The sequence below is a fragment of the Peromyscus leucopus genome, chromosome 10, assembly GCF_004664715.2.
Source record: "Peromyscus leucopus breed LL Stock chromosome 10, UCI_PerLeu_2.1, whole genome shotgun sequence".
Taxonomy (NCBI): domain Eukaryota; kingdom Metazoa; phylum Chordata; class Mammalia; order Rodentia; family Cricetidae; genus Peromyscus; species Peromyscus leucopus.
The window spans coordinates 60,276,082-60,530,547 of record NC_051071.1 but is presented as its reverse complement, the minus strand read 5'-3'; the positions used below and the strand labels follow the sequence as shown (position 1 = coordinate 60,530,547).

The window sequence follows — 254,466 nt, the reverse complement described above, 5'->3', positions numbered from 1 at the left end:
GCCCCATCACCTGATAAATGGAGAAGAGATAGGAACTAAATGTACTCTGTCCAGAGCACAGTTTCCAGATTCATTCATTCATAAGTCCCGGACTTCCTAGTCTACACAGGGCCTTGGATTGGCAGCCCCCATGCCAAAGCTGCTTCTAAATGAAACGTTTTGACTGTTGTGGAAGAGTTCAGCTGGGGAAGAAGGAGAATGAGAAGCAAACGGTCTGTAAATGACCATCCCAGACTACATCAAGTGTTCCGTGTGGGAAGTGAGCAAGAGGCTGAACAAAACAAGCTCCAGGTAGGGGTGGGGGAGAGAGCTGGGGAGGAGAGACGAAGGGGAGAGAAGAGAAGGGGAAGTGGGGAGAGGGGAGGGCATTTCAAGAGAAGGACCCATAAGCAGCAACAGCAGGCACATCTGGAGAATGTGCCTCCTTCATCCAAAGCACATCTGGAGAATGTGCCTCCTTCATCCAAAGACCCAAAGGAAAGCCTCAACCTGCCACAAGAAGGGTTCTGGCTTGATCCACGTGTGACGACACCAACAGAGCAAGCAAGGTCAGGTCAGTTGACAAGGTCACAGGTGCTCCTCACTTTACAGAACTCTTTTTAGGACAGAGATTCTGGAGGAGAGGTAGAAGGTGTAGGAGGGTGACTGCAGGGGCAAGGGGTGGTAGAAGAGTGAGTCTGAAGGGGAGTAGATGAAGGATGTGGATATCCCAAGGGTCCCCATCATTAATCACCCCTACATCAGCCAAGATCCCATTGAGGTGAGCATTACCTAAGGGTAATGAGTTTGGGCATGAGCTGTTCAGGGTGCCTGCAGGACCCTCGGATGGAAATAGACGTGTCTAATAAGAATCTCTAGCTGAGCCTCTGCTCCCTCCAAGCACTGTGCTAAGACACTTTACATACCCTGCAGGATGAGCCTCAAAACAATCCTATGCATTGGCTACCTTAACAACAGGAGACTCACCAATGCAGGAAAGAAAAGATAGATCATTCGAAGAAAGGATGCTTGAGCTGGGCTCTACACGGCTTCCCACAACCTCAGCATGTGAGACATGCTTTACACCACAACACTACCAAAAACAGCTGGAGTCCAGAGCGCTAAAGAGAGGCAGGAACAGTGTGTGTGTGTGTGTGTGTGTGTGTGTGTGTGTGTGTGTGTGTGTGTGTGTGTGTGTGTGTGGTGGCTTTGGATGGGAGAGAGTGGAAGTCCACAGAGATGAGATCAGGGTGATGAGACAGGATGGGCAGAGGGCTCAGAGCCCACTTCCTAAGTGGGCTGAGGAAGAAGGGGCAGTTAGTAAAGAACAAAATGATGGCAACAAAATGAAAGAAAAGAAAAAGAAAGATGAAGGAGCAAGAAGGCAAAGTGGAGGGCGGCTCCAAGAAAGCAAGAGCGGGTTTCTATGATGCTGCAGTGTGCTTACTCTTTAGCTGCCTGACAATCAGACTGGAGCCACAGAACTACGGTTATATGGCATCCCTGTTACTAACAGCCATACACAAGATAGTAGGTCCATCGCATCATTCAGCTTGGGTAAGTATACACCATGATACTCACACAACCACAGAACTGCCCAAGGATGCCTTTCTGAAAAGATACATCCATCATTAAGTGATACGCAACCATGCTTCTGGCAAAGGGATGATGGATAAGACTGATATGTCATTTAAGAGCAGTACAAGTTTGCTTCCTTCCCCTGCAGCTCTTCCAGGTGGCATGATAGGACACCAGCTACACTCTCCCTGGGGAACTGAACCAGAGATGGAGAGCTGCCCTGGGAGTTTTTAAAAGTATCCTTCCCGTTGAGATCTTGTTCATTCCTGCAGCTTGACCTGGCGGCAAAGAGATGAGGAGGAGGATAAAGTTCTCTCTAAGTTTACTGCTTGGATTACACCCTGAAGAACGTGTTAGTCTGTTGACTGAGGCGCAGTTCCAATGGTCAGTGAGTGTTTGAATACACCCCAGCAACACCGACAGACCTCTACTTCAATCACAAATACTATTCTAAACAAAACAGAATACACACCTCAGTGAGGTCTCCTTTTTATATGTTGATATTTAATACCATGTTTTCAACTACAAGTATAGAAATCCTTAATGTAAGAGAAGAGTGATACAGAAAGATCTCTTCTTATATTACGAGCTCTTGCCATTAACCTCACTCACATATTAAATAACCGATCTTTCCAGGGGCTGGGATTCCCCTGACGGAATCCTTGCTTGGCATGCACACATCCCTAATTCTAGCCCTATTAGCACGTAAACTTGGCATGATGGCTCACATATGTAACCCCAGGACACGGGAGGTGAAGGCGGGAAGAGTAGGAATTCAAGTTCATCTCTAGCTACAAAATTAAGTTTGAGGCTAGCCTGGGCTATATGAGACCCTTTTCTGTTAAAAAGAACAAAAAAATAAAATTTCTGAATTGTAAAGTCCTGGTATCTCTTAGTTTACTTTAAAAGAACAATTGCACGCCTGTAATCTCAGCACTCAAGAGGCTGAGGCAGAGCGATTGCAAGTTAGAAGCTAACCTGGCTGAAATGTAACAAGACCCAGATTCAAAAAACAATATGTCATCTACCATATCTTAGGGATAGACTATAAAGGATAGCATATTTACCATTTGCTGCTCTAATTACAGAACACACACCTTTAGAATCAAGACTAAGCACATCTGACTAAATCAACTCCTTAGTCCATAGGACTTTGAGGGGCAATGGAAGTATCCCGGAGGGAGGAGGGATTCAGTCTGGGACAGACCTACTGAAGGCAGTGTAACATAAGGTGTCTTTCTTGTCTCCAAATGACATGTCCAATGAGTAATTGTCATCAATATTCATCTCTGCATATAAAGTGATTCTTACCCTTTACAGAATTAGCCGATAAAACTAGACAGCTGTTGCCCCATGAATTTCAGGTATTTAAACAGTGGGCTCTCACAAAACCTTAAGGGGTGTTCTTGGTGTCTTTCATCTTGTCTGCTAAATATGCCAGTTTGATTCATTCATACATTCTCTTGCCTCAAGTATCACTTAGCCCCAAACCCTCTTTCTAGAGATTTCAATTTCCCCATCACAAGACAGCTAGAGCAACCAGTATAAAACCTGATTCCACGTGGTCCCCTTCCTGCAGTGTGCTTTCAGAGTCTCCTTCTGGCCCTCAAGCAAAGGCTGAACTCCCAAACACACCCCTCACAGTTCTTAGTCATCTGCCTCCAACCCTCGACCTATTCAGTCTCATCTCATTGCCATCCCCCACGCTGAGCTAATCCTGGCCCCACCAGCTCCACCCTACTTCTTGCACATAGAGTTTCCTCTAGCCTTCTTTCTCTTCTGCAGATGGAGGCTCCTCATTAAGGCACAGCTCCATTAGGCATGGCGTGATGGCTCAGCACTTAAGAGCACTGGCTGCTCTTCTGAGGACCCTGGTTCAATTCTCAGCATGCACATGGTGTATGTACCACCACGATTATGGGTAACTCTGGTTTCACAGGATCTGGTGCCCTCTTCTGGTCTCTTCAAGCATCCTTTTCCTGGAAATTTTTTATAACACTTTATGACATTTATGTCTGGATAGAAGGTGCAACTGAGTTGCAGCACACATGTGGAGGTCAGAAGACAACGTGTGGAAGTCAGTCTTCTCCTTCTATCATGTGGGCCCTAGGGATGGAACTCAGGTCAAGGCTTGGTAGCAGGTGACTCTACCTAATGAGCCATCTCCTCAGCCCTAAATAACATTGTGTTTGAATCCACAAGGAGTAATTGCTTCCATGACCCAGAAGACTCCTAGATGCTTTAAGATTAAAAATAAACCAAAATTTTTAATTTTTTTTGTTTGGTTGTGGTTTTTTGGTTTTGGTTTTGGTTTGGTTTTCTCTGTGTAACAGTTCTGGCTGTCTTGGAACTTACTCTGTAGACCAGGTTGGCCTCGAACTCACAGAGATCCATCCACCTGCCTCTGCCTCCCAAGTGCTGGGGTTAAAGGGTTAAACCAACATTTTTAAGGGCTTTGGGGCTTAGATTGATATTTTTAAAGACAATCAGCTGTCCATTTGGAAACTGAGGAGGTACTATCTGTGGATAGTGTATAGCTCAGGCATCCTCTGAACAAGCTTCAGCATGAATCAACCTCTAATAGAGATTTCATCACCCTACCCCACACACAGTCTAAAACCTAGCCATCGGTTTTGTTTGAAATTTTGTTTGATATTTTTCAGACCATCATTGACTGTAGGTAACTGAAATTGAGGAAGGAGAAACCGTGGTTGAAGGGAAGCTGGGTCACGGTGCACAGTGAGCCCTTGTTAACACACAGCTACCAGGCTGGGGTGCAAGTGTAGCACTGGCCAAATTAAGGTGGAGATGAGGATGAAAGAGAAGGAAACCACAGGAAGGAAATCAAGGAACGCTAAATCGGGTGTTAGTCCAAAAAATCATTAGTTGGAAGAAAATTTAAAATATGTACTGTGTTTAGGATTAATATAAGCCATTTATTCATTTTCTTTTAAAATAACTTTCCCCCCAGGGGGTGGTTTTAGTTGTAAAGGATTATGCATGACTTGTTTGTTAAAGTTAATCTTAACTAAGCCAATATGGATACAATCAGCAAAATCAACCTTCCAAAGCAAATATAATTTACAGCTTTTTGATAAATGTAGTTTCCTACAACTAGCATTTTAACAATTAGAGTTTGCTGTAATGAATATTTATCTTAAGGTTTAAGTCAAAATTCCCCAGTACTAATAAAAACAACTTTGGGGGTTACAGGAACATGCTTAGCAACTGACACAAACCCAAACTACACATAACAAAATATGGAATGCGTTCAGACGTAAATTCAGAAACCAGTCCATCTAGATTTTAAAAATCTGAGATCTAGAAAGTAACTTTTTGTTTGTTTCGGTTTGGTTTTTTGTTTGTTTGTTCTTTGTTTTGTTTTGTTTTGTTGAGACAGGGTTTCTCCGTGTAGTTCTGGTGCCTGTCCTGGATCTCACTCTGTAGACCAGGCTGGCCTCGAACTCAAAGAGATCCACCTGGCTCTGCCTCCCGAGTGCTGGGATTAAAGGCGTGCACCACCGCTGCCCGGCTAGAAAGTAACTTTACATATTATTATTATTATTATTTAATTAGTATTTAATAATAATTAAAATCCCAACCATGGAACAGATGGAAGTACTGAGACCCAGAGTAGCTGGGAAACATTACTTGGCTATTTGTAGCCACATTCAGACCTAGAACTCGGGCCAACCTGAATTCCCAGCTCACATCTCTCCCTGCGGACGGCTCTGTGCGCTGGGTAAAACCCAGAGTCTCCTGTTCCCGGCACTTCCATCAAATGTGAGGCATGCTGCTGTTGGAGTTGGGGTGGAATGGGGTTAATGAAATTGGGAGTGTGTTTCTGGGTGTGACAGAATGCTGGTGACACAGTAATTTCTTGGTAACACCTCCTGGAAGCCGCTCTGATACCTTCCTAACTACCATGTTGACCAGCAAGCAAAAGGTGTAACTTTTACAAGTACCCCATTTCCTATAATAAACAACTCCCGGGTATAGGTTTAGAAAAGTTCACTCTGATATGATCCTGAGTGTCCTGAAAAGTGAGAACCTTGTGGAAAGGCAGGGAGTGGAAAGGGTGCAGTAGAAAATAACTCCAAAGCAGGAAGACAGAAGGGGGGGGGGGGACTGGCAGCCCGACTCTGCTCTTCTGTTGCTAGGGCCTCCAGCGTCCATGGTTACCGAACACCGATTTAGCGCGCTGCCGCCTCGGGAGTCACCCCACCCCGGCTGAGAGGTTCCAATAGACAGGGGGCTTCCTTCTTTGATCGGGGTAGAAGTCTGAGATTCCCGTTTAGGGTCTCAAAAGCGGTGGCTTTGCGAACACCGGCCCCGGTCGAGGTTGTGCGGGGAAACATAGGCAGGGCGAGCCCTGGGGTCTCCCACCCCGACTCACGTCGTAATCCTTCATCCAGTAGATGACTTTATCCTGGAGGGCCTGAAAAGATTCGCTTTTGGCCAGCTTCTTCAAGTTGTCTGCCATCGCGTGCTTTTCCACGCGTCCGACTCCGGGAGACCGAGTTAGTAGAAGGGACGAGGGGGTGGCCTGAGCAGGACGGTGGGGTGCTGTGGCCGCAGGGGTGTTACCTTCTGCTCAGGCTCAGAACGCAGCTGGAGTATCCATCCTCCCCCTCGGGTCGGACCTGGCAGGGTTCGGGAAGCCGAGGGGGGAGGCGCCCTGAGCCGCAGGCGTCACGTCTTATCCACTGCCCGGCGCGCTGTTCTAGCTCCCCCGCCGCCGCCCGCCCGCCAGGCCATAAATAACCCGTCGATTATTAAACAAACCTTGACGTGGCGGCCGGCTGCCAGGGACCCGGGGCTCGCGTCGCAGCAACGCCCCGCCCCGCCCCAGCCCAGCTCGCGCCCAGACTGGGGACCTTGGGGGAGCTGCCGAGACCGCGACCTCCCCACCCCTCACCCCCTCGCGATGGCTCTGGCGGCCCAGGGCGAGGGTACCGAAGCGGTCGGACCTCCGGGTTGTGCGAGCGGCTGGAGGACGTCCAGACCCCGGGCCGGGGGTTGGGGGAGGGGTGGTAGGGGAGGGCAGGGGTTGGGGGAGCTGCTGCCAGACCCTGCGCTGGGCTAGGCCTGCTGGGGACTGGGTGACCGCAGGACACCTAACCTGCGGCGGCACCCGATACTGGGCGACCGACAGTGCGTGCCTAGGAAAGCAGGTTAACTCCGTGGAAATCTTGAATAGACTTCCTTGACCCTTCCTTTATTCCTCCACCTCTCAAGCCTTTAATTCTCCGTTTGCCTGTGTGAAACTGGGGCTAAAACGTCCGTTCTTACTGCTTACATCTTTGGCTTTGTCAAAGCTGGACCCACTCGGTGGGTCTAAGTCAATAGATTCGTACTCTATAGAATGACACACACAGCTACACGGTGAGATAGATCCTCGCCCTAACTTCCAGGTCTTCCTCCTCAGCATGGATAGGTGTAAGCCCTTAGCCAACCTGTGTGCTGTGTGGAAAACTAGCTTTTGCTCTACTTGATATGAAATTGCTTTTCAAACAGTCTCCGCAGTGATAAGATTTCCCCGGTTGGCAAGGGATTTGTCAAACAAGCGCGAGGATCCCCAGTACACACGTTAAGGGCGGGGGGGGGGGGGGGGGGCAATGAGACAGGAGACTCCCTGCCTGGGACTGCTGGCCAATTAGTCTAGATAATCACTGAACTCTGGATTCAGGGAGAGACCCTGTCTCAAAAAATAAGGTGAAGAGATCGAAATATTTTTACACACACACCCCAGAATTTACTCACGGTATGCTAAGACACTTTGTCCTCCTTGTCCATTTTAGTCAGCATTGCTAACCCAAATGGTCTTTGTTCTTACATCAGGAACTTAATTTTGCCCTTTATGCTTTCTTCCACTTAAACGGGGGGTGGGAGTAGGGGTGGGGGGGACCTCCCACAAAGTAAGAACCAGCTGGTTCAGATGGAAGCTGAAGGCAGATTCCTCCTCTAGGAAGCAATAAAGTCAGGGTTTCCTGTGGAGTGCCAATACAATACCAGTGTGCATTCTCTCTGGGCAGACCAGAATTATTTTCCTGTACGATGGATCCTTCATGTCCAGTTTGCCTAAGGTACCAAAAATGAACAAACTACAAGAACTGTAATTTATTGAAATTTTATCACTATGATACCTAAATAAATATTCACAATAAATTTAAATACAGAATAGAAGAGAAAAATGAGACAGGTATATTGTATTGGCCCAAATGCCCCCCCCCAATCCCAACCAAGGTGTCTGTTATACTTCAACACAGAGGGGATCCCTGCCGTCAACTTTTTCAGTACACTTGCTCAGTGAAAGAGCAGATACATGGTGCTGTGGCCATGGTCGTTGAAGGGGAGGGCTCAGCACACACTGAGACCCCATAGAGAGAGGAGCAAGGTCTGATTAGCCTTGGCAGATACCCGTCATCCGCTCAGAAGAATGACATGGTACAGCATGAAGGCAGGGCCTCGGATGGGTGGTATGGAAATGGATCCTTTTCACGCATCAAATAGCATTTACTGGATTTCGATGACAACCCACCCATCTGTCTCGTGTATAAGGTGAAGTCAGACTGGCTTCCTGCTCTCTGGGATCTCACAATCTGCAAGAGACAGACACACAACTGTAGCTCGGTGTGTAAAGCACTAACAGGACACCTATACAGCTATGGACATAGTGATTCTCCCTTCCATTGTCTCCTCCCCTGTCTTTTTGGAAGAAGGTGGCATTTAGAACCAGCTCTGGAAGGATGGAGGAGTCCACCAGAGACAGGAAAGTGGATGCAGAAAAATAAAAGCTGCAAGGGTAAGAAATGTAGAGTCCACTGTGACTACAGAGCCAGAGACAAGCCGAGAATAGTCCTGGGTTTGGCTATGATGAGCCGTTTGTAGCAAGAGGTTAATGTTTATTTCATAGGCAATGGGAAGGCAGCCAGAATTGTAATTGGATCTCTTCTTATACACCATGTGGGAGGTCCTATAGGGGGTGGGATGGGACTCAGGAAGGGCACTTGGAAAGCACATGTGATGGGAATGTGGTCCTTCTCTGGGGTATTGTATGGTGGGTGTTAAAGCAGATCCATGTCAGAGATACCATTTTTTATAGTCAATGCAAAAGACCAGTATTCAGTTATCTGGATTAATGGGCATTTATTGTGTATTTGGTTCCTACGGTGATCAGGACTTGGAGTAATATGTAATGACAAACTGCACCCAGTTTTTAAGGAGCACACAGTCTACTTAGGAGAGAACTATGTTAAAAGCAAAATTACATAAGAAAATATTAAATATAGCTGGGCAGTGGTGGCACACGCCTTTAATCCCAGCACTTGGGAGGCAGAGCCAGGTGGATCTCTGTAAATTCGAGGCCAGCCTGGTCTACAGAGTGAGATACAGGACAGGCACCAAAACTACAGAGAAACCCTGTCTCAAAAAAACAAACAAAAAAATTAAATATAAAGTGTGTGTGTCATAGTGAACTGGTATAATGTCAGTTAAAACAAGACTGCTGGGAGACATTGCCAAGCACATAGCACCCTCCAAATATTTCAGAGGGGTTAAAAGCTTCAAAATAATAGCATTAGAAATGGCTCACCTTATGCTTGTGGTTGAATAAATGAATTGGTTCTCTTTTTTAAAACAATAAATGGGGGTGGGACTGGAGCCACAGCTCAGAGGTTAACATCTTTGGCTGCTCTTGCAGAGGGCCTGAGCTCAGGTCCCTGTGCACATTGGGTGGCTCATAACTGTAACTCCAGTCCCAGGGTCTCACACCCTCTTCTGATCCCTGCAGTACCAGGCATGCAGGCAGTGCCTATCGGTATCTGCAGGCAAAACATTCAAACACATGAAATATCAAATCTTAAAAAACAAGACACATTGGCAAGGAAAACAAGTGGATGTCCTGTTAGCAATGTGGAATCTGGGGAAAGTAGACCTTCAGACAGCCAAGGGGCATCTGACTTTGGAAAAATCCATTATCAAAGCACCTGCGTGGGGACAGGTTAGGAAAAGCAAGATGGGGCTTCTTATCTAACCCGGAATGTCAGGCAGCTCTGGACGACATTTAATAAGTTTCATTATTGTGTGTGATTGAGACATAGGCCTTCAGCACTGCAAACTGAAACCCCACACAAGATTAAAAACAGAGTGCCTCATACTACTGACTTGAGCCTCAAACGGCTCCCAAAAGAATGTGACATTTGATGGGTTCTGGGGGGCGGGGGGTACAAAGGAGTATGTCTGTCAAGAAAAAGGAAAAGACCTTCTGAGCACAATGAAAGATGAACAGGATCTCAGAACCAGTCAAAGGCTGTGTTGTCAACATTGATAAACAGGACAAGAGCCAAGATATCACACAGACACTGCTGATTCCCAAAGGGTTGTATTTATGGACTTCCTGCCTAAAATGTAGGTATGTTACAGAGATCGAGCCGGGTGGTTTCAGCCCTTGGGGAAGAAGACATGAGCAGGTAAATGACCACACAGGTGCAGCCCTTACCCACATCAGACATGAGAAAGAAAAAAGGTTAGAAGACATTCGTCATGTAAGAGTGCCTATTTAAACTTCACAGCCATCAGAAGTAGGTGGGGCAGCAAAGTGACTGGTTACAAAACAGGAAGACCCAGCTCCTGAGGAAAAGAGGCAGAGTCGAGCATCCCCTGGGAGGGTCCGTGGTACTTTCTAGAAGCTATTCGTGACCTGAGGAACAATTCTTGGACGTTGTTTGCTACTCACTCTACTGCAGTTTTCCTTTCGACATAACGGATTGTTAACCAGAGAGCAACCAATGTGCACCTGTTCCCTGCACCTCCGAATGTCTTCCTGGTGCTCACTGTGTGTCCATAGTTAGGTTCCTAAGAACCTGATAGAGTCTGCACATCAGCGTTGTATGGACAGACAACCGGCTTCTAATGCCTCAAAGAAAGAGTGCTAGACTTGTCACACGGTCTTCCTGGAGGACTGGTTTGATTTAATTGCCTAACTTACGTCCACTTGGTCTGCTCCCAAACTTCGCCCGAGAGTACTCTCGATGACATTTCTCTCCAGAGCTCTCAAGTCCTCCCAGCTCGGGAGGGTCACAGCATTCCACGATTTGAAGCGTGTGGAAGGGACAGGCATGTTTTGGACTTTGAGGGCGTCCCTTTCCTAGGAATGTGAGGACGCCCCGGAGCGCGCACCATCCCTGCCACGCCCATCCAACCCCGCCTCGGTGGATCTGAGCCGACAAGACTCCCGCCCACCCTGGATGTCTTTCGGGGGCGTGCCGGGGGCGTGCCGGGGGCGTGGCCAGCGGGGATGCGAGCCCCACCCACCCCCCGTGCCAGAGCGCAAGCGCGGGCTGCAGCGGGCCAAGATGGCGGCGGCGGCGGCGGCGGCGGCCGCTGAGCAGGTCTGTGAGCCCCGCTTGAGGCCGAGAGAGGGTTTTGGGGAGCGGGACGGCCGGGTCGTCCCCACGGAGGGCGGGGACGAGGGCGTGAGGGCCGGGCTGGGGCGGCCAGGCAGGGCGGCAGGGAGGGGCGGGGCGGCGGGAGCTGTCCGCAGCCGCGATGCTGGCCAAGGCCGGCCGGGAACCTGGACAGCCGCTCAACCAGGCCGGTGAGGGGCGCTGGCCCCCGGCGGGGGTGACCCGGGTCACCGGCCTGCGCAGCCTGCGCCTGGACGTCGCTCTCCTCCGCGGCCAGCCACCCTGCGGATAAAAATAGCGTCAGCTGGGGCCGGGAGGCTGCCCGACACCAGCCAAGTACGTGGTCAGCTGTTGCCGGGTGTGGATCGGGGCCAGGTCTGGTTTCTGCCGTGCCCACGATGTGCAGACATTTTTCCCCCCTCCCACTTTGGTGTCTCAGAGATCCGGGCACCCAATATAAAAACTGATCCGTGTCCAGTGGGTTTAAGATTGCTTTTAAGGAATGCGTTAGCAAATATTTCCTGGTCTTCGCGGTAAGCCTAGAAGAGTTTAAAAGGCTGTACTTACAGCATGCACATGTGTGTGAGATGTGGGAATACGTGCCCGGGCATGTAGTTGCCGGAGTGACAATGTAATAAAAACAATTTCTGTAGTCACTTCTTTACTCTTGCTTCCCTTTTAAAATAACCAGTAAGATAGTTTCCCTTTAAAAGTCCCATTCTTCATCATCATTGGGGGGGGGGGTGAAGCTGCCAATATTCAATTGGCTTTGGGAGTTTTTATCTTAGGTGACTAACATTTTAGAGACCTGTTAGGTATGTGTTCCTGGAGGACATGAAATCTGCCTTCAAATGCCTAAAAGTCTAACGGCCAAACAAAATCCAACCGCCAGCTGTAACTACAGGCAAAGTGCAGATTTCCCAACAAAATGTCAAGGAACAAGTGAGGCTGAAAGGAGACAAGGTGAACTGTTGGGATTGAGGCCGTTCCTTCGTTTCCTAGTTTACCCCTTAACTAAATCAGCCTCTGAGGTAGAGAGTCTGCTGTTCTGTGCATGCATCTTGATGCCCCGAGGGTCTGTTCCAACCATTCAAAGGCTACAGTCATCTGCTCACTTGGCTACCCTAACCAGAGCAGGACTCCCTGAACGGAGAAACACACTCTGGGCTTAATGATCTGCTGTCCTCAACTTTGTATTTGAACAGGAAGACTTGCTTTTGTTCTCGGGGCCCCACAAATTAAGTAACCTGTTTTGTTTGGAAGTCATCGTGGACGCCTCTGTGTCACAGTCACGGTCCTGGCAGGTCTCCCCCAGCTTCATCTCCAAAGCCAAGGAAATGTGGTGGCACCGTCTTCTCCAGCTCTTCTGTTCCAGCCCTTCTCCTCTGGGGCGTGATTTTGCTGCCATGTGAATGTCTTCAGTAGGGGCTGGCAAGATGCCTTGGTGGATAAAGGTCCTAACTTAAGCCTGATGACTTAAGTTCCTGAGTTCAATCCCAAGAACCCACGCGGTGAAATGAGAGAACCAATTCCCAACAGCTGTCCTCTGATCTCCGGACACACACCACATATACCGTGGTGCATGTGCTTACACACACACACACACACACACACACACACACACACAATAAAAGAATAAAGAAATACAGAAGAGGAGGAAGGTTGGAGGAGGGGAAGAGGAGGAGAAGGGAGATTAGGAGTAGGAAGAGGAAGGAGGGGGAAGCAGAGGCAGATTAGGAGTAGGAAGAGGAAGGAGCGGGGAGAGGTAGGGGATTAAGAGTAGGAAGAGGAGCCCACCACCAGCAGCAGTGCCTCAGTAGTTCCCCACCGCCCCCAGGAAGTTCATCTTTCATACTGTGGTGCTTTTGATGTTTACCACATCTCTCACTTTATTTTCCCTTCATTCGTTTTTCTCTCCCACATTAGTTCATTCCGCCATTACCTCAAACCTCCGCTCCTACCTTATCTGAGAGAGCCTGCTTACCTGTCAAGTGTGCATTTAACTTTAGCTGAAGCACGTGCCGTTTGTGCTCAGACACGTCCAGTGACTCCCAGAGTTACACCCTTCTCTGCTTCCCACCTTCCTTCTCCCAGTGGTCCAGATCTGACCATCGCCCCCTCCCCCCATTTTCCTAACAACTCCAGAGTGTCCCAACTCCCCCATTTGAACTCTGAAGCATATATTGCCTGTACTACTGATTTTGGCACCCAGACATACAGAGTGTGTTTATCATATAACACACAATGCAGGTCTGTAATACGTGCAGATAAGGATCATGTCCTCTTAGCTTATGTTCCTATGTATCATGATAGTGTTTCAGCATACAGGTCTTAGCATGTGCCTTCTACAATAAATGAATGGTCTCAGAACTCTTAAAAAAATGTGGAAATTGGGCAGTGCCCATTTCTGCCGGTCCTTCTGTGTTTGTTATACACGAATGCTTAATGTGTGGTCAAGCTAAGAAGTTCTCAGGTTTTCTGATCCTAGATTCTATTTACACTCTAAAATATCTGTTGGTATTTACCATATTAGAAATTAAAGCTTAGAAATTGTGAAAGCATGGGAATGCCCGACAAACATTTGATTAATTCTTAGAGCAATCATGTTATCATAAATGGTCACATGACCTCTAGAAACACCATTATTCATTCAAAAGAGTGAGGGTGAAAAACAAATATTATTTTTAAAATGTGTCTGGCATTTCAGACCTTGAAGTTCAGTTGGTACCCCCCTAACTTTTATACTCACACAACTGCCCCTGAACACCTTGAAAATTGCTGATCTACAGTAAGGTAGGCTTTAATTAGTTGAGTTATAAGTAGCAATCTCTGTCAACCACTCCAAATTCTTTTCATGCAGATGTAAAAATTCAACAAGTCATTAGTGAAAGTAAGATCACCCACTGCAATATGTATGTATGCCAACTCTGCACAGAAACGAGCTGTGCCCACGTTGACAGTCAGATGACTGAAAGCACAGAGAGATGTGCTGTATGACAATGAGTGACCTTGACGTCTACAGTTCAACCTGGCTTGCAGTGTATTCATGGGACATCTATCAGCAACGCTTAACTATGAATTTGAATGTAAAAAATGCATCAGAAGAGAGGGTAGCTGTTCTGCTCTGTTCTGTTTTGGTTTTAGCAAAGTTCCAATGGACCAGTGAAGAAGTCCATGCGGGAGAAGGCTGTGGAGCGAAGGAACGTTAACAAAGAGCACAATAGCAACTTTAAAGCCGGGTATATTCCTATCGATGAAGATCGCCTCCATAAGACTGGCCTGAGAGGGAGAAAGGGCAACCTGGCCATCTGTGTGATTGTCCTCCTGTTTATCCTGGCTGTCATCAACCTACTCGTGAGTCTGTGGGGCAGAGTATGGTCTCTTCAGTTACCTTGGGGAATGTTCCATCTTTTTCAGCAAGATCATGGATTTTGCTTGCGTACTGTGTTTTGGGATGCTCTTGCCTTCTGCTTTTCTGTAGGTGTTTTATCTCCTACTGGTCTTTAGTTAGTGCTTTAAAATGAAAAACCTAGTAGTCTTCTCTCTCCACTCCCACAAAAATAAGTGAACAAAATTAAAAAAAAAAACCTAGTAAGATAGTATCCATATATGACTCTCATCTAGAAAAATAATGATGGATTATCCCTTTAAAAGAGTTGTCTTTAATAGTGGTTGTGTAAACTCAATGGGAGAGAATGTCACAGTGACTTTATTGCCTTTTCTCTCCAAAAAAAAAAATACAATTTCATTCACTGTTTCCTATATGTTGATTTTAAAACATAAGCACTTTGACGGCACTGGAAGTCTATGTCTTGTAGCCTCAATTTCCAGTGTCAAGATCCAAAGGCTCTGTTGAAGGATCTGTTGACCATTGTCACTGAGGTGCTGAGCACTGGCCTCTGCCTTCCCCACTCTCACTGAGGTGCTGAGCCATGGTCTCTGCCTTCCCCACTCTCACTGAGGAGCTGAGCACTGGCCTCTGCCTTCCCCACTCTCACTGAGGTGCTGAGCCATGGCCTCTGCCTTCCCCACTCTCACTGAGGAGCTGAGCCATGGCCTCTGCCTTCCCCGCTCTCACTGAGGTGCTGAGCCATGGCCTCTGCCTTCCCCACTCTCACTGAGGAGCTGAGCACTGGCCTCTGCCTTCCCCACTCTCACTGAGGAGCTGAGCACTGGCCTCTGCCTTCCCCACTCTCACTGAGGCGCTGAGCCATGGTCTCTGCCTTCCCCACTCTCACTGAGGAGCTGAGCACTGGCCTCTGCCTTCCCCACTCTCACTGAGGTGCTGAGCACTGGCCTCTGCCTTCCCCACTCTCACTGAGGAGCTGAGCACTGGCCTCTGCCTTCCCGGGGAAGTTACTGTTTTGAGGAAGGGGCTGTTTAATCTGAGGGTGTAGCTCTGGTACTTAGCATTGGAGCCTGTGGCACCATCAGTGAAGGGAACCATCTGTTCAAAGTGAGCCACTGATTTTCCTCCCTGTCCCATGCTCCTGGGCATCCTTTTGTACTCCGTGTATGTGCTTCCAGAACATTCATGTCTCATCCCTCACTCAGGGAAGAGCTGGAACAAAGAAGGTACCATAAATAGCTTTACTGGGAGCATGCAGTCTGGATTGATTGTGCTTTATACATTTGCTTTATTGGAGATTTCTGGCAAGGATGGCAGAATTAAGACATAGAAATGTCCTCTTCTCTAAAAAGCTCACTCCAAAGTAACAGTGTCAGGAACATCAATGTATTTGAAGGGAGTGAAAAGTGGCCAAAATGAGGGAGAATGGCGGGTAACTCATCAGAAGAGAAAGACGGGCGTGTGTGTGTGTGTGTGTGTGTGTGTGTGTGTGTGTGTGTGTGTGTGTCACAGAAGAATACAACCTGTATTGGTAAAGTGCCTTGTAGAACCCAGAGTTGGAAGGACAAGGACCTTACTACTCAGGATCGAGGCAGGAATTGAAACAGATGAATTGTGTGAAGTCTGAGGTTAGTGAAATTCCTGGGCCTCACTTCCCAACCAGAAGCTAACCAATTCTGTCTAACCACAGCTAAGTCGTGTGTGTCCAGACACCCTGGACCACTGCACGAGAGACCTTCCATCCTGAAAACAGGGCAGCCTAACCCTGAGTGCAGAGACTCACTTCCCACACCCCTGGAAGCAGCCTAGAGATGGAGGACCCCTCTCTGGAGAGTTAAAGCACCCAGAGAAAGAATGCCACATGACGGTGACATTTGACAGGGCCAGTAAATAAGAACGCTCCCTGCTGGGAAGCTTGTAGGTCAGGAGGTCCACCCCACACAGAGTCCCTTATGAGCTCACTGTGGTGGTGAATGCCAGTAGGAGGGGCCGAAGAGGCGGGCTAGGGGATCACCCAAATATTCTCTGGATGTTTACAGCTGTGCTGTTGTCTGAGCCCTGGGCCAGGGGTCAGTGGACCTGTGACGGACACTGTGATCATTGAAAACTGATAGAGACAAATTACCCACCGTGAGCAAAGCAGAACCTCAGAACTATCAGGGAGATAGGGAAAATGCAAGGAATGGCAGAAAACAAACCCCACAAAGCCATGGCGTACGTACCCGTAAACCCGGTGTTTGGGAAGTAGAGGCAGGAGGATCTGGAGTTCAAGGCCAGCCTTCACCACATGGTACGTTCGAGGCCAGCCTAGACTGCATGAGAGTCTGTCTCAGGAAACAACAACAAAAACAACTCCCTGAAAATTAAAATCAGCTTCTTCTAAGAAAGACAATATTCCATCCATGAAAAATAAATAACATGGCATTTCAAATGGTACAATTAAATAATGAAGAACTCATAGATATTCACATATGGGTGCTGGAGAGATGGCTCAGTGGTTAAGAGCACTGGCTGCTCTTGCACAAGTGTGGGGGAAGGGTTGGTTTCTCGCACCCACATGGTTGGTTTCTCGCACCCACATGGTAGCTTACAACAGTACAGTTCCAGAAGATGTGATGCCCTCTCTGGCCTGAGGGCACTGTATGCATGTGGTCACAGACAGTGCGTGCAGCCAGAACACCCATACACATAAAATAAAAGTAACCAAGTCTTTTAAAAAGTAAATACACACATCCATGGTGGGTGGGCAGGTATTGGAAAGATTGAAGCTCCTCCACAGAGTTCTACAGAATTGAAGGGTCAATCTGGAGCTTCCTAGTAAAGGAGATTCAGAAAGTGAGGATAGTGAAAGCATTGAAGGAAAGGAATCAAATCAAATGAACTAAGAAAATTCTCTAAAGCCTAGTGACATGGCCCTTGCCTTGAATCCCAACACTTGGGAGGCAAAGGCAGGTGGATCTCTATGAGTTCGAGGCCAGCCTAGTCTACACAGTGAATTCCAGGACAGCCAGGGCTACAGAGTGAGACCCTGTCTCAAAAAAAAAAAAAAAAAAAGAAAAAGAAAGAAAGAAACAAGAGGAAAGAAAGGAAGAAGGGAAGGAGAGTGGGAGGGAGGAAAAGAGAAAAGAAAATTCTCTAGAAAAATTGAAACCATTCTGGGTTCAGTGTGATATATATATTTTAAAAGAGAGGGCAGAAGAAGGAGAGACAGACAGACAGATCACACTATCACTGTAAAATTTAAGAAAACTGGAAATAAAAAGATTCAAAGTTTCTAGAGAGGAGAAAAACGTGTTGCGTAGGATGAATACAAAAGCAAACTGGCCCTGGCCCTGTCGTGAGCATTGGAAACAGCAAGGTAATAAAGCCATGGCCTTCAGAGGTCAGAGGTCAGGTCTCAGAAGCACGCCAACCAGATTGTCCCACAACGTGAGTGGTTCTACAGACTGTCTTACCATACACATGCGCCAAACATGTTTTACTTCTGTGGAAGCCACTGGGCTACCAAAAGAAAGCAGTGAAGCAAGCACTTCCAATCTGGGGTACAAGAAGCTGGGCATCTCACATGGGAGAAAGCATGAGAGACAAGTTCACAGTTCCAGCACATGGGCGGATGGAGCAAAAAGACCAGGTCCAGGAAAATAGACTGGAAGAGAAAAACAGAACCGACACTGCAGAACTTTTATTTTACTGAGAGATTTGCAGAAATACAAAAGTATCTGAGATTTAGTTCAATTTCCAAATGAAAAAAATATTGAACTATAAAGACATACATATTAAAAAAGAATTACCGGATAGTGTTTGATAAGATGGTAAATAATGCCTACATGGTCACAAATACTGAACACACACTTAACCTAATCTGTTTGGAGTTGGAAGAGAAAAGATGTAACAGCTCAAATTCTTACCTGCTAAAACAGGAAATAAGTGAAGGAAACCAGTGGAGGAAGAAATTCAGTATACATTATTTAGAAGTAGAGAGATCAACTCCTGATGGAGTGGCTGACATTGCTGAACGTGGTCGGTTGTCCTTAGGGAACAAGATGAAGTGAGAACAGGAAGAAGCAGCACTGCATTTACTATAGATCTAGCATGTCCGGCTCTCGGCCGCTCTGTGTTTAGCACGTTGATAAAAATAAAGCATTCTCTCAGCAGCCCACCAGCCAGTGTGTTCATCTCACTAACTAAACACGTCCGTCAGGAGGCCTCACACATTGGGACATGCTCACTCCTGTCTGCTTCCAGGTCTGTCTGGTGTGTGACTAGTGACAGCGGACACGTCTCTCTTTCAGATTACGCTTGTCATCTGGGCTGTGATTCGCATCGGGCCAAATGGCTGTGACAGCATGGAGTTCCACGAAAGCGGCCTGCTGCGATTCAAGCAAGTGTCTGACATGGGCGTCATCCACCCGCTCTACAAGAGCACCGTGGGAGGAAGGAGGAATGAGAACCTGGTCATCACTGGCAACAACCAGCCAGTAAGTGCCCACTAAAGGAAGTGGCGGAGGGTAGAGAGGCGTGGACCACAGTTCTCACGAAAACCTAAAGTTGAGTGCTGGAAAGTACTGTCTTCTTGTTGAAAATATCGATTATACACACAAACCTATCCACATTCATAGGATACCCAGTGGTCAGTAATATTTAGCTTTATAGTCTCACCGGAGTTAGGTATTTAATATTCTAGAGGTTTCCCCCCAATGAAAACACTGGCTGGAGTAATGAGTGTCCAAGTTTGTAGGTCATTGCTGGCTCTTCCGGGACAGAGCCATTGTAAAAGCACCTTCCCAGGTCAGAAAGTCCAGATTTGTGGAATCGGGAAGAGAAATGCTGCTCAGTGCACACAGACCTTTAACTGAATGAACCTCAAGGAGGTTACTCGCCTCCACACTGGCCATCTTGGCCCAGCCATGTTCCCTGTGACCTGTGTTTTTGTCCAGTGGGTCCATAGATCAGCAAAGGAGTGCACACTTTTTCATTCTGTACTTCCTTTTAAAGTTGTACATTATCCAGTCTCATGGGCAGGTGCAGTTAAGAGAATTTAAAGTCTGGCTCTTTCTGCTATTTTAGTTCTTTGACCTAACTGTGTTGTAGTGTTCTTAAAAATAATAGTCTTCATGAACATTGAAACATTTGCGAATTCTTTGCAAATACTCAAATAAAGCATTTTTCTGAAGATTGTTTTTCAGCAAGGAACAACCAAGCTGAGTGTTGAAAAGAACAAAACGTCTATCACCAGTGACATTGGAATGCAGTTTTTTGACCCAAGGACACAGAACATCTTATTCAGCACGGATTACGAGACTCACGAGTTTCATCTGCCAAGTGGAGTGAAAAGTCTGAATGTTCAGAAAGCGTCCACTGAAAGGGTGTGGTTTGTTCTTTCAGCATCACTGGGGGAATTGGCAGCAGCTACTCTCTGGGGGAGGGTTTGGGCTGCCTGAAAACATGGCCCCCTGACTGTCCAGGGGCTGCTTCTAACCCTGTCCATAGCCTGGAGGAGAGTAAGTCCTGTCTTATGGTAGTTCCCAAAATTATAAAACCGCCCTTCACAGCCCATATTGAAACTTTCGCTTCTCTATGAGGATTCTCCCCTTCACCGATGAACTCTTTTCAGCATGTGTTTTCCTTTGTAGATTACCAGCAATGCTACCAGTGATTTAAATATCAAAGTCGATGGGCGTGCAATTGTGCGTGGCAATGAAGGCGTGTTCATCATGGGCAAAACCATCGAATTTCACATGGGGGGCAATGTGGAGCTAAAGGCTGTGAGTATTGGTTTGTGTGTGAATCCAAGGTAATGATTTTGGAATAGTATATAATTACATGTAGAATAATATATAAGTACTAAAAATTATTTTTGTCATGCCAAGACGAATGGATTGTGAAATGAAAGAAAGTTATAAAATAATTTGTAGAATACCTCATTTGTTTCAGAACATGTGCATGTTTATAAAATCTGGAAAGATACAGTAAAATGTTAACAATAGTTAGCTTAGAGTGATAGAGTAACAGGTGATTTCATTTTTACTTCTGCTTGTTTGTATTTTTATATTATTTTAAAAGGCAGAAAAATAAAACCCAAGCAGACCTTCTGATAGAGAATTCTAGATCCAAACCTGTGTCCCCTGAAGTAGCTGTTGTTGTTTAATTGAAGGTTATTCCTATCCATTCCCAAGTTTTGTGTCCAAGGCTATGAAGAGAACAGTAAGTGAATGAGAACACATGTTTTTATCTGGCCTCTGTTAGCTGTGAGGGGGAGCCTGTCTTCACTGTGACATTTGCTTTGGCCTCACAGATTTTATCTGGGCTCCAGCCAGCCTCCTACTTCATACAGAGGAGCCATAGAGTGCACCCTTCTTACTAGCTCGTAGTTTGGGCCAGAATGGAGTTACCCCACGTGCCTCCGGGTACCATGCTGCTTACATGGGGCGAGGGAAATTTGTGTCACCAAGCACCACGTGACAAAAATGACCTCAATCTGAGGACTTAGAAACCATTCTGCCCTTTCAAGAGAAATGCAGGTTTATAACCCTTAGAAATAATAGACTTTAGGAAGAAAAGTAGGCGCTTCACTTGGACGGCTTTCCCCCTAAAGCGCCCGGTCCCTCTCAGGATGACAAGGATGACCATGGACTGTAACTCCTGCCCGAGGTAGCATAGTCACCCCAGGAGTGTCCTGGTGCTGTGGTCGGGAGCTCCCTGAGGAATGACGAGCCATCACAGCTCCAGGTTGTAGCTGACACTAAAGATCAGAGGAGTGAGGTCTGAACCCTTTGCATACAGAACATGCCTGAGTTACTGAATCTTTGATTGTGTCCACCAGGAAATCCTCACACCATTCTGCCTTGTCGATGTGACGAATCGTAAAATAGTCTGAAGTAGTCACACATGCTGGTTTCTAGTATTGAAAAGCTCCTCGGCTTTGTAAGTCAGGTGATATCAGTAGTTAGATTTAGAGCATAAGCTAATCATTAGCAATAATTTTATCAAACTACCTTTTAAATTTTAGTTTTCACTTTTATTTTTAATTAGCATGTAATCTACATATTTATGGGGTACATTGTATGTTTTTATACATGTGCACATGATCAAATTTGAGTACTTAACATGCACATCATCTCAGATATCTACCACTTCTTAGATTAGCAAGCGTTCACAAGGATCTCTCCTGACAGTTTTTAAATAGGCAAACACTGTTAACTTCTGTCACCCTGTGTTACAGTGTATTGAACACTGTTACAGTTTCAAGAAAGTAAAATTAAATGACCACAAGATGGCAGCATGGACACGAAACTTGAAGTAGGTCCCTTAATACTTAGAACTTTATTTCAGAATAACGTTGAGCACTGTATTCTGAACATTTGGATGTTTGCCCGGTAAAATCTATGCAGATATTCCAAAACAAATAAAATAAACTTAGAAATATGAAGTGGTTCCGTTCCAAGCATTTGAGACAAAAGCCGCTCTTCAGTCTGTGCATAGCACTATCCATTTCTGCCACTTTGCCGCCAGCTCCCATTGCTTTAAGCCCTCCCTAAAGGGATGACTCCCATGCTTACAGCTGGATGGAACTCTGGAAGATCGGGCCAGTTACCCATTTGTCTACTGTCATGCCCCAGCACCTGGGGCGGGGGTGGGGGAGAGAAGGAGAGACTTAGTGGTCCCTGTAAAGGAAGGGTCTCGGGAGGTTGAGGTGGCTCAGCTGGTCAAGTGTTTCCAAACAAGCGTGTGACCTGAGTTCAGAACCCCTAGCACACAAATCAGATGGGCACGCATATCCTGTGTGTGCCTAGAGTCCTGTACTGAGGGCGCAGAGGCAAAGGGGTCAGACAGCCGAGTCTGCTGGCCGAGCTCCAGTGTCAGGGAGACAGAGACCTCTCCACATGAAGTATGATAGAGAGCCATTTACAAAGACACACATGTTCAACCTCTGACCTCCATGTGCACACACACACACACACACACACACACACACACACACACACACACACACAAAGGGTCCTAAGAGCTTGCAGTATGAAGATGACTCTGTAGCTATGAGTTTAAAGAAGAAACCTTCAGTTTCTTTGAAAGCCTGGTCTAATAAACTATATAGTCTTTAATCGAATTTCTATTAACTAAAACTAGTTCCCTATAAGAGAAAAATATGCACCCCCCCATATCAACATTAGTCAGTAACTAAAAATTGTCTAGAGTCAGAAGGTGAAAATTATCCAAGTCTGTCCCCATCATCCCTACTGTGCGAGGATGTGTCTGACGGGTGTCTGCAAGCTCTGATGCAGGCTTGAGGACTCACAGTATGTATGGGCTGACTAACATGAGCAGTCACCTTTTGATCCTGTGTGTGGTTTGGTTTTGCTGGGCCACGGTTGTTCTGATCGTGACTTTACTCTGGTTGCCACCTTTTCCTCTTAACAGTTGATACGTTTTGTCTGGTTTAGTAAGGTCCTTCTATGCCCATCTTCCCGTCCTCCCAGGAAAACAGCATCATCCTCAACGGAACTGTGATGGTCAGCCCAACGCGCCTGCCCAGTTCCTCCAGCGGGGACCAGTCGGGGAGCGCTGACTGGGTACGGTACAAGCTCTGCATGTGTGCAGACGGCACGCTCTTCAAAGTACAAGTGACGGGCCACAACATGGGCTGCCAGGTGGCAGACAACCCCTGTGGAAACACTCACTAGGAGCTCTGTCCCCGGGCCAGTGTGCTCCACTCTCCACTTGACCTTTTCTTTGAAGATGCATGTGAACCATGTTTTTGCAGTTTGCAGTAACTTGTAAGTATTTTAACTGGGGAGCACCACTGTATGGATTATGTACTCTCCACACTTAAGAGACTTTTGAGTGCCTAAATTCCGATATGCTTTATTAAGTTGCACTGATACTAAAATGACAGTTCTCTAAAATAATTATGAGAAATTAATAAAATGAAAAGTACTCTTGAAGTGTTTTTAACATTCTACTATCTCTTGTCTAAAGGACAAAGGGATGAAGAACTATGTAAGTAAGCCTCTGTTGTCTCCACTGGGGACAGATCCACTCGGGATGTCCGGAGAGCAGAGCATCACTGTCTGTGCTCTGTCTTTTGGCTTTTTGGGGGAAAGGCACAGATTTTTCCTGCATTAACCCAAAGCCACATTTCACAAACCAGTCATTGAAGAACTTTCCATCCCTGAGCTTGTAAGAAACTATGTTTCCTTAGTTTTGCACTAAAGAAAATACTCTGTCATGGAATGTTTACTTAAATAATGATACATATAAGTATCTGCAGTGTGGCCGTTAAACCCCACCCCAGTTCTCACTTGTGTGTGGTAACTGTAGCTGTTGTCATCAGGGGACCTCTCCTTCCCCAGCACCGTCCTGGACACTGTGTGTTTAATCTCCTCATTCTCTCGGAGCCTCTCGGGAAGTGCTTCAATCCACCTCCACCCATCAGGAAACTGAGTCAGAGAAGCTAAGGAACTGCCCCCCCACCAACCACGTAGTAAAGGATGGATCCTGGGTTGGAATTCAAGTGCAATTCTAAACTAGGGAAACTGATTCCAGATGTGTTTCTGCCTTTTATACTCTACACTGAATTGTCAGTTATTTAAACCTCTCAGGAGATGGAAAAGGCCTAATTCTAATTTACCTATAGGTAAAAATCAAACGTGTGCTACTCTAGTTAAGATAACAATCTGTTAGAAAATATGACCAATCACTGTCAGATTTTAAACTATCTTGAGCCAGTTCCAAGCTGTCATTCAATAAACAGATCTGCTCGGTCTGCGTGCCCCATGGGAGCACCTGAATGAGTTACAGAGAGGCCTGTATATTGTTCCTTAAGCCCTGGGGAGGCCAGGCCTCAGTAGGGCCTGCTGCCCGATGTGTGTCCCCCTTTAGAAGTGTACTGCACCCAGGAACTAGTACACACTAGGACAAAGGGTGCTGACGCAGGAGATGATGCAGGAGACTTTAGCTAGGTATAAAACTGTCTCTGCTCCTCATCTCACTGTCTCATTTTAACTATTTACAGCCCTCAAACCAGTGGATTCTTATCGTATTTTATACTTGATTTGACAGGAATCTTCTGGTATTACTGAGATACATGGGATCGGGTACCCAGAATGCATAGCTGTAGACAGCAGGGAGGGGCCATGGGCCGAGCCACAGAAGGACACTTGTACTGTCATGGTCATGTGTAGATCAGAAAATCAACCTAGAAAACAGTTTGTGTTCAACACTGTCACAGTTCTGTCCAGTGGAAAAACGGTATACTTTAGAGATCATGAACTCAGGCTGAGACCTGACACTAAGTGCATGTTAGAGATGTAAAGGAAGAGAGCGATGTATGCCTCTAGATATGTTCAAGGATTGTTTAATAACTGAAAAATACCCAGAAAAATCATGTTTGGAGTTCTCATTTCCATGCTTTCCATGCTCAGTGTATTTTTAAATTGTACATTTGTTACGTGTTCTTTTTCAATTTTTTTTTGAGAATTTCTTTAAATAAATATTTTTACTAAAATCACAGAACACTATATTACAAAGTATTCTTTACTAAATACAATTCATGAAAAGTGTATTTTTGCATTTCCTTGAGAAACATTTGTGTTTTGATGCATCTCCATTGGGCGCTTTGACGCAAGGGAACACCTGATGCTTTGCAAAGCTGCTGGTGACTGGGTGTGGCACTCTAGAAGGCCTGCAGGTAGACCCCGGAGCACTGACCTTTCAGCTCCGCTGAGGCGCCAAGCAGGATCAGGTCCTGGATCAGGTCCTGGTGCACAGTGAAGCCACCACTCAAGCTGGCCCCCAGGGGGAGGGCTCCTGATCATCCGTTCATTTCTTCTGTGGAACACACCACACTCAGAGGACTTGGCTGCCGCAGCGGGGGGAAAGTCGACCTAAGAGGAAAACAGACAAACATTTCTAAGTAAGGACGATGTTTTAGACGTGGATATCCTCTCAAAGAGACAGAAGAAATAAACGTAAGATTCCTTAGAGACTGCCCAGTGGACAGAGGAATCTACACAGCCAAACAGGAGCTGCCCGCCATCGACTGCAGTCTTTTAAAATACGCTTTATTGGCAAGCTTCCTGCATTGTAACAGAAGCAAAAGAAAGTTTGGGTGACAGTTTTAATGACTAAAGGTAGGAATTCAACCTGGTTTTGATGAGTGGTTTTTAAGGGGGGTGGAATTACTGTGGTAAACTTGATGAAGAGGAGCCCGGAAGTGTTGGTCATTGTGATCTTTCGAAGACATAAGAAGGGCAAAGGTTACAAGCTATGCCACACAAAGATAAACGTATAATGTGTTTACAATAAAATTTTGTGAACTTTGCTGTCAGTTTCTTAATGACTTTATTAATGCGCTCCTACTTTACACAAACACAGATTTCTAAATAAAGCTGGAGAGCAGGCCACGGAGACCTGTTTATGTGACCTCTCTGGAGTCAGAAAGCTGTGCAGTCCCCATGTAGATAGTTTCCTATGCCTTATGGAAGGCTTCTCCCTGGTGGCCCAGGAGAGGGTGTTCACTCACTAAGGAAAAAGCCAGGAGATGAAAGGACAGGGGCTGGCTACAGAGCCAGGGAACATGGGAGGAGCCTCAAGGGCACAGATCTGAACTCCCCACATGGCCCAATCAACTGGAGACTGAGGAGTCAGAAACTGCCTACGGCCCCTGAGGTAGGCCTGAGGGCAGAGTCCTGTCCTTCCCATGTCTCATTACCCAAAGAGCCTCACTAGTTCATTCTCTTTTTCCAATGCCTTGTGGGAGAATTCATCGTCATCTTTTCTCTGCTTCAGTTTTCCCTCTTACCTTCTCTGCCCCACTCCGAGGTATGCATGCCCCCAGTTGTTTCTAACTGCTTCCTCATACTTCAACTTGAATAAGTCTAGTTAGACTTGCATTCTACTTAATTACCTGTACTTTCCTCTGGAGTTCTCACTGTTTCCTTTTGAGGGGGTTGTTTTTGTTTTGTTTTTGTTTGCTTTGTTTTGTTTTGTTTTGCCCCATGCATAGACATTTGTTTGTAATATAAATAATGTTTCTTAACATTAATACTTTTTTTGGTTTTTTGAGACTGACTTTCTCTATGTAACAGCCTAGGCTGTCCTGGAACTCACTTTGTAGACCAGGCTGGCCTTGAACTTACTGAGATTTGCCTGCCTCTGCCTCCCAAGTGCTAGGATTATGGTGTGTGCTACCACTGCCCATTAGAAATAAAATTATTCTAATCTGCCTGTTTTGAATGCAAATCTATTCATATATCAATCTCTACCTTGAAAAGGGCCAGATTATAGAAATCTTTCACTCTAAAAAAGGTATGCTTTTCAATCCCATTATTTTCTTCTCTGTTACAAAGGAATGTGCATATTTATGATTGATGTATTTTTTGCTAACATTACATTAGCTTGGTATCCAATTGTGCACATAATGATTGCAGCTTTAGTGTTGAAACAAATATCTCTCTGACTAGGAAAATGAATTCAGTTTCTGCTGTTACATAAGGAGTATACTATAAATTACTCCTTGCTGTAGGTAGGTAGGGCACCTTTGCAGTTTATGTACCTAAATTTAGACACCCTCTGAGATATGGGAGAATTGACCTCGTATGAAATGGAGGTTTTGAAGTTATAGTGAGAATGTCCTTCATTCTGTGCATTCATTCATTCGAAAAGCACAGCCCAGTGACAGACTCCAGAACATCAGAACTATGAAACATGGGTGTTTTGAAATACACAAAGCAGAGCACTAATGATGTGTGATGGCGTTTGACACTCTGTCCAGTTGAAGGGTACTGAGTATGTTCATTCAACACTACTGAAAGTATTGTGAAAGCAAAGACAAAATACGGGCTAACTCAGGAAAGAGGGGTTCGGACCAGAGTGATTGAGATGAGACTTGAATGTGCAAGATTCGGACCACAGAGAGGAGGGAGTGGCAGTGATCTTGGATTGGAGCAGATGAAAAACTCATTTGGTATGACGTAGACATACGTATCCCTGGCCTGGGCCACATCTTGCAGTTACTACCCCACATGAATTTATCAAACTTAGCTTCCCAGGCTAGCTAGATTATGGGAAGTTTTGAATGCCAACCTTGGGAATTCAGACTATAGACATTTAAAGGAACATTTCGAAATTTCAAAGGTGAAAAATGCATAAGCATAATGGTATTTTTGAAATACCAGTCCTTTGGCGTTACCTACAATGGAGGAGGAGGGGGCAGGGACCGGAAGTTCAGTATACCTGTTCTAGTACTTCAGACGTGATGGCAACTCAAACAGGTGCCTTGAGACCAGAAATGAATGGGTGATACGTTGCTGAGAAAGGTTATTCTTTGTACTCTGGTTTTGTCTTCATGGGGTTTACCTTAAAACAAATCTCAAGAATCCATTTACCCAGCCGTCGCCATAGTTTTCCTGTATGTATTCAGCCTTTGTAACTTGTTCCAAAACCTACAGAGTGACATGAAAAAAGACTTGGCATTTCTATATTTTATGACATCCTCACAGCTCGGGGGCAGGACATCCTTTTCATGACCATTTTTATTTATTTTGTGTATACTGAAAAAGATTTCAAAATTATGTGAAAAGTAGCAAACGCCATAAAGATAAAGCTTATGGGTCCAGTTGGGAAAGACCCGGGTGCCCGTTCTGTGAGTTGCACTTTCCATTCATAGGAGAGGTTCGCTCTCTAGTGTAACCATGTGTCATTCATGTCATAAACCACATGACGGTGTTCTAGATAAGCATAACAGACTTTGCCCCATGCTGGTGACAAGCGGCAGAGACGCTGGACTCACTAGGAAGCAGACTCCAGGCTGGAGGATCCTGGGAAGGCAGTGTAGAGGTGAGGCTGTGGTAAATGTCTATTCTGTGAATACCGAGGGGAGGTCTTTCCATAAAATGTACGTGCATCTCATTATATCAGTCACAGCTTTGGGGTAGCAACCTCTCAGAGGCCAGTTTCTAAGAAATCAAATGCTCATTTCACTTGATAGTTAAGAATGCTTCCTAAATCTTACGTTGGAGATTAAGTTTTCTGTTTTGTTTTGTTTTTGTTTTTTTTAACGTGTTATTTTGAATGAGTCAATTTACTTACCTTTCCCCAGGCATTATGAAAGACTTCTACTTCGGAGTTACTATCATAGTTATAGATCTTTGCTTTCCGGGAACGGCGACAACCCCGCCAAGAAAAAGCAGTGTTCTCCACAATTCTGAGCGCCACTGCGATGGGCCTCTTCTGACAAGCTGGTCTACAAGGCACACGTCCCAGATAGCAGACACCGTGGATGTGAGCTCCCCTATCTCTCCAGTCCTCTTCCAGTCCCACACGAGAAAGGAATGGCAAATAACACGCCTGGACCTCAGTAACCACAGCATCTCGAACATGACCCTCAGCGCTCTCGCCCCTTTTCATGCTTTGGAACTACTGAACCTCAGCGACAACGCCATGCACTCCCTCTGGCTGGATCTGCCCCTGCCTCGCCCCTCGCAGCAAAAGCGCCACACCGGAGGCGGAGGCGGAGGCGGCGGCGGAGGCGGCTGGCCCTGCAGTCTCCCCCGTCTAAAGGTGCTGATACTTCGAAGAAATCAACTCCGTGGCACTCCTAAAGGTGAGCACTTTTAATGAATGGATGAGACGGAGAAACAGTGTGTGGGGAGCTGGTGTTTTATGTCAACAAGGGCGCTGTATTTTGTTCAGTTTCAAGGGAGCAGCTGAAACCGCAAAGCGGTTTGACCGAGCAAATACAATACAGGCGTTTCCTAGTGGCACTGCCTGCCCGAGTGGAATTTGCAATTAGTGCGGCTTAACCTCCTACTTGTACCACTCGAGTTGATGTTGTGTGAGTTGGTCAAGAAACCCCAGGACTTAGCTAAGTGCTCGATAATAATCTCTGATGCATTTCGGTTTGTCTGTTTTTGAGACAGGGTCTCACTGTGTAGCCCAGGCTGGCCTGGAAACCCCTATGTAGACCAGGCTAGACTCAAACAGAAATCAGCCTGCCTCCCAAGTGCTAGGATTAAACATGAGTGCCACCATGCCTAGCTAAGATATCTATTTTGTTTTTTATATAGGTTTATTAATATGAGAAAGCACTGAGAAAGAATGGATACAGGTATTTTTTAATATACAATATAATTTAAATTAAACATGTTATCGTATTTACAATTTTTTTTCTTCTTGGAATACATTTTGCCTTTTTAGTTGTCCTCCAAATGTAGACCAGGAATATCACAATATTCTATATTTGTATGTAAAACTTGCTACTGTGAAACCAAAATCAGAATTCCTTGCTGCAGCTTAAACTGGGCCCTGGAGATGCGGCCTTCAGTTTTCTGGAACAGGGGAATTTCTGACTCTGAGCCCCAAGGAGGGTAAGGAGGGTGTTTGCAAGGATGCCTGCAACAGTCTCAGGCCGACCCTCCTCTGCACCTTCTAAGTCTTGCTCCACAGCTGGGGGAGAATTTTAGGTTCTATCAGGGCATCAGGGTGTGTGTGTGTGTGTGTGAGAGAGAGAGAGACAGAGACAGAGACAGAGACAGAGAGACAGAGACAGAGAGAGACAGAGACAGGCAGGGAGACAGAGAGACAGAGAGGGAGCCCCCTTGCTACTCAGAGAATACCCCTTCTCAGTCTTTCCGTTGGGAGGAAATCTCTTCCCCTTTGTGCCTCTTCAAAGCTCTTTGGGAAAGCCCTAGGGATTCCTTCCTCTGAGGTTCAGGACTCCAAAGCCCTCTGCCTCGGTTTTGCTGGGGACAGTAGCCCAGGCCTGCTTTGTCCTAGAACGGAGGCTATGGGGACTCACAGGGTTAGCCAGTGAGAAGGCTGTCCCAGAGTGAAGGGAAATCTGACCCTCCCTCCCGAGGCCAGATGTGCTCTCCAGAGGGCTTGCAGTTGTGGCTGATACCAATGTAATTTCACTTCGGGGCCAAAGGCTCAGTATAGAGACAGGCTTCTTCCTCTCTGAGGTCAAATGTCTGCCTCCCAGAATGTAAGCGGGGGAATGGTGAACATGCAGAGAAAACAACAGAAAAACAAAAACAAAATGTGCCACGGGAATTTCTGTTCGAACTCTAGCAAATGCCGCTGTCAGGAGGGGAAGGATGCGAACACAGAAAGTCCCTGTAATGTGTGATTCTGATTGGACAGCGAGGTCGTTTTATCCAGTCCTTTTGTGTTTCGAACTCACTACCTGTGGTCAACATATACACTTGAAGTTTGCCCAGGTTGGATCCCCTCCAGCACCCCTCGCCGTTCTGTGAGGTTGACTCCGGCAGGGTACACAACCTCAAATCCCGTCTTGGAGGGAGGAGTCGGTGAGAGGTGCTCCTTGGGGCCTTGCCCTGCTTCTGGGCTATCCTTCCCTCTTTAACTCTCCTGCTCAAGTCTGTCTAATGATAACGTCTAGGTAAGGCAGGTGCTCCCTGACCTATAATCACCATAAGCCTATCACAGGTCATAAATACCATAAGTCAGAAATGCATTTACATATTCCTGTTGGAGTCTGAATATTAAACAATTCCCCCCAAAGGCTCATGTGTCTGAATACTGGGTCCTTAGCTAATAACACTCCTTGGGAAGGTTAGGAAAACTTTAGAAGGATTTAAAAAAAAAAATCTTGCTGGGGGAAATATGTCACTGAGGGACGGCTTTGGCCCCCTTGCTATCCTCTCTGTGTTTCTAAGTTTGGATGCAATGTAATCAGCCAGCTGCCTACTCCTGCGCCATTCCTTCCCTACCTGTGACCACGCCCTCCCAGCCACAGTGGACCCTGGAACTGTGAGCCAAAACCCTTTTATCCTTCAGTCGGTCTACCCGAGATACTTTATCCCAGCGACAGAAAAGAACCCAATCCAGCACTTAACCTACCAGGCATCGTAGCTCAGTGTGCCCTCCCTCAGACATTCTCGGAACACTTACATTAGCTGGCAGCCAGATGAAGGCCACGGGACACAGAGTCCATTTGCTGATAAAATGCTGGGTATCCCGTGTAACATTGAACACAGCACCGAAGGTATGAAGCAGTGGTGGTGTGAGCGCAATTTCGTACCACTGGCAAGAAAAAAAAAAATCATAACTCAGGCCATCATAAGCCAAGCTTTATTTGAATTGTGAAGATTCCATGAAAAAGGTCCCTCATGTCGCTATAATGCGGTAAGCCATGCACAGTATATGGTAGCAATTACAAGTTGTAAAAGGTAGTTTAAAAACCTGGAAGTGATTTGCAAATATTAGTTTGTATTGCTCTCTTGGCGCAAATTGAGAACAACAGTATACTTAGAAACAAATAATTAATTTGCTTTCTCTCTAAATCTCAAGTTGTCTTTTAAAATGTTAAATAGTTATTGCCATGGGTGGGATCCATAGCCCACTATAATTCATGAGCAGGGAGCCGTGAGCATCTATTTAGATGTGCTTTCCTCATCCAGAACAAGAATAAATTGGAAACACCCCAGAAGGCAACTCTCAGGCAACTAGCCATGTAGTACATAGAGCTTTATAAGCCATGACTGGTGTCTTTAACAGGGACTGTCTATAGGACACTCAGAAAAGCTCATTTTTATAGTGTTGGAACATCACGTTGACTAATCGATGGTCAGGCATGCTCCTGTGTTGAGTCAGCTGTGGCATCACCAACAGGCTCTATGTGGAGGAAACACCCTGGTCTGGTGCTGGGCAATACAAAAGAGAAGCCAGACAGGAATGTAACCTGAATGACAGTTCCACCTTCCACCCATAACTTTGGAGTAGTCACAACTTCAAATCATTACTGTAACATAATATCTGAGAGAAACAACTTAAAAAGGAAAGTTTTGTTTGAATTCACAGTTTTGAAGGTTCCAGTCCATGTCAGTCGGTTCTGTTGCTTTGGGCCTGTTTTGAGCTGTACATCCTCACAGGAACACATGATAGAACAGTTGTCCAAACCTGTGGTATCAAACAGTGAGAGAGAGCAAGAACTCCCAAGTTCAACAGTCCCCATCAGGGCCATGTCCCCAGTGGCCTCAGACCTCTTGGAGGCTCCACCTCTTGAAGGGTTCACTTCCTCTCAGTAGCTCCAAGCTGGGGACTAAGTCTGACAAGTGCCGTCTTGGGGACAGATGGCCAGGCCATAGCAATCAGTATGTGAGGAGTTCAGAGCAATGGGGTCAGCCTCTAAGTCCTCCATCCAGCAGTATTTTCAGTGCTTTTCAGAGTTTCTGGAAATGTACCGGGACAAACACCTCGCACTGGTTCAGTGAGGCTGCCGGGTCAGGCTGGCATCCTCATGCCAGCCCACCAAGTTCCAGAAACCAGAGAGCTAGATGCATTAGAGACGAGATGAAATAATTCCTGACATTTGAAATGAGAAGAATTAAGAAGGAGAGAAAATCCTGTGTCCTATAAAACAAAAGCTTTTTGTATTCTCTTACCCATAGGGATTGCTACTGGATTATAGAAATACAAATAACCAAATTGTTCTCAAAGTCAATTCAATGTTTAAAGAAACAAAATGTACGGAAGACATTAAGCTAAGAGAACAAACTTTGAGTCACTTACACACCTTGGTCACAATAAGGGATGACATATTGAATAAAATGTTTCACCCTGGACCATTTTCGACCCTACTTCAGTTCTTAATATGAACTTGAAGCCATTAACTCCAGAAGGGCAGGGTTGCTGATGATCACACTTGGGAAGGCATGCAGAAGTTCATTGTTCACAGACAGTGTTTACTACGGTGGTGGCTAAACATCCTCTCCTGCCTTTTCACTTAGAGACTCTAATATGATCCCGGGAAATAATGACACCAGCTCTGGTCACTTAAATCCTCGGTGGCTAGATTCCAGCCCCTCATAGCCCATGCAGTCAGCAGAATGAAGTTCCAAAGTTAATTCCATTTCCACAAAGTCACTTAGGATTTTTCCTGTCCGCACTGAATTCTCCTTGCTTGAAACATGGACTCTAACTGCCATAGGATGTCCCGGTACCAACCAGCGCCTCACACCTTTTGCTCACTTGACTACCTATCCTCAGTGGCTCAAATAAGAAACACGTTTTCCCCATTTAGTTTTGCAGCCTAGAATGACCTAACTCCATCTTGGGAGACATTAAGTAGTCAAGGTCATCTGTAAGAACCACACCGGTACCTTAATAAAACAAAATCTTAATCCTCTAAAATCGGAAGAAGTTCATGACACCAAGTCCCACAGCCAGAAGAAATTGACCCTTCTTGGGAAATCCTGGGTTGGCTTTATGAGGGAAGTTGAATGAATAAAACATCTTACATGGCTCTATTTACTTACTAACTGACCTTCAACAACTCACTTAACATAAGAAGTCTTACCTCTGAGAATAATGAGTGTCCGGGATCACCAAATAATGCGTATACACACAAACACTGTGTAGCCTGGAATACAGAGTGATGTCATACAGAACACTTAGCACTGTTAATCACCTTTGGTGCCGTTGGAGGGCCCTGCATCTGTGGGGCCCACTCCAAACTTCTGTCCTTGTCACTTCTTTAATTCCAGGCAATAGAATATTCAAAGCTATCTTCTGGCCAGGCAGTGGTGGCGCATGCTTTTAATCCCAGCACTTGGGAGGCAGCGGCAGGTGGATCTCTGTGAGTTCGAGGGCAGCCTGGGCTACAGAGAGAAATCCTATCTGAAAAAACAAAAACAACAACAAAAAAATCTTGTACAGAAATATTTGACAGAGAAAAAGACAACAATCCAGGTTTTATAAGGGCAAAGGCTCATCTTCAAAACAAAAGGAAAAAGCTATTCTGATGGTCTTCGAAGGTTCAGAGTATTTGTCAATTGTGCTGTTGCTATGTTCACAGTTGTGCGATCTTTACAGTGTTAGAGGCCCCTACCCTTCCTTGCTCTAGGCACTCTTGGATCCATGCTCTGACTCTAAGCTATTCTGGCCTGTATGCCAACCATCACCACCATCCAGATGTGACCTAGCCATCACCACGGAAATTTCTCCATACCCTTTGGGTTATCTGTCCTTCCCATTCATCTCATCATCCCCTCCACCCAGGAAAACACAGGTTCCTCTCCAGGCATTGTAAGCTGACTTGAGCTTCCTGTACATTTATTTACATGAGTGGAATCATACAATACAGACAGACCTTGACTGGCGATGCTTCAAACTTAATGACTCTTCAGTTTCACAGAGGTGACAAAAGAATGCACATTCAGTAGAAACTGTCCTTTGCATTTTGTTTTTGTTCCCCTGGGGCCTTTGATACATAATATGGTGTTCTCTATGATACTGGGCAGTGGCTGAGTCATGGCTGCCAATCAGCCTCTTGGTCATGAAGGTAAACAGCCAATGACTCTGTGCACCACATTATTAAGCTCAGATATTTGGTAGGTCAGTTGTAGTAAAGGCATTTTTGACATGATATTTTCAGCCTGTGATGGATTTGTTAAAATGTAAGATCTTTGTACATCAGGAGGCATCTGTAGGGGGCTTTTATTTTATTCTAGCATCTTTATCTCAGTGTGATTATTTTGATGTTTATTCATGTTATCGTACATATTAAATATTTTGTTATTTTTCACTGCTGGGTGTAAGTCTCTCATTTACCTGTTGATAGTTAGGCTAGTATGGGGGAGACTAAATGTGCTGTAATGCAGATGGGTGTAGAAAGGTAAACACTAACCAAAAGTAAGGCGAAGTGTGTGCGCGCATGTGAAGTTTCATTCTGTTGCTTTGATAAAATACCCTGATCAAAAGCCCCTAGGGAAGGAAAGGGTTTATTTGGATTAAACTGTCAAGTCACATTCCTTATTGAAGGAAGTCTGGATAGGAAGTCAAGGCAGAAATCTGGATGCAGGAACCATGGAGGGATGCTGTTTACTGGAAGGCTTATTCTTAACTAGCTTCCTTTAATATCCCCAGACCACCTGCCCAGGAAATGGTGCTGCCCAGAGTGGGCTGGGCCATCCTCCTTCAAGCAAGACAATCCCTCACAGACATGTCTATAAACCAACCTGATAGACAACTACTCAATTGAGACTTTTCTTATGTATGTCAAGTGAACAATTAATGCTAGGTATGACAAGTGACTTTCTTGTCTGATCTCCACCTGACGTTAAGGCAGGGTTACTCAAGGAACCTGGGGTTGCTGGTTTGGCTAACGCAGATAGACAGCTTGCTCTGAAGAGCCTGTCTCCACCATCTCCCAGTTGCTGAGTTTACAGGTGGGATCCCACACCCACCAGGCTTTCTTTATATGCGGGCCACACTCTGGCTTTCATGTTTATATGACAAGTACTTTACCCACTGAGCCATCTCTCCAGCCCCACCACCACCACCACCACCTTATTTTTTGAGGCAGAGTCTCTCCTTTAAGCTAGAGCTCACCTTTGGCTAGACTGGCTGGACAGCAAAGTCCCAGGCCCCACCTGTCTCTACCTCCTCAGCATCGGGGTTACAGACACACACCATCATACTTAGCTTTTATGAGGATGCTAGAGATCTGAACTCAGGACCTCATGCTTCCACAGCAAGCACTGTATGCGCTGAGCCACTCCCCAGCCCAGGGAAGTTATATTAATTCCAGACAAAGACCTCAGAACAGAAAAAAAAATATTAGGATAAAGAAGAGTAGTACATCATGATAAGGAGGATGATTCTTTAAAAAATAGTGATAATCTGTAATAGTCCTAAGCATAAATGCACTTAGCAATGGAATGTAAGAATAGTTGGAAAAACCTGGTAGTTCAACATCCCTTGTCAATAATAGGTCAAGGAGACAAGCAGTCAGTAAGGATCTAGCTGAAGTGATAGTCTAATCAAAAAGCTTGATTCAGTTGGCATATATAAAATTATCCATCCAGGACTAGAGTGATGGTTCATTGGTTAAGAGCACTTGTTGCAGCCTGGTGGTAGTGGTGGTGGTGGTGGTGGTGGTGGTGGTGGTGGTGGTGGTGGTGGTGGTGCACACCTTTAATCCCAGCACTTGGGAGGCAGAGGAAAGTGGATCTCTGTGAATTTAAGGCCAGCCTGGTCTACAGCCAGGGCAGTTACACAGAGAAACCCTGTCTTGGGGGGGAATAAAAAAGCACTTGCTCTTGAAGAGAACCCAAGTTTGATTCCCAGCACTCACGTGGCAGCTCATAACTATCTGTAACTCCAGTCTCAGGGGACCCAATACCTTCTTCTGAAGACCCCAACACTTTCCACAGGCATCAGAAATGCACATGATGTGTGTGTGTGTGTGTGTGTGTGTGTGTGTGTGTGTGTGTGTGTGTGTGTGTATGCAGGCAAAACATTCAAAAACATAAAATAATAATAAAATGAGACATAAGTTGGTACTAGACTGGTATTATCATGACAGGACTCGCTGTGCTGTTTGTTGGAGGATTATGGAAGATTTGGGACGCTTTAAGTGAGGGTTAATGGGCAATCCTCTAGAGAGAATGGAAGACAGTGCCGAGGGAGACTTGAACTCTGGAGGCCCAGCTCAAGTTTCAGAGGGGAAGAATATTAGTAATATTAACAATATTACCAGAGACCGCTCTTGTGATGTTTTGGCAAAGAATGTGGCTACTTTTTGCCCTTGTCCTAAGACTCTGCTTGAGGCTAAATTGAAGCATTTTGGATGAATGTCATTGGAAGAGGAGACTTCAAAACAGCCTGGTATGGACTCTGTCATATGGTTCCTAAGTGGTCGCTCTCGTGCAGATCTACACTGAGAAGGAGCACGTGAGGCTAGAGGAATGCAGAACTACCGTTTCAGGAGAAAAGGAGCACCAGGAAGTGTCCTGGAGATAAATCCAGTGCTCAAGGAGATTAAACATGTTTAAGGAAAGCCTGTTGCTCAATGAAATAAAGGGGGTGATGACCTCAGGGCAGGAACTCTCTCTTGGGCTGGTTCCACTCCCTATTATCAGCTTTCCTCAGCAGGTATCCCAACTAAGCTTCCAACTCATAAAAAGAAAGAAAAGCTTAAGAGCGAAGGCCACCATCCACAACAGACAGCTGGTGCAGATGTTACCGAACGAGGGAGCCAAGTTCCACCTCCAACAAGCAGTAGAACTTGGCAGCTTCAGCCTCAGGGTTCTGGCTTTAGAGTCAAGGATCCAAGAAAGGAGTTGTGGCATCTCCATCCGAGACTAAGGAAAACTGCTGAGGCCAGGCATGTGTCAAGGGTGTCCCTGCGCGGAGGTCCAGAGAGACCATTGTGTGAAGCTGTGAAGGTGAAGCCTGGATTGCCTTGGAGACCCCAAGATGTTAGAGATGCCAGAGCCATGGGATACCTGCTGAGGAGAGCTGCTAACAGGGAGTGGAACCAGCCCAAGAGAGAGAAGTGTGCTGCAGTCAACAAAGCTGAAAGGAGTTGGAGATCTGAAGAGCTTTGACATCAGACATGGAGATGCAGAGTTTGGAGTTTGCCCAGCTGGTGTTTGGTCTTGCTTTTGGCCAGTATTTCCTCACTATGCTCCCTTTCCTCCCTTTTGGAATGGCAATATATATCCTGTGCCACTGTATGTTGGAGGTATGTGATCTGCTTTTTTTTAACATTGATTTTACAGGAGGTTATAGTCATAAGATTGCATGAATCTCAGAAGAGACTTTGAACTTTAGATTTTTAAACAGTGTTGAGACTGTGATAGACCATGGGGATTTTGAAGTTTAACTGAATGCAGTTTTGCATTATGGTATGTCTACAATTCTACGGGAACCAGGGGGTGGAATTTGGTGGTTTGAATAAGAATGGCCCCCATAGGGTCATATATTTGAAAGCTTGGTCACCAGAGTGACACTATTTGGAAGGATTAGAAGGTACAGACTTGTTGGAGGAGGTGTGTCACTGGGAGTGGGCTCTGAGGTTTCAAGAGTCCATGCAGGCCGAGTCTCTCTCTCTCTGCCTGCAGATCCAGATGTAAAACTCTCAGCTACTTCTCCAGCACTAGGCCTGCGTGCACACTGCTATGCTCCCTGCCATGATAATAACGGACTAAACCTCTGAAGCTATAAGCAGGTCCCCAACTAAATGCTTTGTTTTCTAAGAGTTGCCTTGGACCCGGGGACTCTTCACAGCAATAGAAGAGTGACTAAGAACCCAGTGAGTTCTGCTCTCTTGTCCCCGTTTTGCACTCAGTTCTTCCAGTATCTGCCCACGTCTATTTTGTTGTTGTGTTTAGTTTGGGGGCACAGTTACAGGGTAATGAGATCTGGGCCTTGAGCCAGCTCCTTCTGCTCTGTCACTGGGCAAGCCTTGCCCCGGGCATTTTGTTTGTAAGTGGGGAGAAGCCCCAGGATTCTGTGAACATTAAAAATGAAAGACTCGCAAAACGCTTAGAGCTGAAAGAGTCCACGATTAAACGGGAGCTTCCCACAGTTGGGTTTCTGCCCTTCAGAGCCAGTGTGTGCTCTTCCTCCGCTGAGCTCCTAGGAACTTACTCGGTTCAGTTAAGCATTGAGACATTTTCGGAAGCCTGAATTCGCGTTTCTAAACAGGCTGGACAAGTACGAGGAAAAGGCGGGGAACCTGTGATGCTCTTCCCAGCGGTCTTTCATGCCCTTCCCAGTCCGTGTGTTCGCACATTTCAACACAGGGGAAAGTTCTCTGCATAAAGACGTGTATTCTCTTCAGAGGATGTATTCCACTCCTGAGGTTGCTGACAGCTGGCCTTCCCCGCAGGTCCCCATTTGGATGTCTCCTGGCACTGATGCTAGCGCAGCGAAAGAGTTGAGGGGGGACTTGGGGAGCGTTGGGAGAAGGTACATTGGGGGGCCAGGACAGTGGGGCAGCACACACGGACTCCAGGCATGGAAGTGTACAACATGGGAGTATTTCACACACATGTATTCTGAGCACCAGCTTTGACTCGCTCTCGTTGCTTGTTAAATATAGTTTTCTTGACCAATTTTCTCTCTCTCTCTCTCTCTCTCTCTCTCTCTCTCTCTCTCTCTCTCTCGTGTGTATGCGTATGTGTGTGAGAGAGACAGACAGACAGACAGACAGAGAGTGTGTGTACTCAGAGAAATAATAGCTCTCTACAAGCTCATGCCCCATCTAAAGCAGGCAGCCCCCATTCACTCTAGCCAAATGTCATACGCCAGCCGGAACTTTGAATCTATTCATTCCAGGGAAGCCTGAGATGCAGGCTTTTGTATTGAATCCTTAACGTTGGCCCAATGCTTTTTGGATCTCTGTGTACACAGGCCAAACCCTACATCCCAAGCATTACAAGGGTTCACCTTATTCTGCATAGAAAAGATTTAATCATTGGATAGTCAGGAAGACAGACAAACAGCCCACTGCCCAGTGGCGTGGTGTGGATGATGAACCGCTTTGCCTGACAAGTAACTTTCCTTGTCTACGTGTCTTATCGTGCCACCACTCCAAACTTCTGGGGTAAGGATTTGTCATCTGCACCAAGTGCCTCCATCATAATCTTCAGACTGATTCATTGCTTTAAAGTCCGCTTGCTTATTACTCTGTGTGCCTCAGGTGAACAGATGACAATCGACCTGGTCGAGCCATTTCAGTTACGCTACCCTCTTTTCAGAATCAGTCTGGCCGTCCATACCTTGCAGACAGTAAGCAAGAAATAAAGTTGGTTCTGGAACTGAATAAGCTTGATCTGCTACATAGAAGTTAAAGACTCAGCCCACATTTGAGAACAGGGCTGAGGAACGTGTGAAATCGCAAGCACCTCCCTGGGAGACCCATCTGGCGATTCAGTCTGCTGTGACTGGCACCCTCTTCCTCCTCAGTGCCAACGGGATCTTTTGCGTGCTTCCCAGAACAAAGTGAGGCACAAAGGCAGAGGCTAAAACCCCATCTGATTCTTGTGCTAGAAAGCAAAGTCTGCCTGTGGTTTCTTTACCTTTGAAATATCCAAGAATACCTAGAATATGATTATAATACCAATGGTAAACGGTTATGAGAATGGAAATGACTAAAAATAAAGATGTGTGTGTGAGAGAGAGAGAGAAAAAAGAGAGAAATGGAAGCAGAATTGGAACCCTCCAAGTGAACAAAGGACCAACAGGGAGGAAGGGGAGGCTGATACACTCAACATACAATACACTTGTACAACAATATTCTTACAGGACAATGTAGAATGAATACAAGCAATGAGAGATTTAAAAAATGAAGCTTTAATAACTGAACAAGAAACTTTAAAATTGGAAGAATTCATTTATGTAATAATAAACCTCAGGGTAAGTTTCTCCTGTGTTATCATAGGGAAATCATTCAGTTTTACTCACGGTTAATCAAATTGACAAACATCTGCTCATCACCTTGGTTAATCATGGTGAGAATTTTAAAAATCGATTCTTTAATTTAAAAAGAGCACACACTAGACCAGTAAAACAACTCACCAGGTAAAGAAAGGTCCTTCTAGCCAAGCCTGATGATCTGGGTTCAAATCCTGGGGCCCCCAAGGTGGAAGGAGAGAATGGCTACTGGTAGTTCCCCTCTGCCCTCCATGCATGCACTGTGCCATCCACACACAAATACACAGAAGATAAATAATAAATGAATGTGTGATAAAAAAAAATAGCACATGCTCATTTGAAAGAAAGAACCAATGTGTATTAAATTAAAAGAAAGCTTTGTCCATACCCCTCTTCCCTTCCCTCAGCCGTCCTACAGCAAACTTCAATGATTATTGATAATTTCACTCACCTCCTTATTTCTGTCACCACAAAATACATATCTACATATGTTTGTATGTGTATACCCCTCAAGAACATTGCCATTATTATATTCTGTACTATTTTGACTTAATCTTTTCCTTCCTGTTTAATAAGTTCACATGCGAATTGGCCCAGTCTCTCTTAAGACCACTTAGTTTTTCACAGCGTCAATACACTTTGGCAGCTTCCCACCTGAGGGCCGTCAACATCCCCAACTTTCCACCACCCACTACGCAGCCGCCAATAGCACCAGATTTGGGTTTTCATTTGCCTTTCCTTTTCCCAGGACTGTGGAAGCTGGAGTCGCTGCAGAGTCTGGATCTGTCATTCAACAGGATCGTTCACATTGGGCTGTCTGATTTTCATAGCTGCCTCCAGATGGAGCGCGTCTATTTAAAGAGCAACAAGATACGCACCGTTCACCCAGACGCCTTCAAGGACCTCAAAAAATTACAGGTTCTAAAGTCTTTCTTATAGCTGTCTTAACTATACAGACTTGTGGCCAATTAGATTAGAGGGCTACTTCCTTTGAAGGGGATCTCCATGTGCAGGGCTACTGGCTGTTAATCAAAGTGTGTGAGTCTACTTAAGAGCTCCTAAAACAACTGAAATCTATTGCTCAAAAAAATCAAAGACCACAACCATGGACACAAACTTAATAAAAATTCTCAGCCACAAGAATTCACATCATTAGGCTGTAGATACAGCTGGATGGATAAAGAACCTGCCTAGAATGTCACAAACCCTAGATTCGATTCCCAGCATACACCTGTACTCTGGGGGTCTGGGAATGGAAGTAAGAGGATCATTAAGTTCAAGGTCATACCTACATGCATATCAAGTTGAAGGCCAGTTGGCTTGCAAGAGACACTATCTAAAAATGAAAGAAAGAATTTGGTATATTATTTATCTAAATCAAATTAGATTCAACTCCAAGTTTCCATTTACCAGTTGGCAAGAAATTAAATGTGTTTTTTAAAGAGTTTGAAACCAGCCTAATCTGCTTAGGGAGTTCCAGGCCAGCCAGGGTTACAGAATGAAACAAACAAATAAACAAATAATGCCACCTGCCTAGGCTGCAAGTTCAGTCAGAGGTACCAGGTCTGTTGCACAAACTGGGGCATTGGGAGGTCCTTCTGAGCCACTGTGGCCAACACTGAGATGTCAGCAGCTCAGGATCATATGAGTTGCTACTGGCCAGTGGCCTGTAGTTTTAATATCCAAAGCATGAATGGGCAATAAAAATGACGGTTATAATAGTACACACATGTGTATCACTTATCACATGCCATTTGGTGTTCCAAACACCTCTGACGTTCCTAGTTGGGCTTCTATGTCACATTTCAGAGCTGTGAGCCTTGTAAACTGTCTCCCTGATAGGGCTGAAGCTGAGGAACCACTAAGTCCTGTTCTTGCAAACACTTTTCTTCACGTCCTTCCCGTCGATAAGGACAGTGTGACGGCTCCTATCAGTGGCCTTCAGACATATTAGAGGGACCGCCAGGGAAGTTGAGAGACTCTTCAGTCCCTATCTTCATGACCTCCATCACACACACACACACACACACACACACACACACACACACACACACACACACTTTTCTAGGTCACTGCTGTTTACTACAAAGTTGGACACATGTGCAATTTCAAATGTTCCAATGCCCAGACTTTAAAAATGAAATTGAGGGGCTGGAGAGATGGTTCAGCAGTTAAGAGCATGCACTACTTCCAGGAAGACAGGAGTTCAATTCCCAGCACCCACATCACGTGACTCACAACCACCTGTAACTCTAGCTCAAGGCCAGAGCCTCCGAAGGCATCTGCACATGTGCACATACTTACATGTAATTAGAAATGCTTAGACACAAATCCTTTTTAAAAAGGGAAATGAAGAGCTTACCCTTTAATAATGTACATTATTTAACCCAATAGAACAGCATTTACAGGTATAACTAATATAAAATTATTAAGGTGGTAGTTCACATTCCATTTTTCAAACAAAGCCTTCAGTCTCTAGTGTGTGTTTTATATCTCCACATTTCAGAGCTCAGTGGCCACACATGGCTAATGACTGTCACATTAGGTAGCCTGGACAGAGACCACAGATGCTTACCCAGCATTTCATAAAGTGCTATTAAAAACAGGCCTCCAGTCAGGCAGTGGTGGCACACGCCTTTAATCCCAGCACTTGGGAGGCAGAGCCAGGCGAATATCTGTGAGTTCGAGGCCAGCCTGGGCTACAGAGTGAGTTCTAGGACAGGCTCCAAAGTTACACAGAGAAACCCTGTCTTGAAAAACAAACAAAGAAACAAACAAAAAGCCTCCACCTCTCCCCTTCACCCACCATGGCTCCCTGAACCCTCCTCGTGGAAGGGAGACTGAGAAAGCAGTGATCAGGTGGGCAGCAAACTGGCTGGATCCAGCCTAGAGTCCACCACTTCGCGGGCCAGTTACCAGGGGACTACGCCCCAGTCCCCTGTCTGTGTAACAGAAAGAAGGTAGCTCCCTGTGAGGATGAGAAGCTTACCTGCACATGGAGTGCTTAGAACAGGACCTGGGGGGGTGTGCGCTCCCTAATACACGAATCTAACCGTGCCCCTCCTCTTTCTTAGAACCCTTCCAAGATTTCACAGCCAGGGCCCAGCCCCTCAAAGCCTCTCCAGAACCAATTCACACTACTGTCCCTTTGTGCAGGGCTGTCTGTCCCCTTGTGTGCCACTGTCCTTCCTGCCTGGCCTTCAGGTCACCTCCACCCCCACTTGCTTCTCCCCTTTACCTTGCAAGAACTTGGGCTATGAGTCCCTCCAGCTTTGGTCCAACATCACTTCTGTTCGGAGGCATGCATGCCTTAGTCTTTCTTTTCGCGAGCTCACAATGGGGCTGCATGTTTCCTCCTGGCACTGGTGCCTGCAGGTCTTGAGCACAGTGAGTCGTCCATGCCTAGCCCCGTTCCCGCCCACACTAAATGGTAATCACATTCTTGGAGAGCACACATCATGCCTGACTTTGTTTCCCGGGGCTAAGCCGAGGGCATTTTGAGCGCCGGTTGAATGAACAAGGGGATGCACAATGGGCGATGCTCCTGAGTGGCCACATCAGTGGTCTATTGCTGTATGGTGATTGACCACCGCTTTGTGGCTTAAGACCACACACATCTGTCTGTGGGACAGGGATTCTGACGTGACTCAGCTGGGGCCTCCACCTCATGGTCGCTCAAGAGACCTAAACTGGTGTCGCCACTGGGGTCTAGCCTAAAAGCCCCACCACGGGCACCTAAGCAAAGCAGGCAGGACTTGCTTCCTTATTGGGCGGTCGGACTTGAGGACTCAGTTCGTTACCAGCTCTTGGCTTAAGCCTGCCCTCAGGTTTCTGCCCTGAAGCCTTCTCCACCAGGCTATTCACGCCATGGCATCTTGCTTTGGAGGTAGTAGCCTCTCTGGCATTCTCTGCTCCGCCTAAGAAGAGCATCTCTATGGTATGGGAAGTCATCTTCACGAAAGGGGCATCCCACTGCCGGCGCTGGCAGAGTCTGTTGGCTGGAAACCAAATAGCCTATCCTGCCTGCACTGGGGGGAAGAGATGGCTTAAGGGCCTGCATACCAAAAGGTAGAATCATGGGGGCCACTCTGGGGTCGGTCTGCCACGGCAGTTGTCAGAGCGGAAAAGCCCACTTCGCTTGGCTGGGCTCTCCACTTGGCTGACAGGAGACTGGCAAGTTGTAGAGGAGCCTTAACTAGTGCGTACTGGTTATGGGTACATCTGGATGTGGAATTCGTCCTGTGTGTTCCTCTCCTGTGCATTTTATTGAACTTCATGGGTCTTCGAAGCTCCAGGGTTAAAAATAGCATGGGCAAGCTATAAATCAGCTCTGAGCATGTTTGGAATATAGCCATAATCCCCAGCTCACCAGTACTGGGAATATTCATTGAGTTCCCTGCTCAGGGTTCCCTTCTGTGTGGTTGGCAATAACTCCACACACTGGCTGTGGACCATGATGAAGATGTTTGGCGCCGGGAAGCTGACTATCACAGTAGTTGGCTTTTTCCCTCTGGAAGATGAATTTCACATTTGCACTGCTGTGTCTGTCTTCCCGTCGGGGCACCTTCCCGGAAGCCAAATAGATTTTTAAAACATAAATCCATCAGCGTACTTAAACAGGATGGAGTGAGTTTCACCGACATTTCAAATTAGCCTTTCTCTTCTTAATCTTATCTCGTTCTTCTTAGATACAGTGATTTGTGTAGCAATACGCTGCCCGTCTCCCAGCCTTCCCAGAATATATGTGCCTTTCAAATGCTGTAGGATGGGGGTTTCTTTTGCTAAGTTGCAAATCTGTTCTCGTCTTTTCTCAGAAATCATTCTTCCTGAATTATTTCATTCATTTTCTTTCCTCCACACTGACTTTCAGCTCCATGGTTTGTAATATATTAAAAAAAAAAATGCTAGAATGTAAAAATACACCAAAGAGGAAATATCTCCTCCGAAAACAGGAGGATAACTCAGTGTGATGCTGAGCCAGGGCACCAGTGGGGGACAACCCCCGTCCCTGGGCAACACCAGGCCCAAGTGGATGCTTTTCCTCCTTGTCCTGGCCTCCTGCTTCCTGGTTTCAGGAAGAGTCAAGGCCGCATGGCTGCTCAACCCAGGCAAATCACCCTCATTAAAGTTCATGAAACACTCACTTGTATTTCTAGTGGTTTTGTTTGTGGTGAAGTCTTTTGGTTGTTAGACTTACCTCATCTTAGGAATTTGTATAACCTGAGATGTTTATTTAGAAACTGGCCTTGATCAAGGGGCTGAGTGAAGAGAATTGCCATGAGTTTGAGACCAGCCTGGACTATATAGTGAAAATTTGACTATTCTTGGGGGACGGAGGAGAAAACGTTGTCGTTGGGGAGAAGTGACCCTTCTTGTTTGCACTCATTTTGTTGAAGTAAGGTCGGCATTTTCTGTTTTCTGACATATAGTTCTGTTGTCACCGCCTGACGGTCCCCAAATGTCTCCTCCACACTAATGTGGTAGCTCAGAGAGGGTGGGTTTTGAAGTGAAGGCACACAGCTAGGAGACCAGAAAGCATTGCTACTCTGTCCTTGAATTCTCCAGCATTCCCATTCATTGTTGCTATTTTCATTTGGGACAGAGACTTACGCAGCTCAGGATGGTCTCAAGCTTGGTATTTTGTCTGCCCTTTCTCTTCTGAGCCTCCTGTCTCTACCTCCTAAGCGCTGGGATTATGATGCACCACCACACCAGATTTATAGTTTCCGATATTTGCTGAGTGCCTGTTCTGATCCAGACCCCTCTACCAAGTACGTTCCATGGGATACACTGTGAAAGGGGAGCCATGGTAATTGTTGGGGGAATCTGGGAAAACATACATAAACCGTTCCGCAGAATGCCTGGTATACAACACTGATCTGCTGTCAGTAGGCACAGCCAGACCCAACGTAACTTCCCTGCTGTGCCCAGCCTTAGCACACCCTGGCCTGCCACTTGAGCCACTGAATCATCTCTGTCCTCTGGTTCTCCATGTGTTTCTAATTGTCCAGGAGAAATGGGTCATCTTGCAGATACTGAACACGCAAATTCGCTAAGAACCACTTACCACTATTGAAGATAGTCAACCAACCACACATAATTCTTTTGTGCTTCCTGGCCTCATTGTTCACATCCTTTGTCATGTCCAAGATGGCAATGTTCTGAGAAATTCTTGACCTGGATCCAATTCTGAACGATAATAGTATGTGAGTCTGGGATTTGCCATAGGTTATATGGTAAATAAAGAACATGAAGTGTCTGGATGTCTGAAAAGCTTTTGCAAGCATCTAACCCATGAACAACGCTGGGAGGTGGGATCACAGAAAGCAAACAATTGCCAAGACGCAGAGGCTTTGTGGGCAGGGCAGGGATTCAAACCCGGTATTCACTGACTTTTATACCAGACCTAAATTTGTAGAGCTAGAAATATCTATTGCTTTTGTAGAGCTAGAAATAACTGTGTGTAACTCCTTATAGTTTCTTACCTCACTGTCTTTGTGCACAGACTGACCTACATTTACCTCTTTTCAAGCAGGTGGTAGACCTCAGAAGCAATGCACTGACCACCCTTGCACCCATTGTGACCATTGCTCTAGAATTCCCCCACCTGGAACTTGACTTGGCTGATAACCAGTGGCAGTGTGGTGATAACAATGCCAACTTCCAAAATGTCACCTCTGCATCCTGGAGGGAAAAGTTGAATGCTATCTGCAGCATGTCTGTGGGTAAGTGAGTGGCATCTCTCTCTCTCTCTCTCTCTCTCTCTCTCTCTCTCTCTCTCTCTCTCTCTCTCTCTCTCTCTCTTTGGGTTGTTGTTACTGTTGTTCTGAAATAGTTTCATTTGGCCTGGAAAATGCACATAAGAAGGCAGTCTCCTTAAAAGTAGTGACAGTCTCTCAAAAAACAAGGATGCTGGTCTGTAGCAGGAATCTTAGAAGGTCTTATTAATAAAATCAAACCTGAAGCCAGTTATTGGAGTGAACACTGGAAGGTCAGAGAGACAGAACAAGCCATAGCTCACCTCATCTGGTCAACTTCTCAGCTGATCTTGTTTCCTCAGACTGGAAGCCTCTGTGTCCTCATATCTGAATGGCTCCCACCTGAACTGCTGCTCAAAACCTAAAAGCTTAACCAGCCAAATGCTTAACCAGCCAAATGCTTCTAGTTCCTGGTCCTCACGCCTTATATATCTTTCTGCTTTCTGCCTCACTCCCTGGGATTAAAGGTGTGAGTCACCATGCTTGGCTGTATCCTTGAACACATGGATTTCTGCCTCTGGAATGCTAGGATTAAAGCCGTGTGCTACCACTGCCTAACCTTTATGTTTAATATTGTGGCTGTTCTGTCTCTGACCCCAGATAAGTTTATTAGGGTGCACAATATTTTGGGGAACACCACCACACTGGTCCCCACTCCATTCAGCCTTGGACTGAGTCACAGGACAATCCCTAGTGCTTAACTGGTTTCCTTGGCTTCTGACAGTTTTTTTTTTCACATGATCAAAGAAACATAACATTTCTTTAGCTAGAAAAGAATTTTGCCTGGAAGCCTCACCCCCAAAATGTTGCAGATTTCATCCCAATTCTTAATGATTGATTAAAGAAAGTCACCAGCCAGGACCAGCATTCTGAGTGTAGAGGGCGGAAGAGAAGAACAGTGGGTGGTTTACTATTTACCAGGACTGGAGAATGGTGAGGAACCTACAACAAGTAGTTTCAACCTACAACAAGTAGGGCAGAAGCAGATGCAATAGAGGCTTAATAGAATGTTCTAGCAAATAAGAAGTAGTTGAGGGTATGGAGGAAGGAGAAGCCATGCGTTAGCCCTCCCATCTGGCTGCTTCCACCTGTGGGCAGCAGTCGGGCAGGTTGCCTCAGAAACACAACCTCTTGGGCCTGTGAGAAGCAGGCCTATGTCTCACAGTCTCGTGAAAATGTATACAGAGCCATGTGTGCACTGTGGGCAATGAACAGGAATGAACACATGAATGAATAAGATTACCTGTTAACTTGATGCATGTTTGAAAACATAGCTAGCTAAAGATTGAGGAGGGCCCACAGAATCTCTGAAAGCCTGGAGTCTTATTCCAACATCTAGTCACTGTGTTTTCCCATTCTCCTCTTGCAGGGAATGAGAAGCCATATTTGGAGAGCCCCCAGATCAGAATTTCCAGGAATACGCACCTTCTTCCTACTCCGAGTGATGTGAAAAGCCTCATGCAGAGCAAAGCAGAGAGACCCCAGGAAGGAATAGACAGTCACCTTTCGGCTCTGGAGAAGGAGGCGCGGGTGGACGATGATGATCTCAAGGAGATATGGCCACAGCCCCCCACAGAACTCAGAGACTCCAAGGATGAACACGTCACCGACAGAAAGGATGATGACGCCCCAGACCTTGTCCTGCCCATCTGCCTGTCGGTGTTCAGCACATTTTTGGTGGCTTTCTGCCTGGGCGCTTTCGCTAGGCCTTATATGGACAAACTGTGCCAGCAAAGATGCCTGACCAAAAGGCCTGGCTCAGAAAATGCTTACTCAAACGAGGGTTTCTATGATGACGCCGAAGCTCCCCGACGAGTACAGCACCAAGGGACAGAGCCGCACCAAGCTTCCTGCCACCTAAACCTTTATGAGAGACAGAACCCCTCCCAGGTGACAGAGCCAACCCCATATGGTGCTGCCATGGCAGAAAGGGTACTAGGGAACAGCAAAATGGATCTCAGTAGTCAACAGAGCCCGGGGCAACCCGAGGACAGCACCGGGGCAGGAAATAGAGACTGTGACGTGCTTCCATATGGCCACACAGCCCACGCGGCTCTCCATGGACTTCCGAACGCTGACACCCGCCAGCTGATTTCGGCCATGCGGGATCACCGCGATGTTCCCGAAGAATTACATTATGACACAGTGGTTCCGGAATATTCTCTCTATGAGGATGTGATGGATAGGTCTTCCGTTCTGGGAACAGAGGATAGTGGATGCGATGAACTGCGCCTGTCACAGTCAAGAGATGTTGATGTAGCTCCTGTCTCCAATACTCTAGTACATATGAACACACAAGGGGCTGGAGACAGGAAGGAAAGGGGGTCCCCCGAAGCTTTGGGAGCTATGGGCTCACCGATGGAATCTTCTGAGGAAAGGCAGGTGAGCGATTCCATTAGGGGGCTGGCCACACGGCAGCCAAGCTTCCAGGAAGCCGATGCTGAGGAAAGGTTTTCAGATGTCTACGATGAGGTCCTACACATTGACCCAAGAGATGCAGACCCACCCTCCCTTACAGCAAGGTGGGACAGTGGCCCTCATGTCACACCTGCCCCTGAGGGGCCTGTGCTGAGAGGTGCTCCTTTGGACCCTCTTTATGACTTGGTGGCCAATTACGAGTCTGATTCTGATGAGGGCTCCCTGTTTACCCTTAGTTCTGAGGGTTCTGAGGACACAAGGAGCTTGCCGGAAGAGCAGGCATCTGTGGAGAAGGGTGGGGCCAGTCAGCCCCTCCCCAGCAGGAACTTGGGAGAATACAAGGCTGATGTGAGATCAGCAGAAAGTGATGAGGACATCCCCCCACGAAGGATTCTGAAGAAATGTGAAATTCGGGACGGTCTCCTTGGAAACCCTCTCTTTTCTGGTCCAGACTCGTTTGTGTGAGATGAATCTGGAAAGTGACTCTAACTCCATTGACCCTGAGAATAGATCAGCCTGGCCCCAATCCCCAGGCCACACACTATCACATCCATGAGACCCCAGGCACATTTGTATATGATGTCGACATGAGGCCCCAGTCAGAGGCAGTAGGCTGGCACTGCTGCCTTGGAGACCTGAATTCCCAAATGTGGATCATTCACCGCCACCGCCGCCGCCGCCGCCGCCGCCGCCACCACCACCACCACATTCTGCTGAAGATCCCTCAGATCCCAAGGGGAATGCCACCAAAGAGAAGTAAACATCAGTAAATAGCCACTTTTTATGGCTGGGGGATAGAGCTCTGTTGGTGGACTGTTTGCTCACCTGCACAAAGCCCTGGGTTCAATCCCCAGCACCGTGTAAACAGGGCACAGTGGCACCAACTGTAATCCCAGCACTCCAGAGATAGAGACAGGAAACAGCACTCAGACTGAAATGAATTTTTCAGGGTAGGTGATGGGACATTCTGGCAAATACAAGCCCTATCACTCCAACCATCAGCTTGAGACAGACGCCGGATCTCCATGACAAGACCTAGTCTCCCACTCAGACACGGGGCTCACATCCCCAAATCCACATGGATCGTCCTGGAAACTACAAGTCATTGTTTCTCTTCACAAAGTCACTTTGTGAGTCAACATTATCACAGTGTCGATCCAGTAAATCTGTTTACAGTTCTTCGTCTTGACTTCTCTGTCATTTCCTGCATCTATCTGCACAGCCTCTAAACTCGAGTGTGGTGTGAGCTCCTGACTGCCTGGGTGGGGAGACAGTTGGCACGCGGTCTGGATCTAAGCCAGAGAATTTCCACTGAATTAGGGTTTGCCTAGGAGAAGGAAAGTCATGGAGTTTGGAGGAAGGGCACCAAGAGTCTCCCAGTCCCCCTCATGGCATCACTGCTAGTCCTCAGGAATCTAGCTTCTCAGTCACTCTCACAGAGGCTCGGGCCTTGACTCTCCTGTCTTCTCACTGGGCTCACATTCTTTTGTGAGAGTTCTCAGGTGTCAGGACTTCCGCTGCCACCTACCTCTCTGCTAACATTTCCTATTTCTGGAACTCTTGCTCTGCAATCTTTTGAAGATTTGGTTCTCGCATCCAGTTGCCTATCTACTTTCAAGGTAAAGGCATCCACCTCACCCTTGCCACCCACTGAATCTGGTCCTTCATGTCCTTATCTCACCATTCACACCGGGCTCCATCCAAATATCTAAGGATTACTCTTTTGACATTTTCCTCCATGGTTCCCATAGTTAACTTATTTGTCATTAGGTATAGCCAGTTCGAAGCCCTAAATATCTGCCAAGTCTCTTCCATCTCCTCTGTCCACTCTGTCGCAATTCTGTCACTTTGTCATTCCCACCAGATGGGTCACAACGTCGCACAGACTGCCTCCTACAAATCCAGTGTTAGCCAAGAGTCTGCAAGGAAATAGAACCAATATGGTGCCTGGAGATATAAGGGAAGGTTTACTGTGGGGACCTGACACATGGTGCTGGAGGCATGGAAGTTCCGCCATCTGTTCCTTCCAAGTTGGTGCCCACCTACGCCAACAATACCGTCCCATCCAAACAGCGGAAGTTCAGAAAAATGTGGATCATGTAAATCCCACCCTGAGTCCAAAGCCTTAAGAACCAGAAGCACTGATGTCCAAATAAGGTGGGAAAATGGCGGCTCCCTAAGTATGACAGAGACTTTCTAGTCTCAAGTGGGCTTAACTCCGTGGTGAGGGTCACAGTCGCTCAAACCTCTATGGCATCAATGGACATTCCAGGTTCTTGGTGTTGCAAACTCAAAGAGTGAATTTCACAAATGATGAAGAATAAGTTCAACAAGGAGCTTTATTATAGAGAGAAAGCAAGTATAGAAAGTGGAGGGAGTCTCAAGAGAGGGGCTTTGTCCAGGAGTTGATAAAACTTTTTGAGTAAAGAAGTAGATAAGTCTTTGAAATGACTGGGCCGAGACGTAAGGACACACGGGCTGGTCAGCCCAGCAGGCCCAGCCATAAGTCTCCACAGTGGACAGGGTTTTTTCTGAGTCTCCATTCTGGTGACTGGGTTGAGATTCTGGCACAAGTATTCAAAGACCAGTGAAGAATCTCTTCATGCGTAGCTTCCAGAAAGCTGTATTCACTAGGTTGCTATGCTATAGAAAAAAGAGTAAATAAATACATAAATAACCTAGGACATGAGCCAAACCAATGCCTCCTGCCAAATCATGTCTGGCATTTTCAGCCAGGACAGAACAGCCATAGAATCAAGGCCATTGCTGGCTCCTGGCCAGGACAGACCAGGTTGGTTTTGGAGGTCCCCACCCTAACTACCTGTCAAGTTTCCTTCTCCTCATCACAAGAGCATGGAAGTTCCAGCCCAAGAAGTGAGAGACACTTGCTCCTTCCTCTGCCTTTTTGTTCTTGGGCCCTCAGGGACTGGAGGATGCTGTGTGCACATCTGAGTGGTACTCTTCGCTGGATCTACTGAATCAAATGCTAGTCTCTTCCTGAGACAGCCGCTGGGCACACCTAGAACTACAGCTTGGCCTGCTATCAGGCCATCCCTTTGCCCTCAGAACATAAAACCAACCACCACACTCTCCGTCCTGTATCCTTACAATGCACACAGCATGGTTGCTCAGATGAAGATCTGGCCATGTGACTTTCCCACCTGCCTGTTTCTATAAAACTCCACCTAACTCTGTTTCCAGACCTTTGTCCATGTCGTTTCTGTCCAAACCCTCTTTCCAAAGTGTCCAAATGAGCCTCCTTTAGCTGACTAGTATCTACACAGGTCTCAGGTTTTGTGTTACCTCCTTGGGGAACTGTTGGACCCTAGACTAAGTTAGATTTCCCTGTTACAACTCTCACTACACATCATTAACTTCCGCAGAGAAGATGCTTATCGTGTGTGCAATTAAATAAGTGTATGATCATTAGCTTTTATACTAAAAGCTCCACGAGAACAACAAAAAGAACTACAAATCTGTCTCCCTGAGAATTCACATTTAGTAGGTTTTTAATATATGCATTTATTGAATAGATAAGAAAGAGCAGTCTTTGTAACACAAAACAGGGAATTCCATGATCAGGTCCGGCTTCTCACGCAGCTTGCTTACTATTACACCCTGCCTGCTCCTGACAACCCAAACCAAGCCAGCCAGCCATACAAGCTGCTCCTGGCTACAAACACAAGCCTATGTCATTCACTGTTCTTGGCGGTGCTGCAGCCTACTTTTCGTGGTGTTTGTCTGGTGTTCCAACACCCCACCCCCCACCCCCCACCCCCTGCCCGTCATCTATCTACTCTTCTTTCAAGACTCAGTTGAAAGCGTTCCTCCTCTGTACGCATTTTGCTCCTCACCCCCTCAAGGCAGAAATGACCATTCCATCTCCCATTTGGGCCACCATAGGATAATTCACGTCTTGTGGAAGCAACGATGTTTAATATGGCATGACTGGAACCTACTAGACTCTTTGTTTAGCCAATCTCCAACTGTCGGTGGATTTAGGATCCAGTGAGTCTCCACTGGGTTTTCCAACTTCTTGTGTCCCAGAACCAAAACCTGAACAGAGACACATGGGTAATGACAGAAGCAGAGATAGTTTGTGGAGAAATGATGTCCTTCCAGGAGCAGAAAGAGGTCAGAGCTGAGAGGACCATTAAAGGTTCATTGGTGAACGCTGTACAAACTGCTGGGAATTTTTATATCCCAGGCTTTGGGGTCATTCACACAGCATGGGCCTTTTCTGTTCATGCTCTATTTGGTACATATTGGCCTTTGTGGCAAAGAACCTCCAGTCTCTGTGCCAACTGTTTCTTTAATATGCTAATGTCGACCTCACTCTCCATGCTACTCGCTGCCTCACAACAGTTGGGTAGAATTCTGCCTCAACATGGACTCAATGAAGATAACAGTCATCTCAGAGCCTGCGGTTATTCATCAAGTGAAAACCTGCTTTCTGGTCCAGGAGCACAGAGAAAATTGTAAAAGGGCATTTGACTCTTTTTATTCCTTCTTGTGTTTTCTCTCTGACTTCCAAAAAAAGCCCTCGTAGTGTGACAGAAACCACACAGACATCACCGCTTAGCGGCCCTATTTCTCAGCAAGCCCCTTGTCCTTTGTGAAAACACGCTGAATCTCCTCTCAATGTGCCTGCTGTCAACTTGGACAGAATTGCTTGACGCAGGATTGGAAGCCGACGATTCCTGGTTTTGAAGCTCCCCGATCTCTGCCTGAGTTCTGTGGAGCCCTTTCTCTCGGCTTTCCCTCTTTATTCTCTCTAAGATCATGTCTCTAGTTCTGCTATTACAGAGATGCCTTTCAAAACCTCTTAACTGTATTCACATTGCCCTTTTGCATTCCTATAGCAGAACCACAAATTTGCCTCAGCCTAGCAGTCCCATCTAGCCGATCTTAATCCAAGGAACACTGTCAAGAGAAGTTTCTGGTATGATTTACGTTCCAAAACTATTAAATACATAAGTCTTAGCCCAGGCCTGAAACCCCAGACATGAACTATTCCAATTTTACTCTCTTTGAAGATCAACAGGTATCATAAATGATCTGTCCTTTATTGCCACCTCCCAGGAATCCTTAGGTTCAGCAAAGTCCCGTGGGGATCTGATTGACAGCATTTTCTCCTCATCCTCTAGAAGGGTACCAGGTGTGAGGTCTGGGGCTCCGTCTTTCTTCTTACGGGCAGTTCTATTGAGTGACCACACAGGGCCAGAGCAAAGTCACAGGAGTAACCAGGGCAACCAGAAACAGCTGCTGGAAACACAAAACAGCAAAAAAATGCAAACCAGCAGACACTCACTCATACATTTCTGGTCTCTTTAAAATTAAAACCCGCTCCTCCCTGGGCTCCCGGTTGTCCTTGAAGCACTTTGATGAAGGTCAATAGTGCTTACACTAGGTTCTGCTGCTGCCAGGTAGAGACAAGCAGCAGACTTACAGCAGGTGGTGAGGAGTCTGCCTGCTGGCATGTGAGGGAGAAAGGATCCTGTCATTTCATTTTCTGAGAATCTTGTACTTCTTAGAAGTTCAGAAAAGACCCACGGCTAGCTAAATCTCGTTTTTGCACAACCCTTGTCCAGAATTTTATTTCCAGATTCCTACTTCAGTGTTTCTCTACTAACTGAAAATTCTAGAAGATGTGAGCAGTGAAGGGGTTACTATATCTTAAGGCTCCGCAGACTCTCATAATAACTTAGCAAATGATGGATGCTCATTGGTCACCACAGTAGCCGAGGACATCCCAAACACAGACCTGAAATCGGCTCAGCCTCTGACTATTTCATCTGCCTCTGTGTATGTGTGTGTGTGAGTGTGCATGTGCACGGTCGTGTGTTTGTGTGTGTATTCATAAGATTAAATGTGAAGAGCATCTTTACTTATCTGAATAAGTACAACCCAGATGTAAGTCTTGTTACTTAAAAAGGAAATTCTCATTATTTTCCTTTGGCTATCACTACTGACTAGCTTTTTACAGCTCAACATAATTTTAATTAACCATAATTTTGGTTTTATTTTTAGGTGTTCATATGTTCACAAATGGACCAATAGGCTCCCCCTTAAGCTATTTTCTGTGTTTCTCTATTATTCCTACAGTGTTACTGCTTTTTCACAATAAGTATTCCAGTGCAGTCTAGAATATTACTCAAGAATGGAAATCACTCTCACTCTAGGGAGCTCTGCTTTCTTTTAGTGGAGAATAAATAGCTTGGGTTTTTCTGCTGTGAAATTTACATCACTGAAAAGCCTCACATTCTGTAAATCACACACTACAAGCCAAGGGCAGATCAAGCTGGGGAGAATATTGACAGGTGAGCAGCTTCTGAAGCACAGCACTAAGCAAGAGTCACTGGCCTCTTGGAAATCATCTGGGACTACCCAGGCAGGCCGCTAGAGGCAGCTAGGGGCGGCTAGAGACCACTAGGCATGGCTAGAGGCAGCTAGAGACCACTAGGCATGGCTAGAGGCAGCTAGAGACCACTAGGCATGGCTAGAGGCAGCTAGAGGACACTAGGCATGGCTAGAGGCAGCTAGAGGCAGCCAGAGGCAGCTAGAGACCACTAGGCATGGCTAGAGGCAGCTAGAGACCACTAGGCATGGCTAGAGGCAGGTAGACTTGGTTAGAGGCAGCTAGAGGCCGCTAGGCATGGCTAGAGGCAGCCAGAGGCAGCTAGAGACCACTAGGCATGGCTAGAGGCAGGTAGACTTGGCTAGAGGCAGGTAGACTTGGCTAGAGGCAGGTAGACTTGGCTAGAGGCAGGTAGACTTGGCTAGAGGTGGCTAGAGGCCACTAGGCATGGCTAGGGGCTGCACCCATAGAGATTTACAGTGCACATCAACTGGAGCCGGGGGATGGCTCATTAGGTAAAGTGCTCTCCGCACAAGCTGGCCTGCAATCTCACTGCCGGGCAGGAAGGGAGAGTAGGCTCCCGGGGCCTTACTGGTCAGCCAGCCTAGATGAAACGGTGAGCTCCAGGTTCAGTAAGAAACTGTGTCAAAAAGTAAGGTGGAAAAGCAATTGAGAGAGATGCCAGATGTCAACCTCTGGCCTAACACACACACACACACACACACACACACACACACACACACACACACACACACACACGAACCACTGAATGGAATACTGACACAGTTGGAGCAGGCCAGTGGGGGTACATGCTTTGGGGTCTATGACTTGCCCTGATCCACTTCTGTACCCCTCTCTATACTTCCCATTGTGAGGTGAGACGTTTTCCTACTGCCATGGCGACTGAACTCTCCGAGACCGTGCGCCAAAACAAATCCTCCTTTCTTCTTAGTTGTTTTACATCGGGTATCTTATCAGAGCAAGGAGAAAAATAAATAATGTAAATATACAGTACTAGAGTCTTGAACTCAGATATGAGAGCACAGTTGACCTGAGTGCTGAGTTGGGGGAGCTGAGCTACAGCAGGGGTACAGCTGGGAATGGTCTGCTTGGCATGCATGCGTGCACATTAATATTGACTAAATTTAGTCTGCAGTTTGTTCTGGGATATACCTCATACAAATTGCAGCTCCCATCCCAGACCCTGCTTTTAATTCCCTTCCTTTTACAGTTGGCTAAGCCACCGTCCACGCAGGCTGCTGTGAAGAACTGCACCTCCCATTGGGCCATCAGCAAGGCTGGGCTAATGGATTAGAACTGGGGTGTTGTGGAGAGGTTAGAATGCTCCAAGTCCAGAGCCGCTTCACCTGGGAGCATCCTTAGACATTTAAATAGTCCCTGGCTGTCCTCCTCTGTACAGGACAGAGCATCTTTGTGACCCTTAGGTAAATCCTTTGGAACGCGCAACCAGACCCCCTAGTTTCCAATCAACCAGTGGACTAAGAACGCTGTCAGATAGCATCTGAGGCCTACAGTGGGTGGATTCCTACTGACAGAGAGCTGTGTGCTGTATAGGTTAATGACAACTTGACCCAAGCTAGAATCATAGGAGAGGGAAAAAAAAAATCTCAGTTGAGAAGAAGCCTCCATAATATCTGGCTGTAGACAAACCTGATTTTCTTAATTAGTAATTGATGAGGGAGGGTCCAATCCATGACAGGTGGTGCCATCCTGGACTGGTGATCCTGAATTAGATAAGAAAGCAGCTGAGCAAGCCATGAGGAGCAAGCCAGTAAGCAGCACTCCTCCACGGCCTCTGCATCAGCTCCTGCCTCCAGGTTCCTGCTCTGTTTGAGTTCCTGTCCTGACTGCCTTCGATGATGGCCTGGGGTATAGAAGAGTAAGAGAAAGAAACCCTCTCCTCCCCAGGTTGTTAGTGCTGGTGTTGGTCGCGCTGTTTCATCACAGCAATAGAAATCCTAAGACAGGCTGCACAGGCCAATGTTTTCCCAGGTTTAACCACCCAGGTACTCAGGAACCATTGAGGCTGTGGTCCAAGGGGACCCAGATACTGCTCAAGTCAGCAGCTGACCTTGACCTTAGCCATGCCGCGCTGGTTTTGTAGGTATACAGAGAGAGTTCCAGGATCATGAACGATACAAGGCCAGGCAAGGCAAGGCAAGGTTAGGGTGTTGAAAATGCTAATAATGGCATGGCTGTGGAGAAAAGCCACGGGCAATGGGTAGAGCCAACCAAGAGAAAGACTGCCATGTGGAGTAGGGCAACCCGCGCTCACTGGAACTAAACCGGTCACCACATATCCCAGATGATGGGCATGGGGCTACAAGATTTAATGTCTGTGCTACTGGGCTTGGGTCTCACTTTTGTCCAGTCCTTTCCGGTTCCCTCATCTGCCCCCTTTGGGTTGAGAGTATTTACACTGTGTCATTATATTCTGCAAGTATCTTAGAGAGACCCACAGCTAAAAATTTGCCTTAAGTCTCAGAAGAAACTGAATTTGGACTTTTCAGAAATATTGAAGCTGTTACGGTTTTGAAGAAGTCCTAAATGCATTTCACATTATGAGGTGACTAAGAGCCTTTTGGTGATCGGCAGTCAGATGGATTATGATTTGAATACAGAATGTGTCTCTTGTGTCTTGAATGCACATTCTTCAGATATTGGTACTCTTCGGAAGGCTATGGAAGCTGGGAAGTATGGCCTCATAGAAGTCCATCAGGTCCCCAGGCTCCTCACTCTCTGCTGCTTACTTGTGATGTAACTAAGATGCTCCTCCCTTATCTGCTTCTGTTACCATGGTGTTCTGCTCAAGTTTCAGGAACCAGGGACTGACCCTCTGGAACCACGAGCCAAAGGAACTCATAAGTTGTTTCTATCTGGCTTTGTGGTCACAGCAACACAAGAGTAACTAATACGGACCTCAAAGTGTGTGTGAAACCCACCCCCTCTTCCGCAGCATATTCCATGCTGTATTCAACTAGGATGGGAAACATTGAAGCTTGGGGTGAGGGTGTTGCTTCCTGTTTTTTTTACAGAACTGTATGAAGATCCTCTATATAGTGAGTTCAAGGTCATCCCTGGACAGTAAGGTGACCCTTAGATTCCTGCAATTCATGTCACACAGCATCTAGATATGGAACTCACTGGATGTCCTGGCTGTTTTTTGTCAACTTGGGGAAGAGAACATGCTTAATTGAGAAAATGCTTCCATAAGAGTGGCTCATAGATAAGTCTGTGGGGGACATTTTCTTGAGTCATGTTTGAAGTTGGAGAGCTCAGCCCACTGTGGGGAGTGATGCCCCTGGCCAGGTGGTCCTGGGTTGTATAGGAAAGCAGGCTGAGCAAGCCTTGTGGAACAAGCCAGGAGGCAGCAGCCCTCCATTGGTCTCTGTTTCAATTCTTGCCTCCAGCTTCCTCTCTTGAGTTCCTCCTTTCTGTCCTGATATCCAGCATCCTCGGTGATGGGGTGTGACATGAGAATGTAAGTCAAATAAATAAACCCTTTCCTCCTCGAGGTGATTCCAAACCGTGTTTTACAGCAGTGAAAACTCGAAGAACTGGGTCTGGATCAGATTGGATACCTTTCTCTGGCCCCACTCTACACCAGCGCCACATACGAAACCAAAGTAAGGAACCAGAATTTCATGGAATCTTGCCGGTGACTTACTGCTTTCAACTGAAGGAAAGAAAAGTTGACTACTCAGTTTTACTGAAATAATGATTACACTGTTGCTTTAAACAGACAAGGAGAGCCTGCAGAACTTCCTCCAACACTCTGGTCATTAATCCCTTAATCATAACCTACTCAGTGACGGTGGAGCTGGGAAGAATGGACCCAGGAGTCCCCAGAATAGCAACCCAGGTTTTGGCATACATGTTAGCAATGTTTCCAAATCAGATGGAAAGTTCCAAAATGTATTAGTTCCAAAATGTATTTGGGTGGGGTGGGGGAGCATGGCTGCTTATGAGTACTTGAAAGTTTCCATAAGTTCTTTATTTTCATGTGAAATTAAGCCTTCCTCTATGAGAGATGTCCTTCGTACCCAGTGCAAATGTTGCTATCATTTTTTATATCTCAGTAATGACTTTTTCATTCAAGTTCAATTATCTGACCACTTAGCAATTACCTAAATGCAACTATGAAGAAAATCTAGAGTTCCACCTTCATTGACTGTGGAAATGCTTTATGATAAAAATATTGTTTACATCCTAAGAGCTGGAACTTTTGCTGGGCCACACAGCTAGAGTTAATAATACACTCTGAGGTCACTTCAGACTGCTCTCCGACTGTGTCCTCAGCCTGTTTGTTTAACCTTCCTTGAAGAGAACAACGTAACAGCCAACCTTACTTGCCTTGGATTTCCCATGGAATCGGCTTTTACAACCCAAGCTAATGCACAGCTACAATCTTCAACTATGTGCTCTTCCATGCCCCTGGCCCAGGAGTAATGCTCGTGAGTCTGATTATGTGTTATGGCCATCATTTGCTGGAAACAGCAAATATAGGCGGAAAACCACCTTACAAAATAAATATCCACCATAAATGTCGAATGCAACACACAGATGTTGCTTGATAAACAACAATGTTTGCTATACTGTTTGTTATTTAGGTCAGTTGTGGTCAGTGGGAGTCAGTAACTTAATCCCTTGTAAAACTCTTTTCAATATTTCTGTGAAGTATTCCTCATCCCTTTCCTGTGTGATGTTTTCTGTACTCTTCAGTAATAAAAGAGAGAGCAAAGCCCTTTGGTAGGGACAGAGTCATAAGACAGCCTTCAGGCAGGCACAGATTGTAACTCACATAACAGCCAAAGATGATGGAACACACAGGGAGAGCTCAGAGAATCAAAACCTTGGTCCCTCTGAACACTAAGAGGGAGTGCTTGAATTCATCTCCTTAATGTGTCACTAATGCATTACTGGCGACTCTGCATGTATTGTAAGTGTGTTCAAAGTGACCACAATTGACCATGTACATTTTTTTTCAATTTATAATGGTTGTGTTGCTGGTGATCAAAGCCAGGCTCCAGGATGCAGGGCTAGCAGTGAACCTCTGAGTTACATCCCCAGTACTATGAACAAGTTTTAGATCTTCCAATTAATATTTTTCCAGAACTTGTTTTCTTCTTTCTGAATATATTTTCTGTCTCTGAAAAAAAAAGTATTTATGTTTTCTATATATTTATAAATTTGTTTGTTTTTAAGACAGGGTCTTGCTATATAACCATGGATAGCTTTGAGCTCACTATGTAGTGCAGGCTTGCCTTGAATTGATGGCAATCCTCCTGCTTCAGTCTCCTGAGTGCTGGGCTTACAAACGTAAGTAGACACTCTTGATTCATAAGTTTTCATATAATAAATGTTATATACACTCATCAGATACTGACAGAAGATGCACATAACACCCAGAAGCCTGGGCAAAGGCACACAATGTTAAATATTTTCCATCTGAAACAATACTATAGGTGTTTCCAGACCCTTCGGACACCCTGTCAATATGTTAATTGCCTCAACATCAATTCATACGTGTTTATCACCTCCCCCGAGTACCCTTCTCACAACCCTTCAGCAATTAAGAAGTGAAATTCTGGTGCTGGCAGGTGGAGAGATGTGAAAATTATGCAGAGGTTAAGAGCACATGGCCTCTGCCCCTCTGTTTCCTGACTGGCCCATCTGTTCTTATTCACAGCTGATGTAGCACCTGAACTGACACTGGGGAAGAATTATTCTGGCTTGGATGAGATCCTAGTGAAACAGTGATATCAGTCTGTCATAACCAGCCCCTGACAAGAAGCTGTTTTACAGATGAGGAATCTAGCATGGCGCTGGTGGCACATGCCTTTAATCCCAGCACTTGGGAGGCAGAGTCAGGCAGATCTCTGTGAGTTCAAGGCCAGCCTGGTCTACAGAGCGAGATCCAGGACAGGCACCGAAACTACATGAAGAAACCTGTCTCGAAAAAACAAAAACAAAACAAAACAAAAAGATGGGGAATCTGAACCACAGACTGTAACATTTTGTGCCCAGGTCACCTTGTTTCCAACCAGAATTCCCTTGGAGGGCCTGACATCAAACAAATCTACCCCTTATCCTCACAGCCACTGCCCTTGATGTTTGCTTGCCCACTGGACCAGGCGATTCTAAAATGACTCTTTGCAGGATGTCACAGCATGCTGCAGACACTCCTGCCTGGAATAAGCAGCTATTTGAGGTGGCAGATGGCCCTGATTGCTCCCTCACTGTGACAGCCAGCTAAGTCTTGCAGGTGGATTTCATCCACAGTTGCCAGCCTGAACCATCACGTTCCTGCCATCTGAGATGATCTTGCACAGCTCACCCATTTAGAATGCCAGGGCTTCTGGCTGCTTCTCCTCCTCCCCTTCCCATCCCTCCCCTTGAGATGCAGGGAGCCCTATGGCTCACTCCCTCCTGCTTCCTGCAACTCGCCACTACTGGTTTTCCCCAGGTTTACCTGGACCCAGATTGCACCAGGCAGCAGCCATGACCATGCACTATGCATCAATTGGCCCGTCCCCTTCCCTTTTATTTTTAGCAGCTCAAGTGTGCTTATTCTGGAATTGGTGCTGTCTTCAGCAGTCTCCAAGCAGCTAGCGAAGGCCCTTTTCCCTCTAACACCAGTCTGTCTGCCTCCTTATCCAGGTCTCTGCCAGCCCAGCATGACTGGCTATACCCAGCATGTCTTGTTCCCTTTCCAAGGAAAGACAGAGCAGATCAGAGGATGCTGAGAAAGAAAGATGTTCCATCAATTCCCTCCTGTTTCCCGAGGAAGACATCTATCCAACAGTGCCGGCTGCAGCTATGGTTTGGTTGGGTCTTTTTTAATTCATGCTGCCAAATTTAGCAAATAAAAATACAGGCTGCCCGGTTAAGTTTGCATCTCAGATAAACGATGCTTTCTTAACATTTAAGCATGTGCCGTGCACATAATATCTTCTGTTGCTTATTTGAGCTTCAAACTCACGTTCCTGATCTGTATTTTATCTGGAAACCCTATTTTCATATTCAAGCAAACCAACTGAAAAAATAAAATAAAATAAAACCCTTCAATGCAACATGAGGACCTTCTGTACCTGCAGCGAGAGTGGGGGAAAGCGAGTGTCGTGAGCTTCCCTTACTGCAGCAGAGAAGTGTTCCACTGTCGGGACGGACGATCTGCATGTGGCATCAGACATGCCTGCTTGCAAAAAGGCCTCCGTCAGAGTCTGAGCAATGTCTTACAGTAGTGGAAGCAGAATTTCACTCACACCCAGAGCTGGGTGGAGAATTTCAGAATACCAAGTCCTCCCTGCAATTGCCAAGGAAAAAAAACAAAATGTGGCCAAACAAAATACTTGTAAATGTGATTGGTCTCTTGCCTAGAAGCCGAGTTATTCAAAGAGTGGATTAGGTAAAACTTGCACAGTTTGCAAAGCACTTTCCTGAGAGTCTTCCAATCTATTAAGTCCTAACTCATGACATCAGAGACCATCCTTCACCTCCCTGTGGACCTCACGGCTTCAAGATCCATCAGCTCTGATTCTGGCTGACTCAGCAAGCTGGAAGGAATTACCTTCCTCCATTCTCTTCCCTATGCAACACGTAAACCACATTGCTTGGTGGGGATGTAGCCCAACTTGGTAGAGTGCAGCCTAGCCTGTAGGCAGCCCTGGTTCAGTTCTCAGCATCACATTAACGGAGTGGTGGTGCATGCCTGCAATCTCAGGATGTGCATGCCTGTAATCCCAGCACTCACATGCCTGGAATCCTAGCACTCACATGCCTGGAATCCTAGCACTCACATGTCTCTAATTCCAGCACTTAGGAGATGTAGGATCAGAAGTTGAAAGTCACCCTTGACTAAATGAGAGCCCATTTCAAAGAGAAAAAAAAAAAAAAAAAGAAAAACCCGACCCTACCACAAGCATTTCCCTGGCTTGCTAACTTGTATGCATACATGTAGGGAAACCCTCCAGCAGTTATCAGTCAATCAAGCTGAACATCTCTAATATACATGGTACCCCATGTCCACAATGCCCTTGGAACCCCAGGATGAAGGTAGGATGTGAAGGAGGCAGGAAGTAAAGACTGGACTGACTGGGTGCCTCCAGAGAGCTTGAATTCTTAGTATTGGTGGGAGAGACTCGGCAGAAATCCAGGCATGTGCTGTGGAGGGTGACCAGCTTCAGGTTTGGGAAGGAAGGAAGGAAGGAGGGAAGGGAAGGAGGGATGAAAGGCAAGGGGAGTGCTGCCCATATTTCACTATAATTCACGGATTTATGCAGAAGGAATGCCAGTATATTGTTTAAATCGTACATCTAAATAATAGCAGTAAAATTGCATGCAGAAGAAAATGGGCTGGAGGCCCACACGGGTCACTAAAGAGGAAATCAATTTGCAAATTCATGAACAAAATTCTTTTTACATTTAGTTATGAAGACTCAACAACTTAGGACAATCTAAATCTACCGAGGGAAGCAGGCGGAAATTCTGTCTTTGAGCGTGTAGTATTCTAAAACTCAATATGTGGGCAAAATCCAACACACTAGGAGAAATAAAAATGTGCATTCATTTGTATATGAATAAGATTACCAATAAGCAAGAAATAAAATAATTCATTTAAGAGCATTGTGAATCCTGACCCCGAGGCGAATGCACAGATGGTCTTTCCTATTCTCCATTAAAACAGCAGAGACAAACACATTGCCTGAGCAAGCTGCTGGCCCATAGAAAACCTTCTCCCTTGGCCCACAATGCTCTTTGCTAGTTGCCCTGCCCATCTCCAGCCTGGCCTTATCATTTGCTCCTTGGTGCAGTGCTTAGAGGGCGCTGGCTCCTCTCTGTTCCTGGAGTATGACCATTGCTTCACCATCTGCCCAGCATGAAATCTCTCCTGTAGTTCCTGCTATGGTTTTCTTCATGTGTGTGTTCGTGGGATGTGGGAGACATTCATGTATATGTGTGTGCCTGTGGAGGTCAGAAGTCAACCTCAGATGTCATTCCTCAGGTTCTGGCTACTTTGTTTTTTTGAGACAGAGTCTTTCACTGGGACCTGGGACCCTCCAATGAAGTGAGCCCTAGGGGTTTTCCTGACTCTGCATCTGTAGATGTAACCAACCATCTTATTAAATAAGAAACACAGAACCAATGCAAAGAAGAAAGCCAAGAGGTCAGAACTAAGAGCTAAAACCTTACCCTTCCTCCTGAGATGGTCCTTCCTCTCCAAACCAGAGCTACTTCCTGTGTGTCTGTCTTTTTATAGTGTTTCTGTTCTGCCTTCTCATTGGTTGTAAACCCAACCACATGACCGCCTCGTCACGGCCTGTCTGTATAGACCTCCAGGTTTTCTATTGTCACGGACTGGCCCACCGGAAGTACCACGACCGTAGGAGAATCAGGGCTTGGGTAGTCAGGAAGGCAAGGATTCGGCGACTGACAGACAGACAACAAACACACTCAAAAGTGGTTTGAATCTGCTGCAACTTTACTTCTGCAAATCAGTAGTTTATATACAGAAAAGAAAACTATCAAGTCATACAAGGAACCACAAGAGCTTGGCAATAATTCAATTACATCATCTTTAAAAAACATCAAGCACACAGTTATTAATCGGCACTAGACATATCCCTTCACTCACAAGAACTTTATGACCCAAAGAGCAGTCTGTGTTTTTTAAACTTAGTACAGTTCCTAGACTTGTGTAGGCTTCTTGCAGCTGTGTCCTTCATCTTTATCTCAGCCGCTCGTTAGTTTATTATTCATTTTTACTTTTCTGGTTCTCATGACCCATTTAGCCAATTTGGATGCTGCAGATCCTCCCTAAGTCTTTCTTTAGTTCTTTAACATATATCTCTTCTAATATAAAACCTTTTTACCTGCTGGAATATAGACACTTGTACTTTTACACCTGTAAGGGGAAAGGGTTCTGCTCTAGTCCTTAAGTTTTCCATGCTGAACTTCCTCAACAGAGGGGCCCACTATCTGCCTCCTATGAGATAATGTTTTCTGCCATAAATCACTTTAGTTGGGATTCCTAAAGGATTCCTAGTGGGCGAGTGTTCATTCTCTAGAAATACCTGAGATATTATACTTTCTATTATCTAGCGGCTTGAGGCTTGAGGTCTTTAAGGAATAGTTCATTCTGCTATATCTAAATAAGGTCCATGTCCAGCTTCCCCTTTCCTCCACAGTTCACAGCCCAAGCATTCATTAATTTTGGCTGTGTTTTATAGATTAATTAGAACATTATCAGAAAAGCAGTTATACAGAACCCATAGCCCAGAGAGCTCATGATCTGTGAAGCACGTCTCCTTCGAGAAGGAGGCATAACACGGGCACTCTGCCAGGGACCTCCAGGGAGCTTAGTCCCGTGGGACACGTATCTCCCGTCCGCTATTATTGACATAATTGTTCATGTCACACGGACGACACTGGAGTTGGTGTGGCATTCTATGATTGAGATATTGAGATTAAAGGCTTGTGTATCCAATACTGGCTGTATTCCTGAACACACAGAGACTTACCTAGCTCTGCCTACCAAGTGCTGGGATTACAAGCGTACGCCACCACTGCCCTGCTTTCCTATGGCTTGCTAATAGCTCTGACCCCCGGGCAACTTTATTTATTAACATACAAATAACATTTTAATACAAATAAAATATCACCATATTTCCTCTTTTCTATTTTAATAAAAAGAAAAAAGGAAAAAGCTTATAACTAACATAAGAAAAACTATATACAAAAGTACAATAACTATATACAATATATACAAGTAATAAATACCTAAACAATGTCTGGTTCATTTGTATTTGACAAATTCAGAGTAGGTGTGTGTGATATTAGTTGTGGAATATTAGTTGTCCCGATTAGCTTGACCTGTCAGCTTGACAAGCTTTAACTTCCCAACAGGCCTCACTTTGGAAGGGAGTCTCTTTTGAGGAATTTTCCAAATCAGATTGGTGTCTGTGCTGGTATTGTCCTCATTATTAACTGATGTAGAAGAGCCCAGCCCACGATGAGTGGTGCCATTCCCTGGGCAGGTAGTCCTAGGTTGTAACAAAAAGGTAACTAAGTGCGAGTCTACAACCCAGCCAGCACAGCAGTGTTCCTCCATGGCTTCTGTTTCAAGTACCTACTTGATTTCCTGCCCTGACTTATCTCAGTGATGGGCTATAACGTGTAAATGGAAATAAATCCTTTCTCCCCCTACGTTGCTCTTGATCAGCATGTTTTATCACAGTCACAGAAAGGAAACTAAAACACAAATCAACCTTTAAAAGGAAGGGAGCCGGGTGTGGTGGGTGGTTGGCTCACACCTGTAATGGCAGGACTCTGGGAAGCAGAAGCCAAAGTATTATAGTGGTTAGCCTGAACTACATTGTGAGGTCCAGACCAGCCTGGGCTATACAGTGAGAGGGGAGAGAGAGGCAGTGTGTGTGTGTGTGTGTGTGTGTGTGTGTGTGTGATTCTGACACATGCTATGTAAATGAACTTGGAGGGTATCACAGTAAGGGAGCTGAGATGGAAATACAGTAATAAATGCTGTGTGACTCCACTTACACAAAGTGCCCGCAACAATCATGTTCATGAAGACAGAGGGAAAACAGTGATTGGCAGGGTCTGGACGAGGAGAGAACTCAGAGTTATTTAGTAGACAAAGATTTTGGCTTCTCAATGTGAGAAGGTTCTGAAGAACCACTGCCCCAAAATATGAATATGCCAGCACTATCGGCCACTTCCAATGGTAAGGATAAAAAGTTTTATGCTGTGTGTGTTTCACTACAAGTAAAAACAAATCAAATAAAATGAAAAAAAAAAACCAGAACCACCAACCTCCTTTTAAAAAGTAAAGCCTTACATGGGTATGTCACACATCTCAGGGGGCTGACAAAACCTTTCTGACTCATGGGCACTGTCCCAGGGCTTGCTTGGGAACCTTTGGAGTTCACATCGGTGTGAAGAGCCTTCACGCCTATGATGCAGGCTTGCAGAGAGACAGGGTGAAGCAGCCCGACCTCAACCAGAACAGAGCAGAGGCAACAGGGCAGCTTTGCCGGAGGAGCGTTGTGTGTGTCCCAGGCAGGGGAAGCATGCCAGTCTCTACCTGTCCTTGGCTCCCAAGATTCTGAACATGGGAAGATGTGGTTTTATAGACAGATGACAGATGAAACTCTACTCTTCTAAAAGCTAGGCACAAATCAACTGAATGGGTGCTTGTCACCTACTAGCAAAGGGATTGAGCCACTGAACCAGGTGCCCCGCCATTGATGAGGGTCTTCCTGGAGACAGGAGGCTGGATGCCAAAGTGGTTCAACATTGTCGGGACCACTGGGTTCATAAGGTAAATACCAGTTCAATAACAGCCCTAGCTTTTGGCTTCTTAACTGAGGTCCTTCTGACAGTTTCCTAACCTGCTGCTGCTATGGACCAAGAGCACAGTCTGTTCTAGCAGGTTAATGAGAGAGCAAATTGGCCTGAAACATTTGTCAGGGATGATGAAGGAGGGCCAGTCAGCAGCTAGCCTAGCTGGAAAGCCGGGGAAGAGCAGGCAAGTTATAGTAAGGATGTAGGCATGGAGAGGGGGTACTGGACAGAGAAAGTGGAAAAACACCCCTCACTACCCTCTTCCCAAGGGCACTCAGAAGCCTGCCAGAAATAATTAACCTTACAAACTTTTAAAGTAAGGGCTGCCACTGTTTTCCCCGCCTCTCCAGCAGAGCTTAAACTGAGTTGTGAAGCATATTTTGAAAGCCAGCAAGCCAATAGAAAAGCTGGTTGCCTCGGGGAGAAGTTGACATTCAGCTCAACAATGTCCCAGCATCTCAGGGTTATAGCTTCAGTGTGACCAATCTACCCTTCACCCAGGTAGAGGTAAGAACAGTGATGGAGGAGGGGGGAGGCAACCACCTCAAAAGCCAGCTGAAGGTAGGACTCACTGTTAGAGCACCGGCCTAGCATGCTCAAGGCCCTAAGTTCAACCACAGCACACAAAGAGAAAAGGACACAACCCAAAGAGCCTACGACAAAGATCGAGTGGAGTACCTCCCATGCAGAAGCCCTGGGCTTCATGCTCCAAACTTCCCCACACCTAACGGGGCCGAGGAGGATGTACTACGCACGCCGGTGTCCAGGCACAGCTGCTCATAGTTTCCTGGTAATTAAACAGAGGCATGTAGAAAGCATCCTGTTGCCAGAACAGCAGAGAATTAGTAGAGGACTCAACAATAAAGTCCAGTCTCCTGCAGTAGCAAAGCAGTCTGGCCATGCTGACTTGATACCCTACCCTCCTCTCATACATATTCCCTCCCTTTCCTTGACTCATTCACAAGACTTGTGATTTCAAATAGGACTGCAATATAGTTGGGTCTGAGAAAATTATCATAGGCGATAGGAAGGTGTGGGAAAATGGGCACAAGGGGGATTTCCTAGCGCATGGCAGGGCCCATTATGGTGTTTGTTGAATGAATGAATGATGGGTTAGAGCGAGAATAGCTTGGGGGTTGCCTTGGTCTGTCCATGCTCCTATAACAAAGTATCATCTGGGTAATTTATCACAGTTCTGGCAGATTTTGTATCTGGGAATGGTGCTCTCCTTCTGTCGATATGACCGTCTATGTATGGGTCTTCACAACGCAGAAGGGCTCCAATCTCATTCAGGTCAGAGGGTAATCCTGACGCGTCCCAAGGTCCCCACTCATTGATGATGACACTGTGGAATCAAGTCTTACTGTAGGCATCTTGGTGGAACGTGTGCTTGGGTCTCAGCAGAGATGGACAATAGCAATCTGTAGAGGGCATCCCCTCTGCCCCATGCTTTGTGGATACGGTATAGACGTTATCTCGACTGCTCACAGCAGCCATAGAGGGCAGACACTATGCTCATCCCAGCTCTGTGAATAGGAAAGGTACAGAGACAACGGGCTGCTGGAAGATATTTGACTGTCAGCCTGGGGAGAAAAAAATTCTGACTTGCAGTGCTTGCTGAGAGTCCCAGTCTGGATATAACTGCTGTGATCTGTTGAAGTACTTACGTCAGGGTACTACCTGCACTTAGGGGTAGCACAGGGAGGCACATTTAAGAATAAATGGTAAAAATATTAGGTTTGGGCTGGAGAGATTGCTCAGTGGTTAAAGACCTTCCCACAAAGGCATGGCCACTAGAGTGCAGATCCCCCAGAACCCAAGTCAAATGCTGTGTGGGTGTGGCAACTGCCTGTATTTTCAGCCTCGGGGAACAGACACAAGCTGCTAGCAAGACTAACCATATTGGTGAGCTCTGACTTTGATTAAGAGACCCTTCCTCAGTGGACAGTTTGGAAGAGCAAAGGAAGATGATTCATGTATATACAGGCATATGCATATGACTCTCTCTCTCTCTCTCTCTCTCTCTCTCTCTCTCTCTCTCTCTCTCTCACACACACACACACACACACACACACACACACACACACACACATAAATGGGGGAAAAGGTTTATTATTTACAGATTCCAGGGAGAGGTGTACATCTGGACTTATGCCCTTAGCTGGTAGGTAGGGAATGAGATAAGAGAGATAAGCAGGGATCTCTGGGCTAATGCCTTCACTAGGGGCAAGGCCTTGCCTGGATGGGTTCCTGTGACAGGGTGAGATTGCTTAACGATTTGATTTTCAAGGCTAAACCTGGAAACCTGGGATAAGTAACGCTGACTTCACCTGGCTTGACGCACAATAAGGTGGACAAACTGGTCAGGTCATAGCTTTATCTACACAGAACATGGGACCAAGAACGGGGTGGAGACTGTCCAAACTTTTCAGGTCCAGAGTGACAGGAACAGGGTAAGTAGATGGATCTAAGCAACACACAAATGAGTAAGAGTGTTGGCCATCACTCAATCGGAGTGAGCCAGCCTCACTCCACCGGGCTCCTCTCCACCCTGCCAGCTAAGTAACCAACAGAGCTCTTCCCTGCTCCCTAAGGGCATAAACAGCTCAAGGGGAGATCTCACCCCACACCACCTTCTTAGCTAAGCACTCTAGCACCCAAAACACAAAAGATCCCCTCTTTTGGTAGCAGCTATGCAAAGGAGAAGGGAAAGAGGAGACGGGCTTTGTTTGCTTATTACATGGCCCACTGGGGAAGACACATATTTTTCATTTTTCTCACCCAGGAAGTCTGAAGACCCAGAGAGCTAAGATCAATGACCACTTCACATCCAGCTGCTGAACAGAGCAGCAGCTCTGACCTTGTCGGGGAGACAGAAGCTCTTCCTGCGTAAAGGCTTCTTCGGGGAACTTGCGGGAGCCTGACAGCGCCCTTACAGGACAATGGGGAGGGCTGTGAGTAATTCATATAGAATTCCACCTATGCCAGGGAGGGCATCACACAGAGGGCAACTCTGTGACGTCTCGAGGTCATGGGGTTGAGGAATCAGGTTTCTGTAAGTCGTCCAAAGCCAAGTACTATGAAAGTGTTGGCAAAATTTCCAAATCCTTCCATACGCTTCTTCACACAGCTTTGGTTGCTTAGCAAAAGCCTTGGCTTGATTGAGGAGGCCATGGACACCTGGTTATTTGGTGCCCAGTTTAATATCCATGAAGTTCCATGTGACTCACTGGAAAGAGCTTTAGACTACATTCTAGTCCCAGCCCTGACCAGTGATCTAGAAACCTTGGTTCCAGGACACTGGGCTTGTTTTTGTTGGGCAAAAATCACTGCCCAAATCCTTTCTTGTCCTAAAAGGCCATGATTCTGTGACACTTAAATATTTTCATTTGCTATGTGATCCACTCCGGGCAGAAGCTGATGAAGTGAGACCAAGTTGCAAATAAAACACCAGTAACAAGAAACATTTGCATGGAGCAAACGCTCTGCCCATTGTGAAGATTAAGCCCGGCTCCCATTTGAGCTACTCTATAGCGTATAGCACAAGGCTTTCCCGCTGTGCCTTGTCCTGACTCACTCCATCCTGTAAGACAGCAGCACACCCCATCATGAATGGGAATGCTCAGCAGAAGGACTTCATACATTGTCTGTGTGAGTGAATAGCCACCATCTCCCTGGCATAAACCACAAGATGGAGGCTGATCAATAACACTCGCGAAAATTAACTATGACCGCTCAGGAATGGACGGACACAAGCCAGGCCTATAATGGTGTTATCCCCTCATGTGGGACTATAAAAGAGGGAATACCTCAAGATCGAGGTGTGGTGAGGATACTCACCCATCACCTAGTCATTCATCACAAGCCTCATCCCGAAAAATTGCCACAAGTCAAGGGCCTCTGACCCCGGGTTCCAGCTCAGGTTCAGTTTCTCCTGCCTGAGACACACAGCCTACTCCAAACTGACATTTGAGATGGCTGCCACCCAGATGTATATTGACAGTTCTGTGCCCTAAATAGCTCTGCGCCATGTCCATGGAGAGTGCGTCTGGACCCTGACGGGTCAAGCAAGCTTGAGTGTCAAGAACATGATGCTGTCACCTCTGTCCCAGTCAACTTCTTTGGGGTCCTGTTACCAAGGAGCTGCTTGAGGGATGAAGCGACATCTTGCCCAGCAGCTAACTGTAGTGGAGGCTGACTGCCTCTCCCAGAGTTCCTTGACCATGACACAGATCATTCCTCCCATTCTGTAAGCTATCCGGTGAGAACTTGGTAGACTCCAGGGAGATGGTATGTTGGGCCGATCTCCTGGTGCCTCCTGACTCTTCCACATTGTATCGAATGTCTTAGTGGTGGTCTTACACATCTGAATGGTGTCCAGAAGCAGCTGCCCTACCCATGGCTGCTCTTCCTCAGAAATACTCGCCTTCCTTGGATTTCAAGTCAGCTGTGAGCCTTGTAGGCTGGGCCTTCTGATGGGCTCAGGAATAACCAAAACCAGAAGATATTTCTGACAGTTCATCACTGGCCGTGAAGTCTCCAAATGGTCAAGAACATGCCCACAACAAACCAACTGAGTAAAATGAATCAGTAGGAAACGTAAACTGGAGAACAGATGAACCACCGGTAAGAGAAAGCTCTTGGATATTAACATAGGCGGTGGACCGAGCATGGTGCGGAGAGCTGTGGGTTTTCATTAAAAACCTTTGTGAATTATGCAACTCATGGGACCACTGGGTTCACATTATTCTGATAAAATGTTGGGGAAGCTATGGAAGGGACAGAAAATTGCACTTGTCACCAAGCCGTGTGCCGTGATGGAAGGACCTCAGTTACCCATTGTTGGTTCACTGCTGCTGTTTGGGGACAGTGTCAGGAATACGGCCAGGCTCAGACCCCTGTGTTAGTCTTCAAAGAGCCCTTTCATTTACTGGAACTGAGCTTAACGGTACAAGCACTGAGCACACGCATCATTTAAATCTCCTGCCCCTCCGTTAACGTCCATGACCTTCTCCTGCGTAGGCTTAGGAATGGACGGGCCCCGGTGTGAGCATGTGTGGGGCCCCCAAATGACACCCTCCGGCAACCTTCCTTGTTGGAGGAGCCACTGCTACAGGTGAGAAATCTTCCTCTGCTGTGCCTGGTATTTCAGCTTTGCTCTCGCTGAGATGGGAGCCCATCTTTGGTTCCAACAGTATCAGAAAAGAGCCCAGATCATAAAGAGAATCTGAGGCAGCTCCTGTCCAAGAAACAGTGTTCCAAGCCAAGAGAGAACTGGCTCTTGTGTGCTTGGCATTTCTAAGCCTCTGCTTTATTGAATTGATGATTGAAAAAAAAGAAGTTGGACTTGGTTGTTACACCAACTCAGCATGTTAGGGGATTCTTAAAATTGGTTGTTACGTACTTAAATTGCAGGAGATGAGCCATAAGCAGCAGGTCTTGTGTGTTGAGATCATTCCCGGGCATTGTTTACAAGAGCCTATGTGACTTCAGCCAAGCTTCATTCCAGCCAATAAACGCTCAGCTATCTGCTGATGCCCAAATGTTACCTGGGTTGGAAGCGGAGTTCTCAGCCAGTCTGGCACCACAAGCAGCCTGAGCCAGGTCACGCTTATGGATGTCTTCTCTCGCAGAACTTTCTCTAAGCAAACATTTCCACAAGTACAGGATCACACAAAGAAAGGAGTCAAAATCACCTGGTGACATTCCGTCGCCTAGCAAACTCCTCAGGCACCTTCCGTTCAGTTTTTTAGACAACCATTTGAAGACACCATTAGCTCTCACCTACCAGAGGGTGAACCAACCAAGTGGATGGGAAGCTCTAGAGATGAAGAATGTTCTTGATGGCTTAGATTGGGAGAAAGCATCCAGATCTCTGTCCCTAGTTCCCACATTCCTGCACTGGCCCAGTGGCTCACAAGAGAAACATGAGTGAAAAGCAAACCGTCATTAACTTCACATGCCCAAATATATGGATCAATAAAAGCTCAGACCAAAAGAAACTGTGTGGGGAATTACACAGAGAAAAGTCTGATAGTGAAACTTCTCTCTCTTCCCAACTTATGCAGGATTCTGTGTGTGTGTGTGTGTGTGTGTCTGTCTGTCTGTCTGTCTGTCTGCATCTGTCTATGTATCTGTGTCTATGTGTGTCTGTGTGTGTCTATGTATGTGTCTCTCTGTATCTGTGTGTGTATGTCTGTGTCTCTCTGTGTGTCTCTGTGTGTGTATATCTGTGTCTATGTATGTTTGTGTGTCTATAAAAGCAAGAGGAGGTTGTTGCATGTCCTATCATTCTCCACCCTATTCCTTTGAAAGAGGCCCACTAAACTTGGAGCACACTGTTTGAGCCAGGCTGGCTGGGCCAAGCTCCCAGGATACTGCTGTCTCTGCATCCCCAGCTCTGAGGCATGCACAGCTTTTTTTTTTCATAGATACTAGGATTTGAACTCTGTTCCTCATACTTGAATATAGCAAGTGCTCTTACTTACTTAGCCATCGACCCAGCTAGTCAATGTCTTGAAAAGAAAAGTACTTTGCAAAGAGAGGACTCTGCAACCATTTAGAGCTGGAAGGTCTACCTGATTTAAAGGTTTTTCTATGGTTGAATATATTATATATCCATGTATAATATAGTATCTGTGTGTATATGTATACATACACTTATGTATGCACATGTGTGGAGACCACAGATCCAGTTCAGATGGTCTTTCTAGATCTCTCTCCACCTTATTTGTTTTTGAGGCAGCATCACTTGCTGAAGCTGGCACTCACTGACTCATCTAGGCTGTCTAGCCATCTGTCTCTGCCTCCCCGGGCACCGGCATTGCTGAAGTGCGTCTCTACGCCTGGCTTCTGACATGGGTGCTAATGATTGAACTCAGCAGCCCATGCTTGCACAGCAAGAACAGTACTGGCTGAACCACCTTCTCCTCTAATTCAAACAGTTCAGAACTTCAGGGAATCAGATAATTTCAGGCTGGAGAGATGGCTCAACGGTTAAGAGCACTGGCTGTTCTTACAGAGGACCTAAGTTCAATTCCCAGCAACCACATGGTGACTCACAACCATCCGTAATGAAATCTGGTGCCCTCTTCTGGCCTGCAGGGATACATACAGGCAGAACACTGTGTACATTATATATATATTAGACAATTTCATAGTCTTCTCATTGCTGATGAACTCTTTTATGGAAGTAGAATGTATATTCAAGAAAGGGCACACATGTGAAATGTGCAGGCACAAAGCAAAGGGACCTGTAAATGCCACCCTAGAGCACAGTCATTATCAGAACCTTAGAACTCCACCATCAACCTATGCTCCCTATCTAGACACCTCTGTCCTGACTTCTAACACGGGAAGGATGGTGGTGTGCAGGCAGACACGGTGCTGGAAAAGGAGCTGAGAGTTCTACACCAGGATCTGTAGGCAGCAGGAAAAGAACTGGCTTGAGCTTCTGAGACCTCAAGGCCCATCCCCAGTGTGGCATACTTCCTCCAACAAGGTCACACCTCTTAATAGTGTCATTCCCTGCGGATCAAATATTCAAACACATGACTCTATGGGGGCCATTCCTATTCAAACCACCACACTGGTGTCTAGCCTCATAGGCTAGTTCTGTCGGTTTTACACATTACTAGGAATCTATTGAGACTTGCTCTTTGATACAGCATAAGGTTAGTGTTGGGACTGTTCTGTACACATTTGAAAAAAATGTTTATTCTGAGGCTGTGCAAAGCAATGTAACATTTTCTTTTTTTAATTTATTTATTTTTCTATTATCAGTTTGATACAGTATAAATTCTTATCTTAATGGTGAAATGTTTCATTGAGGCTTGCCCCAGTGATTGAGTAAAACCAAAACTTATTATAGGCCACAGTCATCCTAGGGTCCCCCCTGCTATATAGCCTCTCTGGTTCCATGGGTTGCATTCTGATTGTTCTTTGCTTTATATCTAGTATCCACTTATGAGTGAGTACATACCATGTTTGTCCTCCTGGGCTTGGGTTATCTCCCTCAGGATGATAGTTTTCTAGTTCCATCCATTTGCCTGCAAATTTCATGCTGTCATTGTTTTTCTCTGCTGAGTAGTACTCCACTGTGTATATGTACCACATTTTCTTCATCCATTCTTCAGTTAACGGGCAATGTGACATTCTCATGATTGTGCTGTTCAAAAGCTGAGTATCCTTGAAGTCTGTCTGTCTATCTGCTTGTCCTGGCACACACCGGTGGAGAAACATGTTAACATGTCCATCTGGGCTGGAGACTCATCTGTTTCTCTTCTGTACTTTTATCGTATTTTCCTGACTTTGCTGTTTTTTCGGAGGAGGGGTTCTTGTTTGGTTTTGGTAGAGACAAGGTCTCACAGTACAGCCCAGGCTTGCCTCATATTTGCTACATGATCAGGCGACCCTCCAGCAATGGCCCTGCCTCAGCCCCCCGAGCACTGGGATCCTGTACCATTGTTCTTACTGTCTCTGCTTTCTTTGCTGTTCAGTGGGTTGACAATGAGCTATACCAGTGGTTCTCAACCTGTGGGTCGAGACCCCTTCAGAGAGCCAACGACCCTTTCACAGGGGTAGCAAATCTGAAGTCCTGCATATCAGGTAATTACATTATGATTCGTAACAGGAGCAAAATTACAGTCATGAAGTAGCAACAGAAATGATTTCATGGAGTCACCACAACACGAGGAACTTTATTGAAGGGTTGTAGCATTAGGAAGGTTGAGAACCACTGATCTACACAGACACATATGTGTCCACACTAAATATACACACATGCATACGTGTTGATCCTGCTTTGTGTTTTCCGATCTCCTTTCATTTGTGAATATATGTGTTTCACCAGATCTCAGTGAACTCTAAAGTCTATTCTCCTCTTTCTCTCGCTATCCACAACTCCAGTTCCTAGTATGACAAATCTCTAAACCACAGGTTTCTATGTTTGTATCTGTCTTTCAGATCTGTCGTTGACTCTCTGAAGGGGTCTCGACCCATAGGTTGAGAACCACTGGTATAGCTCGTTGTCAACCCACTGAACAGCAAAGAAAGCAGAGACAGTAAGAACAACGGTACAGGACCCCAGCGCTGGGGGGCTGAGGCAGGGTCATTGCTGGAGGGTCGCCTGATCATGCAGCAAATATGAGGCAAGCCTGGGCTATACTGTGAGACCTTGTCTCTACCAAAACCACCCCCCACACCCTGTTCTTTGTATTGGACGGACTGACCTGTCTCTGGTTCCATTGACTTCTTCCACCGTGGGTTTAGTGTTTGCACATAGCACATTTTGACCCTAGAATTATGATTCATAGTTAATATTTCAGTTCTGCCAGAACTTCCTTCTGTTTTTATTAACTTCTTTCACTTTACTACAACTGCTGCTGCTACTACTACTACTATTATTGTTGTTGTTGTTTTTGAGACAGGTTTTTCTATGTAGCCCTGCCTGTCCTGGAACTCACTCTGTAGCCCAGGCTGGCCTCAAACTCATAGAGATCCACCTGCCTCTGCCTCCTGAGTGCTGGGATTAAAGGCATGCGCCACCACCGCCGAGCTTGGGCAGAATTTATACACAGTGTTCGGGACTCCTCTTTGGTTTGTTTTACCGTAAGGTCACATGGCCGCTGTAAGGTGTGGATCTTTGCTCACCATCTCAGCAGTATTGTTCTACATGTCATGAGCCCAGGAAGAAAAATCAAAATGAAAAATGAAAAATGTGTTTTCCTCTTAATGTGTATTGCTTTTGCACTATTGTAAATTGGAAAAATAAGACCATGAGTTAAACCATCATATACCAGTTCCTGAGACAGCTCTTCACCCTGGTCCAGTCGTCTGTGGTGGGAAGATGAGGGTGAATAGTCAAGAGGCAGATGATAACCCTTAGATGAAAACCTCAGCAGACAGTACAAAAGCCACTTCTGGGATTACATGACATGAGCTACGTCCTTGTCCCTAGACTTCCTGTTTTTGTTTTTACCTACGAGTGTTACTCTAGTTAAAATGCATCTCGCTGCTTTGAATCTTTTTTCACTAGTGAAGCAGAATTTTACTTCACATACATATCACTCATGGATGATAGATTTTTCCAGAAAAGGTTTATTTTCATTTGTGGCAAGTTATTAGATTGCAGTGACCACCCTAGTCCCACTGGGGAGTGTGCTGATTTAGGATTGGGTTTTAGTCCTCTGAGTCCAGGTTTGTTTTTGATTCATCCTTAGGGCTCATGGCTTTCCAGAGCCCTGGTCTCACATTTGGATGTTAACCAGACTCTCTCTCTCCCTGGCTGGTCTGACCTTGATTTTTTTTACTCTCCCCCAGTGATATGGTCCAAAGGTCTCCTGAGCCCCCAGCTCAGTCCTGTTCACTTCTGGAAATGACCACCACAAATGGAAGAAAAAGCAACTTCACATCTTAGGCACGCCTCTCTTAGATTCTCCTTTCTTCCAGATTTCTGCCACATGGATATTTACTTCCTTAGTAACTTGTCAATTCCTTCAAACATTAATTTAAAATAAAAATCTCTAATTATTAACAGGCAGCTGTCCATGGCAAATTAGTCACTTTGGGAAGCAAAACCCCAAATGTGGGCCACATTCTTGAACAAATGCCATTTTGGAATAAGAATTGTTCTTGTTTCTGGGACCCTTTGTCTCTTTCATAACAAGGAGGGACTCACTGCTGACTGTCTGGTGGTTTTCCTAAGGAGTTTTCTGGGAAGCATAGACCCAGGGCTGTACATGGTCTGCTCTTTTCACAAGAGAGCATACATATTCAGTCTGAGCAAGTTGAGAATGTGAGAAAGAGCTGTCCACTGTGATACACAGGTTTTTCTCCAACCAATGGCATTCATCTTTGATAAAGCCCAGGATTTAGGATTTCCTCCACTCTGCCTGGGAGAGGAGAAATGAGAAGAGTTGAGCAAGGAAGAGTCGGAGAAACTTCACAAGTCCTGAGTGAAACTTATTCACCATCTCCATGCGGCTCTTACGTGATGGAAGACATTGTGACTTCTCATGCCCTTTTGTCTAGGCATGATGGTTTGAATAAATCACCCCCATATTTGCATGCTTAGTTAGTTCCCAGTTGAACTGTTGGGAAGGATTGGGAGGTGTGGCCTTGCTGGAGGAGGTGTGGCCTTGCTGGAGGAGGTGTGGCCTTGCTGGAGGAGGTGTGGCCTTGCTGGAGGAGGTGTGGTCTTGCTGGAGGAGGTGTGTAGCTAGAGGTTTCAAAAGCCCACACCAGCCCCCTCCCCTCTCTCCTGCATGCAGATCAGGATATAAAGCTCTCAGCTACTGCTCCAGCACCCTGCCTATCTGCTTCCTGCCATGATGATCACCGACTAAGTCTCTGACACTGTAAGTAAGCCCCCAATGAAATGCTTTCTTTTCTGAGAATTGCCTTGGTCATGATCTCTCTTCACAGCAACAGAACAGTAATTCCCTTTTGTGTCACTGTGACCAAATACTTGACAGAAACAGCGTAATTAAAGAAAGGTTCATTTTTGGCTCACAATTTCAGAGATTCCATTCCTTGCTCTGCAGGAAAGGCAGAGCAAGCCCCTTCCTGGTGGTGGCAGGAGCGTGTGGCAGAGACTAGTTCCCATGACAGCAGACAAAACTCAGAGAACACAGGCCCGACACAGGGGTGGATCTACTCTTCAAAGGCCTGCTATTAGTGGCCTATTCCCACCAACGAGAGCCCACCTCCTAAAGGTTCCACAGCTTTTAAAATGCCACCAAGATCTAGGGATCTGTGGAGATGTTCCGGATTCAAAGTATAATTATAGCCAACCCACAATACATCATTTTTGCTTGGTCTCAATCTCAAAACCCAGACAATGGCTGAGCTTTTTGTGTCCTTCTGCTCTTATGTGAAGTGTTGAGATTTCTCATCAATCACGAAACCATTTGCAGAGTGGCAGTGGTTACCAGCCACCACTAGACTTCTTTTGGGAGCCTTTAGAGAACACTTTCTAACCAACCCATCCACTTCATAAGCACTTGAAGCACAGTCTCCCATCTTCTGAAGTTTTCCAGCGTCAGGACCTGCCAGGACTGGGTCTGTGGCCACCATCCAGCCAGTCCACAGAACCTGGCTTAGGGAGGAGGGGGTTGCACATTGATGAAATGGACAAGCTTCCCTTTGTTTCCTGTCTCTCTTAAATACTTGGCCATGTCTCTGCTGATGCTGAAAAGGCCATTGGGACCTCGCTGCATTTCCCCCACACACATCCTCCCACTTCCTTCCACACACTGCCTCCACCGGGGTGCTCGTTTCCTACCTACTTAATTTCTTAGTTCTCTGCTCTTTCATTCGATACAAATCACATCAAGCTCTCCCTATAGTTCAGGTGTTGATCTAGCCATGAAGATGACCCCCCACACACAAAAAAAAGGGACCCAGTGGCACTGTGGTCTTTACAGTTCTCTTTACCTGTATAGTCATACAGGTAAAGAGAACATACAGTTCTCTTTACCTGTATGACTATACTTAGCACCCCATTCCCAAAGATAACTTCCTATAGCTTTAGAAGAATATGAACTCCATTGATGATGTTTATTCCAAATTAGTAAGAGTAGCTTTGGCGTCTTGGCGTCAGAGTCCTGAGACACAGATGGTCTTTGTGATGTTTTTCCCAGTTTCCATGGTGGCAGAGGGGAAGGTTGGCATTCAGCCAACAGAGGCAGGGGGGCATGATCACCATAGTTGATCAGGCTGAGCAACAGTCACAAGAGTCTTCCCATGTTGACCTGGAACTGGCTAGATGATCATAAGCCCAGAAATAAAAAAGTTAAATCCTTGGTTATTCTATGCAAGCAAAAATGTTCTGGGGCAAGTGAGTGGAGGTCTAACCTAAATTGTAAAAGTCATTATCATAGCCACTGATCAACTTCCAGACGTGAGCCAGTTTACAGACTGCAAAACCCTCAACTGAAGGAGATTCTAGGTCCTCTTGAGGACCCCAGTAAACTGCCCCAAATATATACTGCGAGTCTTTTTCCTCACTTCCCCAAAGCAGTTCTACAATCTTTACAAGGATAACCGTGCTTTGGGGAAGGGAAAAGATTAAAGCTTTGGCAAACCGCAGGACTTTGGCTCTGAGCTGACAGGAATCCCAGGAGAATCCTGCATCACTGTGGTTCACCAGTGAGAGAGGTTAAGTGGTCCATGGGTCTTGGCGAATGACAGTGTATTATCATAAGCTTAACCAGGCAGTAAACTCCAGTTGCAGCTGCTGATTCAGACATGGCTTCACTGTCTGAGCCATTGAACTCATCCCCTGGGAGCTGATATGAGTGTCTTGACCCAACAGATGTCTTTCCTCATCCCCGAAAAAAGAGATGCACAAGAAAGCAGTGTACTTAATCTGGTAAGGCCACCAATACCTTCACTACCCAACTCCAGCCCTGTGTCATGAAATGGTTAATGGGGACCTGGAGCACCTTTCTTTCCCAAAAGATCACATTGATCCATTACACTGATGACATCATGCTGACTGGACACAGCAATTTTTGACAAGGTTTCTCTGTGCAGCCCTGGCTGTCCTGAAACTCACTCTGTGGACCAGGCTAGCCCCAAACTCAGAGATCTGCCTGCTTCCATCTCCCAAGCACTGGGATGAAAGGTGTGCGCCACCACCACCCAGCACAAATATTTTAATGGGAAGCTAGAGAAATGGCTCAGTGAACAACAGTGTTGGCTGTAAAAGTAAGAAGACCCGAGTTCAAATCCCCAGCAGCCACATAAAAGCTGGGCATGGCCACATATGCCTGTAAATCCAGTGTTAGAGGGCAGAGACAGATGGGTCCTGGCAACTTTCTGGCCAGCCAGCCTAACTAAAATGACAAGCTTCAGGGTCAGTGAGAAAACCTGTCTCAAAAAAATAAGGTGTAGAACAACAGAGGATGACACTCAAAGTCTCTGGCACTTGCATGTGCATATGTGAATATACCATACACACTCTCGAGTGCAAGTGCACACACGTGTGTATACGTACACGGGGGGGGGGGAGGTTGTAACAACTCTGTCGGTAACACACTTGCGTGTCAGAAGTTACAAACCAAACCCAACAAACTTTCTCCCACACGTGAAATTTCGGGGCCTCTAGTGGTGCAGACCTTGTTGAGATGTGCCTCTGTGGCTGAAGGTAAGTTGCTGCATCTGGGGCTTCCTATGTGGGGCTCTCTCAGAGGACCCACGTTGGACTGGTGAAGGAACATGGTCTTCATCGGGTATATCACTCTTGCTGACTTCCGAGGTGATGCAAAGCTGTTAGTGTTGAGTGAGGTCCAGAACACAAGAAGAGGCTGTCTGTAATGGGTCCGGGACACTGTGCAGGCTATTCTGCTTCTTGGACTGCTTGTGACCCTGTGTGGTGGCTAGTCCTGGTTGTCAACTCGACTGCATCTGGAATTAACCAAAACTCAAGCAGCTGGGTACACCTGTGAGAGTTTTTTTTTTTTTTTAATAATTGAATTATTTGAAGTGAGAAGATCTGGACCTTCTGAGGTAGGAAGATCCTCCTTAAATCTAGATCACACCTTCCGGTGGCAGCATGTGTGTGTGTTTGTGTGTGTGTGTGTGTGTGTGTGTGTGTGTGTGTATTCATTCTATCAGTTTTGTTCCTCTAGAGAACCTTCATACATTCATATATATATATATATATATACACACACACACACACACACACACATACTATTCGTGTTCCAGTGGCAGACAAGAATGTTCTTTAGAGCCTTGGCAAGCCCTATTTGGAGTCAGCATAGGCCTTTGGGATTTTGCAGCAAGATCCTGCTGTCTTCTACAGGTAACAACTACTCCTGCCTTATGAAACACCTCTTGAACAATCACTGGGCCTGAGTAAATACTGAGTGTTTAACTACAGGCACTAAGTTGCTGTAAGACCTGAACTGTCCGCCATGAACTGGGTGTTGGCTGATCCTCCAGACCATAAAGTTGAGCATGCTCCAGTACTTCATCATCAAGCAGGAGTGGAATGTATGAGATCAAGCCCGAGCAGGCCTAGAAGACATACGGAAACCACATGAAGAAATGGCCCAAATGTCCATGGATCTCTCTTGCTGTGTTGCTTCCTCTCTCCCAGCGGTCCCTAGGGCCTCACGGAACTCCCCTGCTATCTCCTGAACAGTGGAACAGAAATTCAGGTCTCCTTTATAAGGTCTTCTTTATAAATGGTGCTTTGTAACGTGTGAGGCCCACCTTAAAGAAGGCAGCTGCGGCCCTCCTGTAGGGACATCTCTGAAGGCCAGTGGTAAAAGAAAATCCTCCCAGCTCTTCAAAAAGGAGAATTACCAGACATGTAGTTACATGAAGGATAACTAATAACTTGGCTGGATGATCAGAGACTTGAGAAAAACAAGATTATAAAATTGGAGACAAAGAAATGGATGGGCAAATCCATCTCATGTACATCCTGGATGAACGCTCACTAAAGGTGATCTTAGCAGAGGAAGGTTTGACAACTCAGGTGGATAGCTGATCTTCCCCATGAACACCCGTCAGCTTAAAGCCAGCCCCATTCTGTCAAATTGGTCGATGAACAAACGACTGTGGTGGCCGATGTGGCAATTATACGTGGGCTTAGCAACCACGGCCAGCACTGAACATCAGTAAGAGCCATTCCTTTGGGGCGATTAATGAGCTAACTCACGACAGGTGGATTATACCGGGCAGCTTCCATCATGGACAGGACAACTTTCTGTTCTATCAAAACAGACCTTTGACTCTGGGTGTGCATTTGCCTTCCCCGAATGCAGTGCGTTCACCCAAACTCCCATTTGTGAACTTACGGAATGCCTCACTCACCGGCAGTGGCATGCCAGGCAGCATTGCTTGCGATCCAGAAACTCACCGCACAGCAAAGCAAGCGCAGCCACGGGCCATGCTCATGGAATTTACCAACTGTTTTCCCGCCATCCTAAAGCAGCTGGCACAATAGAGCCATGGAGCCACCCCTTTGAGAACTCACGAGAGAACAATCCTTGGCCGAGCCGGGACAAGGTTCTCCACGAGGTTGTACGCGCTCTGAATCAGCGGTGCTGTTTGCTGAAAGCCGGGCTTCACGGGTCCAGGAGTCAATGGGTGGGGAAGGGAGCGGCACCATTCGCTATAACCTGGGGTGACTCACTTGCAAAATTTGCTCCTTCTGTCTGTGGCCTTTGCTCTGCTGGCCAAGAAATCTTGATGCCGAAAGGGGAAAATGTTTCTACCGGGAGGCAGAACAACGGTGGCATTGAGTCAGACTGCTGCTGGCCATTTTGGAACTCTCGTACCTGTGAATTGACACAAGGGATTACAGGTGGTTAGGGTCACCGGTCCTGCCAAGGAGAAACTCTACTCATCTCCTCTCAATGGTGGGAACACATTCAGCAGATGCAATGAGCACGGCCCCTGGCTTGGCCCACTTATTTTGCTGTGAGGTGAGTTTCTTGATTGCAAGCAATGCTGTGCATGTGCCATGGCTGGTGAGTGAGGCGTTCTGTAAGTACACAAAGAAAATCTCCACAGCAGAGGCAAGGAAAGCCTGTCTAGAGGACAGGGGATCCTTTAGCCATTCTGTCACATGAGAAAGAATCCAGGACTGTAGCTCGCTTGGAAGAGCCCTTGCCTAGAATGCACAAAGCCCTGGGTTCAGGCCCCAGCACAACACACATTGGGCATGATCGTGCACACCTCTAACGGCAGCACTTGAGAACTGGAGGCAGTAGAAGGGTCACAAGTTCAAAGCCCTCTTCTGCCACATAGTGGGTTTGAGGCCAAAGGTAGGCTACGTGAGACCCTGCCTCAAAATGAAATAAAATAAAAATTTTAAAAAGGAAGAAAGAAGAAAACTATGATGAAAACTATGATAGCCCAATCCAGGAAAGCCTATTAATGCGGAAATGCTTCTGGGATGAAGGTCTGGATCACTCCGCCAGGTCAGTAACTATGACCAGCGGACATGCTTGCTGAAGGCCAAGGGAATGCAGAAGGGGTACCAGGAAGAGGCAGATCGCCACGTCAGGCGTGACCACATGGCCAGTTACGGACATGAGGGCTGTAGCTGTCGCCAGCACTTGCTCCTCCCCGTCACAAATGTGTGCATACACGCCAGTCTTATCAACGAAGGCTTCTAGAGCAAAGAACAACAGAGCGGGTGCCTTATAGGCAATAAAGTGCCCTTCTCACCGCTCTGGAGACTGCAAGTCCAAGGTCAGAGCACCAGCGCGGTCAGATTCTGCGGAGCGCCCTTTTCCAGACTGCACTCTGCCAACTTTGCCCTGGTCTCTCCGACGGCAGAAAGAAAACTCCGGAGTTTTTCTTGTAAAGATGCTAATCCGTTCACGACCCACTTCCCTCCTAATGCCTTCATACCCGGAGTTGGGATTCCAACATTCATATTTGGAGAGAGGCACTAAATTAAACTCTCCTCTCTCTTTCTCTCTCTCTCTCCCTCCCTCCCCTCCCTTCCCCCTCTCCCCATTTCTCCCTTTTCTTAGTCCCTTACCTTGTAACAAATGCGAAGTGTACACCACAGCACACACTAATTTTATATCTGGTATTTAAGCCATGGTATGTACCAAGGAGAGTTGGTACTATAGGATTCCGTTTATATGGCATTCTGGAAAATTCAGGGAAGGAAGGAAGAGTGGATAAGAAAGACTTGACAGAAGAAAGCAGGGACTCCTGTAAACAGCATGTGAGATCCTTAAATGAACCAAGCAGCCCAGAGATTACTCACCCCAACCCTCCTGACAGATGTCTGTGGTTTCTTTAACTAACCCACCAAACAGGAAGGGAGAGAAATCTCAGCTTCCCAATGGTTCAGACAAAGGGCTTAACTTTAAAATTAAGTTAAGGTTAGGTTCTGTGTTGGAAGAGGAGTCTTTTTTTTTGTAACATATCCGTACAACACAGATGACCGCTGGCGGCAAACGCCAGCTAGAGGTCTTGTAGTTCAGTTTGACACGATTTCCTAGAGACAGCATGAGATCCCGCAGCTAAGACTCAGCCCCCAGGATTCTCTCCTTGACTCCCAAATGTCAGTCATGGGCTCCGGCTGCTTTACTGCTGCTTTTCATTGGCTGGCTATTAGATGGGTTTCCACACCTGCCCTGTGAGTTAATTTGTGTAAGTTCACAGAACTCGGGGACACATCATTTACCAGTGTAGTATGAAGGACGCTACAAAGGACACAAATGTAATGTCCCAGGTATGGGGTTCCCAGACCTCTCTGGGACCACCACACCCCAGCACCTGCCATGTGTTCAGGTGGCACGAAGCTCCTGTCCTTTGGATTTGCTGGGCATACACGAGGCAGAGGGAACCGCACTGAAATGTGACCGGGCAAGAAGTGTATGGCCTAGCATTAGTGGGTTGGGGTGAAACACCAGCAAGGCCTGTCCAGATTCTTCTTGATCTCTGGGACGGCATTCTTCTCTCCAGTTTGTGGGGAAGCACCACTCTAAAAGGAACAGGTCTATGACTATCAGACCAAGAGAGTTAAGCGAAATAACATGGCTAACCCAAGAGAGAGCGTGCAGGGGAGGAGGGTGCACTTCCATAACTTAACTTGAGTAAGAGATGTTCTAGCTTGTAGGGCCTGCCTTGGGGAGGGTTAATTCAGAAACCATATATTAAAACCAAAAACTAAATATATTACCATCTTAACATCATTTTCTCTATATGCTTCCTAAAATATTACAGGGTAGTAAGAGACCAGTGAAGGAGTATTTATTGTCTGCCCGACGGGCTTCTCTTCTAAAGCCAGCCATTGAGTCAGGAGGCCACCAACTAGGCTCAACTACGTCTGTGAACTCACAGCTTGCAGACTTCCAGGCTGCAGAGTAACTGGCAAAGCTGGACCCACACCTGTTCGTATGACCTCCGAGGGGACTCTTTATGCACTCTCCACTTACCCCTCTACCTAACAGCAGGATGTCTCAGCTGAGCTGGGTCAGCGTCCTTCTGGTCTACTGTGGGGCTAGTGGCTGGTGCCCACTGAGGTGTTCTGAATGAGAAATGTCCCTCACGATTTCAGACATTTGAACACTTGTTTCCAGTTGAGGTGCTGTTTGGGGGGGTTTAGATGGTGTGACCTTGCTTGAGTAAGCATGTCACCTGGGGGGGGGTGGTGATTTGAGATCATATAACCTCACCTTACTTCCAGCTCTGGTTCATTTTTGTAGTTAGAAATATGACCTTTGGCTCCCTGCTTTGGTCACCGTGACTGCCCACCACCATGACTCCTTGCCACGATGGAATCTTATTCCTCTGGAACCATAAACCCAAATAAACTCTTTTGCCCTTGAGTTATTTTTGATCATGATATTTTATCTCGGTAACAGAAAATAACCAATAACTCCTGATTTAAGAGTTCACACTCAGAGGTCCCCATATTCCTCAATCTGTAACTTTCTACTTTTTGGACCCTTCTACACCCTCTTAGCAATTTCTCATGGAGATCCTGCCTAATACACATTGAAGTTTCGTAGTTCCACCGAGAACCTGAAAAGCAGCCTTGAGGTGGAAGAGTAGACGCGAAGGGCCCGTGAGCACAGAGACACCAGAACAGGCTGCTGGGAGAGGTGTGTTATTTCCGTCATGATTTCAGACTATCAAAGGATTACAGCTTCACCCAACCCTCGCTCTCAGGATGGAATCCAAAAGAGCCACCACAAGTCAAGGGACACAAATGGATGACTAAGTGGAGGGAACGAAACAGGCAGTGTGGCTTGGGAAGCTGGCCCCTCTTCGGGGACGCAGATCGGTGGTAACAGGGACAGCTGCAGCTTCCTCCTCACACAATGCATTCTAACTTCTGAAGAGCACACATTTGTAATCCTAGAACTTCACAGTGGGGCAATCCCAAGATGTCACCGTTACAAAGCTTAATGAAAGGAGAGACACCCAGAGCCCAGAGCCTGGAGAGCTCACTTTTCCACAACTCAGACTCACCACACACCTTTTTTTTTCAGAGTGTCTTCAAAGGAATTTCTTTGAGTACCAAACATATTTCCTTTGGAGATGGGACTTTTACATGCTCTTTACAATTTTCCAATGATTCTCAGTTTTTGTATTTCAGTTTCCAGCTCTCAGCACGGCCTGCATAGCCCAACTTCTAAAAACATACTTCTTTGCTGCTAAAGTGATTGGAGAGTAAATGCCAGAAATGAATTCCAACCAGGAAGAAATGAAACGTTTCTGCCAAAAGTGGTGTGCATGCCCTTGTTTGGGTGGTCCTCTGCCTCACCAGCTTTGGATGGGGTTGTTTCCACACGGGTCATCTGTTGTCTTTCTGGCTGACAAAACTAACTGCAAAGACAAGTCATTTCTAAAGGAACTGGAACACTTTGCCCTGAATTCCTGTTTAGAAGTTACTTTTCTTACAAAGATCTGGAGACACAAGAAGAGTTTAGTATGAAGTAACACACGTGTGCGTGCATACACACGCATGCATGTTACAGCATCCATGAAAAGTGCACCATGCCTTTGTCAGGCACAAACAGATCACGCACAGTGCCAACTCTCATTTCTGTAAACCTGGGTTTGACCCAATGTTCTTCATCTATTTCCTTAAAAAAAATTCATTAACAAATTATTTTGTGTATGAGTGTTGGTGCATCATGTGCATGCTTGACCTGGTGCCTGCAGAGGCCAGAACACATCAGATCCCCTATAACTGGTGTTAAAGACGATTGGGAGCCACCATGTGGATGCTGGGAATTGAACATGTTCTCTGGAAGAGCAGCCAGTGCTCTTAACCACTGAGTCATCTCTCCAGTCCTGTTTTTTTAGCTTTCTCAATAGGGTCTCAAATTGTAACTCAGGCTGGCCTGAAACTCAGGACAATCCTGCCTCAGCCTCCCAAGTGCTTAGAGGCATGCATATCACCATGCCCAGTCATAAAAACTCTGGAGCAGTGGTTCTCAACCTTCCTAATGCTGCTACCCTTTCAGTTCATGTTGTGATGACCCCCAACCATAAAATTATTTTTGTTGCTACTTCATAACTGTAATTTTACTACCATTATGAATCATAAGGCAGGTATTTTTGAAGACAGGTTTGCCAAAGGGGTTGTGACCCACTGTCGAGAACCATTGCTCTAGAATGAATTTCGTGCATGGTGCCGTAAACCAAGGCCTTGTGCATGCTGGGCAAGTACCCTACCTCCAAGCTCTATCTCCAGCCTCAGTTTTTACCTTGTGTCCCATCCCCAGCTCTTCCGGCCTAAAAAAGTCCTTGACAACCACCTTGCAACTGTCTTCCCCGTCTGTCTGTCTACAATGCACCTCAGCGGGTCTGAGTAGGCCTTGGTGGTTTTTTTTTTCTCCACTTACCATGGTCCAAATACACTGCTGGAAGACTTTATGCACCACAGCTCTCCACGTGGATGCACACCGTGCAAGGGTCTACCTGCTAGATAACACACTGCACACTTTTCTGCTGCCCTACCGGAAGCTGGTACCAACCATGCTCCTTCTCGATAACTTGAGATTCAACTTCTTTGTGTGCCCACTTGCCATCTTCTCTCTTGGATGTCTGGGAAAGTAGACTTTCTTGGCTTGATCCTTAGTTTGGGGGCCAAAGGAGAGCAGTAAGAACCATGCACATCACCAATTGGAAGAGTGTGCGGCTGGACTTGCTTCCCGGCCACTTCGTTATTCTCTCTCTCCCTGAAGTTTACGAGACTCCAAAAGCTATCTATCACCCCTTGGCTTTTCTTTACATCCAGCTCTTCCTGGATTATTTCCCGTGCGCTTTGCCAGACTACAAACTCCGACTCGCTTCCCTCCACATACACTTTCTAGTCCTCCAGGCTGTATCAAGGGCCTGTCCTCAGCTCACATTCTAGTCTAGGACAGAGTGGAAAGCAGGCTGGTAACAAACAGCTTACCCGGATGGTACCCTTGGGGGCAGTAAAAGGGCCATCACTGCCTAGCTCTTGGCCCATACCCGTTATTATTAGCATTCAATGTTTAGAAACACACTAATAGACTGCAGCCAATTGATCTACCATCATAGTTTGGCAGAGTATTTCCACTGGTCTTGCGAAGACATTGAAGACGGTCTATGTGGAAACATTCTCATCAAAAGAAACTAATTAGACAGGATACTTTTTTTTTTTTTTTTTTTTTTTGAGACAGGGTCTCCCTATATATCCCTGGCTGGTCTGGAACTCACTATGCCTTTTCAGGTTGGCCTCATACTCAGAGATACCCCTGCTTCTGACTCTGGAACATGGAACAAAAGGTCAAATACGATTCTTATCCTTGGATGGAAAACAAAGTGCCTATAAAGACCACTGCCGGTACAATTTAAGGAAATTTTAACTCTGTGTATCAGGTAACATGACCACTGTTAAAATCCTTGAGTGTGATTCCTGTATAGTGTCAGCACTGTATAGACTAACCCCCCCCCTCCACACACACGGTATAATCCCTCCTCCCTCTCTTCATCTTGACTCCAGGAGCTCAGCCCGGTGCTTAGCTATGGCTCTCTGCATCTGCTTCCATCAGTTACTAGATGAAGGCTCTCTATGACAATTAGGGTAGTCACCAATCTGACTACAGGAGAAGGCCAGTCCAGGCACCCTCTCCACTATTGCTAGGAGTCTTAGCTGGGTCATCCTTGTGGGTTCCTGGGAGTTTGCCCGGCACCCATAATGGGCCCCCTCTATCAAGATATCTTTCATCGCTTTCCCTCTCTGTCCCCAAGATCATGATGGAGAAAGCCAGAGGCAGCTGACCCAAGCTGGTGGGAGCTCACAGAGCCTGCATGGGACCGACCTAAGCCCTCTGCATGTGGGTGATCGTTGTGTAGCTTGGTCTGTTTGTGGCCCCTGGCAGCGGGACCAAGATCTGTCCCTGGTGCATGAGCTGGCTTTGTGGAACCTATTCCTCTGGTGGGATGCCTTGCTCAGCTGGCTTGGCCTGGAAGCAGGGGAAGAGGAGCCTGGTCCTGCCTCAACTTGGTATGCCATGCTTTGTTGACTGTCATGGGAGGCCTTAACTTTTCTGAGGAATGGATGGGGGGAGGGAATGGAAGGAAAGGAGGGAGAGGAAACTGTGCTTGGTATGTAAAATAAATTTAAGAACTTAAAAATTCTCTGTCTCTCTGTCTCTGTCTCTGTCTCTGTCTCTCTGTCTCTCTCTCTCTCTCTCTCTCTCTCTCTCTCACACACACACACACACACACACACACAGTGTGAGACAGGATATGCCATAAGATATGTCTCAGGAACAGGAATATACATGCTTGCTGGATCACTCTTGCATTTCTCCTCTGGACCTATAAAATAGAAAATGCTGAGAGAAAGCTAATGGATTAAAAAAAAAAAGTACTTTAAAGCCCCCCTAAAATGGTTTGGGCAGAGAAACCAAGAGGACAAAGAACCCAAACTCAGTTCTGAAACCAAACACAAATATTTGTTTATTGATGGGATATCATTTTACACCAATTCCATTAGAACCTAAACCAACGGTTTGCTGTGCCCAAGTTAGGTGGCATTACAGTATTTTAGTTAAGCTGGGAGTCACAGGACTTGCACACTTTTATGAATGTAATGCAAATACTGACGACGCAAGGCATTCACAGTCAGAGGCTGGCTACTGTTCGTGTCACAGCAACGCCCGATCGAAATTATTTTTATGAAAAAAAAAAAAAAGCAACCCACATTTTGGTCTCATTTACAGATACCCAACCTATCAGTTGGTCAATGAATTCTATACAATTTTATACAGCATATGAAAGGATAAAGGATAAGGCTTACAGAGGTATTTTAGCAGTTGTAAAAATAAAAACCATGGCACAAACTAAACTCTTAAAGCTTTCTGTATAGACTTCAAAAGTACGGTTAGGATGGAGACTCAGAGGCAACAGAAATCTGCTCGACCAGAATCTAGAGGTTTGTCTAGTTAGACTTATAAATACTGAACTCAGAGTTCATGCTTCAAAAGAGGCGCGCCTAAGGCTAACCATGGGTACCTGGGAAATCTAGCCAGGTGACTTCTACCTAGTGCGGCGTAAGTTGCGTTCCCTAGCAGGAGGGCACTGCAACACACCGGAACACAAGTGAAGGGAGGAAAGGCGGATGGAGCTCCGGTACCGAAGACCCGAAGGCCCCCGACTTCTTCCAGCGCTGGCCGTAAGTGCTCTTGGTGATCATTCAACTCGCGTAACTTGGCAACTCTTCAGGAAAAGGTGTCTTATGACTTGGTCTGACTCCCCAGAAAAACAGCTCCGCAAAGTCGAGAAAACCAAGGGCGAGCAGCAGTCACAGCAGTTTCGTTCTCAAGGCAGTTGAGAGATCATTTGGAGTTCTAAAAATTGATGATCCCTCCGGAATGCTGACTTCCATACTGTACGTCATGAGGGTTGTTACTTGAGTCTCTATCCTCAGAATGTTCATTGTGGATGGAATGTGATTTCTCACCCCGGTAACAACCCTTTACTCCCAGCTTTCGCTGTGCTTGGTGTTTAAAACATTCTCCAGATTCTCACACAACACTGAAAGTAATTCCATCTAGGATCCATCTTTGCATTTTGAGGCAAACAACAGTTGATCCAAGTCAAGAATGATTCTTGAACCTTGGGTACACCTGAAAAGGAATCATCCCCACTGTCACGCACCCCCATGCACCGGTACCCCCGTCACATAGCAGTCTCAACAGCTGTGGTTTCCCAGGAGGCTTACATTGTGTTCAGATATTAATTTGGAAGTGAGACTACAGACAAGGGATGGTTAAGTATGCTACAGCAATATTGAGTTGTTGTTGTTGTTGTTTTAAACTTCTGGTTTATTTCACAGCAAACCAAACCTCATCATTTGGTAGAAAAAGGCAAGTAGCTGCATTCTACCACACCATGATTTTGTATATGCACGCACACGATATATACATACAACATTTCTGTCTTTGGTGGTTCAATCAGGGAAAAAAAAATAATATGAAAGCCGCAACACTTTGCAAAGAAACTGTAGAACAGTGTGGTCAAGGGTAGCATGGTCTGTGTGCTTTGCTCATTTCACGCCATTGGAAGGTTCACATTTAATGCAGAAGACTTTTTTTTTGGGGGGGGGCCAATCATCTCGACATCTTCCAGTCATCACCTGCCTGGGCAGGCACAGATCTTACCCCACCACACCATTCACCGGGCAAACAAGCCAGGAGCTCTTTACTGGGTTCAATCTTTAGATGTGTTTTCACAAACTTCAGGGACTGCGTGAGTCATAGCACCAAATAATTGGGAAAAACCTGTTAACTATATACTTCCTCAAGAGGGGCAAGGCAAACAAATAAGAATTTAAAAAACAAGACATAAAATACAAACCTAGAAACACCCGTGGGTTTGCTCTGGTTTTCTTATCCACGTAATGGCTATCGCCCTTCTGAACACGTGACTCGGGGAATGACAAGTGGCCCCTCTGGGAAAGGTCCCCATGAGAACGGGGTGAGCTCAATGCTGGTGGTTTGGGTCCACTGTCCGCAATGGACATGATGCCAGGAGATATGCCTAGCACAGAGGAAACAAAGACAGAAAACAAAACAACAAAAACAAAAAACAACCCTGGGAGATTACAGATACCGTGAAAGAGTAACTACAAACTCCAGACACAGCTAAAAGTGCTTTGCAGTTATAAACCGCCAGCAAACCAGTAGGCTCATGGGCGTGGCAAAGGACATCTCCCTTACAGCGGCACAGGGAGCTTGAGCAGACCCAACACTGCCAGAGGAACGCAAAGGGGAGACAGGGAAAGGTTTATGGAAACTTAAGCTTCAATTTCAAAGAAAGAGCAATCTTAATTGGTTCACTTGAAACTATGGTCAAGCTACCAACAGTATTAACATTGAGAAAAAAGTAATGAAGAAAACCATAAACCTATACCTTTGTGTTAGGAATGCTTGGTAGCATGTTATATGTCTGTGTGCTCAAAGAGTTATAACTTTTTATCACTTTAAAATACCAAAGTTGTCAAGGAAACCAAGTCACATTTGGCATATGCCACTGTAAGTCATGACTCCTACTTCTTCCAGAAGCTGGCCTCTCTAGCAATGAGGTTAATTCTGGCAATATTTGCTCATGGAGACAGTTATAACGTTTTCTAAAATGCTACATTTGAAACCAAATAAAGTATAATTGGTTCATTTGGGGGGGGGGGGAAGGGACTAGAAATATGCCACAAAATTATTTTTACAATACATTTTTGCAGAAATAATCTCTAGGTGAAGCTTTTCATTTTATACACATATACAAAATTGAAACAGCAATGTACACGTAATCACAGTGAGGACGTTGGCTAATCCACCGAGGATCTGTAGTGTGAAAAGGGACTGCAGAGCAGCCTCCAAGAGAACAACGCTACACAGCAAGCGGAGCCCATTCACTAGCAAACACCAAAACACTCCCGCGGGAGGCAGACGGGGCAAGAAAAGCAGCATGCGCTTCATACAAACAGCAGTTTATGGCTGATGGGTGACGGAACCGTGGTAACAGTGACTCTCTCGCTGCTATGCATAAAGTCCTAGGACATCTGTTTGTCTTTATACCATTCCACAAACTCGTCCAACAAAACTGGCCCTGGAGAGACAGAGAGAACAAACCATGTGAGGGCTGGAGAGAGTGTGGAGGGGCAGCACTCACCCCGAGCATGCGTGGGGCGCAAGGGCCAAGTGGAAGGGAGGGAAGGGAGAGGGAGGATGGGAGGGAGGTGGGGGGGGGGAGAGGAGAGGGGTAAAAGGAAACACGTGACTTGGAGGCTCTTCCCAGGGAGAATGATGTGCAATGTACCGAGTCTGGGAGGGATCACCCAGCACCCAGTACTCACACGCTCCGTCTTCATCATAGTTGCTGAGGTCCAGACTAATGGTTCTGCTGAACTCTAGCACATTGCACCATTGATCTTTGTTGATCACTTTATATTTTGATTGCTGACGGGGGGAAAGTGATATGGTTAATGACACAAAATGAGCATGGATGGTTACAGCTTCTCTATGAGCCAACCTACGAGAGCTCATACTGTAGGGTTAACGCAACTGAAGAGCCAGGCTAGGAAATGGGGAGACAGCAGGAGGAGGACTTACATGACCATTTTTTCACTGCAGTATCATCAGGAGAACACACCTAAGCTAGCAGTACCTCCTTCACAGCCGCGCTGCAAGGATGAAATCAGAGGACTCCACAGTTTATGTAAAGCACCTCCTCCAGTCCTTGGCACAAAGGAAGTGCTACGTGAGTAGGTACCATTAACAACCACCACAACAGCACTGCTCACTGCCAAGCTGCTTGCTTGAAGCGCACACACGCGTCAGGGAGCTACATGATTGCCGCCAGTGGCTCCGAGCCGGGAGCTCCCCAGGACTCTCAGCGGAGAGGAGAAGAAACTCGGAGAGTCGCAAAGCGGCTGCTCTACCACTCTTAAACAAGAAATCTGCTACAGCTAGATGAACACAGTATCCTAGAGACTTCAATGCAAAATCTAGAGCTAACGTTTTAAAAATCCTTATGGAAAAAAATAAATAAACCAAAACTAGTAAAATAAATATAAATCTTTTCAAAAGGGCAAAGCATCAAGCGGATGGTATTGAGGATGCGGGCAAGAGATAGGCTGGGATGGAAGGGCTGCTACCGCCTTCTAAGAGGAAAAACACAAACTTATGTAAGAGCAAAGCACAGACTTTAACTTCCAAAGCACGAAAGTGAAAACCAGTTTCACAACAGCCAGTCAGTTCCTGGGATTGAGCAACGTCAGACTTACAGCCACATCTTTTAACCAGAGGACCCTTCACCTGAGGGTTCAAATCCTATTAGACCCACTGCATGCAAGAACCCTTTTCTACTCCTGTGCCGACAGCGAGGGTTTATCTCACATCCCGGACAGAGGAGCTGGGGCAGATCAGAGGTGGATGGAGCAGACCATCGAGTCAACGTGTACTTCTATTAATGAGCAGCTTTTTACTAGCTTGCTTTCTTATAGGGTCCCCAGTGAGTAGTTACAAGTGGTTTCTAGTAACACTCTTCACAAATTACATCAATTGCTCAGTTTTCTGGACCACTACTTAAAGCAAGTTGTAAAGAAGGATTATTTCAAGTGGGAGTTGGAATTGGGCAAGACACGGGATTTTCTCAAAGATCCTACGCTCATCCTTGAAAGCAAAGAGCTTGAGGAGGAGGAGGAGGAGGATGACGAAGGCAGATGCCACATGTGAGAGTCAGCCCAAGCAGTTCAAACACTTCTCTGCTTCCTCCAGCTTCTGCCAAAGGGCACGTCAACAGAACCCCTAGCTACTCACGGGCAGCTCAGGATGCTGGAGCACCGTGAGAACAAACAGCAGCCATGTAAGGAAATGCTGGTTGTTTCTGCCACCTGGCTAAGCACGTTGAAACCGAAGGAGACGCTGCCGGCTGGCCTAATCCAGTGCTCACGGCTATCCAAGCACTCAGCAAGGTACTTGGAGATGAAAGTGGTTAAGAACCAATCATAAACTCGTTTTAGTGAGAGGCAGGTGGCTGATATTTAACGTTGGCTTAAAACTGGAAATTCACCTGAAAGAGTAAATCGTGATTTCTACTGTTACCAAGAGCGGGGAGTCTAACACCAGTGGAGTCTCTACATGGGGCAGAGAGGACAGAGGGCGCTCTTGGCTGTTCAGACGCACACACCTTCATGCCTGTACGCACTCACACACGCACCCCAAGACATGCAGCTGCTGACTGACAGCAACCAGGGAACCATAATTCCTATGATCAGAAAGCTATGACAAAGAAAACTCACGTAAAATGGCTAGATGAAGTATGTGGTAGTCGTAAGCAAGCAAACACACATTACATAAAGCAGTAATTTGGTACCTCTAAGAATTGGTGAAAGACTGGAAAAAGGGGCCAGATTTTTCCTAGTAACAGTCCCAACATGCACTTGGCAGTGTTCATGTCCAGGCTGCGCTGGTCCTTTTCCTGTTTAACAAATAAAAACAAGGGTAAGCCAGATGCTTCTCAGTCACAAACTCTAGTAATCCAAACATGTATTTCACTTCAGCAATAAATTGGCAAACAAACAGCTCGTTTATTACACATCATAAAACCCTGAAGGGGACCGAGGAAGGGAGCCAAACACAAGGGAAAGCCTGACATTTGAGTGTCATATAGAAATGTATTTGAGAAAGTCGGATGCGGATAAGTTTACCCTAATGCCAAATCCATTAATGAAGTAGTATCTACAATCATTTCCTAGGCAAATAAAATCCATAACCTGCTTGCTTTACATTATGATAATTACCAGAATTATAACAGCTGATCCAAAAGCCCTTAGATGAACTCAGCGGCGTTCAAGTAGTTTGCTTTCCAGTGCTTAGAAATGGGTTTCCTCAGAGACTCATTTTTCCAACAGCTTTATTTCATGTGGTAAATATTTTTCTTCTACCTAAATATATTGGAACTAAATTCAGCTCCTAGGAAGGGTTGGAGCCCTGGAGCATCTCTCCCAATCAGAAGACATGCTCATCCACCTGCTCTAGGGAAACAGGGTCTCTGTCTCCGTAGACCTTGCCTAGCATGTGTCGCAGGTGACTCCTAGCAGGGGCTAGTGACTATGGGGAACTAGAAAACAGAACGTACGCACACACAAAGTAAGCTTATTCCCCTTTCATTTGTAATTAAAGACTCTCCTTCTCATCATATTCTTCTTACACATTTCCATTCTAAAACTTAAGCCGTCAGTTCTGACGGGGGGAAACGTGTTCTCGAACACAGGGGGCAATCTCACACACCTACAGCGCTCCCACATGCGGCCCATGAACTAGAGTGGAAATCTGCAAGGGAACTTTTCTATAGAAGGGAGCTTGGCTATCCCGCTGCAGTAGAACACCAGGATTCACCTCACCACATTAAGGAACCACGCTGCGAACCCCCTTGGTCACGCACCCCTCCAACAGTGGAGGGCAGTTCAGTACGCGGTGAACTTTCTCCCCGTGCCACTGATCTTCAGAGGACGTAACGTGAAACAGCAATGTGAGGGCCCCTCCACAAGCTATCAAGGGAAAAGAAGGCAGAGCAACTTGCCACCTAGGAAAGACATTCAAGAGGGCTCGTGGTCACTGTCGCCAAGGACAACAGCTGCTCGTGAACAAGTCGGATCAAAGGGCACAGCACCACCCTTCCCTGTTGACTGCTCCACAGCTCAAGCCTGGTGTGGAGGAAGGCAGCCCGGATGGATGCACAGTTCTCTGCACGTGGGGGAGGCTGCGCCTTTCCACAATGTTCTCTGCCTATCCTTTGGCCAAGCAGATGACCCCACCATGTCTCGGCGGCATTAACTCTGCCCGGGGAGGGAGACAGCAGAGGTGATCTAACGATTGAGTCTTTCATCAACCCTGGAAGGCAGGCTGTATTTCTGCTTTTGTGATGCATTGGGAAAGTGAGTATAAAACATCACTTCGCCTGAAAAGTGGGTGTGGCGGACAGCAACACCATGCCATGAAGCAAGCCACAAGAAAAATAAGTTACTGAGAAACATAGTTGGGACCACAAGATCTAGCCAAAGTCCATTCAGCAAAAGCGCGTTCGGCACTGACCGGCCACACTGGCACTCTAAAACGTCCCGTTGCCGAGTTTATAACCATTCCTTAGCCCCCAAACGTCTCATCTGGTCTTGAAATACCTTGTGCTTTCTCTCATAATCAATACCCTCGTCGTACTGGACATGTACCATGACAACAATAAAAAGGTACAGGAGACCTGGACAGACTCTGCAACATTGCAGCCGTCCGACAAACAGATGCTCAGGAAAGGTTTCTTTCGCTGCATGTGTTGGGCGGTCATGCCAGAACCCAGATTGAAGGAAGGCGAGAGACTCCTATGAGGACAGCTGAAGGGCACCTGCCCTCCCCTGCTCTGCAGGGTGCAGCCAGCAGCTCCCAATCTAACACCTGCTCCTGCCTAGCAAATAAGAGGTGATGGACGCGCTCCCTACTGACAACATTGCGCGATGTGCGTGGTGGTCTTGTGGCCAAAGGCAATGACCAAAGTGGTAAACACCCAAAAGTTCTGGGAGCACCAGGGTGGAGACGGCCACAGCCTTCTCAGGCACTCAAAGAGAGACATTCCTGGGTCCTCTGACAACAGCGACCCCTGCAGTAACGCTCTGTGAGGGAGCTCCTGATTCAAAGGGAATGGTTCTGACAGGATGCCCCCAGGCAGCCTACAGCATAAACTGGCCTTTTTTATTTTCCTTTTCCTTTTTTAAAATCACCTTTCAAATTCCAGGAACATAGCAGAGACATCCTAGAAATCTTTGCAAGAAATTAAAGTAGTGCAGTGCCCACAGGTCTGGGAGCTGCTGCCCCTGAACATAGAGCAGAGGCAGCCCAACAGGCCAGAATAGAAGCGGATATACCCACCACCCCACCCCACCCCACACCGTCCCGCCCGGGGATGGCCCGCAGTCACACCCCAGGAGGCACAAGAAAAGGACTGAAGAAGGAGGCATGCTCTTCTCTCCCCCCACCTGCCTCCAGACCCAAATACTTTGTAAACGCCAACTTCCTAATACAAAGAGAATAATTCGGTGTCATTTTTAAGTAACAGAAAGGCAGCAGAAGGTCTGAATGCCCCTCCACACACCCCCATTCTGACAGGATCCTGTCTTCTTTAGACAATTAATTAACACAGCAGCTGCGCAGCACCAGGACCTTGGTCCAAGATGGTCTGCTGCCTCCAGAGGCCAAAGACTCATGACCAATGCTGAGGAGTGATCAGTTTTGTTGAGGTCGGATTGTTTCAGTGCCTTGGATTATGTCACAGCATCCCTGGGCAGACCCTCTTGTAAGGTGTAATAATTATTATTTTTTTTCTCAAGTGGCACAAAGGATTTAGCAAAAATGGAAACGAACAATCTCAAGGAAGTAAAGTAACTCCAATGTCACAAAAATGAGCCTTGGAAGCTTTCTGTGTCCACACTGCTTTGCCGGAGTCCCCTAACTGCCCCTGGCTGCCTTTTATCGGTTTTCATGGTTTAATGGCTTGGGATTTACATGGAAAAGAACAACCTTGGGTTATTAAACTTACAATGAAAACATAAAATCTTCAACAACAACAACAACAAAATGAGTCCACAGTTTTTTAAGAGGCTCGTTGGACTGAGAAAACCACAGAAGCAGCCATGACTCCTAAGGTGAGTGGTGGAAAGCAGATTACAAATTGGCGCAAGAAATCAAAGGCCTGAAGTAAAGACTAAGCTGGTGTGTCCTGGCCTGGGGGGAGGAGCAGCCCATCTTAGTTCAGCGAAAAAATAATGTAAGCTGAAAACAGGGCTCAGAAGATCTTAAACAAATCTTCAGTGCAGTGGCTCAGTTTATGAAACTTGAAGATATGACAACCCAGTTTTTTTTAATGGTTTTTTTAAGGCATACATACACACACACACACACACACACACACACACACACACACACAAGTCACAAAGAGAAATAGCTTCTCATTGTAAAAAAAAATAAACTAAGAAGAACTATGCTCTTAGAACTGAGCCAACAACACCAAGACTCAGATCAAGGTTTGCAAGGTAAGGAAGCTCTACTTGGCCTCCAGTAGGCACCGCCCACCTCCCAACCACTGTGTCTGTCAAGCAGATCCTGCCATTGTGAGCACTGCTCTCAGCAAACAAGGACGCTTTCCCGAATCCTGGGTCAGAGAAGGCCCCACAGCCACTTCCATTCTGTGAATGAGAACGTGTGCCAACCTTTACATTCGAGCGCATTAAACTCAGCAACCTTGATCAGGAGAGAGACCGTTCTCATCTCCGAGCCTCTCGCACTGGGAAGCTGAGGGGTGGCTGGTGGCGGGAGAACGTGGAGATGCACACTCAGAGAGAGGTCCATTCTGATCCAGGCCAGAGAGAGAGACGGTAATTCCCCAGGACTCCAATTTTGGTGAAGAGATGTCAAAAGAGCCATTATATCGTTTTCCAATATTGTATTATAGCAATGGTTTTCAACCTATGGCCCTTTAATATGGTTCTTCATGTTGTGGAGATCCCTAGCCATAAAATTATTTTCGTTGCTACTTCATAACTATAATTTTGCTGCTGTTATGAATCATTATGTAAATACCTATGTTTTCCAATGGCCTTGGGCCACCCCTGTGAAAGGGTAGCTTGACAACCCCAAAGAGGTCACAACCCACAGGTTGAAAACCACTGTATTATAGTCTCTTTCTAGAATATTAAAGTATCACTCAGAATATTTAATGTGCAGTTGCTTTTTCAATATTTAAGATATTAACACTGTCAAGTAGTCCAATTTTCATTGAAACTGTAATTTAAAAAAAAGAGCTGCACCGGGAGGTGGTGGCGCATGCCTTTAATCCCAGCACTTGGGAGTCAGAGCCAGGTGGATCTCTGTGAGTTCGAGGCCAGCCTGGTCTACAAAGCGAGTTCCAGGAAAGGCGCAAAGCTACACAGAGAAACCCTGTCTCGAAAAACAAAAAACAAACAAACAAACAAAAAGAGCTGCTGTGTTAATTATAACTTATTACTCCTAGGAGCTATTTTTCTAATGGCAAAAGAAGACAGTAGAAGAACGGTTTGTTGTTATGGGATAGATATTACTTTAACTAGGCAAAAATGTGTTACATTTGTTTATGATGCATTTGTTTAACGATGTAAAGATGTGTTAATTTGTTTATGCTTCATCTGTTTATATAAAGATGTGTTGCTAGTTCACCTTGCCTGCCTAAGGTACCTGATTCGTTTAATAAAAAGCTGAACAGCCAATAGCTAGGCAGTAGAGGAATGGGCAGGGCTGGATGGGCGGGGCTGGATGGGCGGGGCTGGATGGGCGGGGCTGGATAGGCGGGGCTGGTAGGCAGAGAGAATAAGTAGGAGGAAGAGAGAGAGAGAGAGAATGGGAGGAGAGAGAAAGAGAGGCCAGGCAGGCAGCCAGCAGACACAGACTAGGACATACAGAGTCAAAGAAAGATAAAAGAGGCAAAAACATAGAGGAAGAAAAACAGGTTAAAATAAGTTATAAGAGCCAGTGGAAGAAGCATAAGCTAAGGCCGGGCACTCACAATTAGAGCGAGCATCCGTGTCATGATTTGGGGGCTGGTGGTCCAGGAAAGCTTGCTGCAGTTTGTGTTCTGCTTTCAACCAAGACCAGGTTTTACTTTCACTTGGAAACAACCCTGGTTGTTTTTTGGAACTGGAAGAAGACAGGAAGTGCCTGCCCTCCCTCTCTGAAAATAGACTGCAATCTCTCAGGAGGAAGCAGGGAAGCCCTACACACACCTTCACTGAGAGGTGATTTCCAGGCCCCAGCAAAGGAAAGGGAAAGGCAATCAGGGCCCAAGGGGTTTCCGGAGTTGGAGAAAACAGTCTGGAGGCCAAACAGGAAAAAGGAGCTGGGAAGTCTCCAGAGCCATCTCCTCTAGTCTTTGGCCACATACTTCTTGGTGTGCACATCAGTCTCTAGAGGGATCTACAGGAACTACGAAGCGGAAACTGAGCTGGCAGAGGCCTGAAGATGGTGTGTGTGTGTCTCCACAGCCAGTGTGGAAAGAGCTCTCGCTGGGCACTGAGAAGACCCAAGTCACTGGCAGGACAGCGGCTGCTCTGGATCACCCTCTCAAAGCACACGCTGATTCCGAGGAGAGCGGCTGCTCTGGACCACCCTCTCAGAGTACACGCCGATTCCGGGGACAGCGGCTGCTCTGGACCACCCTCTCAGAGCACACGCCGATTCCGTGGACAACGACTGCTCTGGACCACCCTCTCAAAGCACACACCGATTCCGGGGACAGCGGCTGCTCTGGACCACCCTCTCAAAGCACACGCCGATTCCGTGGACAACGACTGCTCTGGACCACCCTCTCAAAGCACACACCGATTCCGGGGACAGCGGCTGCTCTGGACCACCCTCTCAAAGCACACTCGGATTTTCCGAGGAGAGCAACAAGGAAAGGCACACCCAGCAACCAAATCGGACCTCACATCCTGCTCCGAGGCAAGTACTGGGGCAGTAGCTGACCTCCACAGCAAGAGCCACAGTTAAGAGGACCTTGCCCAACACAGCACCCAGAAACCAAGACACTGGAAGGAACAGATAGAGTTGTCAAGCATTTCTAATACACATACTCTAGATGTTTGAGGGGGTACAAGAACACTGTCCTGGAGAAGAGAAAAATGGAAGGCATTTAAAAAAAAATGTACTTCTGAAATTAAAGTCTCTGCAATGAAAGATGTTAACAGGAGATCAGATAATGTAAAAGAAAAGATTAATAATGGAAAACACAGCAATAAAACTTTAAAATGAGCAGAATGTGCTACCGGTGGCCTGTGGGACAGTATCAAGAAATATAACAAACATTTTGTAGTTGAAGAAAGAGACAGAACATAAAACATAAACATCTAAAAGATTTTCCTGTTTAATATAAACTATGAACCCACAGATTCAAAAAGCCCAACAAATCCCAATCAGAATTAATAACCAGGAGAGTCATGTTGGAAGCATCATGGTCTACTTGCTGGAAAGCCAAGAAAAGAGAAAAACTATTTCAGTAAACAGACATTATGCTCAAAAAATAAAGATGGGAATTGACATCAGACGCTACAGAGCTGGAGATGGCAGGAAGACATCACTGGGAGGGCGGTGTCAGCCTCCGAGCCTGTTCCCAGAGAAGCATCTTGCAAAGTTGAAGGCCAAGCCAAATTCTTAATAAAACCACCAGCAGCAGCTCTGTCCTGAAAGGACTGTTAAGGAAGTTTTGTTCGCCAAAAGGAAAATAATATTAAAGACTGGTCTGCCAAGAGGAAAGAACTCGGAAGCAGCATCGACCTGGGTACCTGCAGCAGACATACTTGCCTGTTTAAACAAAGTGACTCGAAGCGTGAGTCAAACGTACAAAGTATGGCAGGTAAAATGAGAGTGCATCTCTGTCAAGGTTCTCACACGTTTACATATGTATAACACAAACCTTTAAAGCACTAAGGCAAGGCCCGGGGTGAGCAGCGGAAATAATACAATAGAGATATGGGTAGCAAAGCATGGGAGAAGTGAGCCTCCCAGCAAACAGGAAACCCCATCTGAGTCCTAAAGGGGGCATGGAAAGAGGACGAGGTGGAACAATGACAATCCTTTCCTTTGAAGGACAGGTCAGACAGACAGGGGATAACTTTAGTAACATTCACATCAGATGCAGCATCAGCATCTTTAAGACACGCCCTGCCACACCCACAGGCACGTCATCTTTCAGAAACCCACTCTCAAAGAGGCCAGCAGGTTAAAGGAAGGGAAAGAACTGGCATGCCATGTAGACCATAACCGAAGGAACGCTGGGTGGGCTGCATTCCTCACAAAGGAAGTTCGAAACTAAGGGACGAGCACACTTCATAAAGCCAAGTGATCAGTTCCTGCAGGACATAACAATATGTCTAAACCTAACGTCAGAGTTCCAAAATATATGGGGGAGGGGGAGGACGAGGTGACAAAGTGAGTTAGAAATGAGGAATTCAACATTCCCAAAGACGGCAGTCAGTGAGGACCCGAACACCATCAACCAAACTGACCCCACGGTCACCAGGCAACAGCGACATGTGTGACAAACAGTCAGAGCGGGTCACATACTGGACCACATACTAAACAGACAGACAATATACTTCTCTACCCAACAGAATTAAACTTGGTATCCATAAGACAAAGATTAGCTGGGGAACCCCAAATACCTGAAAAATTATCAACATATTTCTAAATGATCAGTGTGTCAAAAAGAAATCCCAAGGGAGCGGGGCTGAGACAGGAGGTTACGAGTTGCTGGGCTACACAGCAAGAGCCCATTAAACAGAACCCAGAAATATCCTAACTGAATGCAAGTGAGGATGCAACCTCCCAAAACTTGTAGGATACAGCTAAACAAAATAAAGGCTTGTTAACAAGTTCACCTTAGTGTATATTCAGGCTGAACTGAACAGCTTTGGTAATTAAGTGATAAAATATGAGTAGTTGTTATTCATCGTTACGTAAAAAGGAAACATTCACCAGTATCTATTGAGATGTTCCTTAAAGGCAAAGAACGCTACTGGACGCACATAAAATCCACAGTCCTCGGTCTACCGGGAGCATGAAGAGCCTGCCCCCAAACCCCAGGGTCACACCAAGTAGTCACCGAGGCTGTGAAGTGACTGTGGCACAAATCCTGCAGGACACACTGACCCAGGAGGCTGCAAGTGGCGGGGTCCCTGGCCTGGAGATGGACAGAAATATGGGCGTGCAAACAGCGCTCCAGGGAACAGCCCATCATGAGCAGAAGCAGAAAGTGGACAGGCTGAAAGGTCAGGCATCAGGGCCAGCGAGCCACAGAGACATCACGAGGTGATGGGGACATGATTATGTGGGGCTGCAGGAAGCCACAGATTCAAGTCCTCTGTTTCAGTGTGATCTTCTGTCTGTTAGCAACATGACAGAGGACAATTTCTCCACTTCCCTCTGACCCACCTCCTGTATGAAGGGGATAAAACATCCGGCTGTCATGGGGGCAACTGCATCATCCACATCAGGATGCACATGCTAATATAAATGTGGTAAGAGGTGGGCTGGAGGCACCGAGAGAGAGGAAACCCAAGGAGCTCCTGCAAGGTGGGCCACAGTGACTGATCCAGAGTGGGTGAAGTCAGGAAAAGCAAATGAGACCTAATTCTACAGCAGAGGGCAACTACGAGAATTCTGACACCTACGCAGGAGGCCAGAAAGAGCTGATCTGGGTGCAGAAAGTTAGGATATGCCTGAAGAGACCTCAACACGTATGATAAAAATCCAGGGGAGTCAGGCAGTGGTGGTGCACACCTTTAATCCCAGCACTCCAGAAGCAGAGGCAGGCAGATCTTTGTGAGTTCAAGGTTAGCCTAGCAGAGCAAGTTCCAGGGCAGTCAAGGCTACATAGAGAAACCCTGTCTCAAAAACCCAAAAGAGGGGGGGAAATTATGTAATGAACTATTTAACCTAGAAACTAGTACCTATTCTGGAAGTACCTAGCCTCTACCTCCAAATAAATTACACGAATGCCATTCCATAAAACAGTACATGTACACCTCATCTCTTCATTTGTACCATGCGCACAGTGACTTCATTAGATTGCAATTATCAGTATGACATGAATTATGACTCCACATAGCACTACTAATGAACCACTGCAGACGAATTATAACTCACCACGGAATACATTTTTGGTGCTAAACTTATAGAGCCAAAGAGTGAAGACAGAGAAGGGAAGATACATTCCTCCCTCTACTTAATGAAAGAAAGAAAGGAAGAAAGGAAGGAAGGAAGGAAGGAAGGAAGGGAGGAAGGAAGGAAGGAAGGAAGAGAGAAAGAGAGAGGAAGAAAAAAAGAAAGAAAGATTTAAAAAATGTAGTCAACCAAAGTCTAGCCACCTGAACCCAACAAACATACAAACACAGAGAAAACACTAATCTGGAATAAAACGTAATTACAAGGGCTGTGGCCGGGTCTCCAGGAACATACCATCAGCTAGCCCTTTGGAATTCTGCACCTAAGATGAGCAGGCTTTCAATCACCCCCAGGGAATCCCTGTCACAAACTTGGACTTGAATCACTAAAGCAACCAACAGGAAGTCAGCCTTGGTTTGAGTTCACATTCTTTCCAAATATAGTAGCAGTTTCCAAGTGAGACTGGACTAGGTACGATCAGTATTCCAGTCCCTGGAGGACTGAAGGTCTCTTGTGTGAGAAAGGACGGCTTTTCAAATCTATCGGACTGTTCTGAGTATCACGTGCTCCTCCACAACTTACTCCTAAGCCAATCACAGGAGCTTTTAGCTAACACACACCTTTGCCCAGAAGCATTTTTTCAAAGCATTAGAAACACTAGCTTGTGCCCTGCGAGTAACTTTTCAAGGTCTCTGCTTTGGTGTAAAAAGCAAATCTCCAAAGGCAATAAACGAAGGGTGGGGAGGGGGACGGACATCTGGACAGGCTCAGAGAACTCACCCGCGCAAAGTCAAAGGCGTATCTGTAAATGAGCTTAAAGTTTGCTGTATCGTTTAATAATGATCTTAAGTAATCCAAGGTAGCTCTGAGTTTTTCTGTTGTGTCACATCTAGGAAACAGAATAAAGGTAAATTACAACCTGAGTGGGTGTTGGTTGGTTTGTTTAAACTGGAGCAGTATAAAACCAAAAGAAGAAAAAGCCAGAAGCTGGACTGTGTCCATCATGACCAGCCGCTTTCTGCGCTTTTTAATAAACGATAAAGGCATAAAAAAAAGCGGATACACAGTAACCAAGCACACACTCACACACACACCCCCTACACATCACATTTATGCTCCTCTCACATGCATGTGCCACCTGAAAGCTTCAATGACACTTCCCATCAACCCCCACGCCATCTCCGTGTCCTGCCAATGTTTCTCAGCTAGCAAGCACACAGACCTGTACCATCTCCAGCTGCTCGGCAAAGTGCCTTCGCAGTTGCTTTAGAGACCACTCCCCCTGTCTTTGCAGGGTGTCGCTGTCAGGTAATTCCCACGGCTGCACATGTTGCTGATGGGAACACGGCATTGTGTCCTCATGTCCTTCAGGGAACACCACGAGGAGGCTTGCCACATCAAGCTCTTCCCTATCTCGGAAATTAATCTGTACGGCTGGGGGGAGGGGTATGCACCAGATTCTCCACTTACTGTTTATTTGTATGTTCACGTATGTGTGTGTGCACCTGCGGGCCAGGTCAGCTCCACTTACTGGTTTATTTGTATGTTCACGTATGTGTGTGTGCGCGCACGTGCGGGCCAGGTCAGCTTCAGGCGCCATTTCTCAGGGCTGCCCAGCTTGGTTTTTTCAGACAGGGTCTCTCAACGGCAATCTACTGAGTAAGCTAGAACGGCTGGCCAGTGAGCCCCCAAGGTCTTTATCTCCCCCCCCCCCCCCGGGATTTACAAATGCAGTCACTATGCCTGGCTTTTTATATGGGGTCTGAGGATCAAACTCAGACCTTTCTAACGTTAGGGGGAGCAAATCAACGGAGCCTTCTCCCCAGCCCCAGGGTGTCCATTTAAAAGTACTTTCCTAGCTTTGAAACACAAATGGCCCGTGTGATGACACCTCAAGACTGTGACGACCCAGTTCATTGGTTCTTTGTCCAACCTGCTGTTTCCTGATGCCTCAGCATCCCCAGAAGCAGGCTGTAGATCAACCCGCAGGTCAGCCGTACTGGTGTAGAGACACAGGGACATGCAGGTCCATCAGTGGGAGCCCTCATGCCTTCTGCTGGGGGGGAGGGCGGCCACTCCAAGCACCACCCCTGTACCTACCCAGCCTCCTTCATCTCACATGCCTCCCCCAGGGCAGCACATGCCGCTCAACACCCCGACTCATCCATGCACAGCAGTTTTTGAGGCGCTCCGGACACCACCACCCTCTCTGTGGACGCAGTGGACTGTTCCTTCTAATTCAGCACGTTCCAGCTGCTGCTGTCTTTATTCTCTGCAACGCACAAACTGTTGTCCCAGTTTGGGCACTGGGTCCCTGAAGCTGTCTGCCTCCTTCTGACATGTCCCCACCAATCTCTGAGCATTTATTTCCACGCTCTCTTCTCTGGCACAGAATGTTCCGGCCCCCATTTTCTTCTTTCTCTGCTCCAGACTTGAAACCAGCTGTTTCTCCAGGGAGCCCTGACCATGACAATGTGGTTTTACCAGGAAGTGACAGTGTTTACTTTTGATAAGGAAGCACCCTAATGAGTTGTTTTTACAAATTAACTTTCAGTTTACAACATGTAAGGCTTAAAGAGAAGAACCAGGCCAACAAGATGACTGGCGGGGGTGGGGGTGGGGGGTGGGAGGTAGGGGTGGGAGGTAGGGGTGGGGGTTGGGGGGTGGGGTGGACCACTTGTTACACAAGTCTGGTGACCCAAGTTCTGGCTCTAGAACTCACTTAGCAGTACCAAGAATCGACTCCACAAAGCCCTCCTCTGACCTTGTAGCGTGTTCCGGTGGTGAACTGTCCTGCGCTGTCTGAACTCATTGAGAAGCTGACTCTCGAAGAGGGGCTGACTGTCCTCCGTCCCAGCTCAGCCCCGACTCAAACACACACGTCACGTGTCATGCCTGTCAGGGGGTGGGCTGCCCACCCCCAGCTGTGACAGGGATTAAGGAGAACAACAGAACACCGCAAATATAAAAACCAAGGTGCCCTTAAAAGCTGCTCGAGGGCAAAGCATTTCCTTCGGACAGGGTTACCCTATACCGTTTACCCTATAATGTAAAGGTATCTAGGGCGAGTGGAAGGAGGGGGAGGGGGTGACCCCAGCTGACTGCCTCAACTTCTCCAGTCTGTTTCCAGCAGACATGATGAACAACAGATGTGATGATGTCTCTATTTGTTCTTTTACCTGGAAAGCCCCCGGAGGCAGACACTGTTCTGCCTCGACCACCCAATCAGGAACTCTAGCTCATGCCTTAGTGGAGCTTCCCAGCCAACCCTGCCAGACTGCTGCAAGACCCAGGGGCCTCCTCTGCCCGGGAATCTGTCTATCGGGAATTCCGCAGGCTGCTTTACAAGGGGTTCCCCAGTCAAGTCCAATGGATGGTTTGCACACTCAATTTGCTGATGTTTGTTACTTGACTATGTAAAACTTCTTTTATTTTCATTTCCTATGATATACTTAATAAGCTCTCTCATTCTAAACCAGAAGAATGGCTACCACAGCTCATTCTGACCATCCAGAATAGACCTCTACATGCAGTTACCATGTGCCTACAAACACCAGCTCACTTTCTCCAGCAACATCAAGGCTGTTCGTGGCTGACTGTGGCTCCTTGTGTTTCTCTGCAGAGTTTTTATTTATTTGCTAGAACAGATAATATATAATCTATTATATCAAATGAGTGCTTAGTGTATTAACTAAAATATGATTCAAAAAATAGCACACTACTTTGTTTTTAGTAAAATCTGCAAAAGCTCCTTTTTGGTGGCCAAGTACAAATACAGGCAAGTCTGTATCTCTCTATTACAATAAACTGTCTAGAACCCCCAAACTAACCAGAGTATTTATTGTTCAAGAACAGAACCATCTAGAATGCCCTGTATTTCTTCCTGATGTTGAAAAATAAAAGATTAAAATTAGATTAATTTAAAAGTGAGAAAAAAGTTTCTTCAAGGGACTAATACGAAAGCTGAGAAATACCCGAGACCTAGACAAGTATTTTGGAGAAGTAGGAAGGTCCTCCAGATGCCAGGAACAGCATGTGCAAAGGACCAGTGGCAAACAGAATGTGGCAAGTCCTAAAGCTAGAACACACTGTGGCTGGGAAGATAAACAGAGGGAACGTGGGCAGAAGGGGGAGGAGGAGAAGGAGGAGGAGGAGGAGGGGGAGGAGGAGGAGGAAGGATCAGACCTTTAAGTCTCCCATGGTCCCCTAGGAAAGATTTCATATTGCATCCTACAAACAACACAGGTACCTCCCACTATGGGAGAGATCAGGCTCGCACCCTCGACAGCTCTTGGAATCTCTGAAAAGAGTGTGAGGAAGGAAGGGTTGAGATGCTGAGAGTCTAACTGTAGTCCTAGTGTTGGAACCAAATGAGGATGGCAAAGACTGGAAAAACACCCAAGGCAGCGTGGGGTAGGTATGGCTGGGATGCAGGAGTGGCAGCCGCCTCAGTTGGCATTAGGTGTGTACTACTGCAGGACCAAGAGCCTATTAAAGAAAAAATTAACAGTGTTAATAATGGTGGTGGCTTACAGAGGAGGAAGCCAGTCCATCCAAACACGTATAAGGCCAAACAAGTTCCTACTCTTCACTGGAAAGGAAAGCCAAGGGCCAGACTGAGACGGGCTGTTTGGTTTAGTCCCAGGCGATCGTTAGTTTTCACAGATTCGGGCGCAGGAACCAGAGCAGCGAGAGCTGCTGCAAGAAAACGAAGTGACCCTGGGTGCTGGGCAGAGCAGCATGTGAGACCCAAACACAGGATCTGTGCCCAGCCTGGCGTAACCTTTGCACCCCTAATGAAAGATGCCCCTGTGTTTGAAAGGTACCTGGAACTTCTCCAATTGTGAGAAATGACCAAATCCCATATTTTAAGTGAGATCAACTATCAAATGCACATACAAGATTCCACCTCATGGGTCCATTAGGGTACATCTGTCACACGGGCTCTTCCCTACAAACTCAGAACAGGGGGCCACTAAGGAGACAGGGCTCGCCCGGCTGGGAACAACAGGTTGCCATCTAGTGGCCATTCAACAGGGACCCTTTCAGAGGATAAGGTGAGACAGCTAAGGGACAGTGAAGACACGGGTTTGGAATGCTCAACCCAGCGGGCTTTCTGGAAAGTGGCCGTATTTCCACCTCAACTGTATAGACAGGATAAAAGTTACCACATTCAGTGAGTGACCACACTTCTAAGTACAGATTGCTTTCCCCACAGCCCCTCAAAACCTGCACCCCTTCACTTAGTCCAAGCTATTTGTCCATCATAGTTTTACACAAAAGGGGCTACCGTTCTAGCCCTTCCCTTCCCAAGCTCAAGGCGCTTCTAGATCTAACACAGCTCCCACCAGGGGGTAATGACCTACTCAAGAGCCCGCCCGCCATTTTTACCAAGGTACCCTACAGTCCTGGGTCTCCCTCCTCCCTTCCCACTCATACAGGCCACCAATCTGTACCCTAAAAAAATCTTAACTCCCAAAGCAATGGTATTAAAATGTGGGATATCCTGCCCGGTGGATGGCCTCACACCCAGGCACACAGGGAAGAATTAATTAGATTCAGAGGTTATTAGTAACCCCCAAAAAAAAGTAAAAAGGGAGGATGTGAAGTTAGGAGGGAGATGGGGTGAGAGGCACCAGGAGAAGGTAGGTAGAGTTGTGAATGGCTATGATCAGAATATTCTGTAAAAATGGTTCATAAGATTTTGAACAAGTAAATAAAAATATTATTTTTAAAATTTTGGAGGTGACTGAGTCATGAAAGCAAAGCCTTTATGAATGGGACTAATGTCCTTAACAAAGCAGCCTAAAGAAGCCTGTCTGTCCTAACCACCACGTGAGCACACAGCCGTGAGGCACCCCCTGACGAGACAAATCCAAGCTGTCGGCTAGGTGCCAAAGCTACTGGAGCCTCAGCCTCAGGCTTCCCCTCCACAGCTGTAAGAAATAACCTTCTGTTGTTTATAAGCAACTCGGTCTCTGGTACTTTGCTATAGCAATTTAAATGCAGTAAAATGTGTATCACTACACATAAATACAGGTTTGTAGTGTGTGTGTGTGTGTGTGTGTGTGTGTGTGTGTGTGTGTGTGTGTGTGTGAGAGAGAGAGAGAGAGAGAGAGATCCAACTTGAATCTAAAGCATTTCATGGGATAGATTTAATAAAATGGAAATGACCAGCTGGGCATTTAATCCCAAGTATTCAGGAGGCAGAGGCAGGTGGATTTCTGTGAGTTCGAGACCAGCCTGGTCTACAGAGCTAGTTCTTGGACAGTCAGGGCTGTACAAAGAAACCCTGTCTCAAAGATCAAACGAAGGAAGGATGGATGGATGGATGGATGGATGGATGGATGGATGGATTGAAGGAAGGGAGGAAGGGAGGAGGGAAGGAAATGACCAAAACCAGGGGGGTAGGGAGAAATCTAAAACAGATCTCTAAACAGAACTCTAAAACAGAAGACAAGTAACAGATAAAAAGACAGACCACTTTCCACAAGTAAGTCCCCCTGCGTTTTCCTGGGGACTTGGTAACTGCATCTTCCAAAGGTGTCTTAGTTGATTCAGCTGGCAGAGTGACTGTATTAGTCCTGAACCTCTAAGTGTTATTTCTAAGTCCCGCCCCTAATGGACTTTGTCTTGGTGACAGTTACCTTTGCTGTCAATCAGGTTGTACTTAGGATCACCCAGGAAGCATAACTTTCAGTGCCTGCGAAGGTATCTCCAGCAGACTGACTCAGGGACGAACCCCACCCAGCCCACGTGCTGGGGTCCGGAACTGAACCAGAAGGAAGAAGGGCAAGGCTAAGTGCCTGGCAGTGTGGTTCAACGCCTCTGGATGGGTTTATGGAGGAATTCGAAGAGTTTAAAGCCACAGATTAGCTAAGAATGTCATAAGCAGACCTTAATGGGCAACGCTGACCCAAAGTGTAGGAGACCAGAGTGTCAACAGAGCGGCATGCAGGAAAGTCTGTGCTCGCCAGCTCTTGTGGGGGAGGGGCACAGGAAGCTTTGGGAACTGGACTGGAGACAATCATCTTAGATTTGCCACGGAAATATCCTAAAAACCTGAGTGAGGTTGAATTCAAAAGTGAGGGTCTATTTTGTCTAAGAGAGGGAACTTCGAGACAAGTGTAATGCTCTGTTGTGGCACAGTTACTGCTCACGGCATTTACCCACATTTACAGTCAGAAGAGCAGGAAGAAAGGGTGTCAATATGGCTAGAGCTGGAGACAAATGAGCCAGGATGGCCAGACAAGGGCTTGAGCTCTGTTAACGCCAGGGTGAAACAGAAGCAAGGCCGGGCTGTACAATCTAGAAGCTCACCACCCCAGTGACATAGTTCCTCCAGCAAGGCCATACCTCCTAAATGTCCCCTAACAGTGCCACCAGCTTGGGGACCAAGTATTCAAATACCCAGGCTGTGGGGCACATTCTCATTCTCTCGTCAGGTGACAGCAATGATAGAGCAGTGGTCCTCACTCTTCCTGACGCTGCGACCCTTTAATACGGATCCTTGTGTGTGGTGACCCAACCACAGAATTATTTCCATTGCTACTTCGTAACTGTGATTTTGCTGCTGTTAGGAATCATAGTATAAATAGCTGTGTTTTCCGATGGTCTCAGATGACCCTTGTGAAAGGGGCATTTGACCTGCTCCCCTAAAGGGGCTGTGACCCACCTTTCAGGCTGAAAACCACTGAGACAGGATCATGATCTTGTTCATGGGTTTTCTTTGCCCAGGATATGGTACTCGGCATATTAAGTGTCATTCGAATGTCTCCTAATATAGTTAGGCTGCATGGGAAGGTTCTTAAAAACTTGAAATTATAGTAATTCTATCCTAAATTTTTTTTTTTTTTTTTTTTTTTTTTTGGTTTTTTCGAGACAGGGTTTCTCTGTGTAGCTTTGCGCCTTTCCTGGAGCTCACTTGGTAGCCCAGGCTGGCCTCGAACTCACAGAGATCCGCCTGGCTCTGCCTCCCGAGTGCTGGGATTAAAGGCGTGCGCCACCAACGCCCGGCTCTATCCTAAATTATTAACTCCATCTTGGATAAGAAAACCAGTCTCCAAATTTTACAACACACACACACACACACACACACACACACACACACACACACACACACACGAGAGGGGGGGGATTCCTCCACTTTTACAATGGGTCATGCATATCACTGCACCCTGAATTTCTACAATTAGGTCAAGGCCGCCTTCGAGAACCCACCTGTCGCCACCAACTGCACCACATCACAGAACAGAACTCACAACTAAGACCTTCATGGGCTCTTTGATCCCTTAGAATGGAGACGTAGGCCTCTTTCAGAAAGTATAGCATTCAAACACACAGGCAAAGCTTGGCATGAATGAGAAATGTTGTAAGGAGAAAAGTCTGAAAGGACCTGAGACTATATACCAAAGGACATCATGCCCTCTAAGTACAAACGCGACTGGACCTGGAGGACGGCATCTGCCTCTGAAGCCTTGAAGCCGGGTCTTGACATGGCCAGGCATCTGTGTCACAAGAACACTGCACTCTTTTCAGGAGGCAGTAAGGGGAAGCCAGAGAAAATGATGAGTCAGCAGGCTTCAGCCGCCTAAGGCCATGCTCTCCACAACAGACACCATCACACAGCGGTTCGGGGCCACCCCCCCAAAACTGTAGTGCGCACAGACAAGGAATGTGTGTTTGTAAAGGATGGCAACTTTGGCCTCACAGTCCTCCGCCTACCACAGACGATGCTCTAGGGAAGAACGTGAGTTAAGAACCCAAGGGCATGGCGTCTCTTCCTAGCTCTCCTTTCTCAGGTGGCATGCCGTTCTCCTCAGTTTCCCCATCTGTGCCGTGTTCAGAATAAAGCCAGACATGTTCAGATGGGAGAAGAGCAGGGAGAGGGCACGAGCCATCACGGCACGGGGTGGAGGACAGGTCGGTATCGGCAGGGACAGCGACAGTGGAAACTAAACCTCCGCCACAGTTTCAACGAAAGCACCAGACCACTTCAATCACAATTTAACCCAGAAAGGTGAAGTCTATTCTTCCCAGCTAAGGGGAAAAGGAAAGATAGACACTCCTGGTTCTTAGACCAAAGCCAACTAGTGCTTCATCTTGAAAGCGTCTGACTTCTTGTTCCCTCCCCAACTTTCTCCTTCCTTTTTAGTGGAATAATTTGTCTTTTTGAATGAAACTCTAAGCAAGTGTGCACCTGCACACACATGCACACGCAAACACACATACACATGCACACGCACACGCACGCACACACACAAAGCAAATACATAAAGCTATTGATTATTTTTTTCTTAATCTGGACTAAGGGGTCCAACACAGTTAATAAAACTGACCTGATGGACTGAAAATGTAAAATATACAGTAAATTTAAAAAATTTTAAGAGAAAGAAAATAGCTTAATTTTTAAAAGTATGCTGGAATAATAACATTTTGGGTATCTGTGATTAAATAAAATAGATTGAAATTGTCGATTTTTTAATAAAATCTCACCTTACATATGTGGTTCACATGCATGGGGAGGGGAGAACTATTTCTTCCCAGAGCTACTCCAGGAAAATACTAATGCTCTCTTCACCACACACCCAATGTACAAACACTCCAGTCACTAAAACACGCCCATCATCGTCCTCAGGATGGGTTGTGACTTCCATCTCTAGCCAAAGGGAGGCTTGTCACACTACCAGGCTTCTCTTCTCTTCAACTCTACCACGTCCTGAGTCCCCAGGGACGAGATGACCACTAGAGGAGATCAGGAGAACCCCTCCTTTATCCTACCCATCTTCTGAACCCTCTAACCACCCGTGACCCTTGCGGCCCCAGGACTTACTGTAGAGAGGTCATTCCTTTCAGCCATTCCTGCAGAGTAAAATAGCCCATGTTTTGTGCATCCAATTTCCAAGCGAGGACAAGCATGACTACCTGTGGAAATACAGAGATACAGTGACAAAGCAGACCTCAGCCACTAACCACTCCAACATCCTGCAAGAGCTTCGCTCACGGTGGTCCAGGCACCAAAGCATGAAGGGTGGCTTTAAAACCGAGTTAGTCTGGGTTTGACAAACACCCACAAAATGTCAGACAATATAATAAAAAACTAGTGATAAAATTGTTTTTATTTTAAAATATTAAATTAAAAAAATCAGTGGGGTTTTTAGATTTAAGGAGAACAAAACATGATTGTTAAATAGCAGTTTTTTTAAAAAGTGATTTACAGATTATAAGGCTAGTAAAAAAACTTCCCCCCAAAGGGCACTCTGTTCTTCAGATTACCCACAGCAGATTTTCTCCTCAGCGCAGGTGTCCTGCAATTCTGACACGTTAATATCAATTTCTTCAGGTGAACAAATCCACATTCTTATGTAACTATGCATATTATCAAGCTAGGTTTCCATTTAGCCCACATTACAAACTAAACATGAGCAGAACACAGACGGCACCAGTGGACACGCTAACATGGACAGGGAATGAACAGAACAGAGATGGCACCAGTGGACACGCTAACACGGACAGGGAATGAGAACACAGACGGCACCAGTGGACACGCTAACAGGGACAGGGAATGAACAGAACAGAGATGGCACCAGTGGACACGCTAACACGGACAGGGAATGAGCAGAACACAGACGGCACCAGTGGACACGCTAACATGGACAGGGAAAGCCCAGGAGGCCTCAACCCTATACAAAGAACGTCAGGCAACTAAGGAATACCATTAAGGACCTCAAGAGAGGGAGAAAGAGTCTTCCCTGTGGAAGAGTCTCTCTCTCTCTCTCTCTCTCTCTCACACACACACACACACACACACACACACACACACACACACGTAACAACAATTAATGGGGGAAAAAAGGCCATGAATTTGAAAGAGCAAGGAGGGGTATATAGATAGATGGGTTTGGAGGAAGGAAAGGGAAGGGGAAATGACGTGATAATTTGTTTTTAATGTTCTACATAAAAACATGTTTAATAAACAGACGAGGGTGAAGGAACATGAACTCACAAACACACTCACACACATGAACACACTCACACACATGAACACACTCACACACATACACAGGTTTAGCTGAGCAGCCCCAGGGGACACTCACAGGGGAAGCAACCTGGTGGACGTCCTTGGTGTAAACCAGTAAGAAAGCTATGTGTTTTTAGGGACCCCCTCCCTCTTAGTAAATGAAGGGAGACTTGAACTTGGCAGGCCTGATAAAATTTCCTCGCTATGACTATTCGGAGGCAGAGTTGAAAGACCTTTACCGTGTTGGCTGGGGGAAGCAAACAGGCTTTACCAACACTGGCCTCAGCGCTTGCTTTGTGGGCTGCATCTGACTGACTGACAGCCGTGGGGGGTTATCAAACAACACGTCTTCCTCCTTAGGGATGTAAAACACCCCCACTTCCACTCTGCCGCCGCCGTCTCAGAACCGAAGCACGGTGCACGTGCTTGGAGACAACCCAATTCTGAATTTAGTCTTTTAGTCTGCACCATCATTTCACGTATCAAGACTGTCTCTATTCCTACAGAAACAGAGTTCTCAAGGGTTCCTAAATGCCAGCAAGGATGACAAGAGCTGCAACGACAACAGGCGAGGAACCTGGAGCACCTTCCTTGGCCAGTCTGAATCACAGACAGGCAGGTTTCTGCCTCAGGTTCCATGTCCAGCCCCATCCCTCAACTCCCGCAGCTTAACCCTGGTCTCCCACCCTCACCTCACCTACGGCCTGTCCCTCACGCCTCCGGAAAGCCCGTGACACCATTTCCCCTGTGCCCACGGACGCCACCAGGTGAATTACTCATGACCTGCTAGTCCCTGAACTTTTACACCAAGGTGAATAATCTATCAAAATATTGGACCTAAAACACCTTAAAACATTTTTTAAAAATTACAAGACCAAACCCCCATAATGGACCGCATTCCAGAGGTGCTTTAGAGCACTGAACTCTTTCCTTGGGCGGACGGTGGGGAGAGAGCAGCCGGGGAGGCACAGGAAAGGCAAAGACATAAAAGGGAAACTAAGACCAAAGGTGGAAGATCTCAATTCCTAGTTTTCATTAAAAGCGCAGCACACACCATGGGCTGCAGATGTCTCAAGTCTAAACCAAGGAGAGGGCCCCTCGAGACCTCTTCCAGACCACAGACTCATGGGTCTGCCACCTTGGTTGTGCTGGCAGCTACTGTGAAACTAAGCTGCATCATTTATGATCCAAGGCACATGTGTGAACGTAACGTTTCATTTTAGTGCGATGTATTATGTGAGAACAAGAAAGAATATTTAACACTGTCATGACGTAAAGAACAAGGCAAAAATAATTAAGCATATTAAAAAAAACCCCAAATTCTAAGGGAAATATTTAGCACTTTTACACTAAAAATCAGTCAGTTTCTGAACTAAGTTCAATTAGAAGTGAAAGACCTGGGGGAAATTTATGGTAATTACCACCTACTCAAACCTTTATGAATAATTATTTAAAATCTGGAACTCTTTATTAAGTTGAAATATCTACTGAGGGGGTAAAGGGACACAGCACACAGGGACTGGTACCCACTGTTCATCTGCCACTGGGGACATGTGTGCCCACATCCTTCTTAAACAGAGAGATTAAGCACTTAATGTACCTTTAGATACAAGGAACCCAACCAGCAAATGACCACAATTACACAACACTTAAAAGGGGAAACTTCGGGCTGGGCGGTGGCGGTGCACTGCTGGGCGGTATTTGTACACTGTGTGAAGATGTGTCACTGGGACTGGGTTAATAAAGAGCTGAAGGGCCAATAGCTAGGCAGGGAGAGGTGAAGTGGGACCTCCAGGGACAGAGAGGACTCTGGGACAAAGAAAGGCCGAGTCGCCAGCCAGACATGGAGAGAAAACAAGAGGTGCGAGATGGAAAAGAGGTAATGCCACGTGGCAGAATGGAGATTAATATAAATGGGTTAAGTTTTAAGAGTTAGTAGAGACAAACATAAGCTAAAAGCCAAGCTTTCATAATTAATAAGAAGTCTCCGTGTTGTTGAGAGCTGGCGGTCCAAAAAAAAAAAAAAAATCTAACTACAGTACACACCTTTAATCCCAGCACTCAGGAGGCAGAGACAAGTGGATCTCTGAGTTTGAGGCCAGCCTAGCCTTAAAGTACAAGTTCCAGGACAGCCAGGGCTACACAGAGAAACCCTATCTTCAAACAAAAAACAATCAAACAAACAAAAACAAAAAGAAAAATCATTTAGAAACAATCAGAATGTCTTTCTTAGCTGTAGACAAGCCAACACACAACTCCTTCTTTTATTATTGCCTTACTAGGAAAAAGGCAAAGGCAAGAAAGAGGGAGCATGTCACCACTTCACACGTCCAGGAAGGCAGACTTACATTTTCTGGTTCAACACCAATGTCTTCACAGAATTTCTCCATGCCCTCAGGACCCACCACATCGTCAGTTCCTGTAGTGAAATGCAGTGTCACGTGAATAAATCTGGCACAGTATCAAATACAGCTGATAAGACTCAAAGGCCGTAGCTAACTCCTTCAGGAAGAAATCAAGTACAAATTGGAAAACATTCGGTGAAACCCGTAAGGATTAGTTAGTCCTTAAGGATTCTATTTTGTACTTTCATTTGAATCATCACTGTAGCCTTCAACCTTTGGATAAGGCGGTCAGCTCTACCTGAGGACAAGGCTAGCTCTACGTTCTTGTTTGGTAATGATACCTATAATAAACACAAGTAAAAAATTTTAGGTTCTCCACAAAGAATCACATACCAATCTCTATAAAATAGGAAAAATAACATAAATTTCTTTACATAGAAAAAAACAACCAAATATAGTCCTCCATCTCTAAATTCAACCAATTCAGAAGTATTTGAAAAAATTATGTCTATACTATATTCATATTGATTTTTTCCTTGCCATTAAGTAGGATATAATATCTATTGACACAGTGTATATAGTATATTGTATATTTAGTATTATAAATAAGATCTAGAAATGACTTAGAGTAGGTAGGAGACTTTCACAGGTAGTATGACCCAAGTACTAGCTCATTTGACATTAGAGGCTTGAGTACTATGGAAATTGGTCCCCTCCAGTCCTGGAACCAACACCCAGCATGGATCATGGAACATCTGTCCTTTTGTTCTCTTTTGATGATTTTTTTTTCGTGTGTGTGTGTGTGTGTGTGTGTGTGTGTGTGTGTTTGTGTGTGTGCACTCAGAGGCCCAAAGAGGGCATAGGATCCCTTTGAGCTGGAGTTACAGGTAGTTGTGAGTAGCACAAATGGATGCTAAGAACCAAACTTGGTCCCCTAGAAACTCAGTCCATCTCTCCAGCCAGACTTTGTCCTTGATATATATTGTTGGGGGACATTCGATCATACTGTGAACCCCGAGTTTGCATTTGTGTTAATTATATAACATTAATCTTGGGTGAGGAAGCTGCATTAGCAACTAGTTGACAGAACGAAATCATAGGGCACCAGAGGGCACCCAGGAGAGATAGACAGACATGGGAAGTAGGAGGGAGGGTTGGGAGTGGCCCAGCCTTTTGTGGTTTGGTGAGGTGAAAGCACAGGTCTTCCATGGACACCAGCAAGGAGAGAGGGTGGCCAGCTAGTTGCTACTCAGCCTCTATGAGCTCACAGGTTTTCACCCCAGCCTTTGAATCTCAAGTCTTATAATGAGAGAGATTTAGTTAAGGCTCCCTTTAGCGGCAGCGACAGGGCCAGTGCCTTCGGGGACAGAATGCTTGCCAAACTGCTGCTTGAGCAGCCAGGACGCTGCTAGAGAAGCAGGCCCATAAGTGCGGAGTCTCAGTTGAGGGCTGAGTTAGCAGTAGATTATGTGCTGAAGTTAGAACAACACTCTACCACCTCCCCAACCCCCACAGCTAGTTCTGTTTCTTCCTGGGGACTGCCCAGGCCTCCACTTCAGCTCATGTTTGGGTCTTAACTACTGAAATCTGCTCTTTCCTACTGAAATTCTTGCCAAAGTCACCTCCCTAACTGTCCAATCTAATGGACACTTTCCATCGTTGTTTTATTTGCTCTCTGGCAGTTTGAAGCTGTTCTTTTCAAGAAACTCTCCTCCCATGGCTTCCAGAAATAACTTCGCATCTGGTTTTCCTCCTTTTTCTCCTCTTTTGGCTTTTCTGTGGGTTCTTTTGCTCGTTAAAATGGATGTGTGGAGGTCAACCTCAACGGCTAGTCTTTAGACCAGCGGTTCTCAACATGTGGGTCGCGACCCTTTGTCAAACCTCTATCTCCAAAAATAGTTTACATTATGATCCCTAACAGTAGCAAAATTACAGCTATGAAGAGGCGATGAAATCATGTTATGTATGGTTGGGGGTGACCACCACATGAGGAACTGTCTAAAGGGTCACAGCATTAGGGAGTTGAGACCCACTGCTGTAGATGCTCATCCAAAATTTCCAACCACTGAAAACTTTCAACTACTCCCCCCCACCTCTCGTCCTGACCATGAGCAGCACCCACATGACCACGCACGCACGCACGCCGGCTCCACAGCTGTAACTAGGTGAGTCTTCTCCCCCAAGTTCACTGCTGCTGCATTTTCCTCTCCAGCAACACCTCAGAGACACTTGGCCTACACACCTAGAAACAAGCCTGGGAGTCACCCTCCCTTCCCCCTGACTAGCCTACCTTCTCAGTGTTCCTTAAGGGCATCCCTCCTGTACAGCCCTGGTTCACTGAGAGCCCCGACCCAGCCTGCACACAGCCACTAAGAGACCCTCCCCAAGTACAAATCCGGTGCTGGCTTAGAATTCTCCAGTGGCTCTTCCTTTCCTGGAGTTGAGTCTCAGGCACTTCAGCTAAGGTTCTCTATGAGTTAGCAGTCCCCACACACTTATTTTTCAGCCCTGTCTCTTCCAACTGCAAAGGACGCGTCTCAGAAATGCATCAAACACTAACTACTGCTGAATAAATGTAAGGGTGCCTGGGGATACAACTTAATGGCAGAATATCTGCCTAGCATGAACAAGGCCCTGGATTCAATTCCTTGTAATTAACATGCATGCACATGGGTGCATACACACAACCAACCAACACACACACACACACACACACACACACACACACACAAGGTCCCATGTATTAGGGCAACATGATGGTCCAAGTCAGTAATCCCAGCACTCAGGAAGATCAGGAGCCCAAGGTCAGTTCTCCAAACAAGATGAGGCCAGCATGGGTTCCGTGAGACCTTTTCTCAAAAGCCAAAATGAATAGATGGATGAAATTAGGCTCCAGAAACACCTACTGATCCGTACGTGATTTCACTAAGCACTACCTGTGCCAGAGGCCATGATGCACTCAGTGTCCCAGCCTGTCCTCCCTTTCACTCCCTTTCTTCCCTGGATAACTCATTCAACCATCGAGAGTGAAACGGAACAACCTGCCCCCCCCCCCCCCCGCAGGCCACATTAACCACGGCCGTCTCGACTCCACGCGGTCCCATTGACTCTGCGCTGCCATCTCTTATTCACAAATGTTCTGTGTTTTTTAAGACAATAACAGATGCTCTGTTCTCCATAGTAAACTGCCATCTCTCTCTGGGATCTTTTTTCATTCTTTATAAATTAAATTTATTCATTTATTTTACATTCAAACCACAGTTTCCTGTCTATGTATAGAATATATACATACTGACATCACATTTCTACCTTTGTTCAGGAAATTCTCTTCGGGCATCCAGGAATACCATAATGTACCACCATTTCACCTTTGATGAATAATCACTTGCCTTGCCTTTCCAATATTTATATTCACTTCCTTTTCTTATATAAAAGCACTGCTTAGTAACCAAGCAATGGCAAATAAGAGGAGTGAGAATGAGCCAGCTTCTGTCACTTGAACTCAAGTGGGAAGACATTTAGGAGTTGATGCCGATAGACCGGCAGCTCAGGCTTGAGTGCACATGTCCACCTGTGTGCACATTAATGCATTTCCATGATAAAATATTCAGGTATGAAAGATACAAACTCAAAAACCTGGAAGCTGTGTTTCCCTCTCCTTTCCAGTTAGGCCATGCCCCTAGGCGTTTTACTACGAAAGTGCAAATATACAAGGCAGGACGATCATGAAGCTTTTTCTCCCTTCACCGTTAACCCGGTTTTCATCCTCGTGACTCTGACTCTATTCTTGCTGACAGACACAAGGGCTGGGGGACTGAGGAGAGCCTAAGCAAACACCCTTTATCCCCCTTTTGCTACAAGGTTTTCCCTGAGGAACAGATGCCTTTCTGGTGTTTACAGACGCTCTTGCTAATTGTCCTGTCTGAATTCTTCTCTACTTCCTATTCTACCTGATGTTTAAAAACTTTTACCAAAGCCAACCACTGAACTGTGTGTGTTTCCAAGCTTGCTCTGGTCCGCTGGTGCCTCCAATCTGACACTACCATCCACATTCATTACAAAACCTGCTAGACACACTAGAAATGAACGCTACAGAAATCCATTAACAAGCAGCCAGGTGTGGTAGCACATGCTGGGGTACTGGGGAGACAAAGGCAGGTGGATCTATGTGAGTTCAAGGTCACCTTGGGATAGACAGCAAGTTCCAGAACAGAGTCAACATAATAAAATCCCCCCCCAAAAGTTTGCAGTGATGATGTAAATGACCCCCACTCTACACACTCTTTGCATACATTGTCATTGCATTAGTTACACTTGTCTGTGTATTATAAAAGAATACGATTCCACCATATAGTTTATAACTCTCTGCTCTCAAAAGTGTGTGTGTGTGTGTGTGTGTGTGTGTGTATATATATATATATATATATATATATATATATATATATTCTAAATATAGTAAAATGCAGCTTCTTAATAAATATTATTTAAAATCTATTCATCACTCTGACATTTAATATTGTTTTCAATCTAATTGTGAGCAGATTGTGTGCTCACTAGGAGTGTGCTGGCTAATCCTTATGTCAACTTGACCAAAGCTAGGGTTATTTGGGAAGAAGGAATCTTAACCGAGAAAAAAAAAAAAGTCCCATGGGCAAGTCTATAGGACATCTTCTTTAATGAATGAGTAAAAATGTAGCCACTAGGGTAAAGATTAACAACTGAACTGTCATAGTACCTTCGGTGCGAGGGAAAAATCAGTTTTCTTCAATAGAGTGACACTGGGTGTATCAAACCACTCCAGGAAAGGCCTCATGTTCAGGAGCGACTGACCAACATATAATGGATTCCACAGTTTTTTGCGTTTTGTGGGTTTTTTGGATGTTTCTATTAGGTTACAGTTTGGTATTTTGTTTCTTTTTGGGAGTGGTTTTATTTTGCTTTCCGGTTTTGGAAGGCTTTATTGTTGTATTAGGTTTTTGTTTTTTGAGAAAGAACTTAAAAGTTGGGTGGGCAGGGAGGAGGAGGGGATCTGGAAGGACTTGGGGAGGAAAGAATATGATCAAAATCTATTTAAATTTAAAAATTGTCTTAAATAAGAAAAACAATAATAATTAAACAAAAATTAACATATTGGAACTGTACAAAACAAACAGAAGGAAAAGAGCCCAAAAAAACCCACATGAAATAGAGACCCACTCATTTGCAGACTTGGGAATCCCATAAAAACACTCAACAGGAAGCCATAACATATACTCAGAGGATGTGGTGCAGACTGAGCAGACCTGGGCATGCTACTTCAGGCTGTGAGTTTACATGAGCTTTGATCCTGCTGATTGAGAGGGCCTGGTTTCCTTGATGTCCTCCATCCCCTCTGGCTCTGACACTCTTTCTGCCTCCTCTTCCTCAGGGTTCCCTGAGCCCTGAGGCAAAAGATTTGATAGAGACCTCCTGTTTAGGGCTGAATGTCCTAGGTTTCTCCCTTTCTGCATATTGTCTGGCTAAGTCCCATCTGCCTCAGGAGGAAGCTTCTCTGATGATGAATGAGCAAGGCATTGATCCTTGAGTATAGCAGAATGTCATTAGGAGTTACTTTATTGTTCTTGTTTGTTTTAAACAACAGCAGTACTTGTTTTTACCCTAGGAATCTCGTCTCAAGTTCTGGATCACACTAAGCAGTGTTCGGGATGCATTCCTCCTCATGGAGTGAGCCTTCAGTCCAATCAGATTCCAGCTGGTTACTCTTACAAGCTTTCTGCCACCACTGCCCTAGTTTATCTTTTAGGCAGGACATCATGTCAAAGGGTGTGTGGCTGGGGTGGTGCTTACCTCTCTCTTTTGGTAGCGTGCAGAGTACCTTCCTATACCAAAGACGCTAGGATATGGGGGTGAAGGCTCTATGTGGGCACCAGCTCGACTTCTCCATGTCCAGTGAGTCCTGTAGGTGATGTCATCAGCAGTGGGGTCTTGCTGTCAGTTTGTGGAAAGCAAATTCAAGTCTTGCAACAGCCTGGGTTGTTTGGGGATTTCCATGGGACCCCTTTGGCCAACAATTCAATTAGATGTAATCTAATCACTGGACTGGAAGCTTTATTTGGTGACAAGAGATGGCCAGTTGGGGCTTTAATCCCCCATTATTTGGCAACTTCATCTAGAACGCCTTCATATATGTATATATTTTAGGAAGCTTCGACTGTTAGGGTTCCATACTACCTCAAAGGGCCCTTCCCTTTAGTTGTCTCTCTCCGTATTACTTCCTAGCTCACTGTGGGAGGCGCCACCCCGGAGAGGTGGTTTTGGAGGTTATAAACAAAGCAAGCTCGGCAAGCTATAGTCTACTGCTCTACATCAGTTCCTGCTTCCAGGTTCTTGCCTTGAGTGCCTGGCCTGACTTCCCTCCATGAGGGAATGGAAACTGAAAGTGTTAAGTTCCTCCCTAAGTTGCTTTTTGTCATGGTGTATATCAATGCAAGAGAAATCCTAAGAGAGGGGTTTGGGATATATATTAGAGTAAGTCTATGAGTTCATCTCTAGACTAACGTGGTAACTTTTGTCAAGCAAGGTTATGCCAAGAATATGCCACTGGATCAGGGAAGTAGAGCTTGGGGAAGACTTAAAACATCAATTGCATCTGTATTTCAAACAATGAGCCATGTGATGCCCTGCCTTACCAGATGCTGGAGGGAAACTGGGAAAGGTAGATTGTGAGAAAAGTCACAAAGCTAATGATGTTCCACTTCCTTGTCCCTAAAACAGGGTCTCTAACTAAACACATCTGACTTGTTCCTGATACCCCAAGACCACAACACTGAAGTTCTCAGAACCATAGCAGGACACACCACTGCAGCAAAGAGGCTGTCCTTGGGTCTCTTTGGCAGTTTTTAACATATCTTCCAGAAACAGACTTTAGCATTTTTATAAATGCCCATGTCTTATGTTTCCATCTCTTCTGGTTTCTAATCCCCCTTTCACAGACCAAAAGACAAATACTACAGAATTTAACTCAAAATAGCCTAAGGGCTTACAGTCATGGCCTACAGAAATAACATGACCTACATATGTGAGCTATACTGGAGCACTGTTTAAAACAAAAACAAAACTCATGTTACTCCCCCACTTCTTATTTTACATTCACTGTAGGAAGGAGAAGGCACCTAATAGACTTTTAATGTAAAATAAACCATTTTCCTTCTAATGAGAAGGTAAACATTTCCATTTTCAGATCCTGGCCAATTTAGAATGGGAATAAACCCACAACCAGACACCAGGAAGATGACCCAGAGACCAGGTTTATGTAGCGAACTTCTGGACTCAGGAACTGAGTCGGCACCGGTTTGGAAAGGTGAGGATCCCCACCTCAGCATGTGTTAAACCATGCTGGCCTTGGGCTGTGGGTGCCGAGGGACAACAGGAGAATGGGGGTCCTGGAAAGGACTAGAGATCCACCCATCTGAACCAATCTACCGCCATGCCTGCCTCCCCGTCAGGTTAGAAGACAGGGACGGAGTCAGCATCTGTCCTCAGCTCAAACCAGCACACCTGCTCTGAGGTCAGCCTCCTGCGCCTCCCGGCCTTTTCCTACAGACATGCCACAGCCACACCAAAGGCCACCGGGTGCCTCTCCCAACCTCTGCCTGCCCTGCGCTGCCAGTTCACGTGCCTCAGATAGTCGAAGTGAGCGTGGCGCCAACTGGAGCTCTCGGTCTCCCGATCTGAAGCCACTTTTCCAACTGATAAAACACGCAAGAAGAAAAGGCTAAAAATGGGAGAGGGCTCCGGGACTATAAACACACAGATAAACTCACCCACACAAACTCTGCAAGTATGGGGGACTACAGGGACCCATCAGGGACCCCAAGGAACCCAAACAATGTGGCTTTAATTTTATTTCCAAAGTGTCACCTACAGTCAAGGAAAAGCAAGCAAGAAGGCAATTCCATCTTGCCCTCTAAAAAACAAAACAACAGACTCATTTGCTTTCAAAGAAAAGTGTGTATGCGTGCACACACACACACACACATATCAAAATAGCTATGCTACTGTGCTAGATTTTGTTTAAATTTCCATAATTTTAGAACATATTTTCACAGAAATAAACGTGAGTCAATCAAAAGATCCTCATAATGTAGTAAGATTGTAGGACACCTCTTCATCCACTCAGACCTTTTCTGAGCCCGTGGAAACTGTCAACCACTTTTACATCAAATTAAGCATGTCTTCAAAGACTCATTGTAAGGATTATGTCCTTAATTACATCACCAGCCTGCAACAGTATCCCAGCCTAAAAAGTGGGCGTGCCCTCTTTTTCCACACTCTCTCCTTCCATATCCCCCCTCCTGTGGTCTGTCTTTGTCTTTTCTCTGTCTCTGTCTCTGTCTGTCTGTCTCTGTCTGTCTGTCTCTGTCCCTGTCTTTGTCTCTCTGTCTCTCTGTCTCTCTGTCTCTCTCTCTCAATAAAGCTCTAGAAAGGTAACCATGGCTCATGATTCTTCTGTCATGATACATCCACCACTCGCCACGCTTAATCAACACTTGTGTTCTAATGAAACTTGAAAACAGATACGCTCCAATAACTTCAGGAGTCTGTACCAGTGTCCATGCCCTGCATACAAAATCCAGCTGGAACTGTAAAAGGAGAATTCACTAGAAGTACAGAGGTACTTCACAAGGAATCTACACTCGAGTGAAAACTGAAAGGGTCCGGATTGTATCCTTTCAAACCCTCCCCCAGCCCCACACTCACGCCCCAAATAAAGATGCTCTTCTCTCACTGCATTCCTGTGAAGCCCAGGGAGGGAGTCTGGTCCCCCTGGGTCAGCCTCTGTGGTGAGAGAGACAAGACTCATTACAGTAAAGGGTAGAGAAATCCTAAATCTTACACTCAAAGTTGGATAAAACAAGTTATGACCAAAGTCCTGTGAAGTGAGGAGGCAGCCGTAAGGCTCTTAACATAATTCAGGAGCCCCCAACTGGACTTCATGGTCGGTAAATACCGGTAAGAGGTACAAAGAACAGTTCCTATCAGATGGGAAAAGGGAGAAAAGCATTTCAGCAGAGGGACGATGGAGCCGCGCTGGCATCCTGGAGGCAACAGAGATCTTTTGAGTGACAGGCAGGGAGGGGATAATGTCAGAGCACAGCATTCATGAGCTGCTGCTTCTAAGTAAGACAACCAGAGACACATGGAACTCAGTCTAAAATCAAGACCAGTGACAGGAACACAGGTGTGAGGGCCGTTGAGACAGTCGAGGTGACTGTGCTAAAGTTCAACAGTCAAGTTGAGAAGGCCTAAAATATGGGGAGGAAGATGAAGGTCAAGAAACCTGCAGGCAGCGTTGGTCTGACATCCTTCCTCTCCCGCCTCAGCACCAGGCAGCGGCCACAAGGCCACCATGCTGTCCAACCAGTCACAGTGAACTGCCAAGAGGCAACTCGATTTTAAGACACTTGAAACACCGAGGCAAAACGTTTCTGCCAGATGATCTTTCAAAATAGAGACACTCAGTGTAAGGAAATCCCACTACACCACGATGAAGTTCAAAATAGCAAAGCTTATTTTAACTTTGAAGCTTAAACCAAGTAGTTACCCACTATCAGTATTCTAACTAGGTTTCCCAGCAATCCGAAGGGTTGTCCCAAGTGTGTTTCATCTTTTCAGTTCCCTTCCAGTGTTGTGAATTCTTGGGCTTAGCTGCTGGCTATAAATAGGGTATTTAGTGATTGGCTCCGACTACATCCCTTTCTTCCGCTCTGCCTCTATACCCCACCCCCACCCCCACACAGAGACACACACACAATTTGAAAAGTCCATGTTTTTTGTTTTTGTTTTTTTGTGGGTTTTTTTTTTTTTTTTTTGGTTTTTCGAGACAGGGTTTCTCTGTGTAGCTTTGCGCCTTTCCTGGGACTCACTTGGTAGCCCAGGCTGGCCTCGAACTCACAGAGATCCACCTGGCTCTGCCTCCCGAGTGCTGGGATTAAAGGCGTGCGCCACCACCGCCCAGCGAAAAGTCCATGTTTTAAAGTCCTGTGGTCTCCTCTAAGATGCTTCTTCTTTTCCTAAGGATCAGCTGTACATGACAGCAGCCATGACTTACCTGCGTACTCATAAAACCACTCCAGGCACCGCTTACTGGAGAAGGCCTCTTCTTCAGTCTTAATTCTGGTTGACTCGTATTTCCTGTACATGCTACAAGTTGAAAAAGCAGTTTCATGTTATTTATGACACTGAGTTCAGGTAGTAGGTACTTTTCACTTTGGTATAAACCAGACATCTACTCAACCTATGTTTTAAATATATTTTAAAACTTTATTCCCCACATTTTCAAGCATAAGCAGTTTCATAACTAGTGCTGAAATACACCTGTATCTTAATAAAGAATTAAACATTAAGGAATACAAACTATCTTATCAACAATCAGTAACAACTAAACATGTTAGTTACTTGATAAACTTGTCTCACTATCTAGAATTCACTACAGAAAGATTCCAAGTAAAACATGCCAAGAAATAAGGCATTCATAATGACCCTTAAAAAACACTAATTACTCCTATTGCTCCATTAAATCTTCCTGATTTCTGTGTCATGAAGGTTGGGTTAAGCACAGGCTATGGAGGAATTTGTCAGTAGTAAGGTATGCCAGAAAACATTAAGCAAATAAAGAGAACCAGGCTGGGGGGTTAGCTCAGTGGTAGAGGCCCTGGGTTCGATCCTCAGCTCCAAAAAATAAGTAAGTAAGTAAGTAAGTAAATAAATAAATAAATAGAACCATCAACTCATGTCCAAGCTTCCAGAACAAAATTAATCCAGGTGCAAGGCTGGAAGAATTCTCTTCAAAGAGGACAGCTCCCTGGCTCCTGGTGCTCCACTGTAAGCCTGCTGGGCGGCCTGAGCTGGAGACGAAGCAGAGCAGCCTCCTGAAACTCAGGAGACCCTCATCTCCTGACAGGCCTGAGGGGAGCTTCCCACATGGAGCAGGCAGGAGCAGGAGCTTCAAATGTGACCGGGCTACAAAATGTGTATATATCTTAACCCATCGCATCCATCCAGCTGTATTAATATTCATGGATATAACTTTATTTATATACTAATATAAAGATCACAGACCATTCCCTGTTTTAGTAAATTTATTCACAAGTGTTTACTCGTGACCTAGACAATGACTGATGACTGGTGTAAACCTCTGATAGAAATTCTGGTAGCTATCATCATTCGACCATCATGCTGGACGGTTTGAAGTTATTGAACCTACAAACCCCATAATAACCCACATAATAACCTACATAAATGCAAAGGATACCGGCCACGGGTTCAAAGAGAAAGGGACCGTACATGCCTATTTTAGCCTTAATTCATCTATAAACTTGTAGTTCTCCTGAAAGGCAACACAAGGTAGAAATCCCCTAGAACTAAAACCTGCCCAAGACCAGACAATGGAAAAATAGTGCGGCAGCTAAGAGAAGCAAAGGACTGGTGTACATTACCATACAGATGAGCCTCAAAAACATCCTGCTAACTATGGCAGTGAGACACGGAAGACCATTTGGACAAGATGCCGGAAAGGCGAACCATGGTTGGCATAAACTAAAAGAGCGGCTGCCTGGGGCTGAAGTGACCGGCTGGGATGATAGAAATGTTCCGACACTGGATCGTAGTGACAGCTTATACAACTCAGTTAGCTCAAAAACCAAACTGAGTTATATACTTCAAATCGATCGACTTCATGGTATGTAAATCAAGTTATTCAAAGGCCAAGAATCAAACTCAAAAACTTCATCTGAACTGCCAGCTTTTAAGCTGGATTTTTCATAGTCCATTAGTATCATATCAAGTTATAATGAAAGAAAAAATTTACAACACAGAATGCTACATGAGTATGTGAATTCACCAGTTCTCTGATACAAGGTACTTGGCTTCACAAAACTGAAAACCACTGGCCGGAAGACAGCTGGTGGTCATCCTGGAAATCCCTCTCTCCCCCTAGACAACGTTTTCTGCTCAGCCATTAACTGTGGTGTTACATTCATTTCTGCTGTCTGCCTCTGCTCCTCCAACTGAGTTGTAACAGATGAAGCACCACAGCAAGGAAGAAACAAAAACCATCTCAGTCCCTCCATTCAAAGATGATCGGCAGACCGCTGATGAAATGAGCCAGAGTGGGATCGGGGAAAGATTGGAAAAAAGGAGAAAAGACAAGACAGGAAATTTGTCAGGTGATGAAAGGAAAAGCTACTTATTAAGGTCAAGGCAAAACAGTAAAGACATCTAAGAAAAACATTTAACAGTCCCTGGCATCACCATAATTAACATGTGACTTGTCCACATGTGATTTAAGTAGCCTTGTTTTTCCATTTTCATTAAATTCTCAGCAACAATGAGAAGAAATTATGACTGGCTGACACTCTGGAGGGGCAAGGACACTCAAGACAGCTGTCTCAACTCTGGTCCTGTGGCTACAGCTAGTGAGACCCTCTCCAAAGGACAGACACCCGCTCCTGACAGGCTTTCCCAGGCTCTACCAGCCAGGCCCCAATAGAAAAAAGTGATGCCGCCCCAGTTTTAGAGGATCAGTTGATTACTACAAAACTAAAGGTCACGCCTTTAACCCCAGCACTTGGGAGGCAGAAGCAGGCAGATCTCTGTGAGTTCAAGGCCGGCCTGGTCTGCAGTGTGAGTTCCGGGACGGGCACCAATGCTACATAGAGAAACCCTGTCTCGGAAAAAAAAAAAAAAAAAAGATAAAACTAATTTCTAAAATCTCACATTGCCTATTTTCTTTTTAAGTTCTACAAGCCAAGACATAAAATAAGCATTGTTAAATGATTAAGTAATTAAGCACCACCCAGAGGAGTGGAGAATAGTTCAGCCAGCACCTCCACTCAACCAAGCCCCTCACGGCATGAGGCAGACCTGCACACCTCCTCGTGGGCAGGCGCATGCCCTTGACCTGGGCCACGCGGCCTCTGCACTCTACCTGTCATGCCTGCTTTTCTTGGCAGATAGGTCATCTCCAGAGGCGGGTCTTCTCTTTTTCCTCGGTGGCATCACTTTGCTAAAGCAGTCTGAAGAGCCGCAGGAGCGCAGGCCTCCTAGGGACAAAGGCAGACAACACAAGACTAAGGCTCGGCACACGGACTCCCACCCAGGGTCACTGCTAAATAACCAACCCCGTGGCCTGCCTACCCCGGGAGGTGGTCAGATGGTATCAGTCAACTCCATTACAGAGGGAAAATGAGTTTTAGCTCCTCCTTGAGGAAACCCTAAATCAAGAAATAAACCTTGCCATTACTCAAGTGAATACACCCCACCACCCCAAATCACAGAACTAGAAGGGAGCTTTCCTGCGGAGGCCACGCTCACGGAAATCACCGACATGTCCTGCTTCTTACATGTCAACGCTCCTTCGAGACAAACTGTCTGGCCGTCACATACACAACTTCACGAGGCAAGCCGACTAACCAGTAACGCCGCCTAAAGTAAACACAGGCACACCAGTCCTAACACAGGCTTCAAGGGATGCTGCTGGGGGGTGGGGACCAGGAGGGTGGGGAGAATCTGACTTCAAAACACAAGTTTCACAGTAACTGGTCCTTGTTTCTGCCACTTGCAAATGACTGCCACAGGGCTTGTGTCAGCGCGCGTGCGTGCGTGCGTGTGTGTGTGTGTGTGTGTGTGTGTGTGTGTGTGTGTGTATGGTGCTGCAGGTCCTATTTTAACCCTTGCATGAACTCACTCCTAACGAAAAGGACTACGAAGAAAGGCACTCAGCAGAGAAGGAAGGACAGAAATGAAGTAAACGGGAAAACCAGGATCCAATTCTGGGCAGCCTCACCGCAGACTGCCTTAAACCATAATCAGAAGGTATTAAACACCCCGTGTGGGCATGAGTGACAGCCGTCATGCCGTTTAGTCCTCACAGGACCCTGCACATGACAGGCAATGGCCATGCTCTACGTTAACAACCAGGGTTACCACAGCTCAGGCACCTGATGACTTTCCAAGGTCTCTAAAGTGAGCACACACCATTCCTCCATCCCTCCTTCCTCAACCCTTAGTGGAAAGGCTGTGGACGGACAGCCATGCCGGAAGCATGCTAGGCTATGTCAATCCGCATTCAATGGACGCTCGGCTCTCCAGCTAACACTGCAGTCTGGGCGACGGCTAACCTATTTTAGGCCTCTTATTCCTCTGTCACTTGAAGAATGGCAAAGGTGTTCTCTCTCTTTTGCCCTCCCACAATTTTCCTAAGAACGAACATCCATTCAACACACATTCGATGACACACACTGTGTGTCGGTGTGTGCAGCTGAAGGGTAAGGAACTGGTGGTGGTCAGCAACAAAGCCAGCTCTCAGTCACCGTCAGTCTCAAGCTCCATGGCCCCTAACCCTAGCGTGGACAGCCATTCAGAGGGCTAAGAAAAGAAGGTACAACCTCTATGCTGCCCCCGAAGCCAGAGAAGGGGTGACTGGGGTGCGGGGAGTGGCTCATGGCCACACAGAGGCCACTGTGTGAGGCACAAAGTCTCAAGCTACGTGTGCTAAAGAGCTGGGATGATGGATGGAGGCCAGACCTCAGTTAACTGGGCGGCAGGAGAGATAAGAGTGGCCAGCAGCCAGAGTCACAAGCTGCCGAGAGCAGCGGTGAGCTGGGACCAAATCCCAGGCCACTCAGGCTTCCACCATTCTGCTACATTTCCTAGGTGACATGCTTTTAGGCTCTCCCAGATGAACTCATGCCCAGAGCTGGTAGCGGACAGTCCCTGGGCGTCAGAGTCTGCTCGCTCCCTCAGCCCAGAACCTGATACCCAACAGGCTTAGGCGGACGACACCCAGCAACCTGCCTGGAGCCTAACTGTCCAAGAGAGGAAGGGTCCTCAGAGACACAAAGCTCTCTCGACCTCTCACAACAGCAGCTGAGAAGAGGAAAAGAACCGGGGGGGAGGGGGGTGCTGCTACCCCCCCCCCACACACACACTCATCCACCTTCCCCACAGAGAAGTGTCCTGTTCACCAAGCACACCACAGTGTACTCAGAGGTTAAAACTCTGCAGTGACCTCAGCTCCTGCAGACAATCAGCACTGAGGAGGAGGATGTCATCCTTGCTCACTGAGGCCCCGTAGGCCCGAAGAAGGAAAATGCTGGCACTACCTAGTCATAGAGCCTGAAACAGTGTCCAGAACTGGGGGCTTGCCTGCCACTGCAAGCGAGTTTCCGCCACCCTAGACACGGACACACAAGAGGGACGGGCAGTTCCTTCCAGGAGCATCTGGTCAGGCAGCAGCCTTCCTTTCCCTCCCACAGTACTTACAGAACACAGGAAAACGCACTTATCTCCTCAGCCCATGAGAAAATAAAGTCTCCTCCGATAAAACACAATCCACTGGTTCCTTTAAAAACAGCAGCACAATGTCTGCTTTCACTGACCCTACTCACCAACAGCAGTGCATCTTGGGTAAGCACACAAACACCTTACATCAACTAGTTTTCTTACCAAGGAATGCTTCCTTCTGTGAGTTTCACGAATCAGTGTGTGTAGACCTTACTCCATATCCTCAAGTTTGAAGCCTTACTTTATTCAAAATTTGTATCTCCTAGTGAAGAGACAGACTCCTCTTAGATCTTTCTGCTCTGAGTATCGGCACACACAGCAGCCGTTACCGGCCATTTTCCACACGTCTCTCTGGCAAGCACAACTCTGCCCCTGCACGGCTGCTTCTCAGGACAGATGGGGAGGGCACAGACCCAGGGGGAACTTTCCAGGCTACGGGAAAGCAATGTTTTGCGAGTTTACTTAAAAGAACAACTTCCCAACAAGACCTGAGTCGACACATCACAGGTTCAGCAGCACACCCGCTTCCGGCCGCCTAGGCTTCTCCTCTTGCTTCTCTGGCCTGGTAGATGACAGCCCAGAGGACCTACCACGACCTTTTAAAGTGCACACACACACACACAGGAGGGCATCTCAGGCAGGAGTGGTCAGTGCCTACTATCTCAGCCTGTAATCACGACACTCAGGAAGCTAAGGCAGAAAGGCTGCAAGTTCAAGACCAACACTGACTACCTTAAGTGAGTTCAAGGCCAATCTGGGTTGAAGATCAGACACTGTCTCAAAACGACAAAAACACAGGGAAGGAAAAAGGGACGTCTTTGTTTGTGGTTTCCTGATGGGTTCACTTGTCTATCTAATAATTTATGACAGCAAAAAGGTACTGTATTGAGTTCCTTAGACAGTTAAATATTTACTGAATAAATGTGTTCCTACAACATGCATACATCAGCTGCTTAAAATCAGAACATTTCCATATACCTGAAACACCTATGATTAGATAATGTATCATCATTTCTGACTTACCTCCCCATTCGTCTGGCAATACAGTGCTTCTTAAAATACATCCTTAATTCTAAATGAGTATTCTACAAATTTTTATCCATTTATCTCAATAAATTTAGCCTCCAAAGCTTAAATACATATTTCACCTCAATTTAACTCTATCTTTACAGAAAAAGAAATCAGAAGTAGATGACACAATCGAGAACTCCTATGAGCCTGCTTGCTTCAGAAACGAGCTACAGCCCACCTGACATTTTAGGTGACGAGGATTCAAGGCCACAGCTTTTGCACACTCAGTCACAGAGTACTTCCTTTCCTTACAGCGTGGACTCAGGAGCTCACACAAGCCGGGCAAATGTTCTACAGCACACCCCAGCCCTGGAGCTTTCAAAACAGGGTCTTACTATATCGCTCAGGCCGGCCTTGAACTCTCAATCCTTCTGCCTCAGGCTCCAGAATGCTGAGACTAGAGACACAAGTTTCTTCTAAATGGTATGGCACTGAAATAATCATTAAAGAGACAATGAAAATAAAATTTAGGGCCAGCAAGATGGTGCATCCAGTTAAGGGATTTGTCATGAAAACCTAGTAACCTGAGTCTGGATTCCCAGAATCCACAAAAAGATGGAAGGAAATTTCAAACCTATTCCAGAAAGTTCTCTGGCCTCCACACATACACTTTACACACACACACACACACACACACACACACACACACACACCACAAACTTTAAAACCCAATTGTATATAAAGGTTTTTACTTGAAAGTTCAGATTGATTTGGGGGGTTTACTATTTCAAAAGAACAAATTATTTTTCAGCTTTTCAATTAAGTCAATTAATACAGTCTTTCTTCCCATATTAAACAGTTTAAAACACTGCTGACATTTTTCAATAGGCCTATTTTAGTATTGTCCCAGAAAATCCAGTTTTAAAGGCAACTTGAGGTCACCTGAACGTCTACTCACCTTGCTGTTTTCCTAACAGTTTACTTGGCATGCTATCCTGAACTGATGCCTGAGCAGGCCCTTCTGTCTTCCTGTGAGCACCTTACCTGACCAGCCTCAGCAAGAGTCCCTGTTAGAGTTAATCTCTCATAAGATCTGGCAACTCGTGTGCCCAATTACTGCTCATCCCCAAACAGGAGGGAAAGGCTGCTTCTGACTTGTCCAAACTTAACCACACGTTAGACGCACACCTTGGCCTGCCTTGTGCACTCTGTGAGCCTGCTGGCCACGGCACTGTCTCATTTCATAACACTGCACACAGCTCATTCTGCCCCGTCAAGTGTTTCCACGAAGCTCGCTGCCCTGATCATTCAGTCAGAGATTTCACAGCTTCAGCTGATAAATACACAGCATTCTTAGATATCTCACCAGTACCTAGGATTTTATTTCATTTTCTTGACTACATCAGTGAATTAGCTGTTAAACTAATCATTTTTAAAAGAACAAAATTTTCCTACTTATCTCTAAATAACACCAGTTCTGGCATGTATAATCGCTTTCCTGACTCCCCCCCCCCCCCCCCGGTTTTTCTTTTGTTAATTATTTCAGAGCTGCTTTTCCTCATACTCCTCTCCCTGCCTCCCTTGTGGGAGATCAGAAGCACAAGGCAGTGCATGAGATACCCCACCCTCTGGCATGGTCCTGGCTCTTCCACACATAATGCGTATGGATGGTGCTCACGTTGGGAGTGTTTATGTCGGGCCAGGACAGTCAAAGAAAGAGCACGTGTGCTCACCTCTCCAAGCCTCACTCATTGTCCACTGGCTGACTTCCACGGTGTGTGCTGTCGAGCGGGAAACACAACAGATGCCGCAGCCAGATGTGGAACTGTGCTAACACACGGGCTCACAAGCCCTGGTCCAGGGAGACGGTTCAGTGTGTGCTGGTCCTACAAATATGAGGACCTGGGTTTGGATCTCCAACGCCCATGTAAAAAGAGGAGCATGGTGGCATGTGCCTGTCTTCTGGGTCCCAGGAGAATAGACAAAGACAGGCAGAACTGGGTGCTTGCCGGCCAGTCAAGTCTAGCCAAAACCAGTGAGCTCGAAGTTCATTGAGACACCCGGTTTTAAAAAATAGGGTGGAGAAGCAAGTAAAGACATCTTGATATCAACCTCTGGTCCCTCCAAGGTACCCACACAGTGTACATCTGTATACACACACACACCATATATACACACATACCATGAGCATACACACACAAGCATACACACAAACACCTATGAACATATACATACTCCGTGAGCTCGTACACACACGCACTTAAGCACATGAGTGTGCATACACTCTCAGCACACACACATACACACACGAGTACACACACACACCATGAGCACCAATCAACACTGTCCAGGCACTCAGACACTGGGGATCAAGGGAACACAGCTGGGGACCAAAGGGCAGACAGGCGGCCAGGGCCAAACACACTGCCCTCCATCGCCTTCCTTAACTGAAACTTAGTTTATCATAGTGCCATTTTTTTAGTTTAACATTTAGATAGGAATTACTATAGTACCAATTACTCATTTAAATCTAAACTCCAAAATTAACTATATAATATTCATAAGTCAGAAATGAAGTGTTGTTACCATAGCTAAGACAATCTTAGAATCTTACTAATACAAAATCCTATTTTAAAAACTAAAACTACATCACCAACTGCTAAGTTAAAAAAAGAAAAACCTTCATGGCCACCAACAGTTTCAAGTAGAGTTGTGTTTTCCTCCTTAATTATTAACTTGACCCTGGAGATATTATTCCAGTATTACTGAACAGATCTGAGAGTTAAACTCAAGCATACCAATGCACACCAGCAGGCTGAAGAACATATGATAAACCTATGAACTGGACAGTCAAGCAGCAATTTAAAAAGAGAACAGATCCTTTTAAAATGTGCTACTGAAAATGGACCTGTTTGCCACTGACCTCCTCATCACACCTGGCACTGTCTGTTCCCCAGTTCCTCCTCCCTGCCTGGTCTAATTGGGGACCCAGAGAGAGGAAGCTGAGCAGAGAGGCCAGCTACTCTGAGATGCCCGCACCCCAGCAGAGCAGGAAGCCTTCCTCCATCACCGGGCTGGGGTGGAGCACACGACAGGTGCCGTCAGCCTGGACCTGGTGAGTACTGAAAAGTCAGTGCATTCCAACAGACTAGTTCTTCAAACTCCATCTTATGCTTAAATTTCAACTGACCCTGAATCAGTCTGGGAAGAAGATATGGGGGGGGGGGCGCTACATGTCAACAATCTACCATTCAATGAAAATTAAATACCGTGGATGTTTCTGAAAACACAATCATATATACATGCACGAAAACATCTGGGGAAAAAGGCAACATTAAACAGAGTACTAGGGAAAATGGTAGATTGGGAGATCCAAAGCCAACAAGTTTCACTCCATTCACTTTGGTGCCATTCAAGTTTCTTCAACAAGCTGTGGCCTGAACGTGACCCTCCAAAATTCCTATGCTGACATCCAATTCTCAAAGCACTGGGATGGAGAGCTGGGGTCTTTAGGATTGATGGGGTCACAGGGGTGAACCCCTGATGACTGAGAATTGAGACTTATGGAAGAATCCTGTGGGTGCCTCCTCTCCTGAACACAGAAAAGGCCACCAGGGAGAGCAGGCCCTCCCCAGACATGACTGTAAGTCTAGCGGGTGCTCTGTCGCAGCAACCTGAATCCACTACCGCAGAACTGTAGTAATTTTTATATTTTACAATACCTTTCAATAATTTTTGCCACAAATTTTGTAGCTGTAGATCAAATGCATGCTCCTGAACTTTAGAATCATAAATAGCTTAGAGAAGTGATTCTCAGGGTGTGGTCCCCTGCTCAGTTCCATCATGGCCTGGGTGCCGGTCAGGTCAGATGGGCAAACACTGAGACCACACGAGGTTGCAGTAGGGAAATCATAATGCTATTTAAACCATGAGGACCATGGCTCTAGAGCATAACTTTAAGAACCAGGTGTCAACTTTCCCACTCAGGAACCCTCAGGGTTTGGTCTCAAACACGGGACAAAAGGCAAACTGAGGTGCCTATTAACAAATCAAAGCTGACACTGGTCACCAGGCTCTCCCAGCATCCCTCAGGTGCTCCTGGCTGTCATACCCCACCCCTACCCTAGACTTCTCCAGCCCAGAGGCTGGGCTGGGCTGGGCTGTCCTCCCCTCAGCTGCTCTTTCCTCTAAAACTTCCCTCTTTTGGCCTCTTGCCCTCTTGGCTGCTCTGGTCCCCCTCTCTCCCTCTCTCTTCCTTCCTCTCCTGTCACCGCCCAGTTCAGTAGGCTGGTCATGGCCACAGAGATGCCCCAGCTACACTCTCCTTCTTATCTACAATAAGCCTTCTCCTCCTCCACACCTTGGAGCAGTCATGTCCTCCTTTTATTCCTTTTTTCATCCACTCAGGACCTCCACAGGGCACCAACACCTCCCCGCCTTTCAAACCACTCTGCCTTTCGGGCTGCGTTCCCGGAGCCTTTCAGCACGAGCTGTGATGCTTCCAGTGAGGAAAAGAACTGCTCCTGAAACCTACTAAAGGATCTTCAGGCCCTGGGAGGAAATCAGAGCGCTGTCTCAAGGCGGAGCTTTGGAACAGATCCCCTGCTGGGAAGGTGCTGTCACAGGACTGCCTTTTCACCGGGGCCCTCAACAGTGACAGCTTGCTCACTGAGGGATGTTACAGGGTGCGTTAGGGTGGTAGCTCAACGCCTCTGTGGCCATGGCTTCCCTTTCACTGTGACACCTCGGCATGCTCACTTAAAAGTCAGTAGCGTTCACATTTACCTGTTTGGTGATCGTCTTGGCCAACGTCTTCTGTCAGATTCTGTAAGAAATATGACCGTTAAACACCAAGAAACCGCACACCCTACAGCAAGCGCGGAAGCTCGGTATTTTCGTAAGCAATGGAGAGCCGCAGCGTCAATTCTTTTATCGAAAGCAATCGCACAGAGGGGGGGCCGCGTCAAAGCTGGCGACTGGGCCGTTAAAGGCTGACTTACTAGCTTGTTAAGGGTATGGTAGATCTTATGAATGTTTGCCAGTGTTGAGAGATGAGAGTTCAGCTGAAAGTCTTCAAAAGAAAAGGGAGAAAAGAAACCAGTGTTAGCCGATTCGCAGACAGTAAGAAATCTCCAACGCTCAAAAGTCGACGTAAATAGTCGTTTCGGTGCCTCGATTAACCGGATGCTTACAGGTCAACAACATGCAGCTACGAGCTCAGCCCCCAGAAACGAGTTCTGACCACATGGGAGTTCATGCCAACTCTACGGTAAAAGGAAAAAAAATCCTGCAGTAGCTGTGAAATCCCGCCAGCTGCCAACCTGCATCTCCTAGGAAGGTATAAATAACGGTAGGAACTCAAACGAGCCATGCGCACAGATCTCAGAAGGACTGGGCTCGCTTCTCCATCCCTCCCCAGAATTTTGGTATGACAAGCACACCCCCAGCCAGAAAAGGACAGAACGGTGTCCCAGTGTTCGGCACTTTATAGTCTTACAGTGTATTTCTTCCGGGGTTGACTGTACAGTACTGCCACAGGAATCTATAACCCTCCACCTCCCCTTAAACATGCAGATAGAGAACTGTCTTGGGAACTGTTGCTCCCAGAGCTCAGGGGAGTGTGCAGTTACCTGCAGGCCCTGCAACAGTGGAGAATGCCACAGATTCAGAGCCGCACTCCTGAGTAAGCACTTTCCCCATGCACAGAGAGTGTGCGTGCACCATGCACCACCTCTAACCCCTTCAGGACTGCATGCCATGTCAGGCATGAGAGAGCCTGCAGGCTGCTCCATGCCAGAACCTTGCACAGCACATCCGCGGTACACTACCGGGCTTTAGAATTTCCCACCTCAAATGCTTTTAGAGTCAAGGATATAGCTCAGTGGTAGAGTCCTACCCTAGCATGTATGAAGCCCTAGGTCAGTCCTTAGCACCACACACAGGCAGACAAGATTTTGAAGTATGTGCACATACACATATGAAGACCATACAAAGGAGCTAAAAGGTTATTAATAATTTGATATTTGAAAATGTATCAGTAAGCATTTTTATAAATAGCAGGATTTACATTAATTCCATTTCTTTCCAGTCACAAATACTAGACTGAAAGTGGCCTAGAAAAGACGCTCTCGGAGTCACACCATTCTAAGTCACTTCACCGCGATCACTGGGGACATGCACCAGATGTAGAGAGCACACCCAGGGGTCAGATGCGACCATGTGAGTTGTCTGCTGGGCTGGACCCACTGGGCGGCGGCGGCTGCTGCTCTCAATCTGTCAAACAGGCTCACCTGCCCTAGGAATCCACTCATGGGCAGCCCTGCAGCCAGGTAACAAGCTGTCCCTGACAGTCACAGGTGGGCGCAGAAACAGACGACACAGATGTCCACCTGCACTGCTCTAGCAGACACTACCACCCAGAGCCTCTAAACAGGCCTTAGAGATGGACTCCTGGCCTGACCTGATGATGATCCCCTGAAACCCCAGTGCAGGGGGAGGGGCATGTTCAAGACCCGATCTTAGAAACACAAGCATAAGCTAAGACCCCTGTTAATTGTCTGGATCCAAATAATCTGGCCATACTGAAGGTAAATGGCACAGGATCAATCCTGATGACCCACTCAGCACACCTGCACAGGGAAGGCTCAGAATGGTGCACAGGATGAGAATGGGCACGTGTGCTTGTGTGTGCACGGTATACATACCTCCTCGTGTTTACACTTAATAAAAATGGACAGGGTCTCTAAGCCAGAAACAACAGTGTTTAGCTGCCCTACAAGAGGCTGCGGGGAGCTGCAATACACAACCCCCGCGCAGACAACTCCCACAACCATCTCAGTGTTCTGTTTAGAAACAGAACAGGCCAATACATTCCACTATCACTTTGCTCCCCACCCCCACCCCCAAAACCAACGCTGAGACCATGGACTGTCTTGCCACTGAGGACAACAGAAGGGAAGGCAGAAAGGACGTGTCAAAAGGCCAGCACACATGTAGCGCGCGTCCCGTGGCCACCATATGTCACTTCACTAGCCTGCTGTTCAGGTCATGCCAGACTTTGCATATGTGTGCCTGCACAAATGGAGGTTGTTCAACCATCCCCTTCCCTGTAGTAAAGATGGAAGACACACAAGAGAAGCAGCAAGTTATCCTCACAGTGAGTCCCCACCTTCATGAGCTACACCACCCTGCCCTGGCTTCGGAGTGTCTTTCACACCAGTCCTCAGATCCTTCTCTTCCTACTCCACACCCATCCCATCGTCTCCCCTCCACACTCAACCCAGTCCACGGGGGCGCAAGCCAAAAGCAACACTGTGCTGTACATTCTGACCCTGGGGTCTAGAAGTTGGTCCAAATCGCCAGCCCACAGGTTTTAGTTCATTCGTTTGTAACACAAATCTTAAAGGGTCTTATTAATTAAAAAAAAAAAAAAAACAAACCCTGAAGTCAGGTATTGGGGTGAATGCTGAAAGATCAGAAGCAGAACAAGCCACAGTCAACTTCACCTCGACAACTCCACAGCTTCCAAAGAGACCTACTCCTGTCTACCCACGCCTAGATGCCTTTCTGTTCTCTTCTGATTTGCTCTCTCTGCCCAGCTATATCACTTCCTCTTCCTACACAGCTCTGTCACTTCCTGTCTGTCTGTACAGACCTCCATGGTTAACTAGTTTGGGAATTTAAGGCATATGCCACCACACCTGGCTCTGTTTCCAGTGTGGCCTTGAACTCACAGGGATCCTGCCTGCCAAGTGATAGGATTCAAGGCGTGTGCTAACACTGCATGACTTCTGTGTTGTGGTTTGACTCTTTCCTCTGATCTCCAGGCAAACTTTATTTATTAAAGCACAAATAAAATATCACACATTTCAGCACAAATAAAATATCACCACATTAATTCAACCTAATTTCCAACTCTATCTATAGAATGAAAAACAAGTTACCCTGTATAGTGCTATAAGGATGAAACTATGCAACTGCCTGCTTACATGATGTCAAGATGGGTCACACCCAACCACAATGCCTAGCTAGAATACTCAATTAAAACTATCAACTCCACACCAAGCCACCACAGGAAATAGCTTCTATCTATGTAGGTCTAACTCCAAAGACCTATCAAAGTACCAAAGACCCCAAAGTCAGAGCTCCTCTGTGACCAACGCGAGTGGCCTGACCATCTCTACAACCCGTAACAGCGTTGCTACGCATAAAAGTGCAGACACACACACACACACACACACACACACACACACACACAGTGAAGGGGGCGGGAACTCTCTATGCCTGGGAAAGACACCGGGATGCTCACAATTACATTCTATGTAACTGTTTCATTTCATTAACAGCAACAAAAGGGTCCATCTGACAAGTCACATACTACGTCAATTATCCGTTTCCATACCCAAGTCCTACCACAGGCACCAGGTTGTCATTGCACTCAAAAAGGCAAAAGGAAAAACAGACGAAACCAATAACATGAGTAGCCCTTTAGTCTCACAGTGTAAGTTAAGAAGACACGAATTTAGCAGGAAAAAAATAGCAATAAAAGATAAATTCACAAAGGTTAACAGACACTGGATTTATGGTTCATCTGTTCCATGCTCAGGGCAAGTAATAGACCTTGAAATCTAAAATAGACTTCACATCCTTAAGGCAGAGATGTCGGGGTAAAGATCAAACGCTTTACAGGGAATGAATTCAGGAAAGCACGAACAGGTTCATAAAAATCTCCGGCTCATCTTTCCATTCTACAGGATAAATGCAAGGTTAAGTCAACTGTACTTGTGATCCAAAGGCTCTCCACAGGGAGCAGGGGTGCTGTGACTGCAGGGGACAGGCACCCTGCTACAGTCCACATTCTGGCCACAATCCGCTCTGCACAGCACAGCCTGACTGGTCAAGAGCTCACCTACATTATCTTCTGGGTATTTTCAAAACCACCAACGAACGCTGACCGGGTATGAAAATGTCATTTGATTTAATTACTATTTCCTGTGATCCATGCAAGATGAAAGGCAAGGAGGGCTCAGAGCACCCCACTGAACCACTGCAGATACAGACCTCTACAACATGACGAGTAGCAGGGATCCAATGACCCGGGGTAAGCTCAGACAGGACCGCCAAACAACAATTTAATTCCTAATAGTTTATATATCTGTAAGGATCGGAGACGATTTTAATGCACAATAAACAAAATCCTTCCTTTCTGCCATAATGCCAATTGTAAGATATAACTGAGAGCGTCCAATGATAGCAGCATCAAAGCAGTAATACACACAGGAATAAACTTCAAAATGCGAAACAGAAAAGCAGAAAGAGTCAAGTCTAGCGGAAGACATAATTGCAGATGGTTATTTCTGGGAGGAAAAATGCCAACATTATGAAGCGATGGCGTTCCCTTCAGTAAACTACAAATTAAAAGCAATCAAATTCCTATTCTGCCGTCCTACAATTTTCACCCACCCCACCCTCCTACCCCACAGTCACCCCTCACCCCACAGTCACCCCCACCCCACAGTCACCCCCACCCCACAGCCACCCCTATCCATGGAGAAAAATAACAATAGGCAAAAGGAAGCCAAGGCTTAGAACCAATTCTGAGAACAAATGCTGCCCTGCTGAGAAACTGCTGAAGGGAACAAGGAAGAACTTTCTCCTCAGGTATCAACACCAAGTATGGGGCAGAGCAGAGACTACTGTTGGGGGGCAGACTGCAGGAGTCTGGGGCAGAGCAGAGACTACTGTTGGGGGGCAGACTGCAGGAGTCTGGGGCAGAGCAGAGACTACTGTTGGGGGGCAGACTGTCTGGGGCTTTGTGGGTGCGATGCATCTGTATTGCAGCTCCTTGGCCACTGCGGCTCAAGTGCAGATAACTAGTACATAAACAAAGAAGTGGAGCTGTTTTCCAATAAAACGTCATTCGTAAAAACGAGATGGTGGGCAGGCCTCAGCCCCCGGGCCCCTGGCTGCCCCTGCCTGGTGTAAAGGTGCAGCAGCTACAGCAGCACAGGACTGTGGCAAACGGAAGGGAATGGATACACACAGGTCTCTGTGGATTAACACACGCGTAGAGTTAACGAGCTAAAAGAGCCTTTCTGTCTGTTAGTTTTAGACACCATCTCTCTACACAACCCTGCTGGCCCGGAGCTCACTCTGTAAACCAGCCTGGCCTTGAACTCACTGAGATCCTCCTGCCTCTGCCTCCCAAATGCCGGGATGAAAGGCACGCACTAATCAATAGGAAGAGGCTGTCAACCAGGGAGCATGTGGAACAAACTAAAACTGACCCCTACCTCAGCCACAGTAGAAAGGGAAGGTTGTTGTTCAAAGCAGTTTATCACGGGCCCAGAGCGCAGCACGGGCCTTACCTGTACCGCATCAATTTCATCGACTGACACTCTGTGAGCACACCACACACACATACACCTCAGAGCCCTGCCTTGAGTGTTCTTCCCATTAAGAACAACACGGTTTCTTCTCACACTTAAGTGTGTCATTTAACTAACCCTCTTCACAGGATCTTGCAGATCAACAGACAGGATGTCTTCTGCACTCTGCCACTTGGAACATTCTGTTTTTTCTCTGCTGCATTTGTACCACATACTATGGACTATAAACTGTGTCATAGCTCTACAGAGGCCAGGATCTTGCCCACTGCTGTATTCCAAATACCCACAACACTACCTGCTCATAGAAAGTGCTCAAGAAAGATTCAAGGGGGCTGGAGCGATGGCTCAGAGGTTAAGAGCACTGGCTGTTCTTCCAGAGGTCCTGAGTTCAATTCCCAGCAACCACATGGTGGCTCACAACCATCGGTAACGAGATCTGGTGTCCTCTTCTGGCCTGCAGTCATACATGCTATATACATAATAAGTAAATAAATAAATCTTAAAAGAAAAAAGAAAGAAAGAAAAGAAAGATTCAAAACAGTGAGTGAATGCAGGTACAGAGCTAGCACACTTGAATAGGGCCAGGGTGTTACAAGTCATCTTCAAGTGTCGTGAGAAAGGGTAAGCAATGAGCCTGTGAACCCTGCTGAAGAGTTCAGAGTGAGCATCCTAAGACTATGCTTTCTCCACTTTCCCGCCAGAGGGCACGCACATCGAGCAGGTAGAAACGACATATTCAGCCAGCACTAACCACCCAGTGGCAACTAATCTACCACACCTTTACAAGAAAGCAAACCCGAGCACAGCACCAAGCTGCACAGGGTGCCACCAGGCTCCTGGCGGCTGGCACGCACGCACACACGCACGCACGCACGCACGCACGCACGCACGCACGCATGCCTACTGTACTATCTACTGCATTAACTGTGCGGGCCAGCTGCTGCTGAGCACGAACTCCTTCAGAGAACACATGCACTTAGGAGGCCAAAACGAAGCCTTTATTCGCCTTAGTGAGGAAATGACCTGCACATAAATCTGTACTGGAATGCAGCGGGGAAATGGGATAGCACCAAGATGGCTTGCGCTGTGGCCTTCCAAGGCTCTTCCTTCTAACTCTCAGACTGGGTCAGATGGCAGCACTGGCCAAGCTGGAGTAAGTCACACTTTGTGGTGGTTTGAAAAAAATGGCCCCCAAAGGGGGTGGCACTATTAGGGGGTGTGGCCTTGTTGGAGTAGGTGTGGCCTTGTTGGAGTAGGTGTGGCCTTGTTGGAGGAAGTGTGTCACTGTAGAGGCCAGCTCTGAGGGCTCATATATGCTCAAGCCATGCTGAGTTAGTCTACTTCCCGTTGCCTGCAAATCAAGAAGTAGGACACTTTGCTACTTCTCCAGCCCCATGTAGACATGCACACCACCATATCGCACCATGATGATAATGGACCGAACCTGAGAAGGTAAGCCAATTAAATGTTTCCCTTGTAAGAGTTGCTGTGGTCATGATGTCTCTTCACAGCAACAGAAAGCCTAACTAAGACAGAAGCTGGTACCAGGGCCTGGGGTATTGCTGCGAGAGGCATGGCCATGCTTTTATTGGAAAGAATACGGACCTTTGTTGTGGAATATTAGTTGAAGATGTGTTACATTCATTTATGCTATATAAATATTTGTTAAATGATACAAAGATGTGCTGCATTCTTTTGTGTTGCATTTGTTTAACTCTGTGAAGTTGTGTTTCTTTGCCTGCCTAAGACACCTGATTGGTCTAATAAGGAGCTGAATAGCCAATAACTTGGCAGGAGAGGACTAGGTGGGCTGCCAGGCAGAATAAAAAGAAACAGGTGAAGCCAGGTGATGGTGGCACACACCTTTAATCCCAGCACTCGGGAGGCAGAGGCAGGTGGATCTCTGTGAGTTCAAGGCCAGCCTGGGCTACAGAGTGAGTTCCAGGAAAGATGCAAAGCTACACAAAGAAACCCTGTCTCAAAAAAAAAAAAAGAAAGAAAGAAGGAAGGGAGGGAGGGAGGGAGGGAGGGAGGGAGGGAGGAAGGAAGGAAGGAAGGAAGGAAGGAAGGAAGGAAGGAAGGAAGGAAGAAAACAGGAAACAAAAAGAAGCAGGAGAGCAAAGGGAGCAAGGAAAGGACAACAGGAAGATGTGAGGGGACAGCCACCCAGCCACACAGACAGCCACGGAGTAAGAAGGAAAGCCAGATATACAGAAATAGAGAAAGGTAAAAGCACAGAGGCAAAAGGTAAATAGGATAATTTAAGTTAGAAAAGGTGGCTAGACACAAGCCAAGCTAAGGCTTGGGCATTCATAAGAAAGATTAAGCCTCCATGTATTTATTAGGGAGCTAGGTGGCAGGACCCCTCCCCAAAAAAATCCAACAACAGACCTTGGGACTATGGATTAGAAAAGCAGATGAATGCTTTAAGTGCTGCTAAATGGGCCATCCCAGTTAAAGCATGGAAGACAGTGGTACTAAGAGCGATTTGAACTGGAGAGCCAGCTCAAGAGGTTTCAGAGGAGAAGAATTTTAATGTGTTGCCTAGAGATCATTATCGTGATATTTTGGTGAAGAAAGTGGCTGCTTTTTGCCCTTGTCCGAAATGTTTGCCTGAGGCTGAAGTGAAGGGTTTTGGGTTAACTTCTTTGGCAGAAGAAATCTCGAAACAGCCTAGTATAGACTCTGTTACACTAGTGTTGACTCTAATGAAGATACATGATGAAAAGGAGCAAGCTGAGCAAAGAAAAAATATCTGAGGAGAAAGGGAACACCAGAAAATGGAATGGAGGTAAGTTCTGTATACAAGGAGATAAGCAGACTTCAGAAATAGAATAAAGAGAGTGACACTATTAGGAGGTATGGCTTTGTGGGAGTAGGTGTGGCCTTGTTGGAGGAAGTGTGTCACTGTAGAGTGGGCTGAGGTCTCATGTGCTCAAGCCACACCCAGAGTCTCAGATCACTTCCTGTTGCCCGCCTATCAAGACGTAGGACTCTCGGCTCCAGCACCTTGTCTGCCTGCACACCCCCATGTCCCATCATGCTGATAATGCGCTAAACCTCTGGACTGTAAGTCACCCCAATTAAATGTTTTCCTTTATAAATAGAGTTGCCATGGTCATGGTGGCTCTTCACAGCAATAGAAACCATAACTAAGGAACACTTCCTAACTGCTAGCCCAAAGTTAGTTTTCCCATTCCTCCTCCCTATGAAGATAAGATCACATTCCACATGAAATGTACGACCTTAGCTATCAAGTATATGAATTAGTTTAATATTAAAAAAAAAATATTGAAATTGGCTAAATCTCAAAAAACTCTAACAACTTTTCTAAAGGAAAGAAAAAGGGCCAGAGCCATAAGAGAACAAAATTAAAAACATACAGCAGGGGAAGTGTCCAGGTTATCCACATGCAGATAAGAGATCTGACTGCTTAACTGACAGAGGCAGATAGGTAATACAGATAACTGACTGACTGATACCAGAAGTGGTGAGAACTCATAAACTCAGAATTGCTCCATGGTATGAATCATCCTACAAAGATCAATTCCTTGGTTAAACACCAAGAGAAAAACAAGAGACCAATACCACTGATGACAGCCATAAAACCCAGAGTACCTGCAAGGAAATCAGCCATCATTTACACTAAAAGTTACAAAATCCTGGTAAAACTGAAGAGAACATGAAACAGAAAAATGCCCCATGTTCATGGACTAGAATATTACTAAAATATCCACACTACCCGAAGTAGCCACAAGATACAAAGCAACTCCTATGAGAATATTAACATCTTTCACAGAAATAGAAAAATATTTAAAAATCTGTGTGGAATCCACTAAAGACTGAACAATGAAAAAACTCTTGAGAAAAACGGGGGGAACAAAAGCTTGAGGCTCCAATACCTGTCTTTAAAACATACTACAAAGCTGAGAGGTAGGAGCAGGTGGATCTGAGTTCCAGGCCAGCCTGGTCTACAAAGTGAGTTCCAAGGCAGCCAGAGAAACCCTATCTTATCTCAAAAACACAAAAACAACTGTAAACAAGACAGCATGATACTGGTGTTCTCCAGAGTCACAGAACTTAAGGAATGAACCTGTGTTTGTGCGTGCGTGCGTGCTTGTATGTGTGCGTGAGTACATATATATGTACACACATACATATATATGAAGGGGGTTTATTGGAATGACTTACAGGCTACAGTCCAACTAATCCAAGGATGGCTAGTTGTGAATGGAAAGTCCAAGAATCTAGAGTTGCTCAGTCGCAAGAGGCTGGGTGTCTCAGCTGGTCTTCTGCATGTGCTGGAATCCTGAAGAAGTAGGCTCCAGCTGCCAGTGAAGGGATGGATGTGCTGATGAGGTGAGGGCAAGCAGAACAAACCCTTCCTTCTTCCATTGTCCTTATGCAGATTTACAGCAGGAGGTGTGCGGATTAAAGGTGTACCTCCCCACATCAAGATCTGAATCAAAAGCCTGTGTCTTCCTTCCTCAAGATCCAGATCACAGGTATTCTCTCCATTTCTGGATTGTAGTTCATTCCAGATATAGTCAAGTTGACAACCAAGAATAGCCATCACAACTGGCATAAAAACAAGACACACCGGCCAATGAAACAGATGAAGGAATCCAAGAATAAATATACATAGCTACAGCCAGATTTTCCATAAATGCAGCAAGAATATACATTGGATAAAGTCTCATCACTAAATGATGCTGGGGAAATGAGACATATAATACAAGAGCAGAAAATCTCTCTCTCTCTCTCTCTCTCTCTCTCTCTCTCTCTCTCTCACACACACACACACACACACACACACACACACACACACACACACACACGGAAAAAAAAAATCAAAGCGTGTGTGTATGCCTCCAATCCCAGTACTCTAGAGGCTGAGGCAGGTGGATCTCTGTGAGTTAGAGCTCCACATGGTCTACATAGTGAGTTCCAGGATCCCAGGGCTATATAAGTAAGACCATACCTCCAAAATAAATAAACAAAAAATAATTAAATAAATAAATAAATTCAAAATAGGTCAAAAACTTAAACATTAACCCCAAACTATGCAACTACTATGAAAATACAGGGAAAGTGCTTCAGGGCACACGTCTGGAGAAGAATTGTTTTTTTATATGACCCAAAAACAAACAAAAAAAAATGATCAAACATCATTTGATATATGGTAAATGAAAAGGTTGTCTACAGCAAAGGAAACAGTCCATGGAGGAAGAGACAACCTACAGAGAACAGAGAATCTGCAAGCCTCTTCACTTGCCTGGGGATTTATTAAGACATGAGAGACCTTAAGCAACAAAGAAACAAGCAAGAAAAATGCTATTTAAAAATGGACAAATGGCCGGGCGTTGGTGGCGCATGCCTTTAATCCCAGCACTCGGGAGGCAGAGCCAGGCGGATCTCTGTGAGTTCGAGGCCAGCCTGGGCTACCAAGTGAGCTCCAGGAAAGGCGCAAAGCTACACAGAGAAACCCTGTCTCGAAAAACCAAAAAAAAAAAAAAAAAAAAAAAAAAAAAAAATGGACAAATGGCCTGCATGGACATTGGCTCAAAAGATTTCTTAAGATATTAGACAAATGAGTAGCAAGTGCATGAAAACAAAAAGTTCAACATTAGTAACCAAGGCAATGCCATTCAAAGTCATAATGGGACGTCATCTCACCAGGTTAAAATGGTATTATCCAGAAAACAGAAAGCATTGCTACATGGGATGTGGAGAGGAAAAAAAAAAAAACTCTTACATGTTGCTGGTAGAAATAAATTAGTACAGCCATTAAGAAACAGCATGAGACTCCTCAAAACTAGGAAATGGAGCCCTCATAAGATGTGCCACCTCCCTGCTGGGTGTACATCTGAGGGGCTGAAGTGAGGACGACACAGGAGGTCTCGGTGTAGTTACTGGGACATTGCTGACTAAATCAAGCAGTCAGTCTCAGCAGGCACCAACAGATAAATGCAGAAGCTGTGGTGTGCCGGTCGGTGGCGGCACACGCCTTTAATCCCAGCACTCGGGAGGCAGAGGCAGGCAGATCTCTGTGAGTTCGAGGCCAGGGTGGGCTACAGAGTGAGTTCCACAACAGGCACCAAAGCTACAAAGAGAAACCCTGTCTTGAAAAACCAAAAAAAAAGAAGAAGAAGAAGAAGAAGAAGAAGAAGAAGAAGAAGAAGAAGAAGAAGAAGAAGAAGTAGTAGTAGTAGCTGTGGTGTATGTACACAGTGAAACACTATACAGCCATGACAGGATGGAGCCCTGTCGTCTGCAGCAACACAGACAGAAGCAGAGAGCACTGAAAGAGAAATAAGGCACAAAGAGACAAACACGGCACAGTTTCGTTTCCTTTTAATTGATACATAGCAATCGTACAGATTTTGGAGGTACAATGTGACATCACAGAACATATATGTGTGGTGATCAGATCAGGGTGACTGGCATGTCTGGCACCTTAGGCGCATGTCATTTCCATGGGAATATTCATAATCTGCTTAAAAGCTAAGAAGTTCTTCTCAAAGTACAGACAAGGCTTGGTGGTGTACACCTATACTACCAGCACTTGAGAGCAGAGGCAGGAGGATGGCGGGGGGAGGGGGGGGTGTCCAAAGCCAGCCTACCCTCCAGAGCAAGCTCCAGGCTAGTTTAGTAAGCTTCAGTGTGAGCGCTAGACCAGCCTGGGCTACTGAGTAAGATCCTGTCCCCAGAAGGACTGAGTTATTGGTTAGCAGCGCCTACCAAGGGTCTGAGGGAGGAAGGAAGAGGAGATGGTTCCAGAGTCCGGGACAGAGGTGCACAGGAGGAGTCCGTCCTCCTGTTACATAAGACACGAGGCCCCACGTGCTTGACAACAATTACTTGCATCTTTCAAATTACCTAGTCGAGAGGACTTTGAATAGGCCCATGGGAATGGTATGCTGGAGGTGACAGACATGCCAATCACTCTGATCTGATCACCACACATGACACACGTGCGCTAAGATGTCATGCTGTACCCCCAAAACATGTACAATTACTGTGTCCATTAAAATTAAAAATACATTGTTTAAAACTTAAGGCTTATAAATAATGCATATTCTGTCGCCTGCTCTTTGAGAATGCTGTCCATTTATTATTCTATGCTAAGCTAGTCCAACTGCCTAACAGTTATTTATGGCATTTCACAGGAGGGAGAGCGGTAAGTGGAGAGGCACACGACACTGTCACTCACGTCTCAAGTGCGCCGTGTTCTCCTGGTCAAAGACTCACAAAGGTATTCGATTATTATCTAAACTCCAGTCTGCTCAACAGTGAGCAGCCTTCTCGGGGACAAACATTTAAAATATGCCACTGTGCTCGTAATAAATGCCTTTTCTGCCGCAATGAAAAATCATGAGATAACCCTGCAAGGACAGGGGGATGGGGTAAGGGCAGAATACCAGCCACACTACTGCCAGGGAAGCAAAACAAAACAAAAGGAACCCAAGTCACTGTATCCCAGGGGCCAAGCAGGGCAGGGCTGTGCCTCTCCCATGGGTTCAAAGCACCACGCAGAAGGACCTAAGTGTCATGGACAAAGGAAATCTATAGGTAAAGCGAGAGTTTACGCTGGAGTGACAGCCACTGGCACGGTGCCTGGCTTCCTTCCCTCTAGAAAGGCAAGTCCAGGCAAGGCCCCATCTGCCTGTCCCATGGCCTCCTGGCTCATTCCATTGCTCTAAGCCACACTCTCTCTCCCTTGAGTACTCAAGTCATGTCCCTCTGCAGGGCCTTGGACTTTATCTGCCCTCTCCCTCCCTCCCTGACACCTGGGATTCACAGGCCCAAAGGCGGTCTTCACTAGCTATTGGAGTAGGCCCTTCTAGGATCTGACTTCCCCAGGGGATTCAGATGTCCTCACAGGCCTGGCCACTTGCTGGTATGGGATTCCGAACAGCTTTGTTGACAGGCAATTCACATTCCACATCAGTCACCATCTGAAGTATACAATGCAGAGGCCTTCGTATATAGAGTCAGGGAGGTATCAGTTGTCACCGCAATCGAATTCCAGGCCATTTTTACCACACTCACCATCAGTCCTGACTTGTCCCCTCCCCCCTTCAACAGGAGGCCACGGTGTGTATTGTATAGACTTCCACTCAAGAGTCCAAGCTTCAGGGCAAAGGACTGTTCACCCTGTCCCAACACTTCCGAGGGCACGAGCCTGGCACACGGCAGGTACGGATATACAACAGAGGTTCATGGCCCGAACACAGCCAACAGCCTCAGCGATGTGGGGGTCACTCACAAAGACCTCAGTGAGGACAGAAATGACAGTGCAGAGGCCAGGACACCCCAGGCTGAGGAAACACGAACCAAGAGTTCGAGACCCACGGCTCTGAAGGAAGAGTAGATGTGTATGTGGCTAAGGGTGAGGCTTGAACTTGTTTAAAATGCTGCTACCTCTCAGAACTCAGGAGGAAGAGGCAGGATCTCAAGATCAAGGCCAGTTTGGGCTGTCTCAAAACAAAAACACTGATGTTAGGCTGGCAGAATCGTAAGTCATTACAGACTGGGACTTAAGCTCAGAGATACACAGGACTCAGGATTTGAAAAGTACAATATGATTTTTTTAGAAACTACAGTAAAATACTCACTTCAAAATGACTTGGGATACAGTATCTTTCAAAAAATGAAGCCAATACTCTGTGAAAACTAAAAATGGGATGTTTTAAGTGATCTCTAATTCCAACTTACAACTTCACATACAAATTAAGTTATTGGCTGTTTGAGATGGCACAGGTCTTCTGTGTGTGTAATCAAACATTTTTACTTTTAAGGCAAAATTATTAAAAGATGTGGGGCTGAGAGATGGCTCAGAGGTTAAGAGCACTGGCTGCTCCTCCAGAGGACCTGGGTTCAATTCCTAGCACCCACATGGCAGCTCACAACTGTCTCTAACTCCGGTTCCACGGGATCTGGCACCCTCACACAGACCTACATGTAGGTAAAACACCAATGCATATAAAATAAAAAAAATAATTTTTTTTTTTAAAAAGTGATGTAAAAAGGCTTTTTCACACTGTAAGACAAGGTAAGAGAGCCCAAAAGCTAGGTTTACAGTCAGTTCCACGCCACATGGCCTTCATTGCCAAAAGTAGGCACTTCTTTTTCTACTAAAAGGCTAGAGGTACCCACCTTACAAGGATGGTGCAAGAATTAAAAGGCTTAGAGACCAGCACCTGGGGCATGGTAGGTGACAACTAGGTGCTGGCTACAAGTCAGAGGTGGCATCTTTTCAACCTTCTCCCATCACAGCCAAACCAACCCCAGCTTGCTACCCACGTCAGGAACACCAAAGCAGCTCATATGTCCAGAGAAGCAGGGTCTGACTTAATCAATTACTGAAACTGGGCGAGTGGATTCGAACACACAGCATCTCAACTCAGCCATCACCTGCCAGCAGCCAAAGCCACTCCAACAACCAAGGCACTGCCTGACAAGACTAATCCAGCGCCCTGCAGCATGGGAACGAAGGGCAGGAAGGCAGGAAAAAACAAGGGAGGAAAGTGTTAACTTCATTTATTTTCTATGGGAACAAAAAGCCAAAGAAGAGGGTCTAGAGAAAGAGCGCAGAGGAGCAGGTCACTGTGTGATGGGATGCACATTTGCACAGAGCACAAGATCCAAAATTAAATCCATCCAGGGGTCCGGCGGCGGTGGGTGCTTTCCGCCTCACTCTCACCGAAACCAGGGAAGAGGCTGGTAGAAGAAATCAGCCACCCAGGAGGAGGCGTGCCATCTAGGACACAGCATCTGTGCCCGCCACTGTCATCTCAAAGGATCCAGTCACTTCAGGACGCACAAGCTGGCTGCGTTCCCAATGTGACAAGGTACAAAGGACTCCTGATTCTGTCTCCTCACCCTGCCTACCATTGAGTACACAGCTCCATGGGGTCATTCAGAGACAAAATAGCCTTCAATCTCGATGTTTCAAGAGCCAGGTTTAGAGGAAAGCTGAGACACCTCATACATCACCAACCTAACTCACGACACCTCGGTGCCCCCATCTGTTGAGCCAGAATGACAAGATCCTCTCCAGAGGCTCCTGGAGGCATCAGTGAGCTGGTGTACAAAGCACACTGACAGAGCCCCGCCCACACCACACACCAGTTCCACCTCTCACTATTATGATCCAGAAGAGAGCAGGCCTGGACCTGGAAGCGCGAGAAGACAGAAAGACAAGTCAGAGGCGAACAAGGAGCTGTATCTCTGAGGCCATTAGTACACTATCCCCTGAACTGACTGACAACTACCCTGTCCCATTTCATTGCTCAGGACAAGAAGTCTGGAACAGTGTGGGGAATGGCATCTTTAAAAATGAGATGTTAAAGATAAATACCTAACCACGACCTAAGGCAAAAAAAAAAAAAAAAAAAAAAAAAAAAATGGGGTGCGGTGGGGCTAACTTCATTATAAAAGCTACTGAGTGGCTCTGAGGCAAGCCTCACATTCTGACATTTTTCTGCAATGTTCTTAGACATCAACTATATTTTAAAACTTCCGAGAGTATTTCCACATAACACCTATCTAAGATAAAACCTCAGCAACTGAAACTCTGCAGCAAATAAGAAAGTACAGAGCACTTTTCCGGGCCACAGTTCTCCAGCACGGTTGAGTTCTCGTTGTCACTTCAGGTGGCCCTGCCAAGCGAGGAGGGCTGTAGAGCAAACTGCGGGACCTCAGGCAGCCTCCCAGCCACACCACTCCAAGAGGCAGGGTCTAAGGTACAGGAGAGGCCAGTGCCAGCGGGCTCTGACCTGGCCACTCACAGGCCAGGACAACATGCTCCCTCGGAGAGGTAAATGAAAGGCCAGCGTGCGAAGTTGAGACCCGTCCACCTGTAGCGAGGAGCACCCCGACTCTGGCGTCAGAACGATCACCCAGTTCAACCTCAAGCCACTGTGCAAAAGCTTCATGACCTTGAGGCTATCCTTCCTGCATTCTAGCTTCCTCACCTGTGAAATGGGGGTGCAGCAGATCTACTTGGGGTGGGGTGGAGGACACAGGGTAAGAGAAGAGGCCTTGGCCCAGCCATGTCCCTTTACCTCTCTCCCAGTGTCCCGTCTCCCCTTCCCCCCTGTGCTTCCTGTCCACTCGGGCGTTCTGCAGGTACGCTGTACCTCACCTCCCCCAGCACTCGGCTCCCCACACACCCACCTGGCGGCCACAGGTCTGCCCACTCCCTCTGTCCTCTCAAGGCCACCCACTCCTGAGCCCAGTTCTGTCCGTCCCCGGTGGAACACCAAAGCCTAAGCTGACAAGGTCTAACCACTGAGCCTTCTGGGAAGTCTAGCTCTGTGCCTCCTCCTGGGTCCAAACACATCGGACAGCCATGAACCCAGCAGCCACCGTTCACCCCTCACCTGCACGCTCCCTGGTCCCTCCACACTCTCTGAAAAGCAGGCTCCAAGGGACCTCCTCTGGTCTGGCGATAGCTGAGTAACATATCCGTCGCCCAAATAACAGAATGTCTCTTTTCCTTGATGGTTCCTGCGAGGCCACGCCAAGCAAGGAGGCCACCCTAACAAACCAGCAGCAGCAGAAGCGCCTCGCGGGGCTCAGCTCACGGGTTCCTTGGGAACATCTCTCCACTCTCCTCCCCACATCCCAGGCTCCTTGCTGTCCCCTCAAATCGGGCCTGCCCGCCCCACACCGACAGCCTGGATGCTGGTGTCCCTCCCCCCATGCAACCGCCCTCACCCACCCACACGCGTCCTCTGCTTTATTTTTCTCATCACCACAAAACACACCTGGTTATTATCTGCCCCTCACCCACACCAGAATGAAAATCTTCAGAAAATGAAGAGCTGGGCCTTGTACACAGTACGTACTCAATACACCTGGTGACTGACTGCTCCATGCCCCAGAGATGGCAGCATTTTTTAGTTTTTTTAAGACAAGGTTTCTCTGTGGACAGCCTTGGCTATCCTGGGACTCACTCTGTAGACCAAGCTGGCCTTGAACTCATAGAGATCCATCTGCCTCTCCCTCCCGAGTGCTGGGATTAAAGGCGTGCGCCACCACCACCTGAATGAGAAGGCAGTTTTTATACATGAAATCTCTGAGCACGCAATAGCTGAGTAACTCACCTACTATCTTATAAATAATAAACAGCAGAGCAAGGATGTGAAGCCAGACATTCTGACTCAAGGGGCTACACCGACCAAGCCCTTTCTTACTTCCCAAACTGCCTTCCATGAAGCATGACGCAATGGGAAGACACCAGGGCATCCATCCATGAGCAAACAGTGGTGGGCCATGTCTGTGGGCTGCAGCAAAGCAACCCGCTGGACAATGGTTGGGGTAACCATTCCCTGTGGTGAAAGCACCGATCTGAGATGCATGGTTCATACAGCGTGGACAGTTTCCTTCCACCCGGTGTGTGTGATGCTGTAATTGCCTCATGAAGAGAAAAATAACCAAGCTTTAACATGAAGGAGACCACAGACACATCGGAAGAGCCAAGTGTCTGGAGGTGGGGTCTAGGGGAAGTGCTGACTGGTGGGCGGGACATGGGGAGGCTCTTGGAAGATGTTCTGCATCTTGGCTTACAAGTTGCTCTGCCCGGGTATTTGTTTACCAGTCTATCCAACTATACACTTAAGTGTCTATAATTTCATAACATGTAAATTATAACCTCAATAAACTTGACCAGGAAAGCTTTAGAACTATCATATTATCATATCTAACATATCATATTCTGGCTAAACAAAATACCCCACCCAAAAAAACAAACAAACAAAAAAAACAAACAAATATTTCCAGCTAGAATTCTCGAATCAGAACATGCACAGGGAGTTGAGGCCAGCTTCTGATCATCCCACCTCCTGAAGCGGGTTGGTCATGAGTAGAGACAGGAGAACACAGCTCCGGGTGACAACCAGAGTCCTGAGCCCCTGCCACGCTGGCTCCCACCTGTGACATCACATGCGGCATTACATGCACCCTTCGACGGATCACCTCTAAGTGGAGCCTACAGGCAGCTGCACTGAGAGGATACAGCTGCTCTTCTCCACAGAGCCTCTCTGCCAGGTTACCCGACCAGTGAAGGGCTACGTCTGAGTTCTTAGTCGGCAGCGTTGGGAACCAACTGTGGCGAGCTTCAACGGGAAAACGTTGGTTGCGTTTGGGTTCGTTTTAAATACAGCACTAGACTCACTGGGAAAACTAGAGAGCCAGGCCTGCCAAGCACACAACTGCAAGAATCCCCCACGGGCACGTGGCACATTCCTCCTGGACGGCCAGGACTGCACTCAGCCTCTGAAACCAACAGAGCCGCCTTGGATGAGCACCACAGCGGTCTCGGCAGGCTACAGCTCTCTTGCCTTTGCTGGCCTCGGCCTTCAAGTTGTACAGAGGAGGGAGGGGGGGGGGAGCTTCCGACCAGCTCGATCAGCTCGCTGCTAAGGTAAGGATCCCTCACCAGGCTGAGCCTGAACCATCAAGGAGAGAGAGCTGTTGCTGTCAGGATGCTTCGCTCCCCGCTCTACAAGCCTTGCTGGAGACTGTATATTTTATATATATATTATATATATACATATATATATATATATATATATACACAGCATGGGGGACCCTAGGACAACTGTGGCTTTTAATACGTTTTGGTTTTACTCAATTACTGAGCAAGCCTCAATGAAACATTCCACAATTAAGATGGGAATACATACTCTATCAAGCTGATAATAGAAAGGTAGATAAATTGATTAATTTGAAAAAGTGAAAAATGAAAAAAATAAAAGATAAAATAAAATAAAAAAAGAATCCACAGACACTCCCCCCTTCCCCCCCCCAAAAAAAAACACCACCACACACCGAGAGGTGGTGCTACCCAGGGGGAGGGGTCTTTTTCCTGTCATCTAGTGTTTTATTCCATATAGTCACTAGTTTCAAAATACAGTCTGACTTTCTAAAGTGAAAATAACTCGTTTAACATTTTTTTAATTAAATGAAAAGCAAATCAAACCTCAGGTAGCAGGCACTCTGCAGACTCATGGACACTCCAGGAGGGGGGAAAAAAGCACACAATCCTATTTAAAATGCGTTTCAGTGTTGTTCTTCCTAAGACACTTTTTTAAAAGTGTGTTCTTAAAATAATAATTCTCAAGAGGTACTTGTAACTTGAATTTCACAGTAAGAACAAACTGCAGGAGGCGATTAATACCAGCCTGGGCTCCCAACCAGAGTCCTCTCCTGTCAGCTAAGCTTGAACTTACACACTCTAACACGGTAAGCAGAAGAACACTGACAATCTCACTGTACTGCTTTGTGGGGCATGAGTACTCTACCCACATGGATGTGCATGTGTGTGCCTGAGGCCCTCCGAGGCCAAAGACCAGCTCCCCTGGAACTGGAGTCAGGGACTGTGGCTAGCCACTACCTAGGTGCTGGGAACCAAACCCAGGTCCTCTGTAAGAGCAGTCAGTGCTCTTAACCATTGAGCCCTCTCTCCAGCCCATATCTCACTTCATGAAATAAAGCCTTAAGACCACACACGATATGGTCCTAAGACAGAAATAAAGAAAATCAAAATCATGTCGACCTATCTCCCAAACAAACCCAGTGGCAGCTCTTACCTTCTGCCCCAAACAGACTCTTCCCAGTCCCTTACACATACCAGCATTTCAATCTCTCTAGACTAGACAGTCTTCAATCAAAATTAAGGGTTACATATAGCTGTATTATGGTTTGAGTATGAAATGCCCCAAAAGGTTCATATCCCAGATGCTTGGTACCCAGGTAGTGGTGCTGCTTGTAGGTTAAAAACTATGGGACCTCTGGAGGAAGTGGGTCACTGGCAATGGGTCTTGGGGAGTACAATATTGTCCTGGCCCCTTACTGTCATGAGCTCTGAGGGCAGGTAGGAAGGACGGAACTTTCCAAGGAGAGAAGCCAGACCTCAACTACAGAAGCCATTCTACACCACTAGGTTCCTATTTGTTTTGTTTTGTTTTGTTTTGTTTTGTTTTGTTTTGTTCTGTAGACAGGGTTTCTCTGTGTAGCCCCAGCTGTCCTGGAACTCACTCTGTAGACCAGACTGGCCTTGAACTCAGAAATCCGCCTGCCTCTGCCTCCTGAGTTCTTGTTCTGAGGAAGCCATACTTAACTGAGCACCTGGAAGCCCTGGAGGTTTTTAAGTAGGAAGGAAATATTAAAAGCAAAGATTTTGATTGCTGAAAGACCAACGCAGCACAGGCTAAGCCTCTCACAGGGTCACTGGTTATCAGAAAGAAGGCGGGGTCAGACCCACGATAGCGGTAATGTGTTGGGGAGAGAGGATAATGGTAGAGGCTGGAAACAGATACGGCCTGTGGTCCTGTATCTTGTCACTATCGTCCCTGGATGGGCGTCACCTAAGGGGCACACTGTGAATCTCTGTGAGGGCCTTTTTCAGAGGGTTTACTAGTGGGAGGAAGACCCACCGTGGTGGGCATCACCTTCTCATGGGCTGGGTCCATGAATGAACTGCAAAAAAAGAAGTGGTGGAGAGCCAGAATCCTGGCTCCTTTCTGTAGATACAATGTAACCAGCCACCTCGCACTCCTGCACCATGCTGTAGATACAATGTAACCAGCCACCTCGCACTCCTGCACCATGCTGTAGATACAATGTAACCAGCCACCTCACACTCCTGTACCATGCTGTAGATACAATGTAACCAGCCACCTCTCACTCCTGCACCATGCTGTAGATACAATGTAACCAGCCACCTCTCACTCCTGCACCATGCTGTAGATACAATGTAACCAGCCACCTCTCACTCCTGCGCCACAGCCACAGCGTGAGCGAGAACAAACCCTTCTTTGCTCAAGCTGCTTTTGTTAAAAATTTGGTCACAGCAACAAGGTTAAGGATTGAAAACACAGCCTCTCCCTTCCGCTACCAAATAGGGAAAAAGATGGGAAGTATCTAGGCTCCAAAAGAGGGTGACTAAAATTACTGCGGCTTAACCAAATGCGCAAAATCAACTGGTGTTGGTTCCCTCTTGCCTCGTCTAACCACAAAGCTGGGGCCAAATAAACAGCCTACTTCCGATATATGGAAGCACGCACCTCGGTACAACTGAAGTCTAGATGGCCCTGGGAGTCAGTACTTATCAAAGGCGCGCTGACAAGCCCCGAAGTACCAGGTTTCTGACAGACTGGGTTCTGTGTCAGCGGGATTACTGGCTATTAATTATTAGCTACAATTACATGGAGGACCACGATGGTGATTAAGAGGAGAACGATGCAAACATGAAAACAAGAAGGAAGGAAGTTATAACAGCTCGAAATAAAAACAAAGGAGATAATGCTAAAGTTTGAAGTTAAAAAAAAAGACCATCAGGCACCAAGTAGGGGCCCCTTCTTGAGCCAAGAATGGGGAATGAAGAAAGTCAATGTATACAAAGAGATGGGGAGCTTTCTTCTTTGGTAGTTATAGACAAGACTACTATGATGGCTAGCCTTGGTTGTCAACTTGACTACACCTGGAAGTAACTAAACCCAAAACGGAGGGGCACACCTACGAGGGCTTTTTGCTTAATTTGTGAGGGATTTGGCTTAATTTGAAGTGGGAAGATCCACTTCTCACCTGGACCTTTCAAGTGGGAAGACACGCCTCTAATCTGGGACACGCCTTCTGCCGGAAGCCTCTAAGGACATGGAGGAAGGAAGCTTTCTGCTCTTTGCCTGCTTGCTCTTGCCTCACCAGCAAGTCCATTCCTTCACTGGCAGCAGAGCCTAGTTCTTCAGGATTCCAGTATATACTGAAGACCGGCTGAGACTTCCAGCCTCAGGGACTGAGCAATTACTGGATTCTTGGACCTTCTGTACATAGGCAGCCATTGTTGGATTAACTGGACCACAGCCTGTAAATCATTCTAATAAATGCCCTTGAGATTCATTCTACAAATTCTGTTATTCTAGAACCCTGACTAATACAACTACCTCCCCCCAAAAAATCCTTTCTGATACCAGAGTCAAAAATCTTTGATAAAATATTTTTTTAAAAAACTGTTTAAATGCAGTTAAATCCAGAAGAAAATTAAGGAACAAAAAGCAAAGGTCCCCAAAAACTAGAGTAGAAAGAGCAGGCTTGATACTACCTAGGGCTCTGGGGGCTTACGAACTGGATGGAGAATGCGTGTGGAAAGAGCATTTGTCCTTCAGAATATGATGGGAACAAACGAAAATAAAAGAAATGTAGACTAATACTTGTAGATGTAATTCTGAACGGTCTTACAGAGACAAATGCAGAGTTAAAAGCCCAGAGATCAGAGAGCAGGAGCCAAGAGCTGAGACCAAGACTGCCTTCTTAACATCCGCTGCCGTCCTTCCTCTGTGTGTCTGTCTTTTTATTGACTTTCTGTTCTGCCTTCTCATTGGTTCTAAACCCAACCACATGACCTCCTCATCACTGCCTGTCCATACAGACCTCCAGGTCTCTATGGTTGGTATTGAGATGAAAGGCATGTGTCTCCAAACTGGCTGTGTCCTTGAACACACAGATTCTGCAGCCATGTGATAGATTAAGGCCGTGTGCTACCACTACCAGACTTCTGCTAAATGGCTCGATATTACCTGACCCCCAGGCAATTTTATTTATTAACATACAAATAAAATCACATTTCAGCACAAATATCACCATAAATACTTTCTTTAAATCTTGAAGATAGTTACAGATCTCATGCATTTTTTTAGCCTTACTATTTGGCAAGAGCAAATCCCAGCATTAAATTTTTTTTTGAAAAATTTCCATTATATATATATATATATATATATATATATATATATATATATTACAAGAAGTTTCTTAGAGATTTTGCAGCAGCTGTTAAGTCGAAATGGGATAGACATAAATTGTTTCCTCCAAACATCACACACTAGCCAGTCTCTCAGACTTCATTTTAAAAGTCATCCTGTAAGGGCTGGAGAGATGTCTCAGAAGTTCGAGTGCTTACTGGCTCTTGCAGAGGCTCCCAGCTCACAACCACCTTTAACTCCAGTTCTAAGGGATCCAGTGCCCTCTTCTGATCTCCATGGCATCTGCACACATGTGCACATACTCACACACATATACAGTTTAAAATAATAAAAATAAAATTTAAAAAAATTATGAAATACAAATGCAAGTTCAGTACTGTCTTAACCGTGTCGAGTGGTTTCTAAATCTTAAAACTGGTCTGCAAGATGCTTACCATCCAGTCACTAAAACACCTCTCTCCAGTGACTATTATCAATAGTTTCATAATATCTGATACACCACACAAAAATAATCGATCACCTCTGAGCCAATCTTATAGCCCCTACATTAGATTTGGGAGTCATCCACTAAAAAGAACTGGGCAAGGATGTGGTGGCTGTAAATCCAAACTCAGGAAGACCTGTAATAGTCAAGAGGACTTTCCAGCCTGGCAGCTACAGGGCCAACAATAGCCTCATTTGCTCTGCACTTACATAAAAGCTGAAGACATCACTTTCCCTTTGTTCACCTTTGGAGTTTCATTTCAGGTTCAGGCATGAGACTATTTCAACCCCAAACTCCATTTAGCTATTCTTCTCAATTCACTTTTTTTAAAAAAGAGGGGGAAAAAAATCCCCTAGTTCTTGGACAAACCAAACAACCCACGAAATACCAGCGCAGTTATCTGTATTTTCTTCTCCAGGGATAGACGTGTCTCTACTTAGTTCCCATACTTATGTAAGGCTGTACACTTCACCCTTAGGCTTCCATACGCTGGATCCACTCTAAAGGCTCCACGCTAAACGTTGCTTTAGAATGAGTGTGTGTGTGCAGGATGGTTCACGACTAAGCATTCGCTCCGCAAGGCTACCAGATGCAGGGAAAAATAATTAACTCAGAGAAAGGCCAGGGCTTGGCCTGGGCTCTCCCTCTGCGACAGACACTGTCCCAAGGAACCCGGGAGAAAAAGCATTGGATCTCCGCGGCATAAAGCACGAGTTAGCCAAGCAGGGAAGGCTCTAAGGGGCGCGCTGCATTCTGGGACTCGTTTCCACAGTTACCCACGTGCACCCAACCCAACCGCGGCCCGGCGCGGCAGGGACTACAAGTCCCAGAATTCCGCGAGCCTGCCTTTCCCTTCACACCGGCTCCGGGAGCCAGACCCTAAAGGAAACCCCTAAAGCGCCCTCCCGGTGCTTCGGGCCGAGGTCGCTTCCCCGCACGCGCGGTGCTGTGCCTCCGAAGCGGCCCTTCGTACAGGGTTGCGGGTCCTGACGCATCAGCCTCCACACCTGATGGCCAGAAATTAAGACAACTGCGTCACATACTGCCAGACCTACAGAGCGCCGGGGACCCCGACACCCCCTTATGCTAGTCCCCTCACCCCCGCCTCCAGGACCCCACCGGGCCGGGTCAGCTTGCAGATGGCCGCCCTGCCCCACCTCCTGGTCCTGCAACCCCAGCCCGCGCTGACCTCGGTCCCTGCTGCTCGCCCAGCGCTGCGGCCACCGCCAGCCTTGGGACACCTCCCGGGTACCCGGCCCCGCCCCCTCCCCTCCGCGCACCCCGAGGCTCAGGGCGGTCCCCTCCTAGGCAGGACCCGGCCCCTCCCGGGAGGAAGCACCTCCCCCAATGCACAGTCCAACGCCCCCCCACTCCGCCCCGAAAGCACCTAACCCGGAATGACAGCCCTCCTAGTCCCCGCTCCCCCCCCCAACACCTCCTCTTCCTCCAAACTCACTCCACACACCACCCCGCCCCCTATTCCAGCCCCTAAGCTGCATCACAGCCCAATCCGCCATCCTCTTCTCCAGGGACCCCAGCGTCCCAACACCTGCCCCCCAAGCCCGCTCGCCACCCCGTCCGCCGTCCCGCATACGGGACTCCTCAACTATCCCATCCCACCGCGGTGCCTCCCACTCCGTGCCCCCTCCCACCCCCGTTACATCAGCTTGCAGCCCTTCACCGGCCTGGCCGCGGCCCCCGCTCCCCACCCATTGTTCCCGCCCCCGCCCCCAGCCCTCCTTCCCATTGTCCCCGCCCCCGCTCCCCTCGCACTCCCCCCCCCTCCTCTGCCCCCACCTCCCGCTTCCCCGGCCGACCGCACCGCTCGAGCCCCGCAAGCCTCACCCTGCACCCAGACCATAGATAGGCCCGCTCCCTGCCCGCCCGCCCGTGCCACCCCCGGCCCCAGCTGCCAGCGCCCGCCGCCGCCGTCTCCACCTTCCATGCACCACAGACTCTCGGCCCCCGGCTTTCCGAACAGGTCCCCCCTTCCCCCACCGCGGAAAGCCAGCCAATCCCCACCCCCTCCCCGCCGTCCCTGCCCCCGCCCCAGCCGCCCGCGGCGTCACGGCCCTCGGGGCTCCAGGAGGGGATCAGCCCCGCTCCCCGGCCAGGGACTGACTCCAGCGCGATCGGGACCCGAGAAGCGGAGAGGAGAGCACGGGAACGGACGGGGTCCGCGGGCCCGCATCCAGCCCGCTGGCTCTGCGCTACTCACTGACAGCTGCGGCATCCGAGTGCATTTTCGGGCAGCTCACACCCGCTCGCCGCCCGGGCTCCCGCGCTCCACTCGCGGTCCCCCCACCGACTCTCCAAACCTTAGCTCGCAGCAGAGGACCGGCGGCTGCCACTCCGGCCCGCCCATCCCGCCCTCCTCATTGGCTGGACCCCAACCGGGGGACCGCCCCCTCTCCGGCTCTCATTTGACCGGAGGAGGGCTGGTTGCGCCCGCCCGGAGCTGGCAAGGAGGCCCCGCCCCCCCCAGCCTGCAACGCGATTGGCCCCGGCGCCTCGCCTCCGACCGCCCCTTGGCGGAGGCCACTCTTTGGAGCCGCCCGTTGGACCCAGCGGCTGTCAGTCATCCCGGGTCCGAAAGCGCGTGGAGGGGCGAGGCTGGGGAATTGGCCCACCTTGACCCTGAAGCCCCGCCCTGTGGCGGGCGGATCCTTGGAGCGGGAGACCAACCGAGAGCCCGGTTAAGAGTCCGAAACAAAGCAGGCGGAGGGACCTGAAACCACGCTCGGGACCACGGGGACCTGTCCTCCCTCGGAGATCCGCCAGATCCTGCTACTGCCCGCGTCCGGCTCGCGACAGTTCTCACCGATCGTGATCCATTGTAGGAAATTAGAGGGGGAGAAAAAAAAAACTCCGCGTCTTCATTTCGAACTAAACCCTCCTTTTATCCCACCAGCCTTCTGTCCCCAACTTTGGGAATCAGCTTCTTTTTTAGTCACGCGTTGCTTGCGCCAAAGGTTTCGCATGCTGCAGACATTGTCCGTCAGACACCTCTGCGGTCCCCAGACAGCGAGGAGAAAAAAAAAAAAAAAAAAAAAACAGCACCACATTAGGCTCTGGGGTCAGCCTGGCACCGGGCAAGCCTGTTAGTCTAAGAAACCTAAGTCCAGCCTGGCCGGAAAGTGAACCGCTGTTGGTTGACAGAAGGAAGCGTTAATGGGGTTCTGATCCTTAAGAGTCCTAAATCAAAATTCTGCATTTTTTTTTAAAGTTCCTCTCTGCGTTTTTCAGTACTTGAAAATCAGTTCTTCTCAATCACTATGGCAATGTAATAACGCTTAGAGATGTTCACGGAGGGCCGCCCCGCCCCCATCCCAAACACACACTCCCACTTCCGCACCTCCTACAGCCCTTGCCTCAACCACAGCCTGGACGTTCTGTAGATGCAGCCACAGAGACCGGATGACAGGACCAGAGATAACAAAGGGGTCAGGCGTTAGGATTCGGAATTCTGCAGCCTAGGCTCTTGAGTTGCAGAGTTCTGAAATCAGGACAAACCTTACAGGAGCAAGTTCGCTGAGAGTCCTTGTCATCATCCACGTCACTCTAGTTGTGATATGCTCCACCTCATCATGCCCAATGTCTTTGTAAGAAATTGCATCCCTATAATTTTATCTCTCATATTTATCACTCAAATGCAGGAGATTCACTTCATCGAAATGCCGAACCTCAGAATTGTACCTGAAGACATGAATCCTTCACAGAGCATCCTTTTGGATGCCATTAACAGGACAGCCTCATAGACAAAGGAAGGTATCTGTGGACCCCTAGGTAGGGGACTCCGGTAATAAAAAAAAAAAAGTGCTTACTCTGAGCAAGCAAAATGTTCCTATGTTATGTTATTCCGTTTCTGATTTCAGCCTAATCTAGAAAATCAAGAATTACACTTTACTCATGTTTCTGAGATTTTGTATGTATAATTGTATGTGCTTGAGTTTTGTTTCCCATATTGTTTAGCACAGAAAAGGGCCTGCTTCTTGATACTTCTAAGTTAAAATAAGCCCGTGATTTATATATTAGCTATTAATTTGCCATATTGATTTATCTGCAGCAAGCTTTATTGTTGTGTGATCACTAAGTCTAAAATATCTGCCAGTCTGTTTTCTCCTCGCTCTCAGCACTTCCTTGACTCATACATACTATCCAGAAAAAAAAAAAATGTATAGAATTCGCAGCCTTTGTTGCTTTTCAGCTTACATTCCAGTAGTGTCCGTCTGATTTTTTTTCAAGTAAAATGCAGATTTGATTTACCCAGGTGACGGTAGTGGGTCAGCTAGAGCCTGAGAACTGAGAGGCAACACTCTTCGTCAGCTAAGCCTCATCTACTCCGTGTAAGTCTCATGAATAATAAACCGACTACGTGATGCTCTGTGACTATGCCCCAGACATTTCAACCGTCCACAAAATCATAAATCACCACGGTCAGGGAACTTGTTATAGTTATGTTTTCAGTTCTCCAGTGACTTCCAGTGGTGGACACTGTCTCACTGTTCTTATGAGTAAACTGGATGATGACGAATGGGGAATTTTATATCTGAAAGGAACTGTGGTGATTACCAAATCCAACTTCCTCGTTATAAGAATATGAGACTGGCTAGTGGAAACTCATGAACTGTAGACCAATAGCTGTGGAGCCCCCATGGGACTGGACTAGGCGCCCTGGATAGGCGAGACAGTTGTTTAGTGGGCCCCCCACACAGTAGGATTAGGATCCATCTCTGGTTCATGAGTGGGCTTTTTGGAGCACAGTGCCTATGGTGGGATACTTTATGCAGCCTTGGTGCAGGGGGAGGGGCTTGGACCTGCCTCAGCTGAATGTACCAGGCTCTGCTGACTCCCCATGGGAGACCTTACCTTGGAGAAGGTGGGAATGGAGGGTTTCGGGGAAGGCTGGGGGACAGGAGGAGGAATGAGAGGGGATCTGTGGTTGGTATGTAAAATGAATAGAAAATTTTTCTTTCTTTTTTTTTTTTTGGTTTTTCAAGACAGGGTTTCTCTGTGTAGCTTTGCGCCTTTCCTGGAACTCACTTGGTAGCCCAGGCTGACCTCGAACTCACAGAGATCCGCCTGGCTCTGCTTCCCAAGTGCTGGGATTAAAGGCATGCACCACCACTGCCCCGCAGTAAATTTCTTAATAATAAAATTTTTTTAAAAAATTAAAAAAGGAAAAAAATAATGAGACTGGAAGTTGAAAGGGGTTAAATATCTAATCCAAGCCATCAGGCTGGACAAGAACAAAGCAGTATTTAAAAACACAAGTTTCCAGCTCCTTGTCTACATCTCCCCATCACCCCACTGGTCTAATGAGAACACCTCAGATTCCCAAGAGGATGCTCTCCCCTCCTACTTGAAAGTTCTACCGAGCTGTAACACAAATTCTGTTCTTCCTATTTGGAATATCTCATGATATCCAGTGGGGAATCTCTCAATGTATTATATATTATTTTAATTTTTTTTCTCATTCAGGAACATTCCCAAATAACAAGGTCCCTGTAGAGATGTTTACTGAAATACTATCTTTTCAATTCAGATCCCAGGGGAAATAATTGAGTGTCCTGGGACTGGGATAGGCAGGTTTGGGGGTGCAGCATGTCACTTCATTGCCCTTGGTTACCGATTTTAAACACTAAGTAACAATATGGACAAGTGACTGAGCGCTTAATCAGTAATTCCTTATTTTGTTAGGAAATACAATATTAATTTCCATAACATACATTTTGAACTTCAGTCCAGATGAGAATTTGACGTGGAAGTCTAGTGAAAGATATCACAAGTTTTTGGCTTTAATATCACAAATCCCAGTAAATACGCTTGTCCCCCGTGTGTGCTAGGGTTGGGATATGGAATGGAGAACTACAGAGCCCTAAAGACTGGAATGGAATTGGACCTGCTTTCATTAGTAGATAAATGTGTCCCTGGTAAGGTTTGGGGTAAGAAAGGAAACGTAGTACGGAGGAATTAATGTAACCTTTGATTTCAGAGAAAGTATGTGGAACTCCTCAAGTTATCAAAAGTCAGGCTAAGTGAGTATTCAGGATGTGGAAATGAAAATGAATAAAAATTTAGATGTATTCACAGAGAACAGGACAGTTAATTTCCTCAAAGACATAAACAGGTAACTCATGGAATTGATGTTAGTGGAATGCAAGCTTAAAATACACTTTAATGATGCTTCCATTTTCTTATGAGCCACCATTCTCTCTATAATATATCCTCAAAATGGGAAGCTGGAGAGCTGGCTCAGTGGTTAAGAGAGTATTGCCTTTGCAAAGAACTGGAGTTCAGTGCCTAGCACCCATGTCAAGCAGATCATAGCAGCCTTAACTCAGGTCTGGGGACCCTCTGCCTGACCCTACATTCACATGAATACACACAGGCACACACACAGAATAGAAATAAAAGATAAGTCTTTATAACATGTCTCCCAAAGATTTTTTTTAAATTAACACACAGAATTGTTAGGACCCTTCTTGAATCAACTCCTCACTAGACATTTTAGCCTAGGGATCACTTTTGTCATTTTCTCAAAAATAGTGAAAATAATAGGCTCTATAATTGGTTATAATACTTGGCATGGCATGGCTCCATCTTGTAATAATGGTGAACGCTTCAGACTCTGCATCCTGGAACATACCCAGTGGACGTCCCCTAAGCAATGGTAAGGTTGTTGACATGGCTGGAGCACCATTCTGTCACATGCTGATTCTCGCACCACCTCTTTCTTTTCCCCTAAGCTAGTCCCTCTCTAGATAGTCACTATATTTAATTACCCGCTGTGGTGGTTGGGTTTTGCCAATGTGACACACACTAGAGTTACTTGGGAAAGGGGGAACATCTTTGAGGGATTGTCCCCATCAGATTGGCCTGTGGGCATGTCTGTGGGACATCTTCTTGATGATCGATGAAGCAGAGCCCAGCTCACTGTGGGTGAGGCCATCCCTGGGTACATGTTCTTGGGTTGTGTAAAAAAGCAAGCTAGCCATGCAGAGCAAGCCAGTAATCAGCATGACTCTAAGATACCTACTTCAGAGCCTACCTTGAGTCCCTGCCTTGAGTCCCTGCCTTGAGTCCCTGCCTTGAGTCCCTGCCTTGAGTTCCTGCCTTGGCTTTCCTCGATGGACTGAAATCTGGAAGCCAAATAAACCCTTTTCTCCCCAAGTTGCTTTTGGTCAGTGCTTTGTGACAGCAACAGAAACTTAACCTGGATGCTTGCATTCTTTCTTCTCTAGCTTCTAAAATTTACAGCGAAGGTAAATAGACAGGGATGCAAGAGCACACTCACAGGAACAAGTCACCAATGCAGCCTACTGTGACACAAAATGCAAACATTGCCTAACAAAGAAAGAGTGCTGTTCATATTGGGAATTCACACAGATAGCAGTCCTGTGAGTACAGAAAGTTGATATCCAAAAAAATAAACCAACTGTAGTACGTTCTAGAAGATTTTCTATGAATAGAGACTCATACTGTGTTCCCATAATTACTCAATTTCTCTTCTTTGTACTTTGAAGTAATTATTCTTCCCTGAGAGCCACAGTTACTAACATAACTCGGTGTGTGTGTGTGTGTGTGTGTGTGTGTGTGTGTGTGTGTGTGTGTGTAAAAGCATGCACTTGAGTGCACATGTGTAGAGATGAGCAGGTGATATCAAATGCCTTCTTCAAGCGTTCTCCACAATATCTTTTTTGAGACAGGATCTCTCACTGAACCTGTTGGTCACCTAGAATGGCTAACTAGCAAGCCACAGGGACTCATCTGACTCCACCTTCCCAATGCTAAGATTACAGGCACACACTAAAGCACCTAGCTTTTTACCGGCCTCCTGCATCCTTAGCAAGCCCTTCACAACCAAGGCACCTTCCCAGTCCTGCTGAAGACCCCTTTCATCTCATCCACGTGAGCCAAGCTGAATTAGGACAGACCCTAACATTTACAACCACCAAATGATCGCATTAAACTTAACGGAGAGCCAAATATGATGGTAGTCAGAATGCTGAGGCAGGAGGATGACAAGGTCAAGGCCAGCCTAGACTACATAGCAAGGGCTTGTCTGAAAGAAAAATCAATAAGCCAGTTTGGCTGGGTTTCAGTTCCTTCATCTATAAGACAGGAATAATTTCATCAGTGGGTAATTACGGGTGGCAGGGTCAAGTGTACAGAATCACTTCTAGGACTAGGAGAATGAAGCAAGAAGGAACATCTGAGCTCCCGCTGTTTGGGACCTCTATGTTTCCCGGCAACCTGAAAGTACACCTATGAGGTACCATCAGCTACTTCCAACTCAATTGGTTTGGATATTTCAACTCAAAATGATTCTTTCTAGATGAAGTAGTCATCTCCAATGACACTAAACATCCATGTTCCATTTTGGTTTCACTCAGCAATGAATTTGTTTTGCCTATAGTAGCGATAAAGGAATTTTCATTTATTCTTTAAAAAATATTTCTAGCCGGGCAGTGGTGGCGCCCGGTCTACAGAGTGAGAACCAGGAAAGGCGCAAAGCTAGGCAGAGAAACCCTGTCTCGAAAAACCAATATATATATTCCTAACTTCCTTCCAAGATTTCTTGTCACACAGCTATCAGGTTGCATGCATAGACCTTTTAACTAACTGGTTTTGTCTAGAGCAAATATGGGATGCTTAAGCTGGCTGTTTCCTTTCTACCCAGGGCCTTTCACTTTGTGGGGATTACACCTGCCTAGGGAATTAACAGGGTTTGAATAAAAATGTATTCATTCCTTACCACACAGTCTCTGAATTGGATTTTCTCTCCTTATTCCACACTGAGCTAATCAAGTCCTAATGATGTTGCATTTAATTCAATCTCAGAAGGAATAATTTTCCAATTCAGTCTAAACAATGCCTGACCTTTGTGGTGACTTCCCTGAATCTAGCATTTCTTCAATTACTACAGCTAGCAGGAGATGGACAGAAAGAATAACCATTTTCCTTGGACAATGGCTTCTGTGTGTTGTCGGGCTCTTCATCTTTCTGCCTCCTCCAGCCCGCTTTCATGAATACAATGTCTTTTTAACATCCCTTTCAGGGCGGTACAGGAGACCCCATCCATCTCCAGATCTCAGTGGCTGCACGGCAGCCGAGCATCTCATTATGGCAGAGTGAAGCATTCTGGGAGAGTGGATGGAGAAGGCAGACTGCGGTAGGAAAGGGAAGGGGGGGGGAGAGGAGAGCAGGAGCTGTGGAAAATATATGCCCACCTTCTTGGTGATACTACACTATGGGGGTAAGAAGTTCCTGTTCTCGAAAGCTCTAGCATGCAGGATGCCCAAACCCCTGACTCAGCAGATTCCAGCCTCACCTACAGCCAGGTTGAAGCTGCCTTGGTGTCTTCGCACCTCCAGCCACACACCCCCTCCAACGACAGATGCTACCTACAAACCACCATGGGGGCCATGTTCTGGGAGGAAAGCAAATTATCATGTACACACTCAAGAACAATCAGTGGTTCCAAACTTGGAATACAACACGCAAACATCCGTGTGCTCATGTACAACAGAACTCACATTTATCTCCCTAAAAACTGTTTTCTTCAACTAACACAGATATTTACCTACTACTTTCTTTTCCTGCCTTAGCCAAGATAGGTCAGGGCAATGTCCTTAGCATTTGGGGGGCTCAGACCCTTTTCAAAGTCACTAGTAATTCTCTAGCAACGGTCTAACACCTAGCCATAATCGGCCTCATCACCCTCCTCCGTGAAGAATGCCTCGATTAAGCAAGGCCTAATAGTGCACACTTCCAACCCCAGCGCTTGAGATGCACAGGTGGGTGGATCTCCTTGAGTTCAAGGCCAACTTGGTATGCATAATGAATTCCAGGACAGCCAGAGAGCTGAGAAGAAAAAGAATGAATGCCTAGACTAGCCATTTGTCCGGGCTGACAGGTATTGCCTTCTTGAAGTCCAGGGGCAACAGTTGGGTGGCTCTCTGTAATTCTGTCAGGGTGGGGTTAATTCCCTTCTGTTAGCTTTCCTCCTAAGCACTGCTGACTCTTTGAGCTGTGCTCCAATAACGAGAATTTTCTTGGGGAGTTGGTAGGTAAAGGCAGCAGATTGAGGACTGGGGGGGCCAAGGCTGGGGGAGAAAGCTGGGGCCAAGGCTGGGGGCAACGCTGGGGAGCTCTCGCCAGCACCTTCTGTGTGAAGATCCTGGGCACTGGGCAAGAGGAGACTTGCTCTTTGGGACAGAAATGCCAAGAATAGACTTCATCTCGTTCCAGATTGTTCTTCCCACTCCAGCTTGGGCCCCAGCCAGCGTTCCTTTTTCTGAGGCCACCTTACCCAGGCTCTGTGCCCTCCATCTACAATCCTCTTTGCCTTCTCGGTCATCTGAAGGCTTCTTTTCCTCAGCCCACTGGCTTAAGGGACCCCAGATCCACCCACACCCTGCCCCTCCCCCAAAGAGAGTAAGTCACACAAGGGCTCTCAGTGGGCCTGCCCCTGTCCTGCAGTTACAGCCAATCACCCTGAGTCCGGCCTTGAGCCCACACCGGCCCCTGTTGTCCTCTGCATCCCTCCAGACTTTTTCTGGCTCTGAAGCTCCTACCACCACAACCTCGATCTATCTACATTCCATAACTTCGGCCTCTCGAAGCCTTTCAAGATTACCACAGATAACAGATTTCAGAACAGCAACATTGCTAAACAACTCGCTGCTCCCTTGGTGCCAGGTACTGTTCCCAACCCCCAGGTTAACTCATTCACTCCCGCAGACAATGCTGAGACGTTAAGCGCTTTTGTATAAAGCCATTTCACCGGAGGAGGAGGAGGAGACTAAAACCCAGGGAGGCAAAGTGACTTGCCCGAAGTCACACAGCTCCTTAGGGTGGTGCTGGGGGGAATCAAACCCAGCAGGCCTGCCTCTGATCTTCTTTATTCGCTGCCATTGCGCTATCATTTCTCTCCACAATATTCTAGGTAGGACTTGTTCGTCCTTAAATCATACTCGGAGCCCTTGAACATGGGTGAGTCTGAGCCTGCTCTTCTAGACCTAGCAGACAGGCACCCTGAGCACAGTCCTTGAGGGAAAGACCTGTTCTCCATCACCATGAAGTGTTGACAAGAACCACAGATCTCTGGTCCAAGAGAGCGCCCTTTCCTTCCTTCCTTGTTAAGCAGCTGAGTAGGTCTAAAGCAGCACCATGGTCTCAGGAGGGCCATGGGCAGACCTCTGCCCCCATCCTCCTACCGCCCCACTCCCCTCCTGTCCTTCCTAGCTTCCTTTCCAGGTACCTGGCAAATGGCTTGCCCAACATGACCCGCATTGCTGACTACCCTCAGTGGGTGAAGGCAAGCCTCAGGGTTCCCCATCTGTGTGGACTAGGATTACAAAGAGCTTGAAAGACAGCCCTGAGGGAAGTCACCGGGGAGGAGCCTGGAGGACTGGAACATGAACCGACAAGATCCAAGACAATCCAACCTTATGATCCTAGGAAGATGTTGGGGTTGATTACAGGAGCAGGGACCCTGTTACAGCTTAACAAGATGGAGATTTACTTCCTGTCTGCTGCCCGAGTCTCCCTGACATCCTCTGAATCTGGAATGCCTCCCTCCCCCAAAGTCTATGGTTTAAAGGCTAACTCCCTGGCCAGGCACAAAGCTTGGGTCATGGGGGGACTAGCGTGAAAGGCTGTGGGACACCAATCCCCCCTTTGCCTATTGTGTTCCCCGAAATGTGAGTGTTTGCAGCTAGCCAGGAGCTCCTGTCATGGGGTGCCACCTCACCACAGGTCCAAAACAAGAGCCAACCAATCACGGACCAGATCCGGTCCGCCAGGAGCCAAAACAAACAAACAAACAAAAAACCTTGACTCTTCATTATCTCTGGTATTTCGCTTCCAATTAGAAGGCTTCCTCACACAGGCCCTGGGTTCAGGCTATTTTAGCGCCATCAAACTCTACTCCCAGAAACATACAGACCTAAAGGGAGCCAGTGAGATTGAGAACCAAAGGGGCAGTTGATGGATGTTTTGACCGACCTGCTCCTGTCAAAACTTACCTTTCCAATGTCTCATTTCCTCAGACCCTTGTAGATGACAGGCGTGCTGTTCTTGGGTAAACTGAGTTGAGGGAAAACAGAGATCAGGTAAGAAATTATTGGGGGGGGGGGACCCCAGCCTACTTCCTCCAGCACCGCCCCCTCCGCACACACCCTTTTTGTCCTTCTCCCGGCTCTCACCTCCATTAAGTCCTGCTTGGCCCAGGCCACCCACTGTCATGACAGGTCGCCTCTAACACAGGAACAGAATTTTTCCTCAGAACAGAACCAGGACAAAGGGGATGGAATGGGGGGGAAGGGGCTGAGCCATGTTGGAGGTGAGCTCAGAGAGCTCCCCCCACCACCTGCCTATGGAAACAAGGACCCAGAAGGTTCCAGCGCCGCCTGCAGAGGCCTGGCTGTTGGGCATACTTGTTGTGGCAGAGCTGTCGAGCTGAAGAGGCCAAGCTGTTGGGGACACCAACAGCTGCTGTTTAGCACACCCCGTCTTTTACTCGGAAGGACACCCCTCTTCTTTGCAGGAACTGCAGCGCCCCAACATTTACCACGGGGCGGCCAGACAAGAAGCCCCACCCCTACTCCAGGAAGCACGTGACCTCAGCTGGGCCAATCAACTTCCTTCCCCGGAATTTTAAACACATCAGCCAGCCACCAGAACTACTACCGCCTTAGGGAAAGGCCACCAGTCTCTGATGCTGGGATTAAAGGTGTGAGCCACCACGTCTGGCAAATTCTTCTTCTTCTTCTTCTTCTTCTTCTTCTTCTTCTTCTTCTTCTTCTTCTTCTTCTTCTTCTTCTTCTTCTTCTTCTTCTTCTTCTTCTTTCTTCTTTTTAATCTGGATATTTGGTCTAGAAAAACAATTATGAATCTCCTCTTTTTTTTTTTTAACGTATGCATTCCAAAACAGGTTCCCATGAGCAACTTGCTCCCTGGTTTTACTAGGATTAAGAAGGAGGTCATCACACCTATGGGTTTTCATACATTCACGGCTGGCCCTAGCCAGTTCATCCACCAGAATATGCGGCTATGGTCAGAACACATTGTACACGTGCTGAAATTCTCAAAGAATAGACGGACACAGTTAAATTTAACAAAGACTATCAGAATGCAGTAGGGTGAGATTGTTGGTAGAATAAGGGTGATTGTAAATCTATCTAAAATAATTAGAAAGACTCAAAGAATGAAAGTACTTACAGATCATATCTGACAAAGGCCTGGCATCCAGACTATGTAAAGAACTCTCACACCGGATGTGGTCCAAAATGGCGTGTAATCAGGCTACTGGGTAGGCGGAGGCAGGAGGAACACAAGTTCAAGGTCAGCCTGGACAACTTAGTGAGATCCTACCTCAAAATTAAAAGGAGAGAGAGAGAGAAAGAATGTACTCTGCTTCAATCACCAATAAAACACACACACACACTCACATACACACACTCTCACATACATACACACACATAAACACACACACATAAACACACATACACACATAAACAAACACACACACACATAAACACACATACATACACATATACCACAACTTTTACAATATTACCACAACAAAAAAAAACACCCACAAATTTAAAAATGGACAAAAGTCTCAAATAAATATTTCCCCAAATAACAAATTATCCACAAGCAAATAAAATACTGGCCGTTGGCTTTTAGGTAGAGATAAATCAGAATCACAAGGGACTACACACTCCTGTGAGGATGGCCTTAGCTAAAAGCTAATAAATAACCATTTTCAGTGATGCTGTGGGGAAATTTAAATCTTTATCTACTTCCAGTTCAACACAAAATGTTTCAACCACTCTGGGAAATAATTTAGCAGTTCCTTTAAAAAAAATTATACACAGACTTGTCATCTGACCCATCAACTCTAGTCTGAGGTATGTCCAAAAGAACTGAAAAAAAAACTCAACAAGTACCTGCACACAAACAATGCACAGTTCAAAATAGCCAAAAAGTCCCAGATATAAATTAATACACACACACACACACACATATATATTAAGGTCTATCCATAAGCTGAACATCACCAGCATGAAAGAGAATGAATTGTGCATGGATCCATGCTGGGCTGGGGCAAACCTCTGAAACACCGGGCAGACAAGGTCATGGTCTGATTGACCTCTCTCTCAGGAGATATTCAAAACAGGAATCCCACCAAGGCAGCGGTGGCTGGCAGGAACTGCAGTACTGGAAGTACTGGAAGGAACTGCTTAGAGGGAAGGTTTTCATCGAGGTGCTGAAATCTTTTTGAGCTAGAAATTGGTGGTAATTGCACAACCTCGGGAAACACCTAATGTTTGTTTTAAAACAGATAGTTTAGTGCTATGCGAATTTCACCTCAATAAAAATACTTAGTAAAGCAGTCCAATTTAGGCATGCATGTATGGACAAAAATAACATACAGCATTCACTGTGACCAGACACTGTGGTGGTATTGTGTTCCCTGAAATATTATGCACCCTAATAAACTTATCTGGGGTCAGAGAACAGAACAACCACAATATTAAACATAGAGGTTAGGCAGTGATAGCATGTGCCTTTAATCTTAGCATTGCAGAGGCAGAGATCTGCCTGGATCTCTATGAGTTCAACGATACAGCCAAGCATGGTGACTCACGCCTTTAATCCCAGAAAGTGAGCCTTTAATCCCAGGAAGTGATGGCAGAAAACAAAAAAGGTATATAAGGCGTGAGGACCAGGAACTAGGCTGGTTAAGCTTTTAGGCTTTTGAACAACAGTTCAGCTGAGATTCATTCTGGATGAGGACTCAGAGGCTTCCAGTCTGAGGAAACAGGATCAGCTGAGGAACTGGCAAGGTGAAGTGGCTGTGGCTTGTTCTGCTTCTCTGATCTTCCAGCGTTCACCCCAATACCTGGCCCAGGGTTTGATTTTATTAATAAGAACTTTTAAGATCCCGGCTACAAGACACTGCAATCACAAGTGTCTTCCTGTGACAATTTTACTTCAATTCCTCCTTCCCTTAATTCTCACCTTTTCCCTCACACACTCACTGCTGTGCTCTGCGTGCCGGTGCATGGGTTGTTAAGTGGTCATGCATTCTGAGACACATAGTTCATCTGCTTTCTTCTTCATCAGCCAGCTTGATGTAAAGGAGATGCCACTATTAGATTACCTGGGGTAATTTACCAATCCTGTCTCTCCAAGTGTTACAAGACAGCTCTTGAGGTCTTATCTTTTTTCTCATATTAACCCTGAAAGTCTTGGAAGGAGGGTGTTTGAGACAGGGTTTCTTTGTGTAGCTCTGTCTGGAACTCATTCTGTAGACCAGGCTGGCCTCGAACTTAGAGATCTACCTGCCTCTGCCTCCTGAGTGCTGGGATTAAAAGTGTGTGCCACCACCACCCTGCAACACTGGAAGTCCATTCTGCACCTCACCAGACAACTGCACTAGTATTCCTCAACAGTGAAATCCCTGGACCACCTGCCCCAAACCCAGACCTGTCAAATCAAACTATATGGGGGTAGCCTCAGGAACCTGTATTTTCAGCAAGCCCCACAGCCATATGCTTGCATGTGAAGGCATGTGAGACTTCTTGTTTCTCTTTAATAACTAACTTACTAACTCAGTCAAATGTCTATCGAGCACCTACACAAACACTGTGCTACACGCTGTAATGAGAACGTAAGTGGAAATGATAATTTGTAAACAAAGTTTGCAAAACAGACAAATCCCATCAGGGCCAGGGTCAGCAACATAAACTGCCTAAACTTATGTAATTTTAATAACAGCTCGTTCAAACCCATCGATTCTAGGACAAAACCTTCTTGAACTGGAGATGTAGCTCAGTTGGTAGAGTGAATGAGAGTGCGTGCCTACCACGCATGAGGCTTTGGGTTTGATGCATAGAGCCCCATAAGCCAGGCATGGTGGTGTACACGTAGAAGGAACAGAAATTCAAGGTCATGGGAGAGCTACGTAGGGAAGTTCCAGACCAGTCTGGCTAGAGATTGTGTACAAAAAAACAAACAAAGAAACAAAAACATTTTCCTAACACTAGTTCTCTATGTGCCGAAAAGCAGAAACATCTCCAGCCATTTGTCAGATTTACAAACCCTGCCTATCTTTGCCCTCAAACTACCCTCTGACTGTCTCTAACCCTTCAGACCCCACGAGTGCCCCTTCCCTGGCTTCCTCCTTGGAGATGTTAGTAGATCCTGTCAAGGTCAGAGTTCTCCTTAGTAAGAGTTCCACCGAGTCAGCTTGCATAAGCAGCAGGCTTTCCCGGTCCCCTTCCTGTGGGACACAGATATAAAACAGCTATTTCCTCCATGAATTATTATTTACCCCACTTGCTATTATTTTGTATTCTGTTACACCTGATGCTCTGCCTCGAATCTAAATGTGTTGTTTTTGTGAGTATTTTCCTCTTGAGGCACATCAATCAAGGTGCAATCATTGGCTACTTGAGTGTAGGAATAGCTATTTCAGGCATTCAGGTGCTGAAGCAATAACTCACAAACCCATAATCCTAAGCAACCTGAACTCTCTCTAGATCCTGTGACAAGAAGAGCTGTGATTTCTAAGATGCCTCCAGGGTGTCTGTCTCACAGAGTAGATTCTGTCGCCTTCATCCTGTTCAGGATTAGAAAGTGTCTTTCCCCTAATGTTATTTTTTTTTTTAGTGTGTATGTATGTGGGTGAATGGATGGCTCATGTGTGCAGTGTCCATGGAGGCCAGAGGGAGTTGTGAGTCAAGTGATGTAGGTACTTGGAACCAAAGTAGGAGCTTCTGGAAGAGCAGCCAGAGCTTTTACTCTGAGCCACCACCCTCCAGGCTCATTTGCTCCTGCTCCTGCTCCTCCACCTCCTTTATTTGCTTCTACCCAAATGTGGAAATTCTGAATCACCCACCATCCATCTTAACTTTATTTCTCCTTCTCTGGTTTTGTTTCACTTCTGCTAATCTCTAGGTAAATGTCTTGGTTTGCTCTTCTAACACATTTATGAAATCTTCGGCTTACATGCTATTTAAAATAACACTCTTTGAGGCATTTCCCCTTTGTTGAATGAATATGCTGTCCTAAGATCCCCCGAGGCAGGGTGGGCAGGCCCTGATGACTTATTACACCCATGATGTTTATAACACTCTCCACCCCTGCTGTTGATGCCCCCCCCCAGTTCATATGTTGAATTCCTGACTCTCATTATGATGACGTCATGAAATGGATTCTCTGATAGGTGATTATGTCAACTTTTCCTCATGAGTGGAACTATGTCAAGACAGAAAGGAACAACAGAGTTATGAGACAAGTATCAATTTGTGCTCCAATCAGGGTCTTAACTGAGTGTTGTGTTGTCTGGAAATCCATTACCGATACAGCGTGCAAGCATACTAACAAACTATTTTAGAAACGCACATAAACTCAAGGCCATCCCTGTGTTCACATTTATTCTCTCTCCCTCACATTCCAGTTAAGCTTTCAGTGAGAGGTGGTATTAAACAGTAGAGGACCGAGTCAAGCCCACTGACAAATCTTATCTCTACAATTCAGTAGGCAGTGAACTGCTGTTCATACTGCGGATGATGATTTTACACTTCTTTCTGACTCTCATAGTTTTGCCAAAGCTGAGTATGTTAGTGAGAAAGTGCCATGAGTCTATCTTAATGGCAATCATCTTGACTCTTAAGAAGAGGGGAGAGAAAAAAAAAAGGTTAAGATATCTTACACAGAATGAGCTCCAAAGGGGTTATCAGTTCTAAAATGTCCACAGTCAGCGGGCAGAGAAATTCTCTTGTGTGTGTGAGACCACTTGCCGTGTGCTCAACTCACTCGGAAGGTTTGATAACAATGAAAAGCTGCTGAGAATCAGGATCTCTGGGGGTGAGGCAGGAGCGCCCGCCACAGGTGACTCTTCTGTGCAGCAAAGGTTAAGAGCACTTTCCTGGGGGTCTTCAGTGAAAAGCTCTGGTCATACTTGTCCTCATCATACATGAGCTGACCCAGCTGTGTCCAGCTGTGACGTTGAAGCATTCCCCGCCGGAGTCAGTACCTGTTCTTCAGGGTAACCACCTCTGCAGCGCGGCTGGCTGTTTCTTGCAACGACATGATGTCGGCCTGCCCCGGTTGGCGGCAGCTGGGTTTACTGATATTTCTTGCAGCTTGCACTTTCGACGGGAAATCACATGTGACTTTTAAATACATGTTTAATCCACCTTGTTCACTGCCCTCCCCATCAGCCTCTCACTGTCCAGGCTTCCGAACAGATAGTAAATATAACAGGTTGCCTTTTGCCTTCCATATATCTAATATTCCGATGAGCTTGGGGACTAATTATCTTCCCCAGCAGGCTGAAGAATATAAACAGCTGCTACCGTGGGGTCCCCCAGCTACACAGGCAAAGAAGGGTTGAGCATCGGCTTTGTCCTCAAGCTCACTGCATGCTTCGAGGGGACACTGGCTCACTTAGTTCTCACAATGGCAGTGACTTGGTGACATCTCGATGTAGGGAATAGAGGAAGCCCTGAGTGAATGAAGTCCTGGGTGAATGTGTGCTGTTGCTGTGGGCATCGTCCTGTCAAGGGCCCTACCTCCAGAGCCATGAAAAAAAGAGCAAAGTCTTTGCCCTGGGGTGAGACTCAGGGCAATGGCTAAGCCTTCCTCAGAGGTCCAAGTGTAGAAAATTTCCACCATAGCTTTCTCCCCCCTCCTTATATTTATGACCTGAAGACTGCTCCCCTATAGAGACAACTACTGAGATTAGCTAACCCTGTCCCCTTGATGCAGCTGTATTCTGTATACTGAGCCTGCCTCCTTGTTTATCTGCATATAAAAATCCAGCCTCCATGTTTATCTGCATATGACTCTGCTTCCTTGTTTATCTGTATGTAATAACTCCACCTCTTTGTTTATCTGTATATAATAACCCTACCTCCTTGTTTATTCATATGTAATAACAGGTAAAAGCTGACTTGCTGTGGGATATCTTTCTGTATACTGTGAATATGTACTGCTGTGATTGGTTAACTAAGAAGCTGCTATGGCCTATGACAAATCAGGTTATAGCCAGGCAGGAAATCCAAGAGAGAGACAGGAAGGAGAAAGCAGAGTAAGGAGAGATACCAACCGCTGCCCAAGGAGCAGCAAGATACCAGCAGACCACCACCACACGTGGCAACTTACAGATCAATAAAGATGGGTTAAGTTATAAGAGCTAGCCAGCAAGAAGCTGGAGCCATGGTCTATACATAGTCCATACTGGTGATTCATATCAAGTCTCTGAGTGGTTATTTTATAAGCAGCTGCAGGACTGTGGGTGGGAGATATTTGTCCTGACAGCAGGCCAGGCAGGACACAGGAAGTCTTTCAACTACGCTGACTCCTTGTCCAGCTGTATACAATAACTCCTCCTTTCTGCTCGACTGTATATAACAAACAGCACTGAGCCTCCAGGATGCTTTAGCTTCTCCACCAGAGAGCCCAGATCATGGGACTCCAGCTCTTCTGTGTGTATTTGTCTTTTCTTCATTCTCTCACTGCCCCAGGCAGGTCAAATCCCCTTATCCCTTCAAGGATATGGCATCCCACATCCTTCTTCTTCTCCAGAGGAGTTAAATAATTCAACTAAATTCACCCGGGAAAGTGAAAGAGTCAGAAAGACACCCTCCCCCATCCCAGGGTCATCTGTCAAGATTAGGAAATAAGAGGGTTTGACAAAATCTACAAGAGTCAGAAAGAACTGTGAAATAATCATCCACTATATGAGCAGCAGTTCACTGGAGACAGAAGCAGAGATAAGATTTGTCATTGGGTTTTACTCGGTTCTCTACTTTTTTTTTTTTTTTTTTAGACAGGGTTTCTCTGCGTAGCTTTGTGGCTTTCTTGGAACTCACTCTGTAGACCAGCCTGGCCTCGAACTCACAGAGAAACCACCTGGCTCTGCCTCCCGAGTGCTGGGATTAAAGGCATGCGCCACCACTGCCCAGCCGCCACCTCCACTCGGCGGTTCTCTACTTTTTAATTCAATACCACCTCTCATATGTGACTTCCACTATAGCGTCATCTCCAGACAAAATTGTTTTGGTGATTCTCCCATTGGTGGGCTCTCCAGTACCCCTCTCATATGTCCACTTATGTAGATGCATATTCTGGACATTGGAAACCCATTTGCTCTGCAAACTGTCGGAGATACCAGTATCACATGAAGTTGGTCAAAGCACAGATCTCCCAGAATTTCCAACCTGGAGTAAGTAGGACTGAGATGGGACCCAAGAATTTGCATTTTTAACAGGTCTCCAGGAAATGCTAACTCCACCTGTGATGACTCTTGTTTCTATGTCTGTTAAGCAGCCACACTTGAATCTACTGACATTTTAACTACCATCTGCACCCCACAGTCAGTACCCACTGCTCAGACCCATCCCCTGGTGGGATTTCCAGTCCCATGGCATCTGTGGCAGAGGCCAACAAATGTGGGTTTTTAACTAAGTCTCTATCAGTCTATTTACCAATTAAGACTTGGGAGTCAGATGTTGGGGTGAAAACCTGCTAGATCAGAGAAGATAAGAAGCAACCAGCTGACCTTCCTCGTTGGCCAGAGACCCAGCAGGAGAACTGTCTCTCCACTCATCCCAAACTAAAATGACTTCAAATCTCTAAGTCCCTCCTTACTCTTTCCTGTGTGCCTCTCTATCCGTATTCCGGGGTCCTCCATCCTCTCTATGGCTAATTCTTGTTAACTAGTTGCTGGCTCCACCCCCTGACCCAACGTTAATTTTATTAACACAGTCTCGGAGTTTCACAGTCTGATCAACTATACTGACACAGATCTCTTTTGAGACACCCCTACAAACATGACCTAAAAGTAAATACTCAAAGTATTAGAATACAGTGAGATACAATGAAAAGATGGCTCACTTGGTTCAATGCTTGCCAGACAAGCATGAAAACTTGAGTTTGGTCCCCAGCATCCATGAAAGAAAGCTGCACACAAGCCTAGAAATCTGAGTTCTGGGACGGTGGAGGCAGGATCTTTGGGATTTGCTGCTCGGTCAGTTTGGCTCGAGGTTCAATGAGAGATTGTCCCAAAAACCAAGGTGGATGGCAATGGAGGAAGACCCCTGACTTGACCTCTGACCTGCATAAGCACATAAATGAACATATTCTCCCCCCACTCTGTTTCTCTCTTTCTCTCTCAATAAAATCAAATCATAACTCCAATGAATGGTTTTCCTGAACTCCAGGGAATTGTCTCAGGCAGATCAGAAGTCAGATTGTTGGAGGAGCCTTTCCACTAACCTGAGGCACGTGGCTTTCCTGAGCAGAGAGGCTGGCTAGAAGTAAACCCACAGGAATTGTCCAGGCCTCCCACACTGCCAATAAAGGAGGAGAAGAGGAGGCTGCCACCAGGCAGAGCTCACGTTCCCACGGAGACTCCCCCACGGTGCCCAGGGACCTGCTTTTCTTCCTCACCCGACTGGGCTCCTGTAATCTTTCCTTTGCCTTCCTTTTCCTCCCTTTCTGAGAACAGCTCCCGTCTGTCCGTCACTTTTTAAGCAACGCAATCTGTAGCCTGCTGTTCCTTTCATGAAAATTCTAGCGGCTGCAAGTCCACAGGCTACTTGATAGCCACAAAGCAAAATGGTCTGTGTGAATGGTGCTTTGATTGAACTGGAATTTGTTGTACCTTTGAAGTCCGGGCTCTGCGTCAGTGGTGTGCTCTGCAGCACAGATACAACCCGCAGCGCCTGGAGGGGCATCCCGCACCCCCACACCCCCGCTGTGTGATCCAGTTTTCCCAGATCCTCTTCAGCACTTTCGTCATTTGGTGAAAAATGAGGAAGGTCTCCAGGCAGTCAGCAAGGCAAAGTCCCAGAGCTTTGAAGGAGGGAGGGACGTGTTTGCAAAGATTTAGAGAAGGGACTTAAACCTCCAGGATGGTCTGAAAGAGACTCCACTTTAACACACTACGGAAGGGTTGTTGTTTGACTCTGCTTCAGCCAAAGACAGGAAGTTTCTTCTGATAGAGATATGGGGGAGTGGAAACAGCTTATCAGTAAAGACAAAGAGTCTTCTGTCAGATCAACTACGGGACTTCCTACAGCTGAGCGGACCAGCAAATGCCCTGCGCCAAAAGTCACTGGGTCCAGTGTGGTGGCTCCCTGTATTCCCTGCACTGGAGGCAGGAGGATTTTGGTGAATTCAAAGTCAACCTGAGCTGCATAAATGAGCTCCTAGCCAGACTGTGAAACTCTGCCTCCAGAGAAAGAAAACAGTCATTTGTATCAGGCAAGAAAGTTGCAGCAAAAAAAGTGCTCTTTTTTCTGAGGACGGTGTCTCAGTCTAAGGACCAGATTCCAAAGGACTGATTAGGACTGTCAACCCAGGGCTCCGCCCTCAGTTATTCACCCACAGTCATGTAGCTCCTACAACCCTACCCCCACTCGTCTAGATCAACAGCACTTTTAGTCACGGACCACGAGGCCCCTCAGTTACTGGGAAGGCCAAACAATCTGAACACAGTAGCAGACACTAAAGGCAGAATCCACCCCCATTGTCCTCCCAACCTTTTCCTCTTAATGGAAAATGGCCCTGTGCTGCCCTTCTCAGTCCCACCTCAGAAAGGCCTGTGATGACAGGAAGAGAGAAGCCCTGGGCCGACACCAGCAGAGATATACACAAGCATCCTCAAAGATCCTCGACGCCATCCCCAGGAACTTACTTCAAAAGAGGACAGCAGTAAGAGAGCCCTAGCAATGTGTCGTGCTGTTCTTTGGGGGCAGCAACGTGTCCGGCCATATATGCATACCTGTGGGGCAAAGAACTGACTGGCCTTGGACTCAGTGTCTGCTTCCCCATTTACACAATGTGCCATGTGGCCAAGTCACTCAGTCAATCAAGCCATAATTTTCTCCTCTAGAGAATGCCAGGACTACCTCCTGAAACCTAGACACAACCTGTTAAGGTTACCACACATCTTAGGAAAGAGTTCAGGAGACCCAAACTCCTGGCAAGACTATGTTCCATAAATCTAGTCATAATGTGAAGGTTTGAAACTCCAAATGCATTTCCCCAATGGAATCATGCCACTTGGTAAGGTTCCAAGAAACCAAGTCAACAGATTCCAAACATGCTCTGATTTTGTACCATGTTACATTTTAAGATGAGAAAGGGAAAAAAAAAATCATGACCAATGTCATGCAGTCACTTAAAAAAAAGATCATAAAGTATATTCACCCAGATAAAACAGCATAATCAGATCTAGGGAATACACAGGGTATCAGAAGCTGGAAAAAGGTTTAATGTGGCTCTTTCCCGTGTCAGTGCAGAGCTTAGCACAAGGACACTCAGCAAATGTTTGCTGTCCAGCCCTGAAGAAGTGTGACTCCATGGTTGACACATGCTCTGGGTCAGAGGGACTCAGTTTGACCTCCCTTTCTCTTATCAGAGGTAACTGTGGGCAAAGCTCAGCCTCAGTTTCTTCAATGATAGAATGATGTTGTGGGATATTTGATGGAGCTGTGAAACTCTTGGATCAGGTGTCAGAGCCAGCAACTAGTTGACAAGAGTTAGCCCTAGAGAGTGCAGAGAACGCAGCAACATGGATATAGACACAGGAAGGAGTAGGAAAGGACTCAGAGAGTCTCTGAATTTTTGGTTTGGGAAGATGTTCAGAGGCTCTCTCTCATACTGAGTCTCTGGCCAAAAAGGAAGGTCAGCTGGTTGCTCCTCGGCTTCTCGGAGCTAGCAGGTTTTCACCCCAACATCTGACTCCTGAGTCTTTATTGGCAAATAGAACAACTTCAATAAAAACAACACTTGGCGGCCACGGCCAAGCCAGTGCCATTGGGACAGAAATCCTGTCAGGCTGCAGTCTGGGCAGCAGGGTGCTGCTGACTTTGAGCCACAGGGCACAGATGGTAGTTAAAATATCAGTAGCTTCAGGTGCGGCCGCTAAGTCGACAGAAAAACAACAGAATGATAACCTCAGTGTCTATCGCATGGAGCACCTGTGGAGATTGGATGGATTTTGTATTTTATGGCAAGGTCTGCTCTACAGTAAGAACTCTAAATGTGGCAGCAGTCATGATGTCATGATGTCACGGCACCCAGACCTGTCCCAGGTGTGGCTTCCACTCACGCACCTTGCCTCATTCAGCAGGCAACAGCAGGTAGAGAGAGGAAATACAAGGAGGAACTACTGCAATTTCTATTTCTTTTCTACACAAAAATATTAGAGAAAAAATAAACTCTGTATAACACAGATTTATAATAATGCTAATGGTGAGAGTATCTGCTCATTAAAAAAAAACAGTAAGAGTTTCACACATCAAAATGTTTTGAAGAGCATTGATTTCTTCTTTTAGAGAAATCACTAGAACTGTAAAGCAAGAACAGAGTTAGACCTTGGCCCAGGTGGTCCCTCAAAAGGCACAGCAAGCCACTGTCCTCAGCCACAAAGGAAATCTTGCACCTGTCCTTTTAGAATGTAACAGGAGCAAAGTCCTACTCTCTAAAGGAGGTCACAAAGTTGAAGGAAGACAAGGAGACAGGGAGCAAAATGGACTCTGGTCACCAACCAGTCTAGTAAGCAAACTGCCTGTGACCATGAAGCCAGCGAGCAAGCTGCTCCTGGGGGTCTCTTAGACAAGGGAGGTAGATTTTCCATAGACTGTCAACACTAGGACTCACAGAATAAAAGAAAAATAAAGTCAAAGAGGTTGCTGGGAGATGAGTCCTCCTGAGTTTAAGATATGGGCTTGTGTGGGCGCCTGGGGCAAGAAAGAAGGAGTAAGACACCTGCTCTAGGTAAAGGGCAAGCCTCGATCCCTGCAGGATGGAAAGCTTAGGGGCGGATACAATCTATGACACACGCAAGAGCCACACCCAACCCAACCACTAACCTCTTCACATACGGGGGACTTTGGATAGCAGCTAAATTGGTATTTAGAAATGTCACCTTTTGTGGTGTACAAGTTTGAACTATGTATTCAATCTTCAAGATTTTCCTGAAAATATTTTCTCTGTTAGCTTTGTAGGAGGACAATGTTATGTGGAGGATGGAATGCTAGACCGGATATCCAGCAGCTGTTATTCTCAGTCTAATTTCTGTTGCCAGCCTTGTCTTTGCACAAGCTGCCTCAGGCCTCAAAATTCTGTTTTCTCACCTGAAAAAAAGAAAAGAAAAGAAAAGAAAAAAGAGCGGCATTCTCAGGCTTTAGTTTCTGTTCCAGCCCTGTGGAAGGGCTGATGTGGGAATATTCTCTAATGATTTGCCTCTTACACCTAGAAATTGAGCACAAAGGAAGGGTATTAAGCATGTCTGGTTATTTGTATGTCAGTCAATGCTTGACTAAACACTTCCCATTCTTTCTTAATTTTAATTATTTCGTTTTCTATTTGGATGGTTATTCTGAGACTGCATTTCACTACCTAGCCCAAGATGGAGGCTGACCTGGAACTTACTCTGTAACCCATGCTAACCCCAAATTCAAAATTCTCTTGCCTTGGACTCTCCGGTACCAGGTTTCAGGTGTAGTCCCCACAGCTGGCTCCCCCTCTCCTTCAATGTCTTTACTTTGCCATTACTTCATTATTTGGCAGCTCAAATACTCAAGGCATTCACTCTTCAAAAGCTCCTTAATACAGACTAGTTTTGTAAGAGAGAGAATGAGCGCATAAAATTGCAACGATATTTGACTGCAGGAAGCTGGAGTCGTGGTAATCAAATGCTCTCCTAAGCCACAAGAATCAAAACAGGTATCATGGCCTCTGCCTTCTCCCTTGTTTGTAAGGGATCTAGCCCAAGACCTTCAGAAGGTGCTAAAACCCCAGATAGGATCTATCTCTGTCTGTTTGCTATCATTTATCTATCGTGTGTGTGTGTGTGTGTGTGTGTGTGTGTGTGTGTGTGTGTACATACATACATACATATATATCATGTCTTATTCTGTACCTACATACTACTATAAAAATTAATTTCTAAGTCAGGCATAGTGATTTCATGAAAACAACCAAAACTAAAACAGAGTAATTATTGTTACAGTACAGTATAACAAATTAAGTATATTCTATCTCTTTGAAAATGTCTTATGGTACTTTCCCTTTTTCCCTTAAGGGAAGCACTTCATGGCCTCTCTTTAGTATATTTAAGTTGCCAGCAACCCTACATTGGTAACATTATGAAAACAGAATCAAGATTACTTAGGCACGTGAGATGGTTCAGTGGGTAGATACTCTTATCACCAAATCTGAGGACCTAACCTTGATTCCCAGGATCTACATAGTAGAAGATGAGAACCGACTCCCACAAATTGTCCTTGACCACCACATGTGAGCCATGGCATGTGTGTGCCCCCACACACAAATAAATGATTTTTTTCATTTTTATTATTTTATTTATTTATTTATTTATTTATTTATTTCATTAAATTCTTTTTCAGGTAGAGATTACTCAAACATATCGTGTCTCTATAACAGTGGATCTGATAATCAAGACAGCTGCTGACTAGTGGGTGAGTAGCATACACAGCATGGATATTACTAGACAGATGTGTCTGCACGGTACCACCACACTACTCAGAACACTGTCCAATTTTAAACCTACATTTAATTCTGGAGTTTTCCATTGAATATTTCCCGACATAGTTAAACTAAGGAACTGAAGTCACAGAAAGAAAGAAAAAAAACCTATGGACAAGGAAGGGTACTGAACTGGCCCACGTGATTAAAATAAGGTAAATTCGCTACCCCAATATATTGCAGATAAGTTTCTTCCCTTTTTAATTGTCTCTTTCTTTGTCCCCAGATTCTATGTGATCATCTAAAAGGCATCCAACATTTAAAAATACATGAAAAATGGGAAGCAAGCTAGCAGTATGCCTTGAATGGCCAGATTCACTAGACATCCCAATAAAGAGGAAGTAGGAAGTAGTCAAGAGCCTGAGAAAGGCAGAGGCCAGGAGTATATCCAGCACAAACTGCATTTGTATGTGTCCATTTCCTACCGTAGGATTCTGTCTTCCACGGCCTACCCGCCATTCCCAGCTCAGGTTGGCAGTCCCCAGCTTATCAGACTTATTTCCCCAAGGGCACACTTAACGTAAAATGAAAAGGTCAGCCTGAAGTTATGTACACTTCCCAGGTTCAAGGACAAGCCAAGTTTGAACATTTTGGTGTAGGGAGCCGCTATTCAAAGATGGCGCTGGCTTCCTGGTAGCCTAGCTGTAAACAACTCCATATTTGGCTATGATGCACGAGTATGGTAATTGGCCTTATGTCCTCAGCCTATCCCGTGGCTCCCCGTGCTGCTTATAAAGGGAATCAGGCAAACGTGCCGTACTGTGATTGGGCCCCGCCAGAATGCTAGCACGGGGAGCCACGGGATAGGCTGAGGACATAAGGCCAATTACCATACTCGTGCATCATAGCCAAATATGGAGTTGTTTACAGCTAGGCTACCAGGAAGCCAGCGCCATCTTTGAATAGCGGCTCCCTACATTTTGGCAAGAAACTAAAGGTGTAAAGACTGACCTAAGAGAGGATGAAAAAAGAGATAGAGATAAAGCCTAGAACTCTAAAGATAATTCCAACTGAAATTTAAAAATCACTGATATGATTTAACATCATACCCCAAGGTCACAAACTAAATGTGTCGGGCTGGAGAGATGGCTCAGAGGTTAAGACTGCTCATCCAGAGGTCCTGAGTTCAATTCCCAGCAAACACATGGTGGCTCACAACCATCTGTAATGAGATCTGGTGCTCTCTTCTGTATACATAATAAATAATCTTTAAAAAAAAAAAAAACTAAATGTGTCACAAAACAAAACCAATAGTCATGGGTCTCAGAAAGGGACAGTGTGGGGAGTGGGTAGGCGTAAGAAGAAGAGAGAGTTGGGGGAGGAGAGTAACCAGAATGTATTACATCCATGTAGGAACTGTCAAAGGACTAACTAAATAAAAATTGTAAAGTCAAGCCGGGCAGTGGTGGCGCACGCCTTTAATCCCAGCACTCGGGAGGCAGAGGCAGGCAGATCTCTGTGAGTTCGAGGCCAGCCTGGGCTACCAAGTGAGTTCCAGGAAAAAGGCGCAAAGCTACACAGAGAAACCCTGTCTTGAAAAAAAAAATTGTAAAGTTACTCTGTTACTCAACAATTCTACTCTTAGGAATATATCCTCAAACTACTGAAAATGTGCACGTATGAAACATGTACATGAAGGTTTACAGCAGTGTGTTGCTAATAGTAAAAAAGTTAAAACAACTCAAATAGCTATCAAATACTGGAGAGAAATAAAATGTGGCTTATTCATACAATAGAATATTATTAAGACATAAAAATGAATGAGAAACTGACAGATTAAATGATTTTGGTGAACCTTCATAATTTCATTTGTAGATCTTTCCATTTCTAATTTATAAATACATTTGGGGTTATAAATTATAAATGTACTGCCTCCTGTCAACATTGTATACTTCTATTTGATGATTTCTATGTCAAACATTATATGGAAATGTTTCCAAGTATTTTCTGTATTAACTGTGAATGAATAGAACAAAATAAATTGCCTGTGATGGAAAAAAAAATTGTAAAGTCAATCATAATACGGAAGGATGCAGCAAAGCAGTCGTCACTAGAGACTGGGAAGTGTGAGGGGAGCAGGAAGTAAGGCCCTGAAGTATGTGCGAGTCTGGTTCCTACAGCACAGCACTGTGGCTATTGCAATGTTAAAGCAAGCTACAATCATTTGCAAGTGACTGCAGTATAAAAAACTCCTGGCCCATAAAGATGATTGACATCCAAGGCGGTAGACATGCTTTTCACTCTGGCTAGTTTGCCATACACTGCAGTCCTGTATCAAGTTATGAGAACACACTCCATGAAGATATACCAGAGTTGTATTTCAAATAGAAAAATGGGAAAAAACAGAAGTTTAAAAAGTAGCACATCCAAAGTAAGCGGGAAGAGAAAAAAAGAAACAAGTGTTCTTCTCATCTTCAATATAAGAAAAATCTGAAAACTCTGAAACCAACTGCAACATCTTGTCATCCAGCTGCACTTTATAAGAAAAAAACGAAAATGGATAAGTGCCAAAAATATTAGAAACTGTTTACAGAGATATTATTAGGAAGTTTCTGTTATGGAAAAAAAATACTGGAAAAAATATTTGTATAGTGTTTTGCTCTGCTAATAAGCAGAGAGAAGAGGAATGATTTGCATGCTGTCTTTTCTACAAAGGGAAGAAATGAAGCCCCAGAACAACTCAGGGTCCTGGATTCAACCATAGAACATTGGCTCTGGTGTTATCATTAGCAAGAAGGCCAGATTTTCATAGAAAATTATTTAATCTCTGTAGATTTCCTCAAAAATCATAAGAGGACTGCTGAGACCTTATGACATTGGCCTGAGCACACAGATCCCTAATGATGTCAGTCACTGCCCCATTGTCTCCAAAGCGGCCATCATCAGTTCCCAGGATGGCAGCCACACAACTTACCACAAGACCGGATTCTCCATCTCCACAGCAATGCATACCAGTGCTACAAAGGGCCTGCAACCAGAGAAATGGGTCAGCCGCACCTCTCCCCCACCACCAGGGCCATTGCTTTATCCTGGAATCCAACAGCAGCCAGCATCAGTGAGGCCAGGATGGCTAGAGGCACTGGAACAATGGACATGCATTAAAAGACGTTATATAACACCAGCCCTACACACTTTGTGTAGCTAGAGATGTGTGCTTGACTTGAGCAGAGCACACTGCGCCCTAAGTGTGTCAGTGGCGTAGTTAATATGCGTACTTGGGGAGACAACAAGGATATTGTCTTTGTAGATATTAAACAGTGCATTTGAGTTTTGTCCTATGTCTCTCCACCTCCGGATCAGTGGATATTTATTTTGTTTTTGTTTTCTGATCTATCTTCCAGCTCACAAATTTCCTTCAACTATTTGTTTATTCTGATGTTAAATCATTTCAGTGAATTTTTTTTTATTTCAGTTGGCTTCTTTTTTTTTTTTTTTTTTTTTTTTGAGTTCTGGAATTTGTTTTTCTCTCCTTTCCAATCTGTTAGGTCAGTTTTTACACTTCTAGTTTCTTGACAAAATGTTCAAGCATGGATTGTTCTTGAACCTGGAAGTTACAGTTGCTTTATAGTCTGGACCTGATAAATCCCATATTGCAAGCTTCAGCAGGTCTGCTTTACTTGTCTGTTATTTCTGTTGATGGTGCTTTATGTTCAGTCATCTTTCACTGAGTGCTGGACAGGGTACCTGAAAACACGGTAGAAATAATTTGATACATACTGTTTTTCCCCTAATACTATTGATAGAAATAAAATTATTTTATCTATAGCAACAGGATGTGTGTGTGTGTGTGTGTATGGTGTATGTGTGTGTGTGTGTGTGTGTATGGTGTGTGTGTGTGTACATGTATGTGTGTTCTGTACATGTGGAGAACAGATGTTGATATCAGGTGCCTTCTATCATTCTCCACTTCATTTTTTGAGACAAGGTCTGTCACTGAGCCTGGGACCTGTCTTTCTCTGTCACTTCCCAGCACTGGGGTCATGGAGAAGTGCTGCCATACCTTGTATTTTACATGGGTGCTGAGGATCCAAACTCAAGTCTTCATGCTTGCACAGCAGTACTTTAGCCCCTGAGCCACTGGCCCTCAGCCAAGTGTGTTGTGTGATATTTTGTGCTCTGACAAATAAAGCTTGCCTGGAGATCAGAGGGCAGAGCTAGTCACTAGTTAACCATAGAGGCCAGGCAGTGGTGGCACACACCTTTAATTCCAGCACTTGGGAGGAGGAAGCAGGAAGATCAGGCATTCAAGGCCATTCTGAGCTGCACAAGATTGAACCGGTCTAAAAGAGAAACAGAGCTGGGTGGTTTGATCCCAGCACTTGGGAAGTGGAAACAGGAATATAAGGCAGGTGAAGACAGGATCTCAGCCTCCATTTGGTCTGAGGATTCATAGAGGTAAGAAGTATCTAGTGGCAGGCTGCCCTGCTTCTCTGATCTTTCAGCTTTCACCCTACTGACTCTAGGTTTTATTAAGACTAGTCAGGATCACGCCTCATCCGGCACACAATGTGGAGCACAAACCCAGGACCCTGAGATTAAGAGTCACATGCTCTACCAACTGGGTGTTGTTAAAATAATCACAAGTCAGCAGTTTTGTTTTTCCCTCACCACGCCCCCTTTGTCTCTGGCAGTTCTGGGAACTGAACCTAGGGCCCCATGCATACCAGGTAAGCACTCTACCACTGAGCTCTAGCTCCAGCACTGAGCTTAATTTTCTTATATTATCACACACTATTTTTTTAATAAAAGTAACTCAGAAAAATGCCTTTATTAAGGAACATAGATTATGAATTGATAGAATTCCCACTGCGTGATGTCACCCTTTTTTTAAGATTTATTTATTATGTATACAGTGAGTGTTCAGCCTGCAGACCAGAAGAGGGCGCCAGATCTCATTACAGATGGTTGTGAGCCACCATGTGGTTGCTGGGAATTGAACTCAGGACCTCTGGAAGAACAGCCAATGCTCTTAACCTCTGAGCCATCTCTCCAGCCCCTGATGTCACCCTTTTTAACTCTTGAGGTTCATCACATGTGTCCATCCATTTTCATTGAACTCTTTTTTGAGCTGTTACCTAGTTCCCCAGTCAACGATGACTTCTTGTCTAAAAGGGTTCAAACGAAGTATTTGGGTGTATTCATGTGAAAACGGTGGTTGTTTTCATGATTGTGTCCTTCTTTGTGGGAGCCAAATCTAAAAAAGAAATAACTGACATGGGAAAACTGTTCAGAAAGGAGGGATGTTCTTATGGAAAATTCAACCATAAGTTATAGTACTTTTATCTACTTATCACAACATGAGTATTGATATGATCAATCTATAAAACAGCAAGTGATGAAACAGAAATTACAAAGGATTTGTGGGAAAGGCGGGTTGAAATCCAAACTCCAAAGCACTTTTCCCTGGTAACAGATCATTTCAAAAGCACAAGTGTTCAGGGATCACCAGTTGAAAATGCTGCTGGAAAAACATGTGAGTTTTCTCGCTGGTCCTGGGTTTGAAGACTATCTGCTTTACAGGCACCTGCAGGTTTATCCATGTGCATTTGTGCATGTATTAAAGCTGCCTTGGCTCAGAGCTTCTAAATTGTCCCCAAGTGTTCATGTGTTGCAGACTCCCTTTGCTTCCCTGAAGGATTGCTAACCACACAGCCTTGGTGGATGTGAGGTAATGCTCAAGGCACAGAGAGCAAAGACCACAGCAAGTGAGCCACGGACTTTCTTTACTACATCGGCAGCCATGATGAGCAGGTGGTCTCTGTACTGTAGACGACAGGAGTCCCTTCACTTCACCATCTTAAGGTGATAGTAAAGAAGTAGTCAAATTTTGCAGAACCTTTGATTCTGTTGTTCTTTACCTACAACTAAATCCTCAGAAAGAAAGAAAGGAAGGAAGGAAGGAAGAAAGGAAGAAAGAAAGAAAGAAAGAAAGAAAGAGGGAAAGAGAAAGAAAGAAAGAGAGAAAGAAAGAAAGAAAGAAAGAAAGAAAGAAAGAAAGAAAGAAAGAAAGAAAGAAAGAAAGAAAGAAAGAAAGAAAGAGTCCAAGGACACAAGAAAGACCTTCTGGAAGACTTTTTGTAATAATGAGAGAATGAATGTGAAAAATCAACTAAGCTGATTATCTAAAATTCAATACATCTGTACAATGAATATTATGCAATCATGAAAATGTTTCAAGGAGATTATTGTGGAAGAAAGTCCATAACATACTACTTGGATGAATAACAGCGGATGCACAAATAGGAAACACCTGTGTATATATGTATGTGTGTGTGTGTATGTATAGATATATCATATTTTCCTATATTTTTTAGGAATCAATAGTATACATTATTGCATGGTATATAAATATATACAAGTATGAGGCCCGCAACATGACAAAGTGAGGCTTTCCCATGCTCAGACCTTCACAGAAAGATCAGTTTAAACAACTATCCACATGCAAAAATACCTTCACAAAGGTTAAAGAACTCAAGTGAGTGATAAAAGTACTAGAGAGAAGTATACACCTAATAATTTATCAACAAATGTATGATACACAAGATACATGATCAACAAAATGGTTACTTCCATAACATTTGTTCACTACTATACCAATGTCTATATCTTGTCAGAGCCATCATTATTATAGGGTTCTCGGGTATGTAAGGTTGTCGAATATTTTTCTCCTTTGGTAATGTAAGTAGAATCTTCTGGCACAATGAAAGTAGTAGGGATGAAACTCCCAGGCCACTACTAGCTTGATCTCTCCATGTTCTATGACTCAAGTATGTGCTGTCTTTAGCAATAAGTTTTTACCATCAATAATGAAGTATAATCAAGAGCAATAGCTATAACCTACAATGTTTGGGGGGTCTATGGAGATGTAACTCCATACCTGGCACTGGGCTTTTTATTTGATAGCCTATGGTGTTTTGGAGAGGCACTGTCCCGCTGTGATATAATAATTCTGTTTAAACTATATATTAGGAAGCTTCTTCAGTAGCAGATTTCCATATCACATTTCAAGAGGTCTTTTTCTGTTAATGGATGGTTTCTAGGAAAGGGAGAGTAAGTTTTCTTCCAGATTACAATTCCTGAGAGGCTACCCATGCTCCAGTGATGGGCCTCCACCCACACACATACAGGCAGCACCAAGTGGGCTCAGTGACTTGAGAGAGAGAGAGAGAGAGAGAGAGAGAGAGAGAGAGAGAGAGAGAGAGAGAGAGAGAGAGAGAGGACACATGAAATTGGGAGGGAAAAGTGATGGAAGAGAGAAGTATTGGAGGGAAGGGGGAAAGGGTCTGTAAGGTCTTAGCAGAGTTAGAAGATGTTTTGTGTAAGCTTCATGTAACTACAAAGAGAAATCTTCAGTAGATAAATCAAGTCAAAAAGGAAGACATCAGAAGAAGAATACAATAAAAGAACCACAAAGCAATCAAAAAACAATTGTTTAGTGGTAGCTGTTAAGTTCTTACCTATCAATTACTTTACATGTAAATGGATCAAATTCTCCACCCATGGAAACAGATTGCAATTAAGTGAGGTTTTGTTTTGTTTTGTTTTGTTCTTTCAGATCCAACTATAAGCTGCCAGTACAACTAAATTTGGCTTTAATAGCACACACAGGCTGTGAGTGAAAGGCTGCAAAGATACTCCATTCAAATGACAACTAAGAGTGAACAGGGTGCCTATGCTTACAGCAGATAGAATAGACTTTAAATAAAAAACTGTCACAAGAGACAAAGGTGGTCATTGTATAATGATAAGGAAGCCAGTTCATCCGTGGAATGTAACAATTGTGAGTATGTGCATACTCAGGGTGCCTACATATGTAAATGGATGTTATAAAGGAAGGCATTAATAGAAGAGGAATTCAATAGCCATTTTCAGCAACAGATGCAGGACAAAGCAGATTCAACACTGCACTATAGCAAACTGAACTCAACAGACATATATACAGAATATACCACTAAGGCAGCAGATTAAACATTCTTTTCAAACTCACACACGAAACATTCTCCATAACTGATCCTTTGTTAGGACACAATGCAGTCTTAATAAATGTAAGAACACTTGAACCATATCAACCATCCTTTCTAAACACAGTAGTATGAAGAAACTGGAAGGCAATATTCAGAGGTAAGATTGCAGAATTCACAAATACGTTGAAATTAAAACATCATACTCACAAATAACCAATGATTCATAATAATAAAAAAGAAAAAATTAAAATATAGATTTAAGTTAAAAATAGAAATATATCAAAACATACAGATATAGTAAGAGTGGTTTTAAGAGAGAAGTCTGTAGCAATAATGGTATGAATTACAGGGCAATGATTTAAAAAGACAACTTTATGCCTTAGTAAGCTAGAAAAAGAACAAAACCACACCCTGAGTCAGTGTAGGAAATAACAAAGATCAGAGCAAAATAATGTGAGGATAGAAAACCAAAAGATCAAAGAGACTAGGGGTCAGCCTCTAGAAAAGAATGAAAAACTGATACACCTTTAGTTCCACTTATTAACACTAAAGAGAAACCTCAGAGAAAATTATGAGTGAAAGATATCACAAAAATACAAAAGATGGCCAGTCTACCATGAACAATTATCCACCAACCAACTAGATAACCTAAAAATGGATTCATTCACAGGAATATGCAACCTACCAACACTAATGTTTGAAGAAATGCAAAATATAGACAGTTTAGTAATGAGTATGAAGACGAGTCAGTTATCCACCACTCCCCCAAAATCAGCTCAAGACCTGGTTCTGTTGGTGTTCTAGGCAACATTTAAAGAAATGTTAAAGCCAGCCCTCTTCAGACTCTTCCAAGGAATTGAAAAAGAGAGAACCCTTCAAATAAATGTATTTTGTTAGGTCAGAATTTTGTAGTCAGAAAATCTGACAGAAAAGCACAGGAGCTAAATAGACATTTTTCAAAAACAAAACAAACAAAAACATTCAAAGAGCTGGCAGTTATTCAGGGGAAATGCTGCAGATCACTAACCAAGGGAACACAGGTAGAATCACAAGGAAAGAGACAGTCCTGTAAGATGACAGACTAACACTGCCTCTCTGTGACCTGGTTCAGGAGAAGAGTCAGCATAAGAAAGAACACACTAAGGCTGGAACTTTAGCTCAGTTGGTAGAGTGCCTGCCTTGCATACCAGAAGCCTTGGGTTCAGTACCAGTGCTGCATACACTCAGTGTGGGACTGTAACTGTGGTCATAAAGACATGGATGCAGAACAATCAGGAGTTCAAGGTCATCCTTGGCTACATAGTGAAGCTTGGGATATAGATCCCGAGAGAGGAGAGGAAGAGGGTGCAGGGAAGAAGGAAGAGAAAGGGGGAAGGAAAGGGAAAGAAAGGGGAAGGAAGGAGAGATGGGGATGGAGGTAAGAGGGGATGGATACAGTCTACCAAAAAGAGGAAGAGATTTGGGAACAAAGGTAGTGATAGAACAGCTAACAAGTGCAGAGGGAAAGATTGGTAACATGGAAAATTGAGGGGTTCATGCTGAACCCAGCTCAGAATGGCTTTCCACCAGAGGAGGGGAAGCAGAAACCTCATGCAGAAGGGGAGCCAGGTGCCCTCAGGTCATGCCCACAGCGCTCACAAACCCTGAGATCCAGTTGGAGGCTTTGGAGAGACAGTGGCTCCTCTCCCCATCTAGATGAGTCAGCAGTAGAGAGGAATCCCACTGTGCCACTCTATATGATTGAGAGGGGTGGGGGTTGGTGTCATGTGGAAAAAGGACCTACTCTTTAAAGCTAAGCCATCTTGAGTACCTGAGATCAAGGAACAACCACAAGCCAGAAAGCTTGAATTGAACTGGACAGAACCTTAGTGTGAAGGACAGCCCTGGGGGAGGTGGGCTGTTGTGGAAAGCATGGAGGGAGGCTGATGCTGGCAAGCCAAAAGGTACAGATTGGCAGGACATGCAGTAGGATATATGAGATATGAAACTTTAGACTCACAAATATAGGATAAATGGTAGAATATTTTTCTTTAATGTTTCCAAATACAAATAGACTAGATATTGTAACTGTAATTCTTGCTTGATAACTGTTTGTTATATATAATTTTACTATATTAAAGCTAAAACCTTCCTCTTTTTAATTAGATAGAAAAGGGGAAATGCTGGTGGATGTCTTTCTGTAGGCTGTGAATACGTGTTAATAAATAAGCTGCTTTGGCCTATGGCAAGGCAGCTTAGAGGCAGATGGGAAATCCAAGGAGAGAGAAAGGAAGGAGAAAGGCGGGGTCTAGAGAGACACCAGAACTGCCAGGAGAAGCAAGATGTGAAAATACCAGTAAGCCACTGCCACGTGGCAACTTACAGATTAATAGAAATGGGTTAATTTAAGATATAAGAGCTAGCTAGCAAGAGGCCTGCCATAGACCATACAGTTTGTAAATAATATTAAGCCTCTGAGTGATTATTTTATAAGCAGCTGCAGGACCGCAGGGCCAGGTAGGAACAAAGAAAACGTACGACTACAAAACACAGGAAAGATGAGCGTCTCCAAGTTGAGCAGAAAGACATACTGCCGTGTCCAGAACCCACAGTCCACAGTATTTGAGGAGCCACAGAGAAGCTGAGCCAACTCTGCCTTTTTTCTTGTATTTCCACTTCCTTTTACTGCGCGTTCATGTTCACTTAGTTACACTCAAAACAACAACAAAACCTTCATGGGGTCTGAGGAGATGACTCCGTAGTTAAGAGCACTTGTTGCTCTTGCAGGGGACCTGGGTTCAATTCCCAGCACACATGATAGTTCACAGCCACCCTTAACTCCAATTCCAGGGGACCCTGTACCCTCCTATGACCTCCACAGGCAACAAGTACATGCATGGTTCACATACACATATGCAGGCAAAACACTTGCCCAAAAACAAAACAAAGAAATACTTTTTTAAAAAAATCTTTAATTTTTTTCTATTTTAGTTCCCTTCATACATTAATTGATTTTTTTGTTTTGTTTTTTTTTTTCGAGACAGGGTTTCTCTGTGTAGTTTTGGTACCTGTCCTGGAACTCACTCTGTAGACCAGGCTGGCCTCGAACTCACAGAGATCCGCCTGCCTCTGCCTCCTGAGTGCTGAGATTAAAGGTGTGCGCCACCACCGCCTGGCACATTAATTGATTTTTATTGCACATTTTTTATTATCGGGCAAGCTTTAATCTTTTTCTTTTTGTGTTAGTTTCTTTTTTTTTTCCCCCTCCCCTCTACTTTTTAACTCCTCTCTTTCTTTTTCCCCCAGAAACTGTTCAGTGGTTGGACAGAAACAGACATGTGAGCCAGTGGAATAGAACAGAAGACAAAGAAACCAACCCACACAGCTACAACCATATAATTTTCAACAAGGTTCCCCCCCAAAAAAAATGGGGGAAAAGATGATCTCTTCAACAAGTAGTTCAGAAAAAACTAAATTTCCATCTGTGCAAGAATTTGCCCCAGGATTGATTCAGAATCGACTGGAGACCTGAAGATAAGTCAGAAACTCTGAAACTGTTGGAGGAAAACATAGGTAGAATACTTCAAGATAAAGGCAGGGGCAGGGACTTTCTCACAAGAACTCCAACAGTCCAGAAAATAGCAAGAGTGGGAGTGGGGTCGCATAGAACTTCACGATTCTGCCCAGCAAGCAAAACCATCACCAGAGTACAGAGAATTGGGGGGGGGGTGGAATCCAGAATTTGAAAAAAATCTTTGCCCACTACACATCATCAGATAATGTTTAGACCACCTGAAGAACTGCAGAAATTAAATATCAAAAAATCATCCAATCAAATTAGCCATCCAATGGACTAATCAAATGAATAGATAGTTCTCAAGAGAAAAAAAAAAACACAGAAGGTCAATAAGTGATTTTGAAAAAGTATTCAATACCCTTCATCATATGGGAAATGAAAATTAAACCTGGAGATTCCCTCTCATCCCAATCAGAATGGCTGTCGTCAGGTAAACAAATATTGGTGAGGATTTGGGAAAAAAGGGTACTCTTGCTCTGTTGGAGGGAATGTAAACATGTGTAGCCACTATGGGAAAATCAGTGTTCAGGCACTTCAAAAAGCTAAACCTGGAACTACCATATGACCCATCCATACCACCTCTGGGTATATACCCCGAAGACTATAAAGGGACACTCCACAGAGACACCTGCACATTCATGTTTACTAGCTCTCTATTCACAATTGCTAGGAAATGGAACCTACCTCGATGTCCTTCAACCTCCGAGTGGAAGAAAAAAGTGGTCCATGCACAGTGCAATTTCATTCAGTCAGAGAGAAAAACTGAAAACATCGGCAGAAAAGTGGTTGTAACTGGAAATCATTTTGTAAAGCAAAAGAAACCAGACTTGGGAAGACAGATACCACATGTTTAATGTGTAGAATATATAGATTGAAGTGTGTGTGTGTGTGTGTGTGTGTGTGTGTGTGTGTGTGTGTGTGTGTGTAAATGATTAAAGTTATAAAGTGGAGCATGAGAGGAGAGGAGGAGATGTTGAGGAGGGTGAGGAGAAAAGGAAGAGACAGTAAGGAATTCATGTCGCAGACTATTACCCTGTCTGAGGGAAGGAGAGGAAGGTGGCGGTGGGGGAGAGGATGAATAGGAACTAAGTATAATGATATATATGTTTGAAAACGTCATAATGAAACCCATCACGTTGTATGCTATGTTAAAAGTTGGATTTAAAGGGGTCTAGGGAGGTAGTCAGTCAGTAAAATGCTTGCTGGGTTAGCCTGGAGACCTGAGATTGAATCCTAGGACCTACATGTAATAAGTCAGGTGTGGTGGCATGTTCGTGCCATCGGGTGCTGTGGAGATAGAGACAGGCGGATGGAAGGGGCATGCTGGCCAGCCAGTTTAGCCAAAATGGTGAGCTGCAGGCCAGTGAGCAACTATTTCGAAGAATAAGAACAGCTCCTGGAATTAGGAATGACGCATCCAAGGCTGGCCTGTGTCCACACACACTGGAATATTATTCAGTCTTTGAAAAGAAGGAACTGCTGCCTTCTGTGGCACCACCGTGGATGAACTTAGAGGCATTATGACCAGTGAACTAACCAGACACCTGGGGCTCAGCTGTCATCTCAGCCCTTGGGGAAACAGAGGCAGGAGGATTGTCTGTTTAAAACCAGCCTGGATTATAGAGCAAGTTCAAGGTCAGCCGGAGCTACATAGTGTACATAGTGAGACCCTGTTTCAAAGACAAATTTAAAAAAAAACAAAACAAGGACTTGAGGTGTGGCCAGGCGCTTGTCTGGATTGTGCCAATCCCTGTTTGATCCTCTGGAAAAAGAGGTTGGGGGAGAGAGTGCAAGCATAAGAGAGAGTGTTCTACCAGGCAGTGGTGGTGCACACCTTTAATCCCAGCACTCGGGAGGCAGAGCCAGGTGGATCTCTGTGAGTTCGAGGCCAGCCTGGGCTACCAAGTGAGTTCCAGGAAAGGCGCAAAGCTACACAGGGAAACCCTGTCTCGAAAAACCAAAAAAAAAAAAAGTGAGTGTTCTCACTTACATGTAGAACTTTTGGTGTTTTGGTTTTGTTTTGTTTTTTCAAGACAGGGTTTCTTTGTGTGGCCATGACTGTCCTGGAACTTGTTCTGTAGACCAGGCTGGCCTCAAATTTTCTCAAATATTATTAAAGACCAGCCTTAATAACATTCTTCCCAGGAGCCCAGAAGAGAAACTATGAACAGTGAGAATTATTTTCCAGAAAAGAATCTAAGTACGCTGAGCTCTATTATCCATTTACTTTATTCTTCTGGGATAAAACCCTATCTACCTAGCTTCAGTTCTGTTCTCATGCCTAGCTCCTTTCTTGCCTGATTTCTCTCTACCTTTATCTGCTGTCTCCTCTAAGTTCTATCTTAATTCTCTCATCTTTGTTCTGCCCCATCTAGGCTCTTCTCCTCTTGTTCTTACCCATCTAGTACTTCCCCATCTGGCTCTTCCTCATCTTCCATCTCGTCCTCAAGTTCTCTAGTCAAAATCCTCCTTATCCCTCTCAGTTCTCCAGAGTCTCTCAGGAATCCAGTTATAAACCCAAGCAATAGCAATCCTCCCCCCCTCCAGCCAGGTCACCAGGCTCGAATTCCTACAAGGCCATAAAGGTAGGTAAGAGTTTTCTTAGGCAGTGACCATCAGGCTTTCTTTTACAACCAAAAGGGAAGTAGCAGGGGTTGGGGATTTAGCTCAGTGGTAGAGCACTTGCCTAGCAAGCGCAAGGCCCTGGGTTTGGTCCTCAGCTCTGGAAAAAAAAAGGGGGGGGGGGAGTAGTAAAGGAGGAGGGTCAACTGAGAACTAATGATCAGTTAATATATCAAAAAGGGAATTAATGTGCTCAATCTACATTCCTAGAAGTGTTTAGGTAAGAAGTTATGAGTCTATAACGTTAGTAAGGCTGTATAAAAAGGAGGGCCTCAGCTAAAATTGCACAAGAAATAAAGCTATCCACCTGCCCTAGGAGACAGGCGTTGTTTCCATAAGGGTGTTACCTTAGTTCAGGAGATGCTTGGCCTTGAATGCTTGATAGATATTTTAAATAAATACACTGTAAGAAGTTCTTGGAACCACACATGGCATATAAGAAAATCATTGTAAGAACCCAGCTAATACATATACAAAAGCTAAAATATCACCAAGACTTCTTAAGCCATGGCTTGGCTTGACCTTTGAAAAAGTCCTTGACTTTTCCAAGTCGTAGCTTTCGTGATAGTAGCTGATTTCCATTACATTTTCCTGCGGCTTGCAGCAGAATTTAGAGACATGCTGGGATTAAAGGCCTGTGCCATCACTGCCTCGCTTGTTTTTGTTTGTTTGGTTGGTTGGTTGATTTGTTTTGTTTGGACGGGTTACATGCAGAACTTTTTAAAAGTTACACTTACAGAAGCAGCTAGCAAGGTGACAGTGGTTGCCTGGGGCTGACTAGGAGAAGACACGGGTCAAAGGATGTGATTTCAACTCTACTACTCAAAGGCATTGTGACTGGAGTGAATAAGAATGCAGCGAGTATTTGAGTCTGCTGAGAGACTATATCCTAAGTGTCCTGAGCAGAATTTTGTAATGAAGGCAAGCCTCCCCAACACCTCCATTATTTTTGTAACTGAGCAAGAAAACAGTCCTCGCTCAGCCACAGCTGTCTTGGCTCAATCTGCAGTTGTGGTTTACCAAAAATAGTTTATTGGGCTCTTGCCACATTCCTGGTATATGAAGAATTAAAAAAAAAAAAAAAAAAAAAAAAAAAAAGAAAATCTTTTCTGCCTAAAATTTTTATTTTCCAGTTAAGGAGTCATCTCATTCAGCAAAGAAAAAAAGAGCTGTGCTAGCTCTTTTTATGTCAACTTGATATGGACTAGAGTCCCAGGGGAGATGGGAGCCTCATTTGAGAAAATGCCTCCATAAGATTGGGCTGCAAGCAACCCTGTAGGACATTTTCTTAATTAGTGATTCAAGTGGGAGGGCCCAGTTCATTGTGGTGGGGGCTGTCCCTGAGCTGGTGGTCCTGGGATCTATAAGAAAGCAAGCTGAACAAGCCATGGAGAGCAAGCCCGTAAGCAGCACTCCTCCACGGCCTCTCCATCAGCTCCTGCCTCCAGGTTCTTGCCCTGCTTGAGTTCCTACAGTCCTGTGGGAGCCCTTCTTGGGTTCTTTGTGGCATTACCCAGCAGGTCCGTATAGAGGATGATTAGGACCATGGGCCTGGGTGCAGGTGTTTGAGATGGTCTGCACTTGGCTGTGCTGGGGGATGGTCTGTATGTCAAGTTGTTCTGATTGATCAATAAATAAAACCTGATCGGCTGTGGCTAGGCAGGAAGGATAGGCGGGACTAACAGAGAGGAGAAATAAAAGGACAGGAAGGCAGAAGGACTGGCTGCCAGATGCCGCCAGCACAAGAAGCATGTGAAGATGCTGGTAAGCCACGAGCCATGTGGCAAGGTATAGATTTGTAGAAATGGGTTACTTTAAGATATAAGAACAGTTAACAAGAAGCCTGCCACAGCCATACAGTTTGTAAGCAATATAAGTCTCTGTGTTTACTTGGTTGGGTCTGAGCGGCTGTGGGACTGGTGGGTGACAGAGGTTTGTCCTGACTGTGGGCAAGGCAGGAAAACTCAAGCTACACTACTCTGACTTCCTTTGATGATGAACTGTGACGTGGAAGCATAAGCCACATAAACCCTTGCTGTGGGATGTCTTTCCATAGGCTGTGAATATATGTTGTTCCCATTGGTTAATAAATAAGCTGCTTTGGCCTATGGCAAGGCAGCTTAGAGGCAGGCAGGAAATCCAAAGAGAGAGACAGGAAAGAGAAGGGCGGGATGAGAGAGAAGCAAGCCTGCCACCCAAGGAGCAACAAGATGTCAGCAGACCGGCAACAGCACGGCCATGGGCCACTCGGCAAAACATAGACTAATAGGAATGGGTTGAGTTAAGTTATAAGAGCTAGCTAGCAAAAAGCCTGAGCCACAGACCAAACAGTTTGTAATTAATATTAAGCCTCTGAGTAACTATTTTATAAGTGGCTACGGGGTCCCGGGTGGGAGAGATTCGTCTGGACCAGGGGGCCAGGCAGAACCAGAGAAACTTCTGGCTACATACCCTTTCTTCCTCCAATTGCTTTTGGTCGTGTGTTTCATCACACCATGAGATCCCAAAATATTCATGTTCTGAATGTGACACTCTTAACCTCTGAGTCGTCTCTCCATTACACTTAGAAGTTGAAATTGTCCTAGGCTAATGACATGCAGTTGGGTCTTTTCTATGGCAAGAATTCCAAGGCTGACTTCACCATCACTTTCCTCTTACACACACAGCAAGAGAAAAACACAGTGAGTGACAAAGCCAGGCTGGTTTCCCTCTCCTTGCATTAATCCCTGCACTCTGGCACAGTCCTCTCTCAGGAAGTAAACAAATCAAATGAAGTGTGGTCTTGTCCCTGACAAAGCCTGAGAATTGTTGCAGCTGTGAGCTGGTGAAGGAAGAAACGGCCGAGTGATACAATGTCTGTCTAGGGCATGCTCAGTGTCCGGGTTGGCCTGGAAGTGCTATCTCACCATCCACTGTAGCAAAGATTAGCGCACAAGCTTCAAATCACATGCTTGGCTACAAACAGATCTCTTAGACAACCTCTATTAAAAAACCAAGCGAAATGAAATTCAATATCTCTTTCACGGTAGAATTCCTGCCATGTGAGGGAATTGCCCACACTTCACAGTCTCAGCGTGAATTGCCCATTAGAATAACCTGCAAAGAGCTGTTTAAGTCCCCAAGCCGAGCATCATCACAGGGAGTCCGAATGAGTTGATCTGGGCCAAGACCAAACAGTGCAGTTTTCAAATGCTCTCCAGCTGAAGGGAGGGTGCCGCCGGGAGAATCCCAGCAACCCTGCCGTGCTAATGGGCTGCCTTCCTCCTCAACAGCTCTGTCACTTAAGCCCAATGCAGCCGTATTCCTCAGCCTGAACTTCCTCCTCCACAAAATGTTGGTAACAGCAGTTAATAACCCAGTGACTTAAATCGAGATAACATGTAAAGAATCTGGGACAGAGCTGGAATATGGGAACCCTGGAGTATTCGCTGTCATGGTCACGTTAATGGCGATGATGATGACCACCTTGATGATGATGATGATGGTGATGGTGATGATGGTAGCAGTGGTGGTGACAAGGTCGATGATGATGGCGCTGGTGGTGGTGGTAATCATGACAAGAATGTGGCATTTTCCCTGAGGCTGGCGCTATCACACATTTCTTCATTCCAGAAAGTAAAGATTATAACTTAAACCCATGAGTTAGAATCTTTACCAGGACTTCCGTCACTTGAAATGGTCTCTAGAATCTACCACGATTTTGAGCTCATAGAGGTTGATATCTGGACTCGGTAGGGGCGTGTGGCAGCTTGTATCTGCCATCTACAGCAAGCAGAAAGGCGATCACTCCGGCACTCACTCACCTGGGGTTGAAATGAACGTTCTTGGGAAGTCCTCTGGGGTCTATGACTACTCTCTGGTTGTCTCTGTAATTGGTAGGATCATCAGGGATCCTGAACTTGGCCATCTGGATCTCAGAGTCACTCAGTTCTGCATGAGAAATTCTTGCGTAACCCAACCTGGAGCAGAAATAGAATTGGTTTGTAAAAAGTCTCATTATAAAAATACTCTGATGAAGCCAAGAAGTACTGTCACATGTCTTTAGTCCCAGTACTTGGAGGGCAGAGGCAGGTAGATCTCTGAGTTCAAGGCCAGCCTGGTCTACAAAGAGAGTTCCAGGACAACCAGGGCTATACAGAGAAATCCTCTCTTGAAAAACAAAACAACAAAAAACACACTAGTTCTTCGCAGGGTGGTGGTGGCACACACCTTTAACCCCAGTACTCAGGAAGCAGAGGTAGGTGAATCTCTGTGAGTTCTAGGCCAGCCTGGTCTACAGATGAAGTTCCAGGACAGCCAGGACTATATACAGAAATCCTGAAATCCTGTCTTGAAGAAAAATAAATAAATAAAAAACCTCTGATGAGTATAGCAAAGGCCAACCAAAATTAGTGAGCTCTAATGGCTGGCACCTTCTGTACTAAGCTGGTTCCCCTTTTCTTTTTCTTTTCTTTCTTTCTTTCTTTTTCTTTTTTTCTTTTTCTTTTTTTTTTTTTTTTAGGTTTTTCGAGACAGGGTTTCTCTGTGTAGCTTTACACTTTCTTGGAACTCACTCTTTAGCCCAGACTGGCCTAGAAATCACAGAGATCCGTCTGCCTCTGCCTCCCGAGTGCTGGGATTAAAGGCGTGCACCACCACTGCCCGGCTGGTTCCCTATTTCTAACTTGGCTTTGTGTCTCATGATTAGAATTAACTTGATTTATTACCCTAAATATTAACAGAAGTATCGTTTTCATAACATGGTAAACGAATAAGGAATATGTACATAGTTTAGTTAACTCCACTTAGCAACCTTGCTTTAGTTTGTACACAAAGTGCTTCCCATATAATTATGTTTTAAGTTAATAATAGGATTTCTTCAGACTGACAGGAATACATGCTTAAACTTCCTTACCTTTCAAAATCCAAATATCACATGCATATTTCTAGGCACATTTACTAGTCTAAAATCAAGGATTTTATATGTCTGAAAATTTTTTCCACATCCTGTTTGGCTTAGAGCTTTCGGCTCTCTGGAAAAGTCAAAACACTTTATAGACATTATCCAAACAGTTTGTAGTGAAGTTCTCAGACGGGAAAACAGAGAAACCGCAGCAGCAAAGAGTTTGTTTTCATCCATTTAGATTTTACCTCTTCCAAAAAGAATATCTGCATCATTTTCACCCGCTTGAGGATTTGATAAAGTTACAAAGCGGCATTTTAGGTCTTGGGGTGGTGAGTAAGAAGTAGAAGGAAGCCCTTGCTCTCACTGACCATTTGTTCTAGTTGAAAGGACACATTAAACAACCGCGTATGTATAAAATCTATCAGAGTGGTGACAGATAAGTACCATGGGAAAGGACAGAGAAGAAGGCGGGCTGGTGGGCAGAGACAGCTGCCTCACCGAGCATGCTCAGGAGGCCCCTCCATGAAAAGTACCATTGGAACGAGACCCTGAATGCTAAGGGGCAAGCTAGGCAAACAGTGGAGTGGGGGGTGCTGTAGGAGAAGGGGTAAGAAAGGTCAAGGCCTGGAGGCAGAAATGTGTGTGGTGTTTGGGGGCGTCAACCGCACCAGGACTGAAGGCAACGAGTTTGGGGGAGAGGGGGAGCAGATGACAAAAAAACCTTCCCTTGCACACTCCCATGAGGACTCTGATTCCTATCCAAGAGGGAGAGAAGAGAAATGGTAATCCAGAAGACAGGCTGAGGCAGAGCTCTGTGGTGGCTGCTGTGGCGAGTACGCGCCATGGGAAGGTTGAAGTGGAGAATGTGGTGATATTTTATTTGTGCGCCCCAATAAAGCTTATCTGGGGATCAGAGGAAAAAAGCCGGGCACTATACTAAACACAGAGGTCAGGCAGTGGTAGCACATGCCTTTAATCCTAGCATTTGGGAGGCGAAGATTCGTCTGTATCTCTGTGAGTTCAAGGCCACAGTGGGAACAGAACCAGACATGGTGGCACACGCCTTTAATCCCAGTGCTAGTTCACCATAGAGGTCTGGAGGTCTGGACAGACAGACAGGAAGTGGTAGAGCTGGGCAGAGAGAGGAAGTGATGTAGCTGGGTGAAGAGAGGAAGCAAGATGGCAGGGCACAGAGAGGTATATAGGCGTGAGTACACAGGAAGTAGCTCGTTCTCTCTCTCTCCGAAGGCTGAGGAGTTGGTGAGGTGAGGCTGGCTGTGGCTTGTCTGCTCCTCTGATCTCTCAGTTTTCACCCCAGTGTCTGGCTCTGGGTTTTTATTATTATTATTATTATTATTAATAATAATAATAAGACCGTTTGCACTTCGTCTTACAGGGGAGACAAGTGGAAAGTTAAAAGCAGGGCTGTAGCCAGAGAGAAGGAAGGCTTCAAGCTGACCTTGACAAAACCTGCCAAAGAGAACCAGGGCGGGTGGAGGCAGCCCGCCTGCCCATGATGACCAGAGGGACAGGGGCTGCAGCCCCGTCAGATGGGGGATCCGAGCTGTCACAGAGGTCAAGGCTTTGCGCTAAGCTCAGAACTGCAGCTCCCGGTAACTCTAAAGCACTGTCTCTGATAAATCGGGCCTATTTATTTCCCAAATCTCTAAGATCGAAGTTCTAACCTGTTTCATAGACATGACCTTCAAAGATATTCCTGAAGTCCTTGAAGACAAGGAATGTGACTATATGAATAACTCCCTGAGGCAGGGAGGCTTCCATCCTAGTACAATCAATTATTCTTAATGCCTGCTACGTGCCGGACAGTGAACTGGGTGACTGAGAGACAACAGTTTGGATTGAGTGCCAAGGAAAGGCCTCATGAGCCCTGGATAAGAAGGCAGCCATGTACCACCCGAAGGGAGAGCCCTCCCAAACACCAACCCTGCTGCCTTGGTTGTACAGGTTCCAGACCTTTTAGAATATAAATGGCTTTTCTCTAATCTACCCACTCATTCTATGGCATTTTGCTGGGCAACCTGAGTAGATCAGCGCATAAGCTATAACACACACACACACACACACACACACACACACACACACACACACACACACACACACACGCATGAGAACTGTTATACCTATTTCAGTCCACATCAAAGCTTGTTTTCTAGAATTCTAATATCCTATGATAAATACTCGACTGAAGAATGAAATAGAAACAGTGTTGTCAATCTTAGACATGAAATGCTTTATGAAACAGCATGTTCTTCTACCATAGCTCTTTGGAAACATTGAAACAGTAGTCGGGCTAGTCCTCGGCAGCTATCTGAGCAATGGCTGGAGAGTCTTTGAACCAGCATGGTAACCAGGATGACCTTTATACCCCCTAGACGGTTTTCTGGACTTCCTTCAGTAAGTATGTGAGCCATCCAGGTGAGTTGTTCAAGGGTCAATAAGGTCACCATTATGCTTATATTAAAGTCCTTACTAAGGGTCCATGGAACATTACAAGATCGGCTCCCCTCCCCACTGCGACAATACTCACCCACCACCTCATCCACTCTCCAACCCCAACACATCCTGCATCTTTGCTAGCAGTTACAGTTACTTCCCTTCAAACTAAACACCCCTGTATTAGGGCCTCTGCATTCTCCGGTCCTGTATCTGCAAGGGTCATCCTCCAATGGCACCATTCTTACTGTGCATTAATTATACACTGCTGTGTTTAATAGTTTACAATGCCTTAATAATATTACTATCACAGGGTCTCTCTATATAACAGCCCTGACTGTCCCGGAACTCACTCTGTAGTCCAGGCTGGCCTCGAACTCACAGAGATCCGCCTGCCTCTGCCTCCTGAGTGCTGGGATTAAAGGCATGAGCCACCACCAGCTAATTTCTGCCTTCTCGAACCATTAAATGTCAAAACTGTTAAATAACACAATTAACAAAACCAACACTTATAAAGAAGAGCAAAAATTAATTGCTTCCATGACACTTTGCCTTCTAGAATTCATAGATTTACAAAACAAAACAAAAAACGCCCTTGCTCACCTGATCAAGCCACGGTACATGATGTATTCACACCATCTGTCGTGATCTGTGCTGTCAATATCCTGTTCAAGAGCAGAGAGGAGAATGCTTAAAACATGAAAAACAATGCTCTATTCTGAATGGCCCAAAAAGATGGGAAGGTAGGAAGGAAGGAAGGAAGGAAGGAAGGAAGGAAGGAAGGAAGGAAGGAAGGAAGGAAGGAAGGAAGGAAGGTTAGCTAGAGTGCAGATCATTTTCTCATCACCTTCCTACTGATCCTTCAGGCATGAACTACTCATTCACACTAGAGGTGGGTTTCCAATGGTTACTATGCCCCTCGGCTTCTGCACTGGATGCCGGAAACACAGTGACTACACAGAGCGATGGGTACCGCAGGGGTTGCTCTGTGCTCTCACCTCCTGCAGCTTTCCAAATCTGCCATCCCCAGCAGAACTGAGAGCCTCTCCACCAGTCCCCAGTCCTCCTAGCCGGGCTGCCCACCCGCTCCATCCCAGTGCCACAGCGGCTTGCTTGGGTCTCCTCCCTCACCGCTCTGTGCAGAGGGGCTCCAATCTATGACTCTTCAGCTGCCTGGTACTTAGCACCCAGCCTGGTGCTGGGCCAGGGCTTGGTCTGTGTTTACTAAATCGAATCATAGAAAGAAACATATTCAGGAGCAATCAAGAGTCCTTTGATGCTGAAGACTTGAAACCAGCTTCATTTTTCATCAGAGAAAGAGAGCAGAATTTTTTCTCTAACTATAAATATGGAGTTTTGTGGCTGAGAGAAGAACTCTCTACTTCCTTCTTTTCAAATTAAAAAAAAAAATACTTGACTTTTTAATCACCTCTTAGTTTAACTTAAAATGCATTTTATATTACTAAAAAATATGCCATAATTTATGGTTTTTATTTGCTACATGATGGGCACCTGGATGTTATTGTTTATATTATACACTTCATTTGTACACAAAGTGTAAATAAATATTAGGAATTGGGTTTTAAATTTTTAATACCTATAAAAAGCAAATAAATATAAAGTAGTTTGCCTTGGGAAAGAGATAATAATTTAGTCATTTAGCTACGGTACCAGAACTAACCAGCTATGAATCTGTTTAACTGTTATTTTACTTCATTAGGTTTTTATATGGTGCTGTAAAATTTTAAGACTAGAGAGTTTAATTACTCATTTCTTAGAGAGAAAAATCTGTTCATCCAAGCACATATGATTAAAATTCTTCTATACGTCAGTTAACTTCCTTGTAGAAAGCAGTATCAGAGTCCACTGCCAAGCAAAACAGCATCTAACCTTATACGGAAAACCAGCAGAGGATCAGATGTCTGCATCCATTCCTCACAGAGAGATGGGGTAAGCCTGTGATTCCAGTCCCTAGGTGTTCCCTTGGCTCCTCTGAGCTCTCCCAGGCCCTTTCCTGAGTTTGTTGTTTTCTCTTCTCTCACTCACCACCCCACAATAGCTGTCAGTTGGATGCATTGTTGACTGGACGCATCCTCCAAGGATTCATGGGGCAGAAGCTTGGACTCCATTATGGCCAAGTTGAGGTGTAGAAGCTTTGTAGGTCAGGGCCTGGTAGAAAGTGGGTAAGTCCTGAGGCTTACCCACTTCAGAAGGGTTAATGCTGGTCTCACAGAGACTAGAGCCAGCTGTCCCTAAATGAGCCTGCACCTGCTCCTCTCCTCCTGTGGCCATTTCCTTTACCTGTCATCCATCATGGTGTGATGCAGTGGGGTGGCCTTTACCAGAGGCTGAAGAGACAGGGATGCCTAATCTTGTCATGTCAGCCTTCAAACTACGAGGTAAGCACATGTTTTCTCCGTAAACCACCTGGAACCAGGTATTCTGTGGTGACACAAACCAGAGCAACAGAGGCAGCTTTCTGTGGTCCTCTTCTGCCCTTCTAGACTTCCTCAAGGAAGGTCACTCATGCAAGTGACTTGAAGGATTGCCCGTACACTTGATCCCTATCTCCAATCCCGATGAAGCTCCTGGACGGAAGATCTAAGTATCCTCTTGTCCTTTGGATATCTCCACTAGGCCGTGCACATGCCGCAAACTGGGCCCAAAGCTGCGTTCATCCTCTCTGCAATACTGTTCTTCTTTGTGTCTTCTCTGTAATAAACGTCGCCATCACAGCCTAAGTGAGGGATACCTTGACTCTACTTCTGCCTGCTCCATGAGTACAGAGACTAACTCATCTCCCTTTTCCCAAAGAGCCATCTTCGTGTATGTGCGCGCATGCGTGTGTGCATGCATGCGTGCATGCGATGTCCATATGAATCCATTCCAGTCAAAGAAATACAAACAGAAGAGTCCCTTGTTGGAGCTGGAATTTAGAGATAACCTGCACACACTCGGCCTCTCCTTTCGCTCTTTCTCTCTTCCCCCATAGAACATGGATGCTGTTTCACGTGATCGAACCACAGGCGTGGAGACCATGACAGCGGAGGCCATGGTAGAGGGGCGGGAGGGATGCACAGCGACAGAGGCCATGGCAGTGGGGTCCTGATTGAGCAGAGCCACAGAGAGAAACAACAACTCCAGACAACACTCTCCACCAGGACGTCTATAGCAGGAAACTTGCTTCTCTCTCACCCTCACCCGTCACTTGAGTCACCTGCCGGAACCCTCATCACGTCATGTCTCTATCAGCTTCCCGACGCTATGTTCTAAGGACAATTAGGGTCTACAGACTCGACAGCCACCTCCAGACATGAGGTTCAAAACAAAACAAAAAGGAGAACTCTCTACTGAGCCCAATCAAGCACAGCAATTGTGTTCTCACTATAAACTGATGTGTGTCATATTCCGGTGCATGGATCAGTCTCTTGGATGCTTGGTTTGTGTATTCTTTCCTGAGAGCTTGATTATCTCAGGAGACGCTGAAGAAAAGAAGTGTTTTAGACCTGGAAAGGTATGGTCGGGCCCTGCCTGTGTGCCCCGGAAGTCACTCTTTCTGATACTCCATTTCTGCTTTTACTCACGGCCTTGGAACTAACTTTCCCAGTGTGCTGGACTCTATTTTCTAAGTGCAGTTACAATAACATCTCCCTGGGCCTGTGGGATTCTTCCTAGAAGTCTTTGACACTCCTTGAGTCAAGGGGTGGCGTTTATGTTCCTTCAGGTCAATGCGGTAAGAATTACGACCAAAGCAGAAGTGACACCAAGTCACTTGGAAGGTCAAGTCCCAGAGGACAATGCAGGCTCTCCCCTTGTTTACTCACTCGGGAACCTAGCCACCATGAAGGGAGGAAGCCCAGTTAGCCCGTGAGTAGGAGCCGTAGTCCCGAGCCAAAAGCGCTGCTTATAAATCCTCCTCCGCACAGGAAATCCTGCGGTGCCCAAGAAACAGCTTACCGGCCCTGTGTGAAGTACAGCTGAGCTCTTCCCACTGAACCCTGTCCACAGTGCCGATTAGTGAGCAAATCTATGTGTTGTGTTGTTTCAAAGCAGCAGTAGCCTACTGCTTTGAAACAACAGTGCTTTTTGGTGCCCAATAAGAAGACTATATATTAAGTTATCAGGGTGCTGGGGAGATGACTCAGTTGGAAAGGGGCTTACCACACAAACCAGGGTTCAGATCATCAGCACTCATATAAAAATCTGGGCACAGTTGGCACACGCTTTGTAATCCTAGCCCTGGGAAAGTAGAAACAAACAGACCCCAGGGTCTATTACATGAGCTCCAGGTTCAGTGAGAGACCTTGTCTCAAAATAATGTGACCTCCAATTGTACACACACACACACACACACACACACACACACACACACACACACGCATGCCCATTTTTGGGGTTGGATTTTTTAAGCATATAGGAATAAAGAAGCATTTAACTTTATAGATCAGAAATCGTGTTAAAATTGTGTCACCTTCACATTGCCATGTTCTGTAAGTTGTAAGTAATCTCTGGAACCAGGTTCTGAAGTGATATAGCCCAGAAATATCACTTGGTTTGAGCAATTTTTCAATAGTTTTGAAACTGCAATGGCCTGTAACTTTCGGTCAAGGTCATCTCTAAAAAAAAAAAAAAAAACAAAATACAGAAAGGAGCATCTTCACTCTATGTGTACAACAATTAAAAAAAAAAAAACAGGTAGCCAAATTCCCCCAAAATATCCTCAAACAGGGTACAAAACCAGAGCAATTTCTGTTGGGAAAAGTCTGAGTTTTTACAATGAACAGGACATAGATCAGCCCTTCAAACTGGGCTTGACAAAGTCTTGACTACGAAACACTTTTCTTCAGAAACCACTGAGTCAAGTTGATTTAAAATCTCTGCTGGGGATGACAAGATGGCTTAGCACTTCAGAGTCCTTGCTGTTCCTACAGAAGAATGGAATTCAATCCCCAGCATCCAAGTCAGCCAGTTCACAACCACCTGTGACTCCAGCATCAAGGCATCTGTCACCCTCTTGTGGCTCCCTCGGGCACTCACACTTATGTGTACATCCCCACTCACAGGTACAGGTGCACAGACAAAAATGAAACAAATCTTTAAGTTTCTATGCCAAACACAGAATTTGCTCAAGTTTTTCTTCACTATGAGTAAGTCACGGCAGGTGTGAGGATGTAGCTCATCAAGGTAGAGTTTTTGCCTCACGTGTACAAAGGCCCAATGCTTACTCTTCAACATGGTGAGTAAATATAAAATACACAAGTAAAAGAAGAAAGTGTGACAGTGATGTGAGACCTGGTCATCAGGATCACAGCTAAAGAACTAATAGCCACCATGCGTTGGCATCCCTGGATCTTATTGTTGTTATTGTTGTGTGATCACAGTGTTACTTCATCTGAATATTTTCTGAATGTCTCCTCTGCTCTCTTGCCCAAATACCAGCTGGGCATCTTGTTATTAACATATTAATTACTGTAGGCATGAAACAGATAAGTCGGCAAGTACATTAAGCTTTGGAGGGCTCTACTGTCTCAGAGAAAAGAACATATGTGTTTGACCTATCAGGAAGATAGAGGCACCCCGGGAGTTTCAAACAGAGTGAATTTAATATAGGGAAATGGTTACGTAAGTGGTGAGGAGCCAGTCAGGGACCAGCAATGCCATCAGAGGTCGGCAGCAATGAGACACTAACACCACTGTCCCACCCTAGAGGAGGGACAGGCAGGGATGACACTAGAGAGTCAGTCCGAAGTCAGCACTGGCTAGAGGGAGTTCACTGATGGCCGAGGCTTCCATGACGGAACTGGGGCCTTCCCGGAAGGACCTGCAGCCACAGAAGAGACTCGGCTGCTGCCAGAGAAACCGGAAAGAGCACAGAGAAAGGGTGAGACATGCCCTGGCTTCTTCCTTTTCTTGTCTTCCCAACTCGTGCCTCTCATTGGCTAAATCCACCTAGAAAGCAGACGGCAAAGGACTTTGGGAAATTTCATTCCTCGCAATGTATAGACACTAACAGGAGCAAGGAACAGATCCATAAGTAGACAAGTCATTTCCCTTCCTTCTTCCTTCTTCCATCCTTCCTTCCTTCAGTCCTTCCTTCCTTCCTCCATCCCTGCCTCTTTCTTTCTTTCTTTCTTTCTTTCTTTCTTCTCCCCCCTACCCCCCAAGACAAAGTTTCTCTGTATAGCCCTGGCTTTCCTGGAACTCACTCTGTAGACCAGGCTAGCCTGGAACTCAGAGATCCACCTGCTCTATCACCTCAGTGCTAGGATTAAAGGCATGCGCCGCCGCTGTTGCCGCCGCCGCCGCCGCCGCCCGGTGGCATTTTCATAGAAAGATAGCTATGACTATTACAGCGATAAGGCAAGATGTGGGGAGATCACCAGGAATCAAGAATGTAGGAGAAATTCTACTGAAGGAGGCTGGAAGACAGGACCTAGCTGAGTAAATCTGTGTGGATAGCCAGTGTTGCCTGTCAGGTGTTTCTGAAAATGTGAGAAAAGAAAGGACTGTCACTTGGTGCCCTCAGAACCTAGCAGTACAGTTATTTGTGCCGATAACCCTCTAAGGACATCGGGTGTATTTTTTTTTAACAGTCTGGTTTAAGGTGTAGTTCCAAGCACATGTGACCGCTGACTTGGTTCTGACTTCTTCCTGTTCTGTGACCCTGACCATCATCATCTAACCTCTCTCCACCTGATGTCTTCACGCATAAAATGAGGCACTATGGCCCTTTGCCTGTATAACTTGAGGATTAAACACAGTCACACATGGAGCAGTCGTGACTTACACAGTCATCACTAAGGACTGTCTGCATCTGAAATGCATGCGCAACCAGCAACACAGGGAAAATCATCTAAGATGTTTTTTAAATAAGTAGAAAGTCAGAAAGACTGTTTCATAAAAAAAATCAAAGTAATATTTGAAAAATTTTTTCCGTCATTTCTATAATATTAAGTAAACCAAAGAAACCCACTCGTGATTGCCAAAATGTGTTACCACAAAGTCCACCAGTTTGTTGGAGATGTTAACAGTCAGAGCTATGGCTGGTGCAATCTCGCCCTCTGGCGACGGGAGAAGGTGATGCTCCGATCTCACAATTGGGTACCGCGACAGCACCATGATCCTGTATGACAATGAAAAGAAGCAGGTCATATGGGTCTCAGCCTATCACGGAGAGGGGATGGAGGAAATGCATTGAAAGGCCATGCCACATGACAGGCACCCACGGAGCGGCACCCAGAGCAGGAATGTGGCAGACTTCTATGGAAGTTCCTCGTTCATTGCCTCTTCCTAATTAGCCTGTCTTCTTGTGTTTGATATCACAATATCAAGCATGTTTCAGTAAATGCCGCGAAGTCACAAAAAGATGGCATTGGTAAGGTGAAATGGCCCGTTTTACTTGTATTGTTACACTAAACAACATCCCGCGGCCACTACCCGCCCGCCCACCCACTCTCTCTCAGTAGCTGGCTTTCTTCATACATAACAGGTATCACACAATCTCAGGTTGTCTTGTTTATTTCTTTGTGAGCATGTTTATAGTTGTCCTTCTGTGTCTGGAGCGGACTGGCTCCATGATGCCCACAAACACAGAAATGTTCAAATGATTAAGCGTCTTATGTAAAAATCATGTCACATTAACATACAATCTATATATGTTTTCCTGAGTGTGTTAAATAACCTGTAGGTTTTCTATAGAATGTAATTTAATACTGATACATTAGTTCATTCACACGAATTCAATATAGTACTTAATGAGGGGCTGATTCAAGTCTTACTTTTTGGGGAACTTTCTGCTTTTTGAAGACTTTATTTGGTGTGTGTGTGTGTGCGCGCGTGTGCGTGTGTGTGAATGCGTGTACATGCATATATGTGTGTGGGTACACCTGTCTGTGCTCACAGAGGCCAAAAGAGGGAGTCAGATCCCTCAGGACTGGAGTTCTGGTACTGGCAGAAATGCCCCGTTGCTATGTGTGCGCTGGAATCTGAACGGTGGTCCTCACAATTGTGCAGCAAGTGCTCTTAACTGCTGAGTCATCTCTCTGGCTCCACTCTTTGGAACATTCTAGAATTTCTCAAACATTCTCCATATCCAGTTGTTTGAATCCAGGAGGGAAGAAGCTGGTATGGAAGGCCAACTGTGTTCAGGCCTGTTACACTAGAATATAAGCTACCTGAGACTATCAAGACAGGCCTGGCACTCTGACTTGACTCCAGCCTTGACGGGCTGATCTACGTGAAGAACCAGTAACATCCAGCCCTAGGAAGCCGCTACGAACATTCATGACTATGCGTAGTGTTAGCACCTCCCTGCCACTCAAAAGTGTCACAGAGGCGTATTCACGGGACAGTCTCACCTTCCCATCCCAAGACACTGCTGCTTACTCTTCAGGACTCTGCTCAGAATTAACGCCCAAGGTCTACTCACCCCCAAGTGTGATCCCTGGTGCTTGGCCCAAAGTCTGTGTAGAAGCCCAGCTTCTCCCCCAGCCACATGGTTAAGTCGTTGTTCCCCATGTAGGGCTTAGAAGCATCGCTCTCCAGAATGGTGATAAAGTCTGCACCTGTTTGGGAAAAGGGCAGACAGCAAGGACAGGTCAACATAAAAAGCCATTAGTGAAACACTTTACCAACTTTGCTATTGTTTTATTTCGTTTTGTTGAGGCTCATTTGGTAGTCAGGGCTGGCCTCAAACTCACGATCCTCCTACATCTACCTTCCAAGTGCTGGGGTTAAAGATGCACACCACCGCCCCCAGCAGAGTGCTGCTCATTCGCCTTGCCTTTACTCATAAACCCCCAACAAATATTTCCTTCTGAGTCATAAGAGGAGTGTGGTTTGAATCTGTGTTGGATGATTAAACTTTAATTAAAGTATGACTTCTCTACATTTTGAAAATATTCTTATGCTTTTCCCAGAAGTCCAAATCATCTTCATGTCTTTCATAAATTCCCAATTCATGTTCAGAAACAGTAGAATAGTGCACATGTTTTTTTGAGATAGGGTCTTATGTAGCCCAGGCTGGCCTCTTAATGTAGCTGAAGATGACCTTGGACTTCTGTCCTCCTGTTTCCACCTCCAGAGTGCTTGGGTTACAGATATATATATATATATCACCACCATGCCCAGTTTATTCAGTGGTGGGGATTGAACCCAGGGCTTTGTGTATGGTAGGCAAACACTCTACCTACTGAGCTACATCTCCAATCCAACAATGGCATTTTCGTCCAAGGCAAACAGCTCCATAGTACTGGCATAAAAATGAGCTTTTCAGCTTTCCTTAGACTCTGGCCTCTGTGCCTGAGCCTTTTAATTAAGACCAAAGGCCCTGTGCTCATGAGGACACTTGGACACTTCTCAAGATCTGAGGTTAGCCTGAGAGAGAACCAGAACCATTTAGCCTTTTGCTCTCCTACTACACACTCCATGACGTTGACCTAAGGCCCAAATCCTGGAGTTAGACAGTTGTGAGCTGCCATGTGGGTCTGGGAACTGAAGCTGGGACCTCTGGAAGAGCAGCCAGTGCGTCTAACCACTGAGCCATCTCTCCAGACCCTGAAAACCATTTTTACCCCCTTACACTAAACTCTTCCTGCTTTGTAATCAAACAGTTCCCGGTCCTCAGCAAAGGGTCCTCGGGTGGCAAGAGACACCAGCAGGAACATCATCTCCAACAACGAGAGCGTGAATGACTCTCCCGTGGACGCTCAGTAGGACAGGCTGTTCAGGATCAATAAACTAATTGCTCCAATAGACAGCTGTGGTGCAGAAGTGTGGGCCTGAGCTGGTCACCAAGCGAAGCCTCTTTAGGAACTGAGAGCACGGACCGCAATCCTTAGACTCGGGAACTTAGCAAAAATAAAAGGAACGGCAGTGGTTTCTCAAAACCTGGAGCTAATTCCAGAGAGACTCACCTGTCTGCGTGAGCAGTTGAGCGGACCCCTCCAGGTTCGACCATCCCTCGTTGTCATATCCAAACCGAAAGGGCCAGATGGCAGCGGACACCACTTTCATGGGTGCCTAAGGGAGTGTTGAAGTGATAATGTTGTATAACTATGGACAATGGAAGCTTGGGGGTGCCAGCCTTCTCCATCTCTCCCTTTTCAAAGTTCACATTTCAGCAAAGGAAATTCCACAGGCATTTACCCACATTTAATTCATAAAAATAAGATGTTTACCCTATAGTCCTTTCAAAGTAAATCTGTGAACTTCTAACTTAAACTTGGCAGTTCAGACAAATGTTTAGGGAGTGTTTCTTTCTTTCTTTCTTTTTTTCTTTCTTTTCTTTTTTTTTTCTTCTAGTTTTTTGAGACAGCGTTTCTCTGTGTTGTTTTGGTGCCTGTCCTGGATCTGTAGACCAGCCTGGCTCTGCCTCCCGAGTGCTGGGATTAAAGGCGTGCACCACCAACCCTGCCTGGCGAGAGTGTTTCTTATAAGTATTGCTTATGATAGCAAAGAAGGAGGAGGAGAAAGAAAGGAAAGAAGAAAGGAAGGAAGAAAAACCACTTAGTTATCTATACAGGAAAAAGAATAAATGTATTGTTACATAAAATAGAACACTACCTATACCCAATGAATTAACCCCACCACAGGACAAATTAATAAACAAATAAAGTTATACACATATAATAGAACCCTATGCAGACTTATCAGATGAGATTGGGCTACACATTTCCATGTGAATGAATCTCAAAAATACTACTTTATGTTTAAAAAAACATTAAAGTCAGTTGCAAACAATTTAGGTGGAATTAAAAACACAGACACAATATTGTCTAGGGTTCTAACATATGTAGTAACAATGTGAAGAGATACATGAAAATTGATTTTTAAAAAACACCTTGGGATGGAGAGATGGCTCAGCAGTTAAAAATGTGCACTGCTCTTTCAGAGGACCCGAGTTCAGGTCCTTGCACCCACATCCTCTGGCTCACAACTGCCTAGTGATTTAACATCTCTGGCCTGAAAAGGCACTTGTACTCAATTGCACATATTCACATGCACACACACATCACATGGCTAAAAATAAGATAAATCTTTAAGCAAACAAGCAAGCAAAAAACACCTTACTCAATCTTATGGCTTAAACATTAAGCATCCCCCACAAGGCTCATGTGCTCAAACGCTTGAACCCCAGATAGTGTTCTGGGAAATTGTAGGACATTTTGGACTGTAGCCTCACTGGCAGGTGAAGGACTGTAAGGACAGGGCTTATGGTTTGTGTCCCCTGATGTGCCCAGATGTAACAGGTCACCAGGCACACTCCTGCCACCACATAAGGAACCCCAGGCACTATGCCTCCGATGCCCTGAAACTGTGAGCTGAAACAAATCCTTCTCCCAGGTTGTTCTATGGGGCATCTTGTCCCAGCATGAGGAGAGTAATTACGTGTGTATGCAAGTGTGTGTGCATGTTTGTATGCATGTGTGTGGGCATGTGTATGTGTGTATGCATGTGTGTGATGGTTTTGTGTTTGAAGTTCTAAATCTCTCCAGGTCTCTGTAACACTCCACTCAAAGCACCTCTTTCACTGACAAAGCCTCCTACAATCTTTTTTTTCCCTGCCTACAGCAGCCATGTTCACATCTACTATTTCTTGATCCTTCACAGATGTTTCACTGAGAAACTGTGTGATGAGGCCGTCCACAGCCTCTCCAACTGCATCATCCTCTGCTCTATAACATCTCAGCCCTGCAGGTCACTCTGATGCATCTCAAACACTATAAGCTGGCTCTCCCTCAATCCTTTACACACATTTCCTTTTGTAGCTGAATCACAACTAAATAACTGGCTTTTTTTTGCCCCCGACTTTCAAGTCTCATCTCAAATGTCAGAGAAGCTTCTCCAGCCGTCCAGACTCTAGCTTCTATTCCACAGTCTTGCTTCCTAAGAAGCCAGCTGGCCTACAGCCAGAGTCTTTCTTCACTTGCTTTCATGAATACTGTCTTTATTTAGAACGCAAAGTGCGGGAGAGCGGAGGTCTGTCCAGCTCCTCCCATGGGCCTCTGACACCGAGCACAGCAAGAGGCAGTTGATGAACACTTGCCATAAGAAAGCGAACGAATGAGCAAGCAATAGTTCAAGTGCAAACAATCCCTTTAAAAAGAGTTTGTGGCTGACGTCAGGCATCCTCTTCATATGGAGACTGTATTGTAACAATAATAACTTGTGGGAGCCCGTTCTGGGGTTCCTCGTGGCTTTACCCAGCAGGTCCGCATAGAGGATGATCAGGACCACGGGCCTGAGTGCAGGTGTCTGAGATGGCCTGCACTTGGCTGTGCTGGGGGAGGAGGTCTTTTGCTCCACCCCCTTGGCGTCTCTATAAAAACCCCGGGCCAGAGACAGTCGGGGCCCGTTGGAATAGGTTCCAGGCCCTCTCGAGGCTATCCTTTATTTTCTATCTGTTTATCTCCGCAAGATTCTCCGCTATAAATCCTTCTATCTAATATTTCCTGCTGCTCGCACTCAAGAAAATTCTGGGAAGCTGTGGGGGTGGTGGGTAAACGCCCCACAGAATGGCGCCGTGAACAGGGACTAAAGAAAAAAAGGGACTAAAGAAAAAGGAAAAAGGACGAAAGAAAAAGGAAAAAAAGGGGGGACAAAAAGGGGGGACTAAAGACAAGTGAACAGGGACTTAAGACAAACTAATAGGGACTAAAGATAAAGGAAAATAAGTTTTAATACAGAGTTTTTGGTGAAAGTGCGAGTCAGCCCTGCCAGTGGAAAGGCATGCCGGTGTTATAAAAAAAAATATATTTTATGTATATATATTTTTGGTGAGGCAGAGAGAAAAGGAAAGCGGACTGGAAGGATGTCCGATGCTGCAGCGAAATTCTCTTCTGTCAAAATTTTCTATCTTCTATCCCTTTCTCAATTTCTATCTGTGATAAGTAAGGTATAGGGTAGTAATATAGTTTAGGAAAAACTTAGAAGTGTAAGATTGTGTAGGGAAAAAATAAGTAAGGCAACTAGACAGAAAAACTCTTCAATTTTCTAACTTTGGGGGCTTTGAAAGCAAACTGGGGGGGAAAAGTCTTTGGGCTTTATGGGTAGTTAAAAAGCTCTTCTCTGAGCTTATGGGGAAGAAAAAGTTTCCTATGGAAGCTTTTGACCTGGGGACAGCTGAAATGCTAAGTCCAAGCGGCAGGAGAAAGTGTTTTCTCCCTGAGGCAAAAATGGGGGTGTAAAAAGTCAAAGTTTAAAGTTGGGAAGTTTTGGGAAAAGTTGGTCTTTCTCCTGGGGAAAAAAATCTTTCTCTTAAGCTATAAAGCGTTTCTTGGAAAATTTGGGGGGAAAAAACTCTCTAAAAAGCTTTAATCTTAAAAGCTCTCTTAAACCTAAAAACTAAATTTGTTTTTGAGAGGACAAAAATTAGAATCACCTGAAGATATTAGTATGGAGACCACCTGTGATTAGCTCTAAGGGAAAACAACAAACTTAAGACAGCAAAACCTCTCTAAGTTCTTTCAAGCTTTAAAAATCCTCCCTGCAATGCAGGAGGCAGGAACAAGTTTCTAAAAACCCCTTCTAAGCTCTGTCTCTTCAAGCTAGTAAAAGACAGTGGGTCAGAGTACCCTGAGGGAAACGCTTGGGGAGAGTGAGGGTGAAGAGCTACAGAGAGCCCAAAGGGCAGGAAACTTTACCTGAGAAAAGCAAAAAAGCCAAGCTTTTCAGTTAGAGCCGAGCTGAGGCAGCAAAGGTTCTGAGTGAGTGTTTCAGAATGAAAAGGTGCTCCTAATCGTCCAATGCAAAGATTCCCTGAAACTGTTAGCATTGTATCCTTGCTTCTGCGCAAAAACCCAGAGGCGACTGGCCAGCGTCTCTGAGTTGTAGTGCATTTCGGGGATACTAGGATTCCTGCAGTTGCAAACTTCCTGGAGCACAGAGCTGAGGCAGGAAGGTGCAGGACCCAGGGGAAGATTGCTAATGAACAAACAAAACTAAAGCCGGTGGGAATGGCACAGTTATCTGCTTTCCTACAAACCCCGGAGTTGATAGGTCCACAGCTGCAAAAAGAAAATCTGAGAAAAAGCTTTCCTATCAGAGAAAGGACCTTTCTGGGAAAACAGTAAAGCTGAACTGTGTCTGAAGCAGTTGTGCTGCTGAGTCAGAACGCTGTCTGGGGAAAGAGCCCAGCCAGGGCAGAACAGAACTATCCAGGAGTAAAGCTTTCTTTTCTGTCCAGAGAAAGCACCTCTTTGAGAAAAGCTTTGTTTCAACTGACTCCCTGAGATGAGGGAGTGTAGCCCTGAGGGGTGATTGCCTCTGGCATAAGCTCTGTCCTTGAGCACCCAGACAAGCAAATGCAACCCACTGGGGGACTGGGCCAGGTGAAGGCCTGATGATGCAAAGCACCTGTCCTAATGGGAGTTTAGAAATGCCAAAAACCTCCCTTGTTAAATTTTTCAGTCTGTACGCAAACCACACAGACCCTGAAAAAACAGACAAAAAGCCCTACCTTCAGTAGCAGGAAAAGCCGCCACTGTAGTGCCGGAAACTGTTTCTGGGGTAGAGGGGCTAAATTGAGACCAAACTGGGAACTGTCTGGGAGAAAGTCTCTGAAGAAACAGAGGGGACAGATTCCTCTCCAGAAAATGCATGACCTGACAAAGCTGCTAGAGTTTGAGGCAGATTCAGGGGGAGAAAAAGAAGCCCCTACCTCCAAAGGCAGCTAGCAGAGGTACAGAGCCACAGACAGATACCTGAAGCTCTGCATCTGGGGAAGGAAGAAACAAGCAAAATGAGAATAAAATCAGTGGGAGAAAATCTCTCTGAAGGAGCTATGGAAAAGCTGTTGTACATGATCTTGCTTTTCACTGACTGGCTAAGGCAAACACAAGCCCCGAGGAAAGTTGCTATCAGAAATGCCAGCCTCAATGCCGGCTAACGAGGCAGGCATGTTTCTGATCTGGGGGCCAGTGTCAACTGAAGGAGAGACACCTGTTGAAGCCAGCTGAGGAGCAAATAGAAACCTCCCAATGTCCCACAATTGAAAATGTAAAATGCTTGTTCACATCTCCCGTTGCAAAGGCAAGAGACTTTGTTCAAATCTCCCGGGCAAGTCTAGTAAAAGAGAACCCGTTGACTCTCAGACTCAAAAAGAACTATGGGAAATGACTGATATAAGGGAAATTATATAAAGGACTGATATAAGGGACTGATATTATTAGGGACTGATATAAGAGAAATTATTCTGAGAAAGGTAGTTTTTCCACTAAAGATGGCAGAATTGCCCTAAAACACTTTTGTCAGCTTGAAAATATGTTCATGGTAAACTTAAAATACAGCTTTTAAAAGAATAAGGAGGAAAATCGTCTAAGAGTTTAAGTGTCAGTTCCAATGAAAAATTGAAAGGATACGGAACTAGATGCTTCATGGTTTGGGGCTCTGTTGGTAAAATGCCTTATTTACCCTAATAGCTGTGCAAAGTTTTTACGGCAGTTGGATGACAAAAAGCTACCTATAAGAGCAAACAAGTCACTTTAAAATCCTTAAAATACCACCTAATAGCTGTGCAGTTTTTGGCGAAGAGCTTTACAGCAGCTAAATATGGTAATTTCACCCTCAATGTGAAGTGAAGTTTTTTGGTAGAGCAAACCAAAACTGCTGCTGTAATAGAAACGTTTGTCTGAATTGAAGTACTTAGGGGAGCTATTATGAATTTGGGTGAAGGGACAGCCTCTAGTTAAAAACTGTCTACTGCTGACAGTGCATCTCTGCCGGTTCGAAAAGGCCGACTCGCAACTTTGGGGTGTGGCTTTGTCCGGAGAATGTTACAGCCCCCTAGCAACAAGTATCACAACTCTATAATGACAACACTCACTAAATCCCAGTGCTTTATAACAAAACTAACTATAAACTGTAAACTTTAGAAATGATGTACATACTTCCTGTCTAGTTAAGAGAATCTTTTTGATAGAGATGGTGATAATAATTAAGAGTAAGAAGTAGAAAGACGAATATAAGATATGTGAGTTTGTAAAAATTGTCTTGTTAGATCTGTGTTAAGAAATCTTTAGGTGTTTGCTAAGTTAGATATATGCTAATGGTAGCCTATATAAGTTTGTAAAATAGATCAATAGAGTTCCTTTAAGAATATAAGCTTGTAAGAAGTATCTAAGGTAGTCTTAAGACATATAGTAATAAGCTTGTAAGATGCTAGTTGTAAATGTAAGTTTAAATAAGAAATAAGATAGAATGAATATAAGTATATAAGAATTAATAGGAAATATATTTGCTAAAGTAGTTCTATAAAGTATAAATAAGTAGATGTTAATATGTTGTATGTGAGTTTGTAAAAACGTGTAAATGTTGAATATGAGTCTAAATGCTTTGCAAGGCAAAAAAGTTATATGTGAGTTTGTGAAAAAGTTTAAATGTTAAGTGTGAGTCTATTAATGTATATGGTGAACACACCTGAGACACAGGAGATAGTGTCCTAGTAGACTGCAAAGTAGGCAGTCTGAATGGTTTCAAAATCTCCAGAAGCTGCTAAGAAGCTAAGAATGGCGGACGCCAGAACCAGCACAAGGCATCCGCAGCTGAGATCCGTGGAATATCAACGCAGCACAGAAAAACCTGAGCTAACAGCAAAAACGGTGCGGTTTAAAATATTACTATAACTAAAAAGGTCTGTCTGTAAGAACAAAAGTTGCAGAGACACTTGTTTGAACAAAAATTATTAACTGCAAAAAGTTTTGGTTGAAAAACATCTCTTCGTATTTGGAAGTGAAAGCCTGATACCAGAATTTTTCTTGTTTGAACTTTTTGAACTTAAAAATGAGATAAAATTACAAAAATTTTGGTTATGGATTTCTCATATTTGGATGACTAGTACCAATATTTATCATTTGAATTTTGGTACTTAAATGAAATGAACAATAGAGACTTCATTGCAATGGGACAATTTTGAGCTTACTTATAGTAATGACCTAGGAAAGGTTTTCTGGAATTGGGTTAAAAATGGAACTGTTTAAATGAAGAAATATATTTCTTAGAATCAAGATGCAATTTTGTGTATGCATATATGCCTTATTTACTGGTGATTCATGAATTGTTTTGTGGAACTGTTTATGTAAGAATGGAATTACTTATGGAACTGGTTTTGTGTTACAAATGGAACTGTTTAAACAGAAAAGTTTGGGTTTTCTAACTTGGGCTTGAGATTTTGCTTAAAATTATAAAGAAAAGGGAGAGTTAATATTCCTTAGTCTATTTAATTTAAATTGTTGTTTGAATGGATTAATGTCATGTTTTGTTAGTAAGAAATGCAAATGGGGTATACTAAGAGACTACTTTTAAAGTGTGTAAAGAGTTTTATTAAGAAACTGCTTTTGGATGTTTTGCTAAGTTTTCAAAGTATTAATGGTTAGATCGAAAATATTGCTTTTCAATATGGGTTTGTAGGAATTGTATAAGTTTGGGTTCCTCTAACTAGGTTTGAGTTTTTGTTTAAAAATTATAAAGAAAAGGAGGAGCTATGAGATTGAATTATGTTCGCAGAAACCTATTGATATTAATGTACCCTGGCTTTGTGGAATTGAGGAAATGTTTAAGTTTGATGTGAATACATCGAAGTTTTTCCTATGTTCTGTTAACAAGAAAATTCAAATGACTGAGTTAAAGTTGTAAGACGGAGAAAATTGTTAACTATATATAGCACCATATATGCTAATTCTAATGGTTCTGTTAAGAGTTTGTTTTGAGTTGTAAGATTGAGAGAATTGTGACTATGTATAGCAATATTTATGTTAACCTGTTAATGGTAATGATGAAGTTAAGGGATTCTTTAAGTTTGTAGTCGCCTTAAGAGTTTTGGTTTAGAAAGGGCTTGAGGCAGCTAAGACTGCTGTGGTCACCTTGGACCTAATTCAAAAGAGAAATGCCATTTATATCATCCTCTACTCCCATACTGGGAGGTGTAACAGCTATGGAGATTGTTGTAAGTCATTAATAGTTATTTTTTTATATATTAAGAAGGGGGGACCTGTGGGAGCCCGTTCTGGGGTTCCTCGTGGCTTTACCCAGCAGGTCCGAATAGAGGATGATCAGGACCACGGGCCTGAGTGCAGGTGTCTGAGATGGCCTGCACTTGGCTGTGCTGGGGGAGGAGGTCTTTTGCTCCACCCCCTTGGCGTCTCTATAAAAACCCCGGGCCAGAGACAGTCGGGGCCCGTTGGAATAGGTTCCAGGCCCTCTCGAGGCTATCCTTTATTTTCTATCTGTTTATCTCCGCAAGATTCTCCGCTATAAATCCTTCTATCTAATATTTCCTGCTGATCGCACTCAAGAAAACTCTAGGAAGCTGTGGGGGTGGTGGGTAAATGCCCCACAATAACTAACATGGAAAAAGCATCCAAAGGCGCCAGCATCAGCGGTTTATTGCTATCTGCTTAACAGGGAATAGTTACTGGGTGAGGCCTGGGTTTGGTCTCTAACACTGCTTGGGAGGGAGAGGAGAGGAGGGGAGGGGAGGGGAGAGGGGAGGGGAGGGGAGGGGAGGGAGGGGAGGGGAGGGGAGGGAGGGGAGGGGAGGGGAGGGGAGGGGAGGGAGGGGAGAGGAGGGGGAGGGGAGGGGAGGGGAGAGGAGGGGGAGGGGAGAGGAAAGGACGGGAGAGGAGGGGGAGGGGAGAGGAGAGGAAAGGACGGGAGAGGAGGGGGAGGGGAGAGGAGAGGAAAGGACGGGAGAGGAGGGGAGGAGAGAGGAGGGGGAGGGGGAGGGGGAGGGGAGAGGAGGAGAAAGGAGAATCAGAGAAACTTGGACCACAGTCCCCTTCCTCAGTTTATCTTTTTATTTAATATGAAGACATTTTTCCTGGTAGTACAGATCACTGAAATTCAGCAATATCTCTCAAATTCTATTTTATCTCAAACTGTCACTCTGGCTGCTCTAGGAAATGCAATTATCTTTTTACCAGAATGGATGGAAAACACAGCATTGCAGTGACTTACCCTTGCTTCTGTCTCTTTCTAGAAGAGCAGAGAACATCTGGACATTTAAAATTACAAAAAGCAAAGGACAATAAAACATCCACAGAATGCCAGTATACAAGATATACATAATTTATAAAATCAAGATTTGTTTCTCAGATTTTCCTTAAATCAAAGACTCTCATATTCATATCTTTAGCAGTCTCCATCAAATACAAAATACTCTCTTCTTTTATAATTTAATATTAAATCATGAATGGAAAAATAACTCTACATATCAAAGTCAGGAGCAAGTGGTCATTATTACCTAGGTCTACACTGACTCAGAATTCAACTTCCTAAATCATTCCATTTTATGATCAGCCTAAGAGAAAAAGGGATGGGACCCAAGGTCTTAAAGTCACCGCATCCAGGCCAAGCATTAAGTCAGAACAGTGACACACAGAGAGAACAGAAAGAAGCAGTGGGGTGAAGGCGCAGCCTCCACAGTGGGAAAGAATCTTCGTCAGCTCTACATCTGATAGAGGTTTAGCATCTATAATACATAAAGAACTCAAAACTACCTAAACAACCAAAACCCAACTGCCCCAGCAATAAATGAGCTAATGAAGCAAACAAATCTCTCCCTTCAAAGGAACAAATTTACATGGCTAATAAATATAAGAAAAAAACACTAAACATCTGTAGCCATCAGGAAAACACACATTAAAGCGACGTGGTGAGGACGACAACCGTACAGAAAAATAAATGGCCACGAATGTGGAGAATGACTAACTTTAGGGACAGCTCATCAGAATGTGAAGCATTCCACCTGCCGTGGAAGTCAGTGTAGAGGCTCCTCAAGACTCTAAAACCATGGGGCTGTTCAGTGGTTAAGAACACTTACTGTTCTAACAGAGGACCTGGGTTTGATTCCCAGTACCCACATGTAGGCTCATCATCATCGATAACTCCAGTTCCAGGGAATCTGAAGCCCCTTTCTGACCTCCGTGAGCACCAACCACACACACAGTGCACAGACACACAAGCAGGCAAAATACATACCCAAAACAAAGGTGACTACATCCACACCAACTAAACCATAAGCACCATAGAATCAGGCTATACCACCCCTGGGTCTCCTACCGAAAGGGATCTAAGTCAACATACCACAGAGATATTTTGCTACAGTATTCACAATAGCCAATAATTGAAATCAACCAAGATGCCCACCAATAGATTAGCCAGTAAAGAAAACACAGCACAAATACACAACAGAGTTTTACTGAGCCACAGAGAAGAGTGAGATGGTGTTCTCTGCATGGGAATGGATGCAAGTAGAGACCACCATGTTAAGTGAAATAAGCTACACTCGGAAAAACAAGTGTCACTCACTTTCCCTCATAATCTAATTGTATACCTATATGTAATATGAAAGCAGAAGGCGGGGCTGTGTGGGAGAAGAAGTTATCTAGAAGAAAAGACAAGAAGACAAAAAAATGAGTAACGGGAGTAAATATGTACATGATAAGTATGTATGTAAATTTCACTTTATATGCTAAGGGAAAAAAATTAGCAAAAAGGAAAAAATGGAAAAGGGAGGGAAACAATGGAAAATGCCCAAACACTGTCAAACAAAGGTTTCAAAACAGAATGGAGTTGTGCAATATTATATATATATACATATATATATATACATATGTACACATATATGTGTGTACACAATAAATATACATGTATATGTACACACACACACACATAAAGTAAAACTTACCCCTTGGCCTAGTTTCTTCTCATAGGTTCTGTGCCGTAGTCCTAATCCTAATAATCCCACACCAACCAGCAGCCACAAAACTAAACAAAAAGAAGAAAGGATCATTAAAAAGACACTAAAACTTTTAAATAACTTTTCAAAATTATATCTATTGACCAAGGAGTCTCTGTGGGACATGGATACATTACCCATACTTTAAAAGCAGGCTTTTGAAGAATACTCCCTGAGAACGTTCCAAGGGCAATGAGTGTAAAGTAAGAATTAACTACAAAATATACAAGAAAAGATATTTTTGCGGGTACCACATGGCAGAAGAAGATGTCCTGAAGCACCAAGCACACGAAGACCGTAGATGTCAGAAATTTAAGAATCAGAATACGAAGTGAGTGTGCCTGGTGTGTTTGAAAACAAGAGAGCATGCCAACGTGTGGCTGGGGAATGTAAGGCTCAAAACAGAACAATCAGGGAAGTTTGCAAAGAAATAAAGCAGATTTTTAGACATAAAGACATAGAGCAGAGCAGTGGACCAGCGGTTAAGATCACTGGACCCAGGTTTGATTCACAGTGCATGGCAGCTTACAACTGTCTGTCGCTCCAGCCCCAGGGGATCTGACAGCCCCTTCTGGCCTCCAGGGGCACCAGCCATGCTAACGGCACAGACACACGTGCTGGCGAACACTCACACCCACAAAATAATAAAATAAAAATTTTAAGCTGGAAATAAAAATATATAATTTAATGGGTGAGAAAAAAATTCAATGGGCAAGGTACAGAGCAGATTAGACGGAGCTTCAAGAAGAATGAACGCAAAAGTCGGCACCGAGGAAGGGGGCCGGCAAGACGGCTCGGCAGGCAATGGCACATGCTGCCAAGACAGAGGACCTGGGTTTGATCCCCAGCTCCGACCTGATGGACCAAAAGAACAGACTCTCTTAAGCTGGCCTCTGACCTCATACACGTGCCTGCCCCTTACATACACACTGAATGAATGAATGAATGAATGAATGAATATGCATTTTTTTCATTTAAAGAAAAAAAAAAACAGAGGCAGTAAAAATGAGAGTACCTAAAAACAGAAATAACAGAAGGTCCACTACAACCAGTTGGCCCAAAAAGGAAGGAGGAGAGAGAATAAGGAAACAGCTGAGAAAAGACCTTGTTGAGGACGTCCCATAGCTTAGAGACTCAGGAATCTTCAGAGTGGAAGAACCCAAAGCCTCCCAAGCAGGGTGAGGACAAACCCCGCCCCCAGGCACATCACAGTGAAGCTGTGACTGCCAACTGCACTGAGAAAAATCTCAATTTAAGTAAGATTTTCCCAGGCTATGATGAGAGACATCCATGATGGGTTTCATATAATGGCTCAACTTTTCATGACACAGCACTCAGAAATACTTTGAAGAAAAATTTGAATATACAGTTTCAAATGTTGTCTCTTTTTACAATAATAGTTTGTTTCCTTTGGTAATGTTTCAAACTTTTAAGGGTATAAACCAGTGTTCACATGTCTTTGTAGCCTACATAACAGTCACCTAATCAGCACATTGCATACATTCACTAACTATTTATATGTGATCCAGTTCATTTAAAATGAATCAGATATTAGATGACAAGTTTATTTCATGTGGAATAGATGGTCTCAACTATCAGAAGAAAACAACTTGGAAATTCTACCTGATAAATTTTCTATGTTAGAAGTGAAATATAACCATATCGGGTATTTGTGGTTGAAACGCCACAATATCAGGGATTTGCTTAAATGTATTTCTGTAGTTAAGATTTTTCTTTGGGCCACCAACCAGTTCCCAAATAATGACATGGAGACTTCTTATTAATTATGAATGCTCAACCTTAGCTTAGGCTTGTCTCAGTAGCTCTTTTAACTTAATTTAACCTGTTTCTATTTCTCTATGCTTTGCCTTGGGGATTTTTACCTTTTTTCATTCTGTATGTCCTACTTTCCTGCTTCCTCCATGTCTGTCTGTCTGTCTGGCCTGTGGTATCTCCCTGTTGTCTTCTCTTCTTTCTTCACAAGTCTAAATTCCTCCCCCTACTTACTCTCTCTTCCTGGAAGTTCTACCTATACCTCTTCACTGGCTATTGGCCATCTAGCTTTTTATTAGACCAATCAGGTGCCTTAGGCAGACAAGAAAAAATAGCAACACATCTTTACATAATTTAAAAAATGCAACACATCTTTTTATAGTTAAGCAAATATTCTGCAACAGAAACAAATGCCACACATCTTTACATAGTTAAACAAATACAACACATCTTTGCATAGTCAAACAAATATTCTGCAAAATGTTTCAACAAACCCAAAAAAGGCAGGAAGAAAACAAAGACAACTGGCAGCAAAATGCAGAGGGTTGTTGCAGCCAAGTGAAGGGCACAGCAGGCTTCCTGGAACTCTCAAATTTCATGTTGGAAAATGTATACAACATGAGCCAGGCATGGTGGCATACACCTCTAATCCCAGCCCTGGGGAGGCAGAGATAGAAGGATCTCTGTGAGTTCAGGAGGATCTCTGTGAATTCATGGCCAGCCTGGTCTACATAGTGAGTTTCAGGACAGACAGAACTATATAAAAAGACCTGTCTCAAGCTGGGCAGTGGGGATGATGCATACCTTTAAACCCAACACTCAGGAGGCAGAGGTAGGTGGAGGATCTCTGTGAGCTTGAGGCCAGCCTGGTCTACAGATCGAGTTCCAGGATAGCCAGAGCTACAGAGAAACCCTGTCTTGAAAAGCAAGCAAACAAACAAAAGATCCTGTGTCACAAAAAAAAAAGAAAGAAAAAGAAAAAGAAAAGAATAAAGAAAGAAAGGGGGGAAAGTAAAGAAAAAAACAAAATGTATATACCAAACATTTTAAAGGCAAGTAAAACTGCACTTACTAAGTTTCAGGTACTTTTCAGTCCTTCTCAAAAGCACTTTGGGACTATTTTTTGTTTGAAGAAGAAAGTCAAGGTTTTTCTTAGGTCCAAACAACATACTCAATCCAATAATTACCATGATGGTGCCTGTTGAAAGAGAGAAAAAAAAGAGAGAGATGGGGTATAACTCAGTGGTAAAGTGCTCGCCTAGCATTCATGAGGCCCTGGGTTCAATACTGAGTATCATAAAAGCAATAATTCTTTTTAAAAACAGTGGTGAGATTGAGGCTGGAAGGGTGGCTCAGTGGTTGAGATCCCTCACTGCTTTTGCAGAGAATAGCATGGAGAAGTCTAGCTGGCACTCAACTGGAAGCTGAGAACTCCAGCAGCAACCTGCCCACAAGCTGTGCCCTCTGGTTCAATAGTGGCGTGGATGTCGTGGGAGAAACCAACTGTGGTGGTATTCTAATTGTACTGAAATGTGATTTTCATTGTATGTTAATAAATAAAGTTGCCTGGGGGTCAGATCTATTAGAGCCATAGAAAGAGCGTGGCGGCGGCGGCGGCAGCAGCGCACGCCTTTAATCCCATAGATCTCTGTGTGTTCAGGGATACAGCCAGCATTGGAGACATACACCTTTAAGACCTGGAGGGCTGTACTTACAGGCAGTGATGAGGCAGTCATGTGTTTGGGTTTACAACCAATGAGAAGGCAGAACAAAAGACTATTTAAAGACATACACACAGGAAGTAGCTCTCTTTCAGAGAGGTAGGAGCACCACAGGAGGAAGGGTAAGATTTTAGCTCTGAGCTCTGTCCTCTCGGCTTTCTCTTTTACATTGGTTCTGTGTTTCTTATTTAATAAGACGGTTGGTTACATCTACAACCAACTACACTTTTTTTAAAAAAATCTGATTTAGTCCCACTCAATGAAATGAAACCCATACCTGACACTTACTGAGGCCAAGAACCTGAAACTAGACAGGTCCTGGGCCCTAGGGGGAACCTACTACTGTTATTCTGCCAAATGGTCATAGCAATAAAATGACTCCTAATGACATACTGATGCATCCATGATCAGTAGCTCACTCAGCCCTCATCACAGAAACGTCTCCTTGCAGAAGATGTTAATTAGCCGGGCGGTGGTGGCGCACGCCTTTAATCCCAGCACTCGGGAGGCAGAGCCAGGCGGATCTCTGTGAGTTCGAGGCCAGCCTGGGCTACCAAGTGAGCTCCAGGAAAGGTGCAAAACTACGCAAAGAAATCCTGTCTCGAAAAACCAAAAAAAAAAAAAAAAAAAAAAGAAGATGTTAATTAACAGAGAGACCCACAACTGGACAATGGATAGAGAATGAGAGACTTCCCAGTGCTCAGCCCTAAAAGGTCGTCTTTATCACAACTTCCCCTGAAGGCTCAGGACAATGCAGAAGAGGGGGCAGAAATATTGTAAGAGGATGCTCCAAGGAAACATTTTCCAGGCACAGCAGAACTCACAGAGACTGTGAAAGCACACACAAGACCCAGCACAGGTTCAAACCAGACAAAAATCCCAGCACAGAAATAGAGAAGAGGACATAAAGTCCCACGACTCACCAAGAAGCTACTTGCAATTACTCTCTGCTGGGAGAGAGAAAATCAGCTTTCCTCAGTGGAGTGACACTGGGTATATCACACACATGCTTAGTAGTGGTTGGCTAACACAAATCACTCTCCATGCATGCTCTTTTGTGCACCTTTTCATTTTGTTTGTTTCAATAGAGAGAAAGGATGTGAAGTTGGGTAGGTAGGGAGGTGGGGGAAGACCTTGGAGGAGCTGGGGAAGGGGAAGGAATATGATCAAAATATATTGTACAGAATTCTCAAAGAACACATAAACACATTCTGCAGAAAGCTCCTCAACATTGCCCACGTTCCTGGCCTCGTTACTATGTCGCTCTTCTTACTAAAGAAGGTTCTCATTTGTATGAGGCGGAAATCAAGCATGGTTTCACAGGTCTGTGAGTAGGGAGATTGAACTAGCAAAGCTCATCGTTCATAGCGCCCCAAAGAAACGAAAGTAGGTGTGGCACAGCTCTTACGTTCACTCCGGTCCTCCACCTGGCAACACCCTGAGCAAGCCGGAGTGAGAAAAGAACAGGACACTGGAGAGAGCAGAGCCCGAGAGAGTAGACCCACCTGAAAGAAACCACAAGAATTAGGAAGTTTACAAAGCCAGGCACCTGCAGAGAAAATGTGGGAACCTGGCACAAAGTGTGTGGTCCCCCGCCCCCCCCCCCCCCAACCAAGAAGCTATTTGTAATTGATACCTGCAGGGAGAGGGGAAAATCCCTTTTCCTCAGTAGAGAAACACTGGGTATATCAACCAGACTCCAGAGTAGGCCCCAGGCCTGGAGACTCTGTGGAGACCCACAAAGGTTTCCTAGTAAGATCTAAACTTGCTTTACCCAGCAGGGCTGCACGAGGGGATGACTGGACCATGGGCGTGGTTACCAGGTGTGTGGAAGGGTCTGCACTTGGCTGTGGTGTATGCTTGGATCTAGCAAGGGAGAGGCCGTTTGCCCTGCTCTATGGCATTGTTATAAAAAGCCCCTTTGAAGAGACAGAAGGGGCGGGTGGATTTTGATTCTGGTCCTCCTGAAGCTATCCTGTGTTTCTGTCTGTCTCCTCTCCACTATCTTTCTGTCTAAAAGTTTCTTATTCCTCTCTCCTCCTCATAGGAACCCTTTAAAAGGTGGGAGCTGGCCTCCCACGGGACTCCCTGGTTTTTTGTGGGTTGTTTCTTGGTTTGTTTGTTTGTTTTAATAAAGAGAAAGAATGTGATGTTAGGTGGGAGGGGGAGATTTGGGAGGAGTTGGGGTCAGGGCTCTATGTTCCTCTAAGGAGGTAAAAGCTCCAGCCAAGATGGGAAATAGGGAATTCTCAAAGGCTGTTTCTCAAAGATCCTGTTTCTCTTCACAGTGAGTCTTTCAGAGCAGCCTGTTCTGACAGAAGTGCAGCTCGTGGGGTAGGAAGGTGGCCGTGAGATGCGGCGGTGGCTGGGAGAACTGTGGGGGACCGTGGGCGGAAGCCACCCCTCTCCCATCAGGCACGCCCCTAAGGATTTGTTTTATCCACGTAAGCTCCCTTCCCTCATTCCAGGGAAGTTCCCTGTGGGGAGGAACACGGAGGACTTTTCATCTCCAGCACCCGGCCGGCATTGTGCCAGGAGCATAGCACAGACACGATAATTTTTATGAGAATAAATGAACAAGAAAAAACTGAAAGCATAAACGAGCCGGAACAGAACTGCTGAATCTCTATCAGCACCAACGCCTTCCCGTTTTCTTAGGCTTTGTTGAGAAAGGACTCGACACGCTCTACTTCAGTTTTAGAGTCCGTTCTAATGGCTCACACCTGTAATCTCAGCAATTCGGAGGCTGAGGCAGAAGGATTCCCATGAGTTCAAGGTTAGCCTGATCAACAGAGTGAGTTCCAGGCCAGCCTAGGCTACAAAGTAAGACTCTGTCACAAAAAGAAGAAAGAGAGAGAGTCTGACAATGTTGGTTTTCTATATACCTGCTATAAATTAGTAACTTCCTTTTTTTTCAGAAAAATAACTTTAAAAATATTTTTGAAATAATCTTTGAACATTTAATTTTGGTGAGTTTGTAACACTAAGATTCACACATAGGCTTTCTTATGGTTTAGACATTTTTTTCTCAACTAACTCATTTTATTTGCTTGTTTATTTGAGGCATAGTCTTACTATGTAGCCTTAGCCAAGCTGGAACTCAGTATGCAGACTAGGCTGGCCTAGAGCTCACGGAGATCAACCTGCCTCTGCTTCCAAAAGACTGGTATTAAAGGTGTGCACCACCACACCTGGCAAACTAATTCATTTTAAAGGGCAGTGGAGTAATAAGCATTGGAGAAGTGCACTTAATTTGAGCAACAAATGATGAAATTTATTTTTCACTATAATTTAGCCATCCTCCTGGGCTTTCGTTACCTAGAGTCTGTCTATTTATTTCCAGAAATCATATAAGACGCTAAGTCCTGGTCAGTCTTCAGGAGCTTGGATCAGTTTCTTTAACTGGATCTGTTAACAGGTACTCACCCAAAAGCACATCAGATCTTTCTCTAGCGTAGACACCTCCAGGAACAAACTTGAAGGCTGTGCACCAGGCACAGAAAAGTGTCTCTAAAGTATAAACGGCCATGCCAGTGGCCATGGTTTCCCCAGGGTTTGTCCCTGGGTTCACAAGGTGTCCCAGTACTTGAGGCCACATGGAGCCGGTGAAGACCGCCAGTCCACATCCAGAAACAGCTGCTGCCCACGTGCGCAGGTAAAGGAGACCCACAGTCGAAGCTGCTCCTGTTTGTAAGAAACAAAAAAGAAAAAGAAAGAGCAGGAGTCGGGCAAGAGAGCAGCAAAACCCATGGCATGACCGGTTCCCAGTGGCTGAGAGCTGGAAAGGACCTGAGGAAACCGCTGGTTGATCTCAACGCCGAGCAAACCAAAGCGTAGCAGCTGGACATGCTCACTGCCACAGCCTGGCACTGGCACTCCTAGAAGGAGACCGTGCAGCAAATCTCAGGCTGATGCTTGATCTTTGGGAAGGGGTTGGGCACTGCAGTAACCAGCCTTACAATCTTCCCAGTAATAGAAATTGAAATTATTTGCAGAGTTAGAAATACGTTCATTAAATACAACCATCCAGACACAAGACAGCAGAAGACATAGGGTCCGTGTGGTTTCCTGAACATTTCTGCTAAGGCACTTTCTAAGTAATTACTGCTCATTTAAGTGCTGTCCAGAAGTATATACCCTGGCTTCTCCAACCACACAGACCCAAGAGAGGACACAGCTAAGATCCCAGAGACAGAGCCATTGCTGGAGCAACTCTACGCTCTGTCCACTAGTTTTCCAGAGCCTGCCAGGTCAGGACGGTGCATTCTCCCTGGTCCATGGCAGGCAGTTACCTAATGTTGAACCAACTCTAAAGTCATGTAACTTTCCTCCCAATTCCTGTGAAGTCAGCTTTAACCCATCCATATTTGGTCTTACATCGACAATATATTGCTATGGGATATCTTTCTGTATGCTGTGAATGTGTTCCTCTGATTGGTTGAGAAATAAAGCTGCATTGGCCTATGACAGGGAAGGATGGAGCCAGGCCGGAAAATCCAAGAGAAATAGTGGGAGGGGAAAGGAGAGCAGGGGAGATGCAAGCCGGCCGTCCATGGAGCAACAAGATGCCAGCAGACCGGTAAGGCCACAGCCACATGGCAAAACAGAGATGAATAGGAATGGGCTAATTTAAGATGAAAGAGCCAGCTAGCAAGAAGCCCTGCCATAGGCCATACAGTTGGTAATTAATAAAAGCCTCTGAATGATTACTTTATAAGCAGCTGAGGAACGAGGGTCCGTGGGGCTGGGTGGGAACGGAGGAACAAGGGACCAAGGGGCCAGACGGGACTGGAGAAACCTTCTGGCTACAATATGTGTGTGTGTGTGTGTGTGTGTGTGTGTGTGTGTAATGTATATGTATTATATATATATATATATAGTTAGCATTCTTCAAGATATCTATAGCGGACACTTTACTGTTGGGGGCAACAGCATTGCATCTGCAGTTCCACATACCTGTCACCCACCAGGCTAAGCCAGCATCACGAAGCCACGACGAGCCTGAAAGCATCAACCCACCTGCCAAGCCCAGCAGAACCGCACCTCTGTCAATAAACAAAAATAAAAAGCAAAATAAATGAATCGCTCGAACACAGAGCAGAAATCTATCCACTGCCTCGAGCTCTACCCATCCGCATCACATTGTGGATGAGAAACCGTCAGGATAATGAGAGCCACTGGGGAACCAGTACGCAGAACACTCAAGGAGAGCTGGTGGTGTGCTTCAGTGAAAGGGGACTTGCCTAGCATGCAGACCCTGGAGTTAATATACAGTGCCAAAAATGAAATCAAGCAACGTGGAACATTGAAGTCGCAAACGGTCGAACACCTGTAGTCGTTCACGGTCAGTGCAGACACAACAACTGAATTCTCGACTCTTGCTCATAGCAGCCACCTGACATTTCAAGTGACTCTTCCAAAGACCAAAGGAAAAGCCATTGGCGATGTTTGTTGTGGAGTTTTCCTTTTATTTATTTATTTTTAATTCTATCTCAGTACTGCTTTTATCTAGTGTCTTCTTTGCTAAAAATAAGTGACAGTTTGACAGTTTTATTTATTTTTAACTACCACGAGCTATTTCATTGTTTTGTTATTTTTATGAAAACTTCGCAGGAGGAGAATCCAAGGGGGGCTGGAAGGATGGCTCAGCAGTTAAGGATGCTTATCACTCTTGCAGAGGGACCTGGGTTTGGTTCCCAGCACCCACACGGAGGCTCACGGACATCTGTAACTGCATCTTCTGGCATCAGGCACACATATGTTGCACAGATGAACATGCAGGCAAAACACTCAATATACATTTTTTAAAAATTATAATTGAGGGTTTGGGGATTTAGCTCAGTGGTAGAGCACTTGCCTAGCAAGCACAAGGCCCTGGGTTCGGTCCTCAGCTCTGGAAAATTAAAAAAATAAATAAATAAAAAATAAATAAATAAATAAAAATTAAAAAAATATAATTTATGTAAATATGAATGGGAGCTACCACATAGTATTGCTCACGTAATTGAAATCTAATGTCAAACCCAGTACTTGCTACACACCAAGCTCTGTTCTAGGACTGCCACTTGTGCTGTTATCCACTTAATCCCCTTACGTTCATAATAGGGAAACAATATCGTTCTGCCCACTGGCAGAGGAGAACGTAGGAAGAGTCTTGGCTCCCAATGACGCTGTGATCTATCCCAACAAACATCCAATGCCGTCATCCGAGGGGCTGAGAAGGATGACCAGCAGATGTCATGCCTTCCCTTCCACAGGTAAGGGGCTCCTCATGCTGCCCACGCAGGAATGTAGGGACTACTTCCTCTGTTCCCCTCAACTTTCCCACAATCCTCTAGTACAGCGCAGACCCCCTTCTGGCTCCTCCCTGTAGCTAACAGAGCTGAACTCACCCAAATGGGTTAGGATCAGGGCCTGGATGAGGATGACCACTCACTGCCCATCTGGAAACAATAGAGACCTCTCCAAAGATCCAGTGAGTCAGGAACATGAGGCTCCCAAAGGCGGCACCCGGCAACAGCCAGCTAGATCGAGAGGCCGTGCCCTTGGTGACCTCACTGGGCTTCTTCCCCTCAGAGTTACTGTAGTCACCATCTAGAATTTAAAAAAAGGAAGGAAGAAGAAGAGTAAAAGATGTGCAGCCTCTGTTTTTCCTGGAGTCTCGGTGGTTGGAAATGGTCCGTGGCTTCAATAAGCTTTCAACAGGAAAGTGGAGATTGCCGCTATCTGAAGTTGAATGTGCCAGGGCTCATCAATGGAAGGGATCGTTTCTGGCTAGCTATGGGTGGTGTAAGGGAAAGCAGGTAGAACTGACAGACAAACTGCAAAAAGCTACTAAATGCATGTGCAGGTAACAGAGTGAGAGAAATATGGGCGGAAAAAAGGAGAATGTTATCTTGAGAGCACAAGCATTATCCAACTTGAATATAACATCCTAGCACCAAAGGCTGCTTTCTCGTGAAAGAACAGGGTCTCCTCGAACACGCTAAGTACCCAAATCATGACAGGGTGTCGATGAGCCTTGGCTGTGTGGGCCCCTTTACACGACTCACTTCATCTTTACCGGTGTCTGAGGTCTACTGTGTTACCCATCCCATTTTACAGGTTAGAATCCAAGCCCCGAGAGATCAACTAACTGGTCCAAGAACACACGGCCTGTGAAGAGAAACTGACACCGCACTAAGGCCGCGTGCCTCCTTAACTAAGTGTCGTGCTGGCCCGTTCCTGAGTGCTGTTTAACTAGAGACTCTCATCAAAGCCTCAACTTCACACACAAAATCGAGGCCATAGGAGGAAAGGTTGGCCGGCGAATGTCTTTGTACCCACACAAAGAGCCTGCTGGAGAGATGCTTTGCAACTCTGTGAAGGCTTCCCGAGGACAGAAGTCAGCCCCGCGGCCTGCCTCTGGGACTGGCAGCCTGATTTTACTGAGAAGAAAGTTATTATGACGAGAGCAAGGTCAGAGGAAGGAGCAGGCCAAAAACTATGCGGAGGGGAAGGGGTGGGAGTGGGCGGTGAGGACAGAGAGAGGTCAAGGATCAAGCTGAGAGTCCAGAGAGAAGGAGTCATCTAAGCTGGACCACTGAATGAAAAGTAGTCAGCTGGGTGTCTCCAGGCTCCTCGGACCCAACACATCTTCAAACAGGAAGTCAAATAACACTTGTGTTCAGATACCTGAAGGGTGTGAGGTTTGGAAATAATGACACAGGGCAGATGGATGCTGAGAAAGGAGACTCCCATCCCATCCGAGCAGAGAAATGGAGAAGAAGACAGAGCTGAACTACAGGATCTGCTCCAGTCCCCTATGGACACACGGGCACATCCCACCCACATTTCCCTCTTTACTTTCTGCCATGTATGCTCTCCCAAGGAACCGGGCCATCTGCCTTCATAACAGCCTGTGTCCATTACTTCTCAACAGGAGGGAAAGTTGAAATGGAGCTACAGTGCAGAAAAATATTTCTACAAGTTGTCTTTGGGCTGGGGGTTGAGCTCAGTTGGTAGAGTGCTTTGCCTGGCATGAATGGGGTTCTGGGTTTGATTCCCAGCACCACCAAAGAGAAAATGCTTTTTCAGGGAGAGACTGATGTCACCAGAGACAAGATCCCTAGACAAACTGACCATACCCTTACCTGTGCCAATGCGGTCAAACACAGCTATGGCACTCAAGGTCAATATCACTCTGTTGGGCATCTGATAACTCCAAATCGGGTTTAATGATGTGTACCATATGCGGAGGACAACAAGAAGCATGTGTCCCAAAATGAATCCCCAGATTCTGAGGTACCTGGAAGTGAAAATAGTTTATTGAAGACTTGAAGTGTGGATACAATGTACTACATCGTCTACGGATTTCTTTAACAGAATGTGGATCTGCAATTGTGTTGCTGGTAATCTTCAGTGATGTCCTTGAGTTGGCCTTTGCAGAGTCCAGGACCTAAGCAACTCTTAATAATTTTTCCAACAAAATATTTTTATTAATTATTTGGGAATTCCATATAATGCACCTCAGTCACACTTGCTTCCCATTCTTCCCAGGTCAACCTCCTGACCCTGGTGCCCTCCTCCTCTGCTGTGGAATAACCCTTTTGTACACTGGGAAGATGTGTTACTCTCTTTGTTTGTTTGTTTGTTTGTGGTTTTTTGAGACAGGGTTTCTCTGTGTAGTTTTGAAGTTTTTCTTGGAAATCACTCTGTAGACCAGGCTAGCCTCAAACTCACAAAGATCCGCCTGTCTCTCCCTCCCTAGTGCTGGGATTAAAGGCGTGCACCACCACCACCACCACCACCCAGCTACTCTCATTGTTAATAAAGAGCTGATTGGCCATTAGTGAGGCAGGAAGAAATGAGGCAGGAGAGCCAAACTGAGAGGAGAAAGAAGGGTGGAGTCACAGGAGTCACCAGGAGATGTGGTGAGAAGCAAGATGAACATGCTGTGCTGAAAAAAGATACCCCACATGGTAGAGCATAGATAATAAATATGGGTTAATTTAAGTTGTAAGCGCTGGTTAGTAACAAGCCTAAGCTATTGGCCAAGCATTTATAATTAATATTAAGTCTCTCTGCATTTACTGGGGAACCAGTAATTTTGACGAAAAACTCCACCTACACTCCCTCCCCCACAAAAAAACCACCAACTCCAACTTCTGTTGCCCATGGAACCAGTGAGATAGTTGTAATTTAGTTAAAAATGGCAGAAGGGTGACCTTGGTGGGTTGGAGCCAAGGGGCACCACAGAGTTACGCCATACAACAAACTCATGTGGGAGATTTATTGGAGGGAAAGGGAATGGGGAGAGAAGGGGATGCAGAGTCGGCCTCTAGAGATGAGAAGCAGCAAGAAGAGAAGGGAGGTCGGCAGGGGCCTGCCTTTTATAACGGGACTTGGCACATGCACAGAGAGACTACATAGCAACGTAGCAGATGTTGTATTCTGAGGACCCTGAGCTGGCCAACGTACCTGCCTGAATACTGATAAGCTCCTGCACACAGGAGGTGTTCTTAGTGGCTGCATGTGAGGACCCTGTGCAAGCCAGCGTAGTACCTGAATGCTAGGAAGTACATGTGCACCGCGAGTGGCTATGGTTGGTGACACACCCTGCCAGGTCCCCAAGGGGCAGGCCATGTAATGCCTGAATGCTAACAGAGATGCCTTAGCAAATTAAAGCACTTGCTGTCAAACCTGGCTACCTGAGTTCAATTCCCCGGGACCCACATGGTGAAAGAAGAGAACCATCTACTAAAAGCTGTGCTCTGGACTCCACACATGCATGTACACACACACACACACACACACACACACACACACACACACACACACACACTAAATAAAAATTTAGAAAACAAATAAATCTAATTGTTAAAATGTTTAAACTTTATTGGGCCTGGAAATACAGCAAAATAGCAGAGAGAATACCAAATATACTCAATGCCTGGGTTCAGGCCCTAGTACCAAGAAAACAAAATAAGATTGATGGCAAGTATTTGCACCTTCACTTTTTGCGAGGGGAAGGGGGTTTTTACAAGGTCCCGTGATAGTGAAAACTGCACTGAAACTCATGGTCAGAACTTCCCTCTGGGAACTGGTCGTACCTGTTTGTCTATAGGTACGGAAGACGTGAGTCATACCTCTGCAATCCACTTCCTGACCACCAGCTCACGGTTTGTACTATCAGTGAAGAAGATACGCCAAGTGCCAGGACCACCAACCGAAGCTTGGCATCCGGAGCCTCAAAGGAGGCTATGCTGCCTACAGACAGAGAAAGGAGAAATGAGCTGGCAAGCATGCCCTGGCACCTGACCATCAGCATTTGATAAGCACTGTGTCGGGTACCGTCATTACCTTAAAGAGGACAGAATCAACAGATACCCAAACATCTACTTAATTTGTGTTCATTCAGGTAGGATTCTCACATAAGGCTCATCATGTTAGAGTATACACCTTCATAGTTTTTTGGCCCATTCACAAAGTTGTCAACTATCCTCACTAATTCCAGAACACTCTTTCTACCCCCCAAAAGAATTCCCCTTCTCATTAGCATCCCTCCTCTCCCACCCCATACCCCTAGTAATCACTAACCGGTCTCCATGGATTTTTTTTTTTTTTCCCTATCTGGGGAATTTCATATCAGTAGAATCTTACAGTATGTGGCCCTTCATGGTTGGCTTCTTTCTCTCGGTCTACTGCTTTTTTTTTTTTTTGTAGCCTAGGTTAGTCCTTTACTCTTTTACAGCTAAATAATATATTCCACTGCATAAATAAACTCTAGTTTGCTTATCCATTGGTCAGGTGATAGGCACTTGGTTGCTTCTATGTCTGGATTTTCATGAATAACGTGGCTATGAACACGTGTACCCAAGTCGCTTTGTGAACATATGCTTGCATTTTTTCTAGAGTATATGACAAGGTTCATATCCGAGAAGGCCCTGCCAAACAGTTTCCCAGGGCGTCTGTGCCTCTTTATATTTCTTGCATTTCCATCAACAGCAAAGGAAAATTCGATGGCTCTACATTTTCGCCAGCATTTGGTATTGTCTGTCTTTTTTTTTAATTTTATTTTAGCTGTCTGGATGACGCAGAGTGCAAATTAGTTTCATAGTTAATTGCACGGTGATTGATTTAAACACCAGAGGTGCCAGAGGTGAGCTTACATGTAACAGTCGGGGGGTTCAAAGCAAATTGTGGCCCAGGGCAGCCTCTGCAGAGCAACCTCTGTGCCCAGCAGTCACCAGGGGCAGCAGCACTCGGCAGAGGAGGCCTCTTCCTCCTCAACTCTGAGTGACTTCCCTGTCTACCCGTTTCTACAGTTCTTCCACTCAGGGATCTGGGTTTCATGAAGGACAGTGGTTAGCAGATGTGACACCAGGAGGGTCATAACTAGCTGTTGTGATGGGTAATACTGGTTGTCAATGTCACAGGATCCATCATCATCTAGGAAAAGAACTCCAAGGCACGGCCGTGAGGGGGTTTCTAGGGTGGATTAACTGTCGGAAAGACTCACCTTCCTTGTCCTGGTAGATAGTGTCCCTACACTGTGAGCCAAAACGAACCTCCCTTCCCTTAGGCCGCCTTGTCAGGTATTTTGACAAGGCAACAAGGGGACACAGAGATTGTACCCAGACTTACTGTCCCGTGCATAACACACAGAGAAAATCCTGTGTCACATAGTGTCACAGAGAAAATCCTGCTGTAGAAGCCGACTTGGAATGTGATGAGAAACCAAGTCTTGTGAGGCTAAGGTCACGTGACTCATATACGGAAAACAAAAGCCAGCCGCAATTCCAATCCAGCAGTCACTGCAGACAGTACCCGGGTGGCAGCTTCCTTTCCACCCCCCACAGCTGCCCGTTTCTGATGGACACCGTCCTTGTAAAGAAAGTTGTCCAGGAGTCTTTCCCACTACTGCTTCTGAAACCCTCGCTCTAAGAATACAAGCTCCACACCTCGAGGGGGAGACTGCTCTGTGTTCTGCCTTCTTCAAGGACAGGGAGAGCCAAGGGCTGGTGTGCTCTCCTAAGGACTACAAACACCGCTCCTGAAAATGTGACGTGTCAACTTCCAGACAGATCTGTCCAGTGTAGCTCACCAACCAATGCCATAAGGAAAGTCCAGAGAAGCCCAGCTGGCTGTGACAGCAAGGTAAGAAGTCTGGACTTTTAGCTACAGCTCCAAGCAGATTTGAGCTCATATTTTTCCTTTTTAAATCTATTACTAATACTCCCTTTCTGTAGCTGTGTGTAATAGTCCAAGTTTCACAATCATTGATTATTAGTCTAGCAGTATAACTATCCCTGCAATAATTCAGATGTTCAACACATCATGTATATGTGGATGTATCTGCAGGACACAGACTTAAAAGTGGGGCCGCTGGGGGAAAGGCTCTGTGTTGCTAAACCAATCTCCTTAAAGTGTGTGCTGCTAGATACACCCGCCAGCCACCCATGAGTACCTGCTGTCCCATCCTTAAAATACAGTGTTACATTTTTTTCTCTGCCAATCCACTTGGGAAGCCATAAATACCTATGCATCATTTGTGCTGTGTGAGGTTCGTTATTTTTACATTTTTATTACGTTTATTATGTGTGTGAGTGTGTGAGCATATGCCTGCTCACACCAGTGAGTACTATGCATAGAGGTGAAAGGCCAACTTCTTCCCACCATGTGGGACGCAGGGATAGAATTTAGGTCGTCAGGCTTGACAGCGAGTGCCCTTACCTTCTGAATCATTCTGATGGCCCCGTTTTACTGTATTTTAAAGAACTGATTGTACTTCCTTTCCAGGGACTGCAGACATCTGCTGGCTTTCTAGTTCATTTTTTGGTCTTTTATTTTTTGGTTCATGGAAACTATGTGGGATTCATCCCTTTGAGTAGCAGCATTTCAAATAGTTTTCACCCACTGTTTGGCCACCTGCTGGGATTGTTTCGGATACATAATTCTCATTTCTTGTTCAGTACTACCAGGCCGCCTTTCTCATCATTTCTAAGTCTTATCATGGTTGGCCTGTCCTCCAGGGCACCTTATTCCAGCGAATTTTAGATTTTCCCAGTCAGGCAGAGATGTTAAGGAGAGAAAAATAACAAGGATTGACCCTGTATAGTTTTCCAATTTCACTACATTCCTTCCTGAGGGGATAGAGAGTAAGGAAAAGAAACTGGCGATTTTTGAAAGTTAACCGTTCCCCGCACAGTGAAGAGTCTACACCGTTTTGCTTTTGACGGACAGAAGAATCCCAGGCCCTCAGATCTTACCGACAGTGACGATCCTCAGCAGAGAGAGCGTCCACTTCTGATTAACGAGTTTCCAGACTGGAGGAATTATTAAGAGTATCGGGGAGAGAAAGGCCAAGCCAAACAGTTCCAGCCCCGTGAGCCCCAGCGTTTGCAGCGGGAAGTAATAGATCATGGGTCCCAGGCCGTGGTAGAGAGACCAAGAGATATAGCCTAGCAAAGACATTTAAGAGAGAATGTGACTTGGCATCGTTTTTGCTGGCGACCCGCCACCCCAATCTGCTCTGGATTTCCTATCTCTGGCTTCAGCTGGGTATTGGTAGCAGACTCCTTCCCCTACCCAGCAAGGCAGGGTGGAGAATGCCTGGAGTGAGTCTACCATCCTCTCTTGTTTGCTCCCATAATCACGTAGTCATGCAACCGTGTCTGTACCTGCAGATAATCCCAAGTAAGATGTCAAAGGCTGGACCATCTGAACTGAAACTGGCTTCCCGTCACGACTCTAAATCCTCTCAGCTAATTTGGCCCATACATATGTAATGAGAAATAGCATAAAGCTAAAGAAGTAACATTCCCTCCATCTACCCCAACCTACACCCCTAAAGCCCCCGTCTTTAGGCAACAGACCTTTTCTTGTGAGTGCACCATCCTAAACCAGCTTTTATTGGGCAGGGCTGGAGAGTGGAACGGATCTGAAGTCAGAGGCACCTCTGTGGGCATAGGCTGTGTGATTATCTTAGGCAATAATGATAATTAAAGCAGTGGCACTTGCTGTGTACCAAGTTGTTTGGTTGGTTGGTTTTTCGGGACAGGGTTTCTCTGTGTAACAGCCCTAGCTGTCTTGGAACTCGCTTTGTAGACCAGGCTGGCCTCAAACTCACAGAGCTCCTGCCTCTGCCTCCAGAGTGCTGGAATTAAAGGCGAGTGTGGGTTTGAGCTGGGTTTTAACCATGTCCTGTGGATGGATGTATACACCTTATACTCTCTCTTACTAAAGCCTAAACCATTGCGGCACAACAAAACAACAAAAACTCCCGAGGAAAGTTTAGTGATTGTCTGGCGTGCCCAAGTAGTAAATGTCACCGGGAGCTAATTTCCCAGCAGCCTGCCTCCGCGGATGCTGTTAGCCAGCGCACTTCACTTTCTCCCGTCCCTTCTCAGCCTCACGTCGTCGTCGTTAATCTGCAGAAATCACACCACCTCACAGTTCTCAGAGTTAAGATCAAGCCTCCCAGAGGAACCCAGTGTGAGTCACTTCACACCTCCCAATTTACAAGGCACAGAGGGAGGCAGGAAAATGAGTTTCAGTCTCTCCGGAGAACAAGATGTTCCCAGAAACTCTCGCTCTCAGGAGAGCGCCCTCCACAGGACAGAAGCTGGCTTGCTTCAAAATGAACTGCAAGACCTAGCTATTTTCCCCAAAGTTTCTCGAGAACGCCTGAGCTTAAGTATACATCTCCCTCGGAGCCAGAACACTAAAGCCTCAGTACTTCGTGCAAAACTGCTAAATGAGCCCAGGAGATTAGACACAGACGCTTTTTTTTTTTTTCTTTTACAAACATGCTAGTATACTCGCAGCTACCAAGACGCTTGAGCAGGGGGCAAGGCCAAAGACAGCAGTTACCCCGATGCTCGCCTAACAGCCCCGGGGGAAGACAGATGCCCTTCCCTTGGGAAAGCTAAGTCCAGTACTAAACTGTATTGAGGTAAACTTAGTAAAGGTCACGGTCCGGGGCTGCACGAGATCAACGCAGAGAACGCTCCACGCAACGCCAGGGCGGCGTGGGAGCTGCTGAACCCCGGGCCTGGGACCCTCCATCTGGATCTGCTCTCCCTCCCTCCCTTCCGTCCAGGGCTCGCTAAGCATCTCCATTCCCGGCGCCGGACCTCTTCTGCCGGCTCTGCCGCCCCGGCGGGGAACGAGCCCAGTCAGCGTGCGGCAGGACCGCCTCGACTTACCCAGAAGGGTCTCCAGGGCGATTGCTCTCCACAGGCCTGGCATCACTGCGGCCACCTGGCAAGCCTCGAGGACCGTCCCTCGGCGCGCTCCCTGCGGGGTCCGCCCGGCCGGCCTGCCTGCTCTGTGTCCCCCGGTGGCTCCCGGGTCTGAGACGGCCGCAGGAGCCCAGGCAGGGTGCGCCGCCTCCTCCCTGGCACACCTGGGCGCCGCCCCGCCCAACGCCACCTGAGTTTCCAGCGCTGCTGGGGACGCACCACTCCCCCCCACCTCCCCCTGTGCAACCTGCGCGCTCCAAACCCGGCCGTCCATCTCAAACCAAATCTGCTGGTCCCTATCCCACCTCCTTCCCACAAGAGAATGTCTGGAAGATGGAGCAGTTGCCCGGGCTCCGGAGGAAGGGAACAATCCAGATCCAGATCGGAGATGCCATCGTTTCGTATGAGCCCACCTGGGCCTGGGAACGCAGAGCAGTTGGGAAAGGACCTGCCTCGCATGCACCAAACCTTGGGCTATTCTCTGTGCTTTATAGACAGGGTGTGGTGGTTTAGACCTGAAATCCCAGCATTTAGGAGATGGAGTCCAGAGAATCACGGGTTCAAGGTCATCCTCCGCTTTGTTGGTAAGCAGGTTAGAGTCCCAGATGCTGCAGCCTGAGTCTCAGAAGAGAGTTGGAAACCCACTCCCAAGCAGGGAGCAGTGCGAACCTCCATCTTCTTTAGACCAAAGTGACTCCATGCCAGCCATCTGACCCTATTCCTTCTCTCTCTCCCTCTTCTTCTCCCTCTCCCTCCCTCCCTTCCCCCCCCCCTTCTCTCTCTTTAGCTTTGGTAGTAAACACAACTTAGGAACTGCCAGTTGCATTCTGGAAAAAAAAGGAAGAGGGAGAAGTTCCAAATAATGGAGCAGGTGAACTATGATGGGGTGCCAAAAATTTAAAAGAGAAATAGCTCCAAATGGCCATTGTTACAAGTCCATAGCAGCCTTGGACTAAGGGCTACTAATCGCTTATGAACACACAGAGATAGCCAGATAAATTAACGGAATAAATAGCACCTCCAGAAACCTCTCATCTGGCACCATGATTTTTCATAACCTTGACAAGACAGCTACAGGGGACAAAGAAAAGGTTTTCCAGCAAATGACCCCAGGACAGTTAACTGCCACGTGGATAAAGCGGAACCCCGACTTCACACCATATACAAAAGCCAACTTATACAGGCTCAAAGACTGTAGTTGTTTGGATAAGAATGCCCCCCACAGGCACAGGTATTTGAATACTTGGTTACCAGCTGGTGGCGCTGTTTGGGAGATGGTACAGTCTTACTGAAGGAAATTCGTCACCGTCACTGGGGTTAGGGGGGTGGGGGGAGGGGTGGGGGGAGAGGTGGGGGTGGGCTCTGAGCACTCATGGTCTCTCCCCTGTTCCAGACTGCTCTCTCTGTTTGAAGTTTTCTGTTGAAGACATGATCTCTGGGTTTGTGTTCTGGCTTCCCTGCCATGCCTCCTCCTTCATGATGGACTCCCACTCTGGAACTATAAGCCCAAATTCTAAACCCTTCCTTGTAAGTTTCCCTTTCCAAGGTCACAGCAACAAAAACACACCTCGTACAAAGATCAAAAAGTCAATCAAGCCGTGAATCCTTTTAGAGTCACACAAAAAGAAAGCAAATTCTCCTAGTTTTTCACTTTCAGGCAACAGATTCTCAGTTCAGTGTCAGAGGTACAAGAGACAAGAGAGAAATGATACATGAATCGGATGTCCTCTGTGGCTAAAAGCTTTTAGCCAGGTACAGCAGCGCGCACCTGTGGTGGGAAGGTAGCTAGGGAGGCTGAAGGGGAGATCATTAGCCCAGGAGGTCCAGGCTGACCTTTGCACCAAAGCAAACCTTTATCTCGAAAATAAATAAAAATAACCAACAAAAAAAAAATAGAAATATTTTTGCTTCAAAAATTGGAAAGAGGACCAGTAAGAGAGCTCTGTGGACAAAGGTTCTTACCAGTCAGCTTGACCACTTGAGGC

At 45.8% G+C, this 254,466-nt stretch overlaps 5 protein-coding genes and 1 long non-coding RNA gene across 17 annotated transcripts in view; 2 read left to right on the top strand and 4 right to left on the bottom strand.

Annotated features, from left to right (window-relative positions):
* The window catches only part of Spata18 (spermatogenesis associated 18), a 32,374-nt gene extending 26,065 nt beyond the window's left edge, over positions 1–6,309 (bottom strand). The window contains exon 1 of one of the 3 annotated variants that reach the window (XR_005092341.1): positions 5,954–6,309. Coding sequence is in view for 2 of the 3 variants with exons in the window: in XM_028864216.2 (XP_028720049.1) it covers positions 5,954–6,040 (87 nt within the window). In the remaining variant the exon portion in view is untranslated. The remainder of the gene's footprint in view (positions 1–5,953) is intronic. The other 2 variants (XM_028864216.2, XM_037209100.1) reach the window with 2 other exon arrangements.
* Positions 6,310–10,871: 4,562 nt separating this feature from the next.
* Sgcb (sarcoglycan beta) lies at positions 10,872–25,634 on the top strand. The gene is made up of 6 exons (XM_028859566.2): positions 10,872–10,949; positions 14,109–14,318; positions 18,606–18,791; positions 19,488–19,679; positions 19,947–20,078; positions 22,791–25,634. Exons 1-6 carry the CDS (start codon positions 10,914–10,916, stop codon positions 22,992–22,994), a joined length of 960 nt encoding a protein of 319 aa, XP_028715399.1. The 5' UTR covers positions 10,872–10,913; the 3' UTR covers positions 22,995–25,634.
* Positions 25,635–27,721: 2,087 nt separating this feature from the next.
* Positions 27,722–53,102, top strand: Lrrc66 (leucine rich repeat containing 66). Its single transcript, XM_028859671.2, is given in 8 exon segments — positions 27,722–28,149; positions 28,412–28,915; positions 41,246–41,415; positions 47,033–47,222; positions 48,625–50,128; positions 50,130–50,223; positions 50,225–50,312; positions 50,315–53,102. Coding segments are annotated over 8 exon segments (2,814 nt in total). The 5' UTR covers positions 27,722–28,004; the 3' UTR covers positions 50,434–53,102.
* Positions 39,295–47,096, bottom strand: LOC119088651. 2 transcript variants are annotated; one of them, XR_005092340.1, is made up of 3 exons: positions 46,983–47,096; positions 41,152–41,348; positions 39,295–39,842 (listed from the first exon to the last, which is right to left on the bottom strand). It is a non-coding gene; the product is annotated as an uncharacterized LOC119088651 (long non-coding RNA). The 2 variants fall into 2 exon arrangements; XR_005092339.1 differs by lacking the exon at positions 46,983–47,096 and adding an exon at positions 41,786–42,494.
* A 38,720-nt stretch (positions 53,103–91,822) lies between the features above and the next one.
* On the bottom strand, positions 91,823–177,191 carry Dcun1d4 (defective in cullin neddylation 1 domain containing 4). Of its 9 annotated transcripts, XR_005092338.1 has the most exons (13): positions 177,175–177,191; positions 176,995–177,055; positions 141,323–141,393; positions 141,108–141,147; positions 132,955–133,069; positions 130,078–130,169; positions 119,991–120,061; positions 116,455–116,546; positions 107,403–107,511; positions 97,261–97,365; positions 95,240–95,342; positions 93,745–94,992; positions 91,823–93,014 (listed from the first exon to the last, which is right to left on the bottom strand). XR_005092338.1 is itself a non-coding variant. In XM_037209097.1 (12 exons), exons 1-12 carry the CDS (start codon positions 177,178–177,180, stop codon positions 94,937–94,939), a joined length of 921 nt encoding a protein of 306 aa, XP_037064992.1. In that variant the 5' UTR covers positions 177,181–177,191; the 3' UTR covers positions 91,823–94,936. The 9 variants fall into 9 exon arrangements, 8 of the variants coding, with proteins under 8 accessions (XP_037064992.1, XP_028715612.1, XP_028715671.1 ...); XM_037209097.1 differs by having other exon boundaries at positions 91,823–94,992; XM_028859779.2 differs by lacking the exons at positions 176,995–177,055; positions 177,175–177,191 and adding an exon at positions 167,181–167,328 and having other exon boundaries at positions 91,823–94,992.
* A 19,286-nt stretch (positions 177,192–196,477) lies between these two features.
* On the bottom strand, positions 196,478–252,596 carry Cwh43 (cell wall biogenesis 43 C-terminal homolog). The gene is made up of 16 exons (XM_028864225.2): positions 252,446–252,596; positions 250,508–250,699; positions 247,385–247,505; positions 245,390–245,544; positions 243,650–243,851; positions 242,214–242,302; positions 240,684–240,941; positions 236,609–236,734; positions 233,713–233,792; positions 222,944–223,049; positions 221,458–221,593; positions 220,003–220,152; positions 217,501–217,645; positions 213,633–213,694; positions 209,494–209,649; positions 196,478–196,742 (listed from the first exon to the last, which is right to left on the bottom strand). The coding sequence occupies exons 1-16, from the start codon at positions 252,486–252,488 to the stop codon at positions 196,664–196,666; spliced, it is 2,100 nt and encodes a 699-aa protein (XP_028720058.1). The 5' UTR covers positions 252,489–252,596; the 3' UTR covers positions 196,478–196,663.
* Positions 252,597–254,466: the final 1,870 nt, after the last annotated feature.

Bases quoted from the DNA above. Each gene is read 5' to 3' on its own strand.
- Dcun1d4 (XM_037209097.1), bottom strand. The intron at 130,170-132,954 runs GTAGAGTGCAGA...TTCAACTTGTAG, and splicing joins AAGAAAAGCAGGCATGACAG to CATGTACAGGAAATACGAGT. The intron at 107,512-116,454 runs GTAAGTCCTGGG...TCTGTTTCCTAG, and splicing joins AAAGGAATGACCTCTCTACA to ATGTGACACAACAGAAAAAC.
- Sgcb (XM_028859566.2), top strand. From the start codon at position 10,914: ATGGCGGCGGCGGCGGCGGCGGCGGCCGCTGAGCAG. The intron at 10,950-14,108 runs GTCTGTGAGCCC...TTTTGGTTTTAG, and splicing joins CGGCGGCGGCCGCTGAGCAG to CAAAGTTCCAATGGACCAGT. The intron at 14,319-18,605 runs GTGAGTCTGTGG...TCTCTCTTTCAG, and splicing joins TGGCTGTCATCAACCTACTC to ATTACGCTTGTCATCTGGGC.
- Cwh43 (XM_028864225.2), bottom strand. From the start codon at position 252,488: ATGCCAGGCCTGTGGAGAGCAATCGCCCTGGAGACCCTTCTGG. The intron at 243,852-245,389 runs GTAAGGGTATGG...TTTAAATTCTAG, and splicing joins GTTTGACCGCATTGGCACAG to ATGGTGACTACAGTAACTCT. The intron at 240,942-242,213 runs GTATGTGGAACT...TCTTACAAACAG, and splicing joins CTTAGCCTGGTGGGTGACAG to GAGCAGCTTCGACTGTGGGT.